The sequence below is a fragment of the Peromyscus leucopus genome, chromosome 13 (genome assembly GCF_004664715.2).
Source record: "Peromyscus leucopus breed LL Stock chromosome 13, UCI_PerLeu_2.1, whole genome shotgun sequence".
Lineage (NCBI taxonomy): Eukaryota > Metazoa > Chordata > Mammalia > Rodentia > Cricetidae > Peromyscus > Peromyscus leucopus.
In genome coordinates, this window is record NC_051074.1 from 10,333,288 (window position 1) to 10,621,645 (window position 288,358).

Genomic DNA, 288,358 nt, shown 5'->3' on the forward strand with positions numbered 1-288,358 from the left:
GGCTCCGGGGATAGCACGAGGTCAGGCTTGTGCAGTGTCGAGTTGGAATGGGCAATGCCCTCACAGGCTGTGGCAGCTGAATACTCCATCCCCGCTTGGGGATGCCCAGTCAGTGCTCCCTGCTTTGTGTCTACGGGTCGAGATGCGACTTCCACCCTCCTGCTCTTCCGCTGCGTCCACTACAGCCTTAGCCCCCTTCTCAAAGTTGCCTTGTTTGATCAGTGACAGAAAAGTAACTACTGCATGCAGGAAGCACGTTTACCTAAGCCACGCCACTGGCTCTACCTTTAAAATATTAAAACAAACTTGCCAAACAGAAGAAAATACCTGCTTTTACCTGAAGGAGTTTCATGTAAACACACTGCTGAAACCAATCCAGGGTGGCCCATGCCTTACCCGTCCTGGACAACTAAGCCAGGAGTCGGCCATGAACTCCCAGTGACTTCCACTGGACACCAGGGTCTTATCCACAATACTATAGGAGGCGCATATTGGTGCTGGGACCTGAAAGTAGACCCACTGTGAGGTCCTGTTTTCATCTGGAACCATCTTGCAGGTGTGCTTTCTCAGGATGCATCTTCTGGGCTGGAGATGCTGAGTTACTGGCCTTCTCAGTGGGAGGTGCTATGCTAGGCCCTTGCTCCCTTAGCCCCTTTGAGCGATCTTCTATGGCATGGGGACTGGAGTAGTTGGTCCTTAATTAACCTTGCTCTGCCCTCCACCCCTCCACCCCTTTCCTTCTCAGTTCCCGCAGGCAGGGACCTGCCCACAGGCCCAACCTCAGCCCAGGTGTTGGGAGCCTGTCAGGAGTGTCAACAGAAAACACAAGGCTGGGGATGTTGCTGGTTTCGTGAAGACCATGTCGCTCCCCCAGCAGAGCTGTCTCATTTAATAGTTGTGGGGCAGGCACTGACTGGGCTGGGAGGTTGGGTCAAGGTGCAGGAGCAGGCAAGACTTCCTCATGGAGACAGCACTGAACAGCCCACTGGAAGGGACAAAACAGTGCTAAGAATTGCTAGAGAATCACAACATGAATTAGGGAATTACCCAGAGCCATTGAAGGAGAGAATATAGACTTGATAAAATGAGTCTCATCACACTGCCTCTGGTTTCGGGTTTTATTTTAGAATTTATAAAATTCCAGTGTCATCCATATTCATGAGCCTTTACACATGTTTGCATATAATCTCCAAATTCCAAAGTTAAGGCCAAGGGATGGATGTAGCTATGGAAACATAGGACATGGAAGACATTCAACAAGGAGGAAAGGACACTCCCCACCCCTGCCTAGGCCCCTCAACAGCTTGGAGGCTGCAGGGAGGTGACCTGGGCACAGTCAATTTCATAGTCCTTATTAACAATCAGAGAAAAGGAGCGAGACCCTGAACAGTGTAGGGTAGGGCTTACATCTATAGCACTTAGCAATAAATGGAGATGTGCAAAATCCCGGTGATCATTTCCACTTTACCCTCTGGGGAAGGAAGAGACTGGGCGTTGTAGGAGGACAATGAAGATGACGAGGGGCTGGTAGGGCAGGAGGGAAGCAAGGTGTCCCCAGTGTCATGCAGACGGGAGAAAAGACAGCTCCAGGGAAAGGCAGGGAAGCCCTCTCCCTGTCTCACCCACCTGGCTCAGCTGCCAGCCTACTGTGCAAAGCAGATGTTCTTCCCATCTCAGCATCATTCCTATACATGGGTGCATGGGGCTGCTTCATCTACAGTGAAGTTAGACTTGGAAAAGCAATTCTGGATCCACTTAGGAGTTAGAGTCTACGGGTAGCCAAGCCTGAGTTACTAAATAGAGAGTGACAGACTTGGGGAAGGTGTCACAGTAGAAGTGACAGTTCCCAGGGAAGGCCATGAGATGGGCACAGGTTGGCTTTTCTAGGAACCCAGGTATCTGGGACAGGACTTGTTGCTAGTTGATCAGATGACCTGGAGATAAAAGACCTGTCCTCAGTCTCCACGACACAAGGGGACACTTCTGCTGGGGACCACTTTTCCTGGTGAGGGCTGGCCTGAAGCCATGCGAGCTGGGGCCAGTGGTCCAAGCTACCTCTTCACCTGAGACAAGGCCTCCCTCGGCTAGCAGCACTCCCTGTGCTGGGCCTTTGTTTTCATTCTGCCTTTCCTTTTAATCCACGCTGAATGACAACCTCTGTCGCTGATACCTGCCCTTAAGCCTGTCCCTCAGGACTGCAGAAAGCATCCAGGTATGCCTGCCAGACAGAGCCTACATGGTCAGGCTGGCTGGGAATGAGCACCCTGCTCTGGACCAGCCCCTGAATCATGGGGGCTGAGGGAAAGCCCAAGCTGTCATCCTCCTCAACTCAATGGCAAGCCCAGAACCACCAGAAATGTCTAAATCAAGAGGGGCCTCGGGGTGGCACTAACCACATGAGAGTACTACCACACTGGCTGAGGTAGAAAGAAGGCAGCTGAACACGAGGTGTCTGGCCAGGCAGAGGCTAAGGGTTGTAGGAAAGTCGAGCTATCAGTTAGGGTCAAGCCCTCTCCCACCACCAAAGAGAAGCCAGTCTCTACCTCCCCTCCCCCCAAAGTCTCAAGCCACCCCAGTCCGCTGTGACAGCCACAGGGAACCCAGATGGCGCACACACAGCTGGGCCTCTAGGCTGCACACACCAGCTCGTGAGGCTGAAGCTGCAGGACAAGCCCCGATGCTTTCAGAACCCAAGTGGGTACCATCTGAGGACCCAGGTCACCCTCTACCTCTCGGCCCACTCTATCACCAGGACATCTGACCTCTTGCTGTCCAAAACCATGCCTTCCTCCTATCCTGTAGCCCGAGCTAAGCAGATTTTGACAGCTAATGGAAGCTGACTGCTTTCCATAAAGAGGAAGGTCTGGGTGACAGGTGGCGGGCAGGAGGGAGGTGGGAAAGGAAGAGGGCAAACGTTTTGGCTTTTATAAAGTCAAGGAAATTTATTTCCTGAGGTCATGACACAGGAAGTCAGCTCCTAGCCGCTGTGGAGCTCTGGTGTGAAGGTCAGAGTGCTGACTACATGCTGGGTGGACCAGGAAGCTGGAGTCTGTGATCACGAAATGCTCGATTACCTTGCTTAGTGTTTCACACAGTGGCGTGCCTGTCCCAGAGCACAGCATCAGGAGCAGACCCTGAGCCTGCTGGGTGCTGACCAGGCCTGGAGAAACAGCCACACAAGGCCAGCCCACCAGGCTTTGCTGCGAGACCTCGGGGAGGGGGAAGAGCATCAACAATTTACGAGGGTCCAGCTGCTGGGTCAGATTGAGACAAACCATTGTGTGGTTGGGTGTGGGCAGCAAGCTGGAAAGGTTTCTTTTTGATCATTATCGTTTGGGGCCCCAAGGGAGGGTCTTGGGAGCCACTTGAGCCCCAAAACTGGGAAATTCTTCAGAGCTGCTCATATCAGGAGCCTGTGGGGAGGGAAGACACAACTTAAGTAAGTACTGGTGGCTCTCACTGACTTACCGAGTTTCCAAAGTCACTCCCCCACACCCTGCTGTCCCCCCAGCTTGTCCCATGGGGAACAGGCAGTACAGAAGTGCCACCTGACCTTCTCACTGCTGTTAGAGGTCCAGGGAGCATCTCGCACCACGAAGCCTTTGGATGGTGCCTTGGACTCTTCATGTGCTGGGGGCTTCATGTAAACCTGCAGCGCCTCGCTGTCCACCACATCAGCCAGCTGCACGGCACAGGGGAGGGAGGCAGTGAGTGCTGCTCAGCCTACAGCCAGCCGAACCTGCTGATGGCCATCCCGGGGCCACCCGCCCGCCCCCCTGCCCCTCCCTGCCTGTGAACCATGTGAGTTACTTGGTTGTCACCTCAGGATGGTGGCCAAGCCTCCAGCTAGTCAAGGGACAGAGTGCTTTAGAGCTCAGCCTGGGCTGGCTTGAGGGCCCCTAAAGACTCTGCTCAGGACTCACATATTCCTCCTCTAGGTTGAGGATGTGGTCGATAGCTTCCTCCACATTCTCTGGGAGTCCTGTCACAGTGACACAATTGGGGTCTGGAGCTCCACTCTGTGGGAAGCGTATGTCCACCTGGAAGAAGCAGGGTCAAAGGGCATTAAAGGAAGGACTCTGGACCAAAGTACCACCATCACACTTTTTTTTTAGTTAGTGAAGTATTTCCCTCTGAATTCAGGAAAGTCTTAAAGTCTGGTTTTAGGGCTCTTCACTTGAAGTCATCTGCATCATCCTGCCAGGACTACCTGGTTTCCTGAAGACAAAGGGTGCTGAGTGTGTGCATGACAGTCCCATCTTGCAGAAGAAAGGCAGGGCTGATAGCCTAATGGCTCTGCTCTTCTAGTGACCCTTTCTGTGAGCCCTCACTGTCCGTGCTTATAGTGATGTCGGAGGGCAGCACCACCCTACAGCCTGCAGGGAAGGCCCTGGTCCTAACACCCCAGAACCAAACACTCCTCCCCTGCCAGCTCTACGCTCGGTCAGCAGCATAGGCAGGCGCCTGCAGGTTTCCAGTGCCCTGGAAGGACTGGAGTTCTCATTCTTGTGCTTCATTTGGCTCTGGACTCACCTTGAACTCATCCATGATTTTCCGGATGGCTTTGCCTCGGGCACCAATGATGCGGGCATGCACACGGTGGTCCAGTGGGACATCCTCAGAAACCATCTGCTCTAGCTCACCCACAATTTTCAAGATAGCATCACGGGCAGCTTCAGTGTTCTTCTCATACCCTGTGATGGTGATTTGGTCCTGAGGCTTAAAAAGGAGAACTCAGTCAAGAGAAGAGTGTGACTTCTCTGGGATGCCCCAGTGTGCCCACCTAGCAAGCTGGTCACAGTGCAGGTGTGTGGATGGTGGCTAGATGGATGAATGCATCAGACGTCACCTTAGGGGAGACATTCATCCTCTGAGAAGAACAAGGCAGAAAACACATCAGGTTAGAGGGTTAGAATGGAGGCCCTGCAGTTAAGAGTGCTTGCTGCACTTGCAGAGGACCAGAGGTCTCATCCAATTCCCAGCACCCACGTCAGGCAGCTCACAACTGCCCGTGACTCTAGCTCCAGGAGGTCTGATGCCCTCTTCTGGCTTCTGTGGATACCTACACTCATGAGCTCACACACAAATACACATAATCAGTTAAAAATTAGGGCTGGAGAGATGGCTCAGTGGTTAAGAGCACTGGCTGCTGCTCTTCCAGAGGACCTGGGTTCAATTCCCAGCACCCACACGACAGTTCACAACTGTCTGTAACTCCAGTACCAGGGGATTCGATACCCTCACACAGACACACATGCAGGCAAAACACTAATGCACATAAAGTTAAAAAAAAAAAAAAAGTTAATAATTAAATATTGGGGCTGGGCGGCAGTGGCACATGCCTTTAATCCCAGCACTCAGGAGGCAGAGCCAGGCAGATCTCTGTGAATTCGAGGCCAGCCTGGTCTACAAAGCGAGATCCAGGAAAGGCACCAAAACTACATGGAGAAATGCTGTGGGACGGTCTATATGTCAAATTGCTCTGATTGGTCAATAAATAAAACACTGGTTGGCCAGTGGCCAGGCAGGAAGTAGGTGGGACAAGGAGAGAGGAGAATTCTGGGAAGCAGAAGGCGGAGGCAGAGAGACACTGCAGCCACCGCCATGACCAGCAGCGTGTGAAGATGCCGGTAAGCCACCAGCCACGTGGCAAGGTATAGATTTATGGAAATGGATTAATTTAAGCTATAAGAACAGTTAGCAAGAAGCCTGCCACGGCCATACAGTTTGTATGCAATATAAGTCTCTGTGTTTACTTGGTTGGGTCTGAGCGGCTGTGGGATTGGCGGGTGACAAAGATTTGTCCTGACTGTGGGCAAGGCAGAAAAACTCAAGCTACAGAGAAACCCTGTCTCGAAAAACAAACACCAAAATAAGTAAATAAATAGATAAAAAATAAAAATTAAATTAAATTAAATCTTGGAGAGATGGCTCACTAGTTAAGAGTGTGCACTACTTTCATAGATGACCTGGGTTTGGTTCCCAGCCCTGACAAAGCTACCCAACCATCCCTAACTCCAGATCTAACGACCTCTTCTGGCCTCCTCAGACAGTACATACACAGGGCGCACACACACACCCACACAGGCCAACATCCATACACTCAAAGTAAGTGTGTTAAAATTAACTGTAAACAAAACCAAGTTAACATCCATTAGCACTCATTCCTTCCCAACCCAGAAAAGACAGAAAGGAGGGACAGGTGATAGGGTTCAGTGGGCAAAGGCACGAGTTTGATCTCTGGAGCTAAGATGGTGGAAGGAGAAAAATCACTCCTTCAAGTTGTTCTCTTATCGCCACATGTGTGCTGTGGTGTGTGTGCATGTACCTGTACGTGTACACAGGCACACGCACACACACAAGTGTAAATAAACCTTAGGGGAAAAAAGGCTAGGAAGGAAACCTGATCATAAAGATGGAGGAAGTACCAGTAGGTGCATTTAAAGAAAGCAGGCACAAGGTTGGGGACTACTATAAGGCAAAGTTCTCAGCCCATCAGCCTTCTGCTTCTTTGGAAGTGTCCAAGACCTTTAGAGTACTCTCTGCTCACTCAGACCCATCAGCGCAGGCTCAAAATAAAAGGTAGAACACACAGAGACTACAAAGAGACCACTACTGGAGTTAACATTAGGAGGCAGAAAGATCCAGCCTGGGAGGGGAGCAAGAGATCTTGGAGCAAGGGGAGAGATAGGCAGCCAACTAAAAACTTCCCGTCCAGACTAAGGGGAAGGCCAGGCAGGGGATCCAAATAAGGGTCACCAAAAACAGGCATGCCATGGCCATGTCAGTCAGCACACTCCACAGAATCAGTTCTGCAAAGTGCAAGTGGAACTCACAGCAAAAAGCTGTGTATTTAAAGAGACTGGGGCTGGCAAGATGGTAAAGGCACTCGTTGCCAAATCTGATGAGTTCAATCTTTGGGACCTACATGGCTGAGGAAACAAACTGACTTCTACACACATGCTGTGGCATATATGTGCCCCTATACATACACAGATTAGCTAAGTAGTCAAAATGGTGAAACAACTAAAAAAATTAGTAATTACAGGGAACTGGAAGGAGCTAAGGCATGGTGAGAACAACAAACTACACACACACACACACACACACACATTTTGATATAATTTATACACATATATAAAAATCTATTGTCCTCACTATGCCCTATGCCTCTCCCACATCTGGTGTGTGTGTGTGTGTGTGTGTGTGTGTGTGTGTGTAAATTGAGGGCTGGAAAGATAACTCAGCTGTTAAGAACACTGGCTGCTCTTCCAGAGGACCCAGGTTCAATTCCCAGCACTGACACTGTAGCTAATAATGATCTGTACTCCAGGTTCCAGGGGATCTGATGTCCTCTTCTGACCTCTGCCAGCACCAGGCACATAGACATATATGCAGGCAAAACACCAATACATATTAAAACAAACAAACAAAAAATCCAGCCAACTGAATTTGTGTAGCTGAAAGATTCAGAAGCAAACAGGCTACGAGATGTGGAAGTAAAGATGGGAAGGAAGGGCTAGAGAGATGATTCATTGGTTAAGAGCACTGGCTGCTTTTTCAAAGGACCTGGGTTAAATTCCCAGTACCTAAATGACAGTTCACACTATCTGTAGCTCCAGTTCCAGGGGATCTGACACACCCTCACACACAGGCAGGCAAAACACCAATGTATATTAAAAAAAAATACACACACACATTCATATACTGAATATATATATATATATATGAATGAATGAGAAGGACACCTCAGCTGATGGGTGCTCACCCTCGTGCTATATTACTGGTACACTTCTGGGCACAGTGATCATGGCCACAGGGCTTGAAAGATGTTCAAGCAGAGCTGGCCCATGCCTAGAGGGCCATTCATGGAGGGCACTTGAGAGGTAAGGACAGACTGAATACACAGGTGAAGACAAGCCATAAGCAGACTTGGAGGTGAGGTGGAATGGGACTGTCTGCCCACCAGGGTGGAACCAAGCAAGGAGCTGAGTTACCCTTCACATTGTTTTATGTATAGCAGGAGGCTGTGCAGAGCTCATCAGGGACCATGGCAAATGGGATGGGGATGCAGAGAATCTAGAACTGGCTGGCTTTTGTCCACCTGCTTCCAGAGCTCAATGGAGCCTGGCCACAGTCTTGGGCACTGGCAGACATAGTGTGCACATAGGCAGGCATGATGGCTCAAGAGGAACCAGCTGAGGTTCAGGCCCGGCTGTCAGGAGTGCCACAGTCGGCCCAGGGAGGTTAGACTGCCCTGTGCCCCAGGTAACAATCTGAGGAAGCACACACAGCTGGCAAGCACTACGCCCGGTCCATAACTGGAGCTGAAGTCAGATTCTGAGACCCCTGTCCCTCTGACTTAGGCACTTGTTTCCTGCTGGACAAATCACAGAAGCTGCCCAAGTATACTCCCCAAGTCAAGCAGGGCACAGTAGTGCAGGCCTTTAACCCCAGCACTCAGGAGGCAGAGGTAGATAGATCTCTGTGAGTTCAAGACTAGCCTGTTGTTTTTAACTAAGTTGTTCTATTTACCAGTAAAGATTTGGGAGTCAGATGTTGGGGTGAAAACCTGCTGGATCAGAGAAGCCGAAAAGCACCAGCTGAATTTCCTTTCCGGCTGGAGAACCAGCAAGAGGGTCTCTCATCTCTCCACTTGTCCCAAACCAAAAAGGCCCACGAGCCTATAAGTCCCTCCCTACTCCTCTCTCTATCCATCTTCCTGGGTCCTCCATACTCTCTATGGCTAATTCTTGTCAACTAGTCACTGGCTCCACCCCCTGATCCAAGGGTTAATTTTACTAACACAGTCTCGGACTTTCACAGCGCTATCTAATATCCTGCAACACTAGCCTATTCTACATAGTGAGTTTCAGGACAGCCAAGGCTACACATACAGACCTTGTCTCAACAACATCAACAATAATAAAACCCAGGTCAAGGCAAGAAGGTCCAACAAGATTCCACCTGCTCAACTGTTCTAACCACATCATCTGAGATGCTCATCTTACCTGGTTCCCATCATCTTTATCAGGAAACTGGATGTTCACGTCATGCTCCAAGCGGATCTGGGTGATCACTGCCCCCTTTCTCCCGATAATTTTGGGATGGTATTTGGGGTCTACAGTGACGCTCAGCTTAAAACTCCTTAAAGCCTACAATGAAGTGAGAATGAGGCAGAAGACACACAGAGAGAAAAGGTGGGGGAGGGAGGGAGGGAGTGGGGGGGGAGAGAGAGAGAGAGAGAGAGAGAGAGCCCATGAGCATGAGCACTTGTATTTAAAGCTAAGTCACTTCTACCCAGGTCCCATTTCGAGCCTGATCGTTTTTTTTGGTTTTACAAGACAGGGTTTCTCTGTAGCCCTGGCTGTCCTGGATCTCACTCTGTAGACCAGGCTGGCCTTGAACTCACAGAGATCCCTGCCTCTGCCTCCCAAGTGATTAAAGGTGTGCACCACCACCACCCCGCTCCAGCCTGACTTTTAAAACACAAGCCAGGAACTCTAGTACTTGCTAACAGGACACCTTTAACCCCGGTGGTCCAGAAGACTGGGCGCTGCTTCGCTGTCACTTTCAATCACCTGCTGTAGAACTAGTCTTGCTCATGCGTCACCCAGTACGCAACTGGTGCCCGTCTACATGGGTAAGATGTCAGTCGCCTCTTTCAGTTCTATTTCTACTTCCTGAATTTATGAACCAGGACCTGATGAACTAGTTTGAATAAAATCTTCTAGGTCTTTTAGGGCTGGAGTACAGAAGAGGCCAAGAAGGCAGTAAGAGCCTATGTGTCCACAGCCTAAGGCTAGAGCTGCACCAGAGTACAGCTATAGTGTGCACAAACTGAGCTGTGCTTCTCTCTCTCTCTCTCTCTCTCTCTCTCTCTCTCTCTCTCTCTCTCTCTCTCTCTCTCCTTGTGAAGGGTCAGTTCCCAGACCTCCCCTAACTCCTGAGTAGCATATCTCTCAGCATTTTTCACAGAGCACTGTCAGAAGCACAGGAGCAAGCTACTTGTCCCTATGAGGAGGTACTATCTTCCTCCCTGTTTGTAGGAGCTGATCTATCCAAATATTTCTCTTGATTTGGGGAGTAAGAGAAACTCTAAGCTTTGCCTTTTGTTTTCCATGGCAGGACCACCGGATTCCGACAACAGCCCGACACCTGGCTGTCTGAAGCATGCTCTGAACCAGGCTGTTTCCAACCCCAGCCCAGGCAGGGGCCTTGTCCTGCTCACCCGATCTTCCTGCTCAGCCTGTAGCTCCTTTACTCGGTCCAGCAGCCCCATCTTAGCCCTGTCCAAATTTGCTGCGAGGCCAGTGATGGCGATGATGTCTGACTGCAGTTCGGGAGCTGGCACATGTATATTCACCTGTCACAACAGAGTCAACTTCATGTCTAGAGGACCAAGATGGAAAGGGAGTAATGCTCACCTGCTCTGGGGAATTTGAGGGAGACTGGGAGGAAGGCTAGCGGTTGAGTGGACAAAACAAAGGAGGCAGAACCAATATACATTGATGAAGAACATTAGCATCAGAGAGCCATGGGCTTTTCTCCAGATTAACAGTCCCCACCACATAATAGAGCACCCAGTGAACACTGTCTACCTCAAATTCATCCATCATCTTGCGGATTCCACTTCCTTTCTGCCCAATGATATAGCGGTGGAGATCAAAGGGCACCTCTACCTCGATGGTGACGGGAACCAGGGCCTAGAAGGACAATGGTAGAGATTAGGCTAAGAGTTGAAGGCCAATAGCCCTGAAGACAACAGTGTACCCGTTAGAACCTGCTGTCAGTGTGACTGGCTGACAGACAGACTACACGGATCTCCACGCATAGTGAACAGGACAGGACAGGCAGCGCAGTCTAAGGAAATGCTGGCAGAGGGTTTACTCTTGCCCCTCACTTTCCTTTTGCACTATAGCAGGCCAAGGCCCACTGGGAAGAAGACAGAGCATAGAAGCCCAACTCGTGGCATGCCTCTGTGGCTGTGACAACTCGGCCAAAGCCTGTGTGGGTTGTAATGGAGTCTCCTGGACAGGTGGATCAGTTATCTGCACTCAAGTCCCGACATGTACTGTCTATCACCCATTCTCCGCAGTCTTTGCTCTTGCCAGCACCTATTTCTATCAGTCAACAGATACTGCCATGCAGGCACTGTCTGTAAACTGTGGTGTCATGGTGCTCACAAGAGGACTCGACATAATTCACGGTTATGGAAAACTTGAGGTAGACTATCTCTACTTCAGTTGGGAAGGGAATGGATAGACAGTAGATAGACAAGAGGGGATTGAGGCTGGAGTTTGCATTCACCCACTGTTAACAAGATCCTTTTACAAATTCCATGACTATGGCCCAAGAGGGAATAAACTGTAGAATCCTGAGTCCTGGTGAAAAGAAATGGCCTCCCTGGGCTGTGTGACCAGCCCAGAAAGGCATAGAGCAAGTGCTTGCTTGTACTTTTAAGACTGACATAATAGGATCTACTGTCTGCTGTCACCTGGGCAGAGTCTGAACCATCAGGAAGAGAAAGAGTGAGGCAAACACACCTCCAGAGCTTCCTTGGCAGCCTCGCACTTCTCCTTCCGGCCAGAGATGATTATGATGTCACACCTCCTGGGAGAGCCAGGGTCAGTCTCTTTGGCCTCTCTGCCCTCTCCAGCCTCATCTCCATTCTCCTGGATGGAAGGCTCTACACTGTGAACTAGGAAAAAAGGGGTATAAATCACATACTCTAGCGAGTCCCAGCTGTGCAGAGAGGCCTGCTGCTTGGGGAGGCTGTGATGGAGGAGACTGGTATGTAGGAGCTCAGTCCCAGTGACCTCGCTCTGGACAGGTAACGGCAGAGTTTCAGAGATTTGGGAAAATAACAAGGGAGAGGACAAGACAGGCCCATGATAATTCCTCGTGCCAGAAAAGAAAAACCCCCAAACAAAGGGGCATGCCACTAGGATACAGGCAGGGTGGAAAGGGGTTCTAGCTTGTAAAGGCCCAGATAATATTAACCCCCACACACCAAAGTGAGCTAACAGGAGAACCAGCAACTGGAACTAAATTAGGCAAGAGTAGCTCTGAAGATATCATTAACTAGCAATTTAGAATACTATGAAAAATGTAACAAAGCTATGCCATACTAGGTATGATCTTGATGAATATGCCAAGGTTAAGTCAAAGGTTCTTAGGAATCGCCCACTGATAAAAGTAAACATATAAATGCATACTCAAAGTCAGAAAATGTATCTATAATTGGGGGGCAAGGGCGGCTAAGAAAACATACATCTCTATGCTATTCTATGTTGAGAACAGATTACTCAGGTGTGAAGTCCATAGAGCAATATGGCTAAGATTCCTAATAAATGGCTTGTATCCTCAGGAAAATGGACTGGAGTAATTGTGTAACAAGCACTGTGGACACCAAGCAAATGACAGTAGAGTACACATCAGTAGGAAAGCCCACACCCTGTGTTCCACACATGCAAATCAGGCAGAGGAAGGTTCATACATGACCCTTCCTTGGCAACTGACCACATTAATTCTTCTTGTCTTCAACCAAAGTCTCCTGTTACCAACTACCCAAGTAGAACAAGGTAACAAAGCATGGTTAGGCTTAAGGCCTTTATGGAACAGATAGGAGGTACTTCAAAGAGGCTTGGAAAGGACATATCTGCACTGCAGAGAGAGAGAGACAGAGACAGAGAGAGAGAGACAGAGAGACAGAGAGACACACAGAGAGAAAGACAGAGACAGAGCGTGCATGTGCAGGGTTCTCTGGGGCTGAGCGGAACCCCCACTATTACACAAATGTGTCCTAGAAAAGAGTGGAACTAGACTCTCAGCAATTTCCTAGGTAAGACAAAGGAAGCTGCTGGCCCCTTCCTTTATGGGGCCCTGTCGTGTCCTTTACAGACCATCCAAGTACCATTCCAGTGCCAAAACCAGAGTCAAGAATCACCAGGATGGACTCATTTGACAGACAGCACTAAGAGCAGTGATGGTTCCCGCCGATGTGACACCACACCTAAGCTTAAGTAGACCCACCTGGGTTCTCCTCTCTGTCTGGGAACTTAATTTGAACATTGTAGTCCCTAGTGATCTGCTGGATTCTTGAACCTTTGGGGCCCATGACCGATCGATGGAACTTCTGGGGGATAGCACATTCCACCGTCACTTGGGCTTCCTGAAGGTGGATACAAGAGCGAGCAAAGGTCAACGTCCACAAGTCAGTGTACAGCAGCATTCTCCCTGCCGTCTTCCCCACTAGTCCCATACCACCTTTTACCAAGTGAACCTGGAGACGCCAGCATGCCTGAGTGGGGGGACACAGGGCAGGGGGCAGGCCTCCTGCAGTGGGTTCTAGTGGAACAGGTACCCACAACCTACAGCACAGTCTGAACGCACACGCCTGCTTTACAGACGAGAAGTGCTGCCTCACTGCCTATGGTGGGCAGTCACTTTAGACACAGAGGGGGCATAAGGCCTTGCAAGGAAGACCACGAGGGACGTGGAGCAGTGACATGCTCAAGGCTGTCTTGGATTTCATGCGAGGTGCTTTAATGTGACTGCTCTATGGATTCCCTGACACACAATGGTGATCAGAGCCAGATCCAGAGCCCCTTGGGCACTCACCAGATCCTCAATGATTTCCTGAATGCGCTTTTTGGCTGCCTCCACACAGTCCTTGGCACCCTTGAGGGTGACTTTGTCACTCTGTGTGCCTGAGCGTGGGAAGCTGACCATCACCCCACCGTATTCTTCAGCAATCTCTCGCAACACCTGCCCTCTTCGGATAACGAAATGGCGGTGGTGCTTGGGGTCCACCAGCATGTAGTCTTCAACCACATTATCCTGCGGTAAGAAAGGAGGAACTGAAGAAGACCTACTCTACCATGGCATGATCAGCACGGACTGCTAAGGCCTGTGACCTACCAGGTTCTGGATCAGTGCTTCCAGCTCCTTCTGGGCCTCACGGACAGCATCCTCCTTTCCTATGATTGTGATCAGGTCCTGGTCCTTATCCTCAGCAGCTGGGAATATGATTCGGGCTCCAGTACTGTCACGCACCTTTCGGATTTTACCTCCTCCTTTGCCAATGAGGAATTTGTGGTATTCTGGCTTGGCTCGGATGTCCACGGTAAAACTCTTGGTTTGCTGCAGAAACAAACTTCATGTATGCTTGCCCCTCACAGCCTGCCTGGACCACAGTGTGTGAATAAAGAGTTCTGAGAAGTAGGATGGGCTCTCCTTATGCATTTGCAATGTCCTATATCTTATCAATGCCTCACATCCAGTGGAATTATCACACCTTATGCCTAGTAAACAGGAACACCGAAGACAGTCATTTTTCTCCACAGCCATCAGAAAGATGCACAAATAACCCTGGTCCTCTTATCAGCAATGACCAAACTTCTCTAAGCCATTTGTGACCCACTGGAGGCTTGCTATGTGCGGTGGCAAACTTGCAGAGTACAAGCCCTGAGGAGAGCAGGGTTTCCTTGGCCGTGGCTCTCCCACTTTTTCATATACGTCCAGACCAAACACACATCAAGTATTCCAAAGGCCAGCCCTGTTCCTTCCCAGCCCTATAGACTAGTCAGTACACAACAACAACTTACCAGCTCAAGCTTGGAGAACCACCAGCTACAAAGGCCACAGCTGAGCCAGGGCCCTCACTTAGGGTAGCCCAAAGCTCTTGATTTGCACCAAGAAAGCAGGGCACGACAAAAGCTGGACACAGGTGTATGTCTGGCAGACTCATGAATTAGAGAAAACAGAGGATCCACAGAGCCCCAGCCTGTCTTTGCATGTGTCACACGGTCCACAGCATGAAGAAGATGAGGAAGAAAGGACTGAGTAGACCTCACCAAGTACTACCATCCAGATCTATGACTCCTCAGATAAAGATGTTCATAAACTGTTTAAAAACTAATGTGGTGGCAAACACTTGCAACTGCAGCCTAAGAGGCTCAGGCAGAAGGATCTTAAATTTGACACTGGATCTGCTGCATATACACAAAGGTAAATCAACTACGCAAATCTAGTTCAACATTATGTAAAACGAAGAGGTTGGCTAAATCGTCACAAACAAAATAAAGCAAATAGGATACCAAGGATGGCTATGTCAGTATGTATAGACCAAGAGTCTGGTAAAGTCTAATATTCACTTCCCTCACACTACATCTAAGGGTCAGCTAGGCAAGGCTGCCCGTTACCTCTTCCATCAGAGGTTAGGGGAACACACGAGCCTACTCATAGACATGTGAGTTTTACATACAAGACAAAAATGTACAAAGATGTCCTAAGAATTCTTAAGTATTTAGTATGTATAAATAATAAATGTATTTCTACATGCCAAAACAGAGATAATAACAGTTGAGTCCATGTAGAAAAACAAAGGATCAGAACAGCCCAAGCAATTTTTAACAAAAATTTTTTGGAGTGTGCATATGTCTGTAGGTTCAACATTAACACTGATGTTTTTCCTCACTATCCTTCACTTTATATTAAGAGAGGCTCTCTGGTAGAACTTGGAGCTTGCTATTTTTGCTAGTGTGACTAGCCATCAAGCTCTGGAGATTTTCTGACTCTGCTGCCCAAGAATTAAAATTACAGATGGGCTGCCACACTCACCTGGCTTTTATATGGGTTCTGAGGATCCAAACTCTGGTCCTCATAGTTTTATGGTAAGCCATCTATCTCTCTAGCCCATGAAAAATTTCCTTTTAGATTTAAAAAAAAAAAAGTATCTCTGCACATATCTATGCACACATGTGCAGTTGCCCACAGAGGCTAGAAGATGGTGTTGAATCTCCTGGAGTCAGAGTTACAGAGGTTGTCAGCCATATAGTGGCATGGATGCTGGGAACTGAACTCTAGTTCAGCGAGTTAGAGCAGTAAGTACTTAACCATTAAACTATCCCTATTTGGCCCCTTATCCCAATAATTAAAAAAATTAAGAGACCACACTTGAAGGAAGAGTCCCCATCAGCTGACATGCTGGCTTGTAAGGCTGGCCATCCCAAACCTGTGGTGTATCCAAGTAGAAAGGTCTATATTCAGACTCACAAGATTGTGTTTGGTTGGTTTTTGTGAGACAGGTCTCACTATGTACCCCTTACTGGCCTAGAACTCAAGAGATGTGCCTCCGTCTGCCTCCAGACTGTTGGGATTAAAGGCATGCACCACCATGCCAGCCCATGGGGGGTTGACAGAAGGACCCAAGGAGGGTCTTTGGGAAAAGGTGGTGGCTAATAAATTTTTCATGGCAGCAGAGGTCAGAGGACTGTCTTGGTCAAAGCCCAGAACTACACATAAAGAATTTTGGGTTTTCAAGCCCATGGGAGACCCCCCCACTTTCTGAACAGGGAGACAGAGGAGGGAAGGGAAACTGCAGTCAGGATATAAAAGAAATGAAAAAAAAAATAGAATTAGTGTTATAGAAAAAAAAATTGTTTTTTTGAGTTTTATGGTAAGTCATATTTTAATTCCTCCTGAAATCTTAACTGCTCCCTCCAAACCCCCACCTTAGTGATTCAAAGCCCCCACCTTCTAATCCCCTGTGTACGGGCATCTGTACACATTCGTGACTACTACAAAGTTGTTTTCTGACCTGCCACAAAGAAAGAACACTCAAGGTTTTCCATACTGAGAAAGGAAGCGTCAGCAGTGACTCACCTTCTCCTCAGCCAGGTGCAGCAGCTGCTTCTTGGCCTTCTCTACATCTGAGGAAGGACCCCTGATGACAACTGTGTCACTTCCAGAACCCTCCACAGGAAAGTGAATGTGGACTCCACCACATTCCTCCATGATGGAGCGGATCAGACGGCCCTTTGTGCCAATGAGAGAGTTGTGAAGTTTGGCAGGGATTGAGACCTCCACCTCAGCTATGTTGGCCTGAAATCAAATAGAACATTAAGAGGAAGTTACATTGTTGTGTGGTGAAAAAAGGCCAGAAGAATGCAGCTAAAACCTGAAAGTGTTTGAAGAAACAGGATAGGGGAGACTTTCTAAGGCAGCTGGGTGTAGGCCAGCAGGCAGACATAAACAGTGTTAATAGGAAAGCCATGACTTTAGACAATGTAATGTTGAATCTGCTGCCTTAAGTCAATTCTGCAGGTGGCTGGCAGGTGAATTAGTATGTGTGTTGTAGAATATTTTAAGGTGTGTTACTTTTGTTTATGTTGCATTTGTTTAACTCTGTGAAGCTGTGTTACTTTGCCTGTCTAAACACCTGATGGTCTAATAAAGAACTGAATAGAAAATAGCAAGGCAGGAGAAAGGATAGGTGGGGCTTGCAGCCAGAGAGAATATATAGAAGGAGAAAAGGAAGAAGTAGCCAGAGAAGGAGGAGGACTCCAGGGGCCAGCCACCCAGCTACACAGTGAACCATGGCGTAAGAGTAAGATTTACAGAAGAGAACGGGAAAAGCCCAGAGGCAAAAGGTAGATGGGATAAGTTAAGGAAAGCTGGCAAGAAACAAGCCAAGCTAAGGCCGGATATTTACAATTAAGAATAAGCCTCTGTGTGATTTATTTGGGAGCTGGTTGGTGGGCCCTCCAAAAGAGCAAAGAATATAAGAGCAAAAACAAACAACATATGTCTACAAACAAATTTTCTTATTAAAACAAAGACTCTGATTTTAGTTAAGATGAAATAAAGACTGAATTTACCCGTTACCTAAAAAAGTGGTTTTAAAGACACTGGTGATGAGAAACAGGCAAGGCGAGCCACAAGAGGCGAGGAAACAGGTATCAGTCAGGAACGAGGCAGCATGAATATACAGACCAGAGTCTAACGAGGGCAGCATGAATAAAAAAACCTGAGAAATAGAGGCCACTTATCTCCAGATCTACACAGACATTACCCTGGGCGCAGGAGGAGCCTAGGACTAAAAGGGACAGTGCCTGCATCCCACCTTCAGTAGATGACATGGTGCTGAGTCTTGAGTCTAAGCTTAGTAGAAGGTACTTGGACCCAACTAGATACAATCAGGTGTGATCCTGTCTAACAACCCAAAAGGAACAAATGGTTTCTCAGTAACTTAAAGTTCAAAAGCATATGAATGTATGCAACAATAATATCAGTCACTAATTTGACATAAGGGGATGTACTATATAATGACTTCTCAATTAAAATCTTTCTAGGCTGGGTGTACTGGCACACAACTTTAATTTCAGGTAGAGGCAGGTGGATTTCTGTTGAGTTTCAAGCCAAGCAAGGCTAAGTAGTCAGATCCAGTCTATAAACAAAAACAAGTTCTCTTTTGGAGGAGGCTCAAGTCTCAAGAAGTAAATGAAATTTATAAAGCTCAGGAATTAAAAAAACAAACAAACCCTCTAGAGTCTTTGGAAGGTCTTGAAACTTCCAACATTCACAAGGACCCTCTCTAAAGTTAGATATGCAGTAATAATTGCAGGGAGAGGAAGTTTTCTAACTGTCCAAGTGGTGCAGTGAGGTCCAGGGATGCCACTATCACAAGACGTCACCCATGAACCTGTAAGTAAGCTCTCATCCATGGTCTGTAAAATGAGCAATAAACTCACGGGTTACCAAATTGGACTTTGGTGTATTGGTTACATCAGTGTGTTGTTGATGCCATATCTAGTGTAAAAAGATACTCGCTTATGTCTCCCCAGGAAAGTCATACAACAGGACGATTCCAGGGGTGTACAATTATCATCAAACTGCACAATGAAAACATTTCTAGCTTACTTCATGTCAATTTTTTAAAAGCTAAACAAAATTCAGTGGGCACTTTGAGCTACAGTTTGCTTTCCGTTTTACAATCCTTCTGTTCATGATGTGTGTGAGTGTAGACACACACATGGAGGTCAGAGACAATCCTGGGCCACAGGGTTTCTTTTTACCCACTACAGGCTAGGCTGGCTGGTCTATGAGATTCTGGGGATTCTCTTGTCTCCAGCTCCCATCTCAATGTATGTACACACACTGCAATTACAGACGTGTACTACCACACCTGGCTTCAACATGATTTCTGAGGTTCTGAAACCATGAAACTTAAGTAAGTACTTTATCCACTGAGCCATCTCTCCAGCCCCAGAAATGATTTCTGGTATAAAAATTAACAAAAGAAAAATGTCTAAGCAGGGTGTGGTGGTGCATGCCTTTAATTCTAGCACTAGGGAGGCAGAGGCAGAGGCAGAGGCAGGTGGATCTTTGAGTTCTAGGCCAGCCTGGTCTACAAAATGAGTTCCAGGACAGCTAGAGGTACACGGAGAAACCCTGTCTTGAAAAACGAAAGAAAGTCTAATAAAGTCACACTGGGTCAGACCCAAGGACAAGTGGCATCCTTGCTGTAGTATCAAGTGAATAAGAACTGAGAAACGGAAGTAGAGAGCTGCTGACCACTTAACTCCCCAGGTGGACATCCACACAGGCTGGGAAGAGTTGGCTAGGGATTTTAAGAAGTTCCACCAAGAAGCAGCTCCCATTACCAGGTCTTTCTGGATAGACAGAATCCGGCTCCGGGCAGCTTCACAGTTGGCTCTCTTGCCAGTGATGACAATGGTCTCAGAGTTGCTGTTCTCTGCAGGAAGGTCAATCTTGGTGTTGCTTTCTTCACGAATCTAAAGGAGAGGTACATAAGAGAAATAGTTTTCCTACAGTAGACACACCTGAGCACAGGGCTGGGAAGGAAGGTCTGTCCCTCCTTTTAATCCACAAAGGCTTTAGGGCTGGCCAAAATGAGTTGATCACCTTTTTAATGTTTGCACCTCCTTTCCCAATGATATTCTTGTGAAACTGTTTGAAGATCGGTACAGAAATTGAATAGCTATTTTCCACCTTAAAGACAAGAGAATGGTACAATAACTATTCATGCCAGAGGGTGAAGTCTCCTTTTAATCCTCCAAAGCTACATGAACTCAAGTACATACCACTGGCAAACACAGACCCAGCCTACTTTTCTCCCCATCTACTTGATTATTATAAGGAAAAATTAACTTAAGTTGTCCACCATCTAATTAACTTGGCATGTCAAATTATAGAAAGCCCTTTATAAAAAGTGGTCATCCATTGATATCCTCCTTATGCTAATTCCCTGCCGGGTTCCACCCTCCTGAATGCTTAAGGGAGATTCCTTGTCTGTGTATCCTGCATATTGGGCATTAACAGCTTAGATGCAAGATTGTAAAACATCGGTAGCGAACTTCTGCTCTCTGGGGTTCTCCCATTGTGCTGTGAGCCTGTATTTAAGACCTCCTCCCTCCTTCAATAAACGGCACTCGGCATTAAAAAAAAAAAAAAATCTGGTGAAGAGGAGATAGCGACGTGAAATTTTCTAATGTGCTGGAAGTCCAGATATAATTTTAAGAGCAATGTGATGTCACATTAATAAAGTTATTTTTACTACTTTTTTGCTGGAAACAAACAAAAAAAAAAAGTGGTCATCCAAAGATTCTGTAGCTCTTCAGTATACACAGAGAAAAGTCTGTCCACACAGCTTCAACACATTCTGGCTGGGGGAGGGTCTTAAAATCGATGTCAAGGCTTGTAGGCCCTGGTACCCTAAAAAGCCCAGCACCTGGTAGCTTCATGGCAACAGTTCAGTGATACCTGGGGTCAGGGGAGACAGGAACTAGAATGGACCCCGCATGTGACTATGGTGATCTGTGCTTTTCCTACCAATTTCCTTCCCACATTTTTCTAAAGCTTTCAGCTTGTTTCTTTTTACAATTATCTTCCTCTTTTTGGAGTCAGGTTCTTACTATGTAGCCAGGACGACAGCATTGAATTTAGGTCTCTGCCTCTTAGTGCTAGAATTACAGATATATGCAATTATGCCTCCTTTCCCAGTTCAATTTTTGAGGAAACAGTTAATTCAGTAAATTACTCTCTCTTTACCTGTGTTTTCTTTCCTTACAAAATGGGACAGGTTCTCTACCTGGGTATTTGAAGATTCCCTCCAGAAAAACAAGGGGGATGCAGAAACCGGCATCTCCACTTGACTTCCACACAGACATTGGATAATTACCAAGCACCAAGGTACTGAGACAGGTGTTACCATCACTTTGTTCCAAGCCCCCGAGATAGGAGCCCACCCTTAAGGCCGAGCTCCTGCAGGTACTCAAAAGTTCTGTGGGAGCCCTGCTCCCCAATCCAGAGGGTACATGAAGTTGCCTACCAGGTCTGCAACCATCTTCTGCATGTACTTAGTGCATTTTTCCACCTCGTTCTTGGGGCCTCTGAGTTGCACAATATCACTTTTTTGTGCTGGGTCTGGAAAGTTGATGATAACCTAAAACAAATCACCAGGAGACAGTGTACAATTATTCTAAGACTAAACTTGGGGGCAGCAAGATGGGTCAGTGGGTAAGGGTGCTTTGCCATCAAGCCTGATGTCCTGAGTTCAGAACTCACACAGTAAAGAGAACTAACTCCTGAAAGTTGTCCCAACCTCAATCCATATTATCTACTGTGTATGTATGCCTATGAGCATTTATGTTTTTAAAGTGAAATACTGACAATTCCTTAAGTGAAAATCACCACTCCTAGAGGCAAGAGAATGCTTTGGGGGTTGGCAGTGTAAGTTCAGGGCAGAGCACTTACTGGCATGCACAAGTCCTTGTGGGTTAGATCCCCAATAACAAGGAAAAACAAACACCAAGGAAGGGAGGGAGGGAGAAAGGAAAGAAGGAAGAGGGAGTGCTTTGGAGAAAGCTTTACCTCTGGGAATTTGTCACGAATTTCACGAATCCGTTCACCTTTCTGCCCAATGATTGTGCGATGAAATCTTTGCTCAATGATTAGATCCTTGGTACGCTCATTTTCCTAAAATATAATTACAGTAGATGATGCCATTTATCACAAGAAAGGCTACTAACGTCCCACCACCAGGCATGTGAGGTGGTGTCCAGGTAGCTGTCTGCAGCAGCCTCTAGAAACAATGTACCACTAGGCGTGCCTATTCCAGGACACCTGTCTGACCTCCTGGTAGTGAGCTATCATCTCCCTGAACAGTACAGTTAAAGAATGGACTGCAGGGCCCGTCAGCCCCGAGTGCAGTCCCAGTAGCACTGACACTAACTAAACTGTTTCCACCAGAACCACAACATCCTACACAGCAGGGAAACGCTCCTTGAGACAATCGGGCTTGGACCACATTCCCTACGTGGAGAATTAGGATGGCTCATCACAGGTCACTGAACCCACACCAGTCTCAATGTCCTCCATTGTCCCCACTGAAATGTCAGATGGAAAGAACAGCAGGCACAGACAGAATCCAGGAAGAACACCATCAGCCTATAAAACACTGTCAAGAATTCTGGTGGATCAGATTGGTCTCTGATGACTGATTCAGTACAGGCAGAACACACTCCAGGGCAAGGTACACAAGGCAGGAGGCAATGATGTCAACAGCAGACCTTAAATACCAAGCTCAAGGACGGTCAGAGGGCAGCCAAAGGATTACAGAAAAGAAAGAACCACTTGCTGGGCGGTGGTGGTGCACGTCTTTAATCCCAGCACTCAGGAGGCAGAGCCAAGTGGATCTCTGTGAGTTCAAGGCCAGCCTGGTCTACATAGTAAGATCCAGGAAAGGCACAAAGCTACAGAGAAACCCTGTCTTGAAAGAAAGAGAGAGAGAGAGAGAGAGAGAGAGAGAGAGAGAGAGAGAGAGAGGAGAGAGGAGAGAGGAGAGAGGAGAGAGGGAGAGAGGGAGGGAGGGAGGGAGGGAGGGAGAGAGAGAGAGAGAGAGAGAGAGAGAGAGAGAGAGAGAAGAGAAGAGAGGAGAGAGGGGAGAGGGGAGAGGGGAGAGGGAGAGGGAGAGGGAGAGGGAGAGAGAGAGAGAGAGAGAGAGAGAGAGAGAGAGAGAGAGAAAGAAAGAAAGAAAGAAAGAAAGAAAGAAAGAAAGACCCACCCCCCATAAAACATTTCTTCCAGTTTGAGGTCCCTAGCATGGGAACTAGGGTAAGAACATGGACTGGGACCAACACACAGTCAGGTCTTAAATCAACCTTTTTGGACTTTTAAAGGCTGTCAGCAACTTTCATGGGAAGCTAGTCAGGAATCACTGCAGCATGATCCTCATCATTGGGTGTCTCAGGCCCACAGTGAGACTGACTGCACTGTCTTTCAAGCCTAGAAATAATAGCCCATCTATGTATGAAGCTGCAGCAGGCACATGGGACCTCTGTTCTCTAGCACTCAGGGGTGAAGAGACACAAGATTCACTGGCGATCTGGGGAGGACAGCAGAAGAAACATGGCTCCAGGACCACATATTCCAACAATGCTTTTCCTTAGAGGCAGCCAACAGGCACAAGCCAGCACTTCTCGGGAAAGGTCTGGATCCTTGGCTTACCATTCGAGAGGCGAGCTCCAGCAGCTCCCGCTTGGCCTGTTGCACGCCCTGTGGGTCTCCCTCAATCCGGATCAGGTTACTCTTCTCGCTGTCGGGGGGGATGCGCACAGACACCTTGTACTGGTCTTTGATTCTGTTGACTTAGAACAAAAGAAAATACAAATACATCTTCAACACAAAAGGTACGGGTGTCTACTAATGACTAATAGTCAAGAGAAAGAGGGTCATGCTTCAATATGCTAACTAGTCATTCCCATTCATCAAAACTTTCAGTGTCTAAAAAATAAAAACAAACAAAAAAACTTGGTTGTGCTCTCCAGATTGCTAAGTTTCTAGGGCATTGTCTTCCAGCCTTGAATATAAGCTGCAACTGCCCTAAGAGTTTCAGAAGAATGATGACCAGTGCCAATTAGTATGAAACATAGCTGGCCTTGAGTATACATATGGTCTTAGAATATCTAAAATATAACAGGCACTACTAACATGCAAGTAATTTTGGTAACTATATAATTTAGGCAGCAAGTTACATGCATTAAATAAGGACACAGCCACCCAGGGACCTGATTCACTCTGGCAAAGTCAGGGTCGCATTAAATAGCCCTGGCTGGCCTCCAGCTGTCTGCCTCTATCTCCTGCCATTTAACTTGGGGTCCCTCAAGAGAATCATGTCTTTTGGGGTAGTATACTGGAGATTATGCCTTTTGTAAAAACAGAGTTGTTTGGCAAAACTTGCAAAAATTTCTTCCCGTCACTTTCTCTGGACAGAATATGGTGATCCCATTCAAGACCTGTCCATTGTACAGTCAGGAAAAGCAAAGCCCAAGATGAGCTCCACAAACAGTATATGATAGTCATCTGGAAGGGACTGATGTGATCAGCTGTTCCAGGGTTAAATTCAAGAGTAAGAGATAGGGGTAGGTTGGGGAAAATAGATTTTAGAATATGGAAGAAAATGAAGGTTTGTAACTGGTAGAACACAGTTCTTGGACCATGGTACAGTTCTGTAATTCCTAGTGAGCAGAAATCAATTTCAGAAGTGTATGACTGTACTTTGTATCTATTAAGTAAACTCTACAGTTAACTATAAAACAAAAAGCAAAACTATAGAAGCAAGCTCCTGGTGTGCACACGCAAGGTTCAAGCTGCATGTGAAGTAAGTGCCAACTGAGGTCATTCAGCAGGGAAATCATCACTGTCATGAAAACGGCATAGAATATAAAACTACCACCAGAAAGAACGCATCATTCACAGGTCGCTGTGGAACAGACAGGCTTATATTTACAAGCAACAAAAAACATAATGAATGAGTGCAAGTCAACAGGATATGCAAAAGGATCTGTTGAACCCCTATAGCATGAAGTTGTTTCAAGGATATGCAAACGTGTTATGAGTACAGCCATACAGGAAAGGTGGATTAAAAGAAGGACTAAGCGGTGACATACACCATAATCCCAGCTCTCAGGACCCCGAGGCAGGAAGGTCACAAATTCAATTAGGCTATATAGATACTCTATCTGGGGGTGGAGGACTCCTTGGCCTAGCACTTTCAAGGGCCTGGATTTAATTTCCAGCACTCAATCTATCAATCCTCGGGTGTGTGTGTGTGTGTGTGTGTGTGTGTGTGTCTGTCTCACTTTAACATACTGTTAAAGTCAGTACACTCTTGTGCTGTTCCTGCAGTCTGAACCAACAATTTAAAACCTGAGCTTGAGACAGTGTATGACTACTCACTTAACAATATTCCTCTCTGAGTGGACGACTTGGACACAAGTCTGGGAAGGTAACTATAAGAGTCCCACGAACACTGGTGGGCAAAGTGTAGCAGGCTGGATGAAGAGTAAAGACAGTTTTCAGCTAGAGAGGGCTGGTTTTTGAAAGTGACAATTAGGTCTCTTTAGGAAGGTGTAGAAGCTGCATAATCAATTTCTATTGACAGCAGCACTTTGCCTGGCGTATTTACCCAGCACTCAGGAGGCTACAGAAAGAAAATCATGAAGGTCCTCATCACTGAGGTCCTCCTTCTCAGGGCTTCAGGGCATTAGGGCTCTGCCACCACCCATCAGCCTTACTCACTGTTAGCTCCACTCTTTCCAATGAGGTGTCTGTGAAATTTATGGTCGATGTTGATCTCTACATAGTCCATCCGATTAATCTATAAGGGAAGAACAAAGTTCAAAAGACGAATGCTTCTGGCTCAAAGATGTGCCTGACCATTCAAAAATGCAGAAGACATTAGCACTTGCCCTTTCTCCCCATTTCTCCATATTCTGTTTTTTGAGACAAAGTTTATCTATGTAGCTAGCCCTGGCTGTCCTGGAACTCTCTATGTAGATCAGGATGGCCTCCAACTCCAGAGATCCACTTGCCCCTGCCTTCAAAGTGCGGGGATTAAAAGTGTGCACCACCACACACCCAGCAGGAAATGCCCTATCTCAACCACCAAGAATTGCTGCTGCAAGATTGTCCCTCTGTTACCCTCAAAGGTCCCAACCTCAAAATAGTTTCCCTTACCCAGAGTTCTGGGAGCCCAGTCATCTTCTGTCTCAGAACCTATTCCACATACAACAAGGCTACTCCATGACCACCCATGTTAAGACCTGAATGACAAGACTTCTACCTGTTCCCACACTAACAGAGCCTTCCCCGTAACTAGCAAATGTTCTACTTAGAGGGGCACTTACCAGGTCTTTGACCATTCCTTCAATCTGTTCTTGGGCTACACTCACATCCTCCGTGGGGCCCTCCAGGGTGATCTTGTCCTCACCTTCTGTGAACTCAATGTGAACCTACCAAACCAAAATGAGGGAAGGAATGGCCAAGGCCAAATAATACAAGCTGCTATGTCGTGTACAGGTGGTGAGGGTCTCATCCCCAGCACCACAGAGAGCTGAGAGGAAGGGTCGAAGGACGGCACCGAACGTCACGTCCAGGGCCTGATACACCTCCTCCTTCGCTGAGAGCAGGAGCTGGGAGCCCTTCACAGTGTGCGTGCCCCCAGTGTGTACAGACATCACCACTGTTCATGTTCTCAGGCATTGTTTTCCCTTTGGAAGGCAGACTTCACTTTGATTGTATAAAGAGAAAAGATGGCAAAGACAGTGTCTCTTTTCTTTCTTCATTTTTGTGTAAAAATCCATGGGAGTTTATGTCTGTAGAGACCTGAAGTAGATGGCAAGAATCATCCTGGGTGATTCTTCCACATTATTAAAGAAGCAGGGTCTCTCAGTCAAAACCAGAGCTTGCTCTGGGGATCCTGTTTCTACCTTCTGAGACTAGACGTATAGGTAGGCTGCCATGCCCAGTTGTCATTTATGCAAATTCTAGTCTTCATACTTTTTCAGCATTTTAACAGCTAAGCTATTTACTCAGTCCAAGTACAAAAATTTTGAAAACAACATGATGGAGTAAAACTCACTTTTGACATGAGCAGGCCAGTATCTTGTGCAGTTTGTAACATACAAAGGGTAAGGTAGTTGGAAAGGGAGAGCAGTCTGCCTACATCTAAGTATGTCATTTGTGATTCTAAGGCTAGAAACACTGAAATGACAAGCAAGCCAGACAACGCCAATGTCAACAGAACAGGAAGAAAGTGACAGAGGCTCTCTGCCATCTCCGGTACGGACAACACAGTGTGAGAAGGCCGATGACGTCCCTTTCCAAAGGCTGCTCTTCAAATCATTATGAAATCATTACATTGTAATTATTAAATGCACAGTTAAGACATTTATCAAACCTATTAATGAAAACTGTCTCTGGTTACAAAGACTGGAAAATGGTGCATATACCTAAAGACATTAATTATGCTCTTCCATGGTTATTAAGGGAAGCTGACTGTATCAACAGGGTAACTGAAGCTTGATATTGTTCCAGTCTTCAAATCATCCACAGTACAAATAGCAACAACAAAACCTTATCAGGCAATTTCAAAATACCAGGTTAAAAGTGTTTCCCTACCTTTGGCATTTGCTGAGTGATTTTGGCCAGGTTCTGCCCTTTCTTACCAATGATGAAACGGTGAAGCCAGGAAGGGGCAGAGACTGAGGAAACTGTAAAACTGTTGGCCTAGGACAAAAACAGGGAAACAGTTGTGGGTCTGCAGAGCTCAAGTTCCTGTTAAAACAAAGGTCACATCAGGTGCGGTGGGGCATTCCTTTAATCCCAGCACTGAACACAATGAGGCAAGTTTTTTTTTTTTTTTTTTTAGAGTTTTAGGACAGCCTGGTCTAACAGTCAGACCTTATTAAAAAAGAAAAAGTCAAACCAGTCCTATAAGAGTACAGAGGTGGAGCTGGGGACACAGCTTATGGTCCCCAGAGCTGGATGAGGTAATGTATGTTTGCAATCTCACTACTAGAATTGTGCTTGCCTGCCAGTCCAGCCCACTTGGGAGGCTCTATATCAAGAGAACGTCTCACCTCCTAAGTCATGACCGCCCCCCACACGCATGCTTGCATATGAGCACACACACTTCAGTGGTGAGTGGCCCCAGCCCTAAACTGGGCCATTTCACTGTTTCTGGGTCTCCAGGATACACCAACAAACAGCCCCCCAGAAATTATCAAAGCACACTACCTTGGCATAGACTTCAGTCAACGCCTGTCCCAACTTTTCAGGCTCACCACGAAGTATCACAGTTTCAGAGATGCTGTCTGAGGGTGGAATCTCAACAGAAACTCCAGTTCTTTCCAGGATCTCTTGCAATGAATTGCCTTTTGGCCCAATGACATACTTGTGCTGAGATTTCTTCACTTCTACCGCAATGGTTGTAGTCTTCTTCTTCTAATTAAGAACACCATAAAGGTAGTCAGCAAGAAAGATAGGAGACACAGGCAGTGTGGACAGACTGTCACTACCAACAAAGTCAGAAGGGGACACAGATGTGGTTCTCAGTAAGTGAAGACCATAACCAGCTTCTCCTAAATTCTACTTCTCAAGTGCCTGGCCTTCCCCCAAGTCTGGTCACTTTCAAAGCTGTTAATGTCAACCCGAACCTGAGTAAATAAATCAACTGCTCTCCCCATTCTTCTTCTTCTTTTTCTCTTACAGAGTTGGGGATTTTACCAGACAAGTGCTCTACTACAGAGCTACACTCCCATCCTGCTTCTTCCAAATAAGGAACAGGTTTCACACCTCAAAGTCAGAAGAACCTACAAATCACCTCTAAAAAGTCTGTGCCAATCTTACAGCAGCAACCTATCAGTGTGGTCACAGACCTGAGAAAGGTCACACACCAGGACACCATCCTACAGCACACCTAGTAGGCCAGGAGGGAAATGTGGCCACCAAGCACTGAACACAGACACTAAGGCTTTGTGCACAAGGGGGAACGGGTGCAGGGTCAACTAGGGGATTAGCCAAATTCCCACATTCAAATCCCATTAACTGTTCCTGTTCCCCAGCTCTGCCACCTCCACAACGCACCTTTTCCTCATAAATCTTCTTAATACGAGCCACGGCCTGAGCAAGCTGCTCCTTCTCTCCGGTGAAGACGATTTCTGTCCGGTTAACACTGGGTGGAGGGATGTTGATGCGCGTCCCTGTCTCCTGCATGATCTCACCCACGAGTCTATTGTATGGCCCAGCGATGAAGGGGTGGAAGGCCTTCTCCACTTCTAGCCTCTCTACAGCACGCTTGTCCTGCACAGGGCAGAAGGAACCAATGAGAGCACCCTGGAAGAGCAGAGCTTGCCGAAGTCACAGTCAAGGCTCACATACAAACAGTGCCCCTAGTTCCTCACTAGGAGCGAGGCCAGTGCTGGGCAGGTGGCAGAGTGTAGGGTACAAGCCACTCAGAGACCCACCTGTTCAGCAGAGATGAGAAGAACCTCATGGCGAGCTTTCTCAATGCCTTCTTTGGTGCCAGTGATCTTGATCTGATTACTGGGGTCATCTGGGCGTGGGATCTGGATTTTGGTTGCAGTTTTTAGTTCTAAGTCTTGCAGTTTCTCTCCATTTTTGCCAATGACAAAGCGATGGTGTTCTTTAGGAATGGTAACAGTTGCTGAGGCCTGTAACAGGAGAGACCAACAAAAAAATAAAAACCCACATAGGGTTCTGAGGAAGCACATTCGTCTAGGACATTCTCTAATGAGAATGCTCAACAAACCTCTCTCATTCATTCTATTACAATCATGAGCGCTCAAACACCACGCTACAGTCACAGGGAGTCTACCCTGGCCCCAACTAGGGTCATTTCAAGTGTATCTACACCATTGCTCAGACTTCTCTATTATAAGAGACAGAAGAAAACATGTCTGACTGCATGGGGAAATTAATATTTCATACATTCTTCTTAACATTTATAACAAGGGGAAAAAAAGACGACTCTAGAAATCAGCAACTTCACTTAAACAACTGCAAGTTAGGAAATATAACATGGGGTGTAGTCCAGTGGTCTAGGCTTGACAAGGTGTCTACAAACCCTTTTCCCACCATGGGAAAAGGGAGAAAAATGTATGCTACAAGCTAACAACATCACATACAAGCTACAAAAGGCAGCTTAAATAAGAAATATATCATTTTTTTCTAATTATAAAAAAAATTACTGGAGGTTTTTTTTTTTTTTGGTTTTTCGAGACAGGGTTAAGCATAAAGTTGATTATAAAACTTTCATGGGCTCAGAGCTGGAAGGTGAAGACAGGATCCAGGGGCTTGCTGGCCAATCAGTCTAGGTAACTGGTGGACTCTAAGTATGGTGGGACACTCTGTCTCAGAAAGAGATGAAGAAAGACATGTGATATCAACCTTTGGTCCCCACATGTGCACACACCTGCACATAACACACACCCTTCTCTCACACCCCAAACTTGCATGGGAAAACCAGAAAACCAAGCAATAGTACAGCACTAGATAGAAGTAGGAGAACATCAGCACAAAGGAAGACTGACTAGTGGACCAGAAACAGACCTAGGCTGCTGTGGACACTTAGGACCTGCCCAGAACAGCCTTTGGTCAGAAAGGGTGATGACAAAACAGCTATGTGGGAAGAGGTCAACCTGGACCAGTATTTCACAATACCGGAATACAACCAGATAATCAGAAACTGAAAAAGAAGAACACCCTTAGACATGCAGGAAGAAAAAAGGGATATGCTTTTTTTATGACTTGGAAGTGGAAAATGCTTTCCTAACAATGATTCAACATAATAAAAATAGTAAATGTAACTATATAAATGGACCAAACATTCACAGAGCAAAACATATAGAGATTAAAAAAGGAACAATAAACTATAAAAAATTTTACTTTTTATGCCTGAAGAAGGGATTGGAAGTTCTTCTAGTGTGAATTCCCCAAAACTGAGCAAGCGAACCATCTGACATAAAAAATACAAGAGACCTTTCACAAAATGCTGCTGCAAATTAGAAGCTATCCCCAAAGGCGGGGAGATGGCTTGGCTGGCCAAGTGCCTGCCATCTAAGCTAAGGTCTGGGTACAACGGCGCATGTCTATAATCCTATAGTGGAGAGCGGGAAAGACTAGCGGATCTGTGGAGCTCGATGACCAGCCTGCCGTCCTGGAGCTCCAGGCTCAACAACAGACCCTTTCTCAAAAAAAAAAAAAAAGAGGTGGAGCATGCTCAGGAAGACACTACGGCATCAGTGTCCAGCTTGCACAGACACAAGCACACACTCATATAAACACCTACATATGCATTTGCATACAAAAGCCAGGAAAAGTCCATTCAGCTATGCCTCTGACTGGCAAAACCCTAAATATTAGATGAGCTTGTCTCTTGTTCTCTGCAGATGGGAAAGACACTAAACTTCTAAGGGAGGGAACTTACTTGTTGTTGGCCAAAGTAGATACTTAAAATCACCTTTTGACCTAGCAATATCAGTTCCAGGATTATCCCAAAATACAAACCAGTAAAAAAGAATATGATTCCCCCCCCGCAACTTTTTTGGTCAGTCACATAGTAACAAGAGTCTACAAACCACCTAAGTGCTTAAACTACAGGATACCTACAGAGTATGTCACGCTGCTGTCTATAACACTGAGGAAAATCAGTATTTGTTGATACATAAGACACCACAGAAAATAGTATGAAAAAAAAAAGCAATGTAGAGATTAGAGCTTATGGCAAGTTGTATTATGTTTCTATTTGTAAATGTAAACAATGAATAACATATGTAGTGGGTATATAGGTACAGTCACACGCAAGGAAATGGAGGGGACAGCTGCATACTATATAAGCTGGGAAGGAGGGTTTCTATCCAGCTTTGACATTATAGTCATGTGACTGTTGGAATAATTTTGAAAAACTTAAAATAAACTGAAATGGTAGGAAAACCCAGAAAAAAATTATCTTGATTTAAAAATACTACCATTTAGCCGGGCGGTGGTGGCACACAACTTTAATCCCAGCACTTGGGAGGCAGAGGCAGGCGGATCTCTGTGAGTTCGAGGCCAGCCTGGGCTACCAAGTGAGTTCCAGGAAAGGCGCAAAGCTACACAGAGAAACCCTGTCTCGAAAAACAAAAACAAACAAAAATACTGCCATTTTTTCATGCTAAGCAGAACTAGTCTGGATACATGAGATCCCTTTCTCAAGACCTTCCCTCTAGAAGAGGCAGGAGCCTGACCCCTCTACAGACCGACCGCACTGAGTCCGGCGCTCACTTCTCCACTACATTTCCCACCCCAAAGACCCGGGGAAAACATCCTGAGATCTCTGGAAGCATACACCCAAGATTAATCTGAGATCTCTTTGTGTTAGAAATTAAGAAATCCAGATTACTGGGTGGCAACAGAAAGCTGCCTACAAGAAGAAAACCTAAGGACTCCTCTAGTCAAAGATGAGGCAGCTTATTTCTCAATGTCCCCAAGCTCACGAGGACATTATAGGAAAATTCCTTAGCATGGTGGCACATGGCACCTGAAGTGGGATCATGAGGTAGAGGCCAGCCTGGACTGCACTGTGAGTTCTATGACAGCCTGACTCTGAAGATGGGGTCAGAGAACCAATACCATCTGGATCAGGAGTCACTAGCAGCTGCAACTCCTTTGTTCCTGAGAAATTCTTATACTCCAGGTATAGAAGTAAAATAGTACTAATTATGTAGTACCAAATGGCAGAAGTATGTTTATAGCCATTGCAGAAAGTGGTGGAAATTCTAATCAAAATTTATTTAACATTTCTTAAAAAATTAATCTAAACTCAGCCCCTCAAACATTCTAATACGGGCTGGAGAGGTGGCTCAGAGGTTAAGAGCACTGGCTGCTCTTCCAGAGGTCCTGAGTTCAATTCCCAGCAACCACAAGGTGGCTCACAACCACCTGTAATGACACCTGGTGCCCTCTTCTGGCCTGTAGGCATGCATGCAGACAGAACACTGTGTACATACTAAATAAATAAAATCTTAAAAAAAAGATATGTGAGACTGGTGTACAGAGAGTTCCAGGACAGCCAGGGCTACACAGAGACCCTGTCACCAAAAAGAAAAGAAAAACCAAACCAAACCAAACCAACCAACCAACAAACAAGACCCCAAAACAACAAAAAACCCAAACAACAACCTACCACTGATAGCATCCTCAGACCAAGTGATTTATTTTAAAAATTACATTTTTATTTACTTTATGGGCATTTATGTGTGTGTTTTTGGAAGACAACTGGGGGAACCGGTTCTTCCCTTCTACTGTGCATGTTTCAGGGATGAATTCAGGTTGCCAGCAGGTATCTTTCCCCACGAAACCATCTCCCCGGCACCATCATACATTTTAAAATCAACTATTGATAAAGGTAGGATGCAGAAAACCAACACTTTCAACTTTTAATGAATTTAGCCAGCTCATCAGTAAATCCTATGAACATAATACAAATAAGGCAGAAGATACCCCAGCCTCCAAACCAATCTCAGAACCAGTTAACAGGAAAATCAAACAACAACAGCAAAACTCATTTTGTGGTAACAAGTATCCCCACCAGACAAGCTGAATATGAAAGTAATCAAGCTCAAGGCTAGGCACAATGCCATGCGCCTTTAATCCCAGCACTCGGGAGACAGAGCAAGCTCCAAGACAGCCAGGGCTACTTAGCAAGACTTTTGTCTCAAAAACAAAACATAACAACCCCAAAAAACAAGAAATAAATTAGCCAAGCTCTTAATACCAGCCCATAAGATACAACAAAGGAAACCAGCAATTAAATACTAACCTTTTAACAAATCAATGGCATTTTGTGTGTGTGTGTGTGTGTGTGTGTGTGTGTGTGTGTGTGTGTGTAGGGAGATACTGTTAAGGAGACATGTGATGCTATGATCAAATGAAAATTGATTTAAATCAACTTGAAAGACATCAGACACAGAAGTCTAAACAAAGAAAGGGTCAAATATGAATGAATACCTTAGCATCTCCTTTATAAAGCAATAGACAATATACTATTTATAGGTGAAATGGTATTTTTGTATTCGCTTTTAAAAATTCTCAATTACATAACAGTTATTCATCATGTAACTAGTAAACTAGTATATGCAATCAATGCTACACAATCACAAGCAATGCTTTCACCCTTGTGACAGTTAATTGGGTTTAGAACCACCTTAGAGACTGTGTGGCTCAGTCAGTGGCAGAGCAGGATCACTCCCCCTCTAGCTTGTCTAGAGCTCAGCAGCAAGTGGGAGTAACCCCCATCTCTGGACAAAGCCACACAGCATGGAAGTTGTCACATGGCACACCTGCCTTTTTCTTGGCCCTAGGGAGAAATGCCTTGCAGATTTGCTTTTTTATTCTAATGGGTCTCAAATAAATTCCAAGTACTGGCATCAGACTGCTAGGAACAGAGGAAAAAAAAAATCTGATCTTTTACTTCCCAAGTTTGAGGCTTAGAAACTGATGATCACTACCTACCTAGCAAGCTCACTGGATTTTAAGTGTCTCAAACTCTAGGAAAAGCCTTATTTTTCAGTACATTTAGCTCAATGGCTGATCTGAGAGGTACCCCAGTGCTATCATTAATTTAGTGGTTTTCACTAAAAATCACAAAGGTTCTAAATGCTGCTGACCTCTTGCCTGCACCAGGATCAGCCAAGCAACGGTCATCTGGGACACCAGGCCTCGGAACACCCACCTGTGTTTGCAGTCTAGCAACAATGTCCTTCCGGGCTTTCATGACCGCGTCCAGCTTCCCTGAGACCATGATGGAGAGGCCTTGGTCTTTGGCCAGAGAGAGCTCCAGATGGGCACCAGTCCTCTGCATGATCTCAAGGCAGATCTTTGCTTGTTCTCCTTCTCCAAATTGGTTCATGTCCTTGTATTTTCTCTCTTCCAGGGGTACATGAAACACCTGTTCAGAAAAGACCCCCAAAGACAAAGTTACACCAAAGAAGAGGAAGAATGACCATATGCAGTATGTATTTACTAATCACTCACTCACTAAGCAGTGTCCTAGGCAAGGCAGTAAGGAGAAATCACCCAAGAAAGGAGACTGGCATTCGGTACAGAGAACTGGGAAGAGTATCAGAAATAACAAGTCTGTGAAGGGTGTAAAGAGAGGCCAGTGCCTAGGTCAAAACCACCAAGGAAACAACAGAGAACCTTCCTAAAGAGAAAGCAGCACCATGACAGGAAACAGCAGAGGCAGCAGGCAGGAGAGAGAACAGACCAGGAGGCAGGAGCACGGGCAACATCAAGAGTTTTAAGCATAACAAATTCTGCTTAAAGAACGAGGTTTAGGGAGAGCTGAGGAGGAGCAGGGTGGGAGGCAAGAGGGATCAATCATCCCTGATAGAGGTATGAACCTTCCAAACGATACATGTAACAAGACAAGATAGCAGCAAGGCCACAAGAAAAGATCAAGATGCAGTTGCTCACATACACAAGGACAAGGCGTTATGGTTACACGGTAACAATTTTCTATCACAACCAGGCATCAGTTCTAACACTCATTAATAGCTCAGAGAGAAGGGCTAATGAAGCCAAAAGAAACCAGGAAATTAGTTAGCTGCTTATAGACAGATATCTACCTACCTTGGTTTTTTTTAAAGGATTTTTTTTTAAAAAAAGGTTTGTTGTTTATTTATTTATTTGTTTGTTTGTTTGTTATGTAGACAGTGTTCTGTCTGCAGGCCAGAAGAGGGCACCAGATCTCATTACAGATAGTTGTGAGCCACCATGTGGTTGCTGGGAATTGAACTCAGGACCTCTGGAAGAACAGCCAGTGCTCTTAACCACTTAGCCATCTCTCCAGCCCGGATTTTTTTTTAAAGACTTATTTATTTATTATTTATACAGTATTCTGCCTGCATGCCAGAACAGGGCACCAGATCTCACTATAGATGGTTGTGAGTCACCATGTGGTTGCTGGGAATTGAACTCAGGACCTCTGGAAGAGCAGCCAGTGCTCTTAACCTCTGAGCCATCATTCCAGCCCCGTTTTTTCGTGAGACAGGTCTTACTATGTAGCTCTGGATGCCTGCCTCTGCTTCTGAGTGCTGGATTAAAGACAGGTGTTACCACACCCAGCAACAGACGACTAGTTCTCGACTGTCATATGGATAGGAAAGGCATACCTGGCAACTATGGGCTACAATGACTAGGAAAGCACATGGCCCCATGAATCTGACAAATATGGCCTATCTCAAACTGTGTGTCAGCCCACAGTGCCAGGGAGGCTGGATGGGATGATCATGGCAAAAGGTGTGCTCCACAGAGGAGGAGGGGAGCTGTTTAATCTTTTGGACCTCCCAACTTTACATAGCCCAAGTGCTCTCATCACTGCAGATTCAAAAACCTTTAATCATATCTTACTGTTTCCTACAAGGAGCAGATAAAGTAAAAAGAAATGGTGTTTCTACCTGAGTGATGACAGAGGCCTTGATGGGCCGGATCTTGTTACTCCAGGCTCCAGCAGGTTCTTGGGCACTTTCCAAGCAAGCTGCTTTCTCAGGAAGTGGAGGGAAGGCATCCTTGTAGGTTGGCGGGTCGCTTTCCTCTTCTGAATTTAAAGTGGCAACTAGACCAGAGAATACAAATTAGGAGGAAAACACTACAATTTAACATTTATATGAAGAGAAATAGTTGAAAGGATTCAGCAGGAACCCCTGACCACTACACCATGGCGAGTGAGCAATGCTACTATCACACTCCCCTCCCTCACAGCTATGGGAAAGGATCTCAGGTAGTCATCAGGCCCAGAACGTGAGAAGTGGATGGGGCTAGAGACTCCTAATTCCAGAAATGTCAACTTTTTGCCCTCTACATGGTCCCACTATGAGAAGTCAGACAGTATAAGCCCCATTTTAATACTAAGATGTATAAAACCCTTGAAGGCAAGATTTTTAGGTCCTCATATTTTCTAATAGTACAAAAGCAAATCAAGACTATAAATGCTTGGCACAGAGTACAAGTTTAAACATTGCTTTTAAGAACTACCTTTGAGGTAGGTTCCACATTTTTTTCTGTAATGTACAATGGTGAAATTAACCCACATGGGAACTGTCTCTGATGTCCTCTCAAGCCAAGTCAGGAACAGCGAGACTTGGAAAAATCAGGGCCTCTGATTATTAGTCATGTTCATGGTCCATGATGCTCAATTTGTGCATGCTTTTGTCCAGTTAAACATTATCTCCACAAGAGCAAGTACATGACTGTTTTGGATAATCCCAAATCCCTAGGACTGAGCAGTATCTACCAGCAGCAGGGTCTAATAAAAACACAATGGACAATGACAGAGGGAAGCGGATGCAAGAGCTCCAGGAGTCCAATTGGTGAGACGGAGGAGGGATTATATGAGCGAGAACTGTTGAGACCAAGATTGGAAAAAGCACAGGGACAAATAGCCAAATTAATGGAAACACATGAACTATGAACCAATAGCTGAGGAGCCCCCAACTGGATCAGGCCCCCTGGATAAGTGAAACAGCTAATTAGCTTTAACTGTTTAGGAGGCACCCAGGCAGTGGGACCGGGACCTGTCCTTATTGCATGAGCTGGCTGTTTGGAACCTGGGGCCTATGCTGAGACACTTCCCTCAGCCTGGGAGGAGGGGACTGGACCTGCCTTGACTGAATCTACCTGGTTGAACTGAATCTCCAGGGGAGTCTTTGCCCTGGAGGAGATGGAAATGGGGGGTAACAGGAGGGGGGAGGACAGGGGAATCTTCGGCTGATATGTAAAATTAAGCTCACTGCTTTCTAGCCTGATGGTCACAGCATGAGCAGAGGCCTTTTCCCCTCTTAAAGGGGAAACTACAGATAGTTGCACTTAGGCTCCAGATACTGAGAACGAGGCAACCAGCAGTGTCTTAGGAATGACCAACACAGTGGTCACTGGGAATGGGTGGGTTAAGTGTGGCTAAGAAGTGAATTTTAAACATTTAATTTATTCTAAATTTTTGAAATTATATTCAATCCCATTATGGGAAAACTTAAACATGTTTTAACAACTTAGAACAATTTATTCTTTCATTTGAAAATTTTAGAAAATATAAATATAAATCAAAAATATTATCTATATATGTTATCTGTGTATGTGCATACGTCTGCATGCTGAGTTGCATATGGAGGTCAGAGGGCAACTTGCAGGAGTCAGTTCTTTCCTTCAACTGTGTAGGTGCTGGGACCAAATCCAGGTCATAAGGCTTGGCAAGTAGGCACCATTACCTATTGAGCTGTCTTGTGAGCCCTGATGAAAGACTTTCATAAAAAAATTTAGCACTCCAATCAAATGTCCTATCTAAATATGTATACTAAAATTTAAAGAAAAATAGCTGGTTTTAAGACTTTTTTTATATTGAGATGTTGCAATGACAACATTTTACATACACTGGGTTAAATAAATATATTAAAAGCATAATGGCACATGCCTACAATCCCAGAGGCACAAGGATCATGAGTTTGAGATCAGCCTGGTTTAAACAGCAAAACTTTTGTCTGAAAATATTTGGGAAAAAATTCACTTGTTCCCTTTTATTTAACCTGGGTTTGGAAAACGTCCAAATTGCTTATGTGGCTAGCATTCTATTCCACTGGACACTGCTAGTCTCTATCTTAGCCAGTGGCCTTCGAGAGCACAGAAGTCAGACCTCACCTTCATCCTCAGAGGCTCAACAATGTCTTGGGATGCTTCACAGCCATCATTTTAGTATCCCATAATTGGAGCAATAATTTTGTAAATGATCCCATTAATTGCCAATTGTAAGATTAATTGGATTTCTAGGAACCTGCCCACATTTACAGCTCACTGTTTCTGGAGTCATTCCTCTCATCTGTCCAGTCCCACTTGCAACCAACTAATACAAATTAGCAGAAGCCTAGTCTCCGAAGGTTAACAAGGAGAACTTGTCAAGTGCTCTGTTACCTTTGATTTGTTGTGGAACCAGCCCACTTCGATGTTCAGCAAAACTCTCTTGGGTCAGAACTGCAACGGAGCTCATGGTTGATCTCACGTCCACACACAATCCTAGTAAGACACTACACCAAGAGAAAGGTAATCAAGGAGGAGAAGACCCAAGTACAGCTAACTCATAACCATCTATAGGACTGTTATTTTAAATGTTTCAGTCAAGGTTTTTATCTTCTTACTGAACACCAGAGTATTTATTTTCCTCATAAGGTTGATGTAAATTACCCTTCACGTTTTCATCAGAAGGGGGAACATGGAAAAGGCAAGTAAAGTAGGGTCCTGGCCCACTTGATTAACTTTTCTCAGAAACTCTGTCATACAGTAGACAAGACTTGGTGAAGAGACCTAGTACTAGATGCCCACGGCTTCGACTCTGTACCACCTATCCACTAGAGGAGCCACAGTGAGACGGCCTCAGTAACAGCGTGTTACTCTGCCCCCACATCATGGGTACTCTGGGACTACTACCCCCTGCCTGACGAAGCTAGGGTATAGATCAACCCCAGGTTCACTCTCTTAATAGCTATATCTCTATCTTACTTTGTTAACTGTTCAACATGTCTTCTGATGTTTGTACAAAGTATAAAAATGACCATTACTACAACTAGGATATGCAAGGTACTTATCAAGAGACCCTAAGAACCATTTCAACACTCTCAGGTGTGGTAGTATTCTAATTGTACTGAAATGTGATTTTGATTGTATGTTAATAAAGTTGCCCAGGGGTCAGAGCTATTAGATCCATAGAAAGAGCATGGCGGTGGTGGCACACGCCTTTAATCCCATAGATCTCTGTGTGTTCAGGGATACAGCCAGCATTGGAGACATACGCCTTTAAGACCTAGAGGGCTGTACATACAGACAGTGACAAGGCAGTCACGTGTTTGGGTTTACAACCAATGAGAGGGCAGAATGACTTTGAAACGACTGACACACAAGGAAATAGCTCTCTTTCGGGAAGCTGGGACACAGCAGGAGGAAGGGTGAGATTTTAGCTCTGAGCTCTGACCTCTTGGCTTTCTCTTTTACATTGTTTCTGTGTTTCTTATTTAATAAGACGGTTGGTTACATCAACACTCAGGTTTCGTGGGGAAAAGAAGTCTCACAGTGCTTCATGATGTCAGTAAACCATGGCCATAGTGTGCTAAATGCCTCAACCTGCTGACTATCTCGGGCCCCTCTTGCCCGGTGTGGGAGGAGATTCACTCACAAGAGAGGAGAGTGCTCCAGGCACAGCATGCCTTATTCCAGGACAGCCGTGGACACTGGCTCAGAAGCTCCAGCTCCCCATTTGTGAAGTCTGGTGCAATTCAGTGTTCTCAGACACTGTCCTTCTGTAATTCTTGGCAGCTTCACAACACCAGAGGAAGAACTCATTTCCTTACACCAGTATGCACCAGTGTCTTACTTGTATCATATCTTGGCAAAATGCAAGTATGTTAATACATTATGCAGCTGGGTGTGGCGGCACACACCTTTAATTCCAGCACTCGGAGGCAGAGGCAGGCGGATCTGAGGCCAGCCTGGTCTACAGAGGGAGTTCCAGGACAGCTGGGCTACAGAGAAACCTTGTATCAAAAACAAAACAAACACCAAACAAAACAAAACAAAAAACCAAAACCTTACTTCATTACAATAAAGACCTCTTTCCAACTTTATAAAGTTAAGCTCAGTATTCCTAAAGCATATTAAGCCCCAAATCCTGAAAAAACAAGATTCACCTTTAAGAAGAAAAGGATTAAAACAGATGCAAGGCAGAGGACACAGCGAAGGCGCATGAAGCCATGGAGATGCCTCTTATGGCACACAAGATGAAGCCTAAGGAAGTACAGGCTAGAACTAACTTACACATCTTTGTGCCCCAGGCACAGGGAAGTCTTCAGTAAAGGCACTCAAACTTACCAGCAAAATGGTCAGTAGCCAGAAAGTCCGTCCCGAGGTTACCTCTGTCAGCCTGCCAGCTTTTACTGGTATAGGGTAGAAAGGGAGAGGAAAAAAGAAAATAAAAGTTACTTTTCTACGCTTTATAACTTAAGTCCCTTTCACCTCTCAAGAAAGGGCTAAATATTCTTTATATTTGGCTTCTTGTAATTTCAATAGTTAGGCAATCTCTTAGGGAAAAACACTAAAAGTTCTTGTCTTAGACCATTAACTTTGAACAAGACACATTACAGTAAAACTTCAGTCATCTAGAACTCTCAGAGGACAAGTCTTCAAGGGATCTTAGAAGTGAACTGTACACTAGGTCCTTGTGACCTCTGTGGCACATAGCAGAATTCAGATCTTGTGCTTGAGCTTTCAGAGTGCCCAAGGGCTTTGTAACAGAGCTGGAGCGGTGCACTTCTTTAATCCTGGCACTTGGGAGGCAGAGGCAGGTAGAGCTCTGTGACTTTGAGGCCAGACTGGGTTTCAAAATGAGACTTGTCCCCAAAACAAAACCAAAAAGAATCCTTGTTAACTTTGCAGTTCTTTGTTCTTGCTGTTGTCCTGTAAAAGTCCTTCAGTCCCTTCTAATCCAGACATTTAAAAATCGGGTCATAAAACCACAAGGTTCAAAGGCCACCTGAGAAGGGCAAAAACTATTCTATAAACACCTTTTTCTTGTTCTTGAGACAAGATCTATGTGAACCATGTTGGCCTTAAACTCAGAGATCTACCTGCCCATCTCCTGACTTTTTGGACTAAAGTGTGTTCTACTATCACTACTTTTTTTTTTTGGTTTTTTGAGACAGGGTTTCTCTGTGCAGTTTTGGTGCCTGTCCTAGATCTTGCTCTGTAGACCAGGCTGGCCTCGAACTCACAGAGATCCACCTGGCTCTGCCTCCCGAGTGCTGGGATTAAAGGCATGCGCCACCACCACCCAGCCTTAAAAACCCAGATGCCCACTCCCCTTTATCACGTTCATCCATGTGACCTCAACTATGTGTCTTTGTCTCTGTGCTGCCACTGACTATTGCCTCTGCTTTCCAGGACAAGGTAAGTCTTGAGTACAGAGCAATAGCTACACAAGCCTACACCATATACTGCCTAGCACAGACTGCAGCGGTCTCTACATAGACTCTTATAAGCATGCTCCCACACCCAGGCATCCCTTTCCCGGAGTATTTACAGTGAATCAAGTGGCTACTGAGAGCACCTCCATGTCTAAGCCAGATGTCACTGCCAAGGAACAAATTGGAACAGAGCTTCCAGAGCCCCTGACAAGTACAAACACCCTCTGGCAGCCAGGGACAGCAGAGTGAATTTCTAGAAAACTCGGGACAGGTGGACAAGACTCACTTGGGCCTAGCTTTCAGATTTCAATGTTTGTCAGAGCTTGGGGCAAAGAGATCACAGAGATATAATGAACAGACTCTGTTCAGTTATCATCTGGTAAGACTTTTTTTTTTTTTTTAAATTAATGACTCAGAACCCTGTTAAAGACTTAATTTAAAACAAATACCCAATGTCCGTCTGTAAATATAGACCTCATCTCCCCTGTAGACTCTGGGGTAAGTAGAGCCCACCTGCACCTGGTTTAACGCAGAGCCTATGCAGTTCTCCCCCCACCCACCTGTACCCTCTGCTCCCTGCTTTACCTCCACTGACAACACTCAGAGGTCTAACCTGCTGCACCTGGATGTTCACACTGCGCAGCAGCCACCACAGCTGAACATGCGCCCTCCTCTGCATCTCCACTGGCTAAACTTTCAGGAGATTAAGAGCCCAAGATTTGGTGTCTCAGACTTTTGCTGGATTACATCATACAAGTCAGGACTGAAAGAGATTGAGTACTACTCTAATCTGATTTTCAAATACCACCAGAGAAAATAAAAAGAGTGCTCCTGGGATCCCAGCTCCCGTGCCTCCCTGTAAAGGTTCTGTCAAGATAGAATGAAATCTGCACCCTTTCCTCCTCTGGTTGCTACATGCCATGTCTCCTCCAGTGGGTGCAGGCCCTCCCTACAGTCTCCAGGTCCTCAGCACTGAGGCCATCTCAACCACCTTTGCCACTGGAAGCTGGAGTCAGTCAGCAACCAATGCAAACCTCTATCTACAACTTGGACATTACAATTTGCTTCTTAGAGCATAAATGAACATGGCAGAAAAAGTCAGTTCTCAACACACAGAACCAGAACTAAAGGAAGAGAGGCCAAGGGTGGCCTTTTTTACTCCTCCAAGAACTAGGGAGCAACAGGGACTTCTGCAAAAGAGAAAGGTGAATCTGTGGCAGCTTGAAACCTTGTGTTAATCCAGAAATCAGAAAAGGCTGCAAATGAAGAATTCCACATTTTTGCTTCTGAACAAGGAAGTATTTCAATTGATTCCCCTGTGCTAAACTGTGCCAACTAATTATGTAAGGGGCAATAGTATGCGAAAATAATTCAGTCACACTCGAAAAAGAGTATCACTATCAACCTTAGAGGGACTCAAGTTCTTTACACGCTAGACCAGTCGGTATGGAGGGCACCGAAAACCTCCAGCTTGAAAACCTTCAGCTGAGATTCAGGTTTCTCTTCCAAAGTTGAAACTGTTTACTTTTATGTCCTCAGAATTCTTGTGAAGGTACCCCCCACCTCAATAGTAGAGTACAAACTCCAAAATTAAAAACAAAACTCAGCTCTGCTGAGATCACAAACTCTAAGTCTGTGACCACCAAGGCCGGCCTAGTGCTTTACCCAGCTCTGGAAGTCAGAGACCCAGCCTGGGAGGAACTTTCGCAGATGCCACCTCAGCATGGCCCTCCCACCGGCCAAGAGCGCCCGCGGGCGGGGACAGACTTAAAGGGACAGTATCCTGTTCGGCCTCCCAGCCTTTCATCCAAATTCGGTATTTTTCCGTAATGTATTTTTCACCCATGGACCCTGGGGCGCATCCAAGTACTTGGGCCGGGAGTCCTCCAGTGACCACGTAGCCGGATGCCGCAGGTGGAGGTGCAGCACGGCACCGCGCGGGACATAGGGGCCCCGGGTGAAGATCCCAGCTTGCAGCGCGAACTAGGGCGCCACTGACCCAGGTCCTGTCCACAGCCCGTAGGGCCCGTGCGGCCGAGCTGGGGGGAAGGGGTGCGGGGGAGGGGCCGGCTCGGTTGCCCACGTCACCAACCTGGCCAGGTCGCTCCCCTCCCCCACCGCGGCGGCCCGCCCGGTGAGCTAGTAGTCCAGGCTGCCCCGGCCCGCAAGCAGACCCGCGGCGCGTGGCGGACTTGGGAAAGTTTCTGCGCTCCAGTGCGGCCATGCGCAGAGTGACACGTAGCGGCCCCCGCCCGTCGCGGTAGCGGGAGACCAGGCGCCAGTGCGGCCGCGGAGCTGGAGAACCGACCCCGGCCGTGCCCAGCAGCGAGCCCCCCGCCGCCCCGCCCCTGGCACTCCCGCCCGCCAGCTCGCCTGATCCTCACTCGTGAGTGTGACCTCCCGAGAGTCTGTCCGTCTGTCGCCGCGCGGGAGAAGCCGGGACGCTCCGAGGCGCGGCGCCCGGGCCGCCGCTGCTATATAGGGCGGCGGCTCCAATCCCGCCGAGACACGTCAGACCGGCCGCCCGCCCCGCCCGCTGCAGGGTCCCCAGAGCGCCCGGGAGCGGACCAACTCCACAAGAGTTCTGCGGCCTGAGAGGGGGCGAGGAGTTGGGAACTTAGTTACCTACAGAGAGCAGGCAGGCCCCGAGATAAGGGTACAGGAGTCGAGGCCATCAGCAACAGTGTCACCCAAAGAGAAAAGCTCCGAGGACCTCACACAAGTGGACCGGCAGGAAAAACCATTTATTTTACCATCCCCCAGAGCACTCCTTGGTGAAGCACATCTCTTTCTCTAGAGGTTCTGTTCCTCCTCCTGCCTCACTATAAACCCTGCCGGCTTCGTTCCTCAATGACCAACATAACAAACTCCAAAACTGTGAAGCCGTCTTCTCAGTTTTATTCAGGGTCCTATCAGTACAGACCAGCCTGCAGTGTGGTCCTCCCTCACCCATACTGAGTTGGACAGTGCAGAACCTCTGCCTCAGAGTGCTTCCTTGGAAGCCGGTTAGTTCTGCCCTACTGTGTCTAGTGACAAGTACTTGAAGAATTTGTAGACATATATCATTTTGATCCTCTCCTGAGGTGACATCAACACACTTCTGACCTACACAGAGCAGACAGGTCAGTGAGACCCATCAGCACAGGCTATGACCATGAGATGTTACCCAGAATGACTAAAGGCTAGTAACCAATCAACCAGATGTGCCCCCGCCACTTGACAAAGTTCTTTGGTCTCAGCTTCCCTCTCTGGTACTTGGATTACATACAGGGATGAGCCACCAGGTCTGGACAGTATATGTCTCCCCAGGTGTGTTTTTAGTGTGATATGCCGAAAGGGAAGAAGCGGCCTTCTGCAGTTTTCAGTCTAAGGCTCACAAGGATTTGCAGCAGTGAACAAAATAAGCAGACAGACTTGACACATACTTAAAAGGTAGCAGTACTGTGATGGGCATTACGAACAGCACAGCACAGAGGCTCTTGGCTTGAGGGACTGGGAAGAACTGCTCTAATTGGACTGCAGACTAAGGGACAAGGAATGTGATGCAAGGAATAAGGAGCTCAGGCTGGGGATGAGGGCTGTTGAATACGAAAGTATATGCAAGCTGGGTGTCAGCGTTCGGAAGCCCCGGAGCTGGCAATCCATCTGGCATGAACATCACAGCCCTTCACGACATAAATCACTGAAGGCAAAGGATGTGCACTGCTTGAAAGACCCAAGGGCATCTCCAAGCTGCCAGCAGTTACCGAGGGATACAGCTTCCTAAAACCTCTGTAGGCACCAACTTGTCTTCCCTTCTGTGTTATTACTGTGGTCTGCAGGGTGTCTTTCCCTGGAGATGAATCAACCAGCAACTAGAACAAGTGTTTTTGTTGTTGTTGTTGTTCTTTTGTTAGTTACTGAGGTCTCAGGGTTGTGGAGAGGGAGATGAGGAGGATGAGGAGGAGGAGGAGGAGGAGGAGGAGGAGGAGGAGGAATAAGGACCCACAAGTCAGCACATTTGCTGTCAAGGGACCTCCAGTGGAGTCAGGAAGTCAACACAAGTACAAGGAGACCTCAATGAGCTGGTTAAAAATGTGGTGAGCTGGGTGTGATCATATCCTAGAATCCCAGTACTCAGGAGGCTGAGGCAGAGAGTAGTGGGAGTTTGAGGCAGTGAACTACAGAGTAAGATGATGTCTCAAAAATAAAACAAAGCATGGACTTAATGGCATTATCACACCAAGGAAGGTGTGGTAACATTGGCTTGTAATCTCAGCACTTGAGATAGAGAGAGAGAGAAAGAGAGAGAGAGAGAGCCAGAGGATTAGAGTTCAAGTCTATCTATATGAGACTTTATGTCAAACAAAAAGATACAAAGTAAATGTTAAATATGCACCAAAACAAAAACAAACAAAAAACATCCCAGATGCTCCTGGAGTGGTGAGAATTATGACTAGTTATCTTCAGTATACTGAAACATGGTAAGTGTGAACTCTAGCTGCCTCAAAAAGTGAACACTGGTCTGAGATATTTTGTTTTTTGTACCTCAAGGAACATGAAATAAGCTTCCTGATTGCTCAAGGTAAAATGCTAGAAGATAGACACACTCTCCAATTCGCCAAATCATGGTTCCCTAAAAGAGCTATACCCTAAACAAAAAGTAGATCTAAGCCGGGCAGTGGTGGCACACGCCTTTAATCCCAGCACTCGGGAGGCAGAGCCAGGTGAATCTTTGTGAGTTCAAGTCTAGCCTGGTCTACAAAGTGAGATCCAGGACAGGCTCCAAAGCTCACAGAGAAACCCTGTCTCAGAAAAAAAAAAAAAAAAAAAAAGTAGATCTAAGGGGAAAAGTAGACCAGGAACATAGCAACAAGTAGATGCTTTCTGATTGGCTTGGGCTGGGAGATGAAAGCATCTCTGGACAGTGCACAGAGTGAGACCAGGACTCAAATCTCCATTACCCTTTTTGCCCAGGAACTCCTACCCTAAGCAAAAACAAAACAAAACAAAAAACAAACAGAAAGTTGGCACACTCAAGAAGGAATAAACTGCATAAAAGGATAAAAAAAAAAACAAAAAAAAAAACAACCCATATTCACAGATCAACTACAGTATAGAAGCTAAAAGTCCAAAGAATAAGATGCAGGGGAGTTGAAGAGATGGCTCAGCAGTTAAGAGCACTTGCTTTGCAATCATGAGGGCTGGAATTTGGATCCCAGTACATATGTAACAAGCCTGGTATCCCCATAAACACCTGTAAAACACATACACAACCCCTCCTTTAAAAAGGGGGGGGATGCGGAGAGATGACTTATTGATTAAAAGTACTTACTGCTCTTGCAGAGGACTCCATTTTGATCCCTAGTACCAACATGTAAGCTCACAACTGTCTATAACTCCAGTTCTAGGGTATCTGGTGTTCTCTTCTGGTTTTCCTGCAGTACACAGGCATACATATAGGCAGCACATGCATACACATACCCTGGCTTTGCTCCCTAATGCTATAAAAATTTGTGAAACTACAACTGAAAAAATTAAATGAAAAAAAAAAATTTAAATGATATGGGATTAGACACAAGAACGTGAGATGATATAACGATTAAAAACATGAAGCCGGGCAGTGGTGGCGCACACCTTCAATCCCAGCACTCGGGAGGCAGAGGCAGGCAGATCTCTGTGAGTTTGAGACCAGCCTGGACTACAGAGTGAGTTCCAGGAAAGGCGCAAAGCTACACAAAAAAACCCTGTCTTGAAAAACTAAAAACCAAAACAAAACCCAAAACCATGAATTAATAAAGTCATCAACCACAAACATGACATTAAATAAAACAAACATAAGAATTAACAACAGAAGAGATGGTTAAGAATCATGGAGTGGAATTTCAGAGTTGGGGATGTTGCACAGAGATAGATCACTTGGCTAACATGTGCAAGCTTCTAGGTTTGATTCCTAGCCCAGCAAACTAATCCAAACAATAAATCATGGAGCAGAGGATAAGACAGTCTATCTAACATATTCTAAGAGGAGTCATAAAGCCCATGAATGGAGTTGTGTGAGAAGAATTCTGAGTGCTTATGAGAAGCTCCAAGAAAACAAGTCTTGTGACCCTAGTTTTTTCAAAACACAAAATTGTTCTTGGAATGTGTTTTCATGCTCCTCCCAGGTGTAGTGATTAGAAGTGAGTTTACTTCAGATTTCTCATTATTGCTTGCTGCTGTCATTCAATTAAATGCTTAAACTATCCTTTATATGCCTCTTGGAAAAACATGTTTCTGCCACGTGTTGCTTGTCCTTGTGATTGTACACTTACTCATGTGACTCTTCCTTTTTTTTTTTTTTTGGTTTTTCGAGACAGGGTTTCTCTGTGTAGCTTTGCGCCTTTCCTGGAGCTCACTTGGTAGCCCAGGCTGGCCTCGAACTCACAGAGATCCGCCTGGCTCTGCCTCCCGAGTGCTGGGATTAAAGGTGTGCACCACCAACGCCCGGCACATGTGACTCTTCTTAACCCTCAGAGTATAAATTGTTTGATGCTCTGAATAAAGGTGGCTATTGCAGGAGACTTTAGTCCGCCTCATTTTTTGCCTCTGTTCTCCCAGGTCCCACTGCCTCTAGAGTGGTGACACTCCCCCACTTAAAAAACTTACAGAATAAACTGACCTAACACCAGTAATGCTACACTAGTTATCGACAAGGAATAGCAATGCTAGCAGTCCGATCACTCATGACTGAGACTGATCACCAGGTTAGGACAAAGAAATGTTTTCAGTGATCTTGATAGCTAAAAATTTGTAAATATAAATGGGTCAGAGTATACTTTTATTAGTGTAAACCCCAATTATGACTACAGAGTGTGTTTCCAGGACAACCAGAGCTACATAGCAAGACCCTGTCTGGAAAACAAAAGACAACAAAAAAGCTTAACAAAAAAGCAGTATTTTAATAACAAATATATCAAACTCACTTTTTTTCACTGATGTTTATTACCATATACACACACAATTCAGCAGCCTTAAATAAAACAGTACAAGTTCAAGCTGGAGAGATGGCTCAGGGGTTAAGAGCACTGGCTGTTCTTCCAGAGGACCTGGGTTCAATTCCCAGCAACCACACAGTGGCTCATGACCATCTATAATAAGATCTGATGCCCCCTTCTGGTGGGCAGGTATACATTCAGAGCACTCTTACATAAAATATAAATAAATAAATAAAAATTAAAAAAATAGTACAGGTTCAGGAAGAGAAACAAATAGCTGTCTTTAGCTTCTTTCACATTGCCTTAAAAAACAAACAAACAAACAAAAAACAGGGCGGTGGTGGCGCACGCCTTTCATCCCAGGACTCGGGAGGCAGAGCAGGCGGATCTCTGTGAGTTCAAGGCCAGCCTGGTCTACAGAGCGAGATCCAGGACAGGCACCAAAACTACACAGAGAAACTGTGTCTTGAAAAACCAAAACCAAACAAACAAAAAACAGTAAATGTTCAACATTTTTTTTTTCCTTAAATAAAATACACTTATTTCTGAGGTATGTGGTGGGATGCAGGTGTGCTACAGACTGCATGGTGGTCAGGGGGCAACTTTGGGGAGTCAGTTCTTCCTTTCCACCATATGGGTTCCAGAGATAGAGCTCAGACCATTAGAACTGAGCAAGGACCTTTACCCACACTCAGACATCTTGCTAGCCTTTTTTTTTTCTTGGTTTTTCGAGACAAGGTTTTTCTGTGTAGCTTTGCGCCTTTCCTGGAACTCACTTGGTAGTCCAGGCTAGCCTCGAACTCACAGAGATCCACCTGGCTCTGCCTCCCGAGTGCTGGGATTAAAGGCGTGCGCCACCACCGCCCAGCTAAGCCTTTTTTTTTTTTTTTAAATAAAAAACTTACATGTCTGGTGGTAGTGGTGCGTGCCTTTAATTCCAGCACTCAGGAAGTAGAGGCAGCCTGGTCTGCAGAGTGAGTTCGAGGAGAGCCTGGGTACACAGAGAAACCTTGTCTTAAAACAAAACATTTATTTTACTGAGGGTGGTGTGTGTGTGTGTGTGTGTGTGTGTGTGTGTGTGTGTGTGTGTGTGTTATGCATATGCCAAATAATACATGTGGAAATCAGAGGACAACTTGAAGGATTTGGTTCTCACCTTATACCTTGTTGAGGCAGGGTCTTGTTTTGTTTTGCAAAACTTGTTACCCACTGAGGCATCTCACTCAGCCACAATATCTTGTTTTTCCTCCCCCAATTCTATCATTTTCTCCTCAGGAAGTAACAGAAAGGGTAACAATCTTTCCTTCAGGGACTGTTATTCTGGCTTATTCCTCAGTAATGTGAAAATATGTATCTGTATTTTAGTTCAGCAAGTGATGAACTAAGACTATATAAAGAACACCAAATGGACTGCCATAATTCCTGAGTTTACACAGGTATGACTCAGGTCACCTCGGCTAACTTTTACCTGTCACATGTGTAGATTTGGGTGGGTGGTTTTGTCAGTTGTGGTACCATCTAAAAGACCCTGGTATAGAGTAGGTATCTTGCTAGCACTAAAAGAGCACAATCCAATAAATGAATACACATAGAGAAACTCAATTTTATAAATACTGAAATAATCAGCACATATGCATATAGCTAATAAAATAAAGAATACTATTTTAAAAATGTGTTTAAAATATACTTAAAGGAATGTATGTCAGGTGAATAAAACATGGAATTTTTTTCTAAAGGGTAGAACAAATGTGAGATCCAAAACAAAACAGTAAGTTAATAGATTGCTACAGAAATGAAGCAGCTATTCTTCATACCTAACAGACCAAACCTCCCCCCCCAGCGAAAGTCAGATGATGTCAGGTCCTGCTAACACCTGCTTTCTGGTTGCCCTGAGTTATGGCTCCCACCAGGGATGTTGTAGTTTATAGAGACTCCTCTGGGCTTACTCTCATACCTGGTTGTTAATGTAACCACTTGTAAAAATAGTACAAATAATGAAGCAAGAATGAATGTTTCTAAACATTAAGTTTACTATAATGAAATTCTTAGGCAAGGCAAATAGCTTTAAAAATTATGTCAACTAGAAAAAAACTATCTTTAAAATCAAAAAAGAACACTATAATCTATTTGCTTTTAAGTTTCTGAAGTTTGGGATCTATTTAAAAAAGAGACAGAAAATTCTAGAAGCTATACATAAGTTTGATTTACCTAAGAAAGTAAGTGGAACCTAATCAGCAGACCTATTTCAAGTGAGAGGCCCAAGGTCTCAGGGCTCTACCCAGCACTCATTAAGTGGCAGACATCAGAGCCTTGACTACAGTCTAGTAAGAGGACTTCAACCTTACACCCAGTACCATAGAACAGAAAAAGACAACTGGTTTTGTTTGTTTGTTTGTTTGTTTTTTTGAGGCAGGGTTTCTCTGTGTAGTTTTGGTGCCTCTTCTGGAACTCGCTCTGTAGACCAGGCTGGCCCTGAACTCAAAAGACTGGTTTGGAGAAGGAAACATGGTAGAACTGGCTACTGTGCCAACAAGTAAGTTCAACTCCCAATACCACAACAAACAAAACAAAACCCATACATAAACCTGTGGGTAACTGGGAAAACAATATAGAGCTTCTCTGAGAACCTGGAGAGCATCACAGGCTAAGTTCTGTCAAACTACAGCACCACACCCAGGAGTAACCTGGCAGGATACAGTTTACCTGTGCCACCCCCACGGCACCCACTCCACAAAAAACAAACAAACAAAAAAAACAAAAAACAAAACAAAACAAAAACAAACCAAAAACCAACCAACCAACCAACCAAACAAACAACAACCCAGGCCTTGAAAGTGAACATGCTTTCCTGTATCTTCACCCATGAAGATCACTTGCCTTGCATGGCTCCATAGCACCCCCGGTTCCCCTTCTTTATTTTTTCAAGACAGGGTCTAACTATGTAGCCCTGGCTGTCTTGGAACTCACTCTGTAGCCCAGGCTGGCACTGAAGGTGTGCGCCACCAGGTCTGGGGAAGAGAGGCTTCACTCAGAGCAGCTCTGGCTCTACTACCTGAAGCTCACAGCAATCCAGCCTCAACAGCATGTAATATTTTGGGGAGGAGGACAAGAAACGAGACGGTTATAAAGGAGCACTTTCCCTCTCACTACTTTTAATTGTCTCACTATAAATCCCATTGGACAAGAAACAAAACACTTTGACAACTGACCAGGGGCAGCAACTTAAAACTTGAGGATTTTATTTGAATGGTTTTTAACTTTCTTCTTACAAAGTTCTACAAGCTACATTAAGCTAAACTCATCTTTATAAAAAGCTTTGTTATGGATACAAAGCTAGCTAAAGGAATGGATGAAAATACCTAAGAATTTGAAAGATAAGAGTGAGTATCTGTAGTTCAAGGACATTTCCAGCTACACAGGAAATTCTAGGCCAGCCTGGGATTTGTGAGATTGTCTCAAAAATTAAAAAAGGAAAAAAAAAATTGTAAGTTTCAGCTTAAGACCAATTTTATCCAAATAGCAATGAACTCTCTACAAAAGAAACAAATACCAGAAAGCTAAGTGGGTTCTCTACTTTTCCAAATAGAGTCAGCCATGGCGCCAGAGGGTGTCACATGCTTGGTGACACTGGACATTTCTCCCCCTTCACTTGGGCTTTTCCTCAATTGTCAAATGAGCTGGTGGGACTGCATTCTTTTTTCAGTACTATCTCTCTATGAGATCAACTCTTTTTGATTTAAAGACTTCTTGGAGCCAGGCAATGGTGATGCACACCTTTAATCCCAGCACTCTCGAGGCAGAGATAGGAGGATCTCTGTGAGTTCAAGGCCAGCCTGGTCTACAAAGCGAGTTCCAGGACACAGGCAGGGTTGTTACACAGAGAAAGCCTGCCTTGAAAAACAAACAAACAAACAAACAAACAAACAAACAAACAAACAAACAGGCTTCCAGGAAACACTTCCAGTCTGTGCAAAGAATTAATTCAACATAAACATTCATACACATATCATGTCCATACAAGAGCAAAGTCATTTTCCTCTATCCTAAATGATAGTCAAAACATCAATTTAGGATTAGGATGCCACAATTGAAGAGAAAAACTGATTCACATCTGGGGAGCAAGAACTTGGATGTTTCATCTGTCAAGTGAGAATGCTATTTGCAAAAAACCGAAGTGTACTTTGTGTATGTGCAACATGCATGCAGGTTTGTGTACTCTTGGTATGAAGGGCAGAGGGCAACCTTTAGTTAGCTTAGCTGGCCAGTGAGCCTCAGGATCTCTGCTTGTTTCTGCCTTCCCAGTGCTCTGGTATTACAAGGGTGCAACACCGTGTTTGTTTTTTGGGGGAGATAGAGGGTAGAGCAAGGGCTCACTTGTATTCTTGGCTAGCCTGGAACTCACTAACATCTGCCTGCCCCTGCTTCTTCTTCTTCTTCTTCTTTTTTAATATTTATTTTTATTTTATGTGCATTGGTGTTTTGGCATGTCTGTTGGGTCCCCTGGAACTGGAGTTACATAGACAGTTATGAGCTGCCATGTGGGTGCTGAGAATTGAACCCAGGTCCTCTGGAAGAGCAGTCAATGCTCTTAACCATCTGAGGCATCTCTCTAGCTCCGTGCCTCTGCTCCTTGAGTGCTGTGATTAAATGCATGAGCCACCACACCTGGCCAAGTCTAGTTTTTAATGTAGGATCAAACTCAGATCCTCATGCTTGTGAGGCAAGTACTCTCCCAACGGAGCCACCTCCTCAGCCCACAACCATAATTTCTACTAGAAAACCAGAACCACACAGAGAGGAAAGGAAGGTAAAGACAATCCAGTGACTCCAAACCAGAGGGAGCCAAGCAGAATAGCAGACCAGCAACAAGGGATGAGGAGAGTCCTTTACTGCAACTACAGGCAGGTCTCAGGGGCCACGCAGGACAAGAGGGGCGGTGGCAAACTTCAACATTTGATAAAGAGGCTATCTAGACAGCAAGTGAATAAAGATGCACCAGGACAAGAGCGGACAGTGACAAACAGCTTAGAAGTCGGGAAACAAACACAACTTCCAGAAGGAAGCGAGGGGACTAACCCGGAGTCCACAAAGAGGCAGCACACAAGGTGGAAGGCTGTGGTACACAGCAGCATTTCCAAGACACATTCAAAGAAAAAGTGGTTTCTTGGCAGCTTCTGAATATACAATGTGCATCATAGCTTGGGACCCACAACAGTCCAGTCTCAAATGTAATGGTGCAGTTGAGACTATATCTTCTGCAAGAAAGCAAAACTGCAAAGGTCTATTATTATACATTTTCAAAAATAGAAGGCAAGCATGTAACATGCCCAAGACCTTATAGTTCTATCTTCTCAGCCATGGGAAGGGAGGAGGGAACAAAGAACAGAAGGGGGTCAGGGACAGAAGCCAAGCCAAGAACATCTAAACACAGCGACTTAGAACCATACAAATTGGAGAACTGTAAGATAAATTATACATAGTCCTCTGTTAAATTTACTATATTCTTATTTGTCTTGGTAATCAAGTTTACATCCCTAAGAATCAAAATTGTCAGAATAAGACATACACTACAGTAAGAACCCTGGAAGTTATTATTTGAACTGGAAATATCTATGCCTTTTCACTTTGGTCTGGGGTACACTTCTGTGTTTGCTTGCCTGGGAAACCACCTAGCGGCTTATAGCACCATTCCCACTGGGACAGGAGTCATTGCGAAATGGCTCTAGGCCTGAAACAGATTTAGACAATACTGGCCATCCTGCCATAGCAGAAAGCAAGGAGACAGGGGATCTTGGAAACAGGTCAGCGAATAGAAAAGCTTTGCTTCAAAAGAGTGAGTGAGGACTTTGGATCCCTGGAGCCCATGTAAAAGCCAGGCAGAGAAGAGAAGGCAGAGATGGAATCTCTGAGGCAAGCAAGCCTCTAGGTTCAGTGAGAGACCTCACTAAAACTGGAGAGCAGTCAAGGATACATACAGGTATGTGGCGATATACTGGCTCCGGGTTTTTATTATAAGACCTTTTAAGAGTCGTGTTAAACAGGCATGCAAACAAAACAATAAACAAGGCTGGAGAAATGGTTGAGCAGTTAGGAGCACTAGCTGCTCTTTTAGAGGGCCTGGGTTTGATTCCCAGCACCCGAATGCTGGCCTGCACCTATCTTTCTTTAATTTTAGTTCCAAGGAACCCAACTTCTATAGGCACTGCATACACATGGTGTCTTTATATACATACAAGTAAAACACCTACACAAAATTAAAAAAAAATATTTAGAAGCAGCAACAACAACCCCCAAACAAAACAAAAAAGGACGCAGTTAAATAGCAAGGTATAGGGACGTCAACTTGGACAATACAAGCCTCATAAAATGGTTACAAGTGGACTGACATGCAACTATCTGCTTGTCAAAATTCTAGGTGAGAAGCTCCAAAAAAACCCACATTTCACCTTTGCAAGTTGCTAGTTCCAATACATTTCAATGCTGATACAGAAACCGTCTATTTTCTTTACTGAAACCATATTTTAGGACAAGCAAAATTACATAGAAATCTCTATAAAATAGTTCAGGAGATAAAGGTGCCTGCTGCCAAGGCTGAGGACCTGAGTTTGATTCCTGGGACTCACATGGTAGAAGGAGAGAACAGAATCCTGTGGGTTGTCCTCTGATCTCCACATGTGCATTATAGCATATGTATGTGTATTCATGTATGTATACACATACACACAGAAATATAAGGAAATAAACTGTGTAAATATATGTCACTGTGATTAATTTAATTAAAAGCTAAATGGCCAATAGCTAGGCAGGATTTTCAGGGGTAGAGAGAACACTAGGAAGAAGAAAGGTGGAGACAACAGGAGTCGACAGCCAGATGTGGAAGGAATCAGACACACAAAATGGGATATAGGTAAAAGCCACATGGTAGAACATAGATTAAAAGATATGGGTTAATTTAAATTATAAGAGCTAGTTAGAAACAAGCCTAAGCTATCAGCTGGGCTTTCATAATTAGTAAGAAGTCTCCATGTAATTACCTAGGAGCTGGTTGGAGGGACAGAAAAATCCACTTACAAATGGTGCTCAACGTTCGGCCACATATATCCACTTAAGACCTGAGAAAGCTTAAAAACAGGTTCCAAACACACAAAAATGGAGCTTCCTAGTCTCGTGTCTCTTATGCTGGCCGCAATACAGACACATGTCCCAGCAGCTGCCTGCGTGCTTGAGCCACCAGTGCGCCATGAACTAAGCCATGTGGAGGGTTGAAGGTTTTGCTCATGCAGACAGAAAAGGTTACAGATATGTAGTGCACAGGTTACAGCGTTAAACAATGTGCATAGGCTTAAGGAAAAAAAATGGGTTTAGACAGAAAAAACTAGTTTAAAAATAATAAAGTAGAGTCTTTAAAGAGAGAGTAAAGAACAACAACAACAAAGCTATGTAAGGATGGAAAATACACAGAGAGTCTGGATCCTATATGGTGTCTTGTTAACTTTGAATTTTAAAAATGCTAATGTACAAAAAAACAATAGCTGATGAGAGACATTGGATTATGGAACTGATAAGTTAAACCGACTTATATATTTTAAAAATGTCTTAACTTCAAAATGGAAGTCGGACAATGTATTGCGTTGGGGAAGAGGTTTTATTTGTTTCCACAGGAAATGAAAAGCTGTGAATTCCTTCCAGATCAATAGAGATCAGATTTGACCAGGAGAGACCTCCTGAGTATCTGAGACATGGGGAAGGAAGCCAAAAGACTACACAGGACAGGTGATACATAAGCTGTTCCCTTACATGGGAACAGCTCTGAGATGAGATGAGATATGATAAATCTTGTTGGCTACAGAGTCCTCATGACTTATTACATGCCATCCTTTCATATGGCATGGATAAAGATTTATATTACAGTTTGATTATACAGTTCAAACTGTATACAGGTTAATAGTCATATAACAAACTTATAGTCATATTAGGTATATTTTCAAGGTTATACAGAAGATATATTTTAGACAAATAGGTGATCTTTGAACACTTCAAAGACCTATAGAACATGGCATTTAAAATATTATGATAACATAAGGCTTTTCACAACAATGAGACATGTCTGCTCTCAGCAGCACCCATCTACTTCAGAGATGATGATGGACATCAAAGAACCTCCATAGAGAGTTTGGTTTCAATGTGGCAAAAGTTAGTCACTGGACACAAAAGAAAGTACAAGGCAAGGCGGGACAATCCTTCAAAATTCGTGCTTCACAGAAACGTCTATCAGATATTAAGCCTATAGGTTGAAGATGGATGCCCCAATGTTACAGAGGAACCTAGGGTAATTGTCTAGGCAGCCAGCTGTCTCTGTCATTTCAATAGTTTTAGAAGCTATTCACTCTGTACTCCCTGTTTACTCAGCAATATTATATCCTTCTGGGGTCTCTGATTGAGTTGAGGATGAGATAGTTAGAGTTGCAGTTTTCCTTAGTTATGATAGAAGGTAAGTTAGGTACAGAGCTTTAGACTCATCAAGAGAATATAAATAATGGAGTACTTTCTACAAACATGTCAAATACAAATGAACTGGACATCGTAAATGTTATCCTTACCGGATAACTGTTCTTACTGTTTATAGCTGTATTATGTTAGAGTTAAAACTTTCCTTATTTAGACAAAAAAAAAAAAAAAAAAAAAAGGGAAGTGTGGAATATTCTTTACACTGTGTGAATATATGTCACTGTGATTAGTTTAATAAAAAGCTAAATGGCCAATAGCTAGGCAGATTTTTCGAGGCAGAGAGAGTGTGGGAATTTGAAGAAGGGTGGAAACATCAGGAGTCAGCAGCCAGACTCCGAAGGAGTCAGACATACAAAATGGGACAGCCTGGTCTACAGAGCTAGCTCCTGGACAGCTAGGGCTGTTACACAGAGAAACTGTCTCGAAAAACCAAAAAAAGATATGGGTTAATTTATGATAGTTATAAGAACTAGTTATAAATTATAAGAGCTAGTTAGAAACAAGCCTAAGCTATCGGCCGAGCTTTCATAACTATTAAGAAGTCTCGGTGCTGTTTCTTTGTGAGCAGGTGGCAAAAGAAGAAAAATTCACATCCATGGAATTGTAAAAGATGAATTAAGCATACTGAGATGGGAAGAGTCTCAGTTCAACGGTAGCTTGGGCAACATAGTAAGGTCCTATCTCAGGGCTGGATCAATAGTTCAGCAATAAAAAGTTCTTGCTTCTCTAGCAGAGGATTGAAGTTTGGCTCATAACCACCTGTAACTCCAGTTCCAGAAAACACAATGCCCTCCATTGGCACCTGCACTTCCATGCAATACTCCTCCCTATACAAACATATTTAAATAATAAAAAAAGATAGCTCAAAAAAAAAAAAAAGTTGGTCTGGGTATAAGATATAACTCAGTTGGGAGAATGTTTGCCTATTAGGCACCCGGATTCTTTTCTTGTTGATATTTTTTAGACTGTATTTATTTTATGTGTAGGAATATTACGCCTGCATGTACATATGTGCACCATGTGCGTGCCTGGTGCTGAAGTAAGAATAGGGTGTCAGATCCCCTGGAACTGGAGTTACAGATGGTTGTGAGCCATCATATGAGTGCTGGGAATTGAACCAGCATCCCTTACAATAGCAAGTGCTCTTAACTATCGAACATTCTCTCTAGCACAAGCTCAGGTTTAATGTCTAGCATCTGGTAAAACTAGGTGTGGTAGCAACTCCTGTAATCCCAACACTTGGACACAAAAGCAGAAGGATCAGAAATTTAAGTTCATCCTACATTCTGAAGGCCAGCCTAGGTGATATGAAACCCCATGTTTCAAAAACCAAATAAACAAAACGATCAAAGTGTTGGGGACATTGCTCAAGGGGTAGAGTGCTGGCGTAGCATGCATACCCCCCCCCACCGGGGGGAGCATTTTGCATCTATTTACCTATGCATTTAAAGGTATGCCTACAGGAGGAAGGGTCCACAAGCTAAATAACTTCTACCAAGGGAAAAGGCGAGGGAGGCCCAGGTGCCTCCAGAAGGAGCCACCCAGCAACGCTCTGACTAGCTCAGCAGGACTCATTTCAAGCACAATCTGGTAATTTGAACAGCTGCAACAGGAAACCAATACTCCAGTGAAACAATGGACCCAAGCAACAAGCAAAATGACTGTTAAGCCTATTAGATAACTGGCTGACAAAGAACTTCATGACAAAGAACTTCACAAATCATCCCGATGTCACTGCACTGTATCCACTGACCTATCCTAAGTCAGGCATCACTCCTCCTGACCAATCACAATAATCATTCAGCAATGTCTATAAATATTCTTTTTTAAATAAAAAAGCTTGATTCCATTTTTAATTGTGTGTACTTGTGTGTGTATGTGTATCTGTGTTTGTGTCTGTGTGTGTGCTTTCATAGAGGTCAAAGGCATCTAGTCCTCCTACAGAAGGAATTAAGAGGCAGTTGTGAGCCTCCTATGTGGGTGCAGGGAAACAAATTTGAGTCCTCTGGGATAGCAGTACCTGCTCTAAATGACTGAATCACCTCCAGCCCCATGAAATATTCTTGATGACTTGGGAGGGGAATACCTGAAATCAAAAAAATTGTTTAGTCCTAGCTTCCAGCTTCCAATTTACAGAAAATGTAAGGATTGCAAAATCACGTTGAAGAGCACAAAATTCAGTAAACCAAATACAAAATGTTGGTACCCCACAGTACAGATGCCCTATGTGTTCATAAATGAACTGTATAAAGGAAAATTTTGTAAAAAGGAAATGTATTTTTCCAGATTTTCTAAGCGTCAGCTTAAGCCAAATAGGAGGGGGAGAAGGCTTTTGGAGTTGATTCATAAGCCAAGCATAAAAATGCTTTTTGTGATATCTGGTAAACTGAATATATGATACCATGACATCAATTAGCTGATATTAGACGATACTAATAACTTTGACAATGGTAAGGTGGTTATGATTTAAGCCTCACATCTACTAAAGGTAATACACTAAAGTATTAAGAAATGATACGAAGTCTGAAATTTGACTGAAAATATTAAAAGCAGAAACTACTGCACAGAGTGAAGAGGAGAAAGGAAACTGCAGTCTGCTGACAACTGTTCAAAGGTGGGTGGCAGTACTCGAAATACCTCTTTTTGTGTATTTCAAGGTTTTCCTAAGAAAAGTATTTTTAAAGGAAAAGAAGCAAAGAGCACTCTTTACCAAAGTCTTCAAGATGTGACTAAAACTGTACTCATAAGAAAAATCATAAGATTTTTATGCATCATAAGAAAAATAAAAACAAACGAATTAAGTACTCAGGCAAGACAGAGAAAACCAATATAGTCAGAGGGATTAATAAACAAAAGAATTGGCCAAAAAGAAAATAAAAGCAACAACAAAACCCAGTTTGTCCAAATCAGGCCAAGGTGGGGTCATATATGTCTAATAATTCTAGTAACTCCAGAGCCATAAGTTGTAGACCAGTTAGGAGTATACACTGAGAACCTGTATCAAAAAGCCAAAACCAACAAACAAATCCTACCCTCAGCCACCCAAACCGAAGTGTCAGTTTCTTTTTTTTAGAGCAGTAACTCTAGTTCAACTAAGTTGAGCACACCACACACACACACACACACACACACACACACACAGGTGGAGGGGAGAATATGAGAATTACCTATGTCTGGTTCTGAACAAGAACAGCATTACAAACAGCAGTAATTATATCATCTAGTATCTCCTAAGGAAATAAGAGCTTCCTTCCCTCATGGGGGGCCTCACTAATTATTTTGGTATCTCACTGGCAGTAATTGGGTTCTGGGCCCATTAAGGGACCAGTAACTGTAGTGAAGGGCCACAGCACACCAGCCAGCATCTGTCTACACAGCTGAGCCATTCTATCCAAAACACATGGTTTCTACCTGGTGGAAAGCACGGTTTCCCAGAGGAAAACAGGGCACACATGATTCTGCCTCCCCTATCCCCAAACAAGGAGAGGATGTTGTAAAGAGATTATCAAGTCAAATCATATATAAACATATAAATTTTTAAGTATAACACTAGCCTAACAAGTCATAAAATTTAGAAAATAAGACATTATATCTCAGTAGATCTATTCTACAGATGCAGAAACGATTTAATTCCAGTAACTTTGTATTTATAGTTTAAAGGAGTACAAACACACATAGATTGGCAGAGGATAATTTTAAAAAAATTAGTAATAATAAAAAAAAATCCAGAGACTGAGGACATTTCACATTGATTCCTTGCTTCCTACAGTTTAATCTTAGGAAATATCTACATGTACAATATTTCCCAAAAGTAACCTATTATATTTAGTGAAAAGTTACAACTATACTAGAATGAGCAACAAAATTACAAATCATCAAAGACTGGCAAACATGAAATCTAAGGAGATACAACTAAGCAAGAAGACAAATAGCACTATTTGCAAATGACATGTCTAGAAAAGCCTCTTTGGTTGAACTGAAGTCCTAGGGGCACTGAAGGGAAGAGTTCAGAGTGCTGGCAAAACTGAAGTTTTATACATATTTCCTGAGTTTATGTCTATGCTGGCAGGAGAACCTGGATAAGGGAGGTGATGCTTGACATCTTGTCTTAGCCCAGGAGATTTTATCACAAAAGATGCTTGCTCTCTTCCTAGTTCATTATATGTGTCTTTGTAAGAGAGAAGCAGAACAGTAAGAGAAAGGAGCAAGCTGAACAGAAAGAGGTGGAAATGGGGTGACCTGGTACCCACTAAGAAGCTGGAAGAAGTAAAGTACAGACTTTTCTCTAAAGCCCAGAGAGGGAGTGTAGTCCTGCTAGATTTTATAATAGTCATACACACACACTCACAAACACCACTAAAGTCTTTAAAAAAAAAAGATGTAATGATATTCAAGCCTATTACTCATTTTGTGAAAGTTCCTGAAAGCAGAGCAGTTTAAAAAAATTATTAGAAAGCATTAAGGAAGTTACTGAGCTCAGCCAGGTATGTACAGAGACACACCAGACAACCTCAAAGTCCATGTGGCAACCCACCCCACCCAGGAGGAGAGAAATCAGTGCTCCAGAAGCTTACCACTAGTGTTATATGGACCCAAATGCAGACTGTTCTGAGGGACAGCAAGATGAAAAACTAAAACAAAACAAAACAAAAACCCCTGCTTATAGACTAGTCAGTACATGACATAAACAAGGGCCAAGGAATAAGGTAAGGGAGCAACTGGCAATCAGCAATGGCTAAAAGAGGGAAATGCAGACACACAAGCTCCCTTGTACACACATCCCTACCAAATTAGGACGTGGGACCTAGTGAAGGAAGCAAGCACTGGACCTAAAACATTTCACAGATTTGTATATGAATGCCACGTTAATTCTCAATATGCTAAAACAACCTTCAACAGAGTCCAGTTCAACAGCAAAATTTATGATAGTAGCTAATGAGTGAGATTTGATGGAGAAAAAAACCTATTATCACATCAGTGAGTATACAGCCATGATCTGCATGAAGATCTTACTGTAAAATTAACCTCAGAGCTTGAAAAGTTCTTCAATTGGAAGAAAAAATTCCCTTCCTCCCATTCAGGCTTCTTCCTCCTTAATTAAGCAGATTCAATCAGAGCTAGCCAAAGACAAGGCGAGGACACACTGAAATCGGCACAGCAGCATCGGCACACTGAAAAACATGGCTCCAAAGCACAGCATCCTTCATGTTCCACGGGGTCCAAGGAGACTAAACCAGGCTTTTGTTGATTTTCTTCAGTAACATAATCTTTTTTTTCTCCTTGCACTTACCAATCTCAAAGGGATATGATGACAACCATTTCTGGAATCTGTGTAAATTAAGTAGGTTCTTGTCTGAGTACTCAAGCTCTTTTGACTATGTCTCCCAAACTGCCAGAGTAAGAAGGCTAAGAGTTCTGTGCAAGGCCACCCTACAATCCCACAGGGCTCACCGTGCAGGCAACAGAAGTAATAGGGAACTTTAGTCCTCCGGGGTTGGCATGTCAGCTCCCAGTAGAAGCAAATGTATCAAAATAGAAGTCTTGTTAGAGAAGAGAAGAGAAAAGAGAAGAGAGAAGTGTTCTTCAAATTGATGTCTCACATAAGATTTAAGTCAAGTAAATTACCTAGTAAATCACATTTAATTTTTAAAAACTGAAAAGCAAACAATCCATAATTCCATTTGAAATATTATATTTTATGTGTGTAGGTGTTTGCAAACATGCATGTGCACCACACTCATGCTCAATGTCTACAAAGTCCAGAAAAGGGTGTTATATGCCCAAGATGGTAGTGACTTGCCATGTAGATGCTAAGAATTAAATCCAGGTCCTCTGGAAGAACAGACAATGCTCTTAATCACTGAGCCATCTCTCCAGCCTTGAAATACTTATAAAGAGTAAGATTAACAGCTAACCATGCATTTATATAAAACAGAATACACAGGCACAATGCAGCACAATTTGACTTCATTCATAGTAGCCAGAAGAGTCCCCGAGAAACACTCAGACTTCAGTGTAAAATCTAGCAATAAGGGCACAACACAGCCAGATCTGATGAAACACACCTATAACCTCAGCTACTCTGAAGGCTAAGGCAAGAGGATTCTGTCCGGGCAGATGAGACCCTGTCTTTTTGAGGGTAGAGTCAGGTGTGGGCAGGTAATTTGAGAATGGGTCTTACTATGGACCTCTGGCTCTTTCTAGACCAGACTGGCCTCAATCTTACAGATATCAGGAGTCCTGCCTCCATCTCAAAGAAGAATTTGGCTGAGTTATGTGCACACACATAAAGACACACCAATAAAAATAAATCAAAGAAAAGTGAAAAAAGTTGATGTGATGGCTATTCTTGGTTGTCATCTTGACTACATCTGGAATTAACAAAAAACCCCAAATAGAGGGCACATCTGTGAGGGATATTTGCTTCACTTGAAATGGGAAGATCCATTTCTAATCTGGATCTTTGAGGTAAGAAGACACACCGCTAATCCAGATCATTTGAGCTGGGAAAACCCACCTCTAACCTGGACCACACCTTCTGCTGGAAGCCTGTATAAAGACAAGGCTTTTCTTCTTTGCCTGCTGCTCTTGCCTCACTAGCAAGTCCATTCTCTCACTGACATTAGAGCCTACTTCTTCTTCGGGATTTCAGCATTTACTGAAGTCCAGTTGAGATATCCAGCCTTGTGGACTGGACAACTCTAGATTCCTGGACTTTTCATATACAGTCCACTGAGACAGAGACAGAGACAGAGAGAGAGAGAGAGAGAGAGAGAGAGAGAGAGAGAGAGAGAGAGAGAGAGAGAGAGAGAGAGATTGATTCACTCTCTGAGTTCTGTTACTCTAGAGAACCCTGAGAACCCTAATACAGTTGAGGATATCATTAAAGTGCCTTGCATGTTTCAAGCCTCAGGTTCAATTCCCAGTATCACAAAACAAACAAGAAAAACGATTCTAAGTTTCTACTCATACACAGTCTATCAAGTCTGAAACCTTATCAAGGAAGGCAGGGATTTAGAATCACACAGTTTATACAGGAAAGGGATCCTTGAGAGAACATATCTGTAAGCCTGTCACCTCTATCTTATTTTCAAAAACAGCCAAAACAACTAAACCTGTTTTAAAAACTTTCTACTAGTTCTCCACTTGTACCATTGTTTCTCTTTCTTCTACCTGTTGGTGGGTCAGAGCCCTTTCTCCAGCTATCACTTCCCCAAGGCCTTCACATGGCAACCACTGTAGTAGCTGCCTCCCTCTAGGCTTCAAACCTCCACTGGCTGAGCTGCTCTGTAGGTGGTGATGCCAAGGAACCCACAGAGGGCCACTTTCCCTCCTCCAGGGGCCCACACATGTGTCCTTATCTGCTTGACTCCAGGTAAGAGGATCTTTGCTTACAGAACACTCCCAATCTCTACTAATTCAATCCCAGTGTGGGGATCAAGTACTGGGAAGGCTCGACACACAAGTGTTAGTGCACCCTAGAGAGTGTCCCTTTAAGGTACAGAGAGCAGCATCTGTAGTAAAGATGACAACACAAATGGATTGTACTTGGTTTAAGTTACTCTCCTCTCTCCAGAAAGAAACCAGAATTAGCGGTGGGCTGGTGGTGAATGCCTTTAATCCCAGCATTTGGGGGGCACAGGCAGGAAGATCTCCATGAGTTTGAGGCCAGCCTGGTCTACAGAGCGAGTTCCAGGACAGCCAGGACTGTTACACTGACAAACTCTATCTTGAAAAACAAAAACGAAACAAAACAAACAAAAAAAGAAAGCAGATTTACCACTGGGTCTAGTTAGTCCAATTAGCTGTGAAAGAAAAGCCTGTCCTGTCTAGGACAACTTCACAAGGTCAGAGACTCCTCCAGAAGCCCAGTATGTCCTTTTTTATCTGGCAGATGTTGTGGGGTATTTGTATACTGTGTGAAGATATATTGCTGTGATTTGTTTAATAAAGAGCTGAATGGCCAATAACTAGGCAGGAAGAGGTTAGGTGGGATTTCTGGGGACAGAGAGGACTCTGGGAAGAAGAGAGGCAGAGAGACACCAATGAGACTCTAAAGAAGTTGGACATACGGTATAGAGGTAACCAAACCACAAGGCAAAGCATAGATGAAAAAATATGGGCTAATTAAATTATAATAGCTAGTTGAGACAAGCCTAAGCTAAAGGCCAAGCTTTCATAATTAATAATACGTCTCTGGATCATTTGCGGGCTGGTGGTCCAAAGGTAGTCTGACAAGAAAGCTTGTTATAGGCAGACCCACAAACTACTGTTCCCTGGCCCCAGACAACCCAAGCGACCCTGCCTCCTCACCCCTGCAAAAGGGTGCCAGAAGGGCAAAGAAATTAGTGCCAATAAAGGTGGCTAGAACAGAAAGTGAGTAAGAAGCAAGACAAGAGGCAGCCCTTGTCTTGCTGCAGAATAGAGCATCACATGCCATCAAATAACAGAGCTCCTAACATCCCAAGGGAGTGTCAAAGGATTGCAGGCCCTCAACACTTGGGCTCAGACACACAACACGTTGACTCAAGTAAACTGGACCTCAAGACTCTATTAATCCCAGCACATGTAAACCTCCAGAGAAAGCTGGGCACTGACATCACTTGAAGGCTTTTAGACTAGATTTCTACATATAGCAAGCATTTTCTCAGAGCTTGAAACTGAAGATCTAGATCCAGGAAACCCGTTATAATTCATCAAAATGTCAGTTAAAAGACAAGTGTGCCAAATACCAACCAACAATATCCTGTTCATTCCCTTAAACATGTGCTGGCACCCTTGATAATTCCACTACCCAGCTAAGACATGGGGATCCCAAATAAGAAAATGCTCATTGATGGCTTGCCCTTAATCTAGAGTGGGGGAGGAGGCCTTCGTTAGACGGCAGGATGTTGCTGGAATCACTGGAGCTAGATCACCGACCGACAGAATGACAGGAACACTAATATGTCAGGCAGTCTAGACTAGAAAGCCGATCTCTTGAAGGCAGCCACAAGTGGTCTTTGTTCTAGTGTTAATCAGCAGCAGGTTACTGTAAAGATGCGCTAAGTACATGGATGGCTTTAGGGCTGGGACTCGATTTGTTCATTCCCTACCAGAAACCTATTTAGGGAATATGCATTTGATGAAAAATAAATTTTGCTGATTGAGGGACACAGAACAATTTCACAGTGGGTATTTTTGAATTAAATATCTGTCTTTATGCAAAGACCTGACTGTCCTCACTCCTGGACTAGAAAGAATGGTGTGGGCTGGGTGGTGGTGGTGGTGGTGGTGGTGGTGGTGGTGGTGGTGGTGGTGGTGGTGGTGCACGCCTTTAATCCCAGCACTTGGGAGGCAGAACCAGGTAGATCTCTGTGAGTTTGAGGCCAGCCTGGTCTACAGAGTGAGATCTAGGACAGTCACCAAAACAACACAGAGAGACACTGTCTCGGAAAAAAGAAAGAAAGGAAGGGAGGGAGGGAGGGAGCAAGGAAGGAAGGAAGGAAGGAAGGAAGGAAGGAAGGAAGGAAGGAAGGAAGGTAGGTAGGTGAGGATATTACCTTTTTTTTTTTTTTTTTTTTTTTTGGTTTTTCGAGACAGAGTTTCTCTGCGTAGCTTTGCGCCTTTCCTGGAACTCACTTGGTAGCCCAGGCTGGCCTCGAACTCACAGAGATCCGCCTGGCTCTGCCTCCCGAGTGCTGGGATTAAAGGCGTGCGCCACCACCGCACGGCTGGATATTACCTTTGTAGCCTTGAACTTTAGAGAGGCCCTACAGACACTAAGTAACTGTGACTGAATATTTGAATTTGTTAACCTCTAAAATTGAGGATGAGCCAGGTGGTGGCGGTGCACACCTTTAGCCCCAGCATTCAGGAGGCAGAGGCAGGTGGATCTCTGAGTTGGAGAACAGCCTGTTCTACAGATCAAGTTCCAGGACAGCCAGGGCTACACAAAGAAACCTTGCCTCGAGGACTCCCCCACCCCCCACAAAAGAGGATGAAAACAAGACAAAGAAAAAAGTAATTACAAATCTTGACTCTGTATACCTGTCTCCTCTCCTGTACCATTTGGTGTCACTGTGAGGATTAAGTGAGCTCACACATGATGCTTAACCCATACCTGACACAGGTAAGAAGTGCAGATTTTCTATTACCAACATCATCCTGAGAACACTTATACTGCAGGCAACACAGCACTAAAATCATACCTCATCAGCTTTACTCCACCAGCCTCTACTCCCTGAAGCTGGAAAACAGGGACGGTGACGATAGCTTTACGAACTGACCCTGCAAGACAGTACTTATCACCACAGCACTGCTGGTATTTGGGTCAGACAACCTTTGTGTGGCTGTCCTGTGCAGTGTAGGACAGTCTTAACTACTAGATTTGAGAAGTACCCCAAAGATGGCCACCGCAGACCACCTGTCCCAGCTGAGAACTATTACTGGGGGGAAAGAAAGCAATGAATACAAGTCTTAGCAGGTAAGGTGTTTTTTTTCTTGTCCTGTTTTTTCTGAGACAAGATTTTGCTTTGTGGCTTAGGCTGGCTACAAACTCACAATCCTCCTGCCTCAGCCTCCCAAGTATAGGGATTACAGGTGTTCATCATTATATTTAGCAAGTGAGGCATTTTGTATCACTGATGCATTCTTTCTCTTTTCTTTCTTTTTCTTTCTTTCTTTGTTTTTTTTTTTTTTTTTTTTTTGAGACAGGGTCTCAATATGCAATCCTGGCTATCCTAGAACTTGTTATGTAGAACAAGCTCGCCTCTGCCTCACAGAGATCCTCCTGCCTCTGCCTTACAGGTGCTGGGACTAAAGGCATGTGCTGACATGCCAGGCTTCACTCTTGAAATGGACCACAATGCTGTTCAGTAACAGTTCAATGTACCACTCTTAAATGGTGTTTTTTTGTTTTTTTTTTTTTTTTGGTTTTTCGAGACAGGGTTTCTCTGCGTAGCTTTGCGCCTTTCCTGGAACTCACTTGGTAGCCCAGGCTGGCCTCGAACTCACAGAGATCCGCCTGGCTCTGCCTCCCAAGTGCTGGGATTAAAGGCGTGCGCCACCACCGCCCGGCTCAATGTACCACTCTTAAAATGATAAATTAAATCTTAAAAAACTAAATTTATAATGAACTGAGTCAAATATTATGAGATTCCGGAGCTATAAAAATAAACCCTCTCAGAGACTCATTTCTCCACTTTTAAACTAGAAAGGCAAAGTCTGGGGACATGATCCAGTCATTCAAGTGCTCACCACATAAGCCTGAGAGCCTCTGTGTAGATCCCCAATACTCACATAAAAGCCAGACACAACACCCACACATACCACACTTGGGTTTGGAATGGGCAGACAGGCAGATCCCAGGAGCTCCATGGCTAGCCAGTTTAGCAAATCTATGAGATGCAAGTAGAGAGAGAGCACCTGTCTCAAAAAAAAAAAAAAAAAAAAAAAAAAAACCAAGCTGGAGGATCTGAGTTCTTATATGAGTCTTAAAAACAAAAAAACAAAACAAACAAACCAAAACCCCAAAACCAAAACCCCACACCAAATCCAAAGGCTGAGCATTGTGGCCCTCACTTGTAATCTCAGCACTCAACAGTGTTTTGCTGAGTCAGGAGGAAATCACTGAGAGCTCAAGGCCAGTATGAACTACATAGTGAGTTCAAGGCCAGCATGGTATATACAGTGAAACCCTTTCTCAAAACTAACAAAAAGCAACAGGTCCAAGGCTAAAAATGTAGGTCTCCCAGGGAAAACACCTCACACTTTCATCACAGTCAGGGCTAAAGAAGTGAGGCCTAGCTGTCTGAACCTAAGACATCGAATACTGCAGCATGCGTTCAATGTCCACCTTTAGGAACTCCTGAGAACAACACATGGGAAGAAAGGGCAAACCTGAGAGTATTTTCAGAAACTTACTTCATAACGATTGTTCACAGCCACTCGTCAACATTTGGTTTCTGCCTTAGCAGCTTCCTACCTTTGGCCACTCCAGATGCAGCCTGCTGTCACAGCAAAGTCTCTATCTGTCCCGAGTCTTCTACCCACAGCAGGGCCTCGGATGGGATAGGAGGGGCTACATTAATACTGGTTTGGTCAATATGGGTAGAATTAATTCATTGGTATTAATGTGTAGCTGCTAATAGGAATGATTTAGCAAGGAAGACAATCATCACTAACCCAATACAACAATTCAACAGAACTATGTAAAAATTAAGCCTTTTTGGTTTGGTTTTTGTTTTCTGAGGCAGGGTCTCACAATGAAGCTCTGGCTGTCCTAAACTAAGTATGTAGACCAGGCTGGCCTCAAACTCACAGAGATCTGTCTCTGCCTCCCCAGTTTATTCTTTAAGAAACATCTCCAAATCCACTGTTCAGTCTCTAACAGATTTCTGTACATACATTGATACACTGCTTAAATAAAAACAAGATCTCATATAAACTTACCACTTGCCACACCTATTTCTGTATATAAATATAAATGGCCGTCTTTCTAAGATTTATGTACAACTCTAACTCATTTCTTAACAACTGCATGTTAAATGGAGTAGACCTAACAATAAATCCCCACTGATGGAATGCCTGAGTAGCTTGTAACTTTGTTTCTGGAGACAGAGTCTCACCATGTAGCTCTGGTTGGTCTCAGAACTCAGAGACCCACCTGCCCCTGCCTCCCAAGTGCTAGGATTAAAGGTGTGCACACCACACCTAGCTGTCCTGTATTGTGTTTTGTTCATCTTGCTAATATCTATCAAAAAATGCTAAAAAGAAAATTCTTTGGCTGGCTGTGGTGGCGCCTGTCTTTAGTTTCAGCATTTGGGAGATGGAGGCAGGAGGATTAAGAACTTGAGGCTACTCTGTGGGTTTATTCCAAGGGGAAGGAATAAAAAGGAAGAAGAGGAAAGGAAGGTCTCTGTTCAGTTGGGCCAGAACCTCTTTAGGTCAAATCCCTGAAAAATAATTTTTTTTCCAGGCAATGCATCAATCTGTACTGCCAGAATAAAACTGCCCTTCTAGTGAGCTCAATTGTCCAGTTACAATTTGTGAACTATCCTTGATAACAACTAAGATGGTCAGGTCTTATTTTTTCCAGTCTGATGTGGGAAAAATACAATTTTAAGGCAAATCTTTTGCTGTTAGGTTGAAATCTCACTTAGCTTATCTGCCAAATGAATTTTCATTTTTATAAAAGAATTATTTTTAATTATGGGTATGTATCTGTGTAGGTATGTGCACATGAATGCAGGTGTCCACAGGGGCCAGAGGAGTTGGATCCTAGGCTGGTGGGAAAACTATCGCCACCATCAGTGGTTACTCTGCTGCAGTTACTTACTACCAAGGGCCTCCAAGTCTGCTTTCCTCTTTCCTTGATCTCCAGCCACACACCAAACACATCCTCACCCCATGCTTTTGCACTTCCTATTCATTATACTTAGAATCTTCCCAGGTGGCTGTTCATAGCTTATCCACTCACTTCAGGCTTAAAGGTAACAGGTGTCACTCCATCAGCAATGCTTCTCCAAGTAGTTTATTTTCAGTGGCCACTGTCTCCTGCTGTCTAGCCCGATGATACTATTATTTCTTCCTCTTTCTTAGCTGTAACTGATGTGCCTGTCTCCCTCACTAAGATGTGATCTCCATGTTTTTATTCCTTATGGCACGTGGCAGGAGTACATTTTCTTGCACTCCTTTCTGAAGTACTAACTAAAACCGATAAATAAGGTTTTTTTTTGTTGTTGTTTGTTTTTTTAAGATGCAAATCAGAAAGCCTGAGTAGAAACAAGAACCTTAAAATACAAGGGGCTAGAAATGGAAACTTGATCAGAAAGAGCTGAATCTTTCACCAGCAATGCAGAAGACAACACACCTGACTGGAAGTAGGAGAAACTTGGGTTGGAAATAGAATTAAGAACTTGAGCAGGATCTCTTGAGTCACATGGAACTTTGTAGAGCTAGACAGCTGTCTAGCTCCCCCCCGCCCCCCAAGGCTGTCACTGTTTTCTTTAGTAAGGGAAGTACACTCTTTGCACTAGGGTCACCAGCTGTTAGGATGCTCTAAGGAGACAACCCTGACAAATGCCTCTACAATGAATGTTGCCCTAGACAAGGCAGGACCACAGGCTCAGAGGTGCCCTGACACACCAATAGGCACCAAAGCAAGACTGGATAACCCAGAAAAGGCTCCAGAAAAGGGAGAAAATAAAACAACACACCCCAAAGAAACACAAAGCAGCCTGAAGCAAACAGTGACTTTGGGGTAAAAAAATTTACAGGATAAGCTATACATAAAGCACCCAGGAGACATAAATAGGAAGTTCTAAAATAAAAATACAAAGAATAAAGGCTCAGCAAAAAGGCTAGGAGATAAATTTGAGAACATCTTCCAGAAAGAACATGAAAGCTGAAGGTAAAAGTGTAAATAAGGACTGTATGGTGTTGGAAACTCTGTAAGTAATATATCATATATTCCAAAATTCTTGAGAGTAAATTTCAAAGACTTTTATTACAAAACAATCACTCAATGTATAGAATGCTAATTTTTCATTACTGAACATTGTATTGGTCAACTATAACACCACTTTGTACCCCCATACATAGAATTCTGATCTGTCAGTTTATAATTTTAATTAAGAGTTAGTAGAAAATCTAGGGAAGTTACAACAGTAATTGGGAAGTACCAAGAGAATTCCTCAAAGAACAAGAAAGTATATGGGAAGAACTCAAAATGATAAACCAAGAAAAATGCCCAGTTGAGAAGAGCATGAATTTCAGAGTGAAGAGGCCCAATGTGCAGGCAAGACATGGGATGAAAACAGCCCCTAAAGGAGTTCTGTTCTGAATCCCTGAGGAAATTTTTTGTTTCATTTCATCAAGGAAAACATCTCAGGATGGTCCCAGACTTCGGCTGGAAGTTGGAAAAAAAAAGAGCTAAATGATGCCCCGAACCTCACGCAGGAAATAGGGCAGAAAAAGGACTTTCAGATGCACAAGCTCTCACAACTATTGTATGACAACTACCAGAAGATGTGCATTACCAAATGTAAGTAAAAGACAGAAAGAAGTGGACATGGGTTCCTGAAAACCAAGGGCCATCACAGAGCCATAGAAAGATCCCAGGAACAGGTAAAGTCACAGGCACTAGAAGAGAATGATTGAAAACGACACAGGGTAAGGTGGGCTGGAGACATGGCTCAGAGGTTAAGAGCACTTGTTCTTGCAAAGAATCTGGGTTTGGTTCCTAGCATCCATATGGCCACTCACAATCGTCTGTAACTCAGTTTCAAGGACTCTGATGTTCTCTTCTAGTTTCCAAAGGTACCACACACACATGTGGTATACATACATACAAGCAGGCACACACTTATACACATACAGTAAACCTTAAAAATGAAATGGGCAGAATACTTTATTTCATCAGATAACAAGGATTACATTTATTAAAATATTTCAACAATATGGGCAGAAGAAAACTAAAATATATAAAAATATAAAGAAAACTAAAAAAGTTCAACAAAACAAGATATATGATAACCTCACTTTACACCATTTGGTCTAGTTGTGAATTGTACTGAGCAGTAAAATAGAAACATTACATATTGAACTAATCAAATTATGGACAGACCTACTCTAAGCAGCTACCAATCTGTCTGCATAAAAATGATAGAATAGGCCGGGTGGTGGTGGCGCACACCTTTAATCCCAGCACTCGGGAGGCAGAGGCAGACGGATCTCTGTGAGTTCGAGGCCAGCCTGGACTACAAAGTGAGTCCCAGGACAGGAACCAAAACTACACAGAGAAACCCTGTCTGGGGGCGGGGGGATAGAATAGAGGAGGGAAAAACTAGAAACTTCTCATCTACTCTCAGCTAATTGAAGAGACAATATATGAAACATGGGTGGAAAATAATGTCAGACAGTTCTTCCAAATTGGAAAATGAAAATCTACTGAATGGGTTCTCTACAGAGGTTAGAACTGTAAATGGGGAAGAATATTGATATTTTTGGCTTTTCTAGGATTTGACTTTTAAACCATAATAAGATATAAACTTGATTTTAAATGAAATTTTAATTTTTAAACAACTTACCAGTAACCAAGAAAAAGTAATAAGGGCAACTGGGAACAGCTGTATACATCTGGAATCCCAACATCAATGGTATCACTGCACCCAACCCTGCATGCCACAGTATCAAGCTGCCAGGGACGATGCATGCACTAGTGCAACAGAGAGGCACAAAGGTCATGGAAGCTGGGCGGTGGCACACACCTTTAATCCCAGCACTCAGGAAGCAGAGTCAGGCGGATCTCTGTGAGTTCGGATCTCTGTGAGTTCGAAGCCAGCCTGGTGTACAGAGCGAGATCCAGGACAGGCACTAAAACTACACAGAGAAACCCTGTCTTGAAAAACAAAAAACAAACAAACAAAAAAAGGTTATGGAAGTAATCAACTGGTTTTGGATTCAATTGAGGTCTGTTCGTGGGGGGGGGGGTTATCAGGCCTGATATAGTAAATCTGGTCAAAAGCTGGTAGTCACAGGCCCTACTATTATTGCTTTGCTAAATCAACTACTAATTGGGAGGCAGAAAGCGAGCCTGGTCTATTGAGTGAGTTCCAGGACAGCCAGGGCTACACATAGAAACATTGTCTCAAAAAGCCAAACAAAAACAATGTGTGGTTAAATGTCTTTTAAATATTTATGTTTATACTCAGATTAGTGCTGCCCTCAACCTTGGCCAGAGAACCTTTCCTCAGTAGAAGTCAGCAGTTAACAAAAGGCTCCTACTAGTCAAAGTTCAGAGATGAAGTGTCTATTGAATGCTTAGCCCTAACTGGGACATCTACATCAGCCCTACCCCACCCACAATTGCTCACAAAAGGGGGCAGAACGATAGAAGAGCTGGAGGATGGGGAGGAGTACATGTGAATTCTCTCTTCAGGGCATGACATGGCCAATACACCCATAAACTTGCTGCAGCTACGATTACCTGCACAAGATAACTGAACATTCTAACAGGGCCACACTAATTGGACTCTGTGTGTTCTTAACAAATAAAACAATAAAAGGAAAGGATACAAAGTAGGGATCTGGAAAGTGTTAAGAGGGCCTGTATGGAGTAGAAGTGTGGAGATGGGTATGCATATGATAAAGATGCACTGTTTACATGAATGAAATTGTAAAATAAATAAAAGGTATTCTACTTAAAACTATCAAGGGGGAGCTAGATGGCTCAGTTGTTAAGAGTGCTGACTGTTCCTGCAGAGGACCCAGGTTCTGTTCCCAGCACAAACATGGCGGCTCACAGCTGTGTAAGTTCAGCAATAGGGGATCTAATGCCTTCTTCTGGCTTCTGTGGCACTGCATATGCATGCACAGATATACATGCAGGCAAACTACCCATACATATAAACTAAAACACATACACACACACACACCCCAAAACAACAAGGGGCAAGAAAGATGGCTCAGCAGCTAAAAGTACATGCTGCTTTTGTACCCATATTGATTGGGTGGCTCACCACTGCCTATACAATTGGAGTGTCAGGGGAATCCAATGCTGACGGGTCATTCCACAGACACCTGCACTCACGAACACATGCTCGTCTCTCCTCATAAACATAACTAAAAATATCATGCCAGGCAGTGGTGGCATAGGCCTTTAATTCCAGCACTCGGAAAGCAGACGCAGGCGAATCTGAGTTCGAGGCTAGCCAGGGCTATACAGAAAAATCCTGTCTCGAAAAACTAAAACCAAATAACAACAACATCTTAAAAAAAAAGTTACCACCTATGAAGGAATTACTATACAGTCGTTTAATAAAAGCTTTTAAATAAATTTTTAGGTTTTTCATGGGCGCTATAAATTTATCATGTGCCTGTACATGTTCACACACACACACATACACACACACATTTAACAATCTACATTCATGTAGACCTATGTATTTGTGCATACGTATATATTCATACATATTTGTGGTAGGTCTAATCAGATCAGTTTTCTTGTTGGGTGTGTGTGTGTGTGTTCAAGACAGAGCCTCAAGTACTAAGATTACAGGGGTGTTCCACCATGTCTTATTTCTGTTATTCTGTGCCTCATTACTTCTACATATAAGAAATCTAAAGCCTGTGTAGTGGCGTATGCCTTTAGTCCCAGAACTCAGGTGGCAGAGGCAGGCTAGCCTGATCTACATAGGGTTTCAGAACAGCCAGAAGTACATAGATACTGTCTCCAAAAAAATTAAAAAAATAAATCTAGATGGATGGTGGTGGAACATGCCTTTAATCCCAACACTCAGGAGGCTGAGGCAGGTTGATCTCTGTGAGTTCAAGGCCATCTGGTCTACAGAACAGCACCGTTACTAAGGGAAACCCTACCTATATATAAATAAGTAAAACTAGATTTGCAGATATTTAGTACCTGGTCAAACACCTTACTTAAAATATTGTTACCAATAGCTTTGACAGCTTTCCAATTAATATATAATATGTAAAGAATAACCATTTAGCCTTTTTCTATCTTGGATTAAATATGAGATTGTTTTGTTTATTGAAGCACTGTTTATAACATTTTCTGAGATTGTCTCATGTTGTCCAGGCTTCCTCAAACTCAACATGCAGCTGAGAATAACAAAGCTTGAACTCTTGATCTTCCTGCCTTTACTGCCCAAGTGCTGGGATTACAGCTTAGACACACATGTATACAAATGCATCCTGGTTGGACTGAGTATGTGGAGATGGCCTATGTCAGCAAAAGCAGCCATGGACCAGTGATACCAAAAGACAGAAAGAACTTTGGAAGGGCAAAAATCAGTTTGCTATCCCATTTTGGATACAGAGGAGCCTTGCAATCTAGCAGAAATGAATCAAAAACATTAGTTAAATTTGCCACACAAAAGCTCTCATCAGTGTGAGACACAGAAAGGACATTCAACTGCAGTATATTATGAGCCAGGCAACAGGCTATCAGTAAAAAGCACAAGAGTCATGAAAAAAAACAAAACAGAGGAAAGAAGCCAACAGATTAGATCTTGCCAATGCCAAAGCACCTCCACTGCCTGTAAGCACCTGGGACAAGAACTAGACCGAGTGTAGCTACAATCCATTAATAGTCTCACATCTTTTTCTGTTCATCAAATAAGAGCTCCTATAATCAAAAAAAGTAGAAGGCAGAGTCATGCTCTGTAGTCCAGAGTGGGACTGGACTCTTGAATCTCTTCTCTCATCTACTTGCATCAGCCTCTCAAGTGCTAGAATTTCAGATACGTACCTCCCACCATTCCTGGTTTGTAGCTATTTCTTTTCAAAGAGTTTTTATTTTAGTGAGAGCTGCCTAAATGTTATGTATTGACTCCATGTTTTTGCTGGGTACCCTAAGAGCCAGAAGAGGATGTTGGATTCCTTGAAATTGGAATTTCAGACAGATGTGAATGGCCATCTGGGCCCTAGGAACTGAACTCAGGACCTCTGCAAAAGCAGTAAGTGCTCTTAACCACCGAGCTATCTCTCCGGTCTCTGTAGCTGTTTTTTAGATCTTAAATTATAAAATATAATGTTGGGGGCAGTGAGGACAGACTTTTTCTGAGACCCTTAGCTCATTTATCATGATGATAAATTCTCACTGTGCTTGTTTTTGTATATTTTTTTACATTTTCATTATTCCCTGCTTTTTAGATATTATTCATAAAAGAATGAGCTTAAGGATTTAGTTGAATAAAAGTTTTAAAACACACCCAAAATAATATTTACCCAAACAACTAAAATGAGAGCCCACCTCAGTCTTTGATGTCTTCATGAAGAAGACTGTTTATTAAAGCATGGTCTTTAATGATGCTAAGGAACAGTCACTTCTTTGTTAGTCTAAGATAACAGAATTTTTTAATTCAAATGAGACGTTAAAAAAAAAAACTTGTATTCTTGTTGAGTGCTCAGCCCTAAATGGGGCCTCTATATCAACACCCATTCCAGCAAGACTCAGGGAACACCGCAGAAGAGGGGTGGGAAATGATGTGAGAGTCAGAAGATGGAGAGCAGTGCTATCAAGTCCTGCCGAGAGACAGGACACGCCATTACAAGCACAAACTCAGAGTAGTACAGTTACCTGCACAAGATCAAGCCAGTCAATTTCAGTATGGACAGGATAGGGGCTCATGAAACTCCACATCAGTTACGGAGTTACAAGCAATAGATGGCTGCTGAGAGGTTGTGGTGGTATCATTTTTCTTCCTGGTTGTGGTTGCTGGTAGGTTCTCCACACTCATGTTAAAAGCCCTAATTGAACTCAGTGGGTTATTTAAAAGGAGGCAGGTGTTATCCATGGAGTCTAAGGGGAGAGTTTTAGGTGGAGATGACCAAGATACACAATAAGGATGTGTGAAATTGTCCAAGAATCAAAAACAACAAAAAAAGCATGGTCTCTGCTCAAGACTCTACAGTAAATAATTTTCAGTTTGGAGACACTAATGAAGTGTCTCTATCTTACAAAATAACATAGGTCATCCCAATGGTCATAATCCTGTCCAAATCAGACTGGGATGGACTGAACATAGGCCACAAAGATGTCTTCATACAGTCTCTGCTGAGCCCTCTGCCATTCAAGGAATCAGCAGTATGGTTATCAAATTCTCAGCCTTTTGCTGTATGTGTCACTGGCTACAACATTATACCTTACCTTTCCTACTCTTTCTGTTTACAACATTCTGTCCTGCCAACTCCACCTGGAAACTCTTTAATCATTCTTGGAACCCCAGTTCAAGGACCATAATCTTTTTTTGGTGGAGAAGATTGAGAGACAGGATCTCATGTAGACCAAGCAGATCATGAACTCGATATGTAGAAGAGGCTGACCCTGAACTCCTGATATATCTGTCTCCACAATCCAAAGTGCTGGATTACAGGTATAACAATTACATTCTTTATGAAGGCTTTCCAACAAGTAATCATAGTCTATTTTCTATCTCATTCTCATGTATTTCCATTATGGCACTCATCAGACTCTAAAATAAGCTTTCTTTTTCAAGTGAATCTTCTGCACTAAACTATAAACTGCTAGAAAAAGATCTCTTTAAAAAGAAGATCTTTTCTATCTCTGCATCCCCAGAATCCCTAACAGCATGTGGCACCCCATTTTTTTAATGCTGAAGAAGTGGGGTTATTAGGTTGACATTAGAAAATTAAGACAATACTTAAAAAATTGTACTAGAAAGTCTATTTGGCCACTGCGAGTGAGCCTGCCTTAAGAGAGGCAAAGATAAGGATCTGCCTGTGTGTCCCCCTGTCCATTCTGAGCTAGCTGCCTCTTCCAGATGTTCTCAAGATGAAGCAAGCTTCTACAAAGTGCTGGACTTGTAACTAATGATGCTATCAACACAGTTGGCTGCTGTTGGAAATTACTTAACTGGTTTTCAGATACTATCCCTGAGACTGGAGAAAATATGCCCCATTTTCTCTAAGTTTAAAACTGTCATAATAGGTTAAGGGTTGTTTTGAATCCAGAAGTATTAATTCACTTTTTTAAACCAAAGACCTCTTCAGCTACTTTAAAGCACTGCTTTCAAGTATCTCAGTGTCTAACATAATTAACAAGTTTAGTGTGTTCAAAACATAAGCCTAAGCAATAGGTTTTGCCCAATGTTTCCATATTCACATATGAGTTCATAATAAATATTTACTTCTGGATTGTGGCTACTACTAGCCTCAAACAAAATTTTATGACTGACTTAACTGGGTTTCTGAAAGTTACCTGCTAAGAAAGCAACTTTTCTTTTTTTTGCTTTTTCAAGACAGGGTTTCTCTGTGTAGCCCTGGCTATTCTGGAACGTCCTCTGTAGACCAGGCTAGCCTCGAAGCCTGCCTCTGCTTCCCGAGTGCTGGGAATAAAGGCGGGCACACCAACAAATATGTGAAGTCACTGATTGAGGGCTTAAGGTGACTATGTAGCAAAACCCAAAGGTGAAGGGCAAGTCACGTTTTAAGTGAAGATTACAATCCTCCGGTTTCCCCCCATACTTTCTCGTCGCCTGTAAACACTATAATAAAACACAGGTCAGTTTCTCCTTTGGTTTACAGGTATACCGTATACAAATATCATGCCTAGACTGACCCTCCAGTCTTCTACCTCAGACAGGATATATAAAGCAGGTAGCCTTGAGCACCCGGCTACTTTTCAAAAAGTAGATACGCACGAAACACCCCCTCACAACAGGCATGTGTCAAAACAGCTTGGGGTACCGACACTGTGTGCATCACTCACTAGGGTCGCGCGATTACTGTTTCCTCTCAAGCGGGGTACCCTAGGGTATTTTCCTATAGAAAGGCCTTGTGCAAGGCCTAGCTGGGGAGTTCACGACCGCTGCCCAGCCAGAGGACCTCCTGGGACAAGAGGAAAGGACAACCGGACCAGGCCGCAACCCAGTTCTGCACCTTCCCAGCTTCGAGCCGGTCGCGGCGAGCGGGCTCGTGGGGCATGCCGCGGATCCCACTGCGCGCCCCTAGACCCCAAGAGGAGAGGGGCCGTGCCGGCTCCGCCCTCCCCCGCGGGGCTTGGGCTCACGACTGCACAGGAAGGCCACGTCCCCAGGGACAGGCACCACTCTATGGTTTGTGGGGGGGCGGCGAGCCCACGTGACTAGCGCCTAGCCAATCACGGGACGGCAGCCCGCCATCGAGACGACCGCGGAGGCGGCTAGAGCTGCCCGCCGGCAAGTCAAAGGCGCCTGTCCATCCCGGCTCGGTGCTCGTAGCTCGGTGCTGCCGCCATCTTCCTGGAGGAAAGGGCCGAGGCCAAGAGCCGCCCTCCCCTCCACCGCTCCGCACTCACGCTGCCACCTGCCCGCCCCCGGTCGTCTCTCACGCTCCGTGGACACCTCATCCCTACCTAAGAAATACCCTTCCCCCAGCTCCGGTTTCCCGCGACGCGAAGAATCTCATTACCTGCTCCTCTCTTATTAGCGCGAGGGAACCAAGCTCATAAGGTAGGAACTGTGGCGAAACAGGAACAAGACGCCATCTTGGTAAAGGAGAAGAGGCTACGCTTGACCTCCCCCCACCCCCAGCCTCTATATGGCCAACCGCCGTGGGAGGGGCACGGCGCCTGCGCAGAGGCGGACGCCTGCCGTGTCCTACGCTTGCGCTCTGCCCGCCACCTCGGGGGAGGGTGGGGAGCGGGGGGGGGGCCAGGAAGGAGTTGGCAAGGGGCGGGACGGCGCGATGACGCCATCTGTTCGCGCGCGCGCCGCGGGGCGGGGCGGGGTGGAGCGGAGCGGGGCGGATCCGGGCTGTAGTCGGGCGAGCGGTCTCCGGCGTGTTAGCGGGTGAGTGTGTGGCCGTGTGTGTGTGTGTGTGCCCACTGTCGCGCGGGCTGGAGTGGAGCTGGCCCCTCTCGGGAAGGGGGGGTTTTTAGCAGAGTTCGTCTCTCGCCCCCGGCCCACTCAGGCTGGGGTGACGGGTGCGGAAGAGGGGGGGGCCCGCGCGCGTGGGGGGAGGGGCGGCCGCGCCCTGAGTCCGCGCGGCTCCCGCGGTGGACGCGCGGCGGCGGGCGGCGGTCCCTTCGAGGACGACTGGACGGGCGTCCCCCCATCTGGATAATCCTCCTGGCCGGGTCCAGGGCGTGGGGGCTGGAGTGGCCGGCCCCGGGTGAGATTACCCGCGTACGTTTCCCACTGCCTCGGGCGTTTACGCCGGCGGGTGGAGGAGTTGGGTGAGGTGGCTTTAGATCCCCATCTCCGAAGCACTTCTGTGTGTGTATGTGACCATCTTCTCACTTAACGGTGCCAGTTCGTCCTGGGGGTGTGAAGGACTAGTCAGTCACCCCGAGATGGTCAGGGTGCCTCCCCAGTTGGAAGCAGCGGGTAGTCGTATGGAGGAGGAGTGGTCTTGTCTGCTGTGGCCTCCCCAGGGTTGTGCGATGCTAAGACAAAGGGCTGTAGCAGTGTAAGTGACAGGGAACGGGGGACGTGGAGCGGAGGCCTCCGACGGTGAGAAGCTCTGAAGTCTAACTTTGAAGCCGGTCTTAGGCCCAGACCACGCCTGGCGCCCCCCCCCCTTTTTTTTTTTATCTTCCGGCCACACTTCTTCGTGCCTCTCGGCTCTGTCCTGCCCTACCTTACACGAATGCCAGACTCTTCCCATGGAACTTTTAGTTCAGACCACTGTGGTCTCAATCGCTGGCCTTAGCCCACTTTACGCCTCGTGCTACCTCCCACGCTCTCCGTCTTCTGCTTATCTGTTGGTTAGTTCCTGCTCGTGCTCGTTATTCAGGACTCTGGATGAGATTTCCTTCAGACGGATTAGGTGCTCCATTGGCGTTCAGTATTGGGGTACCTACTGCATAGTAAGGGATTCAGGGCTTGGGTTCTCAAGTGTTTTTTTTAGTAGCTAAAAATTAGTTCAGTACCTCAGATACATTATTTTTTTTATTTTTTATTTTTCGAGACAGGGTTTCTCTGTGTAGCTTTGCGCCTTTCCTGGCACTCACTTGGTAGCCCAGGCTGGCCTCGAACTCACAGAGATCCGCCTGGCTCTGCCTCCACCGCCCGGCCAGATACATTTCTAAATTAGTTTTGCTAAGATGGGAAAAGTAAGATTTTGTAGCAGTCCTGAAAACTGTTTTCTTCATGCCTCTAATTTGATCCTTTTCAGTGGCTTTTTTTGGTAGTTGCCATTCAGGTATATTCTTTGCAATACCCAGCATTTAAACTGTCAGTGTGTGCTGCTATATCTAATTTTGGTGATGATTTTCTTAGTTGTAAAGGTTGTCCTGATTCTTTTTTTCAATTTTTCACCTTGAATTTTTTTTTCTGTTCTCTTTACAGCTCTGTAAAGAACAAGAGCTTTTAAATGAGATCAGATTCTCTTGGTTCAGCTGGATAGCCTAGGGAAAGGGGGTGGGGCCTCCCTCTATTATCATTCATGAGTGTAATTCAGCTCTCTTTGATTGTGGCATGCTGCCCCAAGCTCCATTAAGAGTGTTGTGTTGCATAATGTACTTGTGCAGTCCTCACTTCTAAGAACTCTAAATGGCAAGACAGTCTAGGTACTTCGAATAAAAGCTATTCAGGATCCTACATTAAGAAGTCTGAATGTGTGTGTGGGGATTAGGGGCAATGCCTACAAAATGTAACAGCTTATGTACATGAATGATGCTTCTGATTTATGAGTATTCCATTCCTATAAATGCCACTTGCAAAATAATGTCACATGTCAAAATACAGTTTTGTTATTCTATTCATCTTTTGGATTTTATTTGGGGTGATAATGTTATTCTGGAATAAAGAAGCTATGGGTCAAGGATAAAGAACTTACAAATAACATGACATCTGAAATATGCACAGTGTGAAAGAATAAAATTTTAGTTTGACCATTTATCTTAGATGTGGAGATCTAGTTGATCTGCACTTTGTACTTAGTAGTATGTATGTATGTAAATGGATCAAGATTTTCTCACTAAAAAACCAAATGCTTCAGAAATTCAGTATTCCCCTCTCAGCTTTCATTTTGGCATTAATGGGGATGTATAGTTCAGTTGGTAAAGCTTGCCTGAATGCAGGAGTCCTGGGTCCCTATTGGCACCCCCACACGAAACCAAAACCTTTTTTTTTGTTTTGGTTACTAAATTGTTAGGAAACATTGTGGATCCAAGTTATGTTTGAACGTAGGGTAAAGAATTGATGGCCTGGCATGCTCCACATTGAAGAATCACTGTATCTAGTTCTGTGTTTGTGTATTTCTTGAAAGAAAGGAAACTGATAGTGAGAATTACCTTTTTTTGCTCTGAACTGACCCATATCTTCAAAATGGCTGGGAACTTGTATAGCTGGAAATTTTTCTGGGTCCCGCCCAGTCCTGCAGGCGCCCAGACCCATATAAACACACAGAGGCTTATATTAATTATGAACTGTATGGCCATGGCCTATGGCTCAGTTTTCTTCCTAGCTAGCTCTTATAACTAAACTTATTCCATTTCTATTAATCTATATGTTGCCACATGTTCCATGGCTTTACCTGTGTGCCATTACATGCTGCTCTCCGGATGGTGGGATGGTGGGATGGTGTCTATCTGCCTCTCCTCTTTTCTTACCTCTCTTGGATTTTCCCGCCTGGCTCCATTCTGTCCTGCCATAGGCCAATGCAGCTTTATTTATCAACCAATAAGAGCAACACATATTCACAGTGTACAGAAAGACATCCCATAGCAAACTTGGGTCAGTAAAGCTAAGGAGATACAGCTATGTAGAAAGGTACTCATGATGTTGCCTGTATCTTCTTGTGGCTTGAAATAAAAATGCATGTAACAGTAGTGAAGGCAAGTGTCCACTCTTCTACTGCTTTCAAGTATTTTATCCTTCCATGTAAACAAAAGTTATTTTACCCAGTGCTGAAAGAAGTCATGCCATAGAGATTCCAGTTTAGAATTAAATTAATTATACCAATTTGGGGAAACAAAATGATATGTTTAGGGCTTATTTGTTTGTTTCTAAATCTATTTGTAGCCACATATAGTATTGCACTCCTGTAATCCTAGCACTTGGGAGGCTGAAGCAGGATTGTCCGTTCAAAGTGAGCTTTGATTACAAAGATTGTCTCAAAACCAAAAAAGACAAATAACCTAAAATGTGTTCCTGTGCAGTTAAGTGTTTTGTTGTGTTTTCAGACATGGTTTCTTTGTTGCCTAGACTATTTGAGAACTCATCATATAATCCAAGTTGGCCTCAAATTTGTAATGCTCCTACCTTAGCCTCTAGTGCTGTACTACCACACATAGTTCGATTTTCATTGTTTTTGTTAAGTATTTTCCTCTATTTCTGTTCCTAATTATTTACTGCTGGATAGAAAGAAACTTTCAATGCTAATGTGCATTGATAGAACACTTGACTAGTATACATGAAACCAGGGATTTACTCTTAAGTAACAGGCGCACAAAAACACACACACACACACACACACACACACACACACACACATGCACACGCACACGCAGAGTCACAAATCAGAAAGAAACTTTCAGCTTTTGAGACATGGTCTCCCTGTGTAGTCCAAGCTGCCTTCCAGTTTGCAATACTGTCTTTTGAGTGCTAAGATTACAGTGGTGTACTACCATAGCCAGCTAGAAAGAAACTTTTTAAAGTAATTTATTCATTTTTACTTTATGTGCATTGGTGCGTTGCCTGCATGTATGTCTGTGTGAGGGTATCAGATCTTGGAGTTACAGACAGTTGTGAGCCGTCATGTGGGTGCTGGGAATTGAACCCAGGTCCCCTGGAAGAGCAGCCAGTGTGCTCTTAACCACTGAGCCATCTCTCCAGCCCCTAAAAAGAAACTTTTGACTCATCACATACCTTTTTTTTTTAGCACCTGACCAAATAAATTACCTTATTCTAAAGTTCTTTTTTTTTGTCAGGAACATTTGTGTTCGTGATTTTGTGACAGTTGCTCGGATACCTGAGATTGAAGGCCTAACCTCTTAGGCTGCTTTACTATTGGCTTTTTTTTTTTTTTTTTTTTAGATTAGGTCTCTGTATTATGCAGTTCTGACTGTCCTGGAATTCACTGTGTAGACTAGGTTAGCCTCAAACTCAAGAGAGTTTCATCTGCCTCCGACTCCCAAGTGCTGGGATCAAAGGTGTGAGCTACCAAGCCAGCTACTGTTGTTTTTTGTGTTTTGTGACTCAAGTATTTTTGCATGTTCAGCCCTGTCAGCAAAGTAGTTTTGTTTCATGATTTTTTTTTTGTTTTGTTTTGTTTTTTTGAGACAGGGTTTCTCTGTGAAACAGTCCTGGCTGTCCTGGATCTACTCACTCTGTAGACCAGGCTTGCCTTGAACTTATAGAGATCCGCCTGCTTCTGCCTCTGGAATTCTAGGATTAAAGGCATACATCACCACTGCCTGGCTCATGATTTTTCTTTCTTTTTTTTTATTTTTAATTTTATTTTTTTATTTTTATGGTTTTTTGAGACAGGGTTTTTCTGTGTAGTTTGCACCTTTCCTGGATCTCGCTTTGCAGACCAGGCTGGCCTCGAACTCACAAAGATCCGCCTGGCTCTGCCTCCTGAGTGCTGGGATTAAAGGCATACCCCACCATCGCCCGGCTCATATTTTTCTTGATGCAATAATCCTAATAGGGTAGTATTAAATAAACATGGTAAAATTGCAGTATCTAGATCCTACTTTCATTTTGATTCTAATGAAAAAATGAGGCAGTTGGGTATTTGGTTATATTAAAAGCTATAATTAATTTTCTCTAGAAATAATAGCTTGTCATTTTTAGGAGCCCTTGTGCATACTGAACTATAAATGAAGTGTGTATCTAGGATTTGCTTCACTGTAATCCAGAGAAGTTGGAAATAAACTAATTTTGGCCTTGAGTTGCTAATTATTGAAATTGAATAAAGGGTAGTACCTGAGGGTTTTATTGTGATGTTTTTGTGTGTGCTTTAAGTTTTTCATTTGTGTTTTAAAGAGTAATGGACATCTTTTAATCTATTATTAGCTAATTCAAATAGGTTTAGTATCTCTTTTTAAAGACATTGTATTTTATTTGCATGAATGTTTTGTCTATATGTACATCTGTGTTTTACATGCTTGGTGTCCAGGAAAGCTAGAAGAGGATATCAAGTCCCCTGGAACTTCAGTTACAGACAGATGTAAGCTGCTGTTTTATTGTTGGGAATCGAACCGGGGTCCTCTGGATGAGCAGCAAGTGCTCTTAACCTGGGAACCATCCCTTCAGCCCCTAGTTTAAGTAATCCCACTGTTTAATGAATACCATTTGCTATTGTTTTTGGAAACAACCCTGAATTATATTTAAGCAGTTTCCTTAGTATTTTCATGTAGATTGATTGAATTTAATTATATACCTCATCAGTATGTATATAAGGTTTTCTCTTAACCTTTGATACATTACTAGAATCTAATTGCTGGCTAATATTTAAAAATTTTATATTTATCTTCATGAATGAGGTTGATTTGATGTTTGTTGGTTTCTCCTTACTGCAGGACCTTTCCTTCTTCCTTCCTTTCCCTTCTGGGTTTGTTAATGAAATTATGCTGACTTCACAAATAAATTGGCTCGCTTTCCTTTTTTCTGTAGTGGCTTGAAATAGTTAAATGATTTTATTATTATCTCTTCAGAGGTGCATGCAATTTTGCTCTAATTCCACCTGATGTTGACCCTTTACATTTTTAGTTTAGGGTGTGTGTTTGTTGCTTTCTTTAGTGTTAGATTTTTTTTTACATTTATGTATTTGGTGGGAGTGAGGGCATATGCTGCTTGTGTGTGCTGAGATTCATGAACAACTTGCTGGAACCTGTTCTCTCCCTTTTGCCATGTAGATCCCCAAGATCTAGCTGGCCCTGCACACAAAGTTGCTGGACTTTGGTGGGCTGTTTTGGTGGGCTGTTTAGTGGCACTGGTTCTAGTTTTTGTTATATTTTGGTAATTTATAGTGCCAGGGATAGTATTCTTTCCTCTCATTTTCAATTTGTGGCCTTTTTAGTAGTCTGTATCTGTGATTGTGCCTTCTTGCTCTCATTTCTTTAATGGAGCGTGTATGAAGAATTTGTTTCTTCTAGGCATGGTGGCACATGCCTTTAACCCCAGCACCAAGGAGGCAGAAGCTGGTGGATCTCGTTGAGTTAGAGGTCAGCCTCATTTACTTAGTGAGTTCCTGGACAGCCAGAGCTACATAGTGAGACCCTGCCTTAAAAACAAACAAATAATTAGTTTCAAAGATTGTTTTTGAATTTACTTGTCTTTGTAGTTTTGGCATAATTTAATTTTTTTTCCCTTTATTTCTTTAGAGTTTTTTTTGTCATTTGTGGATATTTTTAGGGACAAATTTTTTTTTTATTTTCAGTATTACTGATAAAACTATGTAAAACTCAAGTTTGAGTTTGTCCTATAAATGTGGACATCTGAGGACACCCCCACCCCCACCCCCACCCCCACCCCCATTTCCTTTGGTTCCTAGAGACAATTTGTGGTTTTTGCTTTGGGGCTGTCCTTAATCCAAGAGTTGTTCAGGATTGTTCTAGCTCCTTGAGGGTTTGTTTTGTTTCTTTCTACATTTAGTTTAAACAGATCGTGTACTGAAAATATTGATTATAAAGAGCTTTGAGAATGTTGATTATAAAGAGCTTTCATACTGGGCATGGTGATACATACTTTTAATCCTATCACTCCGGAGACAGAGGCAAGCAGATATTTAATGGTTTGAGGGTAGCCTGGCCTACCTAGCAAATTCCAGGACAATCAAGGCTACATAAGACACTGTCTCTAAAACAAAACCCTAAAAAGTAAATTAAAGCTTTCACATTTTGTTAATACCTTTGAAATGTAAGATGTAATTTTATTCATTTCCTATTCCATAAACCTTCTGTATATCAGTTAAGCAAGACTGGTTGTATTACTGCCTTTTCACCCTTGGAATACTGTTTACTTGGTCTGTACAATTCTAAGAAACACCTATTAATGCTTCCTCATTTGAACTATTTTTATGAAGTTGTGCAGTTAAGTATTTGGACAGGACCTGGTACGTCTTCCTTATAAATTTTTAAATGATTATTAGTGCTTTTGTTGTTGTTCTCCCTCCCCTCCCAACCACAGGGTTTCTCCATGTAGTGTTGGTGTCTGTCCTGGATCTCGCTCTGTATACCAGGCTGGCCTCGAACTTACAGAGATCCGCTGGCTCTGCCTCCCAAGTGCTGGGATTAAAGGCATGTGCCACCGCCACCTGGCGCTGTTTTATTCTTTTGCCTTGAATTCCACTTGCTTGGCATTAACAATGTCAAGGTATGTAGGGATTTGAGTTTTCAGCTGCTGCCCCAGTGCTGTGCCTGTACCTGTTGCCATGCTTCCCCATCATGATGGTGGTGGAGTCCTATTCCTCTGGAACTAATGAGGAAATTGAAGAATTGGCAAACATTTATGGCAAGGAATGGTGTGTCATTAATGGCTGTGCAATAATATTTTGTGTTAGAATCATTTATGATGTAGATGACCCCAAATAGACACTTTGCTTGCAGGTGATGTTACCAAGTAAATATTCAGGCACACCTACCTATTTATTAGTTGAAGGCTCCTTGCTGAAAGGGCAAAATGTGCACCATTATCAAACAGCTTTGAGGAAAAGTATATGTGTCTACCCTGTTTGGTACAGTTGAGAGTTTCCCTTTTATGTCCTGTGATCAAAGCTAAGTTTCTTTTCCTCCCAAAATATTTAATTAAAAGAAAAATGACAATATTAGTGAAAGAATCCTTTACCTGTGGGTGGAGAAAAAAGAAATTCTAATACTGTAATTTCAGATAACAGAACCAGACTCAGATATAAAGGGGGAAAAAACCTGAAGATGTTAAATACATAGACGATCTCATTTTAGAATATCAGCTAGAAAGCCCAGTTATAGCATTGGATTTCAATATCAGCGAAAATGAACCATAAATAGAAAAATTACTTACGCCAGGCAGTGGTGGTGCACGCCTTTAATCCCAGCACTTGGGAGGCAGAGCCAGGTGGATCTCTGTGAGTTCGAGGCCAGCCTGGTCTACAGAGCGAGATCCAGGAAAGGCGCAAATGCTACACAGAGAAACCCTGTCTCGAAAAACAAAAACAAAACAAAAACAAAAACAAAAAAAAAGAAACGAAAAATTACTTACAGTTGATCATGGTGTTCCTATTACAAAAGGAAGAAGTACTTTTAAGGTACACTTGACCACAGTACTTTGTCCTAAATGAGTAAAAATGGTTCATGTCAAATTCTTTGAGACTAAGAAAATGGTCAGTGTTCACCTACAATATCTATGCCAAGTATATACTGTAAGAATAAACAGACCATCTTGCAGGACTGTGAGGATGATGGAGATTTTGAATGGGAGGAAAGTTGTAGTGGTAGTATCCCACTGTATGAGGGATTCTGCTAGGATCAGATCATTTCAAACATCAACAACTGTTAGAAATATACTAGTGAGAACTTAGCAAGTTCACTCTAGTCGTCTAGGAGTTTGGGGAAGAAGAAAGTGAAAAAAGGCTGGAGTGAACTGTATGAAAGGGCAAAGGCAGAAAATTGCCCTTTTTGAGATGGGGTAAGTCATGCACTGTTCCCTTTCAGATATGATTTACTATACTGATGTGCTGAGCACAGACTTGTCTGCATTTTGCTCCCATGGGAAGGAGCAGAAGTTAGGAAGGCAGTTTTGGGGAGGTACAAGAGCATGGAAAGTATCTGAAGTTGGGCAGATGTTTTTCTCATTTTTAACCTTGAAAGATTCACATCCTTGCTTAGTATTTTAAATTAGAAGCTAGTGACCTTTACTTTTTAAACCTATGTTTACAGTAGAGTGGGCTCTGAGACAGAAAATCTTATTTTCAACATTATTTAATGTAAGTTATTGAGTTGTAGGATGACCTATACATCTATATTTGGAACAATTCTGTTTTCATAAAATCCTACATATATTCTCTGTATTAACTGTTAAAGACTTTAGATGTCATTTATTAGAATCAAAATAACTCACAATCTTGACATTTCTGATCCATGGAAGTCGATAAAAAGAGCAAGAATTTGATGCTGGTGTGGGGTGGGGCGTAATTTTCCTGCTATAATACATTTGAATTTCTTTTTTGATGTTTTGTCTAACATTTGTTTTGACTCTTTACAGAAGACAAAACATTTTAATATCGCTGATCTCATTTTCCTTCACTTAAAATTGTTAATTTATTTTTATAAGATTAATAGCCATATTTTATGGAAACAATCCTTAATTGCGGTCATTTGCTGGTAGGAAAAGAGATACCAAAATTTTCAGTTCTAACTCCTGAATTACATATTTCAAACTACACCATGAATGTGAAACAGCTAATGATAGCATTTTTTTTTCTTCTGTTACAAAAAGTGAAAATCATATGTAGAACATTTCCAGTTTTCCATATAACTTTTTACTGCCAGGTGTCTGCTGTGGCATTTTTTATATTAGTTAAAAATGTTCTCCATATGCCAGTATATAAAAGCAAGTAGCATCTACTTTTTAATGGGAACAGCAGTAGCTGCATGAAGGAGATGTTTTGTGACCCATGAAGCAGGCTGTGGGAAGAAAATTATTTCAGACTAATTGCAGAAGAACAGCTGAAGTATCAATATACTTTAGGACAGGCGAACTATATTGGCGAAATTGTAATCACATCCAGTTCCACTATAAGATATAACTGGATGGTGGCAGCGGCGCATACCTTTAATCCCAGCACTCAGGAGGCAGAGGCAGGCAGATCTCTGCAAGTTCAAGGCCAGCCTGGTCTACAAAAATGAGTTCCAGAACAGCTAGCTAGAGCTACACAGACAAACTTTGTCTCGAAAAACAAAACAAAAAAGAGATAACCATAAACATATGGCGTGTGTGCATTTCTTATAATTTATTCATGATTTTATACATATGACGTTTTCTTACCATACAAATGGTATTAAACTGTATATACTGTTTTGTATCCTACATGTTTCCTATAGAAGCATATTGTTAACATTTCCTCTTGTCAGATAATACTCTTCTAGGACTTAAAACAAACAACTGCCCATTTGCCTATGTTGGCACCGGCATGGTATTTCTTCACTTGCCTCTTAGTGTTCAGCCTTCCTCGCCCTACCAAAAAATCTCCATATGCAGTATAATCAAATTATTGCAGCCTGGTCTGTTTGCTTTAATTCAATCTGTCTTTTAAGGAGGATATCTGCTTTTCAACGTTTATTTTTCTGAATTTCATCTTTTCTGTCTTGATGTAAGATTGTTACTCATAGTTTCTTCTTTTTCCCTATGTTCTGTTGACTTGATTAGGTTGCTATTTGTTACTTTGACTGTTAATATTTTTTTTAAGACTTAAGACATATTGGCCGGATGTTGTGGCTCACACTTTTAATTCCAGAACTCAGAGACAGAGGCAGTTGGATCCCTGTAAGTTTGAGGCCAGCACAAGATTGTAGCTGGAGAGCTTTTCTCCGGGTACCACCAAGCCCCCGTGGGCCCCCAAAACCAGTTATAAAATAATCACTCAGAAACTTATATTAATTAAACTGCCGGGCCATTAGCTCAGGCTAACTACTGACTAGCTATTACACTTAAAATTTCTATTAATCTATATGTCGCCACATGTTCCGTGGCTTTACCTGTTGTCTTTACATGCTGCTCCCTGGGCGGCAGGCTGGTATTTCCTGACTCAGCCTTCCTGTTCCCAGAATTCTCTTCTCTGCTTGGCCCGCCTATACTTCCTGCCTGGCTGCTGGCCAGTCAGCATTTTATTTATACAGAGTGATATACACAACAAAGGATACATAATAGGAGGAAAGAAGGGGGAAAAAAAACCGACCCACAAACCCAAGACAAATATCCAGGACTAGCCTTGAATTCACTGTTCTCTTGCCTCAGTCTCCCTTGTGTTGGGGCTACAGGGATAGACCAGCACATATAGTTTTATATTTTTCTATTGATTTGGAAATCCTTTTTTTCCCATTAGTATTTATTTACTTTTCTACTTATTTCCTGGCCAGACTATTCTTTGCAGTCAGGGTACAGCTCCTGACAAACTATATTCCTCTGATTCATTTATGTCTCCTTTAGAAGTTTTACTTCTCTAATTTTACTCCTCCTAACTTTTCAATTTTGCTGAGATTAATATTTTTAGTTGTTCTATTAATAGCATTTTTCAAGGATGTCATTTCTATCCAAGGGCCATAATTTAGTCTCTATTCATAGTTTCAGAGAGCTGATTAATGTACAGACATTTGTTTTTGTTTTTGACAGGAAAATTGTATTGACTGTTTTCTTTGCCTCTACATGTTCTCGCTCACCCTGACACTTTGAAAATTCTTGTAATAACGTAGGTTTCCTGGATTTTTTCAACATTATGGCTTATAGAAGTCACTGGAAAAGGAGAACCAAGACTATAACTTAGATTTCCCATGAAACATAGTAATACTAAATTAAAGGCCCATGAATTCTTTTGCATGCCTACCTTAATTAACCTGCCCAAATACAATGAGGTGTGGGAACCTCATTTTGTCTTAGGAAATGTTTGGCTTGGAAACATTTCTATTGGAGAGAGAAACTTAGGGTTTGTAGTGCTCATGTATGTTAAGGTTTAAAAATATCAAAGAAGCATTGTCTAGAAATCCAGCCCTCTGGGGCTAGAGAGATGGGCTTAGTGATTTACAGCACTTACTGCTCTTTCAGAGGACCTGGTTTGGTTCCTAGCATCTACATGGTGGCTCAAAACCAACCATAATTTCAGTTCCAGGGGATTGACACCTTCTGACCTCAGAGGTCACCAGGCAGACATATAACTATTGAATTCAATCTGTCTCTTTACTTGTAAATGTGCTTCATATTGCACCTTGTGCCCCAGTGCTAAAATTTAGTTCCCAAATCACTCTAGGGATCTTTCAGTAAGAGATGGCACACATTTCAGGGTGCAGTACTCCAGGTACAGGGGTATCCTTTCCTCTTTAAAAGGCTTCAGTTAAATTGGAGGTGAGAAGTATGTTAAGTATGTTGTCTTTTTCTCCATCTCATCCCTGATGTCTAAGATGTAATAATTCGGGGGGGGGGGCAGGGCGGAATATATATATATATTTGGAAATGTAGAACCATATATACAGTTGCTTTTATTAACTTAGCTAGTTTTGTTTTTATAATGAGTAATGATTGTATCATTTCTAGGGCAATGTTTGAGGTTATTGAAAGGCTAAAGAAACAAGCTAATGTCACGCATCTGTATCTTCATGGGTCAGTTCATGCTGTTAAATACGTGAATACAAATTCAGACATGTCTTTTTTTTTAACAGATAGAAAAATCGAGAAAGATGTCTAAGGTAAGGTCTTATTTCATGTATCTATGGTATAAAGAGAAATTGTTTTATGTTTTCAGATAGTTGAAAAGTAGGGTTTCTATAGGTAAATTTCTAAAGTTTTGAGTTAACTTCTGTTCCAATTTTTTAAATTTGTTAATATAAATCCTCTTACCCATCTTAATTTTTTTCCAAAACCAATCGAACAGCAATTCAAAATTCTAATAATTCATATAATTAAGTTGATAGGGCTCTTAGACATGCTACATTGGTTTAGATTAGCCCTTATAAATTGGTCTAGAGTTCTGATATAAAATAGTTCTAAAGGACATAAGCTGAGAAAGTGGAATTGTGGTTAAAGCTGCAAGGGTATCATTTTTCTTTGCCCTTTATTTTTGAGTCTATGGGTGTTTATTACTATACAGTGAAAAGCCAGGGGAATGGAAAGATGGCTCAGTGATTAAGAGCACTGACTGCTCTTCCAGAGGACCCAGGTTCAATTCCCAGCACCCACATGGCAGCTGACAACTGTCTGTAACTCCAGTTCCAGGGCACCCAAAACCCATGGCAAAATGGTAATGCACATGAAATTAAAAAGAAAAGAAAAGCCATAACATCAGTTTTTGCTTTTTGTAAAATAATGTGGAACAAGCCGGGCGGTGGTGGCGCATGCCTTTAATCCCAGCACTCGGGAGGCAGAGCCAGGCGGATAGGATCTCTGTGAGTTCGAGGCCAGCCTGGCCTATAAATCAAGTTCCAGGAAAGGTGCAAAACTACACAGAGAAACCCTGTCTCGAGAACCCCCCCCCAAAAAAAAAAAAATATATATATATATATATATACATACACATGTGTGTGTGTGTGTGTGTAAAATGTGGAACAGAGATAAACAAAAGAGCCATTATTCTAGCACCCAGAAGTAATCACTATGAAGGTTTGGTATATTTTTTTCTGTGTGTACATGTCAATGGATCGTTACAAAATGTAATCCTCAAAGAAAGGCTATTTTATAACTTGTCTTTTTTGTCTAGTTCAAATAACGTATTAAATTTTTTTCATTTTCAATATGCCGCTGCATGAATTGTTGGGTGTTTGTATGACCGTGTGTGTGTGTGTGTGTGTGTGTGTGTGTGTGTGTGTGTGTTGCAAGCCTGTATATATGATGTGAGTCAGGTATGTATAAACCTGTGTATGGTGTGTGGTATGTGTAAGACTTGTATATGTGAAGATATAAGTGTATTGTGTATGTGTGCATGTGTGGGAGTGTGGTATGTGTACATGTGGGAGTCCATTGTGATGACAGTCTGAGTGTGTAAGGATATGTGAGTGTGTGAGAGCTGTGTGAGTATAGTGTGTTGGAGTGTGGTGTTTGGGTCTGAATTTGTGTGCGTGTGAATCTGCATGTCAGTGGCTCTAGGTGAGTGTTGGTATATGAGAGTAGGTGGAAGTGTAAGCATGTGCTTATGTGTCAGAGGTATTCTTGTTCATTCTGTAGTCCTCACCTTCAATGTGTTGAGTGCAGCTTTGGGATATCTACCATGTTTGAGAAGACCCCCACTTTGGGCATTGCTCAGCTCTCCAGAGTAAAGAAACTGATGCTCAAGTTGCTTGGTGCTAGGGTTCCTTGCCTGCACCATGTCCTGGTTGCACGCTCTCCCTGTTTTAGCCCGTTCAGGCTTTAATGTGTGTATGTACATTAATGTGTGTGTGTAGAAGCCAAAGTTCAACCTTGGGAATCATTCCTCATGGTCTACCAGTGTTTTGTTTATCCCTCCTCCTCTTTTGTATGTATCAGGTTGAGGGAGGAGGGAGAGAGACAGAGAAACAGACAGATCTCTTACTGACCTGTCTTAACTTGTCCAGGGCTGGGATCCAAAGGTTTATCACCATGTCCAGTTTTGTGTGTGTGTGTGTGTGTGTGTGTGTGTGTGTGTGTGTGTGTGTGTGTTTAATTTAGGTTCTAGTGATTGAATTCAGGTTCTCAGACTTGCAAGGCAAGTACTCTATCTCCTCATTTCCTAGATTGTGGTTTTACTGTTCTTGATTTATCACATCTTTAACCATCTTTAGTCTTACCAGGCAATCTTTCATCAAGAATTCTTTTAACTGTCTTTTCACCATCATGCACGGTGGCACATGCCTATAATCTCAGTACTTGGAAGGCTGAAGCAGGAAGGTTGCAAGCTCCAGACCAGCTAGGAATATGTAGTGAGCCTGTCTCAAACAAATAAATAGATACTTCAGTGTAGTCAGCTGTGGGCTTAGTTTTTTGTTTCATAATTTTTTGTTGTTGTTTTGTTTTTTGTTTTTTTTTCCGAGACAGGGTTTCTCTGTGTAGCTTTGCACCTTTCCTGGAACTTGCTTTGTAGACCAGGCTGGCCTCGAAATCACAGAGATCTGCCTGCCTCTGCCTCCTGAGTGCTGGGATTAAAGGCGTGCGCCACCACCGCCCGGCTTGTTTCATAATTTTTGATGCTGACTTCTCAACATTCCACTCTTAGCTTCTTGCTTCCTCTAGACAAAGCTCTGTGTCATCAAAGGAAGAATAGCAAGAATGTCTTTTTCCCCAGATGCTTTCACAGACCCATCATGCCTGATAAGGCTGTTCTTTAGCTAAATGTTAAATGAAAGGAGTCAGTTCTCTAAATTCTCTTCATCTCAAATTGTAATTTAATTTATTGCCCTGAGATAAATTAATATATATATTTTACATAGTTAATTGCTAAGCAGAATATTTACCAAAATAGTAATTATGAGTCAGTATATAGCTATGGAATTTGATTGGATTGTGTGTGGGTTTTTTTTTAATGATTTTATTTAATATGTCTTGCCTACATATGTATATCTGTATGAGGGTGTTGAATTCTGTGGAACTGGAGTTAGAGACAGTTGTGAGCTGCCATATGGATGCTGGGAATTGACAAAGTTCTTCTGGAAGAGCAGTCAGTGCTCTTAACCGCTGAGCCAACCCCCCCCCCCCCCCCCGATTGTGCTTTCTTTAATTCTCTTAAGTGAACACTGTTTTCTGATAATAGTATAAGTTTTGAAGATGATAATTTGTGGAGTTTCTTTGATGATTTTTTTTTAATTTGTGAGAATTGTTGATTACCTATGTTTATCACAGTTCTGATAATGTCATAAAAGCAACCAATAAGGTGTTTATTAGCTCTTTTTTATTTTTCAAATCTTACTTTAGCAACAACCAACTCAGTTTATAAATCCAGAAACTCCTGGCTATGTTGGATTTGCAAATCTTCCCAATCAAGTTCACCGAAAATCAGTGAAAAAGGGGTTCGAGTTCACGTTGATGGTGGTTGGTAAGAAATTATCTTACTAAATATTCCCCTTTCCCAGCCTATGAAATGCACTGGCCTGACCTATAATGTAAATGAGAAAATTTCTTTTTTGACAAAATCACCTCTGGAACTTAAAAACATGTTTGTTTATTTGACCAGGATTTCATATATATGCACACATATATTCAGGAATTTTTGCCCACTAGGAAAATACGATTTTATGTTATCTCCTTATTTGTATATAATGAAAGTTTCTTTGTGATAATTAACTTTCAAAATAGTCACCAGTGATACTTGACTCCTTGTAGTCACAACCCTTACCAGCCCTTTCCTATACTGAATAGGTCTGTTTGTTTGTTCATTTGGTTTGGTTTTCTTTGTTTTAATTTTTGTATTATTTGTGTCTGTGCATGAGCTTAATGTGCATAGGGGCACACCTGTGTAGAGGTGGTTCTCTTTATATGGGTTCTAAGTATAGAATGTATGTCATCAGGCTTGAGCATTAAGTGCTTTTACTTTCTGAACCATCTTGCTGTGCGCCCCACCCCCACTCCCTCTTAAACAGGGTTAATGTAGCCGGTGGATGTTGAAGAAATGATATGACTTCTAAGACTAGGTCATAAAGGTATTATGGCTCCTGCCTTGCAGTCACTTGAGCTATTCACTCTAGAGGAAGCTAGCTGTCATGACTATAAAAAAAGGACTGTAAGGCAAGGAACTGAGGCTGCCAGTAGTCCTACAGTGACCCACTTCAGAAGCATCCTCAGGTCCCAGTTAGGCTTCCTATGCATGTCTGCCATCCCTGCTGACATTGGCTACTGTCTTATAAGACACCAAACAGAAGGATCTTAAAGATACTGTCAAAGGCTAGCATGATGGCGAGTACCTTTAATCCCAGCACTTGAGAGGCAGAGGCAGGAGGATCTCAGTGAGTTTGTGGCCAGCCTGGTCTACATAGTGAACTCTGGGGCAGCCAGGACTACATAGAGAGACCCTGTCTCAAAAAACAAAAATGGCAACAAAAAACAACACTGTTAAATTTTGTGACAACACAAATTTGTGAAGTATTGTTAAAGGTGAATTTGCAAAATTACTATATATTAGAGATGATGAATGTAATCACTTAATTAGTATTGTGTTTAATTTTCACTTAAAAATAGTAATAAACTACAGTGGAAGGCTATTGAAATTGAATGGTTGCTTAAATGTATTTTTATTGTATCCAATATAATAGATATTGTCATAATGTATTATGAATTATTGCATATATTGTGTTTTAGCATGCCAATAGAAGCTTAATGATGAACTGTGGTGGGGGTTTTATTGTTGTTACTGGTTTTTGTTTTTGTTTTTTCAAATAGAGTTTCATTATGTTGCCCTGGCTGGCCTAGAACTAGCTATATAGACCAGGCTGGCCTTAAATCCACAGAGATACCCATGTCACTGCCTCCTGTGTATTGGAGTTCAAAGCTTGAGCCACGACACCTGGCTTTAATGGTGAATTGTTGATTCTGTTAGCAATAATCACATTTTACAATTTTTAGCAATTGTAAAAATTTCAAAACTAATGAAGTAAGCATTTGAAAAGCTTTATGATGGTCATGACTAAGTACGACATGATTTTTTCTTAGAATTAATAGTACACAGATCTAAAATGAGGGATTCTTGCTGAAGAGTAGGTGCCAACATATTTTAGGAGTACAATTATATAATACAAATAATAGGAAATTAGGTTCTTAATAGAAAAGACCAGTGTACTCTGTCACATTATTATCTGATTATATAATGCTTAAAAAAAAAAAAAAACAATCCCCAAACAAGCAGTATCTTTACTCTCTGACTGTTCATAAGTTAGGGGTCAGTAAGCTTTCTAAAAGGGTCCACATTAGTATTAGACCTTTATGGGCCATATAGTTTGGTCATAATATTCAACTCTACACTTAGAGTGGAAAAGCAGCCATAGACAGATAGCACATAAACAAATAGGCATAATGATGTAATAGAGCTTCATTTATAAGAAAGGCAGCAGCAGACTGGACTTGAATTGATACTTGAAGTTCATCAGCTGTAGCTTGAGTTTTTCTGGTCCTGCCTGGCCCACGGTCAGGACAAATCTCTCTCACCCGCCAGTCCCACAGCTGCTTAGACCCAACCAAGCAAACACACAGAGACTTATATTGCTTACAAACTGTATGGCCGCAGCAGGCTTCTTGGTGACTGTTCTTACATCTTAAATTAACCCGTTTCTATTAGTCTATAAATTGCCACGTGGCTCTTGGCTTATGGGTACCTTACATCTCGCTTGTCATGGCAGCAGCTGGCAGTGTCTCTCTGCCTCAGCCTTCTTCTTCCCAGAATTCTCCTCTCTCCTTGTCCTGCCTATACTTCCTGCTTGGCTACTGGCCAATCAGTGTTTTATTTATTAACCAATCAGAGCAACACATTTAACATACAGAACATCCCACAGCAATCAGCCCCCTAAATAAGGTAGCCCTTCTGCAGTGGATTGTTTAGATTGAATAAAACAGGTATGCTTTAGGTTTTGTTGTTGTTATTGTTTGTTTTAACCCTCAACAGTAGGCAGTGCAGGAATTTAGTCCTTTTGAAGCAAATTATGTGGACCTTTCTTTTATCAGAGAGGGGAGAATGAAATCAAAAATACAGCAGTGTCACAGAGCTATTACCTAAGATAGTCAGGCAGAATTCTCAAAAAGCAAAAGAATTCCAGAATTATACACTTGGAATTCCTCTGAGGTATTGGCTGAATGACACTGATCTATGTGTGTAGCGTATAGAATGCTGAAGCTGGGTAAAATGTCAACACCAGAGACAGTGAACTGAACTGGAGACTACACAGGGCTAGAAAGTTTGTGTATGGTTGGAAACATTTGAATTCCAGCCATTCAAAGAGAGTTCTTGTTGAACACTCAGGGCACTTAGAGTCTCTAGGGCTAAAATAGACATAGAATCTGTTGTTATTCATCCCTAAAAAGTTATAGATAAGCCTTGGAGAATCAAACTACTTAATGCTTACTAAGTCGGAAATATCATTAAACACGTCAGTAAATGTGCATGTCTGTAAATTCAGTGCTTGAGAAGCTGGTGGAAGAGGGATTCAAGTTGGATACCAGCCTGGGCTACATAATGAGACTTTGACTCTGCGAGAGAGAAAGAGAAATAAAATCTGGCCATTTATAGTGTAGTATTCATACTACACTAACAGGATATTGGGTAGGGTTTTTTTTTTTTTTTTTTTTTTTTTTTAACTGAATAGCCAAAAAGCAAAATTAAAAAGTATGTAGCTGGGCAGTGGTGGCACATGCCTTTAATCTCAGCACTCTGGAGGCAGAGGCAGGCAGATAGATTTCTGTGAGTTCAAGGGCAGCCTGGTCTACAAAGTGAGTTCTAGAACAGCCAGAGCTGCTACACAGAGAAACCCTGTCTCGAAAAAACAAACAATATATTTGTATTTTACACAGTTGGGGTGGTTTGGATGAAAACTGTCTCCCATGGGCTAATGTCTTTGAACACTTGATTCCTGGTTGGTGGTGCTGTTTAGGGAGGTTGTGGAACCTTGAAGAAAGGTAGAGTCTTGCTGGAAGAATTACTTCATTAATGTAGGGCTTGAGAGTTTTTGCGTTATCCCACTTCCAGTTTGCATACATCCTTTCTCTTTCTCTCTCCTCACCCCTTCTCTGGGTAGAGGTGCTTGTGGGCAGGCCTGACAACCTAAGTTTGACCTCTGCAATCCCAGAAGGTTCCTGGAGAGAACTAAATCCCAAAAATTGTCCTTTGACCTTCACATATGTATGATAGCACATATGCACAAGCATGTAATGAACTTTTTAAAATTCAAAGTTAAATTTAGTCATCAGTTTTTTAAACCAATTTCTAGAAAGTGAGGAACAGACTAACCTTAGAAGTAAGAAAATGAAAGGAAAACACTGAAAGAGAAAGTAAGTGATACAGAAAATGGAACTAAATGCTAGATTGGCAAAATTAATAAGTTCCTTTGATTGAGGAAACTACTAATATCAAGCTTGAAAAGTCACTATAACCCTAGGGTAAAAAAACAAAAAACAAAAAAACAACTTTTTGCTTTTGTAAAGGCCCCAGGTTCAATTCTCAGCTACCACATGACAACTTACAATTGAAATTCCAGTGGACGTAATGCATTCTTCTGGCCTCTGTGGGCATACATGTGGTACACTTACATATATGCAGGCAAAACACTTATGCACATGGACTGTGAGTAAATAATTTTAAAGACAGAACCAAGCCAGGTATGGGGATGTATACCTCTAATCCCAACACTTAAGAGGGAGGAGCATTAAGAGTTCAAGGCCATCCTTAGCCACCTACGAAGTTTGAGGCCATCCTCTGCCATGTGAGACTATCTCAAGGGGAAAAAAAAAGGTGGAAGAGGAGTGTAGCTGAAGTTTTCCTGTGTCCTGCCTGGTCCTCAGCCATTCAGACCCAAGTAAACACACAGAGGCTTATATTAATTAAAACTGGCCATCAACTCAGCCCATTTCTGTTCATCTGTATGTCACCACATGTTCCGTGGCTTTACCTGTGTGCCATTACATTCTGCTCCCTGGACAATGGGCTGGCGTCTCCTTACTCTTCCCAAAATTTTCTTTGTGTGCTTATCCTGCCTATACTTCCTGCCTGGCTACTGGCTAATCAGCATTTTAATAAATGAGTATACAAAAGCATTATTCCACAGCAGAGGAGGAAAGGGGAGACAAAATCTTGACAACACTATTATTGTAAAATAAAAGCATACTGTTGAGTGATAAATCTAGCAAAATATGTGTGAGAACTGTGTATTGAAGAATACTGCTAAGAGGTTAAAGTTAATGTAAATTAATTGTGAGATCTGCTCTATTTGGAAACTATTAAGAAGATATGTAGATCACTTTTTTGTTACTTTGCTGAAATAACCATGACCAAGGCAACTTAAAGAAGTGATAGTTTATTTTTTGCTTATGGTTCTAGAGGGATGAGTTCATTATGGTGGGAGGCATAGAAGCAAGCAGCAGACATGACTATAGGAACAGGAAGCTGAGATCTTACATCTTCAAAGGCAAGCACAAAAGCAGAGAGAACAAACTGGAAGTAGGGTAAGGATATAACTCTCAAAGTCTGACCCCTAATGATATATTCCTTCCAATGAGGAAACCTCCCCAAATAGGGCCACAGATTGGTGAACAAGTATTCAGATGCCTGAGCCTATAGGGGACATTGCTCATTCAAACCATCACAGAAGATGTCTTTTCTCCTTAAAACTGTACACAGAGTTCCTAATCAAAAATGTTATTAGGTTTTTAAAAAATAGATAATAAGAATCTAATTCCAAAGTTTAAAAGAAAATTCAGAGAACTTAGAATGGACAAAGCAGTTTAAAAAAGAACAAAGTTGGAGAACTTAACTAAAATAATCAAGACAGTATAATAAATAAGGCATGGAGACTAATACCTCAGAAATAGATCCACATTGTAAGGTCAGTTACTTTTGACTAAGGTACCAGGATTGTTCAGTAGCAGAAACTTAATCTTTTAAAAATATTAACTGGATGTAACTGGATGATTGTATGGAAAAACTCAACTAGTACTTGCTATTATACTTGCAAATTAACTTGAAATAGATCCTACACCTAGTGTAAAACAACAACAAAAAAATCAGAAGAAAGTAGATAAACAATTTTATGACAGAGCCAAAACACATTTCATAGAACATAAAGAATAGCTACCACAAGAGGGAAAAAAATGCCCCATTAAATATTACTTTGGTGATTGGAGGGATGGCTCACCCATTATGAGAGCTTGCTGTGTTTTGCAGAGGACCTGAGTTCAGTTTCCAGTGTTCTTGTTAGGTAGCTCACAACTGCCTTTAACTCCACCTCCTGGGGGATTCAACTTCTCTGGTTTCCTCAGGCACCTTATGTGCTCACTTGTACATAACTCCCACCCCCAACCACACATACACATAATTTAATATAAATCTTTATTTTTATATAGAAAAATATTACCCCAAAGCTAGAGACATAGCTCAATGTAATTGTGCTTTCTCATTGGGACTACCAGCCTGAAAGTAATGACACAGAGACTTATGAATTGTGAATGATTGGCCTTAGCTTAGGCTTGTTTCTAACTAGTTCTTATAACTTAAATTAACCCATTTTTTAAAATCTACATTCTTCCACGTGGCACTTTACGTCATCTCCATACTGCCCATCCTACTTCCTCCCATCTGGCTGGTGACTCCGCCTTTCTTCTTCCCAGAGTCCTCTCTCTGCCCAAAAGTCCCACCTATACTCTCCTGCCTAGCTATTGGCCATTTAGCTTTTGATTACACCAATCAAAGCAATACATCTTCACACAATGTACTATATCCCACAACATAGTCTTGGGGGAATTTCACTGTTAAAGGAGTAGGGGAAACCTAGAGATCTGCACACCAGATCTAATTATTCTTTATCAGTAAAAACTTGGGAGTCAGATATCAGGGTAAGAACCTGAGTGATCAGAAAAGCTGCACCAAAGCAACCAGTGACTTCCTCCCTCTCCCTCACTGTCTCCCCCCCCCCATTCCAAAAAGGCCCAGACTCTTTCTAAGCCCCATCCTGCTACTGTCTGTCCTCCATCCTCCAAAATCTCAATGGCTAATTTTGTTCAGCTAGTAGCTAGCTCCACCCTCTGATTCAAAGCAAACTTTATTGGGAATCTCGGGAGTGTCGCGGTGGTGGGCACGCTTTTAATCCCAGCACTCGGAGGCAGAGCCAGGCGGATCTCTGAGTTCGAGGCCAGCCTGGGCTACCAAGTGAGTTCCAGGAAAGGTACAAAGCTACACAGAGAAACCCTGTCTCGAAAAACCAAAAAAAAAAAAAAAAAAAAAAGAGTGCACACTGCTTTCTCGTAGAACCTGAGTTAAGTAGTAAAACCCCATCTCAAAGCAACAAAATTGCTTTTCCATGGATGGTGCTTATAGGCACTCAGCATGGCCCAATGTTTGACATACTATTGTTCTCTTTCCTGTAATGCAGTCTATAAAAACTAGGGCACCTTGAATCCCTGGTAATAAATTTTTTACCTTTATACCAAGAAGTTTGGGAAAGCGCTAAAATTGATGGTGTGTGCTGTTAAGATCTAAAGTCTTTATGAGATTATCCAACATAAAGAAGCATGTCAGCAGGGCCTACTGAGTGGGTCCATATATGCTAAGTGTGTCAGTGACAGGATCAAGTGTGCTTTCTGAGCAGTAGAAAAATCATTGTGAAAGTATTGAAGGCACAAAAACAGAGTCAGAGAGCTAAATAAATATGGAGCTTTTTAAGTAATAGAAGTCAAGACTTATTTTAAAGAACCAACAACAACAAAATTCCAAAGTACATTCTATACCACACAGGTGTGTAGACACTGCACACCTGTGAAAAGAGAAAATTTGTTTGTAATCATTCCGCGAACCAATTCTACAATCCCATTGTCTTGGATTCAAATTAAGTTCCTGTTCTTTGGCTTTGGGCAGGTTACTGACCTTCCTTGAGCATCCATGATGTTCCTTTTTGTGAAGCAAATGTGCTGGTAAACACTCTAGGTTTAACAATCATATGGGGAAGGTCATGACAATGTTTTCACTTTTATTTAAGGTGAATCTGGTCTAGGAAAATCAACTCTCATAAACAGCTTATTCCTGACTGATCTCTATCCAGAAAGAATTATACCTGGAGCTGCAGGTAAATATTTCAATATTACTGTTAAGTATAATTTTACCTGAACATTGTTAAAGTATATAATTAATATCTTAAGCCTTAGATGTGTGTTTTATTTAGTCAGTTTGTGTTTTGTAAACTGTCACTTTGGGTAGAGAAAGTATGCTTTATCTGAAGTCCTAGAATTTGGTTGTAGACTTTGTTCTGTATCTGTTATTTCAGTTTGTTATCTATTAAATGTCCTAGTTTTCTATTTGTATTGTACACTGGATGAGAAACTCAACTGAAAGAATTTTATGACTTTAAAAAGATAGGTAAGCTGAGTGGTGGTGGCACACACCTTTAATCCTAGCATTTGGAGGCTGGATCTCTGCAAGTTTGAGGCCAGTCTGGTCTACAGGGAGAGTTCTAGGACAGCCTTGGCTACACAGAGAGACCCTGCCTTAAAAATACAAAAACAAAACAAAACAAAAAAGTTACATACAAAAGAAGATAGCTCGGTGGTAGAGCCCTTCCCAGGATATATGAATGTAGATGTAACCATCTTGTTAAATAAGAAACACAGAGCCGATTGCAGAGTTAAAAAGCCCAAGAGGTCAGAGCAATAGCTAAGAGCTAAAAACCTTACCCTTCACTGCTGCTGCTGTCCTCCTCAGCCAGAGACTTATTTCCTGTGTGTTGACTTTCTATTCTGCCTTCTCATTGGTTGTAAACCCAACCACATGACCTCCTTGTCGCTGCCTGTCTGTACAGACCTTCAGACCTTCTATGATTGGTATTGAGATTAAAGGCATGTGTCTCCATGCTGGCTGTATCCTTGAACACACAGAGATACGCCTAGCTCTGCCTCCCAAGTGCTGGGATTAAAGGTGTGCACCACCACCGCCCTGCTTCTTCTATGGCTTGCTATTAGCTCTGACCCCCAGGCAACTTCATTTATTAACATACAAATAAAATCACATTTCAGTACCAATAAAATATCACCATACATGAAGCCATAGGTTCAATCTTCAGTATTATCTAAAAAATATAATTTAAAATGTTTTAAACAGAAAATTACTACAGGAATATATGTCTAATTTGGCTATTCTCTGGTTATCCCATCATAGGACATTGGCATTCTCAAATATATGCTTGTTGGCTTTACAATACTGGGAATCAAACCTTCATGCTAGCAAATGCTCTACCACATCTCTAGACTCATAAATACTTTTGATAAGATGGATTAAGCTTATAAAGTCAACCACAATAAAAATGTACAACCTTTTCATCAATACTTTTACATTCTGTTTTTAAATGAATTGATAGATTATTTTCTTTATCTTAGAAACCTAGAGTTTTAAAATGTTTTCTCTCTCTCTCTCTCTCTCTCTCTCTCTCTCTCTCTCTCTCTCTCTCTCTGTGTGTGTGTGTGTGTGTGTGTGTGTGTGTGTGTGTGTGTATGCATGTATGCCCATGCACGTGTGGGCATGTTCATATGTGCATGCATGGGTGGAAGTCAGGAGGTAACTACGACTTCTACCCAATGGGATCCAGGAATTGAACTCAGTCACCAGCAGGCTTGGCAGCAGGCACTTGTACTCCATGAGCCATCTTAGCAGTCCCAATACTGGTATTTTTTTTCATTTTAAGATTTTTTTTAATTTGTGTGAGTGTTTTGCCTGAATGTATGTATGTGTACCACACATTTGCTTGGTTCCCTTGGAGGTTGAATCCCCTGGAACTGGAGTTCTTTTTGGTGGTTATGAACTATCATGTGGTGCTAGAAACTAAACCTTAGTTTTCTACAGGAGCAACAAGTATTCTCAACTGTTGAGTCATCTCTCTAGCCTCTCAATGTTGATATTTGTAGTGATACTGTGTTCCCCAAAATATTGTGCACCCTAATAAACTTAACTGGGGTCAGAGAACAGAACAGCCACTAGATATAGAGGCCAGAAAATGGTGGCACACACGCCTTTAATCCTAGCATTCCAGAGGCAGAGATCCGTCTGATCTCTGTGAATTCAAAGCCACACTGGAAACCGCCCGGCGTAGTATCAAGAGCCTTTAATCCCAGGAAGTGATAGCAGGAAGCAGAAAGGTATTTAAGGTGTGAGGACAAGGAACTAGAGTCTGGTTAAGCTTTCAGGCTTTTGAGAAGCAGTTCAGCTGAGATCCATTTGGATAAGGACTCAAAGGCTTCCAGTCTGAGGAAACAGGATTGCTGTGGATATCACTCTATGTAAATAAAACACTGATGGCCAATGACCAGGCAGGAGGTAGGTGGGACAAGGAGAGAGGAGAATTCTGGGAAGCGGGAGGCTGAGGGGGAGAGACTGCAGCGACCGCCAGGAGAAGAGCATGTAGAGATGCCGGTAAGCCACCAGCCACGTGGCAAGGTATAGATTTATAGAAATGGGTTAATTTAAGATAAAAGAACAGTTAGCAAGAAGCCTGCCATGGCCATACAGTTTATAAGTGATATAAGCGTCTGAGTGATTATTTTATAAGTGGATTGTGGGACTGCGGGGCTTGGGGAACCTGGAGAGAAGCCCTCCAGCTACACAGGATCAGCTGAGGAATTGGCAAGGGGAGGTAGCTGTGGCTGGTTCTCTCTGATCTCTCTGATCACCCCAATACCTGGCTCCAGGTTTGATTTTATTAATAAGACTTTCTAACAATTCCTGCTACAGGTATTTTTAATGATCCCAAGAAAAACATTCATTTTAGAACCAACATTTCTCTTGCTGACTCGGGATCATTTTAAGTAGTCCTTATATTATTTTCTGAGAACTTGCCTCAAAGGCAAGTATGGACCTTCCAAAACATTTGTCATAAGAACATGAATAATGGATAATCTCTCCTTTAGCATGCTTGATTTTAAGGTACATTTTCTGTTAAATTTGTTTCTTTTCTAGAGAAAATTGAAAGAACTGTCCAAATTGAGGCTTCAACTGTTGAAATTGAAGAGCGGGGCGTCAAACTTCGGCTTACAGTAGTGGACACACCTGGCTACGGGGATGCCATCAACTGCAGAGATTGGTATGAATCCAGAGGGTACAGAGCCCCCAAAGTGCCAAGTACTATGCATTTGTTTTCATTTATGTAATGTAATGAATTTACATTTATAGACGTTAGGAACACTTGAAGTGCTGGACCTAATCATTTAAAGTGTTTAATATTGGCTGTTTTAAAACAGGGTCTCACTATATAATACAGGCTGGCCTTGAACTCAAAATTTTGCCTTATCTTCCTAAGTATATGATGATTGGTATGAGCCACTGTATCCAGCTTGAGAATTACTTGTTTTTTTGTTTGTTTGTTTGGTTTTTGAGTTTTTTTTTTTTTTGTAAGAGCATTCTAATAAGACCAGAGATTGAAAAGTTAATCATCTATAAACTGCTAACATAAACAAAGCACTGTGATTGAACTGCAACCAGTGGACAGATTGCTATTTATATATGTATGTCCCTTCCATATGGTAGAAGGTGAAATGTGAGTCATAGGACCTGTGAATGACTTCTCTTTGCCATTATTTTTACAAGCAAGGAAATTAAAAAGGTAGAGCAACCTGTTGCTTTTATTGTGTGGAAAATCCTACTTGTGTATCTGCTTCCTCCTTGTCCTAAACCTGCCAAAAGAAAGCATCAACTTAGCAGCACTAAATGAGAAGAGGAAGGAAGGAGATGGGACTCCTTTGCCCGTCTTCTGCATTGAGAATGACCCCCTTCTCACCATTCTGTGAAGGTGCTGTCCTGTTCAGCAGCTTACATAATCCTGCCTTGGACTGCATGCTTTCTGATAGCGCCCTGCTTCTTGGCCTCTGGGAAGCAGTTGTATGTCTTAAAAGGGTTGGCAGCCTTCCAGTTTCACAGGCTACCTGTCAGGTGCTTATAACCTGTTATACTTAGATTGTTGACTCCCATTGCTTCACCAGACCTACTTAATACTTGTCACAGTTTAAAACACACACACACACACACACACACCTTTATCTTCCTAAAGATTAGCTGTCTTCTGTTATGGATTGTTTTACATACTATATGGGAAAGGGGAGAGAAACTTGTTTTTTCTTTGAAGTTAGGGACTGCCTATCTCTGTACCCCATGATTACTGTTGAACTTTGTGTTTCAGTTTTAAGACAATCATCTCCTACATTGATGAGCAATTTGAACGATACCTACATGATGAGAGTGGACTGAACAGGCGGCACATCATTGATAACAGGGTACATTGTTGCTTCTACTTCATCTCACCTTTTGGACATGGGTGAGTCAGTTGTTTACCACGGAAACCTGCGTGTTGTAATATAAGCAGTGAGATGATTTTGAGAAAAAAAAATTGTGCTATAGTCCTATGCTTTCCCTAAATGTGTGGCTTTTGAACATTGTTTTTAGATTGAAGCCTTTAGATGTTGCATTTATGAAAGCGATACACAATAAGGTGAATATTGTGCCTGTCATTGCGAAAGCTGACACACTCACTCTGAAGGAGCGTGAGCGGCTAAAGAAAAGGGTGAGTAAGAGCTGGCCACCCATGCCTCCTCTGCATGACTTTGTGCCAGCTGTCCAGGAAGCAGGAGGAAGGAAGATTTCAGCTGAGTTGCCAGAGGCAGGACTACAGAATTCATACTCAGTATTTGTAGATTTTTTTGTTCTGGTTTTACTTTTCATCCTCATAGAATCAGATTTGTATAGTTTAAATTCTTCTTCTTAGATAAAAATAGCCTCGTGGAGTAGGAAGTGGCTGAGTAAAAGGAGCTCCCACCAGCATTGAGTGGATGGATGTCTGTCCTCTTAACCCAAACGTGTTTCTGCAGTAGTCTGTCTAAGTAGAATTGTTCCCTGTATTTGGGTTTGAAAATTCATGTGGCAGCTGTCTACCACCTGATGCATCTCAGCTAGTTTAACACTGACCAGTCTTTATGGTGTCCTGTGTGGTTGTTTGTCATTTTTATTTTGTTTTTTTGAGATAGGGACTAAAGACATGTAGCACCATGCCCAGTTCAAGATTAACTAATTAATTTTGATATTTTGAGACAGTCTCATTGTGTAGCCCTGGCTGGCCTGGAAATCACTATGTAAACCAGGGTGGCTTTGAATTCAGAGGTCCACCAGCTTTTGCAGACAAGTGCTGGGATTATTCCCCAGAATTCTTTTTGCCAGCATGATATACTCCTCCCATTCCATGATTATGCATGAGGCGCCTGCCCATTGCCCAGGAACTTTAGGTGCTCATAGTGTCTCTTTGTTCTTGGGCTCTTGTCTTGCTAGATGATCGTGGGAGTATTTTTACTTTAGCTGTTGTTCTGGGGCTATCATTAGTATTCCTGCTGCTTTGTATGTTGAAAGTGATGGCTTGTGATTATTACTGTTTTGTTGTTATTCTTGCAGACAGAAAAGCTCCCAAAATTCAAACGTACATAACCTTTTTAGCAGTTCTTAAAAGTACTTGAAAATAACTTATCAGTTGTTTGATCATTGATATACAAATAATTCTTATGTATTTCTTGGTATTTTCTTTTTGCTGTTTTAAGGTGATATTACTTTGTAGTTCTGGCTGATCTAGAACTTGTTAAGTAGATTAAACTGGCCTTGAACTTACAGAGGTCTGCCTGCCTCTGCCTCTTGAGTACAGTTCTGAATTTCTAATATGAGTTAGCTAAAATGATACACAGTTAGCTAAAATTGATTCTAGTTTTATTATTGTTCCAGATTTTGGATGAAATCGAGGAGCATAACATCAAAATCTATCACTTACCGGATGCAGAGTCAGATGAAGATGAAGATTTTAAGGAACAGACTAGACTCCTCAAGGTAAGAATTGGCTCCAGATATATAAAGTGAATAATTCCGTTTTCCTGTTTTCTTGTGTACATGTTTTAAAAGATACAGACTGGGAAAGTCATATTACAGCAATATAGTTTGGTTTCGGTATATTTAGGAAATTTTTACTTAAGGCTTGAAAATGTCATTGCAGGCTTGATTTGTACCATTTGGGAAATAACTGACATTTCTAAGTGAAATGTGTATATATTTATCACTCATTCAAACATAGTTAAAGCCAGGCATACTTGCATACCTATTTAATATCAGCACTAGGGATGCTGGGAAATGCAGAGGCAGGATGATCACTGTGAGTTAGAGGTCCGTCGAGTCTACATAGCCAATTCCAGGCCTTGCATAGCTATGTATGTCTCAAAACAACAATAACAAAAAAGCAGCTTTGTAATATAGCAGCAGGGAGCCATTTCTGTGCCCATTGTTGGTTTACAGTGAACATTGGTACTTTACTACCACCTTGTATTTGTTTCTAGGCCAGTATCCCATTCTCTGTGGTTGGCTCCAACCAGCTGATTGAAGCCAAAGGCAAGAAGGTCAGAGGTCGTCTCTACCCATGGGGTGTTGTGGAGGTGGAGAACCCAGAACACAATGACTTCCTGAAGCTGAGAACAATGCTCATGTAAGACATTTGGTGTATTCATTATGGCAGAGCTTAACATCAGACTAATAAGACCATTGCAGTTAGGGACTGGGGTTCTTTACTAGGGCTCTGAATCTCTGTTGAACCTCTTTGTCATAGTACTTATTCTTCTTGCTCTCTCATCTCGAGTCATTGATGCTAAAAGAAAATTAAACCTTAACTATGGGCCAAGAGGTCCTAGCTCCTGCTAGAAGGTGAATAGCCTCTTCCAGTTGCCCCAGGCCCAGCTCTGGTGCTCCTCCTTGTTAGCCTGAAGATCTCACATTAGATGGTCCCAATTAGCCTTGAGGTTTCCATTCATTTTTTGCAACTGATAAACTTCTTTATAGTTGAGTTTCACATATAGTAATAAAGATGTTGGTTGACTTCAAACTTGATGTGTATGCAATTATGACTTTGAACTTCTGATTCTCCTTCCTCTACCTCCGCAGTGCTGGTATTCTAGGCATGTGCCACCACACCCAGTTTATATGATGCTGGGAATTGAACCTAGGACCTTGTGCATGTTACACAAGCTCTTCACTAACTGAATTGCATCCCCAACCCCAATTGCTGTCATTAAGAGAGTCAAGTATAGATATTACTTTTCTATTGCTGTGATAAAACACCAGAACAAAGGCAGCATGTAAAAAGGTCTATCTGAGCTTTCTGTTCAGAGGGATAGAGTCTGTCCTGGCAGGGAAGCAGCAAATATGGTAGTTTGTCAAAACCTGAGAGTTTACTTCTTTAACTGACCACAGGAAGCAGCGAGAACACACTGGAAATGACATAAAGCTTTGAAATCTCAAAGCCTACCTCAGTAACAGACTTTCTTCAGTAAGGCCACAACTCTTAAACCTACCCAAACAGTGGTACCAATTGAGGACTAAGTATTTAAACATCTGAGCCTACAGGGGACTTTTTCATTCAAACCACCACCATAAAAGAAAGCATATTGTTCAAAAAATAGACTTTGATGGGGGCTGGGGAGATGACTGAACAGTAAAATGCTTGCTGCTCATGTATAAAGACCTGAACTCGCATCCCCAACACTCAGACAACAGTCTGGGTACAGTGGCACATTCCTGTGATCCTAGTACTGTGGAGTAGAGACAGGGAGATGACTGAGGTTCACTGGCCAGCCAGCCTAGCCAGATCAGTAATTCAAAGTTTATTATTAGATCCTCTCAAAAATAAGGTAGAAAGGGGACACTGGTGGCCCATGCCTTTAATCCAGCACTTGGGAGGCAAAGGCAGATGGATCTCTGAGTTTGAAGCCAGCCTGGTCTACAGAATGGGTTCCAGACAGCTAAGGCTACACAGAGAACCCCTGTCTTAGGGGGAAAAAGGTAGAGAGAGTCAGTGAAATGTGTCAGTTGGTGGCAGTGGGGTGCTGCAAAGCCTGCACACATGGGCTGTGGTGAGAGCACAGCATATAAATAAAACGTATTTTTCAAAAGAAGATGGAAGGACAGGAGAGAGAGATAGTTCAACAATTTAAAAGTGTAGTTGGACCGTCTTTGAACTGCCAGCTCCCAAACGATGACATGGAGACTTCTTATTAACTACTAAAGCTTGGCCTGAACTTAAGTTTATTTCAAACTAGCTCTTAAAACTTAAATTGGCCAGATGTGGCCTTTAATCCTAGCACTTGGGAGGCAGAGGCAGGTGGATCTACAGAGCGAGTTCCAGGACAGCCAAGGCTACACAAATGAATCCTATCTCAAAAAATCAAAAAAACAAAACAAAACAAAAAAAACTTCTATTAGCCTGTTTATATTAATCTACATTCTTCCACGTGGCTTGTTACTTCTCCTCAGTACAGTAAGTTCCACTTCCTCTGTGTCTGGCTGGTGAATCCCTCCCCACTCCCCCATGCATCAGATTCTTCCCAGAGTTCCTATCTTTGCCTGGAAGTCCTGCCTATCCTCTCCTGCCTAGCTATTGGCCATTCAGCTCTTTATTAAACTACTCAGAAGGTGTTGTAGTCAGGTGAGGTAAAACAGCAACACATCTTCCCACAGTGTGATCAAATGTCCTACAACATAAAATACTTGCTGTCCTTGCAGGGGACCTGGGTTTGCCTATAACTCTATCTCCAGGGAGTTCAGCTCCCTCTTCTGGCCTTTGTGGGCACTTGTGTATGTGTGCACACAAACTTCTTTTTTCTTTTTATCCTCATTCTTTCCTCTGTATTTCTCTCCCTTTCCCCTCCCTAGTTAGAATCCTCCCCCATTTTCCTTTTTTTTTTAAACAGAAAAAAGTATGGAGATTGATTGAAGAAGACACCCAGTGTTGACGTTTAACCTTTGCAAACACACACACGCACACGATAATGAAAATAGAGACCAGTGAGATGGCTCAGCCAATAAACATGCATACTACCACACTTGACAACTTGAATTTCATCTGCAGGATCCGTATGGTAGCAGGTGATAACTGACTCCTGTAAGTTGTCACCTGACCCTCACGTAGGCCATGACACAAGTGCCTCCCCATGAACAAGTTTAAACTTAGAAGAAGGGATTAAAGACAATACACCCCTCTTCTCTTTTAAGTATGTACTCCCCTTGCCGTTGATTCTGAATAGTTTTATAATTAAGGGTAATGACTTTGGACAGTACTATGAAAAACAAAAGAGGATATAGTTTGTGGAACCCTAGATTTTAAGAGGAAAAAAAAAAAACTGGGTTGGAAAGATGGCTCAGCAGTTAAAAGTGCTTGCTGCTGTTGTGCCCACATCAGGCTCTCAACAACAGCTCCAGGTGACCTGACACCCTCTTCTGGCCAGTGTAAGCACCTGAACACACATGTACACACATAAATAAAATATTTTTTATTAAAAAGAAACCATTCTGAGCTGATAATGTCGAAGTTAGGCTAGCATATGAACACCTGCATGTTAGCATTGTCTCACCAATAGCAGGCTTGTTACTCATGCAAATCAGGACCTGTGGTGTCATGGCTATTGCCCAGCAAACAAAGTGGGAGTCCCAGTGCCTGTTAATGCTACAGGCTGTAAACCAGCATCACTCTTAAACATGAGCCTAGGAAATTCTGAAAATGCTACAGGTGTCAAATTAACATAAGACTGTCTTGGCCTGTTTCCTGTTGTTGTAATTTATAAATATGGAAGCATATTTGTCTCTTTCTGGAAGCTAGAATATTGGCATCTGGTGAGGGTTTCCTTGCTATGTTAAAGTGAATCAGTGGTTATCACATGGTGAGACAGAACAGATACCTGATTTTATTTTTATTAGCATACAATTATATATATTTTGGGGTATAGTGTATTTAACCCCCATATAATGTATGTACCAAACAATTTCCTTCTCTGTGACTTCTTTATAGAGCCTTTAAGCTTTCCTCTTGTAGTTCTCCATAAAATATACCTCTTTAATGAAAAAAGTTCAAAGAGACATAATCTGAATAAACTAAAACTTTGATGAGTTAAAATTGCCACTTACTAACACTGTTACTGAATGAGAACCAGTAAGATGTTGCCATCTAAGTTACTACAAATGTAGTGTAATAGTTTTAGAGTAGTTAGGACACACTTGTCTGCAGTGCTGAGCCTGTAGCTGTCCTAGCCCCTGTCATTCAGGGAGTGTTAGTGTTGTGGAAGAGGTGTGGTTCTCTGTTACATGCCAGTTGTGTATTTCTGAGAACGAAGAAGATCCATGGGGTTGAGGATTTTGCTCAGTGGTAGAGCACTTAGGCCCTGGCTTCAGACCTCAACTCCAGGGGAAAAAATAAGAAAAAAAAAAAAAGAAAAAGATCCAACTACCACTTTATCCACATTCTTATTATTTCCCTAGATTCTCAGTAAATAGGAAGGTATTATAAAGTTCTGTACATACTTTTAAATCTATAGTATTTACAAAAAGCTACACAGACACCTATTTGAATGGTTTATTTTTCATAAGATCTTTTAGAAAAATGTGTTTTATTTCAGGTATCATTTACCTAAAAGTCTCCTAAAGTCTTTTTTGTATCCACATCCTTCCAGTGGTAATGGCTTTGTACTGTGTCTAATAGTACCTGTGGCAGTGTTCAGGAGAAAATGTTCTACCCAAAACTTTGTTGTAGCTTATTGTGGTTGCAAAGGAGTTTGTTTCACCTAGGCATTTCCAGTTACATAGCTTGTCCTGAGATTCCAGCAACCTTGTACAGTTGATTAAACAGTTATTTGGGCTCTCAATACTGGCAATTTTTTCTGTGTTCTTGATAGTTGTTGTTCCCCATGAAACTGCCATAGGCATAAATCCCTGCTGTATTCCTTCTCTTTTTCAGCACCCACATGCAGGACCTACAGGAAGTGACCCAGGACCTTCACTATGAAAACTTCCGCTCTGAGAGGCTGAAGAGAGGCGGCAGGTCGTCACAGTCTTCCGCATATCATGTTCCCTGAGTCACTTTCCCTTGTCTTTTGTGTGCCTACCTCAGACTTCTTGATCACACACAGCATATGCTTCCTATCGAAAAATTGTTAAAAGTATATTGCTAATTCAGTCAAGTGGGGGTGTGGAAGAGACATTCATAATGTGTACATCAAGAGCAGTTTTGGAGGCTGGAGAGATGGCTCAGTGGTTAAGTATACTTGCTCCTCTTGCAAGGGATCTGGGTTCAGTTCCCAGCACCCACATTATAGCTCACAGCAGGCTGTAACTCAGGATCCAGGGGATTCCATGCCTTCTGGATGTTTGGGCACCAGGCATGCTTGTGGTGCATAGGCATACATGGCAGGCAAAATGCAGAGGTGTGGAATAACAATAATAAAACCACTATTTAAACAGCGGAAATGGAGAAGCCAGAGGCTGGTATTGGTACTTCTTTAGCATTACTGTGTCTGCTAATAAGGACAGGCTGGCTTGCCATTGAAAGCTATAGAGGGTAAGCTTGCCATGGGTGTCCCTGGAGTAGCAGCGCTGTTTTCTACAGACTCCATGTGGCCACATTCACTCACCTTTTTTTTTTAACCATCCTAATATATGTCTATATAAGATGTATATTTTGTGACCCAATCTGCATCGAATTAAACCATGTCTCCACTTAAAATAGAGCTGGATGAATAAGTGATATAGTTACTCAGTGCCTTTTGGCAGGGGATAGAGAGATGACTCAGCAGTTAACAATGCACATTTGCCTTCCAAAGGACTGGAATTTGGTTCCTAGGAAGCGTACAACTGCCTATAACTTGAACTCCAACCAGCACTCATGTGAATGTATACGTATATAGACACACGTATACACAGAATTAAGAATAAAAAAGCTTTTTGAAGTATTACGATGTTAATTTGGAAACCAGACATAAGGAAAGGTTTTAGAAGCCGGAGTACAAGAACCCTTACTAGCGGCCTAGAGAGATGGCTCAGAGGTTAAGAGCACCAACTGCTCTACCAGAGGTCCTGGGTTCAATTCCCAGCACCCACGTGGTGGCTCAAAACCATCTGTAGTGAGATCTGGCACCCTCTTCTGTATACATAGTAAATAAATAAATGTTTAAAAAAGAAAAAAAAAAGAATCCCCACTAGCACACCTCGGTGATGGTGTCAGTGTGCTCGATGGTGGTGTCAGTGTGCTTAGAGGTGCTTTCCTCAGTCCTCTTCTACAGGCTCTGCTCATTCAGCTCCTCTGGCTCCTTCCAGGGACAGTTTTATTCACCATATAGTCATAAAGGGGAACTTACCCAAAACCAAGACCCTTCCCTGGGTTAGACTGGCTATTTATGACTGTAGAACAAAAGCCAGGTTATCTTCTGAAGTACCAGTTTCATGTTTTGTCATTTTTCTTCCTTGTGTTCTCTTCTTTATCATGGCTTTAATTTAAAAAGCTGTAAGCATATAATTATAAAGTAGTGGTCTTCAGAATTCTAAAGTTTTCTTTCTATTCAGAAGTACATTACAGTATTCCAATTGTAATTTTTCTGTTGTTCCCTTAGGAAAGTGGAGAATGAGGACATGAATAAAGACCAGATCTTGCTTGAAAAGGAGGCTGAGGTAAGTAGAATAGTCATATTCTGGTGTCTGAAGCTCTTTTCTCTCCAAAATTATTTTTTATTAAATAATTCATTTAAATTTATTTTATGTGCATTGTTGTGAAGGTATCAGATCTCCTGGAACTGGAGTTACAGGCGGTTGTATCAAGTGGGTGCTGGGAATTGAATCCAGGTCCTCTGGAAGAGCAGCCAGTGCTCTTAACTGCTGAGCTATCTCTCCAGCCCTATCCAGAAATATTCATAATTAGTTTATTATAGTTTTCTTTCTTATTTTTTGGAGCATTATACACAAATCTTTTAAATATATGTGAACATACATAATATACATATTTTAAAATATATTGCCTCATTGAGTCTCCAGTACTAATTTTGCTAACAATAAAAGGTAATGTGACTGATTTTTATAAAATGTTCAAAAATCTTTTTCCCTATATATAGATAATAACCAGTTGGGAAACACAGTGAAGCTGCCATTTGCATTGATTTCCAAAAAAAGGTGGCTCAGCAGTTAAGAATGCACACTGGCCTTCCACAGGACCGGAATCTGGTTCTTAGGAAGCATACAACTGCCTGTAATTTGAGTTCTAAACAGCACTCATGTGCACGTATACATATATAGACACCCAAAAAAAGTGTAGAAATACATAGGACTTACATGGAGGAGAAGCTAGAACATGCTTCTAATATGATTGCAAAGATTAAAATAGATACACCGTTGTGGATAAGACAAGTTGCTACAAGAATTCAGTCTTCTAAACCTCTAAATTTAGAATTATCTAAAAAAAACCCTAGCAAAGTAGTGCTTGCTCTTCTCTTTCCTAGGTAAAGTAATCCTAATGTTTGAAGGAATAAGTAAAGCATGTGACTCAGAGAACTCATTTAAAGTGGCACTAATGAGAAGAGCCTTGCTCTCCTGGTTACAGAAACATTTTAGAGACTAGTTAATTCCCAAATAACCAGCTAGAAATTGATCAGGAATAGAACTGTACTAATGAAAATGGTGCATTCAGACATGGTAGAGTTGTAGAGTGCAGATTATTTAGTGATCATGTGGTCATAAAGGGACAACCTTTTGTAAAATCACTTCTTAGCCAAATCAGTTCAGTGTGGATACTTGTCATAACCACAAAGCTACCTGAAAGATTGTGAGTATTTTAGAATACTTATCTGGAGCCTTTCTGCACATATACAAACTTGAGTGACAATAATTGGTAAGGAGTCTGGGGATGTAGCTCAGTTGGTAGAGTGCTTATCTAGTATTTAGGACCCCCTGGGTACAGTCTCAGTGAGGCATAAACTAGGCATGATGGATCTTGCCTATATTTGGCACTTGGGAAGTAGAAACAGGGAGATCAGGAGTTAACGGTCATCCTCAGTTACATAGGGAGTTTAACTATTGCTTCTGTTTATTGGTAATTTGTCTTACTTGAATTGCATATTTTGTCATTTACATGAATTTTTGATGAATTGTTGATCTTTTAGATTTTAGGTTTGTAAGTTTTTATTTGAACATATTATTGTATTTGAGAAAAACAGTAAAAGCTAAATATGACAACACCAACCAACACTCTATCTGATATGTTCCATTCATAGCTTCGCCGCATGCAGGAGATGATCGCAAGGATGCAAGCGCAGATGCAGATGCAGATGCAGGGTGGTGACAGTGACAGCGGTTCACTCGGGCACCATGTGTGAAATGGTGTTTTCATATTAGTAAGTTGGGGAGGTAGGGGATCTCATGATCAGCTCAGCCTTGAATATGATGGTCTCCTCGTCTTCAACTTTACTCGTGTTGCATTTTTGAATCTTCCACTAGCTGTATCACTAGCCTTTATTGAAAAGCAGAAACCATTCTCTGCTGCCACCTACTGTCTAATGAAAATACTCCTATTTTCTAGTGTTACAAATATAATTTATGTTAAACTTTCATTAGACAGTGTTGGAAACTCATTAATATTGTAAACATCTTCAAAGAAACTTCCTTAATTTATTAAAAGCTTTTGCAGATGAAAAGTATAGGTGCTAGGAAGAAGAACCAATGCCAGTTAAATGAGGGTCGCCTAGCTGCAAACTACTGACCTCCAGGCCTTTGAGGCAACCATTATGTGACCATTGGAAATTGGCATATCACTTAGATTTGTGCTCTGGTGTAATTCTCTACACTTGAGTTTCACGGAGCCTGATGGTATAGGAGAGCTTCATAAATCTTGATTTAGTTAACTGGTCATAGATACAAAACATTTTGCTCAGTTTATTCCCTTCCATATGCAGAGGGAGTATTGTTAATGATCAAATCAATAAATGCATCACTTCCATTTAAATTGTTTTGTTTTTACTTTCCAGAAAACACTCTTCGATAAAAAGTATTCCTGATAAGTGCTGCAGCGTCAAGTTTCTTAACACCCTTGGAAGTGTGCCGATCAGAATTTAAGTTCCTGTGTCTGAGGATTTCAGTTTTTTTGTTTTTTGTTTTTTTAACTTTTCATGGTTTTGATCTTTGGTTCTTTTCTCTTTTTTTTACCCTCTGGTATGAAGTACTTTTAACATTTATATCTCATTGCTGTTACATTTTATATTTTGTGAGGTAAACCCTGTTTTCTTCTTCCTTAACCACTAATGTTAGAATTTATTTCTAAGAATCAGTCAACACGTATACTCTTAATAATAGTGAATTTCTTTGATTGAGCTGGCCTGACTAATCACTGACAAGTATTCTTGATTTATATCGAGACATTTTTATTTGTTCAGAATGTTCCTGTGTGGTGGACATGATGTACCTGTGACAGACAGAAATGGTTGTGCATACTTGGTGGCAGAATATTTGCTTATTAGAACAAAGTCACACTGTTAACTTTATATTTGTGCAGAACACCTAAAGCCACTTTTGCTGCTGTAGTTAATACGGTTAATTCATCTGCACGTTTAGCTGTTAACCAGGCAGAATAGAGGAGAGTACCTAATGAGATACATGTTTATGCTTAAATGTCTTTAAAAAAGCAGGACTTCAGGGTCAGATTTTAAGAGCTCTGGATTCTAGTGCCAGATCATTTTCAAACCTCTGTAGAGAACTCACTACAAGGACTTTTTATACTGTGGACGCTGATTATGCTATGCTGTGGAGAAAACCAAAGCAGCTATGAGCTCCAGCTTCATATTATAACAAGACTCTTTACACAGTAAGAGTCAATAAACTTTTTACTCACCTAAAAAGGCAATACTTTTTTAAAAAAACCAAAATGTTTATATTTTATACTGCACTTTAATGTACTTTGTATAACTAGGTGCAAAAGATCTGCCATGGCAGTGGGAATAATAGTCCTTGGCTGGCATGCATCTGAACCCAGGCTTGTGATTGGGTGGTGCTCTTGCACAAAATGCCGCTTGAAGCCCAAATGCCTGCCAGGTTTTTCTCTAACACTTCCCTTTTTCAGTGATTTTTGTATTGAGAAGAAAATAGCAGTTTTTTTATGTACAGACTGGCTCATCTGTTTTCAGCCATTGCCATTTTCCTGAGTTTGTGTCGTATAAATGTCTTCATGGCATGAATGAAAGGCATTCTGTGCTGCAAGCAGGTGAGCAGAGCCGTGCCTGGTTTATCTCTGGCACTCTGGCCTGCCCTCTCTTGCCCTGTCGTCTAATGTCAGGCAGTGGCCACAGAAAGGGGCAAGTGAAGGAGACGGTGGTATGGAGGGAGCGAAGCAGGTGCTAGTTCTGCGCTTTCATCTTGCTGCAGAAGAAAGCGTTTGATGATAAGGCAGGGGTTTATATTTAATTCAGGCCAAAAATAGTACTAATAAAACGAGACTTTAAACTCGTTAGTTACAAATTACAGAAGATAATAGGTTTGCTCGTTTTGCCTCTTCACTGTTGCATCGCTGTGAGTGGTTACGGGTTCATTGTCTGAAGTTCCTACCAGAAAAGGGTTGATGGCTTCAGAGGGCACCCATGCAATCCTTTGTTTGGGTTACTTTAACATTAATTTGAATGGAGAAAAAGATGGTTTTTAAATACAAAAGCATTTCCAGGTATTCAGTGTGAGCCCTGGTGAGCTAAGGGTGCCACTTAGGGCAAGCTGACATAAAGGATGGCAGTGTGTGCTGGAAGGTCTTACAGCCACAATTCTAAATCCCCCTTCAGTTTTTCTACCCAAGTCTAAACATACACTTTTGCTAATAAATGTTCTCTCACTAAGAAGTTACTTGTGCCTGTAGAAATGTATTTTGAAAACACGTTGTACACTTCAACTTTGTAGCCATTTAAACTAACCCTTTTTCAATAAAGCACTATTGTTTAGATATTAAATGAGCAGTCCTCGTTTTATTTGAGTAAGGTGTGAAGTCCACTGGGAAGATTCAGGGCCCCAATGACAACTGTGAATCAGAACAGGAAGTTACTTGGATTAATAGCATGAGTACTGCATATGTTTTCATCAGAGATAACGCAGATACTCCAGAAGAAATGGTACAGCTGGGACAGAACTATGTACAGGCTGTCAAATTATCTACAGATTAGTTGGTTAAAATGGACACTAAAACTTCATAGGTAAATTTACTAATTAGAAATGAAGAAACAACTGTTAACCATAGTGGGAAGTAAAAGTGATCCAAATATATTTCTAATTCTCCATAGAAAGAGGTATGTGAGGAAAACAGCTTTTCAATTTTTTTAAACTGTATTTATTGCCTGGGAGTGTTTGAGACAAGTCTCCCTTTGTAGCCTGGCTAGCCTGGAACTCCCTCTGTAGAGCAGGCTGGTCTGCAACTCATAGAAATCCACCTGCCTCTACCTCCAGAGTGCTGAGATTAAAGGTGTAAGCCACTCTGCTCAGATTTTTAAGTTTTTTACATGTTTGTTTTATGTGTACAACTGTTTTGCCTGCGTGCACATGTCTGTACCATGTGCATGCTTGGTGCCCAGGGTGGCTAGAAGAGGATGTCAGATTCTCCAGGACTGGAGTGACAGATAGTTGTGAGCAGCTATGTAGGTGCCAGAAATAGAATTTGGGTGTTTTAGAAGAACAGCCAGTGTTCTTAACTGCTGAACCATCTCTCCAGCCCAGAAAAGCAACTTTAAAAACCAGAATTTGGACTGCTGAGATGGCTCAGTGGCTTATTGACCACCCAAACTGATCAAACCTGAGTTTGATCCCGAGACTCACAAGGTGGAAGGAGACACAAGACCACACAACCCTAAACTTTTTTTTTTTTTGGTTTTTCGAGACAGGGTTTCTCTGTGTAGCTTTGTGCCTTTCCTAGAACTCACTTGGTAGCCCAGGCTGGCCTCGAACTCACAGAGATCCGCCTGCCTCTGCCTCCCAAGTGCTGGGATTAAAGGTGTGCGCCACCACCGCCCGGCCAGTTTTGGATTTTTTAACCCTAAACTTGATCCTAATCTGAATGAACCTTCTTGACTTGGCCTCATGCCCATTTGGGTAGCCAGACCACTGGATTGACCATCCCAGTATCATCTGGGCCCCTCTTCCTCTTGCTTTCTGAACAGCATGTTGACCCCAGGGTAGTTAGACTCCTCGTCTCTAGGTCATTAGTTTGCTCAGGTCTAACCTCATTCCTGCCCTATCCAGCCTCTTTTCTTATGATTGGTAGCACACTCAGTGGCCCTGGCTGGTTAGAGGAAAAGGCTAGGGTGGTGGAGAAAGTTGGGAGCCCTCTCCACATTGCTGAGCCTAGTTTGCCTTGGGGAAGCTGAGGCCCTCCCATCTTAGGGACTTCTCGCCAAAAGCAGGAATCGCTTGGGGCTGTGGGCCAAATCGTTCCTGGATTTATTTAGCCTGGACGTGGCTGGCTCTCTGCAGAGACAATTAACCAATGGAAGAAGAAAACGAGGATGCTGAAAGTCACAGGAGTAGAGGGCCCAGAATCAGGTCTCACCATTTTGATTCCCAGAAAGAGCCTCAAAACCAGAAGGGAGCAATAAAGGCTTCCAGGGGTCTTCCTTGACAAGCGACCCTTTACTAATACCTGGTGCCCACAGACCACAATCCCACTCTTCCCAGGTGGGGCACGATGGATGGAAGACAAGAATGAGGCTGGCAGTCAGGGGCATGACCAAGGCTATGAGCGCCAGGACAGTTCCAGGAGCTGGGAGCAGGCTGCACCCAGAATCGGACCACCTTGCTTGCCAAAGCCAGGCTGTAGGATGAGACCCGCCCATGTGCCAAAGTCCCGCCCACGGCTTACGTAGGGCCCACCCGCGTTCCAGACTCCAATCCAGGGCTGAGTCCTCAAGTTGTTCCGAAGTCGGGTCCAAAACCGAATCTTCCCGGCATGCCAAAGCGAAGAGTAAGAATAAGAACTCGCCGCTTCCTAAGCCCCACCCAGCACAGAGTTCTCGGGTCCTCAAACCCCTCCCAGGACCGAAGGCCCGCCCACTGTACGGAAGCATGGTTCCTCCCGCGGAGGAGCTGCACGGCTTTGCTTTTGACATTACGGTGCTCTCTCTCGCCCCGCCCTCCCCCGTGTGATCACCAATCAGAACGAAGTGCAGCGCTCGCAGGCGCCGGTCGGGAGGACCCGCCCGCAGGCCAATCGGCGGTGCGTCCGCGGGGGGGCGGGGCTGCGGCGGCCGCGCGGCGGGGGCGGGGAGGCAGCTCGCTGTCGGGATCGGGCGGCGCGGGCGCAGGACGTGGAGGAGGCCTGGCTGGCGGCGGCGCAGGCCGGTGTGGCACGGTGAGGACGCGGCGGCCGTGGGCGTGGGCAGGGGGGCGAGTCGCGCAGGGGCGGTGGGGCGAGCTTGGGCTTCCTTCGTTGGCCGGACCTCAGTGGAACCTGAGCCGGCCCAGGCCTGAGGCTGGCGGTCCACCAGAGAAAGTCCACGCCCGGGCTCTGAGGCCTTCGTGAGGCGCGCCAGCTCCTCATCGAGTCCGCGTGTGACAACACACGTCTGTGAACGGCCTCTCCGTGGAGGGCGAGGGGAGGAGAGTCTTGGGTCGAGACTGGACGTCCGCTGAGGACAGGAGTGTTGCTGGTGTAGATGGGCAGTCTGGGGAGGGCTGATTGCTGCCGAGTTCCGAATGGAGCCTGGCTGTCAGCAGAGTACCGAGGGCAGGAACATCACACGTGCAGGCCCGCTGTCGAGAAAGGGGGACGATCGAGAGTTTGGGCGTCTCTCCTGGACACTGGGTGTCTCCCGGGGAGTTAGGGGCCACTAGAGTGCCCTCCTGAAGACACCCCCTCCCCCAGGCCAGTGAGCAACAAAGCAGGAGCCTTGGGAAGCAGCACCAAGAGCCAGAAGGGCAGTGGCCACTCCCTGGTTTTTCTTCCCAGTCTTTCCTTCAAAACTGAGAATCAGGTGTCAATGTTCTTACTCTACTAGGATCTAGAAATAGTACTGGCCCTTTGCATTTCACTCACTCTAGATTATAAACACCTTTGCCATTTACATGTGGCAGTGATTTCTCAGAATCTTTCATGTCCCAGGAATGGTGGTGAAAAATCGAAACGAAAGCAAGGCATTCTTGGAGGAAATAATGTCGATATATAGTGTTTAGAAAGAATGGAAAGACTTAGAATTCTGAGCAGAATCTTTCAAGGGTGACTTTTCTCTCTAGCTTTGTTTTGTTTCCATGAGGTGTTTTTGATTGGGCCACTGTGAAAATGTTTGGTAATTAGTTGGTAACACTGAATTTGAGTGGGTCTTGTGGTGACAGTATTATAATCGGCACTACAGATTCTCTCAGTGTTAGAAAGATGAAAGAGGTCGTTTGAAATAGGGAGGTGTGAAGTAACCTTTACTTGTAGGCCAAATAAAATTTTTGTGAATTTCCGGACACAAAAAGTCGTTTGTGAAGCACTTTTATGGCTGTTATTTTGTCAGTTCTGAAGTCTTCAAAGGAGACATGCCCAAGCTGCACAGCCTTCCCACATTCCCACCCACATCCCCCACAGTTTTTCCATAGCCCAGGCTGGCCTCCAGCTCACCACCCTCTTACCTCAGCCTTCTGAGTGCTGATGGAACAGGTGTGCATCATGAGTGCCTTTGCACAGCTCCGTTTTAAAGGACAGGAAGAAGTTAACTGGTGGGTTTAGGATGACATTCTGGCATACATGCAAAACTAGTCATCGCCCCTGCTCCTCTAATAACCTTGCTTTGCTACATTTTATGGGTGCTAATGGTGAGTTGGGCTCCTTCCTACATATTCCTTCACCAAAGAGGAAGTCACTATGAGGTATACCCCTGCCTTAGACTCCTTATCCGTGAAGTGGTTTAAAACGTACTTACCTCGTAGGGTTGTTGTGAGGACTAAGAATCAACTTTTGACAGCTGTTAAGATGCCTTGAATTATGTTAGTACTTTATGAGCTTCAGTAATTGTTACTATCAAGTGAAAGAGCAGCCTGAGTAAACAGTAGCACAGGCTAACCCTGGGTATTTGTCAGATGAGTTGGTAGAGCATTAGTGATGCCACAGTTACCTGCTTGGAGGGAAGGATCTGAACTGGATTGCCTAAGCAGAGATTAATCCATGGGTAATCCCCATGGGAAGTCATGTATGTCTGTTTGTCAGTTTCCTCTTTCCAGACATTCCTGCTTCTAGTCACATGAACACCTGTGTTCAGACGTTAATGGATTTCTCTAAATTCTGCCTACCATTTCAGTTACAATCATATTTTCCTTTCCCCCATTTTCCCGTCTGGTTTCCGGTTTCCCTCATGAGCTTTGTACATGCCATGCAGTGCTAAGTATGCAGCCAGAGCACATTGAAAAGTTGGATGAGTTTAGTCTGCTTTCTTAGGTCAGTATATGTAGAGTCAGTGGGCTCTAATGTATCTGTTGACTTTATCGGGGAAAGCTGGAAAGTTGAGGATCTCATAGAACTTAGAATGATAAATTCCAGTGTTATAATTTTCTTGGGAGTGTTTATGTTGGAGAGGATTGTGGTCTACTATTTTTAGAAAGCAACTACTAGTCAGTATGTGATATTTTGATTTTGGAAATCCCACTTTTAAAAAGTAATCAGATCAGCAAACATTATATCAGTCAGGTAGTTAAATAAGTACTCTTGGCCAGTAAACATTCTTTGGCAAGCTCATTCCTGTCCCTCCTCAAAGCATAATTTGAACCATTTTGATTCCGAGAAAGATGCTTCAAATATGCCTTTAAGCTTAAAGATGAAATGGTGTGTGCACAAAAATTCAAGTGTAAAAAAATGCTTGAGGACATGGACAGAATCAGGAGGGCAGAATGATTTGAGTGACTTTGTTTTAGTCTTATAAGATTATTTCCCACTAAGCCTAAATAATAAGGTATTTTAGTTTATTACTCCTTTAATACAAAAAAAACCTGAGGACGGTTAGACGGCTGAATGGGAAAAGGTGCTTGCCACCAAGCCTGGTGACCTGCGTTGGATCCAGGGACACACATGGTAGAAGGGGATAAATGATTCCCAAAAGCTGTGCTCTGACTTCTTTATGTGAGCAATGTCAAACATGTGCACACACACACACAAGTTAATGTAATTAAAAAAAACAAAGGCACCGTGACAACAGGATCCCATGAGGAAGCCTGCTTTGGCTCATCTCTTCTCCCCAGCCCATCCTGATCACATCCCAAAATAAATTTAGTCATATCCCACCCCAGCTTCAAAACCTGCTTCAGTATGGACTTCCATCTAGTTGACCTGCTGGAGCCCTAACAGCCCAGCCCCAGGCAGCTTCCTCAGCTCTCCTGTGGGGTCTTGAACTAGCTGTACTCTGCCTTTCCCCTAACCCTGATCACACACAGGTAATGTATCCACCCTACCTGAGTGAGTCAGGGTCTGGCCATGTAGCCCTGGCTGTCCTGGAACTCGATATGTAGATCAGGCTGGCCTCGAACTCATAGAGATCTGCCTCCCTCTTTCTCAGGCGTGCTGGGATTAAAGGCCAGTGCCACTATGCTCCACCTGATCTCTTGCTTCTTGTGGGACCCCTACCCCATTGAGCCTGGGTGGCCACTGCTCTAGTGATTTTCTTTTTCCTCGCTTTGGTCTTGTGTGCTCACTCGATTGGTTCCCTTTCTTGATTCAACTCCTTTGTGTGTACACCGTAGAGTCAGGGTGGAGTTGAGGCCCTCTGCAGAGGTGAGGAACTGCCACGTCATTCTCCTCCATGAGCTGGAGTTCCTTGAGCTGTACTACCACCATTACAGGTGGTTATGAGCAGTGCATGACACAGTGTAAAAAAGGCCTGGATCTGGGCCTCCTGGCAGTGGCGGTCATTTGGGACATAGTAGCTACTGTCATGGGTATGAGGACTGCTAAGTCTTTTTGGTTAGACTTTCCCTCCATCCCAACTGCTCCTCCACCTGCCAAATTCCCCTCTGCCATCCTCACTTTATCTACCATACTTAACTACCATCTAATATTTCCACTGCATTGTAGGGATTTTTCTCCCTTAGAAGTTCCTATATCCTTAAATATTCAGAGTTTCTATATTATCAGAATAAGTGATCAGTAAATGTTATGAAATACAAAATAATAACAAATCAGCAATACAATTCAATAATAAAGTTTTGTGTGGGGGCAACCTCTGATGCTAAATTTTGTGGAGCCTGAAGCATATGCAATTAGAAAAGGGTAGGCAGCTCACATCAGCCTATAATTCAATCTCCAGAAGGATCAGACACTTTTGGTCTCTGTGGGTACCTGCACTCAAATGTGTGTGTGTGCTCATGTGAGTGCATGTACACACACACACACATATACACACACACAATTTAAAATAATAAATATAAATCTCCTTTAAAGAAATAAGGTTACAGATAAAAGTTAATTCATTAAATAAACATTTGTTTAGTATGAGGAAAAGTAAGGCGCTAGGAATGTAGCTGATAACGAGTGAGCACTTTCCTAACACACACAGAGCCCCGGCTTTGATGCTCAGAGCCGTAGTGGTACACCCTGTGATCTCAGCATAGGGTGGTAGAGACAGGAAAACCAGAAGTTCAGAGTCATCAAAGACAGCCTGAGCTACATGAGACCCTATTTGGAAAGAAGGAAGGACACATTTATTACCTGACATGTAATCCCTCTTAGCTCTGTATTTTTAATTTCCTTTTCATGACAGTGAGAAAATAAAATTCATTCATCCCTCTAGAATAGCTGATAATTTTTTACTGGTAGGGTACATAATTTATGATCTCACATATAGGCATATTTTATAATAGTGCACAAACAGTTTTGTGTTTCATGGGGCCAGGGAGCAGGGGGAGCAGAAAGATCTTTATTCTGTTTTGCGCAATTACATTAATAAGGAAGAAAAATACTCATCTAAGGCATATTTACAATTGTAGTTCTATATTATTGACCTGTTTTTCTGATAGGTAAGGATTTGTACTTTGTCTTCTGAGAACTGAACTCTGCCTAGAGTTTAATAGATCTATTGAAAATGTCCTCACGAAGGAGCTTCCGGCTCCTTGTATTTCCGTCTTCTGGTTTCTTTTCCATTGTCCATGTACCTTCCAGGCCAGATCCTAGTGGACCCATTCGTGCTGGCTGCCTAGGGCCACAGGGTGTGAGCAGCATTCTAGAGCTCATTTCATTTGAATGTTTGTCCACCTTAGTAGGTCCTTATCTGGCGCCCAGAAGTGCCAGCTGCTCCCCCAAGCTACCTTCTCGTGGGGGAGAATGGCACAGGCAGAGTTACAGCAGAAAGATCCAACAACCTTAAGTGGTTACAATCAGAATAACTTTTTAGTAAATTTTACAGAAACATATGACAATAGGAACACTTTGCTTGTGGCCTTACCAGTACCTTGGAACCAAGGCCCATGTGAGAGACCTAGAAACCTGAGCTGACTAGTTTTTTTTTTTTTTTTTTTTTTATCAAGTTAACTTTGATTGGGGACAGTTTTATACCCATGTTTGATGCCAAATAAACCAGTAGTGTGTAGAGTGAAAGTCCTAAGTGCATTTTCCTTAGCTAGTGGAAATTTGTTTGGGAAGGAGGAATTGATGTTGGAAATTAACTTACAAGGCTTTACTAAATATTTTGTCTATTTTATTAAAGTCACAGTTTCTTCAGTAGTAGTTAATATGGAGAGCAGACCATAATATCTAAATTAGTTCGAGTGTTAAAAGTTTTACTTGGTTTATTTACTTTTGGCTTTTTGAGACAGGGTTTCTCTATGCAGTCTTGGCTGTCCTGGAACTCATTCTGTAGCCCAGGCTGGCCTCGAGCTCAAGGATCCGCCTGCCTCTGCCTCCCAAGTGCTGGGATTAAATACATGCATCACCACACTCAACTAAAAGTATTTATTAATTGAACTGTTGTAGAAAAACAAAACAAGAACTCTTAGACAAGGGACAGTATTCTTGCCTCCTCTGGAAGGTTGGCAGCTATCAGTAAAACATGAAGCAGGCCATTACAGGTGCTGTGTGATATCAAAGGTATATATATGTATATGTATATATATATATATATATATATATATCTCCATATATGCATTACTGTAAAAAGTTGGGAAAGAATTTTTACATTGGAAAGAAGAGTAAAAATCAGTCCTTTACCCTCTCCCAGTGAGAACCACCATAAACATGTGGGCTTGTTTTTTTTAGGAAGAATGGGTTTATTTTGGTTCATGGTTAAAATGTGTGATAGTGGAGCTTAGTTTCTGGGAGTGCACACTCCATTCATCCTGGCCCTCCCATTCATTAGCTAGAACATCTGGATATGTGCATGATGCAGCTGTGTAGGACTCTGGCAAGCAAAAGGTAATGGGCAGTGGAGATGAATGCCATTCTGCCCCCCCCTTCCCTGTCTTGCCATCAGAATATTCAGAACCTGGAGGGGGCTTCAGGTAGGGATAGGGAGAGCTACAGAGAAGCCCTCTAGTTTGGGCTCCAGAGGAGAGTGGGAAAAGTCCACCATTTTTCCTCTTTGCCTCTTTATCATTGCCATAGAAGTTGCCTTTTCCCCCTCTACCCCCTTGGAGCTCCGTCCCAGGCAAAGTTCAATTTGTAGGCCAGCAGGGCTGCTAAAGCCCCAGGTTTCTGGCTGTAGGGTTTTCCTAGGGAACATCAGGACTCTGAAGTGGAGTTGGCACTGAGACAATATTCCACAGAAGACTGGATGGGACTGCAGCCTGAATGCAGCCAGTCCAGTGTCTGCTCATCAGAAATACCAGTATGCTCCACAGGACTGAAATAAGACCTACACTCCACAGCACAGTGTTTTAAAAGTCTAGGATATAATCCAAAGATACTCATACATGAAAACCCAGGGAAATGCTCATAAGCAAAAGACAGACTGAAAGTGAAGTGATGTAAATATGGAACCGATCTGAGAACTTTGTGATTGTTAGTGTGCTGGTTAGTCTTATGTCACCTTGTACAAAAGTATAGTTATCTGAAAGGAAGGAACCTCAACTGAGAAAATGCCCCAATAAGATCTGGCCGTAAGGCATTTTCTTAGTGATTGATGTGTGAGGGCCCAGCACATTGTGGGTGGTTCTATCCCTGGGCTGGTGGTCGTGGGTTCTACAAAAAGGCAGTAAGCAGCGCTCCTCCAAGGCCTCTGCATCAGTTCCTGCCTCCAGATTCCTGCCCTGTTTGAGTTCCTGTCCTGACTTCCTTTGATGATGAGCAGTGCTGTGTAAGTGTAAGCCGAATAAACCTCCCCAACTTGCTTTTCGGTCACGGTGTTTCATCGCAGTAATGGAAACCCTAAGACCAGATTGTGGCCTCTGTGGCCATTAATTCTTAGTGTTCATCTTGGAAATGTGTTACATAGTAAGACACTTGGCAGATGTAGTTAATGGTACCTGGTCCTGTGGTACTTGCCTAGAGCTTGTGAGGCCACCACAAAAAGATTTTTTTTTCAGTTACAGAATTTTGTTTTATGTAAAATTAGAGCATCTAGCAATTATCTGAAGCACCAAGTGATGGAAATTATAAATCTGTTTAATGTTCAGATAGTTAAACAACTGGAGAGTGAAGGTAGAGCTGCAAGGTGGACGCGTCTTTGGACCCGTTGTCTTGTTTATTCTGTGGTGTTTGTGTGAAGGGTCTTTACTCTGTAGCTATTGCTGGACATGCCAAGGTTGGAAGACTGATCACAGAGCCCCACGAGGCTTACTTTGTTTTGGGCTATAAGTACTATAAACTAGTTGGCACATCAACTTTCAGTTGTTGTTTTGTTTTGTTTTTTTCCATTAAGATGCTTACAACAGTTGTGGGTCAGTAGCAGAGTTGGGACTGGATCCTGTGTGTGATGGTTCAAACATTTTCCACCAAGCATCTGCTGTCCTTGTTCTAGCAAATACCCACCTCTCTCTGGGTTTTTGGTGTGTGTGTGTGTGTGTGCGCGCATGCATCCATACTGTGGGTGTGCATACACATGTGTGGCTATATGTTGACCTCAGGTGTCATCTTCAGTCATTTTCCACCTTACTTTTGGAAACAAGGTCTCTTACTAAATGTGGATCGAATGAGATCCGATCGTATATTTGAACACTTGGTCCCCAGTTGGCGGACTGTTGGGGAAGGATTACGAGGTGTGTCTGGCCTCTTTGGAAGAGGTGTGTCACTTGGGGTGGGTTTGAGGTTTCAACAGACTCTTGCCAGTCCCAGTGTGTCTTGCTCTTTCTGCTTCCAACTGTCGGGTCAAGAGATAAGCTCTTGGTTGCTCCTGTCCCAACGCCTTTGTTTTACCATCATGGGCTCTAACCCTCTGAGACTGTAAGCCCCAAATTCTTTGTAAGTTGCCTTGGACATGGTATTTTATCACAGCTATAGAAAAGTGACTAAGACACTAAACTTAGAGTTCACAAATTAAATGAGACTTGTGGGCCAGCAAACCCCAAGGAGCTGTATGTCGCAGCCCCCCCCCCCAGCCCCGGGATTACAGGCACACCTGGTTTGGGTGGGCTCTGGTGTAGCAAGCTTTTTTGTCCGACTATCTTTGGACAGCCAGCCTGCAGATAACAACCCGGAAACTTATTATTAATTATAAAAGCTTGGCCTTACCTTAGGCTTGTCTCAACTAGCTCTTATAACTTAAATTAACCAATTTATATTAATCTATTTTCTGCCACGTGGTGTTACCTTTCTCCATCCTGCCCATCCTGCTTCCTCTGCATTTGGCTGGTGATTTGGCCTTTCTTCTCCTGTCCCTGGAAGTCCTGCCTAACCTCTTCCTGCCTAGCTATTGGCCATTCAGCGCTTCATCACACCAATCACAGCAGCACATCTTCACACAGTGTACAAACATCTCACAGCATCCTGGGGGTGCACACTCAGGTCCTCACGCTTGTACAGCAAGCACTTGACCAACTGAGCATCTCCCCAGCCCTTCTACGGCCTCTTAGCATCACCGACACCAGAAGTTCCTGACTGATCCGGTGGAGGAGCCAGTGTTGGCTACCGGGCTCACTTGTCCACATGGTGCAGGCGATGACTCCAGCTGTGGTTTCTGCAGTGCTAAGGCCACGTCAGCTTCCGCCTGGCAGTGCTGCAACTGTGTCTAGAGAGGTGCTGATTGCTGAGTCAGTGAGACTCCTAGGAAGGGTGTGGATGCTCACACCTGCCCTTCTGCCTAGCTAGCTGTTTCTCATCAGTTCTTTGAACCTTGCCCTGTAATATAAAGCCCGACATTGTTGTTCAGCTTCTGCATATTGATTAACTTGCTTACTTACTTTCTTTTTAAATCAGTTGTGCTTGGAGAAGGAGGGGCCCATCCCTTGCTGTACTGCAGTAGTATAGCCCAAGGTTGGGGGGCTGGCTTGGAGTCCATTTATGAAAGATGACTCATGGGCCGGTGAGAAGGCTTGGCTGGTAAAGGCACGTGCTGCCAGACCTAATGACCTTAGGTCCATCCTTGGACCCACATGGAAGACCGAGAGAACCAACCCCAACAAGTTGTCCTATGACCTCCACATACATGCTGTGGCACAGATATGCCCATACACATACACACAAACGTTTTTAAAGTTCATAACATTGAGTAGATTTTAGACCTGTTAGACAAATTTCATGAAAATGCTAAATATCATACTCTGTCTCTTTGGCTAGTAAGTAAAGAAGCTTGCCTCTTAATTCTCCTGTTAGAACCCAGGGTTTCAAGGAAGGCAGATGTCCACTGCCCAACAGTATTCTAGCTATCTCCCTTAACTGTGGACAGTAGACTGTGCCTTTGTTCAGGGAGAGCAAGAACCTTGGTAACCAGATCGAGGCTCAAAGCTGACTCTGTCACTTTTGGGTTAAGTGTTCCTTCGCAGCCTCTATTTATTTATTTACTTAAGCCTTTTTAGTGCAGAACTTTCCCATACACATTCTGTCCTATACATCCCCCGCCCCCACTGTCAGCAGCCCTTACCAAAGCAGACGTCTGTTACATCACCACCATCCCCAAAGCCTTGCCAACTTTTAGGCTGAATTTTCCAACTTTAGGAAATGACATGTCACAGGGTTTTTTAAATTATTATTTTTAAATGGGAACATAACCAAAGCAGCCAAATTTGTAGTGAATGGTACAAAATGATGGAAATTGTATCCAGCTACCAGAGATATTTTTAGGGATGCAGACTACAAAGCATTCCATTCACATGGAAAAAGAGATGAGAAAATTGCTTGAGTCCCCTATATAGGTTGCTGGTTCTTTGCCCGGCCTTACTGTGGGCTTCTGGGGGTGGTGCTCCAGCAGATACCAGGACAGGGCAGAAGTGGACTGTAGGCTCCCAGAACTGTGTTTCTTCTGACCTAGTCTTCTTAATATTTATTTATAAGCACACAAAACAAAATAAAGTTCATTCCTGTTAGGTCATATCTTATATAAGGCAGATTCAGAGCATATCTTCCCCCCCCCCCCGCCCTCAATTATTCCTCATGTCAGACTAAAGCAAATGATACTGAGTGAAGCAGCCTGTGACTCTGCAGCAAGAGCCCAGCTGTTTGCTGCTTCTGAAACAGTTGAGAGACCAGAGATGAAGATTAACCAGCATTCCCTACACTGGGATTGTCTACCAGTTTTCTATCAAATTCTTTTCATCTCTCCTAAACTTAGTAATACATTGAGCCTAAAGGTCTCACCTTAAGTCCCTGTCTCAGACTCCACCTTAAATCTGAGTACTTGTTAAGTGGATAGTTCACGCCACATCACTCACTGTTGCGAACAGCAAACAGATTTGTCTTTGAAATTGCAGCACAGTGCCTCCAGGGTCATTTCTTATCCAAACCAGTGTGAATAGAGTGTGTTAGGACTCTGGGTCTCAGCTGCAGCTCTATCAATGACTCTCTTTGAGCCAGATGAAAAGAAAGACAAAGGTCACTGCTCAGAAGGTGTGTAAGCTTGCAGCGGTTTCCCTGGTGAGACTCAGAGTTCACGAGAGCTTTGATATCCCTTGAACTCTTCTGTGTCTTTTGTTCTCATGGCCAATGAACTAATTAATATTAAATGAAAAGTTACAGCTAGGTTATAGTTAATCTGTTTTAAATATATTTTTACTAAATATACATATATAATATGAATTTATGGCTTAATTGTGTAAGATTTTAAAAAAAAAAAAATATTTGTTTTATATGTGTGTGCACATGTTCATGCAGGTGCCTTCAGAGGCCAAAACAGAGTGTCAGATTCCCTGGAACTAGATAGAGCTACAGGTGGTTGTAAGCTTCCTGATGTGAGTGCTAGGAACTAAACCCAGCTTCTCTGCAAGAATACCAAGTGCTCTTAACTGCTGAGTCATTCCATTTGTTTTGTTTTTGAGAGAGAATGTTTAAGAGCATTTGTTCTTGCAGAGGACCTGGGTTTGATTGCCAGCACCCACATGACAGCTCACAACCATCCATAACACATTTCAGGGACCCAGTGCCCTCCTCTGACCTCCTCAGGCATCAGGCACAGTATTACACGCAAGCAAAACACTCATGTACAAAATAAATCTTTAAAAAGGAAAGAAGGGAAGGAGGAAGGCAGGAAAGCTTACTGCTCTTGCAAGAGGACCCAGGTTCGGTTCCCAGCACCCACATGATGGTCACAACCATCTGTAACTTCAGTACCAGAGGATCCAGTGCTTTCTTTTGACCTCCACAGGCTCCTATTGGCATGTGGCACACACATACACACCCACACAAATAAATAAGTAAATAAATAAATATTTTTTGAAAAAGGATCCCGGTTCAGTTTCCAGCATCTATATGGTGACTCACAACTGTCCATAATTCAAGTTCCAGAAAATCTGATGCTCTTTTATGACCTCAGGCACTGTATTCATGAGGTGCTCAGACATACATGCAGGCAAAATACCTATACACATAAAAAATAAAAATAAATAAGGAGCTGGGCTAGAGAGATGGTCCAGTGGTTAAGAGCATTTGTTAAGAGACAAAGTCTTACTATGTAGCCCAGGCTGGTCTTGAAATTGTGACCACCTGCCTTAGCCTCCTAGATGCATGTGTATGCCACCACACTGTGTGGTTTAATGCTTTATAAAGTGAACTCTGTCTGCCCTAGGAGTACTTACCCTGTGCCCTGTTTAAGTAAGAGAGGGACTCTTATCCTGAGTGAACTAGCAATAACTTCCCTTGCATTTTCTTTTTATATGTTTTTTTTTTTCATCTTAGTGTGTACTTCTAGGTCCTGTGGTTATCCTTGTTCATTTTCTTAGAACTACATGGTTAGATGCAACCATCTTATAACAAATATAAGCTGGGCAGTGGTGGCACATACCTTTAATCCCAGCACTCAGGAGGCAGAGGCAGATGATCTCTGTGAGTTCAAGGCCAGCCTGATCTACAGAGTGGGTTCCAGGACAGCTGAGGCTACACAGAGAAACCCTGTCTCAAAAAGCAAAAACAAATACAAAAGAAAACCTGAAGAATTTTTTCCTTTCAACATAGAAGCTGAGCCCAGTGTCACGTGCCCATTCCCCAACATGTGGGAAGCTGAGGCAAGAGGGTGGATTCAGTCAGGGAAGATAACAAAACTCTGTCTCTAAATTAATACATATAAAATACAAGTGAAATTACATAGTAAGGTAAATTAGATAAATAGCCTCTGAAAATAGAATTTTCAGAGTTGTAGCCTTACTTAAGGGAAGATTGGCTTTGGTGAGCAGAGTAAAACACATACTATGTTTCAGAAGAACTAAAGTTAATCAGTTTTCCCATCATTATAACAAAATACCCTAGATAACAACTCCAGGGAAGAGGGGTTTATTCTGAATCAGTCTCAGGTTTTAGTCATCGTCACTCCCCATTGCTTCTGGGTCCGTTTGTAGTGAAAGAACATCATGGCAGAGAGCATGGGGTAGAGTAAAGTGGCTGACCTCAGAGGCAGAGGGACACTGACCCCCACTGGCCTACTTCCTCCAAGTAGGCCTAAGGCAGTAATGCCATCCAATTATGAACCTGTCAGTGGGTTAATCCACCACAGGGTTAGAGCCCTCATAATTCAGTCATTTCTCAAAAGCCCATCAGATGGTAGCCAGGCCTTTAACACGGAGACCTTTTGGAACAGTTCACACGCAAACTTTAGCAAGAACACTTGATGATTCAGTGTTTGAGAAACGTAAAGTGATGAAGAACAAGAGGCTACTGTTTGTATTTTCATCTGCTTCCACTTTGGAAGTACCCTAAAGGCAGAAGTCTCCATTTACAGTCTTTTTGTATTAAAATTTTGTGAAAGTGAAGTGAAAATGTTCATGGTTGTAGTTTTGAAAGCTTCATAGACTTGTGCTAACATTGACAGTGTGGACACTCCTAAGTGCTGGTCTGCTGTGGTCAGTTTTCAGACTTATGTACTATATATACAGTATACTGTTTGATGAGACAGTGCCGGAGATACTAATTAACTACTTAACTGCACAGTGCAATTTCTTTAATGCCACGGATACTAATTAACTACTTAGCTGCACAGTGCAATTTCTTTAATGCCATGGATACTAAGTAACTACTTAGCTGGCAGGCACAGTGAGAATCTAGTCCTGCCCACAGGGAGCATACAGACTGGAAAGCTTCCAAAGAATGGTAGGTCACAGCTACCTAGCCTCACATGTAAGTAGTTGGCCTATTCATTGGTTTGAACTGGCTTTATACAGGAATTGAGATGGGAAATTAACTTGGTGCGGTTATGTACCACTTCATCTCTTTGCCAACATTATGCTTTTTAAAAAATTTTTATTTGTGTGCATATGTGTGGATGCACATATGTGGCACATTTGTGGAGGTCAGAGAACAGTTTTCTGGAGTCAGTTCTGTCCTTCCACCGTGTGAGTCCTGGTGGTCAGGTCATCGGGCTTGGCAAAGTGCCTCTACTTGCTGAACCTTCTCACTCGAATGTTGCACTTTGCCAAAAGATTTTAACCTCCTTTGATAAACTGGGTGCATGCAGCACTTCACAACTAAGATCCTTGTGGGATGTGGCTTTAAGAAGGAATTGGTTGGTAGTGAGTCATGAGGAAGCTTTTCAAATGTCATTCAAAGGCTACAAGATCCTTTTGTTGGTTGGTCTTGATAAGATATTCATGAAAACGGGAAAGGACTGGCAACTACGGGTGGCATTGAAGAGGCTGGGCGGGGATTGAGTGAGTTTGATGCTTTTGTTTTCTTAGTGCTGAGGGTTTAACGCAGACCCTTGTGCCATGCTGGGCTAGCCTTCTGCCACTGAGCCACAGCTCCAGCCCAAGAGAAATAAATTCTTTAAAAGGTTACTACAGTTAGCAGAAAACATTCACAAAGTGATTTAGGAGACATAAAGTAAGTTTTGCAGACTACATTCTCAGTTGGTTAAACATCTGGTGTATGTATCTCACTTCTACCCTGTTGCCTGTATCCTTTGCTATCATGGTTTTACTGTTAAACATTTTTTTTCTTTGTTGTTTGTTTGTTTTAAAGGCAAGTTCTCACTATGCACACCAGGCTGGCCTCAGACTCAGAATGTCTTTTGCCTCTGCCTCCTGCATGCTAAAATTAAGGCATGTACCTCCACACTCCGCTTGCTTAGGTTTGTTTTTTGTGTCTTAGGAGAGGGTCCTATGTAGACCAAGCTGGCCTAGAACTTGCTGTGTAGCCACGTATGATCTTGAACTCAGACCCATCCTCCTGCCCCTGCTCCTGTATGCTGGAATTCGGTGTGTGCCACCACCACCTGCTTTATGTCACGCTGGGGATTGAACTCGGGACTTTGTTCATTACCAGGCAAGTGATGTAATAACCAGGCCACATCCCTACTCCTTAATTTTTTTAAATTTGATTTTCAGACATAAATAATAGATTTAAGAAGAAAAATTTCCGTAGATAATAAGTACCTTAGTACAAGGGAAAACAATGTTGAGATTCTAGCAGATATTTAGCTTGCTCTTTATTAAATTACCCTATTAGGCTGAATAGCTTAAAAACAGGCTTTTCCTTTAGTGCAACAAGAAGGATTAAAAATGATCCTGGTCCTCTTGGACCTCTAGTGTCATCTTAAATGGTCTTGCATCGTGGTACCAGTGTTATGGTGGGTTTAAGGTGGGGCACAGCTTGAGATAGTCTGGGGCAGGTATGTGGACTCACCAAGTCCTTGTCCGGGCTGTCATTTGGTGCCATACCTCAGATTTCCTCCCAGATGACCAGTGGCAACTGCTCTACCCTAGAAAATACAAGGAGTATGAAGCTGGCAAAGACAAGTCTGGCTGTTTTCATGTCCTTTAGCTTCATCCCTGTGGCCTTCTTGGCACACTGAGCCAATGTAAAAGTCAAGTCTATGGCTGCTTCAGATTACTGTGACCATGCCAGACATATGTTGATGCTCTCCTGTTACTTTTACTAGAAAGGACACTGTCCAGCACTTGGACCAAATCATTAGCATTTGGGTACTGAGCAGTTCTGGGAAGAGAGATAGTCATGGATTTTCTCCCTGTCCCAAGTGAGTGGTAATGATGTTACTCATGAATGGCTTCTTGGATGTTCAATGACTTAATATATGCATCTGGCTCAGAGAACCTTGAAATATTACTAGGGGTTTTATTCATTTAGTGCTACAACCATATAGGAGAAGAAGAACTTTATGTTCCTTATGTTAATATAATTTAAAACTCAGAAGCTAAATACACCATATTGCGGGTTCTTATGAGTTCATTTTTTTTACATTGCTTTAATACAAAAATAATGTAGTTATTTAGTGTATTTTTGTTTTAGTGTTTCCTCCACTTTCAACTAGTGAAGAATGGGAGAGATAGAAGGAACATACAGAGTTTTACCGACTTCAGGGACGCGCTTGGGCGGCCAGACTTCTGTTGGAGTGAGTACCCTGGAACCGGAGCAGACTCTCTCACCCAGGATGCAGGAGAAGCACCTGCGTATCAGAGTGAAACTCTTGGATAGCACTGTGGAAGTGTTTGACATTGAGGTAAGAAGCATGATTTTCTAAGGCATATTTCCTTCTATGGTCTAAGACAGTAATCTGGACCAGATTCTGTTTTGCTGGTAAGGGTTTGTGTTGTGTGTTATTCAGGTAATGAAGAGTTGCTTTGCTGACTACCCAGCAGAGTCTTTAGAAATAGTAAAATCTAAGTTAACTTTCAAATAAAATTCTGAAGGGTCCACTGTTTCCATTGTTTTGTTTTAAGAGGATGGAGGAAGAATCCAAACTGCGCCAAAATGGCTTTGACTCAGACCTTCTCCGTACCCCACCTAGGTGTCTGGGGTCCTGGCACCTCCATACTAGATGACATGTGGCCTTAAGATGTGTCGGCATTCCTGTCTGAGCACCAAATCAGTCCTTCCTGCTCAGGGGGCTGGTACACGGCCTGGATGAGCACTAGGAAGCAAGCCTGTGGACCAGGTGCTCCACAGTGAGGGGTGACATGGTGTGCACTGTGCCCTGAGGCCTTACACTGTGAGTTAGTGCACAGTGAGAGGTAGGTAGTGTGGGCTTGACCTCCTGAGGCAGTGTACAGTGGACCTGGCGTCCAGGCAGTGCGCAGCGAGGGAGGCCTGCTGTTGTGAGGAGGTGCACACCAGTGCTAACATTGGTGTGAGCAGGTGCACACCAGTGCTAACGTTGGTGTGAGCAGGTGCACACCAGTGCTAACGTTGGTGTGAGCAGGTGCACACCAGTGCTAACATTGGTGTGAGGAGGTACACACAAGTGCTAACATTGGTGTGAGCAGGTGCACACCAGTGCTAACCTTGGTGTGAGCAGGTGCACACCAGTGCTAACATTGGGAGACGGTTCACATTATTACTGCAGAACTTACTTGCTCAGAGTAACAGTTATACAGTTTTTTTTGGAACAGGATCTCATGTAACCAAGACTGAACTTGAACTCTGTATATAGCTAAGGATGATTTGTAGCTAAAAATACTTCATTTGTCAGTATATACCATTTGGCTGTAAATAATGCTGTTCATGAGCATTTCATGTAAAAGATTCTGTGTAAACATATGTTTTAATTTCTTTGGTAATGGACAAGGAAGTCAAATTGCAGCATCACATGGTAACTCCAAGGTTTAGTCATTTGAGGATGCACCAAGCTGTCTCCCAAAGTCATGGTACTACTTCTTCGTTCCCATTAGCAGTGTTTCTGATTTCTCCACATCCTTTTTTGAACCTTTTAATTCCAGCCATCCTGTGGGTATTCCATTTAGGAAACTGCTCCTGAGATAGATTGTAAGGACAAAATGAGCCAGTCACAGCTAGCCCTGTCTGTCTGAGTCAGCACAAGCAGAGAAGCTTCTGCAGTGCCAGGGTATGAGGAGTTAGTGGGAAAGGGTGCTGCTTCTGCCTGTAAAGACCCTGAAAAGGCTGCACTAGACAAGAACCAAAGCTTACTTGTATGACTTCTGAAGCATTTTAGTTTCATCTCCAAGTGTTATGCAGGTTTATAGAAGTAAGAACTATATTGATTCCTGTAATCCCAGTCTGTTTGTACTCTTTCCATCTGTCTGGTTTGTTTTTGGTTTTGGTTTTGAGACACAGTTTTATTCTATAGCCCAGGTAGGCATAGAATTCACTGTGTATACAGTCCAGGCTGACCTCAAACTGAGCTATAAGGTTAAGTATTGACTTAAATAAAGTGGTGTGCCTCTGTAATCCCAGTACTCAGGAGGCTGAAGCAGGAGGGTTGCCACAAATTAGAGACCAGCCTGAGCTACAGAGTGAGACTCTTAAAAAAAAGTTATTCTTCCATTGTAGCCACTTCTACTCTTGGGAGTTCTTTCCTTTTCTTAATAAAAGGACACTTTGTGTTCTTACTTCTTGTCCAAATTTCCATGTGCTTCTTGGGCCTGAGGCAGGGAACTCAGAAGCCACTTGCTCAGGGAGGCTTAGGTGGCTGTTGATCATCTAGAACCCCAGAATACTGAGTTCAGTTCACCAAGAACCATGAAACCCTCTGTCATATTCAAGGCACCTGTATCATTTGAAAGTCCTCCCAAGATTAAATACAGAAAGCCAAGGTGTCCAGGGGATCTATGAATATCAAAAACACTGGAAAAAGACATGACAGCAAAGTTTACAAAGTGCCTCCATCAGGCAGAGTCGTAGAACACGCACAATGTGGTTTCTGCCCTTCAGATAAAGGATTGTAACAGATTCTATGAATCGACACAACTCGTTGAAAACACTTTTTCTTATTCCAACTGGCTTTTTGCATTTCTTAATATTTTAACAAACTTGATCAGATTATCTATGAATAATTTTTCTTTTTAAATCTCTGCCCTTTTTTTTATCATATTATCACATTGGTTATAGCATCCAATGCAGTGTTAAATACATGTTAAGAGAAGATATTATTGTCTTGTTCTTAATCTTAAGGCAAAACATTTACAATCTCATCCTTAAGTATACTGTTTGCTGTTGGTTTTTATAGATGCCTTTAACATGTTAAGTTGCCATCTATTCCTATGGCAACTAGGAGTTAAGCGAGAGTTCTCCCATTCTCTTTAAAACCATATGTTGCCAGGCTGTGGTGGCACACGCCTTTAATCCCAGAACTTGAGAGGCAGAGTCAGGTGGATCTCTGTGAGTTCAAGGCCAGCCTGATTCTCAGAGTGAGATCCAGGATAGGCACCAAAACTACACAGAGAAACCCTGTCTCAAACAAACAAACAAACAAACAAAAACATATGTTAAAATTTACCAAAATTTTGCATTAATTGAAATGATAATTTGTTTTCCTTTATTACTTTCTTTTTTGAGACAGGGTCTCACTATATGACCCTGGCTGGCCTAGAAGTCACTATGTAGACCCTGCTGCCCTGGAACTTTGCCTCCCGAGTGCTGGCATTAAAGTCATACATCACCACACCCTGCTCATTTGCTTTTCTCTTATTCTGTTGATATTATTAATTACATTAGTTACGTCGTCCTAACTCTCACTTATTACCTTCTGAACACAGACACCAGCATGTCCTGGAATCTTCAGTCTCTCATGCATCACTAGCTGGCTCATTTTTTGTCAACTTGACACAAGCTAGAGAAGAGGGGACCTCAGCTGAGAGAATGCCACCAAAGTACTGGCCTGTAAGCAAGCCTGTGGTGCATTGTCTTGGTTGACTGGTGGGGGTGGGCCTATGCCACTGTGATAGTGCCACCCCTGAGCAGATGGTCCTGAGTCGTTCATACAGGGTGAGCAACCGTGAGAGGCAAGCCAGGAAGCAGTGCCATTGGTCTCGGTTAGTTGAATGAGTTATACGGTTGTAAACACTGAAGTCTGGCCTCTGCTCTAAAGGTCTCAGTTTTGAGCCTTAAGTTTAGTATTTATTTATTTGTTTCTTTGTTTGTTTATTGAGACAGGGTTTCTCTGTGTTGCCCTGGCTGGAATTCATTCTATGGACCAGGCTGGCCTCAGACTTACAGAGATCTGCCTGCCTCTGCCTCTGAGTGCACCACCACACACAGTCTTAAGTTTATTTTAAAACCAGGGCTTATGATACTCCCATCCATAGACGTCATTTGCAGAAACAAACTTAGTTCCAGGATTTTGTAAGAATGAAGTAAGATTCACATCATGGTTCTCACATTGACTGTGACTGGATTGAGGAGATGCTTCTGTTTGTGTAGAAGGCACTTGTAGTGATGCAGGAAAAGGAGGGTGTCTCTGTGGCAGTTTCAGGGTGAGTGCACTGTGTGGATGTAGGCTTCAGTTATCATTCTTATTTTAATGGACTTTTAGCATTTATAGATGGGATATTTGGTTATCCATAGGTCAATCAGTGACTGGCTTTCTGACCTTGGATAGTCTTGGTTTGTTTTGGTTCACTGAATGAGTTGTATGGTTGGTGATCAACACTGAAATCTAGCATCATCTCTAGAGAATCTTCACTTGGAGCCATAACTTTATTTAAAAACCTTGTAGAAGAAAGTTATGTATCAGCTTGCTTTATCCCACATGCTAAGTTGTGGAGTAGAAATGCTTTCAGCTCTGACACTGACAGTGTCCAACTCTGTCACTCATACAGTGGAGAGGGTATCTAAGACCTCACCTAGAGGGTCCTCTCCAAACTACAGAGGGCTGAATGTCTAGGGCAGGTGTACTTTCATTGGCTCATAATTTGCTATTTCAAAACTCAGAAGTTAACACGAGGGGATGACTTTTCTATTACCTGAAAGTTAGTGTTTCAGTAGAAGTGGCTTCGATGATTGGAGCAATTGTTGGTGCCGAGTCAATTGGCTGTTGCTCAGATAGTAGAACACTTGTTAGCATGCACAAAGCCCCAAGTTTGATCCTCAGCGCCCTGCTAGAAACGCCACAAACAGACAAACAAATAAAAAAATAAGTATAGTGATATATATACTCCTGTAATCTTAGTGCCTCGGGGGCTGAGGCAGGGGGATTGCCTATACTACATATTGAGTACCAGGTTGGCCAAGGCTACATACAGAGTGAGATTCTGTCTCAAAAAACAAAAACGAAACAAAAAGTGGTCTTAAGCTGATTGTGGTGGCAAAAGCCTTTAATCCCAGCAATGAGAAGGCAGAAGCAGGGTAATCTGAGTTCCACATGAACCAGGGCTACATAAAAAGACCCCGTCTCTGGAAAGATGGCTCAGGGGTAAAGAACATTCAATGGCTGCTCTTCAAAAACATTGCAGTTTAATTCCCATCACCCACATGGTAGCTTACAACCGTCTATAACTCCAGTTCCAGAGAATACACATGTTCTTTGGGTCTCTGCAGGCCTCTCAGACATGCATGTGGTACACAAACACTCATTCACAGAAAATAAATAATAAATTAATAACTAAAAAAAGACCCTGTCTCAAAAAAAAAAAATAAGCAAATACAAGAAAGAGAGATCTGGGATGTAGATGTAGGATGTAGATGGGAAGGATGTCCTATACCTTCACTGAGAAATGGGAACCATGTTCTAATGAGCATTCAAGTATTTTTTTGTTAGTACTACTCCATTTTCTCATATTTCGATATCCTTTAGTGTATATAAAAAATGATGGGCTTTCATTTTCTTCAAGAAATAAGTTGCCAGGTGTGAATCCCAGCACTCAGGCAGAGGCAGGCTAGCTAAGGCCTGTCTTTAAAAAGGAAGAAAAAGAAATACAGAGGTGGCTTGGGAATGTAGCCGCATTGGAAACATGCTTGCCTGTTATGCTCAAAGCCTAGGGTTTGGTCTCCAGCACTGCATAAATAGGGTGTGATGGTACACATGCAGTCACTGCCCATCATCCTGGCATTCCAGAGGTAAATTCAAGGCCAGCATGTGCAAATGAGATGCCTGTCAAAACAAAAAATGAATTGCATAAGCAATAGTTAACTCTGTGACAAGGACAAATTCTCAGTCATGAAGTTCCGTGCTAGAATACAAATTTTGTGTTCCAGTAGAAACTTAATGCTTTCCTTCTGACCAGGAAAAAATAGTCAGAATTCCAGAAAGTATTGTAGACAGATGTTTGCCATTTCTCCCACATGAGCATCCTAAATATGGCAAATAAATGGCCTTAGAATTCATTTTGGTCTGACCTCAGAAGAAACAGCTAGTAATTTAACATCTTAAGTTTGGGGATAATGTAGGTGTTTTGCAAAAGCTCTTAGGAGATTTTAGGATACATTGCTGTTATATGACTCTGCCCTAGATCTTGAAACCTGTGATTTTGTCATGGAAAATTGATCCTTTTTTTTTTTTTTTTTTTTTTTTTTAATCCTAATGCTAGGAATGTGGTTGGGTGGTGCGTGGCAGAGACATTGGCATTCTTATTCTTAGCTATTCAGATTGTGGTATTGGAACTCTCTGTACCAGCTCCCCCCACCTAACAGCAGCAAACACCCTCTGTGCTTGACTAGAAAGTAACGATGCCTGATGAAGAAGTTAGGTTATGAAATGGAGAATAGGAAATGTTACCTTGCTTATCCTTTAACCACAGTTTTATAAGGAGAATGCTACAAGGATTCAGGATCTCAGCAGAGGGTATAGAAGTTAAATTTGTTGGTTATGTCCCAGCTTCTTTAGCTGTGGGTCACAACCCCATATGGGGTCATGTAACTGAATGTGTGGATTGTGAAAAATTTGGCATTAGTAAAAGATTTCTTTTTTTAAATTTGTTTTTTCTTCAAGACAGGGTTTCTCTGTGTATCTCTGGCTGTCCTAGAACTCACTCTGTAGACCAGACTGGCCTCGAACTCACAGAGATCCACTTGCCTCTGCCTCCCTGAGTGCTGGGATTAAAGGCATGTGCCACCTCCACCGGCTAGTAAAAGATTTCTTCTTTTTTTTTTTTTTTGGTTTTTTTTTTCCGAGACAGGGTTTCTCTGTGTAGCTTTGCACCTTTCCTGGAACTCACTTGGTAGCCCAGGCTGGCCTCGAACTCAGAGAGATCCGCCTGGCTCTGCCTCCCGAGTGCTGGGATTAAAGGCGTGTGCCACCACCGCCCGGCAAGTAAAAGATTTCTTAATGCAGAGTGACCAAAAAGTAATTCAAAACTGAATGTGCATAATGAGTGTAGTGCTCACCCATGGTATGTTGCAAGACTTCATTGCTGCTTTGGTTCTGAACACAACGTGCTCCCTTCACTTCATACTGCATATAGCTCACATCGTGCAAGGCCAGTGAATGCTGCCTGAAAAGCCTCAACTCAGATTCAAGGCTGTTATATGGTATAAATTGTAGTGTTTTTATTATACATGTAGAGTTTTCTGTGCCTATAGAAACATAATGGTTTAATTATAGAAAACAAATTTTTTAATACTTTCCTACTATCATTTATTTTTTCAGCAGGTATCAAATTAATATGTCTTTAGATTACATTGTGTTAGAATGTTTGTGCTGATTTGAGTTTTATTTAAAAATATCAAATGAACTTTGCAGAATTAGGTTAGAATTTCCAATAGTTTCTGAAATGGCTGTAAACATACTTCTATTGTATATTGATGCAAATAGCATTCTCAGCATTGATGACTATAAAATCAAAGTATCACTTAACCCTGAAAAACACTGAAGATGCTCTGTGTCCTGCAGTATCAAATATTCAGCCAAGATTTAATTTTTAAAAGTAAATAGGCACCAGGTGGTGGTGGTGCACACCTTTAATTCCAGCGCTGGAGAGGCGCAGGAGCAGGTGGATTCCTGTGAGTTGGAGGACAGCCTGGTCTACAGAGTGAGACAAACAAAACAAACAAACAAAAAATGCACATCTATCTCTTTGTGTTCTAATTTGCTTTTGTTCTTAGTAAATGGTGAACTTATACCAAAGATTTTGTCTATTTTGCTTTTGTTATTGTTGTTGTTTTGAAGACAGGGTTTCTCTGTGTTGCCCTACGTGTCCTGGAACTTGCTCTGTAGATCAGGCTGGTCTCAAACTCAGAAATCCCCCCTGCATCTGCCCCCTGAGTGCTGGGATTAAAGGCATGCACCACCATGGATGGGCCAAAGAATTGTTAAGAGAAATTTCTTTATGACTTCCTGGTGAATACCTGTTTTATATGCCTGTATAACTGGGATCATGAAAACTTGGGGAAAGGGAAGAGGTAGTCTGAGTTAGGTTATCTTGGCTTGTAGTACTGTTCCTTGAGCACTGGGGAGATCTCACACGTGGTGTGATTTATTTCCTCATTACCAACCCCTACAGGGGACAGGAGTCCTCCCAGGTGGCATGGGGCAGCTGATCCACGTGAGCTGTGAGGCCCAGTCAGAACCTCTGTGCTTTCTTTTTACTTGCATGATCAACAAAGAAGTTAACTCATGAGAGGTTCTGCTTATTTTACCTACATTTTTGTCTTGGAATTCTTACTACCTTTCTGGTTTTTTTTTTGTTTTGTTTTGTTTTGCATCTTTTTGATATTCAGACACCTACATCCTTGGCCCAACTCCTCTCAGACAGGTTGTCCTGGCTAGTTTTGTGCCAACTTGACACAAGCCAAAGTCTTCTGAGAGGAAGGAGCCCCAATTGAGGAAAATGCCTCCATTCAATATGGCTTTAGTCAGGCAAGCCTGTTAGGCATTTTCTTTGTTATTTTGTCTTTTTTTTTTTTTTTTCTTCAGAGCTGAGGACCGAACCCAGGGCCTTGCACTTGCTAGGCTAGCGCTCTACCACTGAGCTAAATCCCCAACCCCCATCTTCTTATTTAGAGATTAATGGGAATTGGGAGAGCTGGGGGCAGACCACTGTAGGTGGTGCCACTTCTGGGCTGGTGGTCCTGGGTTCTATAAGAAAGCAGGCTGAGCAAGCTGTGAGGAGCAAGCCGGTAAGCAGCTCCCCTCTGTGGCTTCTGCATCAGATCCACTCCAGGTTCCTGCCTTGGCTTCCTCCCGTGGACTGTAATTCAGGATATGTGAACCAAATAGACCCTTTCTTCCCCAAGTTGCTTTTGGTCATGGTGTTTCATCACAGCAATAGTAACCCAAACTAGACAGAATTAGCCCCAGAAATGGAGTACTGTTGTGACAGAGCTGACCATGTTGTATGGGGGAGGGACTTTGGAGCCTTGGGCTAGAAAGCCATTGAGTATTGAGAGCTCAGTGGGCTATTCCAAGTGGGAACTTGGAAGATAATACCGAGAACAGTGCAGATGATGGTGGCCTGGCTTGTAAAGTTCAGAGGGAAGCTTAAAGACTGTCAGGGTCCTTTGATATTTTGAATTAATAGTCTGTGGTTCTGGTCAGCTAGGGATGAAGAATCAGCCATGATTAACAAGAGCTTAGCATCACTGAAGTGAAACCTTGCTTTACTGGGCAATGCTGAACTTCCGGCAGTACACTTGGTCATACTTCTTTTGGAAGGAGAAATGGCTAGATGTGTGATTGCTCACTGATTTGTGGATTGCTGGATGGTCAGGGCCTTGGAAAGGACATGATTGGAAAATTGGTAAGGAAGATACCTGGGAAAGAAGTATGTGGATAGAACTCTCCAAAAGGGCAAAGGGTATAAAGATTCTCCTGTCCCATGTAAATGCTCATCAAACAGTGACTTCAACGGAGGAGTTAATAACCCAGTAGATAGGATGGTCTAGTCTGGGGACAGTCAGCCTCTTTCCCCAGCCATTCCTGTCATTACTCAGTAGGCCCATGAGCAGAGTGGCCCTGTGGCAGAGATGGAGGATATACATGGGCTCAATAACATGAACTTCCATTCACCAAGGCTGACCTGGCTACAACTGCTGCTGAATGCCATATCTGCCAACAATAGAAACCAAAATTAAGCCCCAGTATGGCACCATTCCCTGAGGTGAACAGCCTGCACCTTCGTACCTGGTTAGTACATTGAAATACTCCCTTCATAGAAGGGCAATGTGTAGTCCTTAGTGGAGTAGATATTAATTCTGCTTATGGATTTGTCTTTCCTGCATGTGATGCTTCTGTCAGAACTACCATCCATGGACTCAGAGAATGCCTTACCCACAGCCTTGGTATTCCACACTGTATTTGGTATTCTAACCGAGGAACTTACGTCACAGCGAGAGAAGTATGGCAGTGGGCCCATACTCATGGAATCCATTCATTTTACCATGTTCCCCACCATCCTGAGGCAGCTGGGCTGATAGAACAAAGGAATGGTCTCTTGAAGACACAGAGCACCAATTAGGTATCAGCATGGTACAGTTTGTCCCACAGCTAGGATTCATAGATCCAGGAATCAAGGGGTGAAACAGGATGGTTCCACTCACTGTCACCCCTAGTGATGCTCCCTGTTCCCACCACCTTAACTTCTGCTGGTCTAGAAGTCCTGGTTCCAGAGGAGGGGAGCACTCCTACCAGGACATGGATCACTCACTGGAGCAGGAGGAGGGTAGGTTATGCCACTAGGCATGTATGCTATCATTTCAAGCCTGCAATGTCCATGTGCTCATTCCTCTTTGCACCACCTTTCATCTCTGGAACTGGTTAGGACCAAGGTTTAGACGTCAGCCCTTAGCCACTTGATAGAGTGTGGGCATGCATCTCTGCCAGCTTGCATCTCTGCCAGCTTGCATCCCTGGGGGAGAGATTTGGTAGGGCAGTTTGCTCAGACATCATATCTGGGCATGCAGATACAAGGATGAAGAGTCACCAGCACTGGCTTCCTGAGGCCAGGGGAATTGTAGGCCAGGTTGTTCCCAGAAGGCTCCTAGGTCCTGAGCGGCCTTCCCTCAACTGCACACGCACAGTCGAGTCAGACAGTACTTTCAGAACTGCTCGCCTCCCTTAGCTGTTCTGATGGCTCGGAAAGAAATGGTGGCTCCAGCTGGTTTGCTGCTCCTAAGAGGTGAGAGCAGTAAGATTGTTCCTCATGCTCAGCTGTGTCTAGCAGACTTGCCACACACATTCTTTTGTGTCATCATGTGTACATTTGTGCTTCTGAGTTGGGGGTTACCTATCTTGAATTGCTGCCAAGGTGTTGCTGGATTGCTCTGGAGAGTAAGCTGTTTTATAGTCTTGTGACCCCATAGGAGTCAACTTGTTCCCAACTTTGGTCCCTTTGCTCTCACATCCTGCTGCCCTCTTCTGTTTTGTTTTGTTTTGTTTGTTGTTTTGCTGTTCTTTCCCAGCTTTCCCAGAGCCTTACTATGCTGATGGCTCCTACTGTCTACCACCTGACCTACTGTGGGGCCTGCAACAAAGTTACTTCAGGCCTGCTCTGGTCATAGCCTCAGCTTCCCCAAGTACTCCACCTCAGTGGCCTTTAGAGCCCAATGGTATATAGGTGGGTGCCATGTTGTTGAGAGCGCCCTAAATACTGTAGACTAGACACTAGGCTCTGGCTATGAGAAGAGTTAGTGAACTTGGGAATAGGACCCTTCAATCACTTGTTACCATTGCCCATCACCCAATCTGTCAGGGACCTCCTGCTGAATCCATTCTTTTCTAACTCGTCGCCCACTTACCTGTGGGCAGAAAGCCTCTCTCTTCTCCGTGTGTGCTTTTCCATCTCAGCTTCACCTCAGCTGTGGAGCCTTTCTAGGCCACGTCAGCCCTGCTTACATTTACTTCCTCTTTAACATTTAAAAAGAAAATTCTAAGCGATGCACGATGGTGTATACCTGCAAACCCAGCAATTGGGATACTAGGGAAAGATGATGGAGAGTTTGAGGCTAGCCTGAGTCACATAGTGAGATTTTGTCTTTAACAAAATTGCTTTATTCTGTTATCTGTCACTTTAAGAAAGTGACCAAGATCTTCCCAGAAAGCTGAGGGGACAAATACAATCATCTCTGTCTTTTCAGAGACAGCGCCCTACTTTTCTGCCTTACAGAATATCATATACTTTTAAATGTTATGTTATTTTACAAGCAATGTGTCCCCATTTGGGCTATGCTTGGGCAGTTCCTTGGCTTTCTGGGATGTGTGTCCCTGGAAAGCCTCAGACAGGAGCTGTATACAGCCATCACATCCATATGCTGCATACTGCTACCATGGGGTCTCAAGCTATTCTGCCTTAAGATTTTACAGAGAGTTCATCTAAAGAAAATAATTATTTCAGCTGGGCATAGCACACATATTTAATCCCAGCACTTGGGAAGCAGAGGCAAGCATATCTGAGTTTGAGGCCAGCCTGGTCTAATAGCAAGCCCCAGGACAGCTGACTTAGAGACCCTGTCTCATAAAGGAAAAAAAAAAAAAGCCCAGACAACAAAAACCAAAGAATTGTTTCTATTTGCAAGTAATGTATATTCACTGTAGAAACCTAGAAGCTCTCATGGCCACACCCACAGGTGGCTGCTAAAGTGGACAGCCATCCACACTTCTGAGGAGCCTTCTAAAGCCCCAAAGTGAGCCTACACTGATGGACTCCATACCTGGGTAAGAGGGAACAAGAAAGAGCTTGCTTCCTCTTTCCTCGTGTGGGGAAGGAGTTTTCATTATTCAGTATGTCTGCTGCAACCTTGGCTTTAGACTTTCAGCCTCCAGAACCAAGAGGCACATGTTAGATAAGTTATATGGCTGTGATGTATTCGTTATAACAACCTGAGCTATGCCATCTTTAACTCAGTTTTCAAAAGATAAATAACCTAGCTTCCACTCTTATCCAAGGTTGCACAGCTAATGTGCCAAAATACAAGAATTCTCATCCAAGTAACTTTCTCTTGTGACCCCTTCCCTTTCGAGATCTCTTCTGTCACACCCTGTGCTCTGATCTTACAGTGGCAATTGCTTCAGTTATTTTTGTGTCGCTATCTGAATATCGTGTTTGTGTGTGAGTATCTGAATACTTGCCGTGTATACTTCAAAGCAAAGGGTTTGTTCAATGGTTGGCTGTTTCAAGGAGGTTCCTACCTTGGAGTAAACTGATTATACCTGGTTGAAATTTGGAACATGCCCTATGTCTGGAGGCTGGTGTGTGGGTATGTATGGCTTATATGTGCTGTTTCCTGCCCTGTCCCCTCGGCATCACCAAGCTGTCCTTGGCTGTGTTTAGACTGTGCTTCCTTGGTCTCCTAGCCTTATCAGGTTTTAAGCCCTGGGTTTTGCACTTTGCCTTCAGCATGTGTTACTCAAGGACTTTCCTGGAATTGCACCGGCTTCTGGCCTGTGCTGCGGGCATCTTGACCTGGCCTTGTCAAGACCCCGGCCTTGACCGACTGCAGGCCAGTCCTTGGGCTTGGATTTAGTTTTCTTACTTTTACTGAAAGAAGCCCCCCCCCTTTTAACGTTTATTAAAATACTGACTTTATTTCACATGTGTATTTTTGTCTCCTCACCACTTACACGTCTGACCACCACTATGACTATGTCCTTTCATTATATTCCATACATACTTAATACTGTGGAAATTTGAATGAGAATGGACCCCCATAAGCTCATATAGTTAAACACTTGGTCCCCAGTTGGTGGAACTGCTTGGGGAGGATTTGTTGGAGGGTGCATCACTGAGGGCAGGTTTTGAGGGTTTAAGAGACTCTTGCTATTCCAAGACTCCCTCTCTCTGCCTCATAGTGTGTGTGTGTGTGTGTGTGTGTGTGTGTGTGTGTGTGTGTGTGTGTGTGTACAGGCAAATACTCATACACAAAAAATAAATGAGTCTTAGAATAAATTTAAAAAATTATATTTTCCTCTTTGTTGTGCCACATACACTCTTTTCATTGGAGCTGATTTTCTGCTTTTGGGGAAGGTACTGATAGTTTAGGAATTTGATAGGAATATTTGGTCACTTACTTTGTCTGTGTGGTTTGAATTGGGTCTCCATGCTGCAGTGAGTGGTAGACATGAGCAGGGTCCCAGCACCGTGAGGTCACAGGGTACACTGAAGGGCAGGTTCTGTTTCCATGTACCAATTTCACGTGGACTCACAAGTCACAAGTTGTGCAAGCAGCCTGACTCAGCTTGCAGGGATGCCACAGGGCTTTGCCTTTTCTGCCTCACACATGGGGCCCTCTTTTCAGGCTAAAAATGTTAAGGATGCCCAGTGCAAGAGCATTCTCTAGCATCTGCCTACTTAGTTATTCATGATCTAGTCGGGAGACAGACACTACACCACACTAGGACCTTAACCTGGGATGTTTACGAGGAAGAGTCGTTAACTAGTTACAGCAGCATAACTGAAAGGCTGGGGTGGCGGGGCCAAAGACTGTAGGAAGAGGAGCTGTGCAGAGCGGAGGGAAGGAGACTCAGTGGAAGACAAGCTTGCAAAGGCCTCCTTCCCCAAAGCTGAGGTTCAGACCCCTGGATGATGGCAGCGTTCAGTGATGCCAGTGGAACAGGTTGGCTGGCATGAGCTGGAGTGCTGGTGAAGTTCCTGGGACAGTGGAGTCACTGGCCATCCTGCACACAGCTGGCAAGAACTCCTGAAGTCTGAGAGAGGAGAGAAATTCTCCCTCATATTCTCCTCAGTGCCCTGCTCCAACCCCACAAAGCATGGCTGAGGAACAGGGATTTGGGGTTGAGAGACAATAAAATAATTGTCTCACTGATATTAACAGGTTTCCATTGGAATCTCAGGCCGCACTGTTTCCTTGAGAAGTTTAAGGTAGCTGTTGCCTAACATCAAGAATATTGGTGGGTCCGCTGACAGGTGAACTTGTGTTTCCTCATGTGCCCTGATGGAGAGTGATTTGTGTCTCTGGATCCCCTTCCACTTCGATTGTTTGCTTGCTTGGTTGGTTTTGTTACAATGAGTCTCCCTATTTAACCCAGGCTGGCCTGGAACTTCAGAGTCCTTCTGTCCTAGTCTCCTGAGTGCTGAGATTACAGGTGTGCACCACCACCCCTGTCTTCAGCTGGTCTCTTGTCTCAAGAGTGTAGACTGCATGGAGTCAGCATCGGTCCCTCACTGTCACAGTCAGAAGCACCCATTAACACCATCCAGGGATATATGAGGACGCAAGGTAGACTGAAGATGGCTGTTCACAATGTTGACAAGCTTTCAGTGAATCTAGAATAAATAAAGCTACAGTTGCCTGTAAATTCTCGAGATTATTTTAATTGTGCCATGTAATACATTATAAAAGGCAATTTGATGCCAGGCGGTGGTGGCGCACACACCCAGCACTGGGGAGGCAGAGCCAGGCAAAACTCTGTGAGTTCTAGGCCAGACTGGTCTACAGAGCAAGATCCAGGACAGGCACCAAAACTACACAGAGAAACCCTGTCTGGAAAAACCAAAAAAAGAAAGAAAAAAGAGGGGCTGGAGAGATAGCTCAGTGGTTAAGAGCACTGGCTGTTCTTCCAGATGCCCCGGGTTCAATTCCCAGCACCCACATGGCAGCTCACAACTGTCTGTAACTCCAGTTCCAGGGGATCTGACACTTTCACACCAATGCACAAATAAATTATATATAAAAAAGGGGGGTTGGGGATTTAGCTCAGTGGTGGAGCGCTTGCCTAGCAAGTGCAAGGCCCTGAGTTCGATCCTCAGCTCTGGAAAAAAAAAAAAAAAAAGAAAGAAAGAAAAAAAGGGGTGGGGAGCAATTTGAGGATGACCAAATATGAGACAAGAAACAAATATTAAGTAATGAAGCTAATAGTATAGATACAGATTTTGTCACAGGGCAGCTTGGCTTGAACTGTAAATGGGTGCATGAGGCAAACAGGCTAGAGGACAAAATCAAGCTGTTTGCAGAAGAATTTTCCCACAGATCTGAGACAAAGGATAAAGAAGTACTTTGTTAGCTGAGCTTTTGTGCCCATTTCTATCTAGACAGAATCTTTAATGGCACTTTTGTAGATGTAGACTTTGAACAATATACTTTATGTCTAAGCTTGGAGAAGGGACTTACTTGAATGCCATGACCAACTGAAGTGATGAAACACTGAACAAAATGTTTCGCTTTTTACCCTGTAGTTCTCATGTTGTATTCTGATCTGGATGGCTGTGTTGTCAAGTGGGATGCCAGTATGACAGCAGGTTTCTCTTCAATCCAAGTGTCTATGGACGGCATCGGTGTTTCTGTCCGTAGATGAACAGCCTCTTCACTCTATGTCATGGAGCATCTTGTTTCACCTCATTACTGCTTTGGGGGTAGGCTATTAATGTCTAGCTGAACATGAATTTCTTCATGTTTAGGTACAGAAAGTAAACTTTTAATACAGAATATTTACGATGGTAAAAATATGGGGGCTGGAGAAATGGCTCTGTAGATGCAAGCAAAACAACCCAAGTTCAGGTCTCCAGAGCCCGTGTCAAAGCCCTCACAGTGGTTCTAACACTGTGTAATCCTCGAACTCCTACAGCGAGGTGTTAGACAGAGACAAGAGAATCCCCTGGAAGCTCCTGAGCAACTAGCCTGACTGTGAATCATGGCAGCAGACAGCAGGAGAGGCCTGCCTCAGGCAAGGTGCGAGGCAAGGACTGACTCCTGTAAAGTTTCTTTCTCACTTCTGCAGGTGCACCATGGCATGTGTGAGCCATGGCATGTGTGAGCCATGGCATGCATGCACCTGCAGTCACACGTGTTGTACACACACAGAATGGACATGTGACAGATGTGTATAACACTAGGCACAGAGTTTATTATGACATTTAGTAAACTATTGGTCAGGTCATGAGGAACCTGTAAAAATTAAGGGGCCTATAAAAACTTATTTGGAAAGTAATGTTGAAAAATATTCTCTAAGTTTTGTATCTTTAAAATATATCATGGCAGGCTAGAGAGATGGTTTGGTGGTTAAAAACACTCGGCTGCTCTTGCTGGGGACCTGAGTTTGGATCCCAGCACCCACATGGTGGATAGCAGTCATGCTGTGGGGGTTTGAAAGAAAATGGCCCCAAAGGGAGTGGCACTTTTAGGAGGTGTGGCCTTGTTGGAGGAAGTGTGTCACTGTGGGGGCGGGTTTTGAGGTCTTTTTCTCAGGCTTCCCTCAGTGTGACAGTCAGTCAATTTCCTGTTGCCTGCAAGATGTAGGACTCTCAGCTCTAGCACCACGTCTGCCTGCACGCCACCATGCTCCTCATCGTGATGATAATGGACTGAACCCCTGAAACTGTAAGCGAGCCACCTCAATTAAATGTTTTCTTTATAAGAGTTGCCATGGTCATGGTGTCTCTTTACAGTAATAGAAACCCTAACTAAGACACACTCCAGTTCAAGGGATCAAAGACATTCTTCCAACTTCCATGGGTACCAGGCACACACATGTTGCATATACATGCATAAAAAAAACAAACACATAAAATAAAAAATTCTAAAAAATTAAAACAAAATACATTATGATGAAGATAAAAATTCTTCATGTTTTATTTTTTTTTCCCTAATGCTGCAGATCTAATCCAGGGCCTTGCACATAGTAGGCAAGCATTCTCCCACTGAGCCACATCTCCAGCACCTATTCTGCCTACATATAGGCAGGAGGAAGAAATTACTAGATGCCATTTTGAGTAAGTTCATCTATTATATAATCAAGGGATCATCTCAATCCGATCTGTTGTCTTGTCCTTTCAGCAGACCCTCACTGAAAAGATAGTTACGAACTTGAGGACTTTTCCTATGTGAACATCCTAGGAAGGGTATGCATCCTTGGTGTGTATGCTGGTTGATGCTTTCTGGTGGTGCCCCATGCTGTTTTCTGTGTTAAGTTGATATATATCGGTTTTTGGCTTGGATACTTGTCCCCAGCATGGTGCAGAGCCTGTTTCCTGTTATTTCATTAAATGTCCACAAAACCCTTTCAGGCCATCTTAGTTGGGCTTCTGTCATGGAGATAAACTGCCATGACTGAAATTAACGGGGAAGAGAGGGTTTATTTCTCTTATTTGCCCATATCACAGTTCATTATCGAAGGAAGTCAGGGCAGACCTCAAGTAGGAACCTGCTAGCAGAAATTGAAGCAAGACCATGGAGGGACACTACTTACTGGCTTGCTCCCCATGGCTTGTTCAGCCTGCTTTCTTATATCACTTGTCACCTATCCACGGTTGGCACTGCGCACACTTGGATGAGCCCACCCACATCAGTCATTAATGATTAGTCAAGAAAATGCCCTAAGGCTTGCCCACAGACCTTCCCAAATGGCTCTAGCTTGTCACATTGACAAAAAACTAACTAACGCCAGGATAAGAATAGCATTTCATCTTCAAATGAAGAAAACCAAAGCTTAAAATAACCACTCAATAGAAACCAGGAACCTAGCCTCAAAGCCTGTCTCATGAGTAGACAGTAAAACTTGCCCTTGCTTTTAACCACAGGGGCCAGACGATGTCTGGGGAACACCCTGTGATCAGAGGCTCTCAGGAAGGACAGCTGCTGGTACAGTTTGGAGATGCCTGGCAGCACACCCATGAATCAAGGGACTAGAGAGAGGTTCTACCTGATTGTGTTTCTCATTGTCCTTAGCATCTGTTTCTGTTCAGATACAGAGTCTCTCCCAAAAAAGGCTCACTTGTTGAAGGCTTGGTCCTCAGGTGATGGTAATAGAGAAAGGTGATTTGATTATGAGAGTGCCTTCTTTCGCAATGGACTGATCCATTGATTAGTTCCTAACTGTTTGTATTATTTGGAAATGGAACCGAGATGTAGGAAGTTGGGTGACCAGCGGCATGTCTTTGAAGGGTATGTCTTGTTCCTTTGCCTTCCTTTCTCATTTTCTCTGCCTCCTGTGAATCGCTTTGGTCTACCACATGCTCTCTGTCAGATGCCCTGCCTCACCATGCACAGGCCCAGAAACAAGGGTGCCAAGGGACCATCTTGGAAACCTTTGAACGTCTGAGTGCATAGTAAATCACATTACCTTTTCCTCTAACATTGTATTCTCGAGAGACTTCCATTTCAGTATGCAGATGGCAGCCTTTCTCTCTCTCTCTCTCTCTTTCTCTCCCTCTCTCTCTCTCTCTCGCTTTCTCTCCCTCTCTCTCTCTCTCTCTCTCTTTTTTTTTTTACTGTGCTCAGCATTTCCTGGTCTGAATGTTCAAATGTCAAGCAGTCCTATACTGTAGTCGGACTTTCTTTTGGGCAGCCAGCTCACAAATAAAGACATGGAGACTTACTATTAATTGTGAAAGCTTGGCCTTTGCTTAGGCTTTTCCCCAACTAGCTCTATAACTTGAATTAACCTGTTTTTATTAATCTACATTCTGCCACATGGCTCGGTTACCTCTTCTCTGTACCATATGTCCGACTTCTTCAGTGTCTTGCTGATGTCCCTCATATGCCTAGATTTGTCCTAAATTCTCTCTCTACCTGGAAGTCCTGCCTATTTTCTCCTGCCTAACTATTGGTCATTCAGCTCTTTATTAAACCAATCACAACAACACATCTTCACACAGTGACTTTACTGACCGATTTATGTTTAAAGTTAGTATGAGCAGTGTTATTATAACAAGTACAGTTTTCATGCATGGTTTTGCACTTGTAAAGAACTTCTAAGAAGTGGGGATTTTAAGATAATGGTACAGATGCTTACTTTTGTTGGGTAGTACCACCCTGGTCCCAGTAGAGGTTGGTATTTGCTCCCAGCAGCATCCCATGAGCATGCCTGTTCTCCACATTCTCCAACACGGTGTACTTTGCAGAGAGAGATGGTAAGTGTAATTTTCATTTGTGTATCTCTAATTCTGAGCTCATTAAGCCCTCTCTCACTTCCTTCTGTCTTTTTCCTCTCCTCTTCTTCCTCTCCTCCTCCATCTCCTCCCTCCTTCTCATCTTCCTTTCCTTTTCTTTTCATGGCACAAAGGATCAAACCCAGGGACTTGTACATGCTAGAAAGTACCGTCCCTTGAGTTATCCTCCAGCTGTGGTGATCATCTTGTCTTTGCCCCTCATGTGCCAGTTTTAAAAGTGTGTACTGGGCATTGGATATACTATACTGGGCCTTGCTTCTAGAAGTTTTATAGTTTTAAGTCAGGTATGTTAAAGTCTTTATTTTGAATTGACTTCTATATATGGTATTAGGTAAGGGTCCAGTTTCTTTCTTTAGTATGTGGTTATTCAATTTCCCCAGTCCCATTTATTAAAGAGTTTATTGTTTTCTATTCTGTCTCCTTGAGAAAAAAAAACTAGTTGACTTAATTGCTTCTGTTTATTCTGAACTCACTATACTTCATTGGTTTTGTATATAGCTAATTCCAGTACCATATTGTTTTGATTGATGTGGCTTTATAATGTCATTTGAAATCAGGAAGTATGATGTGCCCAACTTTGTTTTTATTTTCAAGATTGTTTTGGGTAATATGAGACCTTTTGTGGTTAGACACAAATTTTAAACATTTTTCTATTTATATAAAAATGCCATTAGAATCTTTATAGGAATTGAGTTCAGTCTGTAAGTCCCACTTATATGCTGTCTACAAACAACATGCCATTTCGATTCAGAGATGCTTATAGGCTGAAATGGTATGCCATGAAAATGTTAACTAGAAGAAAAGAGGCTGTACTTCACCAGACAAAGTAAACTGTCTGTACAAACAAGAAAGTCACTATATAATGATGGATGGGTCAATTCAGCCTGAAAGTGTAATGAAATATACATGTACCCAGCATCAGAGCACCTACCCCTAAAGTAAAACAATGGCATATGAAGGGAGGAAGCTGAGAACAGGACAGTTGTTGGAGACTTTGGTACCTTACTGAGATAATAGAAAATCCATCAAGAAGCTGCAGGCATGAACAGTATTAGAGACTCAGTGAGACTGTTCCAAGATGGCTCACTTTTTTTTTTTGTTGAAAATGTAATTGTTTCTTCTAATCTGTCCTCAAATTATAGTTAATTGTGTAAGTAAAGGCTATTGACTTTTGTGTAATCGTTTTCTCCTGGTCTCATGACTGGATTTGACTTCTTTTATAATAGTTTTCAGTTGCTATCCTTGGATTTTTAAAATAATATAATTTTGCAATTTAGGATAGTTTGCTTTTTTCCTTCTAGGTTTTTACCTCTCCCCCACTCCCCACCCTCATCCCTGCTCCATCTCTGGTTTGGTTTAGTTTGATTTGGTTTTTTCAAGACAGGGTTTCTCTGTGTAACAGCCTGGCTGTCCTGGAACTCACTTTGTAGACCAAGCTGGCATCAAACTCAGAGATCTGAGTACTGGGACTAAAGGGACTAAAGGCATTCACCATCACCACCACTACCACCTAGCTTCTTTTTTCTCTTTTACTATAAGTGTTAAAACAACAACATGGAATTTTGGAAGTCAATCTTAAAATGATAAAGAATAACTTCTGGAGCTGGGTGGTGGTGGTGGTGGTGGTGGTGGTGGTGGTGGTGGTGGTGGTGGTGCATGCCTTTAATCCCAGCACTTGAGAGGCTGAGGCAGGTGGATCTCTGAATTCAATGCTAGCCTGGTCTACAGAGTGAGTTCCAGGACAGCCAGGGCTACACAGAGAAACTGTCTCCTGGAAAAACAAAACAAAACAAAAGAATAACTTCTGATGCTGAGCATGATGGCTTATGCCCTTAATTTTAGCACTGAAGATGTAGAAACAGGAGGATCAGGATCTCAAGCCCAGCCTTGTCTACATAATGAGCGCAAGGCTAGCCTGTGCTAGATGTGATCTTGTCTAAAAAAGAATTGGGGGCTAGACAATGGCTCAGCAGTTAAGAACTCTTGCTGAGGACATTGGTTTGGTTTCCAACATCACATAGTCACCTGCAGCTCCAGTTACAAGGGATCTGATGCCCTCTTCTGCCCTCCAGAGGCTCCAGGCACACCTGTGGTGCACATACATATGTGTAGGCCCAATACTCATGCACATTCAGTGAAAACTGTTCTCAAAAACAAACTCACATTTGGTGGCCCGCTGTCCCACATCTGTCTTCCTAGCACTGACTGGCAGCAGCAAAAAGACCACTGCAAGCTCAAGGCCAGCCTGGTCTACTTAATGAGATCCAGGCTAGCCATGTAAGTTATGTAGTGAGACCCTGCCCCACCCCATCCATGAAAAATCCCTACAATTACATCAGGCTAGGGATGTGGCTAGTGATAGAGTACCTGCCTGCTGTGCTCAATGTCTTGCTTTCTTACCACCTGCGCCACTGGTGATAAGAATTGTCTCAAGTTGGAGACTGCTCTTGCAGAGGGCCCAGGCTCAGTTCCCAGCTCCCCCATGGCTGCTTACAACCACCCTTAACTCCAGTTCCAGGGGATTTGGGGCCCTCCTCTGACCTCTGCAGGCACCACACACTCATGCAGCAAGCATCAAGTAAACAAAGTAAGGATAATAAATAAATATTTAAAAAATAATTATATCATCTGTGATTGGTATGTAAAATGAATAAAAAATTTCTTGAGCTGGGCAGTGCACACCTTTAATCCCAACACTCAGGAGGCAGAGGCAGGTGGATCTCTGTGAGTTCAAGGCCAGCCTGGTCTACAGAGCGAGTTCCAGGAAAGATGCAAAGCTACACAGAGAAACCCTGTCTCAAAAAAACAAAACAAAACAAAACAAATCACAAACAAAAAAGAGTTTGGTGTGCTCTTTTCATCATGATTGTGTTATTACTTATTTGGGTTTTATGGGTTTGTTTGTTTGTTTGTATGTCTGGTTTTGAGCCCAGCTTACCTGGGAACCCATCCTGTGTGTTGTTCTGGCTCAGCCTCCCCAGGTACTAAGATTACAGCCATGAGCTTGCTACAATTACTCATTTGGCCAATCCTCTACTGAGTGTGTCCTTGTGTAATTAGCTTTGTGCAGTTTATGAGACGGTCTATATGGAAAAAAAAGTTCCAGAGGTGGCCTTGTTGGGACAGATAAATACATACTAAACTTTGAAAATTATTTTCAAATTTCCTCCCCAATGGTTACACATATGAATTTATAATATTAAAGATTTTTGTTGTTGTTTTGTTGGTTTTTTTGTTGTTGTTGTTGTTGTTTGTTTTTGAGATAACAGTCTTACTGGGTAACCCTGGCTTGCTTGGAACTCACTATGTAAGCCAGACTGGCCCTCCAACTCAGAGAAGCCAGCCTGCCACCGTCTCCTGAGTGCTGGGATCACAGGTGTGCAGCATCATGCTCCCCACACCTCGATTTCTTAAATAGGGTCAGCAAGGTAGCCTTGAGTCTGACAACCTAAGTTCAATCCCCAGGAACCACAGAAGCCATGTAAAGGTGAAAGGAGAAATTCAGCTCCACAAAGTTGCCCTCTGACATCCACATGCAGCACCATGAAAACATCTCTTCCCCTCAAAAAACTTTTTTTATTTACAGTTTCATCACAAGGTGGAATTGCCTTACAGACCTTTCTCCTGATCCTCTAAGATAAATGAAATGCCACTGGTTTAATTTATCCTGGGACTAATTTATTAACCACTAAGCTCTGTTTGTTTTTCTTCCTCAGCTTATGTGTGGTAGAAGATAAATTATATCAATTCAGTATGATTCTAGATTATTTGTTCAGCATCTCTATTCAAAAGTTTTTCAGCCAGGCAGTGGTGGTGTATGGCTTTAATCCCAGCACAGGAGAGGCAGAGAGGCAGGTGAGTCTCTGAGCTCAAGGCCAGCCAAGTCTACAAAGTGAGTTCCAACACAGTCAGGGCTACATAGCATGTGAATATTGTCAAATAGTAAATTACTCATTGGAATGCTACATAAATAGACTTTGGAATGCTACTTTTTATTTGTAAATTATATTGATAAGTTATTTGATAAAATGTTAACTGAACCTAGAAATGGTTGCTGTAGTCTAGAATCAGAAAGAAATGACTAAACCATACTAAGAATGTAAGATAGAGTTTTTGTTTGTATGTTTATTTTGCTATCAGTTTCTAAGCCCAAAATCTATTTATTTCTATGTGATAGTTTGTGAATCTTATACACAGAAAGGCAAAATGAAGCAAGAAATTCAAGAAAACGCTATGTGGAACATGTGACTTTATGCCAGTTTTCACAAACCTTTCTTGTTCTCCATACAGTCAGTGAGCTTTTTCTCACCTGTCTCCTTGCAGCCTAAGTGTGATGGACAGGTCTTACTGACACAAGTGTGGAAGCATTTGAACCTGATTGAATGTGACTACTTTGGTCTGGAGTTTAAGAACATCCAGTCCTACTGGGTATGTGCTTTTGATTTGCTTTTGGAAACTGGATCTGACTGTTGTAGAATAGCCATGGTGTCCACGGTGTACAGAAAGCCTTTTAGGTCGTACTGTAATGATGTAAACAAGATGTTTGATAAGTGACACACATTCTTAGCAAAGCTATGATAGTAAAGTACTTGATTTCACCTGTGAGGAATATGCCTGCCTTTAAGCCTAAATGCATATCCTCCTTAAACTCATTCCACCCATGAGCACCTGTGCCAAGGAAACCTTCTGAGTTGCCATGACAACCACCGATGCATCCTGCTAGATCTGAATTGTGTTGCAAGTTGATTTTGAGCAAAGTGACTAACTTTGCATCATTTTACGTACTAAACAAACTGTAAAAGTGTGGCATATTATTTTTTATAGATGTGACTATTTTAAAAACAAAAACTCATCAGCCCTTTAGATCAGAAAGTATGTCGTTGCTGTGCTCTGTCGTGTCTCGGCCCTGCAGCGGGGTGGGTTCGCCTGGGTTTTCTGCTCCAGTGCACAGCAGACACCTTGCACATGGCAGCATCAGTTTGTGGCTTGCTCACAACTGGTTCTATTTGAGAGCTGAGAGTTATCCAGATTAGTGTTACGGAGTTATAGCACATTAGTGGTGCTCCAGCTCCTTGAAGCAGGCATTGCTGAGCTTCCTGTACAGCTTATTAAGATGTGATTATTGCGTAAGAGAACAATATAAAATATCCAGTCATAAAATCTTCTAATTAATTGTTTGTGTTTTGTAGTATACTTACTAAATGAGGAAATTATTGACTAGGTTCACTCTCTTCTCTTTAAAACCCTGTTTAGATCTGGCTTGAGCCCATGAAGCCCGTCGTTAGGCAAGTACGAAGTAAGTACCTTGTTCTGGATCAGTGCACTCTTGACATGTTCACAGGCATTGTCACGGCTCTGGGTAGTGGTAAGAGTAGTCACAGTGGATAGACTTGAAGTCGCTTTGCTGTTGGCTTTAAACTACAGTAAACAGGCATAAGGACACTAGATTTAACTCAATCATCATAGGTAACTTGCCTTAAATTTGAAAGTCATGGGATTTATTGCTTGGTATCTTAATTGTGGGTCAGTATGTTAGGGGGAGAAAAGAAGTTTCTTTCTAAGTCATGAGGAGACATTGCAAGGCCTCTTTTAAGAAACTTCTGGAGGACTAGAGAAATGGTTCAGTGGTTAAGAGCACTTGCTGCCCTTGCAGGACCCGCTGCCCACATGGAGACTTATAATCCCCTGAAACTCCAGTGCAGGAGACCTGACACCATTTTCTGGCCTCCAAGGACCAGGCAGGCATGTTGGGCACATGCATATATGCAAGCGAACACTTAACAAAACAAACTTTAGTTCGGGGATTTTTTTTATATTTTCTTGGTTTGGGTTTTTGTTTTTGTTTCTTTTTTTTTTTTAATTTTTTTTAATTTTTTTTTTTATTTTTCAAGACAGGGTTTCCCTGCGTAGCTTTGCGCCTTTCCTGGAACTCACTTGGTAGCCCAGGCTGGCCTCGAACTCACAGAGATCCACCTGGCTCTGCCTCCTGAGTGCTGGGATTAAAGGCATGCGCCACCACTGCCCAGTTGGTTTGGGTTTTGGATGTGGGGAGGGGAACAGGATCTTTCCACATATTCCGTACTGCCCTTGCACCATGATCCTGCACATTAGCCTCCCCAGTGAGGGGATTACAAGCATGTGCTGTCATGGGCAGCATTGACTACACCTTTTTAGTAACTACATTAAGGAGAAAAGGATACATAGAAGTAACTTGTGCAGAGAAAAAAAAGACTGTTCGTGTTGCCATAGCATTTTAGCCAACTTCCTCCTCTTTCCCTAAAAACTATACAGCTCTGGTGTTAAATTTCAGTGGTGCAGACATCAGATCTGCTGTGTCTGGTGCCTTTTGCAAAGTCAGATTGTTCTAGTTCAGTTAGTTAATGCTGGTGATGTTTTTTTCTCTCTAATGTATATAAGAACTTAAAAACATGTTTTTATCACCACAATATTAATGGTATAAGCATCTTAATGTAATTTTATCCTAAAATATAATCAGGAATGTATTTTGTTCTATGTATCTTCTCATTTTCAAGACAAGGTTCCTTTGTAGCTCAGACTAGTCCTGAACCCATGACCCTCCTGCTTCAGCTTCCTAAGTGCTGGGGTGCGCCACCATTCCTGGCCCATATTTGTTGTTGTTTAAATTCATTGTTAATACTGTTTTTGTTTTTAGAGCCAGGGTCTTACTCTGTAGCCCAGGCTAACCTCAGACTTATCATGTAGCCTAGGATTGCTTCAAATGCACAGTAATCCTGTTGCCTCAGCCTCCCTGGTGCTAGGGTTACGGCTGTAAGCCACTATAGCTGGCCATAATTAAATTTTAGTTTTTGAGAAGGATCTCATGTAGTCCAAGCTGGCCTCAAAATTGCTATGTATCTAAGGATGGCCTTGAACTCCTGGTCTTTCTGCCTCTCTCTCTCCAATGCTGGGATTATAGGATACACAGCACACCTGGTTTTTATGTGGTCTTGGGAATGGAGCCCAGTGCCTTGGGAATGATAGACACATACTTTCCCAACTCACCTGTATCCTCTCTAGCTTTTTTTTCTGTTTCTTTTTGAGGTAGGGTGTAACTGTGGAACCCCAGATGGCCTACAACTCAATTTGTAGACCAGGCTTGTCTTGAACTCACAAAGATCCACATGCTTCTGCCTTCCAAATGCTGGTAGTAAAGGTGTACACTACCATGCCTGGCATTAATTTTAAAGTTTTAATGTGTAATTTCCCACCTACTTTAGAATGTTCCCCAAGTAATCTCTGCTTAAAACAAACTATTAAAATTTCTCAATACATGTGATTGGTAATTAAGGACTCATAAATGAGTGCACAGGAAATGTCTTTGATATTCTATTATAGAAAAAATAAATATGGAGATTAACCTTATCTGTGACATTTTATTTATTTTATTTTTATAGGGCCAAAGAACGCAGTGCTTCGTCTGGCAGTAAAATTTTTCCCACCAGACCCTGGTCAGTTGCAGGAAGAGTACACAAGGTAATGAGCTCACGCCGATCAGGGACGTTTGTTATCCACCTGCCTGAGTGCTTAGGAGGGAATGAGGCCCTCTTTCTACTTAGTTGTTACTGAGTGTAGCCGAACTGTATTTTTACTACATCTTATTTATTTATTGTGAAAAATATTACAATATGCTATTTCAGTGCTATAATTTTATGAAAATATCCCTTGCATCCAGAGAGACTGAATTTTTGCTGAACCTCACAGCCAAGTTAATGATACACCTTGAAATCACATAAGCTTTATCTTTGTTTTAGTTAGGATTTTCATTGCTGTGGAGAAATACCATGACCCAAAGCAAAACCTTTTTCTTGGCGAGGAAAAAGTTTATTTCATCTTAAAACTCTCAGGTCACTCTGTATCACTGAGGGAAGTCAGGGTAGGAACTCAAGGCAGGAACTGAAGCGGAGGAGGAATGCTGGTCACTGGCTTGCTTTTCATGGCTTGCTCAACCTGTTTTGCAGCCCCTCCCCCTTTGGGATGGTCTCACCTATTTAATCATTAATCAAGAAAATGCACCACAGACTTGCTCACAGACCGTTCTGGTGTAGGCATTTTCTCAATTGAGGTTCCCTCTGCCCAGATGACTCCAGCCTGTGTGAAACTGACAAAAAGCCCACTTCATATATCTTTTTCCTTCTGTGTTTAACATCATACCAACCAGCCTCACCTTGGATTGCCTATGCAATCAGCCTTTACAGCCTAAGCTAATGAATGGCTTCAATCTTAAGTTATGTCCTCTTCCATGCCCCTCACCCAGATTGTGTGTGTGTGTGTGTGTGTGTGTGTGTGTGTGTGTGTGTGTGTTGTGGTAACTATCTGCTGAAAGCAGCCAATAGGTCAGAAACAACCTTATAAAATAAATATCCACCATAAATATTGGAAAAGCATATGGATACTGTTTGTCTGAGTGAGTTGGGGTCAGTAAAATGGTTTCCCTTGTAGAGCTCTGTTAAAGATCTCTGTAAAGGGCCCCTCATCCCTTTGCTGTGCTGTTTATTGTGTAGTTCAATAAATTCAGAGCCAAGTTCTTTGTTAAGGGACAGACAGACCTAAGGGACTGTCAGACGTTAGACAGCATTCAGGCAGGCACAAATATATACGACAGACGACAGACTGACCAGTAACCATGAAGTGTGACAGATGGAGTATATAAGGAGAATGACAGAGAATTCTAATTTGGGCTTGTTCTTGGTCAAATAAATACAAAATGAAGTGTTTGTTTTCATTCCTTAATGCAGCATCGACACATTTTGGTACCTCTAAAGTTATCTTTAGTGCATTAAAACACACACACACACACACACACACACACACACACTTACAAACAAAAAGAATGAGTGAGAACAGGGTGGATGTCTCAGTGGGTAAAGGTGCTTGCTGCCAGCCTGCTGACCTGAACCCATGGTGGACAGAGAGAAACAACATCCAAAAGTCATGCTCTCACTTCCACATTTATGTGTGTGGCACATTAGTATTCCCAAATAAATATTTTTAAACTAAAAAATAAATGAGCTAGGAGACAAATAAATGCCAGTGAATGTAGTTAAAGAAGATCTTAGCTGCTGGTTCTTACACAGACACAAATATGAAGTAGAACTTATAAGAAGGATCTATGCTTTAAACTTGAAAATAAAAATTGAATGGAGTGCCAAAACAATCTCAAACCAGTATTTTCTGCATGGCTTAGATTTATATTTACGAATTAAATTAAATTTGTCAAATTAAAATTTGCCAAAATTCTGATCATATAAATATTTATCGACAAAAACCTACTTAAGTGAGAGGTGTATACCATGCAATAGTCCTCATGAATAGTGGCGTAGAATGAGTCACATAGGGGTATGAGGAAGTTTCCATTGCTTCTCTAATTATAAGTTGCTGTTTTTACAGAAATCCTGGCAGAAAATGTAACAGTAGTACTCGAGGTGGGAAAGATTAGGGAATCTTCTCTGTGCCTTTTATGCTTATGTATATTGATTTTATAATGAAAAATAAAGCTACAACTTTAAATTAGGTTCAAGCCAGGCATGGTGACACACACTTTTAATTCCAGCAGAGTCAGGCAGATCCCTGAGTTTGAGGCCAGTGCCCTGGTCTACAGAGCAAGTTACAGGACAGCCAGGGATACACAGAAAAACCATATATTGAAAAGCCAAAATAAAATAAAAAATAAAATAGACTCAAAACCCTGGGTCAGATGCAGATGAAAGAGAATAGGACCCTATCATAGTGTCCCCAAAATGAGTAAGTCCTGACTGAGCCAGGATCATATGAGTTACAGTGAACCCCTCCTAAAGGCTCTGTAGATCATGGACCGTGCAGGAACTCATGGACTGTCAGGTGCAGAGAAAGGAGAGCAGCATCGGCTCAGCCTCTTACTCTTAGGTTGATGAGGAGACTGAACTGTAGCTAGCAAGGCAGTGCTACTGTAAGTGAACATAAAACACACCTTGGTAACTTACTGAACTCTGAGAAGCACCATACGGGACCATTTTGAAGGGGAATCATTTCTAAATCATATTCTCCCGAATTAAACAAAATAGTCTCTAATTTAGAATCCTGTGTCTGAGTGTTAGGTTCAGGTTGGTTTGGGGCAATCTGGTTTTTGTTTGTTTGTTTTGTTGTTTTGTTTTGTTGTTGTTGAAAAGGTTCTTATGACTAAGGCTGACCTTTAACTCACTGAGCAGCTGAGGGTGACCCCCTGTTTCCACTTCCTGAGTTTAGGGGCGCTAGGCATTGGCCACCACAGCCTGTTTCAGTGTTGCTGGGGATGGAGCCGGGGCTTCATGCACTTGGTGAGCACTCTACCAACACCCCAGCCCGGGAAGTCAGTTATGCCCCCTTATTTTCATTCAGAAGGCCTTTTCTCCCTTTAATTTATTAAAAAGTATATCTGTGGCAAAAAAAGAAAATTTCAAATAAAGTTATGTAAAATAAAAAACCAAAGTTCTTTGTCCTTGCCCACTCCCTACCCCCCAGGTAAGCTCTAACACTGGGCAGAGATCTTCCTAAGAGTTCTTTCAGTGAACACAGCTTAGAGCCTCAAGGAAATGATGTTACAAAGCACTATCAAATGATACATGTGAACTGTACATTGAAACTTTCCCCCCATTTTTAGTGATCCATAGCCTTTTCACACTGTGTGTAGACGGGCACCTAATGTAGTCATTAGCAGCTTAGTGCATTTGGGGCTTATTCCCAGTTTTTCTATTAAAATATCATAAAGAAATATCATTGTTGGCATGCATTTGTGAAGTCTGGGAATACTGCTGTGGAAAATCTGTTAGCATGGAACCATCTGGTTCAAGAGCACACATCTTAAATTCTAGGAGTACAGGTACTCCTTTCAGCCGCGTGTATGCTAAAATTGAAAGGATACAGAGATTAGCATGCCATCTACGTAAGAACAATATGCGGTTCAGAAGCATTCCATTTCGTTTATCAAAAAAGAGAGAATGTAGTAATTTTTTTTTTTTTTTGCATGTGTGTGCTTTGCCTGCACAAGTTTCTGTGTACCACATGCGTGTCTGGTGACCACCATGAAATTCTCTGGAACTGGAGTTACAGAACAATTGTGAGCCACCATGTGGATGCTGGGAATTGAACCCAGGTCTTCCAGAAGAGCAAAATGTGCTCTTAATTGCTGAGCCATCTCTCCATTCACAAATCTAGTAAAATTATAGTTTGTACCAAAGTGTAAATTTCTGTGAAAACAGGGAGTTTGGGTTATTCACCAAGTTTTGTAACTCCCAGAACAATACTTAGAAAGAACTACTTAGTCATACTTATTAAGGCTTAAATTAAGATATAAATATTTTCTTTTCTTTTTTATCTACCTACATACCTACCTACCTACCTACTTACCTACTTATTTATTTTGAGACAGGGTCTGACTATTATGTAGCTCTGGCTTTCCTGGAACTTAACTATGTAGACTAGGCTGACCTTGAACTCACAGAGATATACCTATCTCTGCCTCTGGAGTGCTGGGATTAAAAATGTGTGCCACCATGATTGGCCTCAAAAATGCTTTCCAATTGCCTTCTTTATTTACATTTTCACCAGTGGTGCTTTAAAGTACGTGTGTCTTAGATTCTCACTGAGACTGAGTATTATCAATCTGCTTCAAAGCATCACAGCACATTTGAAGCTGTCTTAACTGTGTATTTCTGTTCTTCCGTCCAAAACTGTGATTGCAGTTTTGTCATAGGAATTTATGAACTTCCTTGTTGAAGGTATTCCCTCAGAGAGTGTGATTGTGTGGATTAGTGGTATGCCTGAAAAGGCGAATTTCTCTGTCCTGCTGTTGGACAGAGGTTCCTCTGTGTGCTGAGCACTTTGGGTGTGCTCTGACGTGCGACAGCCTGCTGAGCAGACTTGTCTTCTGACCTTTGGTGTCTGCTTGCTGTGTGAAAGGGCTTTTGTGACTCGGCCTGTGCTTGGGGGGCACTGCATTTCGTTCGGTGCTGCTCCCCAGAGCTGTGTGCTCTCTTAGAGAGGCGTGTCTGTGTTATGTTCGGAGAACTTTGGAGTTGACCTTCTCTTGCTTGAACACCTGTCTAGGTACCTGTTTGCCTTGCAACTCAAGAGAGACCTCCTGGAAGAACGCTTGACGTGCGCTGCCGCCACTGCAGCCCTGCTCGTATCCCACCTTCTGCAGTGTTAGTGTCGCCGCCGCCGCCGCCGCGGGAGGGGCCGGGACAGGCCAGTGGGAGGGGCCGGGACAGGCCAGTGGGAGGGGCCGGGACAGGGAAGGGCCGGGACAGGGAAGGGCCGGGACAGGCCGGCGGGAGGGGCCCTTGCTTGGCTGGTGCTCGTGTGTAATTGACAAGTCTGGTTTTGGTTTGTTTTTAAATGGGCATTTCTATTTAGATGTATTCTTGATAAGATGAAAGCTAACTTCTGTAATGTACCACGCCTTGACAAATAGCTCTGCACATAGGCTCAAAGCCCAAATCTGCAGTTACATTCCTTCTTCGGAGTTGACTCCCATTTGTCTTTACTCTTTCTCTTTCTCCTTCCCGGTGCTGGAAAAGAACAGCGAGCCTCACACATGCTACGCAGACATTCCACCACTGAACCAGCACTCGGATGTTTTGTTACTGTTGTTTATATTTTTAAACAGCTTGGGCTGGCCTTAACTTGTGTACCCCAGACTGACCTCTGTCTCCGTGCCCCATCTACCTTTATCCAATTTAACAGCAATACTTACTCAGTCCAGAGTCAGGCTGTAAATCAGATCCTCAGCACACCCAGAAGGGGCCACCTGAGGGTGAGTTAGAGGCCCCGCTGTCTAAACATTAACACCGAAGGGAAGAGAACACATTCCTGTAGAGTCTTATGTGGAACACAAGGTGATGGAGAAGGGTGCAAAAACTAACTGACTTCAGAAATAGACCGTGAGGAGTGTAGCAAGAGATTCCGAGATGCGGGCACAGGTTTTACAGGACTTATGAAGTTATAGGAAGGGAAGGACCCACATTGTTTCTAGACTAAGGTGAGGCTATGTTATGGTGCACTTACTGTGTTCAGGCAAAACACTCACATACATAAAATAAAAATAAATAAATGTTTTTTTTTAATTTATAAATTTAGGAGATTTTTAAAAATTTGAAAAGCCCTGAAGGAAAAAAAAATGATTTAGCCTGCATTTTTCTAAAGCAAAATAATTGTCGTGGTTATAGTATTCATGAGACAATATATGTGTAAACTGATTTTTTTTTTTGTTTTTTTTTTTTTTGTTTTTTTCGAGACAGGGTTTCTCTGTGTAGCTTTGCGCCTTTCCTGGAACTCACTTGGTGGCCCAGGCTGGCCTCGAACTCACAGAGATCCGCCTGCCTCTGCCTCCCGAGTGCTGGGACTAAAGGCGTGCGCCACCACCGGCCGGCTATAAACTGATTTTTAAAAATAGAAGCTGGGCAGTGGTGGCCCACATGTTTAATCCCAGCACTTGGGTAGCAAAGGCAGATCTCTGACTTCAAGCCAGCCTGGTCTGCAGAGTTCCAGGACAGCCAGGGCTACCCCGAGAACCCCTGACTCGGCAAACAAACAAACAGTAAGCTAGGGTGAGAGAGAGACTCAAAGGTTAAGGCCACTTGCTGCCCCTGCAGAGGCCTCAGGTTCTGTTCTCAGCATCCACGTGCTGGCTCATAACCATCAGCAGCTCCCGCTCCAGGAGTACATGCTTTCTTCTGGCTTCCTCAAGCTCTGCATGCGCATGGTACATGTACATGCTACATTTCTATGCAGGCAAAACACTCATACACACAAACTTTTTAAAATCTTTTAAAACATAAAATAAAAATTGTCATTATACTCAGGGTTCACTATAAACTATCATCAGAATTTTTGGTCTTCAGGAGTTAGAGGGGAAAATCCCTATACCTTTCTATGTTTATCTTTGAACAACATATTTGGAAATATGCTGGAAATATTTAGAAAGATAAAATATAAAATATTTGCTTTCATTGTCTCATCTCAGCGGAGATAGGGGATTATGATGAAGCCTTGGATCGAGAACACCTCAAAGCCAATGAGTACTTGCCCAACCAGGAGCAGTCCCTGGAAAAGATACTAGACTTCCATCAGAGGCACACGTAAGTTGGTCAGGAGTGGGAGTGATGCAGTTAGAGCTAAAGGATGTTTAACCAGGGGCTTTTGTTAGGCTTCTGCAGAATTTGAACTGAAGTAACATTGGTTGTTCTCTGGTCTGAGAACATGCAGCAGCCCGTGTGGGTCTAACAAAGTAAGGGGAAAGTCCCACATTCAGGCACAGAGCAGGGGAGCCTTCCTTTGCTCCAGATGTGACTTCATGTGAGCACTGATTTCCTGAGGCTGCTTAATAGGATGTTGGCCAGATTCACTTCTGTTTTCTAGTGATGTAACCTGGGCTGTGGACTGTATCGCATGTTAGGAGACCTTTATGTGGATAGATCAATTATTTTTTGTTGTTGTTGTTTTTCCCAAGGTAGGGTTTCTCTATGTAACCCTAGATGTCTTGGAGCTTTCTCTGTAGACCAGGCTGGCCTCAGACTCAGAGAGATGTGCCTGCCTCTGCCTTCCAAGTGCTGGCATTAAAGGCGTGCACCGCCGCCGCCGCCACCATCACCACCACCACCACCACTACCACACAGTAAATTCAGTTGTTTTGTGATGATAAGAAAGATACCAGTATCATTTAGGACGTTTCCTCCAGCTCACTGTTTAGTAGCTAGTGTTGTTGGCATATAACTTCAAGTAAATTGTAAAACTAATCATTTAGTGAATTCAGATGAAACATTCTACCTTTTACAAGTAGATTAGAGTAAGAATATAGAAGACCATCATAGAAGGAACCTATTTCCTTGGCCTCCTATATGGTGTGCTCGTTTTGTAGTTGGTAAATGCATAGAAGTGAGCCACATGCCCCTAAAAATAAAAACTTCCATGTTGATTTGTTAGCTGACTTTATCTGACTGTTTTCCTGACCTATAGAAGACAAGTGTTTGATATGTTAAAATGTCCTTCATTATAGGGGCCAGACACCTGCAGAATCGGATTTCCAGGTGCTGGAGATTGCAAGAAAGTTGGAAATGTATGGCATCAGATTTCACACGGCTTCTGATAGAGAAGGGACCAAGATTAATCTGGCAGTTTCTCACATGGGTGTCCTCGTGTTCCAGGTAGGTGGAAGGACGGGGAGGGGCCAGAGTCCTGGTGCACAGTGGCTTGGTACAGTTTGTTGTTGCTGTGTTTGTTGGTGGACTTTTGTTGTGATGAGTGAGTGCTGTGTGCAGAAGAGAAACTTAGCATATCATCTGATCCGACCCATCTCCTACCACAAAGAAGCTGCTTTCTGGTCCTTCTCTCGCTCAGGACAGCTGTGCTCACTGCCCTGGAACTCACAATCCTGACTACCGCTGGGCTGACCACTGCCCAAGGATCTGTTTGTCATTCCTTCCAATGGTGAACCAGAGTCACCTTTAGGATCTGAAACTGGGACCAGGATCTTGTCTGGGGGTGGGGCGGAGGACATTCTGGGGTAAACTCTGCTGGGCCGCGAGAGTTTTTGATGACAGGGAGCTCAGCTTTAGACATGGAGGGGGGGGGGGCTGGAAGCAGAAGGCCTGGTTTGTGTGGATGAAGATCAGTCGCAGCCACTGGCAGACAGTGTGCATTCCCCGTGCTACAGCAGTCCAGGGGTCTCCCTCCCATGGTGTGTCAGGTCAGAATCAAGGCACCTCCCTGAACATGTAGACTCAGGAGAAACCTGCAGTTAGGAGGTGACACGGTCCCTCCACTTGTCAGCTCCCGGGAACGCTGGCAGATTGACAGGCGGCTGGAGGCTTCTTTGAAAAGCCTGGCTGTCTAGCACCTGTCAGTGCTGGTGCCGGTACCTGCACCAGCAGCACTGGTGTGGAAGCTTCCCCGGGACGCTGAGTGTCAGGACAGCACAGAGAACCCCTTCTGTCCTTAACCTGGATTCACCCTTTGGTGAGCTCCGTCCCTGCTTCTGCCACAGTGTCCTCTGAGATTAGTGACATACGTCCTCACCCTCAGACCTTTATGTGCATGTCCTATGGATAAGGTGCTCTTTACATCATCACAGTGCATTTACCACTGACACCTTAATACAGTAATCCCAACCGTCCTCAGGCAGGCTGGGCAACAAAGCAAGCCTAAAAAAAAAAAAAAAAAAAAAAAAAATTAGCCTGTAGCATGGTGGCTCATTGGGTAAGTTTGCTTGCTGCCAACCCTGGTGATGTGCGTTTTATCCTTGGAAGCCACATGGAGGAAGGAACAGACTGCCTTCTACAACCTGTCCTCTGACCTCCACATATGTCCCATGGCTCGTATGCACCCATGCGTGCACACTCGAGCACATACATACACACACACTGTTCCACACAAATTGAACTGGTGGTTTTACTGGTTCTACAGAGGATAATTACAGTTACAGGCTTTCAGTTAAGAATGAAAGGGAGGCTCTACTGTAGATTCACTGCTGTAGATTCACTGCTGCTTCAGGCTGGGCTTTGTCAGTCTGCTGTTATTACAGAGGAAACATCAATCCCTAAAACAAATCAGAATGCTAGAAAAACAAAGGTAGAGCAAGTTACACATTTAGAAATAGGATTAGGCCTGCAAAATGGCCCAGCCATTGAAGGCCGCTGCTCCCAAATCTGATGACCCTAGTAAAAAAATAAATAAATAAAATAATTTTTTTTTTCCAAGATAGGGTTTCTCTGTGTTACAGCTCTGGCTGTCCTGGAACTCAGTTGATAGACCAGGCTAGCCTCAAACTCACAGAGAACCACCTGCTTTTGCCTCCTGAGTGCTGGCATTAAAGGCATGCACTACCACCACCCAGCTAAAAGTTTTCTTTAAAAAAGAAACCAAGATCTGGGTGCCAGGTCTGCCCATTACTTCTTAGGGAGTCATTTCTAAGCCCTCTGAAAGCTACATATGTGTACACTGGTCACCACCTGTATTTGTTTTTTGTGTCTGCCCATCTGTGGATGTGGAAATCAGAAGTTTTCTTTAACTACAGTGCAATCTAGGGCCATCTTCCTGCCTTTTCCTAGGAAGAAACCTGACACCCCTCTCTGCCAGCCTGGCCATCACCACGGCCTCTTCCAGACACTTCCCTTTGTTGGGGGGACTTCAAAATATGTGATGCTACCATTGGTTTTTAAAATTTGCAATGAAGCTGTATCTAAGAAATTTAAATCACCAGTGCAAAATAGATAATATATGTGATATTGGCATTTGGATTCAGAGCTGTTCTAGGTGAAATGGTGATGTGCACTTGAACTGCTCTGCTGCTCATCAAGGATGTAGCTGAAGCGGATTCTGCTCTATGAGAAAAGTCATGTGCGCTTACATTGTAATAAAATGTACCCTGTGTATCTGTCTCTGATATTCCAGGGAACCACCAAAATCAACACTTTCAACTGGTCCAAGGTCCGGAAACTAAGCTTCAAGAGGAAAAGGTTTCTTATCAAACTCCACCCAGAGGTCCATGTGAGTATTATTTTAAAACTTTTAATATTGTTAGGCAGTTTAATCCTACAGAATATTAAGAGTCTTTTTAAGCATTTGATATAAAATCTCAGCACTCTGGAGGAAGAAGCAGGAAGATCAGAAGCTCAGGGTCATCTCTGGCTACCTAGGGAATTAGAGGCTAGCCTGGGCTAGAGACCCTGTCTCCAAAAACCCTACTTTATAAATCATTTCAGGATCAGGTATTTGATAATTTAAAGTTGGGACTTGGGATCAGAGTCAAGATGGGGATGAGGCCATGGGGCCCCACATGCCCACATTGCCCCTCTAGGGAGCTTATCAGGTCCTACCCGAGGGTTTCCAGTTTAGTGTGAGCCTAGGACGCTGAGAGTAATCTGGACCTGTCAGCAATACACAGTGAGGACTTCTGCTCAGCAGTGTGCTTGCAGAGGACCTGGCTCCGTTACCAGCACCTGCCTGGCAGCTCACTGCTATCTCTAGCTCCAGTTTCAGGGGATCTCTTCTGACCTCCATAGGCAGCTCACACACATGGTGCACATAGATACACACACAGAGACACATTCAATAAATAACCCCCAAAACTTGACCCCTGACTAGGTCTGATTGAAGAATCCTTGATTATCAAGAAATAAGAACTCCTTTTAATCCTAGTGCTCTGGAGGCTGGGGAGGAGAATTACAAAGTTTGAGACCAGCCTGGTTTATATAGCAAGATCCAGTCTAAACAAAAAAAAAAAAAAAAAAAAAAAACAAAAAACACCCTCCCTTTTTATCAGAGATTTCAGTCAACAAGAGCTGACAAGCTAATAACCACCATTTTCACCATCAGATGATTAGAAATATAAAAAATGTAATCTGTGCAATGTAGTCATAGGGAAAATTCAATACTTCAAGTAGTTAGTGTTTAAATTGTATCTTCTTTGTTCAAAGGAAGCTAGGAAACAGTAGATCAGCTGAGCCGTGGCCTGGCTGAAGCTTGAGATGCCACCTGGGTGGGCTTCAGGGTACTCTGGTCCCTGGGACTGATCAGAAGAGTGTCTCTATCTAAGCCTCGGAGAAGCACATGGGGCTTTTGTCCATGTTCATGTGCAGTATGGGCTGCATTGACTTCAGTAGAGACTTGGAGCACGCGTCTGTCTGTATGTCTGTCTGCATATGTCTGTGTGTTTACTTGGCTGTTGGGTTGTTTTTTGTTGTTATTTTGTTTGGTTTTGGGTTTTGTGAAACAGTGTCCCCCCACACTATGCTCTGACTCCTGATTCTCCTGCCTCAGACTCCTAAGTGCTGTGATTGTAGCTCCATGCCACAGGTCCAATCAAAAGAAAGGTGATCTGCTGTTAATTATTTAAAGTAGTTCTCTACTCTCTGTGGATGAAAAGATGCAAGTCAAAGGCTTCCTTTTTCTCTGTGAGTAAAAAGTGTTTCTTAGAGTTAATCTGGAAAGGTAGAAGAGAAATACTACTCTGTTGTGGAATATCACTTTAACTGTGTAAAGATGTGTTGCATTTGTTTGTGCTGCATTTGTTTAATTATGTAAAGATGTGTTGCTGTTTCACCTTGCCTGCCCAAGGCACCTGATTGGTCTAATAAAAAGCTGATCAGCCAATAGCTAGGCAGGAGAGGGACAGGTGGGGCTGGTGAGCAGAGAGAATAAATGGGAGAGAGGAGAAAGAGAGAGAATGGAATGAAGGAGAAAGAGAAGATGCTGCCCAAGGCCAGCTGCCAGGCAGCTGCCAGCCCACAGGACATGGAGTAGGACATACAGAATGAAAGATAAAAATCCCTAGGACAAAGCGTAGATGAAAGAAGCGGGTTAAGTTATAAGAGCTAGTGGGACAATCATAAGATAAGGCCAAGCACTCATAACTAATGAGTCTCTGTCATGGTTTGGGAGCTGGTTGGTGGCCCATAAGAAAGCTTGCTACACTGCTCAGTTTAAGAAAACAACTATTGAAATGGCATGTTTTAAAGTTACATTTAAATCTCTAAACACTTAGGGTTTTTTTGTTTGTTTGTTTGTGTGTTTGTTTTGTATGTTTGTTTTGGTTTTTTGAGACAGGGTTTCTCTGTATAAACAGCCGTGGCTGTCCTGGAGCTTGCTTTGTAAACCAGGCTGGCCTCAGACTCACAGTGATGTGCCTGCCTCTGCTGGGATTAAAGGCATGTGCCTACCGCCTGGCTGGCCACCTACTTTTTAGGACTAAGAAGAAGAATGGAAGTATTGCAGTTGTAGAAAATGATTCGGTGATATAGATCATAAGATTCAAAGTGCATGTGGTCCTAGAGCTCACAATTGTATTTCTAGGAATCTATGCCAAGAACTCAAAGAGACAGACAGTAATGATTTCTTCATGTTGATATATGTGAGCCTGAAAACTATAACCTGTAGTTATCTAAGGCATGTGCTACCATGCCTGGCTCTGATTTTTAATTTTGAGACTGCCTGTGATATGATCTGCTTCCAGAACTTGCTTTCTGTTCTCCAGTTCTTTATTTGCTTCTTGAACCTTTTTATTTTGTTTCTAGGGACCCTACCAGGACACATTAGAGTTCTTGCTGGGTAGCAGAGATGAATGTAAGAACTTCTGGAAGATATGTGTGGAATACCATACCTTTTTTAGGCTTTCTGACCAGCCCAAGCCAAAGGCAAAAGCTGTCTTCTTCAGCCGGGGCTCCTCCTTCAGATACAGGTAGGGCTAACCTCAGCTTCAGGGGCAGCTGACTGCTGGGGTGAGGGAAGAAAGAAGGAGGTGTCATAGGCTGGGCAGATAAGTGTATTTAGGAGTAGTTTTGTGAGGGACAGTACATAGAGAAAAAATCAAATATTCAAAATATGAGAAAATAGACTTTAAAACTACCTAGAAAATTGGCTATGCTTACTATAAAGAAAATATTGAGTTATTAACACATGTTTCTGGAAGACGATGGGCAGTCTGCTCTTAACTCTAAATGGTAACACTGTTGATTACTGTTTCGTTGTGTTTTTAACTGAGTTTTTATTTGTAGTGGAAGAACTCAGAAACAACTAGTAGACTATGTCAAAGATGGTGGGATGAAGAGAATTCCATATGAAAGGTAACTCTGTGGTACTTATGATATAAAGTGTATGTCTTTACATTTTCTGTTTTAACATTTTTGTGTGGGGGCATTTCATTTGTCTGCGCGGCACATGCCTGCAATACTCCCAGAGGCCAAAAGAGGGCGCCAAATCCCCTGGGTCTGGACTTACAGATGGTGGCTAGCTGCCATATAGATGCTTAGACTTGAACCCAGGTCCTCTGGAAGAGCAGCCAGTGCTCTTAACCACTGAGCATCTCTCCAGCCCCTTCTCCCCCTTTAAAAACAGGGTCTGTCTATGTAGCCTTGGCTGTCCTGGAACTTGCAGAAATCCTACTGACTCTGCTTCCTGAGTGCTAGGATTAAAGGCATGTGCCACTATGTCCAGCTTATTTTAAATATTTACTTGGATAAATGACATTTTAAAGGCATAAACATGTATTTCAATGCTGAGTTTTTTTGGTTTTTGTTTTGTTTGTTTTGTTTTTGTTTTTCAGAAAAATGGGCTTGTAATGTCTTCATGGAGATAATTGTATTCATAGTTGGTATCAATTTATAGTCTCTAAACTACATAGCTCATTGTGTATATGATTGTGGTGTCTTAGTTTCTCTTCCGGCTGCTCTGATAAAAATACCAGACAAAAGCCCCTTACGGAAGGAGGGCCTTGTTCTGGTCTGCAGCTCCAGGTTTCAGTCCTCACAGTGGGGAGCAGAGCAGCAGGAGCTTGGAGTGGTGGTGACAGTGCCTTCCCAGTCGGGAAGCAGAGCGCTGGGGCCTCTGCTCAGCTCGCTCTCCTTCTCAAGCATAGGATCCCCTCCCAGGGAGGGATTCCGTTCACAGTGGAAGTTAACATAGTCAGCATAGCTGGGCTGTGGTGGCGCACGCCTTTAATCCCAGCACTCGGGAGGCAGAGGCAGGCGGATCTCTGTGAGTTCGAGGACAGCCTGGGCTACAGAGTGAGTTCCAGGAAAGGTGCAAAGCTACACAGAGAAACCCTGTCTCAAACAAACCAACCAACAAACAAAAAAACATAATCAGCATAATTCTCAAGGAGTACCCAGAAGCTAAATGATCCTCACATGCTTGTCCCTATAAGTGATTCCAGATCCTGTCATGTTGACAATTAATGCTAACCTTGATGGTATGGTAAGCCACTTCAAAACTTATGTGAAATTTTCTTTAGTTTGAATATATAATTTTATCCCTTTTGAATTTCTTTTTTAATTTTAGTTACTCATTCCTTTTATGCTACCAATTTCTAGCTTGCCACCCTGTCTTGGTCATGTTCTTATGTGAGCTTTCTTTGTGGATACAGATATGGAGATGGGGGTGTGAGCCTCATAGCATATTCTCTGTTTTGCAGACGGCACAGTAAGACTCGGACATCTCTTCATGCTCTCACTGTAGATCTGCCTAAACAGGTCAGTCTTTGGTTGAACCATCAGCGATGTTAACCACCAGGGTGTACTCTCCTGGACAATCATCCCCAGTGTTGTAAGAAGGCTCACATGACTCAGCGCACACTCCTGACTCAGTGAATCCCAGATGATGAGTCTTAGTGTTTGCGGTTGCTGGGAAACCCGAACAGCTGCCCGCTGTGCCGGTGACTTCCTAAGCACGCTGTAGCCTCTGCGGTGGCGGCGGGCTGCCGCACCGCTCCTGAAGGATGCTGTACGAAGATGGAGCACAGAGGAAATAGCTTTGCAGCTGTGTGTGTTTGGTCTGATTACAGCTGTGTTAATGCAAAGATGCACATAGATGTGTGCAGCCTCCTCATGGAAGAACACTTGGCAGGGATGTCCCCAGTGAGATATCAGCTGCTCCGCACCCCTATGCTGAGCCATAAGTGACTAGTCTGTGTTCCAGGTCTGCCTCACGACACGCCTTATACCATTTACATATTAACTCCCACACTCAAGCATGACTGTACGGCCAATTCTGCTTTCGGGTACCATTGTGTAATTGTTTCCTTGTGCTGCTTATAGTTCATTCTGAGCAGTGTCTGCCCTTTTTTATTGATGGTCTGTCATTTATACTGAACACAGTTTCTGAGAGCTTCTTTTGAGCCTTGTATCTTAATGTTTGGTGTTCCCATCTTTTAATTGAATTTTTTACACTAAAATTACATTTACACTTTTATTATCTAATTTATTTTAAAAACCCACAGAAAATAAAGAAATGTGGTTGAGTGATTAAGAAAAAGCAATATGCCAGGCATGGTGACTGACACCTATAATTTCAGCACTTGGGAGGCTGAGGCAGGTGGATCTCTGTGAGTTGGAGGCCAGCCTGGGCTACAGAGCGCGATCCAGGAAAGGCACAAAGCTACACAGAGAAACTCTGTCTCGAAAAACCAAGGGAAAAAAAAGTGTGCACCCCCCCCCCAGCTGAGGGTTTTTCTGTGTGACTGTGTCTTACTGTAGCACACACATGGGAGTGATGCTTGGCAAGTAGAGAACTAAGGCATCCTCAGCTGTGGCATCACGAGTGAGGACATGGTTGGGGACCTGGGGTAGAGAGAACCACAGTGTGACTCCCTCGCTCCCCTGCCCTGCTGTCAGGCTCCCCTGACTCACATGGAGCCACTCTACCACCTTCAGAATGATATCACTACATCCTAGTCCGTGATTCTCAACCTCCCACCTCACTCTCAGTGGACTGACGTGTATCTCCTCCTTGGTGATATTAAATCGCTAACTCACAAGCCCTGGAGCCGTAAACGGGTCCTTGTCACCTCGTGTCAGCACCACAGTGAAGGGCCCTTTTAGCTGAATAGAGATGTGAACACCCCAACGTATCTGCTTATAGACTTAGGAGGACTAGGGCTACCCCAGAAACCTTGTCATGTAGTTCTCTGTGATAGTTTCTTTTTCTATGATGACATTTCATGCCACAGGAGTGGGGAAGGAATTAAAGGGTGTTATAAGCAGATGGCCTTGGGTCAGGTTGCAGTACTAGACATTTCTACACATCTATAATCCCAGTACTTGGGAGGCAGATTGCCACGAATCTGACTAGCCAAGGCTACAGTGAGACTGTCTCCAAATAAAACCCAAATCCTCGCTTGGTGAAAGAGAAAAATCTGCTCAGGTTCCCCTTTCAAGAAAAGTTGTAAGGATGTATAGATGTTGGAAGTTGACCCCGTTGGGTTTACAATTTGTAATAGTGTTTTATAATTTTATTTGTTCCCTCTTTTCTTAATTTTGATCCCCAGAGCGTCTCATTCACCGATGGCTTGAGAACTTCTGCCTCCCTGTCTTCAGCAAATGCCTCCTTTTATGCACTGCCTGCCTCCTCTCTGTCCCCCGCTGGTATACCCAGTGTGAAGGACAGCAGCAGCTCCCTTGTGGATCCCCAGGCTCCCTACGTCAAGAGCACAGCAGCAGAGAGGAACAGCAGAGCATCATCATCCGAAGGCCCCAGCACGCAGTCGGCCCATCTCCCTGGACCCCCTGTGCTCCAGCCTGGTCCAGGTGCCGGGAATTGTGGTGTTGTGAACAGCCATGGTTCTGCCTGTCCCAAAGGACAGAGTCTCAATGCTTTAGACCTAAACAAAGGGAGGGCCAGCAGGGGACTCAAAGCTATTTGTAGAAATGACAGTTGTGAGGATGAGCTTTCTGCAAGCTCCTTCTTGCCCAGCGGGGAGTACCAGGGTGGCCGGCAGTGCCTCAGAGGGACCCCTATTTTCACATTGACAAATGTACAGCTGCAGGTGTCTGAAGAGTTCATAGATGATGACCCAGCAGACATCTCTTTCTTTGCTGGAGGCTCTGAGGCGTTTTCTTTCCCATACAGTTCTTTAGTCCTTCAGGAGTCCCTGTTACCTGTCCAGTCCACTGGGTCCCCTGCCTTGTGTGGTCTGGATTCCTTCCAGCACCCAGAGTCTGCTCAGTCCAGCCCAGACAGATACTCTACTGAGGCAGTGGACATGAGTGTAGAAGATGATTTTGAATTTGGGGAAGGAAGTGACTTCAATGGCAATGTCCATCCCTCAGACACCTCAGAGCTGTTTGAGGTGAAGGCCCAGGCCAGCCTGATGCAGAGCCTGTTGAGTCCTTCTGAAACCAGCTCCCTTAGGAACAACCAGTCTGAAAACAGCTCCCTCAACAACATGCCTCTGCATGGTGGGCTTTCTCTGCACACATCCAGCTCAGCCAACCAGTCTGAGGCCAGCTCCATGGTCAACTTCCCAGCCTTCTCAGTGCGCTCCGAGTCCAGCTCAGCCTTCCAGTTCTCTGACATTATAGACCAGCTAGAGCAGCTCAGCTACCCACCCACAACAGCCGAAGACTCGAGCAGCACAGACACGGACTCGTGGGGCTCCGAGGCCGAGGCTCCCCTCGACATGAGCCTCTTCTTCAGTAACCCCTTTGCCCAGACTAGCGGGGAGAGGGTCCCTTTCGGTTTCCAGCCCCACTTAAAGAGTTCCACTCCAGGGAAGCAGATGGATAAAAACCCATCTTGACCCCTCTAGACTCCTTTATAAAGAGACCCTTCCCCCACTGGTGTAGTTACAGATCAGAACCCTTTGCTTCAGACATAGGAAGTGATTGAGTTCAGGCTAGATAGTCAGGGCTGCTTCTAGTTACAGTTAGAGGATACTGTTTTGAATGTCAAGAAATAAAACTTTCATTTGAAGTGATGTTAAAACGTACACATCACTCTAAAATAAGAGTATTTCCAGCCATTCCCTATAGTGACTGATGAATTGGCCTTTGCAACATTGGCTTTTTTGACACCTGCTTTGAATTCAAGTAAAAACTGGTGCTATACATTTTCAATATTATGCAGTTCAGATTCCTGTTCATCTGTAATAGATTGGTAACATGTCCCTTGATGCTGCTTTTAAAATGACCCATGCTTCCCGTGACCAGTTAGCATGTAGGTTTTGTTTAGTTTGTGCAGTCAGTACAGAGTATGACATCTCTGTAGAATGCCTTGATAGCATCCTAACACAGGAAGGACAGTGGAGATGATAGCCTTCTGGATGCAGAGGTGGCCCTCCTGGGACTTCACGGGTGCCACCAGCCTCTCCTTATTACTGACTTGAGACCGAGGCCATCCTGTGTTTAGAGTGGGCTTGCAGGGCACTGGTCTAAAGCCGCTGTGAAAGTGTGAAATGCCTTGCTTCCTTCTGTTCATCTTAGTTACAGGTGCAATAGGTACTATGGTTGTAGTCGAGCAGAGCCAGACCCACAAGTGAGCTTTGAAGGTCATAATATAAACTGGTGCAGGAGAGTTGTTTCTTTTACTGACATAACAAGCTGTTTGTTTAAAGTGATAAGAACATAAGAAATGCCTCAGAATGTACAAGAGTTTGAATCTTCTCTCTAGGAGTGATGTTGGGTTGCATCAGGTGGCCTGTAATGTACATTGCTGGCTGTTTCCTGTAGATGCTATTGGAAACACGGCTCTGCCCCAAGCAGTGAGAGGGACCGGTGCTGAGTAGCCCTGGTTGGTGCTGTGTGGAGGACTACATATTCCAGAGTACTCTGAAGGACAGGACTGGTGTTCATGGTTCAGACAAGATAAGCCACTGACGTGAGACCCAGGATCTCATAAGTGCTGGGCTGAAGCCAGCCCTGGCCACACTCGGTTAAGCTTGTCTGGCCCAGAGGCCCACAGGTGACTGGTTTATTATTTTTGTTTGGTTGGTTTGGTGGTGGTCCTTTGTGATCTTATCTAGCAGTGCAATATACATTGAAAGTTTCGTTTTCTTATCAAAATGTCCTGTGGAAATCATTTTTTTTTTCTGGTGTGAACCCAGGTTCTTGAGCGTGTTAGGCCAGTGCTTCATCCCTGAGATACATCCCCAGCCTCCTTTGTGAGACTTCTGGCTTTGTGCTGGATGGAATAACTGTGCTGGTCTTTGGGGCACCATGGGCCTCTGTCTTTTCTTGTTATATTGGACAGATTCTAGCAAGGAGTTGGTGGCTAAATGTGTCCTGATTTTTTTCCTTTTGGTTTTTGTGACAAGGTCTTAATGTGTAGTCCTTGCTGACCTAGAACTCATATAGCCCAAGCTAGCCTTGAACTCATGGCAGTCTACCTGTCTCAACCTCCCCAATGCTGGGAATACAGACTACACCCAGCCATAAGTTTCATTTCTGTAACTCCCTTAGACTTGTATACTGCAGTCTCCTTCTTTATTAGCCCCCCAATCAGTGCTTGCTGTGTGTTTAGCACTGTTTATTCTGTCTCCATTTCTTAGAGGTGGGGTGTTGCTTTCCATGCATACAAGGTGCCACTGCTTAGAGCAGAACTGCTTAAGACAGTTGGTTTCTCCCAGTGTATGATGCCCAAAGTCAGCCTTGGATCTGTGTCTGGGGAAGAACTAATATGTGTCACCTTTTGAATGCTGTTCTTGACCCTTGGTGTTCGTGTGGTTGAGGAAGACTACCCCGCTCCCTCACTGTTGCTTGGCCAGTGTACGTGTTCATGCTGTGAAGCAACAAACTTGTCATCCTTGAGTTTGGGCTGCTTGGTTGGTTTTTGTTGTTTGTTTTTTGAGACCCTCGTATCCCAGGCTATCTAGCCAAAGATATCTTGACCTACCTCCACGTCTAGAACGCTGGGGTTAGATGTATGCTGTACCACATCCAGTTCTTGAGTGCTGAGGGTTGAACTCAGTACTCATTTGTTTTTTAAGCAAGCCCACCCTCCTATCTGGGCAGCAAGTCAGGTGTGGGAGGGGTGGAGCTCTCTCTACTGCCAGGCTGGGGTGTCTATGTCATGGCAAAGCTGTGCTGAGGGAAAGGGTTGTTCCCATCAGACAGACAAGGACCTCCTCTGGGTCAGTTTGTCACACTGTCCCCTTGGAGAGTCTCAATGAATTCTGTTGTCACCGTCTGCTGTTAGGCCTCCTATAGAGTGGGGTTTGTTTTTTATTTTTACTATGGAACCTCACTTTCTGTAGATAATTCTTTCATTTGGGGGGTGGGGTTGTTTTCAGAACATACAAAAACTAGAAAAGAGGTATAATAAGCCTGTTCTGTCCCGTTCAGTCCCCGCCCACATGGGCATTGCTGGTGTTTGGCCACACCCATTCTATCTCTTCTCTGCTAGTTTGTTTGCTGTGCTAGAGACTGAACCGGGGCTCTTTGCTGGTCAGGCAAGCACGCTGCCTGCCACCAAACTCTGTCCCGCTCTTCTCTTTACCATTTATGTTCAGGCAGCTTCTTACTAAGCTGCCCAGGCAGGCCTTGGACTTTTGTGATCTTGCCTTAGCCTCTAGAGTGTTGAGATTATAGGTATTTACTCTCATCCTTGCCTTTTCTGATTGGGGGATGTAGCACTTTGAAGAAGCCCCTGGAGTGCTTATTATACCTTTCCTGGGAATTCTGAACGTGTCTGTGAAACACAAGGCACAGTCTCACATGAGCCTACACATTCATTATTGTATAAAATGATAGTTCCCTGGTATCCCCTGAGGCAAGAACATACTTAAATTACCCAGTTATCTTCAAAGTGCTTGGGCATGGTGGCACATCTGCAACCCTAGCATTTTGGAAGTGGAGGGAAGAAGCTCTTGAGTTTAAGGCCAGCCCGGGCTACACAGTGAGATTCCTGTCTCGTCAAGTCAGGACACAGACATGATCTGCTTTCTGTGTCTGCCTGTTACGTTTCAATCAGAATATCCTACCCCCTACTTTTAGCCTGTGCCTTGTAGTGAAAGCCAGCCTAGTGATACTGCCTCAGGTCCCAAGCCTGGACTGGCACCCAGGAGGCCAGCCAGATATACCAGTTTCCCACATGACCTCCAGTGGGAAAGGGGGCAAGACAGCTTTGGTACGAGCCTGGCATCCCAGGTGCTCTATGGATAACACTAGTTAGTGAAGGGTCACTTTTGGGCATAATTTGGAGAAATTTTAGACAACTTTCTTTTAATAGAGTGTTGATAATGCATCAGCTGTGCCTTCTTCTAAGTTCCTGTTCACACTTGTGCTGACCTTCCCCTTCCCAGTCAGTCAGGTGGGCAGGTGCTCAGACCTAGAACCAAAGGATGCCATAGCCAGTCACAAATTACTCCTCTCCTGTCTTGAGCTACAGTGGTACTCTCACTTTAGGAGAAGGTACAGTTTGGCTGAAGCCACTGAACCCAGAGTGAGCATTGAGCCTTTCTGTGGTTTGCCTGCCTGTGTTGGTCAGTGGCTCCAGCCTGGGGATGTGGCCCATATGACCAGTAGCTGGGAAAGCTGCAGAGACTGAGGGAGGTGAGCTCATAGTCTAGAGTAGCATGTCCTAGTCTGGAGTAGCTCTTCAGAGTGAGGAGACAAAAGTTCTACAGTGTTCTACAGTGCTCTCAGTCTGTTGGTTTCCTTAGTGATGTCCAAAACCTTCTTAAAGGGAATAGTTATCCCACCCTGGATAGACCCCTGTCAAGGCTGTCCTGGTGACGGTTAGGGTGGGTAGAAAGGAGACCTAGGTAGAGAGCTGTCCCAGCCAGTGTGTCCATGCAGAAAGGTAACAGTGGTCAGGTCTGTCCACGCAGATAATAGGCCTGTGTGTCAGTGTTGGTGGGGGACAAGACTCCATGGCTGTCCCTGCAGTACAAGGCCACTGTCAAGCAGTATCTGTTCTAACCATTAAGTCCACCACTAACAATGACCTCTGCTTTAGATATGTTTTTATTAGTTATCAAGTCTATTTTTGTATTTAAGATCCCAAAGTCTCGGTCTTTTATATAAGCCACTATGAATATTTGAAGACTAACAACATGATTACATGGTAGCAAGATTGTTTATATTAGAGATGTGCAGTGTTCTGCACTGCATAGCCTTGATCCATTAGGTAATGTTTGTGCCTTTTTATACGGCAGAGACCTTGTCTGAGTCTGGCATTAGATTAGAATGCCCTGTTTTCATTAGCACTTGTGTTTTGTTTAGTACAAATGACCAAGGGATGGCCACTAGCACGTTCAGGAATGTAACATGAAAACTATTGACATGACCAGTGAGTCCATCCTTTCTGATAGTTTTAGTACACAGGTATGTTTTCATTTTTTCATACACTCTCCCCTGTTCTGCCTGAGTAATGATTATATTGTATCACCCACACTGTGGTTATAACAACACAGCGATGTGCACACATTCATTCTTAACTCTTACGTGTTCACGTGACAGTTGATGCTGATAGGTACTGTATATCTTCCAGGTACACTTCTTCCCTCCAGTTCATAGAAAGTCCTTTACAAGAACAGTTACTTCATAGTCAGTGTTAGTACTCAGTAGTTAATGTTTGTTCTGAAGTCCGTGGAACTGCATCTGCCGTGGCCTCTCTCTGGCTCCTGTCTCGGGGCTGCATATGCAAAAGACACTGTCACAGGTGGCGGCCGTTGTCACCTCCTCCCTGCAGTAGCCCACACCTCAGTGTCCACTGGTGCACAAAGCTCTGTCTTTCGGATGAAAGCATTTTTGCATTCATTCTTTTAGGGAATGAGGAGAAGTGGAGCTGGGATTTCTCTATGCATTCGAACTTGTTGATGCTTTAAAGAGACGTTTCTGTTGTCTGTTTGTGGTACTTATAAAATTTGTTTTCCATGGAAATTTATAAATTTGCAGATATGTACTGACAATTTTTAATTGTTTATTCAATAAAATGAGGAAATATTTACTATGAATTTTTAAATGGGCTTTTTAGCTTTCTTTCCCTCTACTTAAGAGTTTTGATTTATATAGATTACAGGTTATTTCACATATTAAATTAATCCTTGAAGTAAGTGCATATTTATGCAACCCTTCACCAAACAGGCAGTGTGGTGCTTACATAGATCGTCTTGCTATGGGTATGAGTAGTGACATCTGTGTTGAAGGCCAGCGGTTGGGGGGGGGAGCATCTTGCTTTCTCTGTCTTAGCACTCTTTCAATACCTTTCTGCTGTTGTCTGGTGTGGTTAACATAGCCAGTGTGGCAGAGGAGGTAGAGGAGCCGCTGGAGTGTGCTTAGACCATGGATACCACACTTGAAGGTACAAGCCTCACGCTGCCACCTTCAGTGTCGAGTGCACACCATAGACACATGCTTTACTCTGCACAGAAAGTGCTGCTGACTCTTAAAGCTGAGCACCAGGACGTATTTTTCAGTTTGTTCCCATGGGCTAGAACCTCCCAGTGGTGTAGGGAGGAGGGCTGTCCTGGAGCTCAGTACTCCCCAGAGCTCAGCAATCTCCTGCAGGTTTTGCTCCAGCTACGAATTTGAACTTCCTGTTCATCCAACAGAGGTTTTCTGCTGCTTGCTTAGAGGTCCATACTTCTCTGGCCTCTTGTATCCTTGGGGGGGCTCAAGGACCCTGTTTCCACCTTCTGGGCAGCAATGGCCAGAAACACGTTGAGCACCTTGATTCTTTGAGGTGCTGGGGGCACAGAGCCACAGGTCCAGGCACCAGTGATGAGCTGGCACCTGTGACTGGAGGGGGAGGCACATAGGCCCCAGAGCCCAGCATCTGTGTGTCTCCACAGAACAGAGGCCTGAACAACAGCACTTCTGGGAGAAAGCCAGTGCTTTGTGTGAGAGGTGACTGCACCTCTCACACAAAGGAGACCAGTGGCAGAAGCTCAGGTCTCTCTCGCACAGGCCTGTTCCCTGCTGATACATGACTGTCCAGCGCCTGCTGCATGTGAATGAAGTACTGGCTCTAGTGTGGGGGTCTACAGGGGGGAAACTGATGATGAGTGAGCTGCTGAGCTCCGGCTCGGGCCTGTGTGCCATCTGACCTGAGTTAACGCCATCCAACGGAGATGGTAAAACCAGCAAGGTCCTTACATTTTCTAACTCTGCCACTTCTGTCTGTCTGTCTGTCTGTCTGTCTGTCTGTCTGTCTGTCTATCTATCTATCTATCTATCTACCTATCTTATCTATCTATTTATTGGTGCTTTGAGACAGGGTTTCTCTGTGTAACCACCTTGGCTGTCCTGAAACTCACTTGGTAGCCCAGGCTAGGCTTAAACTCACAGAGATCCACCTGTCTCTGCCTCCTGAGTGCTAGGATTAAAGGCGTGCGCCACCACTGCCTGGCAAACTGCCCCTTCCAGTGAGGCCTGCTCTGTAGATTCACTATATTTGACTTGTTGCAGGATCTAAAGGTTTTGGGCAAAAGTATGTTTTGGGGTTTGGACCTCATTGTGCATGTTAGGTAAATGCTCTACCACTAAGCTATAGCCCTAACCTCCAGGAAATCATTCTGTTAAAATAAAACTGCCAAAGTCCGTGTGCAAAAGCAAACCACATAACCTGACAGTGCCGTGCCTCTTCTCCCCCTCCTCCCCGTCCCTCCCCTCTGTCCTTCTCCCTCCTCCCTCCCTTTTCCCTCCTCCTCTCTGAAATTAAAGAACTTGAGTTGGTGTTTTGTGCAGTGTTAAGCTACAGGAGAGTCAGCCCCGGGCGCGGCTCCCCCTGCCTCCCCTGGGTGCACTTGCCGGGACATTCTGCCGTGTCACGGTGGGAACGCTGACCTTGTACAAGTTGGCCATAGGGTCACCAGTTCTTTGTTGGAATTCACTTGCTTATCCAGGTAATGATTCTCACTGAAGCCGCACAGTGGGCGTGTCCTCTGTCCGCGGCCAGTGTATACAGCTCTAGAAAAACACCCTTCTTCCCAAGTGGAGCATATCTTCAACCCACTCTCTGTTGCTTCAGTCTCATTTGAGGAAGGTCCAGCTACCTCACTGGCTTGGCAGCTTTATCAGCTTCTCTCCAGGTCCCTTTCTTTGTGAGATTCTGGCGAGCAAAGTTCAGAGCCACACACTGTCCTAATGCAGAATAGGTTGACAGCGGAACTGTGAAGTTCCAGGTTGATCTGGCAGGTTCCAGGTTGATCTGGCAGGTTCCAGGTTGATGGTGGCTCCCCAGTCCTGGGAGGGGGTCTGGCACACCTGCACGGGGAGATTGAGCATCATGGTGTGATTCTGAGGAGGCTGCTGCAGCAGCTGGAGTCCGCCAGGGTGCCTGAGGACGCTGTGAGGAGGGGCAGAGGGCTGCCAGCTCTGAGCACTGTTGAACCGTAAAGCCATAGTGACCATGAGAGAAGATTGTCCTTGTCTTCCTTATTTCCTTATCAAGACAGGAGGCACTATTAACCATTTCTCCACCTTCCACTTGTTTTTAAACCGGATTCTGTTTGTGAAAAGAATCATGACACTGGCCCTAGCAAAGCCGGAAACAAGGTCTTTGAACTCACCAAATGCACGTTTACCTGTTTGCATTATGTAGTCAGTTCTGTGGGGTTTCCCTTCCTTTTCTTTCTGAAACTGACAGTCTACTATTCAAGCCATATTTTCTCTTCCTTGTGCTTCTGACACCCAAATTGACCTTCAACTTGACCTTCAATTTTGCTGAATAGGATCTGACCCTCTGCTATGAGGCAAATATGTTCAAGACTGTTTTTATTAAAGAATTCTTAAAAAGAGAACTTAAAGGTATGAAATAAAAGTTTATTATCTTTTCTCTCTAAATGTGAAGTTCTTTTTCATCATCTTTCATCTCTAGTTAGATGAACAAAAACAATGGTCTTGAAGGAAAAAGTGAAGGTAAGCACAAAAGAATTATACTGCCTTTTAAATAATATTTCAAAAATTACCAGATGTGTTTTGAGTAGTTTTAAGAGATAAACCAGCTCCCAGGAACGCTGACTGTTGACAGTTTGAAATAAGCGTTAGATACCCTGTGAAGGCAAGCGTGTAACTCTCAGCTCTGAGAATGTGTTAAGTGCACTCCCCCACACAGCCCGTGCAGCAGCGTCTCCCAGTGCACAGCTGGATCTGCCCCCTCAGAAATGTAGAGTTCATAGCTGCTCTTCCTACTTCTCAATCTCAGGGAGCTCAGTTTGGGGACTGAAGAATCCCTTCCCTGCAGCTAAAAAAAAGTTGATCCTTCACACTATAGAAGGAGGGTTAAATGTTCTCTGAGTGTAGGCATATTCATCGAGGGCTGGGGATGAATGAGTTTTATAACAGGGACTCCTGTGGCTCAGAGCAGTTCACTCTCTGCTTTTTATTAGAGGACCTTGGGTGTTTCTGCAAATACATAAGGTTGAATCTGTAGTAGAATGACAGTTACTGTGAAACATTCTGTAGCACCTAAAACTATTCTTAAGACAGCTTTAGCCATGCATTTAAATATGTCTTTTTACACCTGTAATTCCAGTACTCAGGAAGTGGAATCAAGAAGATCGGGGAGTTTTGAGGGTAGCCTGAGCCACGTATGGAGCCTGTCCACAGAACAAAACAAAAATATATCTTAGTAATGTTGAGAGGATTTTTAGTGGAAGAACCATCAGGCCAATTGCCTTTTATGTCAAGGAACACCGAGTCACTGAAACTGAGTGGCCCTGACTCCATTGCTGTCTTTGTCAATTCTGGAAAGCACGCTGGCTAGCTACCCCTTCAAATACACACTACACACACACACACACATACACACACACACACACACACACACACACACACACACACACAATGGTGGCTCCAGCTGAAAGTGTTCTCCAGGGACAGACGCTGCTGTGCTAATAGAGCTCAGAGAATCCACCACAGTCCCATTGAGAAGAGTTACATGTTTATTGCCAGTTGACAGAATATCCCCACCCTGTAGTTTTTGGTAGAGTAGTGGCAGTGGTAGTAGCGGTGTGTGTGTGTGTGTGTGTGTGTGTGTGTGTGTGTGTGTGTGTGTGTGTACATACGTACGTACGTATGTGCATGTGTGTTTGCTGGGGGTCAAATTGAGGCCCCTCACATGTTGGAGAAGTACCCTTCCACTAAATCCCAGATTATTTAACATTATCATGTGATCTCTATCTGTATAATTTCAAGAATGATTTGGACATTTTTCTCTAACAGGTTTAACTGTAAACAAAATATTTAAGGGTACCTTGTGGTACATTCAAGATTAATTCACTAAATTTTGAGTTGATAACTTCTTTATAATATAGAAAATATATACAGTGATGATACCAAGTGATTTTTAACCTCCATAAACCAAAAGTCATTTACACTAACCCTAATCCATCCCGAAGCAGAATCTCCCTTCTTCGTAGGGTACTTACTAAAGGCTGGGTGTTGCCAGTTGCATCTCCTGCCTTAATGGCTATTTCCCTCACACTGGCTGTACGCTGTTCGCCAATTCTACCGGCATCCCCAGAGTGCATCGTTTGACGGTGCCTGAAGTACCCATTTCTGCATGCTCTGCCCCTCCTGCTACTAAAAATTAAAGTTCAATTTTGTGGCAACCTAAAAAAGATTTATTTTTATTTTAGGCTTATGAATATTTTGCCTGTATGTATATCTATGTACTGCATGCACACATGGTGCCCGAAGAGGTCAGAATAAGGCATCAGATCCACTGGAAGTTGAGTTACAGATGGGTTTTGAGCTGCCATATGGGTGCTGGGAACCAAACCTGAGTCCTCTGGAAGAGCAGCAAATGCTCTTAACCACTGAACCAGCCAGCCAGCCTCTGTGAGAACCTTTTTTGTTTAGGAGGATGGGGAGTGTGTTTTGTTTTATTTTGAGATGGGGTTTGTTGTGTAGCCCAGCTGGCTTATAAATTGTTAGGATTACAGGCTGGCCTGTGCTCTATATTTGTATTCCAGAAACTTTTTGGTAACTGTCCATTAGAACTTGCTCTAGACTTCATAATAGTAAGGCATGGGTAAAAATGGTGGTCTCTTTTTTTGTTTCATTTTTTGTTTTTTTTTTTTTTTTTTTTTTTGTTTCTATTGTTTTTTGAGACAGGGTTTCTCTATGTAGTCCTAGCTGTCCTGGAACTCACTCTGTAGTTCAGACTGGCCTTCAACTCAGAGATCTGCCCGTCTCTGCCTCCTAAGTGGTGGGATTAAAGGTGTGTGCCACCACCACCCGGCTGTAAAGTGGTGGTCTTTGACATATTTTTTATAATTGGATGTAAAGCATCACAACTACTCTATTTTAAACAGTGTAGTTGTAAAATGTAAGTTATTTATAGCTTCTAGATTTCCTCTGAATTTTAATTTTCTAAAAGGACTTCATGCAGTTCTGAGCTACCAGTGACAGATTTGGGAGCATCAACCTTAAATAGCACGTCTTTGGGATGCACTCAACATAGGGAATAACACACAGTTGAGGGGAGCACAGAGAGGCCAGCTCCCACAAAAGAGACAAAGATTGAAATGCGGTGGCAGCTATAATTTTTTATCATTAATGTTGTTTAGCATGTTTCAACTAAATCTGTAATAAAGCAAATTTTAATAAACTGGTTGTTAAACATTCGTGTAGTAACATCGTCTAGGTTTCTATGTCAATAAATGTTTTCTCCTGCCTTCAGATATGACTTGTGAACAGTTCCAAACCGGAGTTCTATGGGAGCGCTGCAGAGCATCCTTAACTCTCCAGCAGCAGGCGAGGGCCTTGCAGATCCCTGACTTTGTCAATGTGAAAATAAAAACCTCCTCTGCTCCAGCTTGCCACCCCGGAGGCTGCCCTGCCTGGGGGCTTGTACCGGCCCTGTGAGGGGGGGCTCCATGCTACCTGTTCTCATTTAGGAGCTTTAGGTTAAACACCAAGTTGTAGCCTTATAAACTGGTCACTATAGAGGACTTCACTTAAGGACTCTTAGCAGCAGAGACGAGGACCTTCCTTTGAAAGCAGTCATGGATGGAGTGAGGAAGCCAGGTGTTGTAGCCTCCTCACAACCAGGGCTCTCAGGCACTTAGTAATCATAGTGAGGAACAGTGACTTCAGGGTTAAAATACTTTTCACCTGGAAATGTGAGGTAAATTTCCATTTCAATAGTTTCTGAACAGCGTTTAATTTCTCCTGTAAAATCCCATTTAGAGTATGGTACTGTCTGCCTGTCATCTGAGCATTCAGGATGTGGGAACAGGAGGATAAGGAGTTACGTAGTGAGTTTGAGGCCTGCCAAAAAATGCTGTTTTAAATGTATCTTTAAAATTTGGCGTTTAATAATTGTTGCTTTCCCATAGAAAAATATGAGAATCCTTTGACAAGAAGTTAAGGAATTTTCTTTTTTTTAAAGTGTGACAGGATGTTACTTTGTAGCCCAGGCTGGCCTTAAATTCATGGTCGTCCTGCTCAGCCTCCTAAGGACATTTCAATATTATAAATTGTCAGATGCATTATGCCTCATCATTGGCCTCCTAGGAAGTTGGCTGAAAGTCTAATCTATTGAAAAGCAAATACTGTTTTAATAAGGAAAGGAGTTAGGTATTAGTCTCTTGTTTTGGTATGAGAAACTAACAGAAAAATATTCTCATTAGTGAAAAGCTCAGCAGCTAGACAGAATGTGAACTGAGCAACTTTATGTAGCCTAGCTTTTTAATACATCAGTAGTAACACAGGCCGAAAATTAGGTGTGCCTTCTAGGTGAGCAACGTGGCGATGTGTGTGTGCCATCCCTGGCCTCCATGGAGCCATTTGCTTCAGGGTCCTGTGGTGTTTGACTTACTCAGAAAGACACCCCTAGAAACCCAACCCAGGGCCACGAGGAGTCACTCCGTGTGCTGGTCTCCGGTGCTGGGTAGATTAGCTGCCACTGTTCCCTTTGGTGCTGTGTCTAGGACTGCACATGACGACCCCCACATTCTCCTCAGAGCCCGATACAGCACGAGGTTTGCAGTCTAGTGCGAGGGGCCAACCTCACAGCTCTTCTCACTCTCTGCTCCACCCTACTTCATTCGTTTCTAGGCTTTTCTGTGGATAGTCCTCAGCCTTCTCCCTCCAGCCAGAAGAGCCAGCTGAGCCTGGGCCCCGAGCTTCAGGCCTCTCTGAGCACAGCTGAGCAGGGCTCATCCCCTGTTCTAAGCCCTGTCCTCAGTGGTGCTGGTACAGCCAGGATGGACAACCCAGAAGAGCAGAAACACAAGGTGGGCCACTCTTGAGACTGACGGTGCTGCCAGATGCAAACCCTAACTGGGGAGCCCCCGGGTGGGCAGGAAAAGACTGCTCACACCCCGTTGACCTGGTACAGATCATCTGAGACACTGTTACCCTTAGAACTCAAGGTTCCGTGCACACACAATCCCCAGGTTTGTGTGCCAGGCTGTTTTGGCATCCATGGTTTCCAAGTGTTAGGCTGGATCTCGAAGACAGATGGGAAGGGGACAGGCCATTCCCTGCAGGGCCCACTGCCTCTCCCCTTTGGTTTAGTGCCCTACTGGTTCCTTCCTCTCTCCTTGCTTACAGCCGAGTAACTTGGAGATGCAGTTGCAAAAGGAAGGTGGGGGGGGCCCTCAGGAAGATCTCTCATGGGAGACTTCCGGGATGAGAAGGGGACCTGGCCAACATTAGAGATAGTGCCTGGAGTGGGAGGTGCTGGGCTTTGTAACAGGGCAAGACATGGCGTTCCTGTAGCTCTCTGTAGTGAGGGCACATTTTTAATATACAGTAGAGAATGAGCAAGCAGAAGATTCCATTTACTCATAGGTACCAGGGACAACCAGTTCACCTTACGGTAGCCAATCTGGGGTTACATCTTGGCAGGCAATCAAACAATTATAGTCTGGGGGAGGGAGTAGACCTATAATAGAAAGCCACTGTGATCTCTTAGGGGGCCACAGCAGGATGAAGTGGGGTTTTGAGCATCAGCCAGGTGGGTAATAGGGGCTGAGTAGGTGGGACCTGTCTCAGGCGCCATCACGGAAAAGTGCCTTTCTTTTCTTTTTCTTTTTCTTCCCCCAAGACAAGGTTTCTCTGTGTAGCTTTGGAGCCTGTTCTGGAACTCACTCTGTAGACCAGGCTGGCCTCGAACTCGTAGAGATCCGCCTGCCTCTGCCTCCCGAGTGCTGGGATTAAAGGCGTGCACCGCCACCGCCTGGGGAAAAGTGCCATTCTTTGCCATTCTTAGAAAACCTGTGCTCCCTGTTTGTATTTGCTCTCTGTGGCTCTGGCAGAAACACCTGGGACATCAGCTTATGAAGACACAAGTTTTATTTTGTCGCACAGTGTCGGGGGGTTTAGCCCATGGAGAGGCGCTCTGCTGTTTGGGCCCTAGAGAAGCTGACTTGATGGGAGCCCCTGGAGAACAGCTGTTTAGTTCGTGGCCAGGCCATGAAAGAGAAGCAGGACTGCAGTCCCCTGAACCCTTTGGGGACATCCCTGCCCCAGGGGCCCAAAGAACTCCCACTGGGTCCCACCTGAAGTTCCCACCTTCCATAGTGCTGAACTAGAGACCAAGGCTTTCAACATGTCGGCCTTTCAGGAACGGTCCGAATCCAAACTCTAGCAAGATTCTAGCCTAATTATCCAAAGGATGGCAGGGCCTATGGGACATTTGACACACCTTAGCAGGGAGGACAAGACCCATTTCCACATGGTGTGAAGCAGGCCACTCCTTCCTCCATGCCCAGGTATCTGCTAGAACCCCATCTTGACTAGGAGAAGTCCTTTGAACAGAATGAGGGAGATGGTTACAAGGTGGCTATCCTGGAGGCCTGCAGGCAAGAGGTGGCCTCCTCCCAGGACTACAGATCAGCCTGCAGTGGGGTTACTTGTGCTTCTTTGGCCACTTCGTGCTTGGCATGAACACAGTTGTCTTATGATCATTTTTATTTATTTTGGAAACTTAATAATCTATTTCATCATTTCCTTTTAACATTATCACATTACAAAAAAAAAAAAGGAAAAAGCTAGTTGATCATTACCTGAGATGGTTGGGCTCACAGGGCGTAGCCCAAGAGAAGGTGTCTGGTGGTCATGATACACAACCTGAGAACAAGAACCATCCTAGGCCCTGTGTGGAAAGGTCACCTCTAGCCTTCACAGATGCATGCTCTCCAGGAGGTGGCAGCCTCCTCAGCAGAGAGGATCATCTCCGGCAGCCCTTTGAGAGTCAGCTCTGGTCTGGCAACTGTACAGTCCCGAATGTCTAAGTCTACCTAATAAAGCCAGTATCAAGCATCGCTAAGCTCCTTGGGCGGCACAGACGGCCCAGGGCATCCCAGGCCCCCCAGGGTCACTGAGCCAGAAGTAGCTGGGGTCTGACCTGAAGGTCGTCTTCTACCAGAGTCTCCTACTGTTCCACTGATGACTCTCCTGAAGGATCTGGGCAATGTCCGTTCAGTTTGGTTTCACATAGGGGCATGGGTTAGAGATGTACCACCCGATCCATGCCCAGGCCTGGTCAAGCCTTTATCCAGCTGCTCGGGTGTGTGGAAGAATAAGGAAAGGATGGCCCTCCAAGCCTGCTGGTGGGAGCAGGAACCAGCCTGTTTTCTTTCGTTCCACTGTCTTCTACTTGGTACAGTTTTTAAAAAAGATTTATTTATTTATTATGTATACAACACTCTGCCTCCATGTATGCCTGCAGGCCAGAAGAGGGCACTAGATCTCATTACAGATGGTTGTACCCATATGGTTGCTGGGATTGAACTCAGGACCTCTGCAAGAGCAGCCAGTGCTTTTAAACTCTGAGCCATCTCTCCAGCCCTTGATGCAACTTTTTAATTGTATTTTATATATATGAGTGTTTTGCTTGTGTGTGTGTATGTGTACCACATGCATACAATGACCACAGAGGCAAGAAGAGAGCATCAGATCCCCTGCAAATGGAATTACAGTGGTTGTGAGCCACCGTGTAGATGCTGGGAATTGAACCGGAGTCCTCTGGAAGAACGGACAGTGCTCTTAATCACCGAGCTGTTTCTCTGGCCTCACTTAGTGCTTTTTCCCCCCTTCCTTTTTTAAAAGAGGTCGCTGAAGATCGAGTATTCAGAAGTCAGGATTGCCCAAAGACAGCAGAAGCATCTTTTGTTGTGTGGGTCTGAGAGATGGCGCTATCCTGTGGTGACATGGGTGAAGGGCAGATGGTGCTGCCCCTCCGGGCAGTCCCCGTCACCATCCATCCATCTCTGGCCAGCAGGTCAGCTTGCTTGGGTTTGATTTGGTCGCTCTACAACAGAGCAGGGCAGTTGGTGCTTGCCGCCATCAGAGGGTCCTGCAGAGTCTTCAGTGGTGCTCTTGGGACTGTGCTCTGGCACGTTTTCTGTCACACAGTGAGGAGCTGGTCTGGGCCTCTGGACCTGGTTTCTATAGCACATGCAGAGTTAGGATGGGCTTTTGGCTTTCAGACAAAGGTAATTGCTGTTAAGAGGCCGTCTTCCCTGACCTCTTTGTCCCAGGCCAAGGCCAGAAGTGTGCAAAATGAACAACTAGAACCTCTGTCCTGTTGTGAGGAAGGCTGGAGCCACCCAGCTCTTACTGCTGAAAGTTCATGGCATACCTATGTCAAGTTGGGGAGATAAGACTTTTTTTTTTTTTAAAGATGTCATTGGATTTGAATTTTTTTAAAAATGTTTTATGACAAGTACAAAAAATGTGGAAGGTTGTAAAAATAAGTGAGCTGTTCTGCTGGGGGAGGGCCACACTCCGGGAACAGCATGAAGATACCAAGGGGTGGAACCGGGAACCCAGGCTATCACAGTCGCTCCTGATCATTTGAGAAGATCTGATGGAGAGGTTGCACATGACTTCTGGGGAGAGGATGGCAGAACCTGACTCTGAAGGATGTCGTCAGAATGCATTACAGTGGTGTGTCTCTGGCGGGTGGAAGGCACTGCATTCCATGGGTTCCGAGACACCTAAGATGAGCACACCTCATTGCTCCTTTATTCCAGGCACTGTGAGAGAACATTGCAGTCTGTCTTGAACTAAATCGGGCCACAGAAGAGATGTGGTCCCCAAACATGGGCCTCCGGTGGGGTCACCTTGTCCCCTGCTTCTCCTTACACAGCCTGTGAAGCATATTGTAGGCTAGCATGGTGCTTCCTCCCAGACTGCCTCAGCCTTCCCACCTCTGGTGGGGGGCGCTGATCCTTCCCTTGGCTTAGGGCAGAATTCGCTGCTTCTGTCATCACGCATCATGTTCACACCCACACCATCTCAATGGACTTGTCCAAAGGCGTCTTGAGACTCCCGCCTGCCTCTGCAGGTCAGCTTGCATCCTGCATGCATGCATACCACAGTGCATTCACCAAACACTCCAAACGCCAGAGGTCGGATGGCTTTCTTTCGTCCCCCTTTTACTATCCCACATCAGTTTCTGTGCTTGACATTTGTCCTGTGTGCTGGCCCCCTCCATGTGAGTGGCCTGATCACAGTCTTCGCAGGAAAAGGCTTCAGCCCTTTCCACCTCACGCTCCATGACAGTGCTCCGCCATGACTTGCAGCCCCTCATTGACTGGGAGTGTTGCATTGCACGTTAGACAGACACAGCCCCGATGGAGATTACTCAGCTCCTTAGACGGGTCCGTCTCAGGTCCAGTACTAGCAAGCACAAGGGAAGCCGCTGAAAGCCGAGCCTGGAGTTGGACCTGGGGTCTCGTCCACACCCAGGACGTATATCAGCCAGCTCAGCACCTTGTCATAGGCACACTCAGAATACACACTTGTAGTTTTTGTTGTTGTTACTTTTATGAGGTAAGTTTATTTTAATTTAAAATTTTCTTTTATGCTGAGCCATATCTCTAGCCCAAATGTAATTATTTTAATTGCATACATGTGTTTTTATTTATTCTTATTTTATGTTTCTGTGTATTTTGCCTGCATGTATATATGTGTACCATGCAGTGCCCACAGAGGCCATCAGCTTCTGGGACTGGAGTCCTAGGTGGTTGTCTGCCACCAGGTGGGTGCTGGGATTTGAGCCTGGTCCCCTGGAAGAGCAGCCAGGGCTCTTAACCACTATGCCGTCTCTCTAGCCTTTAATCATATACATACCTGTTTAACATACACATGTGGTTCTTTATCTTTTAACCAGCTTCATCAATGGCAATGATAGAGGAACATAATTTCATCACAAAACAGATAATAAACCTCAGTTCTGTTTTATATATATTAATATTTAAAAAGCAATTATTTCTCCAAATATAAATAACATATAATGAGGGCAAAATGTGGAGAGAAATGTTAGTTGGGCTTTATTGGATGTGTTTACTTACAAGTAAATTCCAGGCTAGAGAGATGGCTTTGTAGTTAGGAGTCCTTGCTGGTCCTGCAGAGGACTTGGATTCATTTTCCAGCGCCTACATCGGGTGGTTCACAACCACTTGTAACTGGAAGCCAGTGACCTCTTCTGGCTTCTGCAGGCACTTTTACACACTCAGTACACAGACATACATTCAGCCATACACATATACAAATAAAGTCTTGATTTTACAGTAAATCCCTTTAGGAATTGTGGCAGGAATTTCCAAAATGCCATTAGCTTGGGCATAGCATCTTACAAACCTCAGGCTGTCCCTCGATGTGAAAGAAGTGTCCCCCAGAAGTGCGCTCACGGTTCTCTCTGCCTCTTTCAGCACATACCAGAAGACGAGGCCTATTTCATAGCCAAGGAGATTCTCGCTACAGAACGAACATATCTGAAGGATTTAGAAGTTATTACTGTGGTATGAAACCTTAGTCCTTGATCGTTTTGATTTCCTTAATATGCTTTAGATACAAACACAGAGGCACCATCCTGAGAAATATCTTTGGCAATCTTGAGACCTACTTATGTAAATTCTGTTGAATATATTTGCCGTACAGCACCATGTCTAAGTCATGTTAGATGCTGATGTCTTAAATTTCCATGATGCTGTACAACTAAGAATGTATCTATCTGGAAGCTTTGACCTAGAATTGTTTTGTTTATATTTGAAAATTATACAGTCAACAAAGAGGCTATGTAAGGAATTCTGGTTTAGGCTGTCCTTATACACTGGAGGACCTTTGCTTGGTGTCCTGAGGTCACAAGCCCTCAGAGGCATGGCCTTTCAGTTCCCAGCTGAGCCTCTCAGCATGCCAAACTCTTCCCATAGTGGTTCCGAAGTATGGTGATCAAGGAGGATGCCATGCCTGCAGCCCTGATGACCCTGCTCTTCTCCAACATTGATCCAGTCTACGAGTTCCACAGAGGCTTCCTGCATGAGGTGGAGCAGAGGCTGGCTCTCTGGTAACGACCCGGGCATCAGATGGGACTGTTCCCTTGACTCCCTCCACTGGAGACTCCCACCCACTGAAACTTCCACAGCACACACTGCTGGCTCTGTGGGCTGGGTGCCTGGACCAGCAGTTCCCGAGTCCTGAACCCTCCTTGGGGAGTACCCACCCTTGACACAATGACTTGTCTCCGGAAGTCCCCATCTTCAGAAACTAATTCAAAACAACCATTATTTCATTGAAGTGTATTTCAAAATCCTATTCAGTGAGACAGAATAAACTTTAATAACAATACACTTTACTTACCCTATTCCAGAAAAGAGAATAGAGAAGCAAGTCAAAAAGGAAAAGTCTGTTTTCACCTGGTTACTGTCGTATTTAGAGAGATGCAGTAATTGTTGCTGTCAAGTCAAATTCTTTGCGCCTGCAGACACCTCGTAATGACTCTGACTGCTAGGTGTAGTCCATGCCTACAATCCCAGCACTAAGGAGACAGAGACAGGACTCTCATGTGGGCCAGCTTCAGCTGTCAAACCCTGTCGCAAAAAAGGAAAAATGACTGTGACTACAGCTACTTGTTACCGTGGAATTTTCCAGAAGCTTCCAAGAGACTTATAAACCTTCTCGTTCCTCTGTTCCAGGGAAGGACCCTCCAGTGCCCATTTAAAAGATGATCATCAGCGAATTGGGGACATCCTCCTCAGGAACATGCGTCAGCTAAAGGTAAGGCAGGTCTGTGTGGTAACTCCAGGCCTAGCATAAAAGCTGTGAATGAAACGTCTGTGTTGCTCTCGGAACAGTGTTCCCCTCACAGCAGCACTCCCAAGAACAAGTTCATCTTCTCATTCTCCACAGCAGGGCTCCCCTCAGAAGAGGGTTCTTGTCGGCACAGTAAGTGCGGAACACTCCGCTCGGAACAGGACTCTCTGAAGAGTACAATTCTTTTCAAAACCGTTCCCTGAACAACATTCTACATTTAATAACAGTGTTGTCTTAACGGGGTTCCTCAGAACAGTATCCCAATAAAAACACAGCCGTCCCAGGGGTTTCCTGGAAGGGATTTCCTTCAGAGCAGGATTCTCCTCAGAACATGGTTCCCCTAAGAGTACTGGTATTCACAAGAGAAGTCTCTTCAGAACAGACATTCCTAGAGCAAGGTTCCCTCAGAGCTGCCTCTCCCTCAAAGTGTAATTCCTAGCAAGGTTCCCCTCAAGACATCAGTCTCCAGAACAAGATTTCACCTAAGAAGATGTGCTTAAAATACGGGTCTCTCAGAAAGAGGAAATGTTTTCCTTCCGAGCAGCTCTTCTCAGAACGTGGCGTCAGGAGGGCTTGCTCGGTACAGCTTTCCCTTCAGAACCGCCCACCTCTCCTTGGGTTTCCCATCAGAGTGCCTTTCCCCAAAGCAGTATCCCCTAGAGCAGCCTTACCACCTCAGAACAGCCTTTTTTCTAAACAAGGTTCCCTCAGAACTGAGTTCCATAGAACACTGTTCTCCTGGAAGGGCAGGTCCCGGTTTCCTCTCAGAATGACAGTCTCCAGAATGAAGGTTCACCCCAGTACAGTGTTCCTTTCAGAGCAGTGCCCTAAGAACAACATTCCCAGTCTACAGAGATGGCTCAGTGGTTAGAGCACTTATAGTACCTGCAGAGGACCTGGGTTGGGTTCCCAGCACCCACACTGTGTCTCATAACCATCTGTAATTACAGTTCCAGCGGATATAATGTCCCCTTCTGAGAGGACATGGTGGTGTCCTTAATTCCAGTACTTGGGAGGTAGAGGCAGGCAGAGCCAGGGCTATATAGAGAAACCTTGTCTCTGTCTGTCTCTCTCTCTCTCTCTCTCTCTCTCTCTCTCTCTCTCTCTCTCTCTCTCTGTCTCACACACACACACAGTGTTTTTGAGTGTGTGTGTGTGTGTGTGTGTGTGTGTGTGTGTGTGTGTGTGTGTGTGTGTGTAAAAGAAGGAAGAAGGAGATAAGGCTTTCCCCAGGAGAGGGGTCTCCTCAGAATAGCATTCCCCTCCCTCAGAACATCATGCCTCAGCAATGAGTTCCCTTCAGAATAGGATTTCCTGTTCACAGCATTCTCTCTGAATGGGGTTCCTCATAGCGGGTTCCCCTCAGAGTACTTTTCCCTGGAGCAATATTTCTCTCAATATAATTTCTTTCCTTTTCATTTTTGTTTTGTTTGTTTGGTTGGTTGGTTTGTTTTTGGTTTTTCAAGACAGGGTTTCTCTGTGTAGCCCTGGCTATCCTGGAACTCACTCTGTAGACTAGACTGGCCTCTAATTCAGAGATCCACCTGCTTCTGCCTCCCAAGTGCTGGAATTAGAGGCGTGCACCACCACTGCCTGGCTATGCAATATCATTTCTCAAAGCAGGGTTTCCCCCGGAGCAGGTTCCTCTAGGAATATCATTCTCCCAAAATGGTTCCCTAGACAGCTTACCAACCAAACTATGCTCCTCAGAATCGGGTTTTATTCAGAGTATCTTTCTCTAGCATTCTTACCCTCGGCAGAGTCCTCTAAATAGGGCTCCCAGCAAAGCAGCCAGCCTCAGAGCAACATTCCCTTTAGAGGAGTGATCCTCAAAACATGCATTTTCAGCATAGTGTTACCCTCAACGGGACCCCCCTAGAATCCTGCTTTTATCCAGTCCAGAATTCTCCTTAGAACACAGTGCCTAAAACAGACTGTGGTTAGCTCTGCAGTAGGGTATCTGTCAACACAGGGATCCCGTCAAAACAGTCTTCTCAGGGCAGTTCCCCAAAGCGTGGTTGCTCCCCCTCTCCCACAACCGAGTCGGCACTGAACCCGGGCAGAGCTCAGATGGGGTTTAGTTCTTGCCCGGTTCTCAGGGTGTCCCATGAGGTGAGCTCTAGCTCCGCTGGCCTCTGAGGTTTGCTCTTTATCCATAGATGGAGGAAAGGCCCGTGGTCTTCCACCACATGAGCGTGGAGGGAGGGGTCAGCCAGCCGTGGGTGTGGTGAGGCCTGGCTGTGCAGGAGCCCTGACCCTGGGAACGGCACGGGGCGCACACTTGGGGTAGAGCCTAAGATGGGCAAACATGGGTTCTGTGGAAACGGGAACTCTGTTGGACCTACCACACTGTGCATCCCTGTTACGCTCTGTCAGCATTCCCAGCTGCTCTCTGAAGTCCACACGGGGACTGTGCCCAGGCCACAAGCTGCCTTCCCACTGGCCCGCCAACGTCCCTCCATCGTGTCTCTCCACCTGAGCCTTGTCCTCTTGGGCCTCCGTAGGAGTTTACCAGCTACTTCCAAAGACACGATGAGGTCCTAACGGAACTGGAAAAGGCCACGAAACACTGCAAAAAGCTGGAGGCCGTCTACAAAGAGTTCGAGCTCCAGAAGGTCTGCTACCTGCCTCTCAACACATTCCTGCTGAAGCCTGTCCAGAGGCTGGTCCACTACCGTCTGCTGCTGAGACGTCTGTGTGCTCACTACTCCCCCGGGCACCGAGACTACGGTGACTGCCATGGTGAGTGAGGGCACCGTGCCTCTCCGCTCTGAGGGCAGAATTGGAAGTGTAGACGCCATGGCTCTACCCCAGAGGGGCTGACAGCCCCAATGCTCACAACTGGCTGCCGGCCTGGCCCTCCTCCCGGCTGCTTCGGGGACCTGCCTTTCTGTTCCCAGCCCTGCCTACCTTCCATGGCGTGAGGTACTGTGACCAAGGAGGTGTCCTGCTGTCAGGATCACTTACTCGAGGGCACTGGGGGATGGCGCATATCCTAGAATGACCTCTCTGGTAGGTGTTTCCGCCCTGGAAGACTTGATTCTAAAACTCAGCAGGTATTTGAGCCAAGCGGCCTATTGGAAGTTTCTAACTTATGTGAATTGTTAAAGGGACAAAAGGATAAAGTCTAAGTCCTGTTCACTTACGAATAGAAATTTTTTTTAAAGATTTATTTATTTATTATGTATACAGTATTCTGCCTGCATGTGTCCCTGCAGGCCAGAAGAGGGAACCAGATCTCATCACAGATGGTTGTGAGCCACCATGTGGTTGCTGGGAATTGAACTCAGGACCTCTGGAAGAGCAGTCGGTGCTCTTAACCACTGAGCCATCTCTCCAGCCCCATGAATAGAAATTTTAGTTATACCATAAATTTAGTACAAGAAGATTCTGTCTGTAAGTCATTGAAATTGTCATTAAAATACAATTAGCTAGGAGTGGTGACCCATGAATGTAATGTAATTCCAGCTACTTGGGAGGTTGAGGCAGGAGGATGACTGGAGTCCAGGCAGCAAGCTCACTGGAGTCCAGGCAGCAGACTCACTGGAGTCCAGGTAGCAGGGTCACTGGAGTCCAGGAAGCAGGGTCACTGGAGTCCAGGAAGGAAGGTCACTGGAGTCCAGGAAGGAGGGTCACTGGAGTCCAGGAAGGAGGGTCACTGGAGTCCAGGAAGGAGGGTCACTGGAGTCCAGGAAGGAAGGTCACTGGAGTCCAGGAAGGAGGGTCACTGGAGTCCTCTGGAGCCGGAGTTACAGATGGTTATGAGGTGCCATGTATGTGCTGGAAATCGAACCTGGGTCCTCTCTATATGAGGAGTCAGTTCTCCCAACCACTGAGCATCTCTCCAGGCTCACAGAGGCAGAACAAGGCAATGCAGATGCCCAGGCCTGCAGACTGCAGCTCCCATGACTCATGTTCAGACTGCGGTAACATCGCTGGTTCCTCCTGGTGTTTTCAGTGTCGTGTACGTAGCATTTGTAGAAGAATGTGTTCACGATTTGTGAAGCATGATGATTTCTGTGTGTGCTCCTCTCTTAATTTGCTTTTGCCTCTGAAAGCTACAAGCACCCTATAAGGAACACCAGCCATCCTTGATTCCACAAAATCCCTGTCAGGGAGGGACTGAGAACAAGACGGTGTCAGTCGGGGCTGGAGACCTTGTCAAGCTGCTTGTGGAGGGGGGACCCACAAGTGGGAGGCCCTGTGGTCAGGCAGGAAGAGGGTCCTGAAAAAGGGGGAGCAGGAAGCTGGAGAGATGACTCGGTGTTAAGAGCACTGCTGCTCTTGCGGAGGACCCAAGTTTGGTTCCCAGCATCCATGTCGGGTGGCTCACAGTCTCCTGTAACTCCAGTGGTGTCTGCACTCGGGTGTGCACATGATCACTCACCCACAACCACACACACACATATACACAATTAAAGACGAAACTTCTTTTACAAGAGAGCAGTCCCCATGAGTGGGTCCGGCAGGGAAGATGGGCCACTGCTCTGGGGGCAGGAGAGGGACAGGACCAGGCAAGCAGCTGTGGGGTCTGTGTTCATCCCAGTGAGTTTCCTTCCTGTTTATTGGCCTCTTACATTGGCTTCAGCTCTAAGTGGCCATCTGTTACAAGAAGCAAGTTACTTCAGATATTTAAGGCACAGTGACCTGATCTCCGTAAAGAACTAATAGGGCTTTGCATTGTTTATAGAACCTGCCCCTTCCCAGCAGGCCATGGTGTCGGCTGCTGTACCCCTTGGCTTCAACAAAGCCAGAGCTTCCGGGGCATCTGCAGGGACCATCCTTGAACAGGAGCTCATGCCAGGGGGCCAGAGCCCTGCAAGGAGTCTCCGGTGTCTCAAGCTAAAGCCACCCTATAACACACTGGCTCTTTCACAAGGCAGAGAGTGGGGGTCTTGTTCAGGGGTCTGAACTGAGGGACCTCTCCACACAGAGGCACTGAAGGCCATCACAGAAGTGACCACCAGGCTGCAGCACAGCCTTACCCGGCTAGAGAACCTCCAGAAGTTGACTGAGCTACAGCGGGACCTGGTCGGCGTAGAAAACCTCATTGCCCCTGGAAGGGTAAGTGGATATACTTGGGAAAGGTTTTCTGCCTGTTGTCTTCAATTGGATTTTATTAATGCAGCATAAAACTCACCCCTTTAAAGTATGTAATCCAGTGGCTTTCGGTGTACACACAAACTTATGTAGTCATCATCACTAACTGGGAGCATTTTCATTACCCCAGAAAGAAGCCCACGGGAGACCCATTAGTAGTCAGTCCCCGTTCTGGTGGAGCCAGCGTGGAAGAGCCGCCCCACGAGGTGCTGGGAGACTAAGAAAACACAGTAGCAGGAAAGGTGGTTCACATCGACAATCCCAGCGCGTGGGGCTGAGGCTGGAGGATTCTGAGTTTGAGGCCCGTTTAGGCTGCATGGCGAGACTCCATCTCAGGAATCTGAGATGAAAAGCAGCAGAATAATCTTGTGAGAGTTTCTCCCCTCCTCTGGCTTGTCTTTTTACCCTCATTGGTTCTATCATCTATAGTATTAAAACTTTTCATTCTGAGGACACTCAGGCTATCTTTAGTTGTTGACGCCTTAGGTGTCATAGTCCAGAAATTATTTCCTAACCCAAGATTCATCACCAATTTGTTTTTCTTTCCTAGTTTTTCTTTCCTTTCTCTTTTTCTCTTTGGCGGGGTCTCATGTAACCCAGGCTGACCTCTGCCTCTGCCTCCTGAGTGATGGGATTGTGGGTGCACACCACACACTGGCTTCTGTGACAGCAGGGACGAACATGGGACTCTGTGCACGCCTGCCCAGCGTGCACGGACTGAGCCACGTGCCCGTCTTCTGACCCATTAGTCCAGCTTGACTCCTTTGCAGGTGGATACCAGGCTATCAGGCACATTGGTTGGGTTGTCTTGTCCGTAGATGTGTGGGCTTCTTCTGGACATGCAGTTCTAGCCCAAGGGTCGGTGTGTCTCTTGCCTGTGTCCCCTCACCATGATCCTTTGCTCTTGACTCAGTACTGTTGACATGAAGACTGGAGCAGCAAGCTTAGCTGGCCCCACTAAGGACTGAAGTTCACGTACAGGTGGTAGACCGTCCCGTCTCCTAGGGAACTATCCCGCTAGGACTGTTTTCCGTCTTCTGTCAGCAAGCATGTAGTCTCCTGTGTGCCTTACTTGGTGTTTGGAGGGCCGCACCCACCCAGGCGTCAGTCATTCTGATTGGCCTCTTGTCTTTGACTTCTTTGTTTTTGAGACAGGGTTTCACTGTGTAGCCTCGGTTGGCCTGGAACTACACCATGTAGACCAGGCTGGCCACGAACTCATAGAGAGCCTCATGCCCCTGCCTCCTGAGGACAGGGATTAAAGGCATGTGCCACCACACTTAGCTCCTTGACTTTCTAAGCCTTTGTGGCAATAGGGGTCTTGTTCTTTATTCAGTACCCAGTGCAGGGCAGCCAACTATAAGCACCAGTGTTTGTGGAGACTGTCCCTTGTCACACCTACTTCTGCCCAGCCTTTCCCACAGAAGAACTCAGATGGACTCTTCATGACCTCGTCTCCCAGTGTCTCCCCACTAGAGTGGACCTCTTGGTTCCCTCGTCTCAGGGCAGGTAGATGACTGGGGACCAAGTTGGTACCAGGAGAGGACGTGGGTGACTAGGGGTACTATTGAAGAGTAGGCTGACTCTCCCAGACGGCTGCCACTTGGCAGGGTTCAAAGAAGCCAGAGGGGTTGTCAAGACGGCTCAGCAGGAAGATGTGTGTAGGCCTGACACCCTGGTTTGATCCCATAGCCCACAAAGTGGGCGGAGAGAAGTCCTGACAGTTGTCTTCTGACCCCTACATGGATGCTATGGCGTGTGCACACAAGCCAGCCAGCCAGCAAGCTAGAGGTTGCTGTTGGCTGCCATGACCTTTGGCCCAACTAGCGCATGTCTGTTGCACTCTGGCTCACAGGGGCCTTGGTTATCTTTCAGGAGTTCATCCGTGAGGGCTGCCTTCACAAGCTCACCAAGAAGGGCCTGCAACAGAGGATGTTTTTTCTGGTAATGTTTCCCCAAACTGCATTTCCACTCTGGGAGGAGTCAGTGGGCAAAATTCTGTCAAGACCCCGCTCTGCCTGCTCGCCCAGCCCCAAGAAGCTTCATCCCAGGTGGCAGCTCAGTGTCGCATGGGAACTCAGGAGGTCTCCTGAGAGTGAGCAACAGGAAGCAGCTGCTCTGCCCGTTGGTTCCCACTCCACATTCTGGGAGGACAAGCAGAGCCAACATGGAGATGTCCGTGTGGCTGCAGAAATGTGCTGGTGGCCCAGTGGCAGCCGAGGGGTCTCAGTGCTGGCCTAGAAACATGGCTACAGAGGACCCGACCATGTGTGTCCTCATCTTAGCGGGGTTTCTTTTCCAAGTGCCTCTGACTTGATCTGTGCAGGTGAGGGGCCAACTGACGGTGCCAGCCAGAGCGCCTGACTGCTTCTACTGGCTAGGTCAGCCCAGGGGGGGACTGCTGGGGGGTCCCCAGTTCCGCTGGTTTATGTAACTACTACATATATCTGGTCAAAAAGGATCAAAGGAATGAACTTTTTTCCCCCAGCCACCTCCAGTCACTTTGGTAGATCTGGTAGACACATACTGGCCATCTGTAGTTCACCAGAGTCTAACTATATTTACACTGAAACTCTGTCCCTTGTTGGTACAATTCACTTGTCTAAAAGGCTTTCCATCCCTCAGTTCTCAGATATGTTGCTGTATACAAGTAAAAGTGTCACAGGGGCCAGTCATTTCCGGATCCGGGGCTTCCTTCCTCTACGCGGCATGCTGGTGAGTGGCAACATGCTTACCTGAGGTTTGGCTTTAGGTACTGGGCTGGGCTTCTGCCCCACCTCCCTCACACAACAGCAAGCCTGGGGTCTTTTTCAGTGGTGAGCAGGCCACGTGATATTAAGGGAATATGTTGGACTTTTCTTGTTTCTCCTCAGCCTCTCATGGCTCTTGTTCTTCTTGACCCCCAGACTGCACCATATTCAACCAATGGGCAGCTTTCTGGGTCATTCTCCTTCAGCACCTGACAGCATTTGCCCACTTTACCCACAACTCGGAGTGGGTTTGGGTAGACAGCTGTTTCCATATGCCACATAGTTATGATGCTCACCCGGAAACAACCATCCCTTGGACAGACACAGGCTTGTGTTCACTGTACTGTGCTTGGTACAAAGCTGCCTGGGGATTGAGTCATTGATGCTGCTGCTGCAAGCTTTCTGTATACCCTGAATATATGCCCATGGGGGTGTCTGTACACCCTGAACATATGCCCATGGGATGTCTGTACACCCTGAATACATGTCCATGGGATGTCTGTACACCCTGAATATATGCCCATGGGGTGTCTGTACACCCTGAATATATGCCCATGGGGTGTCTGTACACCCTGAATATATGCCCATGGGGTGTCTGTACACTCTGAATATATGCCCACGGGGTGTCTGTACACCCTGAATATATGCCCATGGGATGTCTGTACACCCTGAGTATATGCCCACGGGGGTGTCTGTACACCCTGAATACATGTCCACGGGGTGTCTGTACACCCTGAATACGTGTCCACGGGGTGTCTGTACACCCTGAATACATGCCCATGGGGTGTCTGTACACCCTGAATATATGCCCACGGGGTGTCTGTACACCCTGAATATATGCCCATGGGGTGTCTGTACACTCTGAATATATGCCCACGGGGTGTCTGTACACCCTGAATATATGCCCATGGGATGTCTGTACACCCTGAGTATATGCCCACGGGGGTGTCTGTACACCCTGAATACATGTCCACGGGGTGTCTGTACACCCTGAATACGTGTCCACGGGGTGTCTGTACACCCTGAATACATGCCCATGGGGTGTCTGTACACCCTGAATATATGCCCACGGGGTGTCTGTACACCCTGAATATATGCCCATGGGGTGTCTGTACACTCTGAATATATGCCCACGGGGTGTCTGTACACCCTGAATATATGCCCATGGGATGTCTGTACACCCTGAGTATATGCCCACGGGGGTGTCTGTACACCCTGAATACATGTCCACGGGGTGTCTGTACACCCTGAATACGTGTCCACGGGGTGTCTGTACACCCTGAATACATGCCCATGGGGTGTCTGTACACCCTGAGTATATGCCCACGGGGATGTCTGTACACCCTGAATACATGTCCATGGGGATGTCTGTACACCCTGAATACGTGTCCACGGGGTGTCTGTACACCCTGAATATATGCCCATGGAGTGTCTGTACACCCTGCATACGTGTCCATGGGGATGTCTGTACACCCTGAATACGTGTCCACGGGGTGTCTGTACACCCTGAATACGTGTCCACGGGGATGTCTGTACACCCTGAATATATGTCCACGGGGATGTCTGTACACCCTGAATATATGTCCACGGGGATGTCTGTACACCCTGAATACATGCCCACGGGGTGTCTGTACACCCTGAATACATGCCCACGGGGATGTCTGACATAGGATAACAACTAAACTTTAACATAACCCAGTTTATCAACTTTGCCTATGGAGGTTAGGAAAACCCTGATTAAGAGCTGCAGAGATGGCTGAGCAGTTAGGAGTGCTTGCTGCTCTCCCAGAGGACACAAGTTCAGTTCCCAGTACCCACGTCCGACAGCTCACAACTGCCTGTAACTCCAGCACCAAGGGACTCCATGCCATCTATGAGCACCCTCACACAGACACACACACACACACACACACACACACACACACACACACACACACGAATAAAAATAATAAATCTTTAAAAAAATAAGAGCCAGAGGTGGCTCAGCTCTTAAGAGCACTGGACTGCTCTTCCTAGGACCCAGGTTTGATTCCCGGCATACACATGGCAGCTCACAGCCATCTGTCACTCCAGTTCCAGGGGGGCCCACACTATCTTCTTGTCTAGGTGGGCACTGCATGCACATGGTGTGCAGGCATACGTGCAGGTAAAACACCCACATACATATACATATGCATAAAATAAAAAGAAATAAATTTCAAAACAAATTTTAGAAAAAGAAAACCCTGTTTAAAGTCACAGAGTCAGGAAAATCTAGAGCAGGGAGTGCTTCTCAACCCATGGGTTGTGACCCCCAGGGCTTGACCGACTCTTTTACGGGGATCACATAAGACCATTGGAAAACAGATATTTGCACTACGATTCATAACAGCAGCAAAATGACCGTTATGAAGCAGCAATAAAAATAACTTCATGGTTGGGGTCACTACATGAAGAACTAACCGTATTAAAGGGGCGCAGCATTCGTGATTGAGAACCACTGATCTGGAGGCTATCTTCCCCTCATGTAGACCCTGGAACCTGGCCTGAAACTTGTCCTGGAGACACTGAAAGCAAGGGCGACACAGTGTGTGTTTCCAGGACCCCTCTGCGGTGGTCATCTGCGCCCCGCACACTGCTCTGGTGTCTACTGCTGCAGCAGCATGCTGGGTTCCTTTCTTCCTGACTGTAGCCTCTGCTCAGCCTTGAAACCGATGTTTATAACATGTGATTCCACGTGGCTGAGTTAGCAGCGGCCACCTCCGGAAGCCAACCCCCTTGTCTGATGGCTTACTTTTAAAGTACACACCCCTATAGGGGAAACACTGGAAATATTAGGTAAATGTCACCGTGACTACAGCACCCCAGGCTTAGCTGTGGTGACTTGTCACCGGTTACCACCTACCACTTTATGACCAGTACTGTTTTTTCTCAGTAATTCATCCTGAGCACTCTGTGACATTCTCTGACTTCTCTGGTGCAGTAGAGGAATCTGGTGACAAGTGACAAGCTCCAGTGTACCGCACCTAACATGTCATCAGGCCAGTATGGTCTTTCAGGAGCGCACACCACATTATTGGGCTCTGTCTCTCAAGCATCTTCAAATCCATCCTCACAGTGGTCCCATCATGCAAAGCGTGTGTTGCTCTTAGTGTCTTTGCTCATGGCTGCCCAGCAGTAGCACCAGTCAGCTGCTGACAGTGAGTTCTAAATGTGCACCCGGCCTACAGTACAGGAGGGCCATCCCTCTGCCTTCCCTGCCCTGGTGAGAGGGGCGTCATCATTTTACTCTTCCTGCCCTTGAATGATTGATTGGCAGGCTAACCAAGTCCCTAGCCTCGGCACTTTGTTTTTCTGCAAAACAATCACTCAGTGTGTCTGTCGCTTTGTCCCCGTTTGTGCGCACCAGTGAAACCTTTTAAAGTAGAGCTGGCTGGTCAACCTTTCCAAGTGTCGGTGTGTGTGCACAATTTCGTGTGTGTGTGTGTGTGTGTGTGTGTGTGTGTGTGTGTGTGTGCACAATTTCGTGTGTGTGTGTGTGTGTGTGTGTGTGTGTGTGTGTGTGTGCATGAATGTGGAAGCCCAGGGGTCAACATCAGGTTCTTCAGGTTTCTTTGCACCTTATTTTTTGAGACAGTCTCTTACTGAACCTAGAACTCACCAATCAGCTAGCCTGGCTAGCCAGTGGGCTCCGGGGATCTGCCTGACTGTCTCTCCCATGCTGGGAATACAGATGCTCAGTGTCATACCCAGCTTTTTACGTGGGTGCTGGGGATCTGAACTCATTTTACTGAGCTGAGCCATCTGCTCAGCCCCAGGCCACAAATGCTTTTATCATGGAGTAATTACCTTTTTTTCCTCTATAGTTTAGTGGAATTTAAAACTCCATCCTGTAGAGGTGTCTTATTTTGGAATGGCCTCTGAAATGTGGGGGATGATATTAACCATTTGTTGAAGGAATGCTGTAGACATGTTGCTGTGGTCAGCCCTTCCCGCCTTTTCCATGTAGGATTTGTGTAGCCCTTTTGACTAGACATGCCACTGCATTGGCTTTTGTCTTTTGGTGTTTTGAATGGGTCTTTCTACGTAGCCCCAGTTGTCCTAGAACTGTGCAGAGCAGGCTGGCCTCAAACTCATGACGTTACCTGCCTCTTCCCACCTCCTGCGTGTGGGATTAAAGGTGTGTGCCACCACACACCGTCCTATTGGCACTTTTTAATGCGTTTAAGATGTATTTTTATGTATGTGTGGGTATGGGCATTTGTGGACTGGTGTCCCTGGGTGCCAGAAGAGAGTGTTGGATACCCTGGAGCTGGAGTTACAGACAACTGTGAGCTGTCCAAGTGGGCGCTGGGACCCAAACTTTGGTCCTGTGAAGGACCAGCAAACATCCTTGATGGCGGAGCCACATCTTCAGTTCCACTTTTCAGTCTGGAGTTTTCTAGATGTGATTAGTTAGGGATGTAGTATTCTCTCCAGATAGTCGCTTCCCCATCATTTTTGAAGCCTCCATGCTCTCGCTGAACGCAAAGACTGCCTGTTTTGTGGGACACCTCATCTTCTACTTTCCTTACGACCGCACCGTCCACTCGACTAGTGTCATCCATGGTGGAGATGGCTGCTGTGTGAGGGACTGCATCCTACCCCATCCTTATCCCCACTTTTAGATTCTCTTTTGGTGTGCAAGCTTGACAGCTCAGGTTGGGTCTCCTGGAACCCATGTAAAAGTGGAAATAGATAACTATGCACACATGCACACACACTCACTCACATCATACACACAATGATGACACACTTTTTAAAAATGAATTGAAGTATTCCAAGTAAAGTCTGGAGCCATTTAGACAAATTATGTTCCAAAACACCATTGGCATTTCAACTGAAATCACACGAAATTTAAATATTAACTTGGGGGAAGACTAACAGACCACATTCTGTTAAATGGCTGGCAGGGTTCCAATCCAGATCTTTTCTGTCGAGAGTGAAGTTCAGGGATTTTGTCTTGTGGGCTCCGTCTGTATAGGGAACTATGCATTCTTTGGGTCATCTATAATGGGTAGTCCTAGGGCTACACAAGTGTGTGTCCTTATCTACACTATTCAGAGAAAGAGAGTGGGTCTTGCTTGTGAGAGAGGAGCTTGGTCATGTTAAACAGTTTCCTTCTATTGCAGAGGTATTTACTGTCAGAAATATTAGAATGTTGGCTTTCAGCAAAGGTGTTCTCAGTATGTAAAGAGATCACTTTTTCTGCCCTCTGATAGGATGAAGTCTCTTACTAAGCTTTCTAGTATCACACCATCCTTGCATTCTTTTTTTTTTTTTTTTTTTTTTCTGAGACAGGGTTTCTCTGTGTAGCTTTGTGCCTTTCCTGGAACTCTCTCTGTAGCCCAGGCTGGCCTCAAACTCACAGAAATCCACCTGGCTCTGCCTCCTGAGTCCTGGATTAAAGGTGTGCGCCACCACTGCCCGGCCATCCTTGAATTACTTTAAGTCACCTTGCTTGGTGCTAGGACACTTCTTTTATGATTTTAGGTTTGATTCGGTAATATTTTATCTTGGAATTTTCCCATCAAATCATTAGTATGCTTTGGTTGAAATCAGTATGCAATGGCTTTTCTTGGCATCTGATAAAGATCTTGGTGCCAGATTGACAGATGAATTTTCTAAAATGCTCAACATCTTCTTTGCTTGATTTTCAGCTAATAGTGCTGGACCCACCGGTGAGTATTTCAGTGTCTCTAGATCAGATCTCAGTCACTTGGCGGCAGCTGCCAGAATATAGGGATCCAAGTGTGCCCTGGACTTCCCAGTAGTCATATAGACTTAGATCGTACAGCCTTCCACGCCAGCAGCACCTAGCATTGTTGGCCGTCATTTTGTATATGCCTCAGGTTTGGGCTCAATCAGCCTTCTCCTAACCCGTGGGCTGTGGCCTCTTCTCTCGCCTCCAGGTAGAAGAAAGTGAGAATGAATGGTCTGTTCCTCATTGTTTCACAATCTATGCAGCTCAGAAGACAGTTGTGGTGGCAGCCAGGTAAGGCCTTCTCCACCACTCAGTTGAGAACAGAGCCTCATGCAGGGATGAGGACCTCAGTACCAACCCCTGGGGCCTCACGGGGCTCAGCTGTTCCCAAGTTACCAGGCAAGGAGTGTCCTCTCCCTTGTAGGCAGGGAAGGACTGTTGACATTTGTTTCTCAAGAGACTAACCAGGGTGCTCTGGGGAGGCGCCTAGGGTTCGTGGCAGTTGGTCTCCCAGTGGCTCCAGCACCCTAACCCTAGGGCAAGAGGAATACTTATGGTGAAAGTCAGCTTGGGGCCACAGCATGGGAGCAAACTGAGGCTTTCTCCTCTCCAGATCAGTGAGTTCCCCAGGTGTAGTTGCTGCTCAGTGAAGTCTGTCTTGGCTGGTCCTCTTTCCACCAGGAAATGCCACCTTAATCGTGAACCAAATCCAGTCTTGTGTTTCAATATTGAGACTTTTGGTACTAAACTCACTAGTTCCAGCACCGAAGCCTGCCCTGCTTCTCCAGCTCTTCCAGCTTCTCCAGCTCTTCCAGCTTCTCCAGCTTCTCCAGCTCCTCCAGCTTCTCCAGCTCCTTCTGCTTCTCCAGCTCCTCCTGCTCCTCCAGCTTCTCCAGCTCCTCCAGCTCCTCCAGCTTCTCCAGCTCCTCCAGCTCCTCCTGCTTCTCCAGCTTCTCCAGCTCCTCCAGCTCCTTCTGCTTCTCCAGCTCCTCCGGCTCCTCCTGCTTCTCCAGCTCCTCCGGCTCCTCCTGCTTCTCCGGCTCCTCCAGCTCCTCCAGCTCCTCCTGCTCCTCTAGCTCCTCCTGCTTCTCCAGCTCTTCCAGCTCTTCCAGCTTCTCCGGCTCCTCCTGCTCCTCCAGCTTCTCCAGCTCCTCCAGCTCCTCCAGCTTCTCCAGCTCCTCCAGCTCCTCCTGCTTCTCCAGCTTCTCCAGCTCCTCCAGCTCCTCCGGCTCCTCCTGCTTCTCCAGCTCCTCCTGCTCCTCCAGCTCCTCCAGCTCCTCCAGCTCCTCCTGCTTCTCCAGCTCCTCCTGCTCCTCCAGCTCCTCCAGCTCCCCCAGCTCCTCCAGCTCCTCCGGCTTCTCCAGCTCACCCTAGTAACAGGCTGGAGAAGGCATGCTTCTGACAATCCTCAGGACCCAGGGGATGGAGCAGGTGCCCAAACCAGACCTGTCTCCTGAGACAAAAGGACAGGACTCTAGGCCAGGAAGAGCTGCCCTGCAGAGGCAGCTAACTTGACTTTCTGCTTTACAGCACTCGGCTAGAAAAGGAAAAGTGGATGCAGGACCTGAATGCCGCGATCCAGGCAGCCAAGAGTATTGGCGACACATCCCCAGTGCTGCTGGGAGGCCCAGTGTGTTCTCGTACCCCCAGTGAGTTGACTCAAGTCACCCTAGGAGATGCCCTCTGTAGCTCTAAAAGCTTTTCTAGAAATTGCTTTCCTGATCTTGGCCAGCATGCCAGGTCCCATGAGTTTCCCTCCCACACACAGGAAAATAGGTGGCCATGCCCAGGTGGAAGGATTCTTGGCCTATCCTAGCACCGTATGGTTTTGTCTGGCTGCTGACTTGGGTACCAAGGGCCTATTTCCAGGCCCTGGGGGAGCTTCACTGGTTCGTGGTGCCAGGTGCTGCTAACTCTTCCCAGGATCTTCCGATGAGGTCTCTCTGGAGGACTCAGAAGATGCCCGAGGAACCCGGGGCTCCCTGGAAGGGAACAGCCAGCACAGGGCCAACACCACAATGCATGTGTGCTGGTACCGGAACACAAGTGTGTCCAGAGCAGACCACAGCGCAGCCGTTGAGGTATGGCTGTCCTGAGCATACACGTGAGCCCTCCTGAAGTTTCCCCTACTGGTGTGCCGGCTACTAGGCAGGGGCCCAGTCCGACAGCTGCCTCCTGCCCCCTCCCTCACCGGCAGAGAGCAGTTTAAGTCTCACTGTCTACTCAGGCTCTCTTTGAAAAGCGACTTCCCACCGAACGTCACCTGGTGTCTTGTCCAGGCGGCGGTTGTCTATAGTGGGATTTGCTGAAAGGCCCACTTGCTGCCCCAGGACAGTGCTCTCCGTAGTCTGTCCAGCCTTTCTCACTTCCCATGCTCATGCTCACCTGCTCACTGATTAGTACACATCTGGCTCCACAGAACCTCAAGCTATTCAGTCTAGCACCTCAACACACCCATTCTTGGACTTGCCCCCTCCACCCTGGCTACAAGTTCTCCATAGCCTCGTCTTCACTCTCCTGGGCCAGGCTCAAGACTGTGGGAGTCAGAACACAGCAGGTCCCTAGTGAGGCCTGAGATACCTACAGATCAAAGTAGGTGGGGCACTCTCGGGAAGCTAGGCAGCACATATTAGACACAGGCCCTGAAGACAGGAGGGGTCAGTGGGCTGGCTGGGGGTGTCTTTTCCAGTGCGGCACCTAAGTGCCTTCCCCCCAAATTTCCAAGAACCTTCCAAACTTGGTTCAATGTGTCATCACCGACCTCGTCTTGTTCTTACAGGTTTGTAAATAGCGTCCTTTGTCAGAAAGCTAATTTTATTATGTATCAGAAGAGAAGTATCCTACTTAAGTGTGTCCCTGACTAACATCCTGTTGTCAGGGCTTAGTTGCACAAACCATGTTGATAAACGGTGAGCATCAGCCAGGTATAGATAGCGGTGCACACCTATAATCCCAGCACTCGGGAGGCAGAGGCAGGTGCAGCGCTTGAGTTTGAGGCCAGCCTGGTCTACAGAGAGAGTTCCAGGACAGCAGGGCTACACAGAGCAACCCTGTCTTGGAGAAGAAAAAATTAGATGTTGAGCATGCAGAGACCTGTGTGTGGATATTTTGGCTAGATGTCAGGGTCGTGGAACTGGTGACATCTGCTGAGCAAGGATTATGGTGAAGGCGAAGTGCTTTTGCCTTTTCTACTGACAGAACCAGCTCTCAGGATATCTGCTGAGAAAGTTCAAGAACAGCAATGGCTGGCAGAAGCTCTGGGTGGTCTTTACCAACTTCTGCTTGTTCTTCTATAAAACTCATCAGGTATGTTGAGCACAATTCTATTTCCTCTTCACAGTCTGATTCCGATTCCACCATTATAGCACCTTTTCAATGAAAACGGAATCAGCCTTTCTCACCTATGGCCCCCTCTGTACAAACTACCATTTTTGGGGGAGAACCAGTGGTATTAAGTGAAGGGCTGGGGAGGGCCACCAGGTAATGGGCTCTCTTGGTGCAGACCTGCACCCCAGTGACCCTGCTCCTGTGCTGACTTCCAGGATGACTACCCGCTGGCCAGCCTCCCACTATTGGGTTACAGTGTCAGCCTCCCCAAAGAGGCTGACAGCATCCACAAGGACTACGTTTTCAAGCTGCAGTTCAAATCTCACGTCTACTTCTTCCGGGCTGAGAGCAAGTACACATTTGAAAGGTGATTCTGCCATGCTGCTTCTGCTCATCTCCATAGACCCAGAGGCCAATTCCCTAGTTCCCAGAAAACAAGGGTCAAATAATGCAGGGTTTTGTTTTCAGTGTATGTCCATGTTTGTATGTGGGCACAAAGTGTACAGACACATGTATGCATACATATAGTGACCAAAGGACAACTTCAGCAGGCTGCAGTGTTTGTTTTCAATTTTATATACCTGGTGTTTTGCCCTCATGTATGTCTGTGTGAGGGTATCGGATCCCCTGGAACTGGAGTTAGACAGGTGTGAGCTGCCACGTGGGTGCTGCCGGGGCTCGACTGCTGAGCCGTCTCTCTGGCTCCCCCCTTTTATTTAAATTTTTTATTGTAGGGAGGGAACATGGGCCCATGTGCCACTCGTGTGGAGGTAAGAAGACAACTTTGGAGTTGGTTCTCTCTATGTACCTTTCTTAGTGTGGGTTCTGGCTGCCAGGCTTGCATGGCAAGTGCTGTTAGCTGCTAAGGCATTGCACTGGCCCAGTCCACCTGATTAGGCTGGCTGGCCGACCAGAGAATCCATCGCCACCTCCTCAGTGATGGACTTACACGTGCACATCAGACCTCAGGGGCTAGGGATGAAACCCAGTTCCTCAGGCTTGAACAGCAAGAACTTTACTGATGAGTTGTATTTTGTCTCATTCTTGGGAAGGTATGTGAGCATATGCCCACTGGTTTGACCCTTTCTACAGGTGGATGGAAGTCATTGAAAGGGCCAGCAGCTCACCGGAGAGACCCCCAAGTTTCACTCAGGACTGCTCACATCTCCCTCCAGGGCTGGAGGCAGAGGTCAGAGAGGAGGAATGTGCTTCAGCCTGCATGGACAGGAACCTATGATGGAGACTTGCAGAGTATAGGTGTCGTCCGTCCCCAGAGCTGAGCAACTGGAGCTCACCATCTCCCCACCAGACGACGCTGGCACTGACCCTAGAATGGGCCTCCAGTGAAGGCTCAAGGTGGCTGGGGCACATGTCTGAGATCCAGGAGAAGGAAATGGGGGTCCTTAGTTTGTTCTGAGGACTGGCCCCAAACACAGGACTGGTTGCTTCCACATCTACCTGTAGCTCTACTAGCCAAATTCACATTGCCTTAGACAAGCACTACACGCGGGCTTCTGTGGTAAGCTCAGGGTTAGCCTCCAGGTCCTAACAAAACAAGCGTGGCAAAAGCCACTCTGGTTCCCATCCCACACACCGTCTAGACAAATGGAAACCAAAGACACCCCCCTCCACCGAGGCCTGGGAGGGTGGGGCCTCTCCTTGTTAGTTCCCAGTATTTCTCATCAACTAGGGCAGGCCTGTGACTCCTGTCCACTCATGTGACTCAAAATAAAAAGACAACAAATCCCCACCCACCAGCATCCCCTCTGCCTTGCTTTGTTCTCCAGCAGGCCACAAGAAACTGAGTTATACGACAACATTTAGAAGGGATGCTAGCTCAGAGGCTACAGAAACCCCACCTGGCTAGGCTCCATCATCAGAATGTCTCCAATCCAGGTCTTTATTGAAATGGTAGGGCTTTCAATGCTCTGTGAAAACTAACACTTACTGTCAGGATATTTAGCAAGTTCAATTTTCTTTAAAAAAAAAAAAAAAGGGGGGGGGAGGCAAATTCTGGACGATTCGAGTACTCATGAAAACACACAGTACCTGAACTGACACCACAAGGCAAATTATGACCATCTTGGACCCCTATGAGCCCCCGAGACAATATCCCTGGTGTAGGGTAAGAGCCAGAGCTGCCCAAAAGTTGCTTTGATCCTTAGTCTAGCAGCTGCAGGGGCCCAGGATTCTAGAAGGTCACACCAGCCTTCCAAATTGCTCCCCAGTTCTTCCAGGGCTCCTGGCTGCCTACCATAGCTTCAGACAACCGAGGAGGTGGACACAGGTATCCAGTGGCTGCTGTGCGGGGCAGCACACGATGGTGGGGCACAAGGAAGGTAACCTGGCTTGTGAAGCCTACAGGCTGGCAGGTCTTTGCAGTTGCAACCCAGCACAAGAGGGCTTCCACGTCAGTCCTTTTAGAGCTCAAAACAAAAAGCATTCTTCTCCCTCTACGAAGAGCAGTGCATTTAGTCGTTCAGCGGGTAGACGTCAGGTGGTTCCTGCTGTGTGAGAACCTGTAAGTGAAAGGTACCATTACCGTTCCTGGACATGTACTTCAGCAGCGCCTCACAAGCTCTCAGATGTGCGGTTCATAGCATGGTTACCAGCAGCATCTCACAAGACATCCTCAGGGTTTCAGGTCGCGGGATCAGTGCTGGCTAAACCCGCCCTGCTGCTCCTAAGAACCACCAGGGTGGGTCTCTCTCAGTGACAAGAACAGGGTCCAGAGGATATGGGAGGAGGAACTGGTGCATCTGCCCGTAACAGCCTGGGAACCCTGAGCCTGTGCAGCTGCCAAGGAAGGGCCAGTGTCTGCCCTGCCTGTCCCTTCACAGGTGTGAGTCAGCTGGGGGGGGGGGGTTTCAACAGCAGGCAAGTCCTCGGCTTACAAAGCACCCATACTGTTCCCGGGGCACAGAACCTCTAGGAAGCCACCAAGGAGAAAGGTCAGAAGTCAGCTGTACACAATGCTCTGTCACTGAGCCATTTTGTGGAACTGTCCAGACACTGCCTGAGACTGAGGTCCAACCTTAAGGCGTAGCTCAAAGCCACAAGAGGCCCACTTGCCTCTCCCTCTCCAACTCCAAAGGCACAAACGAGAGTATGCTGACCTGAAAAGGGACCAAACCAGCTGCTCCCAAGAATGAGTCCCAGGCTTTGTTTTGTGCAAAGTTCCCCCATGAGGACCTCCTACCTGGTCAGGCACTGTGCTCACCTCTGCACACGCTCCACCAGGTGCACCATCAGCTTGTCTGAGATGCCAGGACAGGACTCCTCAGCCAGGCTGAAGGCGTTCTCTAGCTCCTCCAGGGCACCCACGCTCCCGCCGCTCTGCTTGTGCTTCTCTTTGAGCTGCAGAGAGAACATGCACCTAACTGGCATCTTACCCGAGACGCACATTTGGAAGACCTACAGGAAGTAAGGGAGCACTCCCTGCTGAGGACTCCTGGGGCCCTTCTCTCCCCTGATCAGGACAAATGGCTTCTTACAGACTGAAGGTCAGGAAGAAATCAAGTGGATCCAGTCTGACTTGGAAATTAGTACGGTAACCCAGAGCACACTACAAGGACTTTGACAGACATCCCAGATCAGACTTCAGAGCGTCCGTAACCGTTTCTGGGACCTCAGCTCCTGACAGTACTTTTACTTAGTCACTTTCTCGGCCCTGGACAACACTGCATGCTGCCCGTAACTCAGCCCTAAGTGGCTGCTTCCTCCTCTGGCTAAGGTCACTGCCAAATCCTACTCTACCTGCCCTGTTCTCAGGGAGACTATTTCCATTCCTCTACTTCCTGTACTCCCTCTCTGGGCTCCAGATGCTGTTGTCACCATGGGGGTGGGAAGATAGGCCTACAACCTGCTGCCTGACCTTCAAGTCCATATGAGCATTCATTGCTGGCCTTGAACTCAGAGATCCACCTGCCTCTGCCTCCCAAGTGCTGGAATTAAAGGTGTGCGCCACCACCGCCAGCTTGCTGCACTGTATTTCTGATGATGGCTTTGACCTCCCTCAGCCGGCAACAGTGACATAAGGTCACATGGCCACCAAGGAATCACCACCCTTGCCTAGGACTGACCCAACATCAGCGATCCTTTGTCTTCCTCCACAGAAGAACCATGTGGTAGTTGGACATTGCAAACAGTAGTACCGTAATGCCAGACAACCTCAGCACGTCTGGAGACACAAAAGGGTGCTGGCCAGGTCAGTTCTTCCCAGTGGTTTACGGTATGGTCCGTCTACTCAGGAAACTGGACCCACAAGTCTGCTCATCACCAATTGCAACAGACCCAGGAATCCAATGTGTAACGCCCGGTGCAGGGCCCACGAGAACACGACACCACGGCTCTGCAGGGAGCACCTCTGGAGAACAAAGTACTGCCCTGCATGACCAACTCTCACCTCTCCAAAGACAGGCCGGACTAGTGTGGACAAGCACTGCGACCTTGGCTGTCTCTTGATGGGCTCAGCGGGCTGCAAGGGGGAAAGCAAGGCACTGGGTACACGGAGAGATCAGAGAGGCTCCCTTCCCTGTCTCCTCAATCTCTGGTTTGGCAGGCTGACAGAGTAGGAACCAGGGGTCAACTCCCAAACTACAAGCCATCAGTTCTCATCAGGCCCACACCGAAGCACCTGCAGACCCAGGCGTCAACAGGATTCCTGGCTAGATCAATGCCACTCCGAGCTTAGAAACCACCCACTCTACCCTGTCCTTCCCAAGCTCTTTGCCCAGACCCCAGATAATGAGTGTTTAAAACAGCCCTAAGTCAAGGGCACTTTGGAGCTGACCTCCAAAGCCTGGTCCCCAGACTGCAGTCCACATCTGCTGCCCCAGGGGAGCTGGGGCAGGGCTGGTACATATGGGGCAGTGCTCTGGCCCAGGGCATGAACAGACCTTCTGTGAGCCGTGCAGAGCAGTCCCCTTGTGCAGCTTGCTATGTGGACTTGGCCGGATGGTTGGGGGAAACGTCCAGATGGGACCCTGCTCCCCATCCTCAGCCTCGCCATCACTAAAGAGGATAAAGAATCAGAAGAGCTGATGGAGACAGGGCTGGAAATAACCATGGTACTGAGGTACATCTCATCTCTGTGAGACAGCCTCTTGGCCTAGGAGGCCCCAGGCTGCAGCATCTAGGTGATAGTTAAAAGGCCCCATTCTTCAGCATGCAGGTTATCAGTCTTCACCCTAGCAACTAGCTCTAAGCCTGCCTCTGGAGGAGACCCCACTGGCATTAAAGCACCCAGGGAGCCCTTGAGGACAAACATTAACAAAAAGGCCCTACATGTCAGAATCCTCAGAACTGGACTCCTCGCCATGCCCCTCAGACTTCCAGCGCTTGTAGCGGTCAATGAGCTCAGTGAGAAAGGAGGTCTTCTTGGTGTAGCGTGTGATGAATTTGTGCTTCAGGAGCTCCTTGGCAGTGGGTCGCTGCCAGGAAGACAGTCAGAGCTGAGTTCCACCCTCACAACAGACAGGAAGGGGTGTGAGGGCTGGGCCCCGTCTCACCCCAAGTTAATATCCTCCCTTCCTAAGCCCTCCCTCAGCTGCCTGGGGTGGCCCAAGTGGGGATAGGCCTTACGAATCGTGGGTCCTTATTGAGGCAGGCCTCTACAAACTCCTTGAAGGGTTTGCTGTGGTGGCCCTCCAACGTGGGCGGGTTATTCTTGGGAATCAGGAACAGGACTCGCATAGGGTGGAGGTCAGAGTTTGGTGGCTCCCCCTTGGCCAGCTCGATGGCGGTGATGCCCAGGGACCAGATGTCAGCCTAGACAGGGTATCACACAGGACAGTTGCTACATGTAACATTGTGAGCTGGTGGCAGTGTACTCCCACCTCCCATCCAGAACTCACCTTAAAGTCATAAGCAGACTGCTTGATAACCTCGGGTGCCATCCAGAAGGGAGTACCCACAAACGTGTTCCTCTTGATTTGTGTGTCTGTGAGCTGCCCAGCCACACCGAAGTCTGCCAGCTTCACGTCACCCTGCTCTGAGAGCAGCACGTTGGCAGCTGCTCAATACAGGACAGGTGGGCATCACCCTGGGCTCCACAGCCCGCCCCAAGCAGCCCTGCACGCAACTCCCTGACCAGTGATGGGATGGTATCCCTGGCCCCTGGGGACAGCAGCCGGGATGTCGTGGGACCTCGGAGTGATTTTCTTGCCACTGTGGGCCAGTGGGCCACTGCTGACAGAAGCAGGCAAGCTGGGGGACCTACACGAGCATTCCTACCTTTGCTCCAGGGTGACATCCACATCACACCTGGTCACAGTGACCTTCACCAAAGGGCACAGCTGACGTAGGCTAGTCAGGAAGTCTATCACTGCCCATGGGATCCCTCACTGTAACTAAAGGCTCAGCCATCCTCACCAAGTCATTCATGGTGGGCTGGCCCAGCTTTGTGAGTCCTCATCAGGACTGGAGCACAAAAGAGTGGTGCACAGATCCACACCTGATGCTGAGTCAAGGCTCTGGCTGTGTACTAGGTACACAACTGGTTTCCTTCACAGATGTGAAGACTGAGATTAGATGATGTGAGATTAGGAAGGTTTTCCTAGGCTTGGGAAGTAGCTCAGTAGCAGAGCGTTTGCTTAGCATGCACAATCCCCTAGGTTCCATCCTCAGTGTGACCATTAAAAAGGGGGTAAAAAGCAAGACTGACACACACACCCCAGTTTCCAGGTGGCAGAAGGGCTCCCCACATCCCATGCCCTCAGGCACCACATCTACTGGGTCCACATGCCCATCTCTTTCTAGGTCATGGGCAGAACTGCAGCCATGCCCACCCCGCAGGACCTTTGATATCTCGGTGGATCTTGCGCTCTGAGTGCAGATAATCCAGGCCCTTCAGGATCTCCCGCAAGATGGTGGCAATATAGGTCTCCTCCAGTGGACCAGGTTTTAGCTGAAGAAAGACATCAGGAAAGAACCTCAGTTGTAGCTACCACGCCCATACCACCACAGCTCCACCTCCCACCAACTTCTGAGTCCTTGCAGAAGGCTGGGGCCTTTGTGCTCCTTAGTTCTCAAAGTTTCAGCTACAAGGATAATGGGGGAAGGAGAAATGGGTGAGAGGCTGTTTCCAGAAAACATAACAGCTGCTTTTAGCTGGGTGGTGGTAGTGGTGATGATGGCGCACACCTTTAATCCCAGCACTTGGGAGGCAGAGGCAGGCGGATCTTGGAGTTTGAGGCCAACCTGGTCTATAGAGCTAGTTCTGGGACAGCCAAGGCTGTTTCACCTACCTGGCTGAAACCCTGTCTTGAAAAACATAAAGTATAAAATAAAATAAACCTATATTTATCTTTTCTGTGACTATAAAGATAAGAATAGGGTCTTAACTATGACCCTGACCCTCTTATTTGTCTGGGGTTTTTAACTATGCCTCCCCCAGGCCAGTAGAGGCCTCAGACCTCTTTCACCATCAATCAGGGCAAGATAAACAATATTTGTTCTGGGAATTGACAATTCCTGATGAACATTTAAAGCACTAAGACAGTACACAGGTAGCCTGAGAGTCTGCAGAGCAGTGGCTCCTGAGTACAGAAAGACACCCCCACAGCAAGCTGCTCACAGCTTGCGCCTGAACTTACCAGGTCCAGTGCAGAGCCACCACCCAGGTATTCCATGATAATCCACAGCTTGGTGCTCTGCGAGCAGAGAACCATGTCAGTGTCTGGACAGCAAATGAAGGAGGCATACCAAATGTGGAGTCCACAGGCCAACCAACCCCTCTAACACCATCAAAAGATGTCAGCTAGGGGCTCAGGCCACACAGCAACTATACCAGGTTAGTTCCTGCCAGGAACCCCAACAGGAAAGGGTTCTAGCCAGGCAAGGTAGTATAAACCCAGCACCCAGAGGGCTAGAAGTTCAAGGTCAGCTTGGGCTAGGAGACCTTGGGTTTTGTTGCTGTTGTTTGTTTTGTTTTGTTTTTTTAAAGGGGGGAAGAAGGGAGAGAGAGATGTCTTGGCAGGTGAGAGCACCTGATGCTCTTTCAGAAGACCCAAGTTCAATTCCCAACACCAGCACCATGTGGCTCACAAAGGGCTTTAACTCCAGTTCCAGGGGGATCCAACACCCTCTTCTGGTCTCCTCAAGCATGCATGCACATGCATGCACACACACATTCTCTCTCTCTCTCTCTCTCTCTCTCTCTCTCACACACACACACACACACACACACACACACTTATGTGCACATACCCCCACTTGACACATATAGGTAAAAATAATAATAAAAAAATCAATACTTTTTTTTTTAATGGAGGGCCAAACCAAGCATGGTGGTGAATGCCCTTAATCCCAGCACTCGAGAGGAAGAGGCAGGTGGAGTTCTGTAAGTTCAAGGCCAGCCTGGTCCACATAATGGACCAGGAGAAACAAAACTACAGAGAAACCCTGTCTTAAAAACAACAACAACAAAAACCAACATCACACATTAAACTAAAAACCAAACGAAAAAAGGAGGGCTAGATGTGGTGGCATACACCTTAATTCTGGCACTTAAGAGACATAGGCGGATCTCTTGTGAGTTCATGGCCAGCCTTGTCTACACAGACCCTGTCGAGGGGGAGGGGCAGGAGAAAAGGTCTCAGTGACTGCCCAGCTACTATACCTCTGGTGCAGGCACCAGGTGGGCAGAGGAGTAGCTACATGTCTTCAATAGCGCCCTCCTAGCAGGCCCCCAGAGCACTGCTGGCAGGGGCCCTTAGACGGTGCCTAACAGTACCCACAGAGAAGACAGCTGGGCCATTAGGACCACCGTAGAGCCACGTGACCCTTGTAGATGGGCACTCCAGATGGGCACTCCTCAAGAGAACAGACGCTTTTGTGAAGCTGAGCTATGGGGGAGGGGGACTCTTTGCCCTTCCGGAGGGACCCCATGTGCCCAGCAGTGCCTTTCTCTGCCCTCCTCTACCCGTGGGTACATATTATTCCCTCTGGAAACAAAGGAGAAAACCGGGCCCAGAACCTGCAGAGTGCTCCACCCCAACCACTACAGAGGCCCCTCCTCCTGGCAGGTACCTTCAGGTAGGAGCCGAAGTAGCGGGTGATGTAAGGGCTGTCACACTGGCTGAGCACAGTGATCTCCTGCTGGATGTCCTCAATCTCATCCTCTGCCTCCTCCAGGTCAATGATCTTGATGGCCACCACCTCCTTGGTGTGGTTGTCGATGCCCTTGTACACCTCCCCAAACGAGCCCTTGCCAATGCGGTCAAGCTTGGTGAAGAGTTCCTCTGGGTCCACACGAGAATGCTGTGGAAGCCAACAGGGACAGAATGTTGAGACAGCACGGGTAACACCCACTCGAGGAAATACCACAAGGGGACTCCCCTGCCGACTGAGGGCATGGTCCACTGCAAGGAGCTAAGGGGAACTCGCCTCAGGTCTCCTCTGGCTGCTTTATCCCTGTTCAGAAAACCTAAACGTAACTCTCCAAGTGACACCACAGTCAATAGATGTGATACAGGGAATCAGAGGTATCGACAGACTCAGATGTAGACTAGAAGCCTGGGTACTATCGTATCTCAAAGTGCCCTCGTGAGTTGTCTAACAGTGAGCCAGGCCAAGACCTGACAGGAATGACAGGCAGGAATATGTGTGTGTCAGAGAGTATTTTAAAACTCCTTTACTAGAAATCTAAAACTATTCTAAGAAAACCAATCAGAAGTAACGTGGGCTGGGTGCTGGAAAGAAGGCTTGGTGGCTAAGAGCACATACTGCTTTTGCAAAACTGCCTACAACTTCAGCTCCAGGGGGATCTGAGGTCTCTGGCCTTGGAGAGTACCTGCACTCACATGTACATACCACCCCTGCAATTTAAAAATAAAAATAAAATTTAGCTGGGCATGGTGGCACATGCCTTTAGCCCCAGCAGCACTCAGGAGGCAGATGCAGGTGAGTTCCGGGACAGCCTGTTCTACAGAGCTAGTTCCAGGACAGCTAGGGCTACACAGAGAAACTCTGTCTCAAAACAAACACACACTGAGACTGGGGCCTCCCGAAAACAAACAAACAAACAAACAGAGAGATTAAGATGTAACACAAGCTAACTTATGCTTTCCACACTCCTAAAAGCTACACCCACTCCCAAATCAGTCCTCTAGGACTTTTCCACTCCCAAATCAGTCCTGTAGCCAGCTACACCCTCAGACTAGCACTGAGTTGAACACGTTCTCAGATGCTGGATTCTAGATACTGAACACAGAAGGCTGCCCTAGATGGCTCTTAGATTTAAACAATAAGATCTTATCATTGCTGAACCAACTGTGTTGAAGATACCTGGTTTAAAGCCCAGTACACTACAAGTGAAGACCAGGACGGCAAAGGTATGTCCTCTGTCCAAACCCGACTGCCTCCAGGGACAGAGATACTCCTGGGCTACACAGCAAAGGGAAGACGCAGCAGAGCCTCTCCCAGGGCCACCACTGGGTGTCCCTACCCCTGCCTGTGAGATCTGGCAGACTCTGGATACCACTGACGCCCTCCATACTGACCAAGCTGGAAGAGGACCTAGGAATGGGAACACCGAGTCTCATCCAGTTTATCAATCCTGCCAGGTTTTACCTCCATTAGGAAATGCTCCTCCAAAAAGGATGTCCCCCAAACAGGATTTTAGTGCCAATTAAAAGGAACCAAATAAGGATGGTAAGATGGTCCAGCTGATAAAGGCACTCATCACCAAAACTAACAACCCGAGTTTGATTCCCTAGGCCCACATGGTGGGAGAAGAGAACTGACTCCAAAAGTTGTCTGGGGACCGACACACACAGGCCATGGTACACATGTGGGGTGTCCACACATACACGCCATGGTACACACGTGGGGTGTCCACACACACACACACGCCATGGTACACACGTGGGGTGTCCACACACACATGTCATGGTACACACGTGGGGTGTCCACACACACACGCCATGGTACACACGTGGGGTGTCCACACACACACACACGCCATGGTACACACGTGGGGTGTCCACACACACACACGCCATGGTACACACGTGGGGTGTCCACACACACACACGCCATGGTACACACGTGGGGTGTCCACACACACACACACACACGCCATGGTACACACGTGGGGTGTCCACACACACACACGCCATGGTACACACGTGGGGTGTCCACACACACATGTCATGGTACACACGTGGGGTGTCCACACACACACACACACACACACACACACGCCATGGTACACACGTGGGGTGTGTGGTGGTAATCTAATTGTACTGAAATATTATTTTGATTGTATGTTAATAAATAAAGTTGTCTGGGGGTCAGAGCTATTAGAGCCATAGCAAGAGTGTGGCGGTGGTGGCACACGCCTTTAATCCCATAGATATCTGTGTGTTCAGGGTCAGAGCTATTAGAGCCATAGCAAGAGTGTGGCGGTGGTGGCACACACCTTTAATCCCATAAGATCTCTGTGTGTTCAGGGATACAGTCAGCATTGGAGACATATGCCTTTAAGACCTAGGGGGCTGTACATTCAGACAGTGACGAGGCAGTCATGTGTTTGGGTTTACAACCAATGAGAAGGCAGAACGACATACTATAAAAAAACGAACCGACAGGAAGTAGGTCTCTTTTCGCGAAGCTGGGACAGCAGAAGGAAGGGTGAGATTTAGCTCTGAGCTCTGACCTCTCGGCTTTCTCTTTTACATTGTTTCTGTGTTTCTTATTTAATAAGACGGTTGGTTACATCTACAGGGGTGTCCACACACACATGTCATGGTACACACGTGGGGTGTCCACACACACACACACACACACACACACACACATGCCATGGTACACACGTGGGGTGTCCACACACACACGCCATGGTACACACGTGGGGTGTCCAACACATACATACACGCCATGGTACACACGTGGGGTGTCCAACACACACACACCATGGTACACACGTGGGGTGTCCAACACATACACGCCATGGTACACACGTGGGGTGTCTGACACATACAGGCCATGCTACACACGTGGGGAGGTACAGTTGTTTTTAAATAGGACTAGGAAATAACTCAGTGGCAGAGTACTTGCCTAGCATGACCAAGGTCTGGAGTTCAGGCCCGCCTCAGCATGGGGGTAGGGAGTGGGGGCAGGGAGCAGGACACGAAAAGGCAAAACCATATTTATTTACAACTGTGTAAGTACTGATGCTCAAATCCCTCTGTGCTTAGGGAAGAGCTTGTCCGAGGTGTTTACCATGCTCCTAAGGAGCCTGTCCTCAAGAATGACCTGGCTGCCTGCTTCCCTGAGGCCTAACTGCCCCAGCCTCTTCTCTCCAAGCAAAGCAGTTGGTTTCAGAGACCTGACTAAACCCCATCTGAGACTTTCCAGAGACATTTCCCTTGCCAACTAGCTACACTGCTAAGGTTTTTAACCATGAACGAAGTAGCGGGGAGACACAGAGAACCATACTCCCCCATCCCCCTTAAAAGCCAAGAACTCTGCAGGAAAGAGGAGGTGGAGAAGTTTGGGGATGCGCTCCAGGAACAAGGGCAGTGTCTTAACACAGAAGTCACCTAATCCCTCCATCAAAGCCGCCTCGGAGAGGCCTGAGTGTGTGCCACAGTGCCATGCAGTGCCCAGAGCAGGCACTCTGAGCAGACTAGCTGTGGTATCCTTATGTACCCTACTTTGGCCAGGGAGCTAGAGAGATGGCTCAGTGGTTAAGAGCACTTGGGTTTGGTTCCCAACAACCCATATGATCTCAAGCACCGCCCACACATGGTACACATATATACATGCATGTACTCACACATACACATAAAAGTAAATAAACTTAAAAACTTAAAAAAAAAAAAAAGAAAGAAAGAAAGGAAGGAAGGGAAAGAAAAAGACCAAGACCAGAGGATGGTCCAGGGGTAAACGCACTTGTCACCAAGCCTGACAACCTGGGTTTGATCCCCTGGACCCCCATGGCAGGAGAGAACCAACTCCCGTAAGTGGTCTTCTAATATTTACACTGTGGTAATACACACCTACCTATCCATAAATAAATGTGATTGTTTTTTGTTTTTTAAAGAAAATGAAAGGGAAGACCAATCCAATCCAAAGTGACCCTTCTCACAGTCCCATTAGAACTGGCAGCCAAATCCTAAGACCAGTTCTCACTGAGCAGCAGTTGATGCTTGGAGCAGATCTGCGGCCTGAAGTCCTCAAAGGCCACACTGAGAATTGGCCAGACAGAGAAAGCTGAGGGCTGCCTGAGGTCCCTTAGGCTGCCCTGGCCAGGGAGTAGTGTTTGCCCCCAGGCTCTCCTGCTTAATCATGTGTTCAAGTAAATTCTCTCCAATATGGATGATAAGCCAGACACCTCAGCTGTTTCAAGACTGGCACTGGATCCAAGCCGGATCAGAAATCAACACTCTGGGCCATGCACTCTCACCACACCACCAGTGGACAGCCCACCAATTAAGGTATGAAATCAGTACAGACTACCTCAGTCTTCTGCCACTTCCTGTCTGGGCCCTGACCACTTGATCCCTGCTTAAAGCAGTCCTGAAAGCCAAGTGCAGGATAAGGTCCACATAGCAGACCTTTTTCTGCCTGTTTCTGCTCCAAGGGGCTTCCCAAACACTTCCTCAAACCCCCCTCCTACTACTTAGTCCCCACTGTTTCTCAGCTGCTACAGCGCCGCCACCCATGTGTAGACACCTTAAGAGCCATCTCAGACTCCAGGAGGTCTAGCTGATGACTTGAAGTCATAAAGTCTCATCATTGCTTCATCCAGTGGCTGCTAAAGCAGCCTAAGAAAACCTGGAAGATGTAGAACCATGACCCTGGACCACCATCCCTCCAATTGTCGAGGGCCTTTTCCCACTCCTCAGACTCAGACCTCATGCTCAGCCATACTGAGAATCCTTAATTGCCTTCCACTTGGGAACCTAGAGTCAGAAATGGTCTGCAGAGCAGCCCAAGAAGGGTATCCTCAGGCCAGGTATTCATTCACCACTGCCTCGGAGAAGGAGAAAACAGCAGACCCTAAAGCAAGAGTTCTAGGTTTTCGGCAAGGAAGGGGGAAACCTCATTCTTCTAAGTCCGTGCTTTTCAGATACCTACAGCTGTGGACCAGCCAGCCTTAGCAGAAACAGTGTGGCAGGAACCTTCCTGGCATGGTCGTGACTGTAGTTACATCTTCGAAGCAGTCCTCGTCTCAGCCCCAGCTGGTCAAAGACAGTGATGCAGCATCCTGATGTGGGCGGCTCTGACTCCTCTTCTGGACAGGATGTGCTATGAGCCCAAGTCACTGAACTGGCTCTGTGCAGTTGAGACCCATACTCTCCATTCACTCCTAGGGCTCTATTCTGGAACATAGACCCTCTTGCCTGCCTGCCAACATGCCTGCTGTGTGTCACCCCAAAAACAAACAAACCAAGAGGAGTGACCTGGCACACACCCTCAACTACCATCACACATTGCTTGCCCATAACCATCTGGTCCTTCCAGAGATGGAACTGGCCAGGTGAAGGGCAATCTAAGACAGAAGCGCAGGCTATGGAGGAAAGTATAATCTTTACCACACAAAGGGGCAATTTCATAGGACACCACGGCAGCCACGGTGGGAGAAGACAACCCTAGAAGGTTTTGTGTTTCTTTCAGAAGCCAAGTATGTCTAGGTTGGACACAGGCCCCTAAAAAGACAAAAAGGTGCTCTCTTTGAGAAAGGTCCCCTCACCATCATCCCTTCACAGTTTACAGCTCCACTTTGTCATTCTGGGACCTACAGGAGCTAAGCCTAGGCCTCTTAAAAATAAACTAGAGGCACATTTTTCCTCTCAGTATGTTATATAATTAGAGGCAAAATGTCAAAAAAAAAAAAAAAACCACCCCATATTTAAAATGTGTTAGCTTAATTCAGCATCAGTTAGCAAGCCCGGGAGCCCATCTGTTGACAGCTGGGCCCACCCGACAACAGCTGTGAGAGTCTTCCAGGCTGAATTGGTTTCCTCCAAGGAGCCCTGCCTCCAGTTCCTGCCCACAAGCAGCGGACGGACGCGCTTCCTGTCTGCACACCCAGTTCTCAAGGATGCAGGGGAAAGGGAGGGTGGGGGGACTGCACTGTCCTCAAGAGCCGATCCCCTCGCGGGGCCACGGTCAAGTCTACGCATAACCAAACCGAGCCCTTAAACTGCAAATCCCACAGCGAAAGCACCGAAAATCAGCCACCAAGGCAGTCTGCTCCACGTCGCGGACGACTGGCTGTCACATTTGCTTTGAAATAACGAGAGAGACAGAGAGACAGAGAGACAGAGAGAGAGAAAGGGTCCAGACAGCAAATCCTCCCCCACCCCACCTCCGAGTCCTTGAACCCCGTGCCTCCTCATCCTCCATGCCTATGTGGCTCCGTGTTGGGATTACACATCCCGTTAGTAGCCAGGGAAGGAGAAGTCCATCTTCTGGAGGCGCTGCGGGCCTGGGTCAAGCAGCTTCTGCCCAGGGCAGGCTCCTGCACCTGCCCACACCAGCTCCCGAGCAGAGGAGGTTCCCCGCGGGTCTCGTCTCCTGCCCGGCGATGGCTCGGCCACACAGGCCACAGCGACCTGCCACCCCCCTCATCCCCCGACATACAGCCTCCGCCCCTCTCCCGCCTGGCGTGGAGAAACCCGCTCCCCCACGCCCCGCCGACGCCCACACTCACCTGGTGCGCGAAGCCCCTAAGGTGAGCCATGTCCCCGCTGGCGTGACCGGTCCGTCGCAGCCACTCCGCCCGCTCGCCTCAAGCACCTGCGAGAAACCGCAGGCCGCTTGATCAACAGCAGCTCCGTGGAGTCCCCTCCACCCGCGACCTCCGATCCCGAGCCCAGGGCCCCTGACCCGCCCCTGAGCAGGGCGTGCCCGCCCCCCCCCCCCCCCCCAACCAGGCGCGGCCCGCTGGCAGCGCCCACCTCCGGGAGGCTCCATCCCGGATTCCCGGCCCGCTTCGCAGTCCCCACGGCGGCTCACACCGCACTTCGGGCGCCCGGAACGCCCAGGCCTCTCCGCCCGTGAGGTGGAGGCAGCGGCTAGGAGCGGGGTGTCGTGGCGAGCGCGAGGCTCTGTGGGACTAGGAGTCCCGCCGCCCGCCGGGTACCCCGGGCCCGCGAATTTGAGACTACAAGTCCCAGCTGGCTGCGCGGTAGGATGCGGAGTTGCGCGGGGTGCTCGGCGGCCGTGAGGGTGTCAGACTACAAGTCCCAGCAGGCCGTGCGGTGGGGCGGGCCGTAGAGAGGTACAGGCACGCTGCAGATTGGATCGGAACCTTGAGCTGGGTTCCTGCGGGCGCTCTGTTAGGCTGCGCGGTGTGCCGGGTGCCGCGCGTGCGCAGTTGCCATGAAGTGTTCCAGGCCTTTCAATCCTTCTCAGTTTCCTCGAAGTTGTTTACAGTGCCTGGATGGAGTCCCACCCACATTACCCTCAGGGCCTGGTGTGTCTGCACTTAACAACACACACTTACACACTCACGCATGCACACTCACACACATGCCTTAGAGAAGTCGCTCAGCATGGCCCATTTCTTGGGCAAATGCTTCTCTCCTGCCTCAGTTTCCCTATCGCATGCCTTTAATCCCAGCACTCAGGAAGGCAGAGCCAGGCGGATCTCTGTGAGTTCGAGGCCAGCCTGGTCTACAAAGTGAGTTCCAGGAAAGGCGCAAAGCTACACAGAGAAACCCTGTCTCAAACAACAACAACAACAAAAGATGTGATCGTGGGGCCCTAGGGACAAGACTTGGTGCAGGGAAGATGTCTGTGGTCCTAGAGGGATTTCCCAAGGCTGGAAGATGCCCTCCATCCTGTGAAATCAGGTGGATTTTGTCATGATTGACCTGATTGGTCTAATAAAGAGCTGAATGGGCAACAGCTAGGCAGGAGAGGGGTAGGCGGGGCTGCCAGGCAGAGGCAGTAGATAGAGAAAAAGAGAAGAGGAGAGGAGCGAGAAAGGAGGAGAAGAGGATGCCAATGGCCAGCCACCCAGACACACAGGCAGACATGGAGTAAGAAGTATATATATATATATGTAAAAACCCAGAGGCAAACAGTAGATGGGATAATTTAAGTTAAAAAAAAAAAAAAGCTGGCTAGAAATAAGCCAAACTAAGGTCAGGCATTCATAAGAAAGAATAAGTCTCTGTGTGATTATTTTGGAGCTGGGTGGTGCCCCACTCTACTGAGGAAAGCTTTTTGTTTCTGCTCCCTGGTGGCTTTTCTTCCTGTGCATCATCCTGGGGCCATCTCAAACCTTGCAAATAAGACAGGACCTTGCATCTGACTCTGTTTCATCTCCAAACTTTACTACATGCTGATTAGGTTGTTTGTTGTGTTACTCCCCGGAAGAAAGTGGATTTCCAGCAAACACTGGGCCCCATAGCACCATGCCCCACCCCTAGGCATAAATAATGGGGGCAAAATTGCCCCCCAAAAAGACCATCTGTGGTGTGGCCTTCAGGATAGCCTAACAGTATGGGTCCCTACCTAGCTCTCCCATAGCGAAATCTAGCATTTGGCAAGTCCTGCTCTATTTTTAAGACTTATTTATGTGCATATATATGTATGTCACATGTGAACGGATACCCGCCTGTTGCAGGATAATCTTTTTATACACTGTGAAAATGTATGAAACCCTGTCTTGAAAAAACAAACAAACAAACAACAACAACAACAAAAGAAGCCCCATGTTGGGCATCAGATGAAGCATAAATCTAATTAATCTTATCAATAAAAATCAGGAGTCAAATATCAGGGTAAAAACCTAAAAGATCAGAGAAGCAGGGGAGCAGCTGCCAGTTGCTTCCTCCCTTAACCACTCCTCTGTCCAAAAAGGGCCTAGATCCTCTCTCTGGCCCGCCTTATCACTTCCTGTCGCCCATGTACAGACTTCCAGGCCTCTATGGTTAACTAGTGGCTAGTAACGCCCTCTGACTCCAAGCAAGCTTTGCTTGTCAGAACACAAACAAAATATCACACAACAGTGTCTGTTTTACCTCATGTGCCCAAGGCACCTTCTGATTGGCTTAATAATGAGCTGACTGTCCAGTAGCTAGGCAGGAGAAAATAGGCAGGACTTCCGGGGAGAGAGAGGAACTCAGGGATGAATCTGAGAGGCAGGGGTTTCACCAACTAGACAAGAAGGAAGTTGGATACATGGTGCTGAGGAGAGATAACAAGCCATATAGCTGAATGTAGATTAATATAAATGGGTTAATTTAAGTTTTAAGGCTAGTTGGGAGCAAGCCTAAGCTAAGTCCAAAGCTTTCATAATTAATTAAAAAAAAAGTCTCCATTGTAGCTAGAATTTTCCTGCCTTGCCCACAGTTGTGGGCGCCAAGGGCCCTGGCCCCCGACTGGGAGTGGCTGCGGCCTTGCTTGCTGACCTCGATCAGATGTCCTCCCTATTCAGATTCCCTGCCGGTATCCACCCTTCTGAATGCTTAAGGGAAGTTCCTTGTTTGTGTATCCTGCTTTTTGGGCGTTAACTACTTAGATGCAAGAATGTAGAACATTGGGTCTGGAATGTAGACCATTGACAGCGAACTTCTGCCCTCCGGGGGTTCCTCCATTTGTGCTGTAAGCCTGTATGTATTTAAGGTTTCTTCCCTCTTTCAATAAACAGCATTCGACATCCAATCGTATGAATGACCCGCTGTCTCTTGTCTCTATTTTTTAATCCGCAGCCCTTCGCTCAGACATGGTAAACGGGTATCGGTAATGCTGGCATTACCGCTACAAATGGAGGTTCCTACCGAGGTCTGAGAAAGAAGGACCAGCTGACGGACACTCTTGGAAGGCCGGCCGGCATTTTTCAAGGTAAGAGTGGATTGAAATGGGTGCAATTAGCTCACAGTCAGTTAATTGGACTGTTGAAGCAGGAAGGCACCAAAGTTAAGTAAGGGCAAGACAGCTAAAGATTTTAAATGAAAAAGGAAATCTTCCCAATAGAGAAGAGGGAAGGAAAGGAAATTTCCCATTAGAAAAGGGAGAAAAAATTTTAATCAAGAAAAAAAAAAAGAATTTTCCCGGTAAAAAGGGGAAAAATTTTGAAACTAGGCCTAAAGATTTGGGCCTTGTAGAGGAAGGATGAAGGAAAGAGAGAAGCCTCTTCCCAGTGGTAATGGAAAATGTAAAGACTTTTTCCAGTTGTAGAGTTTTCAGGATAGCTGAAACTCTGAGCTTTCTTCCCGCCAGTGCAGAGCGGCAGCATCTGAATTACAAAGAATCGGCAGGTAGGCCTCATTGCTGCTGGCTGAACAGCAAGAGAGCCCAGAGCTTAAAGTTTTGCTGTCTGTTTGCTTAATTTTGGTTCAAATGTTTTTTATTTTTCCCTCAGAGTGGGAATAATTCAATATTTAGGATCCCTTTGTGGGAAATGTTTTTCTGTTTTCCCTTATGGTGGGAATAACTCATTGTTAGGTAGTCCCTTCATGGGAGTAGGAAGTTTAAATGTGTTTGTGTGTGTGGGGCACGCCCAGCGGCTGTGGCGGACAAAGGCACAGGAGATAGCCCGAAGCAGGTACGCGCCGGTGGGAGGCAGAGCCGTGATGGAGTGTGGCCCAGGCAGGTGCTGGCAATAGAGCCTGAGCACTGGGCAGAGCCAGCGAGCTGGGGCTGGAAAGGGACTAGCACTAAAAGTTTAAACCGGGCCTAACTTCTGGTGAAAAATGGTTTCGGTCGGGACATTGAATGCTAAGTCAATGCTGTTTGAATAAAGGATGTTCTGTTCTTTTGATTGTCTTAATACATGTTTGGATGAATGTTTGGATTTTCATGGTAGATAAACTAAAGGAACAAAATTCATAATTTTGAACCATATATTTGGTGTGCTCTTGTCTGTTGATCATTACTAAAAATTTGGCTCTACAATTTAAGTTGCTTTCTAGAAATTCTTGGTTTAGTTCTATAAAAAATATAACACCTGAAATGGTTTGGGTTATTAGCTTATTAAATAATGTTGCTAAGATAAACCCATAAATGATAATCTCTTCCTGATAAAGAGGTTACAAAATTATTTTTCCAGTAAATAAAATACAGGTAAATTGTTTGGTCCACATTGTTAATAATTGGCTATTTGTGCTAATGTGTTACTTAAAATTTATAAGAAAGGATCCTCTTTTTAAGATTTTATAAAAATACTAAAGAGTATTACCTAAAGTTTACCTCTTCAAATCCTATAGAGATTGTATTTAATACTTTTATTATTGGCACATGTAATAAGGACCATGAAAACAGAAGCTGATGATAGAATTGCTCAATTATTATTGCTTTCATATTTTAAATTCAAAATGGTGCCGATATATAGAACTGGAGGCTTTGGAAATACAAAAAAAAAAAAGGTGTTTTGACAAACAGTTATCAATGATAAACAACCTAAATTAAAAACAAAATTATGTGGGATTGAGATTGAAAGATTATTGGATTCTGGTGCTGGATATATCTATAATTTCACAAGAATCATGAGATCCCAAATGGCCCCTTACTAAGAAAAAATTAGAGGCTGCGTATGCATTGGTTAAGGAGCAGTTAGATGCTGGACATATCATTCCTTCCACTTCACCTTGGAACTCACCTATATTTGTTATTAAAAAGAAATCAGGAAAATGGAGGCTGTTACAGGATCTTAGAGCTGTAAATAAAACCATGCTTCTCATGGGAGCAACACAGCCTGGCTTGCCTGCCCCTGTGGCAATTCCTAAGCATTGGCACTTAATTGTGGTTGACTTGAGGGATTGTTTCTTCACCATTCCTTTGCATCCTCAAGGACAGGCTATAGTAGAACGCTGCCATAGTACCTTAAAAACTTATTGCTAAAGTAAAAAGGGGGGAGCTAGGGGCTCATCTCTCCTCTCCACATTCTATTCTTTCCCTTGTTTTATATATTTTAAATTTCTTATCAGTGGATTCTGCTGGAGTATCTGCTGCAGATAAGCACTGGAGGGCTCCTGTTGCAAATCATCCTCTGGTGCGATGGAAAGATCTTTCTACTGGCACTTGGAGGGGACCCGATCCGGTGTTGGTGTGGGCCCGGGGATCTGTTTGTGTCTTTCCACAGGACAATGAAGTTCCTCTGTGGGTTCCTGAACGCTGTGTGCGCCCTGTGGCTGCTGCTGAATCCCAACATGGCAGAGACCTATTGGGCCTTCGTAAAAAACTCTCCCCTTCTGATGCCAATGGGGATTGAGAGCCCAATACGGCCAGCCTTGGCAAACATTATTCTAAGCCTAGGAACTGTAGCCATGTGGTTGGATTCCTCAGAAGGTAATGTATGGTAACTTTTTTCAAAAAACTTTGAGAATGTACCACACCTTGGAGATTAAGGATAACTCTGAAGGTCAATGAACTTCATTTGCTAATAGTAGCATGCCAGCTAAGCCTTTTTCGCATTTTGCAACCCCCCTCAAGCTGGTGTAGTACCTACTTTTCAGGAATGGCTCTGTGCAACATTTATTTGCCTCCTGAAATTCATCTAGCCTTTCTGAAGATACCTCAAAATTTGTGAGCCTGAATATAGCCATTATTGAGACCATTAGTTCTGCTCCGTGTTTGCTGTTTTTGTTTTCTTTATGTTTCTCAGTTGTTCTCTTGCAGACCTGCCAGCCTAAGTAGTGCTGGGATCAAAAATGGGCCTTGGTGGTTCGTGTTCCTGGAGCCGTGTCCATGCCAGTGGACCGTGGCAGCTAGACACAGATGATGCTCACACGTTCCAGAAGAGACTCTGACATTGCTGTTGCCATTGTTGCTGTTATAGCAGTGGTGGCCACTGCTGCTATTGTTTCTGGGATTGCTATTTCATAATTGGTTACTACAGCTAGCACAATGGAGACCCTGGCAGCAAAAGTAGCTACCACAGTTAGTTAATCTTTCTTCTTATTGGGCATGATAAATTTAATTCCACTTTTACATTATAATTGGCTTTGTAAGTTGTAAAAAATTATTAAAACTCAAGTTCCATTTGCTTATGGGATACCACCTTACAAGGACTCCAATTTACAGTAAGGCTCGTTTAAGAAGGGAATGGTTCAATTGCCTTTAGCCTCCTGGCTATGGGTGGGTTAGGACTTCTGTTGGTCTTTTCTGTGTCGCACAGATTGCAAGCCCAGTGCCACTTTGAGATCTTTGGCAACAGTTACTCTACAGCTCACATGGTTGAGTCTGTATGATAATGAGTATTCAGAGACGGGTAATGCTTGGGGGGCTGCCATCAACCTAAGACAGAGCACTTGTGTGGCCTGGGCAGGTGTCTCTATGATGGGTAAGGTGGTCTGCTGATCCCACGCAACCTAAGTCAGAAGCTCATTTAATGAAAAGGGGGGACCTGTGGGCGCCATGGGCCCTGGCCCCCGACTGGGAGTGGCTGTGGCCTTGCTTGCTGACCTCGATCAGATGTCCTCCCTATTCAGATTCCCTGCCGGTATCCACCCTTCTGAATGCTTAAGGGAAGTTCCTTGTTTGTGTATCCTGCTTTTTGGGCGTTAACTACTTAGATGCAAGAATGTAGAACATTGGGTCTGGAATGTAGACCATTGACAGCGAACTTCTGCCCTCCGGGGGTTCCTCCATTTGTGCTGTAAGCCTGTATGTATTTAAGGTTTCTTCCCTCTTTCAATAAACAGCATTCGACATCCAATCGTATGAATGACCCGCTGTCTCTTGTCTCTATTTTTTAATCCGCAGCCCTTCGCTCAGACATGGTAAACGGGTATCGGTAATGCTGGCGTTACCGCTACACACAGTCAGGACAAATCTTTGTCACCTGCCAGTCCCACAGCCACTCAGACCCAACCAAGTAAACACAGAGACTTATATTGCTTACAAACTGTATGGCCATGGCAGGCTTCTTGCTAACTGTTCTTATAGCTTAAATTAATCCATTTCCATAAATCTATACCTTGCCACGTGGCTGGTGGCTTACCAGTGTCTTCACATGCTGCTGGTCATGGTGGCAGCTGGCAGTGTCTCTCTGCCTCAGCCTTCTGCTTCCCAGAATTCTCCTCTCTCCTTGTCCCACCTACTTCCTGCCTGGCCACTGGCCAATCAGTGTTTTATTTATTGACCAATCAGAGCAATTTGACATACAGACCATCCCACAGCACTCCATGTCATTATTCTAGAGCTGGCAGTCCAAAGTAAGGCCTGTGTCATCCACCAAAGCCTGAAAAGGGTGTTGGATCCTCTAGAGCTGGAGTTACATGAAGATCTGTGTGCTGATGGACATGGATGCTGGAACTAAATTCTGGTCCTCTGAAAGAGCAACAGAAATTCTTGGTGGTTGAGCCATCTCTCTGGGCTTTTGTTTTTGTTTTTTTAAGACAGGATCTCACTCTGTAGCCTAGGATGATCTAAAACTCACTATGTAGGCCATGCTGGCCTCAAATTCACATCAATTCTGCCTCTGCCTCCCAAGAGGATTATAAATGTGTACCTTCACACTCAATGTGAAAAACCCTACTCATGAGATCAAACTTCCTATCTGCTTATCACCTTGTTCTTGGATCAAACAGATAGCCAAGAGCTGTTAGCTATTTAGGAAGACTTCTGTTGTGATTTGGCTACAAAGCGTTCCCCAAGAGCCTGGAGAGATTTTTCAACTCTTAGGAACACTGCAGGTTCTTGCAGAAAACCTGGGTTCGATTCCCAGCATCTACCTGGTGGCTCACAACCATTTGTCACTCCAATTCCAGGGGGTCTGAGTCCTTTTCTGGCCTCTGTGGGCACCAGGCACACAAATGGTGTACAGACATACATGGATGTGGAATGTCTGTACATATAAAACAATAAGACTGTTGTCTTACTGCTGTGATGAAACACCATGACCAAAGCAACTTGGGGAGGAGAGGGTTTATTTGGCTTACACTTACATATCACTGTTCATCATCAAAAGACGTCAAGACAGGTACTCAAACAGGACAGGAACCTGGAGGCAGGAGCTGATTGCAGAGGCCATGGAGGGGAGCTGCTTACTGGCTTGCTCCTCATGGCTTGCTCAGCCTGTTTTCTTATATAGAACCCAGGACCACCAGCCCAGGAATGGCACCACCCACAATGGGCTGGGCCCTCCCTCATCAATCACTAGTTAAGAAAATGCCTTACAGGCTTGCCTACATCCCAATCTTATGGAAGCGTTTTCTTAATTGAAGTTCTCTACTCTCAGATGACTTGATCGTGTGTTGAGCTGACATAAAATCACCCAGCATAACTGACCCACTGTCAACATGACACACAAACACATCACTGTAAAGCACAACCTTTCCCTTCTTTTTTTATCCCCGGGATTACACATTAATATCAACATCACAATATAAAACATTTTACAAACTTAAAAAAAGTCCCACAGTCTTACAAATTCAAACACCTAAAAAAATAACCACTGAGTTTGCTCAGTGGTTAAGAGCACTTGTTGTGACACCCACACAACTCACTGAGCATGGAGAAGTGGAGCTGGTGCCTCCAGAGAGCTTCACCCCTATGATCTGGTGTCTTTGGCATGGGAAGGTACTCTGCAGGCTACCAAAAGAGAAAAGTAAACACCAGCCCAGCCACCAAACCTTTGATCTAAAATCTGTCCGGTCTGTAAAATATGCTAGTGCGATGGTGGCACAGAGCTTGTGGGTGCCACCAAGCCCTGCCTGATTTGACTTAAGGCCTGCTCACTCCGTGATATGCAGCTCATACAGGACACTGCTTGGGTGACTAAGAACCAGAGACCTAGGATAAAATCAAATACTGCTGGTCTAAAAAGAAAAGAATACTCTACTACACTCATAGATCAGGGCCTTATTCAGCCATCATGAGGGAGGCCTCACCCTGCAGCAGATGGGAACAAGTACAGAGATCCACAACCAGATGTTACACAGACAGAGAGACCTTGGAATATGCAGCTCTAACTGATATGCCTTCATCAGATCATCCCCTCACCGCTCAGAGAACTCCACAGAAGAGGAGGCAGAAGGAGCTTGGGAGCCAGAGGGGATGGAGGACACCAGGAGAGCAAGGTCCTCTAAGTCAACTGAGCAGAGCTCATATGAACTCACAGATACTGAAGCAGCAGGCACAGGGCCTACACAGGTCTGTACCAGGTCCTCTGCATACAGCTTTTAGTTTAGTATTTTTGTAAGACTCCTGAGTGTGTGGATGAGTGGGTCTCTGATTTGTGTACCTTCTCTTGGGCTCTATTCCTTCTGTTGGTTTGCCTTGTCCAAATTTGACATGATGGTTTTTGTTTTATCATATTTTATTTTGTTAAAAAAATCAATTTTTTCTCAGATGGTGGTGGTATACGACTTTAGTCCCAGCACTCAGGAGGCAGAGGCAGGCAAATCTCTGAGTTCAAAGCCAGCCTGGTCTACATTGTGAGTTCTAGGACAGCCAGGGATACACAGACAAACCCTGTCTTGAAAAGCCAAAAAAAGAGGGGGGGAATCTATTTTTAATAAAAGGAAAGAAAAAAAGGAGCACTTGTTGCAAAGGACCCATGTTCAATTTCCAGCACCCTCATGGAGGCTCATACCTCCTCAGGCACAGACACACATGTGACATGTGTGGTGCACAGATGTGCATGCAGGTAAAACAACCATACACATAAAATAATAAAAATAAAACAAAATATATCTTTTAATTCAGCCTCTAGACTCTTTTTTTTTTCCTGGAGCTGAGGACCGAACCCAGGGCCTTGCACTTACTAGGCAAGTGCTCTACCACTGAGCTAAATCCTCAACCTGCCTCTAGACTCTTAAAATCCAAAATCTCTCTTAAAATCAAATCAAAATCTCTTAAAATCAAAAGTCTCTCAACTGTGGGATCCTATAAAATAAAAAAATAAGTTAAATACTTTCTTGTTTCAAAAGGAAGAACCAGGACACAGTCACACTCAGATCAAACTCCAACAACATAATTCATTAAATATCCAATATCTGGGATTCACTAATGATCTTCTGGGCTCCTCCAAAGGGCCTGGGTCACTACTCTGGCCCTCTGGAGCATGCACAGCTTGTCTCCTAGGCTCAGGTTGGTTCCATTCCACAGCTACTGCTGTTCACGGTACTGGCATCTCCAAAATGCTAGCGTCTTCTGCTGCAACTGGGCTGCACTTTCACCAAAAGCCTTTCCTGGGCTCTCACAGTGCCAAGCCTCAGCTGATCTCCATAACCCATTGTACCTTCAAAAATAGTACCATCTGGGAGACTCTTACATATGACCAAGTTTGGCTGCCAGCACAAGGTACAACCTTGCTCCTTCTGAACACAGCTTGCATGTGCTGACTCTGAGGAAACACGTCTGAGAAACCTTTGCCTCAATGGTGCTGATCTCTTCTTACTCGCCACTGATCTCAGCCCCAGCTGGCCAGCATCAACTGTCCCAGAAAAGCAAAGGCTTGTGTTCAGTGGTTCTGCCTTCTTGTTAATCACAACTGAATCTTCAATCTCCACCAATCAGAACCACAGATTCTCAACTCAAAATAGCAAACGACCCTGATAGAATCATTGAGGGGCTCTCAAACTTCCCTCTGAAACTCCATGAACCAGGCCCCCATAGTAGCTCCTCCAGTGCTTCTTTGATCTATCAGGTTTTCACCCCAATATCCAACTCCCGAGTCTTTATTATTAATAGAACAACTTAGATAAAAACAACATTTGGCGCCCAATACATGACATGACATCATGTGGATGCTTCTGAAGCCACTTCTTTCTCTGTCTCTCTGTCTCTCTGTCTCTGTCTCTCTCTGTCTCTCTGTCGCTGTCACACACACACACACACACACACACACACACACACACACACACACTGCTGTAGCTACTCCTTGGGCTCCTTGGGCAGCTTTTCCCACCATTGCCCCCAACCACACCCTCACCACAGGTCCCAGGCTTCTCAAGCTGTGGTTCCCCTGCATCCACTCCCCGGGCCAAAGCCACACGCGCCTACCAACAGAGCCTGCTCAGGCTTCTGCTGCTGCTAATACTCCACACGTGCACACAGGGCACTCCATTGCTACACGATTCTGCAGACATTGCAGCTGTAGCCACAGCCACCCAGCACAGCTCTGTCAGGCAGCAGCTCTGGCACCTGCCATGCCCTTGGCTCCCACTGTGCCCTTGCCTGCGGCACCCCTGCCACCCTCAGGGCCCACCAAGCCAGCCCAGCTGCCTGGGTACCCCTCTGCAACTGCGCCCTCTTGTGTCACACATAGCTGCCTTCACACTCGCCACTGCTGTGGACAGACTGAAAAGTCAGCAGATGAACCACCTGGGAAATTCTTAATGAGAGAGTTAGGTAGATTATATTAAAAAAGAAAAGTCTTTCCCACATTAAGAATGGGAAATATCACAACACAGGGAGTTAGGACTATGTGTAGTGCAACTATGGATAGTCTGAAGAGGGAAAAAAAATAAATGAAGGGATAACTGACTTAGCTGGGATTGACATAATGTCAATTATAACTACTATCAGCTTGGTAATTCATAATTTATCCTTCAAAAAGTGGTTTGAAGCTGGGTGTGGTGATACATGCCTTTAATCCCAGCAATTGGGAGTCAGAGGCAGGCAGATCTCTTAGTTTGAGGCCAGCCTGGTCTACAAAGTGAGTTTTACGACAACCAATGCTACAAAGAGAAACCTTGTCTTGAAAAACCAACACCAAAACAAAACAAAACAAAAAAACCAAAACAACAAAAAGTGATTTGATAACTGTACCAACTATGAAAATTTGACTGCTAAGATACAAGCCTTAGAAAGACTTACTTATCGGGGACTATGGGGGTCCAGCCCCTCGTTAGTCCCCTCCCAGGGTCCGGGAAGAATCTACAACCAGCTGATAATTAATCTTTGATGAAAAGAAATGAATCTATGTACATGAAATTTCTTAGTTCATACACTTTATTATTCTGTGATAGTTCTCTCTCTGCACAGCTTCTATTCTGCTCTCATGTCTAGCTCCTTTCTTGCCTGATTTCTCTCTATATTTATCTACTGTCCCCTCTAGGTTCTATTTAATTCCTTCATCTAGTTCTGTCCCTTCTAGGTTCTCATCTATCTAGTTCTTTCCCCTATCAGCTCCTCTCCTGTCTCCTCTCTCATCTGGCTCTTCCTCATCTTCTTCTTCCCCATCTGGCTCTTCCTCATCTTCCATCTCGTTCCTCTAGTCCTCTCTTTTAGCCCTTCGATCTAGTTCTTCCCCATCTTGGTTCATTCCTCTCAAGTTCTTACCCATCTAGTTCTTCCATTCTCTTTTCTTTTCTCCTCCTTCGTGCCCTGGAAGTCCCGGTATATAAAGGGAGGGTCCGAGCTAAATTGTGTAAAGCTATTACTTAACGTCCACCTCTCCTAGGCCGTGTTCCCTTGTGGAATTTACCATAAGTCAGGAGACTTGCATGTGGGCTGTTATCATTGTTAGTCCTCGGAAGTTGGGCACCCACCTGGGTGGTGTTTCCTGTAGTCCTTGAAAGTGGCTAAGGGAGATAATCTGATTGCAGAGAAAGCCTTTCCTGAGGCTGTTCTCCAAATACCTGGAATGTGTATGTCCAGAGAGTGATCAGTCCACACTGTTAGCCCTTCTTAGGGAAAAGTCAATTGGGAAAGCTATGAAGGCACACATGATTTTCATAACAGAATACAGCTGATATATAACAAGCCAGGTAACACCAAAAACTCCTTGGGATTTGGCTTCCTCTGGAGAAATTCCCTGATCCCTCCAGGTAGTGACGTTGCCATAACCAGCTGAGTTCTTATGATATATTCCTGTGGCCCACAGCACTTACTATTGCTAAGATACAAGCTTTGAAAGACTTACTAATAAAAATAAGAAAAATACTCAAACACAGAAGAATTTAGACCAGAACCTACTGTACCACTGCATGATGAAACTGAAGAGAGGTGGCCCAAGGTTATTAGAAAAGCAAACTTATTTTATCCAGTTACTATACAAAAATGACCAGCACATAGTAGGCACCCCAAAGTTATGTAGCAGTTAAATGGAATCCTATAGAAATATTAAATTTGAGGTGATTTAAGGAAGTGATCATTTCATATGGTATGCATTCACCCTATGTGAAGCAGATGTAAAATTCATGGGCAACTCAAAACAGAATTATCACCCAAGGCTGGAAAGATTTAGCTACAGCAAAATTGGAAACTGGTGTTAGTTACAATGGAGAACATGGTGGAGAGAGGAAACTAGGGCCATTGAACAATGAAATAGGGATAGAGGTATCGATATTTCCCAGATCATTTCCTCAGTGAAGGCCAATATGCTGATTTGAAAAGACAATTTGAATTTGATGATCCCACATTGGCCCTATGGCATTTAGCAGCTTTGAATGCTGGGGAAGTTTGAAAAAAATCAGGAAAGAGGTCATAGTCATTTACTAAAATTATAATGTAATGATATTATGTTTGTGCTCTAACAAATAAAGTTTGCCTAGAAATCAGAGTGCGGAACTAGCCACTAGTTAACCATAGAGGGAGGCAGTGGTGGCACACACCTTTAATCCCAGCACTTAGGAGGAAGCAGGAAGATCAGGAGTTCAAGGCCACCCTGAATTATATAAGATTGATCCAGTCTAAAAGAGAAACAAAGCCAGGTGGTGGAGGTTCATGCCTTTAATCCCAGAACTAGAGGGGATCATGCCTTTGATACCAGCACATAGGAAGCTCATGTTTTTAATCATAGCACAAGGGAGGTGGAGACAGTAATATAAGGTGGGAAGAGACAGGAGCTCAGCCTCCTTTCCATCTGAGACTTTGGTAGAGGTAAGAAGTCTCCCTAGTGGCTGGCTCCTTTACTTCTCCGATCTTTCAGCTTTTACCTTTGATATCTGACTCTGAGTTTTTATTGTTAAGATCAATTAAAATTCATGTTACATTATACAAGGCCCAAAAGAAGCCTTCACTGATTTTTTTTGCAAAGATTGACTTCAGCTATAAATAGAATAGTATCAGATCCAGAAGTCAGATGAATATTAATTGAATCTTTGACTTTTGAAATGCTAATTCTGAATGCAAAAGTGTGATTGGGCATTTAAAGGCAAGATCAGCACCAATAGATGAACGCATTAGAAATACAGCTGATATTGGATCTCACTTTTAAAATGATACTTCAATGGGAGAAGTGATTTCTAAAAATTTTAAGAAAAATTAAAATATCAGATGTTTTAATTGTAGTAAGCGAGGTTATCTGAAAAGGGATTGTAGGCAAGGCATTTTTAGAAACAGTGGAGTGTGTAGAAGGTGTGGCAAAGGCTGGCTTTGGACTAATGAATGCAGATCAACAAGGGACAAGCTAGATAACTCTTTGTCATTGGAAAATGCCTTATGAGGCCTCCTGCAGACCCCAGTATCAAATTTGGTTTAATTATTCTCTGTCAACATTGGAGAAAGTCATTTACATAGCAATTAATAAACTTAATACCTGTTGTTAAAAACCACATTGCTCTGGATGTGACTAAAGACAGAACAAGTCTATATATACAACAAAAAGTTCAGGAGAGACAAGAAAACAAGTATTTAGGCAAACTTCTATAAATGATCAAAGATCAAAGCTAAAAATACAAATAAATGGCATTGTAATTGAAGGTTTGATAGACACAGGAGCAGATGTAACAATTTCATCAAAATCTTGGCATCCAGATTGGCCTCTTCAGGAGGTAAATATTCAGCTTTTAGAGATTGAAATTTTATCTCAGGTAACATAATGTACAAGGTGGGTCCAGTGTACAGGGCCAGAAGGACAGATAGGGAAATTAAGGCAATGTGTGGCTAGCATAGCAATGAATTTATGGAGATGTGATTTGTTGCAGCAATGGAAAACACAGATTAACATTCTTCCAATCTCAGACACAAACTGTAAAATAAAGAATGCTTCTGAGAGAAATATTAAAAGGTATTATCAAGAACAGACACAGACTGTTCAAGTTGTACATAAGCAGGGCACAACGTCTGTTGGTCTTTCAAAGGTACCAACCCTACCTTTAAAATGGATAACTGACAAACCTATGTGGGTGATGGGATTAAAGGTGTGTGCTGCCACCACAGCCCAGCCTGAATCTACTTTTAAACTAAAAATCAACTCCTAGTTTCAAATATTTTGGGTATGGGTTTTTGTATATTTTGTATATACAAACTTATGTTTATTTTTGTTACAACATGCTGTAAGTTATTGTACCTATGCAACTCATTTAAAATTATAATATAAAGTTCTAGTCCTTCAAAGCTATTATTACAAACTGTTTAAGATACTTAAGAAACACAGGCAAGTAGTTAGTCATCTATAACAACCAAACTTGTAGTCATGTTAGATATGTTTTCAAGGTTAAACAGATATATTTTAGATAGGTGGTCTTCAAACACTTCAGAGATCTATAGAATATGGCATTTGAGATGTATTAATAACATAAGGCTTTTCATAACAGTGAGACATATCTGCTCCTGGCAGCACCAATAAACTTCAAAAAAAGGATGATGGGCATTAAAGAACCTCCGAATGGAGTTTGCTTTCATTTTGATAAAGTTAACCACTGGGCAAGAAACTGCCCTTGCCTTGACTGCTGACAGTATGCTGTCCAAATTGGACAAACAGGACACAAAGGAAGTTGACTGCCAATCTTTACCAAGACAAGTAGACAGTCCTTCAAAATTCCTGCTTTACAGAAAAGTCTGACAGATATCCTAGGCCCGTAGGCCAAAATGGATGTCCCAACATTGCAGAAGAACCTTGGGTGATGACCGGGGCAGCCTGCTGTCTCTGTTATTTCTTTAGTTTTGGAATTTGTTTGCTCTATACTTCCTCTTTACTCAGGTAATAGTATATCCTTCTTGGGTCTCTGATGGGGGGTTGAATACTAGATAGTTATACCATTTTCTTTGTTACCAAATTCAGAAAAGAAACTTACAAAAGAGATGTAAAGTTTATAAGATTGAGAGACCTAAAAGCTTAAGTTGTTTATTTAAGTAAATGATTTAAGGTCTAAAAGGATATTTTAGGCTGGTAATAGAAGTTACAGTAGAAAGTGGTTTAGGTATAAAACTTTGGATTCATCAAGATAGGATAGGCAATAGAGTGTTTTCTCTGAATTTGCCAAATACAAATGAAGTGAACATTGTGAATATAATTCTTACCTGATAATAACTGTATATAGTTTTACTGTGTTAGGAGTTAAAACATTTTCTTTTTATTCGGACAATACCTGATAATTGTTCTTATTATATGTAGTTTTCCTGTGTTAGAGATAAAACCTTTCCTTTTTATTTAGAAAATACCTGATTATTGATCTTATTGCATAGTTTTACTGTGTTAGAGTTAAAACCTTTCCTTTTTATTAGACAAAAAGGGGGAACTGTTGTAGGACATTTGATCACACTGTGACACCCTGAGATTGTGTTAATAAAGTTAACCTTAAATCAGAGGGCAGAACCAGCGACCAGTTGACAAAAATTAGTCATAGAGACTACAGAGGACCCAGGATACAGGTAGGAAAGAATAGGAAGGGAGATTCTCAGTCCGGGAGCAGGAGTTTGCCTTCTTTTGACCTGGGAAATGTGGAGAGAAGGTCAGGTATTCACTCCTCCACCATTTCTTTGATCTGTCAGGTTTTTACCCCAATATCTGATTCCCTAGTCTTCACTGGTAATAGAACAACTTAGATTAAAAACTACACCTCCATTATCTGTGCTGCTCTCAACATTCTTATCCTCCAAGCTCCCACAGAACAGCTCACCAAGGTATTCCAAAGTCCTTCCACAATTGTCCCCAAACAACATTGTCAGGTCTGTCACAGCAACACCCCACCATCTTGGTACCACTTTCTATGCTAGTTGGGGTTATTTTTGCTGTGATGACACATTATAACCAAAGCAAATTCGAGAGGAAAGGGTTTATCTCACTTACACTTCCATATCATTGTTCATCATCAAAGAAAGTCAAGACAGGAACCCAAACAGAGCAGGAAGCTGGAGACAGGAACTGATGCAGAGGTCATGGAGGGGTGCTGCTTACTGGTTTATTCTTCATGGCTTGCTCAGCCTTCTTTCTTATCCCAGATCAGGGATGACCCTACCCACAATCACTAATTAAGAAAATTCCCTACAGGCTTTTCTACAACCAGATATTGTGGAAACATTTTCCTTTTTTTCCTCTTTTTGTTTTATTCTATTTATAAAGAAAAAACTCTACTTTGTTTATATCAGGTATTTTGTCACAGTAGTGGGAAATAACATAATTTCCCACATGAGCAAAGGAGACCAACATAAAAATGATGACCTGCCAGGTAGTGGTGGCGCATGCCTTTAATTCCTGCACTCAGGAGGAAGAGGTAGACAGATCTCTGTGAGTTCGAGTCCAGCCTGGTCTACAAAGCAAGTTCCCAGACAGCCAGAACTGTTAAGACAGAGAAATTCTGTCTCAAAAAAACAAAAACAAAAACAAAAAAACAAACAATAAAAAAAAAAACCCACAAAAAACGATGACCTAAAACAAAATGAGGCCCAAGAGGTAACAGGAAGTGCAGGGAAATAGTGTTTCAAAAATGTACTAGGATGTGCAAAGGGATTTGAAATCATCCCCTACTCATAAAACAATAAAAATGCTTCAAGTAACTGGCCAAAAAAAGCTCCCAAAAGATGAAAATTATACTTAATTAAAACTTAGGATGCTATGTGGTGGTGGCATGCACCTTTAGTTCCAGGCAGGTGTATCTCTACAGAGTGAGCTCCAGGACAGCCAGCAATACACAGAGAAACCCTGTCTCAAAACACCTACAACTACAACTACAAGAAAACAAACAAAAACAAACAACAAAACCTGTTAGGTAGCTTTTCAGAAAGCTCATGTCTGGAAAAATTAGCCTAATAAATCTACCCAGAGGTCCATGATAAGTGGGCAAGGGGCACCACAATTCTGCCCTAAAATCTCAAGGTGCACCCAAATACTCTAGGCTCCATGCCCTACTTCTGCCCCAGGGCTCCATTATTTCGATTGTTTGCCCCCAATACAGAGCCTTGCCTTGGGAAACAAAGATTTCCACCAAGCCGCTTCTAGTTTTTGCCCTTGATACATTTTGCACAGTTGTAAATATTTTTGATATTTTGTAAATAAAGACATCTAGCCTTTCCAGAAGGGGGAAAGAACGGGACCCAGAAACCACTGTGCTAGAGAAACCCAGGCGACCTCATGGAGAGGCTGCAAGGAGGACTAAATACGCAGCCACCCCGACCCCTGGCAGTGAAGGCCTGCACAGATGAGGCTTTGGGGGTGCTCCACAAACTAGGGAAGTGGACAGTAACCTGTTTTGTTTCGTTTGAAAGTTGGGCTGTAAATGTACTTCAGTTAATAGACTGTTTCACCGTCTGGAGGCCCTGGGTTCAATCTCTACCACTTCATGAACCAAGCCGTGGGTGGAACATGCCTGTAATCCCTGCACTTGGAAAAAAAATAAGAAGGAATTCAAAGTCATCTTTGGCTTTATAGGTAGCTCAAGGTCACTCAAGACTACCCTGTCTCATAAAACAAAGAAACAAAAACAAATAAAGAAGGAAGCCAACAGTTCTGCGTGCTTGTTTGTTCTTGCAGAGGGCCTGGGTTCGGCTCCCTAAAGACCCATGGGGCAGCTCACAGCCACCTGTAACTCCAGTTCCCTGGAACCTGATACTTTTGGCCTCCACAGGCACCTGAACACACATGCACATACCTGCACACAGATACCCAAACACATACATAAATAAAAATTAGTGTTTAGGAATAAAACAAAAAGAAAGCCAGGCATAGCAGCACATGCCTTTAATCCCCCCACACATAGGTGGCAAAGACAGGTGGATCTGAGTTCAAGGCCAGTCAGAGTACACAATGAGATTCTCTCTCTCAAAAATAAATAAGTAGGAAAAGTAAAAATAATAAACACATAAATAAATTGATGTTTTTCTGCAGTCACAGCAGCTACACCTGAATCTACTGCTGTTTCGGCGAGTAGCTATAGCCCTGAAGTTAGTGGCCCGATTCTCAGGCAGTGGCCCAGCCAGACTTTTACATCCCACCAGATCTACCTCCTGCTGCTGCCACCCAATACAGTTTTTAACTAAACCTCTATCATTCTATTTATCAATAAGACTCAGGAGTCAGAGGCTGGGGTGAAAACGTGCTAGCTCAGAGAGGCTGAGGAGCAACTAGCCGACCTTCCTTCCTCGCTGGTGTCTCAGAAAGAGTGTGTCCTTCCTCTCTGCCAAACCAAAAAAGATGCCACACTCAGAGTCCCTCCCTACTGCTTCCTATGAGTCTGTTTGTCTTCCAGACTCCCCCTGACTCTCCAGGATTACTTTCTGTCAACTGGTTGCTGGCTCTGCCTCCTGACCCAAGGTTGATTTTATTTAATTAATATAAATGCAGACTCGAGGTTCACAGTGAGATTGAATATCCTGCAACAGTTAATTAATTAATTAATTGCGCTGGAGAAGCGGCTCAACAGTCAAAAGCACCGACTACCCTTGCAAAGGACTCGAGCTTGATTTCTAGTTCCAAGTTGGTTTCTAGCTGATAGCTACACAGCAGCTCGCAACTGCTTGTAACTCCAGCTCCAGGGAATCCAGTGCCCTCTTCTGGGCTCTCCACTCTCCTCATCATACGGTGGGGCAGGAGGGATAGAAAGATGGTAAGTGTCAGCTCAGACTTTATAACAATATGCCGAAGCCTGGTCACCTAAACAAAACAAACAAAAACCCTATGTCCCACAGTTCTGGAAGCTGGGAAGTACAAAATGAAGATGCTAGCTAGACCAGCTCCCAGCCAGGTGGGCTGTATACCACTGTCACTGAATCCTCACAGGACTGTGAGAGAGTGGACTCAGCATCTCTTCTTAAAACAGCCTGCCATCAACTCCACTCTGCGACCCTATTCATTGTATTTATCCCAGGTCAGCAACAAATAATGTCTTAGCAGTAACAATGAAATACTGAATGCTGATTTCCTTCCTTCCTTCCTTCCTTCCTTCCTTCCTTCCTTCCTTCTTTCCTTCTTTCCTTCCTTTCTTCCTTCCTTTGTAGATGTAACCAACCGTCTTATTAAATAAGAAACACAGAACCAGTGCAAAGAAGAAAGCCAAGAGGTCAGAGCTAAGAGCTAAAACCTTACCCTTCCTCCTGTGGTGGTCCAACCTCTCCAAAAGAGAGCTATTTCCTGTGTTAAAGTCTTTATATAGCCTTTCTGTTCTGCCTTCTCATTGGTTGTAAACCTAACCACATGACTGCCTCGTCACGGCCTGTCTGTATAGACCTCCAGGTCTTCTATGGTTGGTATTGAGATTAAAGGCGTGTGTATCCAATGCTGGCTGTATCCTTGAACACACAGAGACTTACCTAGCTCTGCCTACCAAGTGCTGGGATTGCAAGCATACACCACCACCACCTGGCTTTCCTATGGCTTGCTAATAGCTCTGACCCCCAGGCAACTTTATTTATTAACATACAAATAACATCTTAATACAAATAAAATATCACCATATTCCTTCCTTCTCTCTCTCTCTCTCTCTCTCTCTCTCATTTTGACAGTATCTCTGACTTGGAACTCACTATGTAGACTAGCCTCAAATTCACAGAGTTGTAACTGCCTCTGCTTCCCAAGTGCTAGGATTATAGGTGTATGTCAGCACTGTAGCCAGTCTCTCTTTGGACCGCCAGCTCCAAAATAATGCCATGGAGATCTATTAATTGTGAAAGCTTTGCCTTAGCTTAGGCTTGTTCCCAACTAGCTCTTTTAAATTAACCCATTTATATTAATCTGTGTTCTGCCATATGGCTCGTTACCTCTCCTCCATACTGTACATCCAACTTGCTCTCTGTCTCTCTGGTGAAACCCACCTCTGTTCTTTCCAGAGTCTGTATGTCTTTCCAGAAGTCCTGCGTATCCTCTCCTGCCTAGCTATTGGCCATTCAGCTCTTTAAAAACCAATCAGAAGGTACCTTAGCAGAGACACGTCTTCACAGTGTACAAAAGATTAACCTGCAGCACATCAGTTCATATGTTGATTTTCAACATTTAGAATTATGCTATAGCTAGATAGACAAGAAATATTTACATGTGGTTTCTGAACAGAGTGTGAAGAACTTTCTAGTCTTTTTGTTTTATTTTTTTTGTTTGTTTGTTTGTTTGTTTGTTTGTTTTTGGAGACAGGGTTTTTCTGTGTAGCTTTGGAGCCTGTCCTGGAACTCACTTTGTAGACCAGGCTGGCCTCAAACTCACAGAGTTCTGCCCGGCTCTGCCTCCCGAGTGCTGGGATTAAAGGCGTGCGCCACCACCACACAGCTTTTTTTTTTTTTTTTAAATTTTCCAGTCCTAAATGTAAAAGTAAAGGGGAAGCCAATGGAAGCTGGAGGGAGGGGCAGGGTCAGGGAGGTCCCACTGAGGTTTTATGGCCACCAAATGCCTAAGGACCCCTTAGTTCTGATCCACCAAGAGCAAAGATGGTACTGTGGACTGTCTCCACCACAGCTGTGGGGTTCCAGGGATGGGAAACAAGGTACTAGGATGTTTGCTTTTGTGTGTAGCTCGAGAATTTCTCTCCGGGTCCCGCCAAGCTCCAGCAGTCCGACAGCCCACTTATAAAATAAACACACAGACGCTTATATTATTTAAACTGTTCGGCCTAATGGCTCAGGTTTCCTGTTAACTGTTCTTAAATCTTAAATTAACCCATCTCTATTAATCTATACTTTGCCACGTGGCTCGTGGCTTACCAGTACCTTCCTTGTCCTGGCAGCAGCTGGCAGTGTCTCCCCTGCCTTCCTGTTCTCTCAATTCTCCTCTCTGTTAGTCCCGCCTAAACTTCCTGCTGGGCTACTGGCCAATCAGTATTTTATTTATCAATAAATTTATCGATCATCCACAGCATTTGTGGATAAATAATTTTAATTCAATTGGCAAAGCGCTTGCCATGTAAGCATGGAGACCTGAGTTCACATCCCCAGAACCTGCATACAAGCCAAGGAAGGTGGAACATTTCTGCAGTCCCGATGCTGGGGAGATGGCAGCCAGTGGATCCTTGGAGCTCCTGGCCAGACAGCTGACCAAACTGACAAGCTCCAGATTCGGTGAGAGAACTTGCCTCAAAAGATAAGGTGGAGAGTGACTGAGGAAAACAGTCAGTGTCAACCTCTGCCCTCTACATGCCTCTACTTGCACACACACTTGCACACACATGCACACACTTGCACACACATGCACACACTTGCACACACATGCATACACGCACACACACACCACAAATTTTTGAGACTCTAGGCCCACAATGCATTTCTTTTCACCTAGTCTTCACAAGCTGTCACCTCCACGTCAGGTGTGACCTGCAGGTTTTGATGCTGCCCTGATAATATACCGGCTAAGACCTTCCAGACTTGAAGAAAGGCCTGAAGGCTCATGGAAGTGCCCTCCCTGGGCCAGCAGCATAAATAAGTAAGAAGCAACTCCCTTCTGCAGCAACCCAGTGAAACTGCACAGCTCCAGGGATAAAGGGGTCGTATCCTGCAGTGTGACAGACAGGGAGAAACTGCGATCAACAAGGGAACAGTGATCTCACCAGAAACAGCAAGAGCAACACAGGTGCTGAGGCGGGACCCACGGTGTAGGGGGGATAAGCACGAACTCTACCAATGGCCTATACCCTGGCCAGCAGCGATGCCTTTTGAGTGTCTACTCAGGTCCCCTGTCCAGGTCTGCTAGGTTAGTTATGGGATTTTCCTATTGTGTGGGTCTCTCTCTCTCTCTCTCTCTCTCTCTCTCTCTCTCTCTCTCTCTCTTTCTCTCTCTCTGTCCTGTCCTGTATACATGGCTTGGGTTTATATTTCCCACTCTACAGTCATGGACAACCTCTTCTTTCTGATGATAATTTCCCACTATGCAGAACTTCACACACACACACACACACACACCTTGAATTTCTGAGATTCCTACTTCTGTCTCCTGAGTGTTAGAATTATAAGACTTGCACCATCATGCCTGCTTTATGCATTGCTGGTCCGATTTGTCTGCTTTTGCTTTTAGGATGACATTCAAAAAAAGCTTTACCATGACCAATGGCCAGGAGACTTCCCTCTCTACTTCTAGAAGTCCTGTGGTTTCAAGATCAGGTGTGTACATCTTTGCTCTATTTGGTGTTGGTTTCTGTGCCTCATATTTGGCAAGGGCACAGCTTTTCCTTTTACATCCATTTTTCTCCAGCACTGCTTGTTGAAGATAATGTCTTTCCCTCTTGTGTATTCCTGGGACCTTTGCTGAGGACTGTCTGTTGCCAGTCTTTCTGCAGTCAGTTCTACAACCAGACATTCAGTGCTGTACAACATGTAAGGAGGACTTCTCTTTCCCCCAGATCTGAAGGCTGAAATGGCCAAGATCAAGACGCTGGCCTACAGCGAGGCCTTCCTGCTGCATTTTTCCACAATGGAGGACGAGGAGACCGAAGCCGGACAGCTGAGTGCCGCTCTACTGGCGTTAGTCCATTCATGAGGGTGGAAACCTCAAGCCCAATTGCTGCTTGAAGACCTTATCTCTTGGTGCTATTGCAGTGGTAATTAACCTTCAACATGAGTTTTGAAGGGGATAAACATTCAAACCACAGAAACTATGTATTTGTAGTTTCCTCCCTCCCCGCAGCTTTATTCTGTTCCATTTGTCTGTGTGTCTGTTTTTACCCCAATACCTTACTATTTTGATTGCTACAGTTTTGAGATGTGGTTTACAGTCATGAAGTGTCCCCAAGATGTCTCCAGCTTCCATGTTTTTTATTTTCTTTTTAGATTTCTTTATTTTATGTGTAGGAGTGTTTGGCTAGCATGTATGTATCTGTACCATCGTGTGTGCGTCTGGTGCCCATGGAGGTCAGAAGAAGGTGTCAGGTCCCTTGGAACTGGAGTTATGAATGGTTGTAAGCCACCACGTGGGTTATGGGAATCGAACCCAGGTCACTGGAAAAATCAGTGAGTGTTCTTAAACCCTGAGTGAGTCATCTCTTCAGTCTCTTCTGTTTGTTTTGTTTTTTGCTATTGTTTTCTGTTTTGTCTTTTGCCAGTGCTAGGGATAGAACTCAGGCTACCACCCAAACATCTTTGAGACAGGGTCTCCCTGTGTACCCCAGGCTAGCCTTGAACCCATGATCCTCTTTGCCTCTATGTCTCCTGTAGGGATTACATGTGTGTGCCACCCAGCCCTGACTCAGCTGTTTTCTTTCCCAGGTGGCCATAGCTATTTGAGGTCCTCTGTGACTCTATATGAACCTTAGGACTGTTTTTTTCTATTCCTGTGAAAAATGTCCTCGGGGTGTTTGCTAGGGCAGCATGGGAGCTGCAGGTCAGACCACTTCATTTCCCTCTTGGTACCCTCACCTTTACAGGGGGTGATACGTGTGTCTGTTGTGAAACTCAGACTTAGGAGCACCTGCTGTGCATGGTGGTGGTGGTGGTGGTGCATGCATTTAATCCTGGTACTCAGGAGGCAGAGAGAGTCAGATCTGACCAGACTGGTCTACAGAGAAACCCTGTCTCAAAAAAATTATATATGTGATATATAATATATAATATGAAATATGTTATGTTATATATATATATATATGTTGTGTATTATATATTATATATATATCACATATATATGAACTCTATATATATGGGATTTATTAGATTTATTAGAATGACTTACAGGCTGTGGTCCAGCTAATCCAATAATGTCTGTCTGTGAATGGAAAATCCAAGAACCCAATAGTTGCTCTGTCCACCAGGTGGGATGTTTCAACTGCTCTTCAGTATATGCTGGAATCCCAAAGAAGTAGGCTCTAATGCCACTGAAGAGATGGACTTCCTAGGGAGGCAAGGGCAATCAGACAAAGAGCAAAAATTTCCTCCTTCTTTGTTTTTATATAGGCTTCCAGCAGAAGGTGTGGCCCAGAGTAGAGGTGGGTTTTCCTAGCTCAAATGATCTGGATTAACAGCATGTCTTCCTATCTCAAAGATCCAGATTAGAAGTGGGTCTTCTACTTCAAATTAAGCAAGGTGTGCCCTCCATTTGGGGGTTTTAATTAATTCCAGATGCATCAAATTGACACTCAAGAATAGCCATCACACTGGTGCTAGTCTTTTCTGACTGACAGTTTACCCTCTCTCCCCATCTCTGTGACGCCCTTGCAACTCCCGAGACAAGAGGATAGATAGAGGAGAAGCCTAGGCATGAGAGTCCACCAGCTCTCCTTCCAAAAAACAGGACAGGAGAGAGACACGGTCCTCAGGCTCCCACACACGAGGAAACAGGACAGGAGAGAGACACGGTCCTCAGGCTCCCACACATGGAGGAAACAGGACAGCAGAGAGACACGGTCCTCAGGCTCCGACACCCTGAAGAGACAGGACAGGAGAGAGGCACAGTCCTCAGGCTCCCACACAGGGAGGAAAGCTGGGCACTTTGTATCCTTCCTTTCCTCTCCAGAACTGGGTCACCCATGGGGCATAGGATTAAGATTAGCTCACATGAGAAATGTAAAAACTACAAAAAAAATTGTATTCAAGTAAACATTGAGTCTCAGAAAAAAAGAAATGAAGGAAGGAATGAAGGAAGAAGGGAAGGGAGGGAGGGAGGGAGGGAGGGAGGAAAGTCTCATTGACTCTGAAACTGAGCTGTTTTCACACCCTTCTTGTCTCATTTTTCTCTCAGAGCAGCCGCAGTTACCAGTCCCTGGGCCCTTTGAAGAGTCCCAGTGACACACAGAAGTTAACACAAAGGCACCCGGGACCCTTCCCTCTGCACAGCATGCACAGAACATCTCACATGGGACATCTGCCTGATCTTTCTGACAACAGATAGGAGTCTAAACTAGGCCAATACCTATGGATGGAATGTATCTCTATGATGGACTCTGGGTGTGTTCTGACCTTTGCTGTACCATGACCCCTGTGATGATGTCACAGGAGAGCATAGGAACACTTCCTGGAAGGGAATCACTGAGTCAATGGCTGCAAACATCTTTAATGTTAAGAAGGACATTGCCCTCCATAGAACTCACATCTCTGTCCTCATTCACAGAGGGTGGGGTCTCTCTGCCCCAGAGAGCATTTACAGCAGTCAGGTTCTTAGTGTTTCCGCATTGCAGCTCATTTGGCTCTCTCACACTCTGGAGGAGGGTTTGTTATTATCCTGAGCTGTGGCAGACACTGCCAGCATGTTCAAGGCCTCCTTATAGCCGGAGCTTATCTGAGTCTGGGCCAGGGAAGTCAGCAGTAATTGTCCCGTCCACCGCCTAGAGCTAGCTTCCATTATGAAACTGTTTATGCTTTACTCATCCAGTGTATCTTTAAAATATTCCATGACTGAGGATTTGAAACTCATTTAGTCCATAGATCTGTGTGTATGTCTGAAAACTAAGGACTTCTGGAAGAGAAGCATGGTGCTGAGTCCGCTATGACAAACGAACAAGCAGCCGCCTCAAGTCTGAGGCCAGCCTGGTATAAGAAGCAAGTTCCAGGCCAGCCAGGACTATGCAGTGAGACTCTATCTAAAAACAACAACAACAACAACAAAATTAAAGTGAGGATTCCCACTTAGGTAAGATAGAGTGGACAAGATTCAAGATGTCCCCTTTTTCTCACAGGAGAAGCCAGCTCTCGGCCCACAGAGGACACACAGGAGAGTGTCCCTGGGCCAGCTGTAAGCTCACCATTTTGTTCTCTGGGAGCTCCAGGCAGAACAAGCTGATAAGATGCAAAGGAGTAACTTCCAAACTTATGTAAAAGGGACGAGACTGGAATGGCCTGAGCAAAAGTAGAGTTGGAAGAATCCCATGCAAGTTCAAAGTCAGCCAGGGCTACATATAGCAAGACCCACTCTCAAAACACCCAAAGAGGAGCAGTCCTTGCACTCAGGAGGCAGAGGCCAGCCTGACCTACATAGTGAATTCAAGGCCAGCCTGGTCTACACAATGAGTTCCAGGACAGCCAGGGCTACATAATGAGACCTTGTCTCGAAAAAACAAAAACAAAAACAAACAAACAAAAAACACAAAGGGGGCTGGAAGGATGGCTCAGAGGTTAAGAGCATGGGCTGCTCTTGCAGAGAACCTGGGTTTGGTGCCCAGTGCCCACAAGGTGGCTCATAGGCATCTCTCCTCAGGTACCAGGCACTCACATGGTACACAGACTGTGTATGTACAGGTAAAACACTCATACCCATCAATAAAAATAAACCTTTAAAGAACACACACACACACACACACACACACACACACACACACACACAAAGGCTGGGTGAAGTGTATGCTTTCCAGCATGAGGACCTGAGTTCAGACACACAGCACTCATATGAAAGCCGAACATAAAATTCCAGTGCTGGCTGGCAGACACAGGTAGATCCCCCAGGCTCACTGGCTAGCCAGTCTAGCTGAAACCACAATGTCCAGGGTCAATGAGAGATCCTGTCTCAAACAATGATGTGGGGGTGGAGGGCTGGAGAGATGGCTTAGCAGTTAAGAGCGCCTGCTGCCCTTCAGTTCCCAGCACCCATGTCAGGTGCCTGACAACGGCCAGGAACAGCAGCTCCAGAGGACCTAACAGGCTCTTCTGGCCTCCAGGGGCACCATCTCCCCTGAATATGACATACACCCACACACAGAGAGATACATACATATACATAAATAAGAATAAATATTCTTTAAATGAAATGGAGAAACAATTGAAGAATCTCCGGCCTCTAGACTTGCCCACCTGAGTAACTGTACTCATACATATAAGCACAGATGCATCCACCCACAGACAAGCACACAAACAAAAAAGAACAGAGAGAGACACATATATGCACAGATGCATCCACCCACAGATAAGCACACATACAAAAAAGGACAGAAAGAGACACCTACCCCACATACACAAAGAGAAAAGGGAAGCCACAGAATGGGAGAAAATATTTGCAAATCTTATGTCTGATAAGGTTTAAGATTCTCGAATATAAAAAGAACTGCAACTGAGTAATAACATGTTAAACTAAAATTCAAAATGACAAAGAACTTAAGTAGACATTTCTCCAAAGAAAAGATACAGATAGCCTACTGTATTAGTCAGGGTTCTCTAGAGTAACAGAACTTACAGAATGAATCTCTCTATATATAGAAAAGGGATTTATTAGAATGACTTACAGGCCACAGTCCAGTTAATCCAGCAATGTCTGGCTGTGAATAGAATGTCCAAAAATCCCACAGTTGCTCAGTCCATGAGGCTGGATGTCTCAGCCGGTCTTCAGTATATGCTGGAATCCCAAAGAAGCAGGCTCTAATGCCAGTGAAGGAATGGACTTGCTAGTCAGGCAAGGGCAGCTGACAGAGAGCAAAAGCTTCCTTGTTCCTTGTCTTTATATAGGCTTCCAGCAGGTGTGGTCCAGAGTACAGGTGGATTTTCCTAGCTCAAATGATCTGGATTAAAGGCATGTCTTCCTACCTCAAAGATCTGGATTAGAAATGGGTCTTCCTACTTCAAATTAGGCAAAAATCCCTCACAGGTATGCCTCAGCTTGGGTTTTAGATAATTCCAGATGTAGTCAAGTTGACAACCAAGAACAGCCATCACATAAACTAAGTTAAGATAAAAAAGACTGAAAGCTGAATTTGGTGGCTCATCTTTACAGACTCAGTCCTCAGAAAACTGAGGCAGGAGGATTGCCTGTGGCACAGAGTGAGACCCTGTCTCAAGGAAAGGTGTGTTTGGGTAAGGGCCTGGAAATGTAGCTCAGTTAGTAGACTATTTTCTTAAACCAGGAAAAATCAAGAGAGGGCAGGAAAGATGGCAAAGTGGTTAGGGGCGAGCACTGCTCTTGCAGAGGACCCGAGTTCAATTCCCAGAACCTGAATCCAACAGCTCACAACTGCCTGTAACTCCAGCTCCACCTCGGGCTCCTCGGGCACCTGCACTCATGTGCGGATACCCCCACCCCATCCTCACACACACAATTTTAAAAATGAAATAAATATTTTTTAAAAACAACAAGGAACTAAAAGAAGGGGAAACACCTGGCACCTTGGTGGCTACTTTGTGTTTCCTGTTGGCTGAGAGTCAAGAAGCTTTAATGCAACTGATAAAACCCAGATTGCCTATAAAAAACCTTACACGGTGCACCTGCTGTAATCTCAACTCTAGGGAGGCCGAGGTAGGAGAATCACAGCAAGTGTAAGATCAGCTTGGTCTACATTGTCTGTCTGTCTGTCTGTCTGTCTCTCTCTCTCTCTCTCAAAATCAAAACAAAATTGTCCATAAAGATAATGCTGGGCTGGTGACTGCTAAGTGGATAGAGCACTTGACAATCTGAGTTTTATCCCTAGGACTCACATAGCAGAAGAGAACCATATCCTGAAAGCTGTCCTCTGACCTACACACACACACACACACACACACACACACACACACACACACACACACTCACACACTCACACACACTCACACATTCATCACACACTCACACACACACTCACACTCACACACACTCACACACTCACACACACACACTCACACACACACACACTCACACACTCATCACACATTCACACACACTTACACCAATGTAATAAATATTTATGATAGTGTTTGTTTTCCTAAAGTTTCAAGTCAGTTTACAAAAGATAAATTTGGAGATAGTGTATGTATGATAAATAAAGTTTTTTTAATACTAAAACCAAATTTTGCTCAGTGCTTATTTTATCAGTCTGTTCCAACATCAGTGGAAACCTTTAAAGGCACCCTGTTACCCTCTTAGCATGGTGAGCAGGACATCAGCCTCATAAATGGACCTGTGAGTCCCTCCTAAGTCAACTTTATCTGACCTTTCTTTCTTTCTTTCCTTTGTTTTTTGTTTTTCTCTTTTTGAGACAGGGTTTCTCTGTATATTCCTGGCTGTCCTGGAACTTACTCTGTAGACCAGGCTGGCCTCAAACTCAGGGATCCACTGCCTCTGCCTCCTGAGTGCTGGAATTAAAGACATATACCATATAACAGAGATAAAAAAAAAAAAAGACAGAGGCCCAGGGGAAGCAATTACAGACGTACAATCAAGCCCATTTGACGGCTTTAGTCCTGGGAAGAATAGATTTTTCCCAGGCAAATAAACCTTCCTCCTCAGAGAGACCCCATATAAAAGAGTGTTGTAAAGAGACAAATTTGGGGCACTATTGTGGGAAACCTGGGCACTGAGAAAACTATCCTTAGCAGAATCCTAAGAAATCGGGCCTTTGTCCTGCACAGAGGAAAATGGGTGTAGCCAGGATGCCCTGACCTCCTAAGGGAGGATGGGCCTCATACCAGTGATATCTGCTCTTGAAGACTGAAGCTTTCCAGTTTTCCCTGATGGACCTCTCCTCAATTACTTCAGACATCAATGAGGAGCCTTGGCTAACTTCTGATGGGGTAGGTAAAAAACATTAATTTTCTTTTAGATAATAGGGCTTTGTTCTCTACCTTAATCAATCACCCAGAACTCCTTTCTTCTTCTTCTTCTTCTTCTTCTTCTCCTTCTTCTTCTTCTTCTCCTTCTTCTTCTTCTTCTTCTTCTTCTTCTTCTTCTTCTTCTTCTTCTTCTTCTTCTTCTTCTTCTTCTTCTTTTCCTTTTTCTTTTTTTGTGGGGGAAGAAAAGGGTTATTTGGCTTATACTTCCATATGACATTTCATCATCAAAGACAGTTAAGTTAGGGCTGGAACTCAAACAGGGCAGAAACCTGGAGGCAGGAGCTGATGGAGAGGCCAGAACTTTCTAAACAACTTAATGAGTTAATGATGTGACCATGGGATTTTAAAAAATTGATAAACTTTATACAACAGCTTTTCAAAAGTGAAGGGAGTTTTTGTTACAGGCCGCAGCACTGGGAATTCCCGACTGAAAAAACCAACAACTTTTTGCCCTATAAGTGACAGAAAGCTAAGGTTTCACTGAGAGTCCTCGCCCTTTTGTAAGAGGACATCTGTAGGCCTACAGCCTGCTTCCCCCAGCAGACAGACTCTAGTGTGTGAATGGTCAGAAAACTCAGGAGCAGATATAGCAGTGCTGACACTTGAGGTCACTGAGCTCAGTCTGGGACACTTGTTAGAGCAGCGGTTCTCAACCTTCCTCATGCTGCGACCCTTTAATACAGTTCCTCATGTTGTGGTGACCCACGGCCATAGAATTATTTTCATTACTACTGTTGTGAATGGCAATGTAAATATCCGGTATGCCACCCCTGTGAAAGGGTCCTTCGACCCCCTCTCACCTGAAGGGTTGCAACCCACGGCATGAGAACCACTGTGTTAGAGGGTTGTCGTAAATGTGCTCTGCCAGAAATATAGATGAACATGTCTGTGTCTCTCCACAATGTGAGAATTGTTTAGCAGTTTCAATAACAATAATTTGTCATATTGCTCTCCCTCCCTTGGTAGTCTGGCCAAGGGGAATGCAGATTCCTTTATTCTAATATGTTCCCAGGAATTACTCATTTATCAGTTTATGATAGGTGGTTAATTCTTGACAGGAAGTGCACTTTCTAAGTCTATCCAGAGACTGAGTCACCCTTCTCCCTTCAACTAGCGTTTATAAGCTGCTTATAAAGTGAAGTCTTCAATGGCACAGTCTGAAAGACCATTACTTTATATAACATGAAGTAACTTAGAACATGGGTAGCCTGATGTCAACAAGGGCCTAACTCAACACTGTGTGAAACAGGGCCTTAAAGGCTGGAGAGATGGCTTAGCGGCTAAGAACACTTTGATGGTGCATGACTTTAATCCCAGCACTCAGGAGGCAGAGGCAGATGGATCTCTGTGAGTTCGAGGCCACCCTGGTCTACAAAGTGAGCTTCAGGATAGCTAGGGCTGTTACAATGAGAAAGCCTGTCTTGAAAAACTGAGAGAGAGAGAGAGAGAGAGAGAGAGAGAGAGAGAGAGAGAGAGAGAGAGAGAGAGAGAGAGAGAGCACTTGCTGGTCTCCTATAGCATCCGGGTTCAATTCCCAGCACCCACATGACAGCTCACAACTGTCTGTAACTCCAGTTCCCGGGAATCTGACACCCTTGTACAGACACACATCCAGACAAAACACCAATGCACATAAAATAAAAATGAATAAATCACTAAAAAATTAATAGGGCCTTAAAGTCAAAGCACACCAGTAATTAAGTAGGAGGTAACACTGATATGTTTAACTCCTTCATCAGGCTCACTGGAAACTATCCTCAAATCTTGCCACATGCGAAACCTGACAATGTTGCTCCTTATTCCCCAAAACAAATGAAAAAACCAAACCAAAACCAATTCTACTCCAATGTAAAAATCTTAAAATACCTATGTGAGCAAGCCTAACCTGAAGGGCCAACCTTTAACAAATAATAAAGTAGTTTACCAATAAAGTAACTGTGTGAATAAACAAAACCCTTTAAACAGAAGAGAGCGTTGTTCCAAGAGGTAATTATAGGGGCCAGTGACGTGGTTCAGGAGCGGCTTATCATCAAGTCCGACAAGCTGAGCTCAAACTCTGGGCTCCACATGGCAGAAGGAAAGAATTAGACCTTGCAAGCTGCCTTCTGACCTCCACACATGTGTCATGGTGCTCCCTACCTCCATAGCCAAATAAAAAAACAATTGCACAAACAGATATTGGTGCATGTCTCCAATCCCAGCACTCAGAATGTAGAGTTCTGGGATCTCTAGATAGAGGATCAAGAGTTCAAGTTCATCCTCAGCTACTTAGTGAATTTGAGGTGAGCCTGTGCTACATGAGGACCCTGTCTTAAATACATACATACATACATACATACATACATACATACATACATACACAAATACATAAATAAAGCCCCTTCCTCAAAACACCTCAGCTCAAAATGCTGAACACGTTGCTTTACAATCGGGGAAAAATAAGGAAAAGCTGCTGTTTACACAGAATTGAAATACTCAGCTCTAGCTCTTCTTGTTCATGCTGCTGTAGAGAAAACGAGCATTTTTTAAAAAGAGATATTTTTCTTATTTTTAATTGTGTAATGTATGAGTGCATGTGTTGACTGAGGCTGGAAGAGGGTGTTAGATCTGCTGGGGTGGGTGTGAACTACCTGATGTGGGTGCTGGAAACCCAACTCAGGTCCTCTTCCAGAGCGGAACACAGTCAATCTCAAAGCTATTGCTCCGGCCCCAAAGGAGAGGACCTTTAACAGGGAAACCCATCTGGTTCAATACGGACCTAAGACGTTATCGCCTTGGAGATATCCTGTGACTCACACAGACAGCAGTCATGTACCCAGGGACACCAGAGGCAACTTTGACATTACTCAGGGTGACATGCTGACAGATGTATCTGACTCCAGGGAGCAGCAGAGGGGGCTCTGATGCACCTTCCGAAGAAACACAGAAAAGAGGAGGGGCCCACAGTGAAGGTAGACCAAAAATGGCTGGTGGACTCAAGGGAACCCAGGTTCTGTTGCCCCAAGCAGACCAATAAAAATTTATTCAGGGATGTATGACTCATGTCACCTGGGAAGGGAAACATTAACTGCTTTAGTCATCCATGCCCTGCAGGGAGGGGATTAAAGTCCACAGTATAAACTGAGGTAGGATTCTGCACACTCTGTCTCCACCGTGAAGCTGCCCTGAGCCACCAGCTTTACTGAAGAGTCATATTTCCAGAAAAGGGGTTGCCTATTAGACTTTACTTGGCTCTACCGTTTGCTGATGCCTCAGAGTGGAAAGAGAATTTAAAACCTGACCTTTCTGAGTCTCCACACCCTTTAGACAAGGTCTTCTAACTTACAGAACCATTAAAAGGCTTAAAAATTCTCTCCAAACAAGAAAAAAACCAACTTTTTAGCATGAAATCACTTTATTCTAATGAACCCACAGCTGAAAACATCACAGAGCTAGATCAAGGAGCCACTCAAACATTTGTCTAGGCCCAAACTCTATATGTCTCAGTGAAGTCCTACACGTGGCCATTCTGAAGCAGTGGCCCCTCATGCTGTGGAATATTCCTTTACACTGTGTGAATATATGTGACTGTAATTGGTTTCATAAAGAAGCTGACTGGCCTGTAGCTGAACAGGATAAGGTTAAGCAAGAGAGCCATACTAGGAGAATGCTGGGAGGAAGAAGGGTGGAGTCTGGAGTCACCAGCCAGACACAGAGAGAGCAGGAGAAGAACGTGCCATGTTAATAAAGGTACCACCACATGGCAGAGTGTAAATAAGGAATATGGGTTAATTTAAGTATAAGAAGTAATAAGTTACTAACAAGCCTGAGCTATTGGCCGAGCATTTATAATTAATATAAGCCTCGGTGTGTTTATTTGAGAGCAGCTGCAGGACAGGAAAATTCTGCTTACAGTGTTGCCTGGAGTTTTAACATTTCACTCTCAACTGCAGTTTTATTCATTTATCTGCGACAAAAAAGAAAAGCAAAGCAAAGAAAAAACAGTGATAGTTGACACTAGAAAAAAATAGCTTTATGTCTTTTTTCATGACTCATATGTTGTCTTGCCTACACTCTATTCTTTCTCATCATGTAACATTACCCTCTCTTGGTCTCTTTTCTAATTTTATTTTTACTATATCCATACTTACATGTGTTTACATATATACATTATGTATTACAGGCTAGGATCTGAATATGAGGTAGAACATGTGATACTTTTCTGAGTTTGGGTCACCTAGCTTATTATACTTTCCAAGACTGTCCAGTCTCTTGAAAATTTAGTGGTTTAAGTTTTCTCTATAACTGAGTAACATTCCATTTTGTCTATTACCACATTTTCATTATCCACTAATCTGTTTGTACTAAGCTTTTTCTTTTGGGCAACCAACCAGCTCCCAAAATCATGACACGGAGACTTACTAATTATAAATGCTCAGCCTAGCCTAGGCTCATTTATGGTTACCTCCTTTAACTTAAATTAACCTGTTTCTCTTTATCTACCTTTTGCCTTGGGGGCTTTTTACCTTTTCTTACTTTCTCGCTGTCTCTATGTCTGGTTGGTGACTGCCTGGCTTCTGGCCTTGGGGCATCTCTCTTGTTCTCTCCTCTCTTCCTCTCTTTAGCCTAGATTTCTCCTCCTACTTGTTCTCTCTGCCTGGCAGTCCCTCCTATCTCTGTACTGTCTAGCTATTGGCCATTTAGCTCTTTATTAGACCAATCAGGTGCCTTAGACAGGCAAGGTGAAACAAAAGTAACACATCTTTACATAGTTAAACAAATGCAGCATAAACAAAAGTAACATATCTTTACACAGTTAAAGTAATATTCTGCAGCATAAACAAATGTAATACATCTTTGCCTAGTTAAAATAATATTATGTGCCGGGCATTGGTGGCTCACGCCTTTAATCCCAGCACTCGGGAGGCAGAGCCAGGCGGATCTCTGTGAGTTCGAGGCCAGCCTGGGCTACCAAGTGAGCTCCAGGAAAGGCGCAAAGCTACACAGAGAAACCCTGTCTCGAAAAACCAAAAAAAAAAAAAAATATTATGTAACATCTGTTGATAGAAATCTAGGCTGGTTTCATTTTCTTGCTGTAGAGCAGCAAGCAGTAAGTGTGAATGCGTACATATCTCTGTGGTAAGGTATGGAGTACTTTGGGTACATGCCCAGGAGTGAAATAGCTGGGTCATATGGTAGTTCTATTTTTTGCCCAGGAGTGGAATAGCTGGGTCATATGGTAGTTCTATTTTAATTAATTAATTAATTAACTAACTAACTAACTAACTTAGTTTTCGAGACAGGGTTTCTCTGTGTAGCTTTGGAGCCTGTCCTGGAACTCACTCTGTAGCCCAGGTTGGTCTCGAACTCACAGAGATCCGCCTGGCTCTGCCTCCTGAGTGCTGGGATTAAAGGTGTGTGCCACCACCGCCCGGCTTTTTTTTTTTTTTTTTTTTTTTTGAAACAGAGTTTCTCTGTGTAGCCCTGGTTGTCCTGGAACTCACTTTATAGACCAGTCTGGCTTTGAACTCAGCAGTCCACCTTACCTGCCTCTACCTCCTGAGTGCTGGGATTAAAGGGGTTTGCCACCACTGCCCAGCTCTGGTAAACTCTTTAATTTTTTGAGGAACCTCCAAACTGATCTTCTTATGGCTGTAAATTACACTTGACTAGCAGTAAATAAGGATATCTTTCTCTACATCAGTGCCAACATTTGTCAAATTTCTTCTCTTAATCAAATCTCCCCTTACTAAACACACTTAATTTTTTTTTATTTCCGTGTATGTGTCTGTGTGAGTATATACCACCTGTGTGCAGCTGTCCGAAGAGGCCAGTAGAGGACACTGGACCCTGTGGTAGTATGAATGAAAATGGTCCCACATGTGGCCTTGCTGACAGAAGCATGTCACTGGGTGTGGGCTTTGAGGTTTCAAATGCCATTTGAGTTAGTTCTCTCTACCTGCTGCTTGCAGTTCAAGGTATGAGTTCTCATCTGCTGCCCCAACACCATGGCTTCCTGCCTGCGGCCACGCTCCCTGCTGTGATGGTGATGGACTCCAACTGTCTAAATGTTTTTTTTTTTTTTTTTTTTTTCAAGATAGGGTCTCTCTGTGTAACAGCCCTGGCTATCCTGGAACTCACTTTGTAGACCAGTCTGGCCTGGAACTCACAAGAGATCCACCTGCCTCTGCCTCTCGAGTGCTGGGATTCAAGGCGTGTGCCGCCGCCGCCGCCGCCGCCACCACCGCCACCACCACCACCTGGCTAAACCCTTCCTTTTATAAGTTGCCTTGGTCATGGTGTTTTACCACAGCAATAGAGAAGGAGTTAAGACAGATACCCTAGAGCTGAAGGTTGTGAGATCCCCGCTGTGGGTGCTAGGGACCGAACTGTGCTCTAAAAGAGCATCAATACTGTTGTCCGAGAAGAGCGCCTCAGCTGGGAAAATGCTCCCATCAGACTGGCCTGTAGGCAAGACTGTGGGTTACTTTCTTGATTAATAACTGATGTGGAGAGGCCCATCCCATTGTGGGTGGTACCACCTCTGAGCAGGTGGTCCTGAGGCGTCTAAGAAAGCAAACCGAGCAACCTAAGAGGAGCAAGCCCATGAGCAGCACTTCTCCATGGCTTCTGGCTTCAGTTCCTGCCTCCAGGTCCTTGTCTTTGATTCCTGCCCTGAGTTCCTTTGACGATAGTCTGTAATGTGAAGTGTTAGCCAAATAAAGACTTTCCTCACCAAGTTTCTTTTGGTCACAGTCTTTGATCACAGCAACAGAGACTTAAGACGGGCCCTTAACTGCGGAGCCATCTCTCCAGCTCTGTGGCCAGGTTTCTTCACAGCCATTCCGATTGGAGGTTGTATCTCAAAGTAGTAGTAACTTGTATTTCCCTGATGACTAGCTCTGTTAAATTCTTTAAAAAAAGAAATAGTGGGGCTAAAGAGTTGGCTCAGTGGTCGAGAGGTTGAGGGCCCTTGTTGCTCTTGCAGAGGACCTGGGTTTAATTTCCAGCACTCACATGGTGGTTCATAACCATCCCATCCGGGGAACTGGATGTCCTCTTCAGACCTCTGTAGTACGAGGCATACATACAGTACACATACATACGAGTAGGCAAAACACTCTTACTTTTCGGTGCTACTTTTCATAACTGTAATTTTGCTCCTGTTATGAATCAAAATGTAAATACCCACAGCTGGGGTGGACAGCTCTGGGGAACTGTATTTGTGCCATGGCACTTGTGTGGAAGTCAGAAGATGACTTTGTGGAATCAGTCCCTCTACCTTCCTGTGAGTTCTGGGGGCTGAACTCTTGTTACTTTATGGTTGGGGGTCACCACAGCATGAGGAACTGTATTAAAGGGTCCCAGCAGGAGAAGGTTGAGGACCACTGCCTTAGGGCATCCAGTGGCCTCACTGTTCGCACCGTGGCTGTGGCTTCAAGTGCAGTGTCCTCAGAGTTACCATGATGAGCCATTTCCATAGTATCCTCCATTCCCACCTGTGAGAGGGTGCACTTCCCTGACATGGATGGAGGTGGACCTCATGATTTATCTCAACCGATGTCATATATGCAGAGTGATGAGGGCTGCCATGGGGCAGAAACCAGCTGGTCACCTCACTGGTCCTGTGTCAGAGAGGGCTGCTCCCTCCACCTTGCTCTAGGAAGACTGGATGTCAGCAGAGCTGCAGAGAACCCAGTGTGGGCAAGGAACTCAGGCAGGAAAGATGTCTCAGCTGCGTGTCTACTGTGATCCCAGCTGTCTTTTTACACCACTTGCTGCAGCCGACAGCTACATCTATGGACCCAGGTCCATCTTCTGGCCTCCAGTTGGTGGTAAAGAGTATTAAAATCTCTCATTTGATGTGGGGAGACAGTTCAGTGGGAAGCGGGGTCTCTGCACAAGCCTGGTGACTTCAGCTTAATGCCCAGAACCCACATAAAGGTGAGAGAAAAGAGCATACTCTACATGGTTGTCCCCTGACCAGTGACATGGCATGAACAACCATACACATATCGTACACACATTAATAATAAAACAGCAATGATAATTTTAAAAAATCGTATTCATTTATTCACTCCTGTCTCTCCCCAGTTTTCTTGTCCAGTGTTTTTCCCCTAGTTTAAAAATACCTTGCTGGGGGGCTGGGGAACATAGCTCAGTGGTTAAGAGCACTGGCTGCTCTCTAGAGGACCTGGGTTCAATCCTGAACACCCACATGGGAGCTCACAACTGTCTGTAACTCCAGTTCCAGGAGTATGGACTTCCTCACACAGACATACATGTAGGAAAAACACCAATGCACTTGAAAATAAATCTTGGGGGGAAAAAGAAATAAAACTTAAAAACAAATACTTTGCTGGATCTGGTGGTGAACAAGTATACTCCCAGGCTTCAGGAGGCTGAAGTCGAAGGCTCTTTAGTTAAAGGGCAGCCTTACTACAATAGCCAGATTCTGTCTCCAGTAATATATGTATATCTACATCTGTCTATCTATCTATCTTTCTATCTATCTATCTATCTATCTATCTATCTATCTATCTATCCCTTCACTATCATTTTAGGCCAGTGAACCATTTCTAGCTGGGATTGTAGTCTCTACTAATTATTCTTGTCATTTCTTTTTTTCTTTTTCTTCCTTTTTTTTTTTTTTTTGTTTTTTGTTTTTTGTTTTGTTTTGTTTTGTTTTTGTTATTTTTTGAGACAGGGTTTCTCTGTGTAGCTTTGGTGCCTGTCCTGGAAAACTCACTCTATAGACCAACCTGGCCTTGAACTCACAGAGCTCCGCCTGCCTCTGCCTCCCAAGTGTTGGGATCAAAGGCTGTTCCTGTCATTTCTCATCAGCACCTGTGGCTGTGCACCAGGCTTTTTCTTTTGGGCCACCAACCAGCTCCCAAATCAGGACACAGAGACTTGTAGTTTTGAATGCTGGGCCTATCTTAAGCACATTTCTGGCTAGCTCTTTTAATTTAAATTAACCTGTTTCTCTTTATCTACCTTTTGCCTTGGGGCTTTTTACCTTCTTTCTGCATATCTTTCTTTCACGGCTTCTTGGGTCTGCTGGCTGCCTGGCTAGTCCCGGATGTCTCCCCCATTCTCTCCTCTTCTCCACCTTGTCCCTCTCAAGCCTAGATTTCTCTTCCTATTTATTCTCTCTCCCTGCCTGGCAGCCCCACCTACCCTTTTCCTGCTTAGCTATTGGTTGCTCAGCATTTTATTAGACCAATCAGGTGCCTTAGGCAGGCAAGGTGAAACAATTGCAACACACTTTTACATAATTAAACATGCATCCTTACATCATTAAATAAATGCAGCATAAACAAATGTCACACATCTTTGCCTGGTTAAAATAATATTCCACAGCAGGAATGGACTCTGAACAAGTTTCACTGGCTTCTCTAGCTCTAGTGTACTGGCATTCAATCCTCTTTGTTTTCCTTTCCTTTTTAAAAATTTTTATTATTGTTATTGTTATTATTATTATTATTTGTTTTTTTGAGACAGGGTTTCTCTATAAGCCTTGGCTGTCCTGGAACTTGCTCTGTAGGCCTCGGATTCAGAGATCCACCTGCCTCTGCCTCCCAAGTGATGGGATTTAAGGTGTGCACACCACCGCCTAGTGTTTCTTTCAGAGCAAGCTTGTGAGGGTACAACTCCCTGGTACCCCGTGGGTTTGTGAGTGCCCTTAATTCCACTCTCAGGACTGAAAGATCATGGCTTAGGATGGATTTGAAATCTCACCCCACTCTTTATGCTCTCACCCGTCAGTCCAGTTTTGCCCCCCCAACCCCATCAAACCTTCCTCTCCTCCTTCTCTCCCTCCTAATTTCCTAGCAAATGACCGCAAACCTGGCACCATATGGCCACCATCACTTGTCCCCTCTGAATAAACTCTAGAGACCAGAAGTCCAAGCCCAGGTGTGGTAGAGCCAGCCCTGCTGTGGAAGGGTGGGGGCTCGCTCTGGCGCACGGAGTCCTGGAGCGGCCCAGCAAGCCTTACTTAGCATTCCTTAGTGGAGTCTGTACCACTTCACTCTGCCTCTCTGGTCACAAGGCCTTCTCTCTGTGTTCCTGTGTCTCTGTGTCCCGATCTCCTTTTCCTTATAAGGACACTAATTGCTGGTCTTAGGACCCACCCTCACTCAGTGCCACCATATCTCAGCTCGATCACAAAGGCAAATGCTGCTTCCAAATAAGGCCGCCGTCCCAGGTGCTGGTGGTTAAAGCTTGAGCATTACCCTTTGGGTGGGACACAATCCACCCCACTCCACCCTGTGCCTGTTTTCAGAGTTTCCTTTATCCCACAGCAATCCCAGCACTTAAGAGCGAGAGTAGAGGCAGGGGATCAAGAATTCAAAGCTATCATGAGCTGAGCCCGAGCCCAGCCTGGACTACATGGAGACACCGTCTCAAAAACAAACACAAAACTCAAAACAAAACAAAGCAAAAGCCCCCAAAGCAAGAGAGTGTATATTTTTTTTTCTGTTTTATTTTACATTGTATTTATTTATGTGTGGGTGGGTAGGGGCACTTGTACGCCGTGCCAGGCCTGTGGGAGAAGTCAGAGGCCGACTGAATTGGTTCTCTCCTGCTATCATGTGGATCCTGGGGATTGAATTCAATTCTTCAGGCTTGGCAGCAAGTGCCTTTACCGCTGAGTTATCTCCTTGGCCCTGTTTTTCCCTGTTAATCTGATAATTTCCTTATCAAGTTTTTGGGATATTCTTATCTTCATGTGTATGTGTACATGTGTATATATTTCATGTATTTGTATTTTTGTGTGTCTACGTTTTTGTGTGTCTAGTTTGTGTGTATGTTAATGTGGTGTTTGTAGTTTATGTGTAGTGAGTGCAACCATGTGTGGTGTGTATGTATTTTGTATTGTGGTAGATGGGTCTTTGTGTGTATATGTATGTATCTATATTTTGTGTGCATGCCTGTGATTTGTACGTAGTATGAGTATATCATTATGTGTTTGTGTACGTATGCTGTATATATTGCTGTTTGTCTGTGTGTAGTGTTTGTGTCTATGTATGGTATGTGGTATATATTGCTGTGTCAGTGTGTGTGGTATGTATGACTGTCTGTCTGTGGTTGGTGTCCCAACCCCAGCTTCTGGTACATGGATAGTAGGATCTATGTGTCCATCTTCCATGTTTCTTTTTCCTTGACATCATTTTCTAGATCCACGCTGGAGAAAAATCAATTTCTGGGCTCCATCTTCCCCTCAGGAGCTCCTCACTTATGATGCTACTTTATTTGAGTTCTACTTTTAAATCCACATCTATATATGCACAATGTCCCCTGGCCTTCTGGAATATCACTAATGTTCCAGAGCTTCTGGTCACCTTCTCAGTCATGTTTCTCAGGGGTACGAGCAGGGGTGATTTCCTTCTTCAACTGAACGGGTGTTTCCTGTTTATTTTGGAGAGATGCCTGAATAAGGGCCTTGATGCCCTGGTCTTAACCCTCAGATGTTTATCATGGCAAAGAAGTTCTGTAGAGGGCACTAAGCTCAGGAGCTAGAGATGGTCCTGGGTCTTCACAAGAATCTCTGTGAGAAGGAAGCAGGAGAGCCAGGGTGGGAGGGGAGATGTTCCACTGGAAGCAGATGGTTGAGATGCTGTTACTGGCCTTGAAAATAGACAGAGGGTGGTCCTGAGAGATGGGAAAGACCAGGACATAGGTCCTTCTTGGCCCGTCCTCGGGAGAGCCTGGCAAGGCACCGCTGTCCGGCTGCTGGCATGCCCTGAGAATAACAAAGGTGTTCTGTGTTAAGCCAATGAGTTTGTGGTTATTTGTTATAGCTGTCATAAAAAGTGGCTGTGACGATTTAACTGTGAGCTCAACTGTACACTGACCACGGCAGCAGTCACGTCTCCTGTGTGGGGTGGGGGAGGAGAAGCCTGGGGGGCACTTTGGGGTTGCTCTTGGGCCCTCCTCAGAAGTAAACTATTTATAAACATAATATTGTTCTGTTTTCTGAAGTGCCTAACAAGGACATGTTAGGCAGACACTCTATCTACCACTGAACTGTACCCCCAGCTCTACGTCTTCAAAAACAAACAGAAATGGACCCAAGTGTGGTGTTGGACATTTAATCCCTGCACTTGGGACAGAGAGGCAGACAGATCCCTGTGAGTTTGAGGACAGCCTTGTCTACATGGCAAGTTCCAGGTTACTTAGTGAAACCTTGATTCAAAATAAATACCTAAAAGGAATTCCAGGTCAGGTGGCTCACAGCCCGTTCTCAGCACTTGGGGGTGCAAGGCAGGAAAACCTTGACTCTGTGGCATGTTAGTTCCCACAGCAGCAGAAGCCTGCCTCGGCCACCAAGACCGTTTCATCGTCGCCGTCTGGTGCCTTTCCTCTGCCCGATATGTGACATGTGCACCCCTTAAAAATGTCCAGGCACAGCTCGCCCTCTTGCCTCTTCCCTGTTCTCTCTGTCTGTCTGTCTGTCTGTCTGTCTGCCTGCCTCCTCGTGTCCCCACTCCGGCAAGGCCTTTGGCCTTTCGGTCTTTCACCTCCGCCTCTCCCCTCAATAAACCTCTTACACTAACTCTGGTGCAAGCGGGGTTGGCTTAGGAACAAACCTTGGCAGGGCCCGAAAGGTACCCACTTTGCCTTTCTCTCTCTCTCTCTCTTTTGGTTTTTCGAGACAGGGTTTCTCTGTGTAGCTTTGCGCCTTTCCTAGAACTCGCTTTGGAGACCAGGCTGGTCTCAAACTCACAGAGATCCGCCTGGTTCTGCCTCCCGAGAGCTGGGATTAAAGGTGGTGGCGCCTTTCTCTTTTTAACCATTACAAGCAAGCTGGGCCTCATCCTTTCTTCCCCAGCGGCACAAACGTTCTATATAAGAGGATTAGGGACAGGGATATATTAACACAAGACAAGTTGGGCCCAGCAAGGTAGCTCAGGAGATAAAGGTGCTTGCTGCCAAGCCTGATGATGAGTTCGATCCTGGGGACCCACATAGTGGGAGGAGAGAACCTTCCATAAATGGTCCTCTGTGGAATATTGATTGCACCTGCATTCACACACACAAGTAAATAAATGTAGACAGGCAGGCAGGCAGGCAGACAGACAGACAGACAGATAGATAAATGGGGCGGGGAAGATGGCAGCTGAGTAGGGGTAAGCACCAGGGTACCCATCCGCACCAGGTAGCACTGGAAGGAGAGGGAAGAGGGCACCCGGCTGAGCCAGGAACAATGACTTCCCGCAGGACATGGCCCCTTCCAGCTGGGGCTAAAGACCCCTGGGGGCCCCATCCGCCTCAGTTCCCGCCTCCAACCTGGACCAGGCCAGCCTATCAGAACCGGAACCCAGGCTTCACCAGTGCTTATCTGCAAACCCGCGTACGTAAAGCACCTTGCCTGAGGCTCCGCCCTTGTGACCCACCCCTCCTCCTGACCCCGCCCATGCCCGTAGCCCCTCCCCCAGGAGCAGGAGGACCTGCCCTACAAAGACCCTGGCCTTGTCCATCTCCCACTTAGTTCTCGGCCTCTTCCAAGATCCGCTCCTACAAGTAGCTGAGCCCCCATCACGCCCCAGCCTCCGCTCACTAAAATCTGTACTATGCTTGAGTGCTCCTTCACCCTGCACCGCCCTTCTGATGCTCCCGACCTGGAGACAGTCCACGCACCAAGACTGTTAAAACCATGGGGCTGGGGGAAAGGGGGTGAGTACTGGGGGAGGTGTCTTCTTCCCATAAAGCCGAGGCTGCTCCTCCGTTCCGGATAAACCCTCAGATCGGTCGGGAAGAGTGCACTTGCCAGCCATGTGCTAGCCGTCAGGGACAAAGAGGACCTTTCTTAGCGGCCATGGGTCCTCTCGTGCCCCCAGGCGGCCAGCTGCCCCAGAGAAGCACTTTTCTGGGTCTTTTTGCTCCATTGAGTTCTCAGACGCCAACAGCTGCAGGAAACTGGTGGCCCGTGTTTCCTGTAGGAACTTTTAAGTTTTTCCCTGTGGATAAGCATTCTTTTCTTCAGTTTGTTCCTTGTTCTGGGATCTACGAGCCCCGTTCTCCGCACCGCCCCCTCCACCGCCACAAAATATGTTGTTTTGAAACAGCATTGTTCTGAGATTTCAAAGTCAAGGCCAGCAGTCAACGCAATATTTTTCTTTCCAATTATAACGGTAAAACCTGGGTACAGTAAAAACTGGGAAATTAGAAAAGCATATAAGATTTGAAAAGCTGCAATCACTGTATGGAAATAAGGACTCTTGTGGCATATTTTCCATCCGAAAGAATATTCACATTTATGTCAAATGCCTGAGGCTCTAAAACCGGACTTCACACTAAATGTTACATGAGTATTGTGTTCCTCTGGCCTTTCCTCACATTCCTTGTGAAATTCTATCCCACAACTGGGATCCTTTGCTCACTCTTCCTAGACAGTCTGACCTTGTCCTTGACGTTGTGATAAGCACGGGAGTAGGAAACACTACATCATGAACAGTGAGGTGAATTGTCAGCCAGGATTCAGCTCTGCTGCTGAGATACTGCTCTTTGATCTGGAGAGATACTGGCTCCTTGTGCTTTTCAGCCCCAGGGGAGATGGAGAGCTTGTGGTTACATATGACAGAGAAGAAGCAGATTTTGAGAGAGAGGAATAACTGGTCTACGCAAAGCAATTCATTGGTGGCGTGGGAAGCCTGAGAAACTGGCAGAGAACCCAGGGGCCAGGTGGAGGGTGGGGCTGGTAGGAAGATCAGCACGTCTGCCTAGGAGTGGTCCCAGCAGGGCTCTGTCCTGACATCCAAGAGAGATCTCATTCTGGGCATTCTCCCTGCCTGCTGGCTGGCCAGCAGCTGCTGAGCTGCCCCAGGGGCAATGACTGGGAATCAGCTCTGCGGTACACACACACACACACACACACACACACACACACACATAGTTGAGTAAATCTCTTCTGAGACACCCTGGACTCGATGGTCAGAAGTGAAAATCACCTGGTCCAGAAGGCTGAAGTCCAAACTCAGGGCAGGTGGCTCCTATCCATCCTCTCCCGGTGTTCTCAAATAGTTCTGCCCTCGGCATTCTTCTTATCTCCCTGGTAGCACAGGCTTCTCCAATCCTCAGATAGTTCAGTTGGACCCCAAACAATCTGGGAATAGTCAAAACCACACAGAGGTCCCCAAGCTGCCCTTGCTACAAACCCCAAGTAGGTCAGGGATTACCGGAAGAAATTTGCCCCAACACATGGGTCACAGGGTGAGATGTCACAGGGTGAGATGTCACAGGGTGAGATGTCACAGGGTAAGATGTCGCAGGGTGGGTGGACAGACAGTAGCTATTCTAGCCTGCCACTGGCTCACCTAGTCCAGTCCTGGGACCCTCGGTCTGCCAGGTGACTGAGACCCATACTCAGATGTCTTGGGGCTAAACTTCTTGACCCTCACTGCCTTTCCTTGGGCGTTGACGTCTCACACTATTTTACCAATTGGCTTTTTAGCCTGGTCTCAGTGGTGTAGCTGAGTCCTGGACCTCTCCTGGGCACAGTCTACACCCCACAGCCAGTGACATACTATCTCAGTCTCCAGGCAGAGTGAACTAAAAATGCCCAAAAGGTTTTGATGTGCTACAAGAAGGAAATCCACCAAGATGCTCTGGTGTAGGGGACTGACAACCTGCACCATCCCCCGAGAGCTAAAGAAACAGCCTAGGGGACCAGTAATCACACTGTGAGGTCTAAGGAAGAGGAGTCAGCAGCAGCATTTGAAATCCTGACATCAAGGGAATCAGGGACCCCGATAGTGAGGCAGGTAGGTGGCTGTGGGGGTTAGTCTCTGATAGCCATAGAGCCACAGGGAACAAGCAAATGGCAGCTGGCAGCTGAGGAGGTGAGTGATGAGGAAACCTGGAACTGAACTGCCTGAATTGGTTCTGGCCTCTCCTCTGTTTCCAGGCTGGATTCATGGCATGGATGTTGTTCTAAAGCTGAAGACGAGGTTGAGCAACCTTGGGGGAAGAGTGTGGAAGTGAACTCCTGAAGTCAGAACCCGTAGGCAAGCTCCCAGCCCATGGAGGGGCCATCTGCAGTACCATTCACATTTTGGCTGGGGTGATCCTCAGTGCTACTATCATGGCCTCACAGGACCCCTTGAGTGACATAACTCACTCTAAGGAGTGAAGGGAGCCAATGAATGGATGTTCTATGTGTGATACCTCAGTAAAACCCCCCACTCTATCCCCCACAGACAAAGAGAAGCTTAAACCAAGATTCGTAAGTGTAGATAAGAACTTAGACCCTTTTTCCCCAGGTGGCTGTATCTGCTACAGGGACTTTGGAAAACACAGTCAGGATATTCGACCAAAAGACTAAAAAGGGAGACAGGTTAAAATAAATTATATGGTCTGGTCTGTGCCTTTAAGAACTAGCCTCACAAAGAAAGGAGAGTGCTCCTTCCAACCTCCCTGCTGTGAGTAAGAGATTTAGAAGAGCCTCCCTGGAGGCTTGTATACTTAGACAACACCTTACTTTTGCATTCTGTACCTAAAGTCTCCAGTGGCGGCTTTGGGGACATGATCTAGGCACAACAAGACCCTCACTCTATTGTCTCAAAAAAGGGGGCCTTAGACAAAGATATCTCAATATAGATAGACCCAGGCCAGTTTCAAATCCCCAGAAATGATGGCGCCAGCCCCAGGAACAAAAGAACAGAGTCAGGATGTCTGATGGTAACCAATTAACCATGAGATGCCCCTCTCCAGAGATAACATGACCTGACCCCGGAGAGGAGTTATAAAACTCCTGACAAGGCAAACAGACAAGCTAGAATAAGATAAAGTCCAGGCCTGGGAAAAACTGGACCAATCATGGATGGACCCGTACTAACCCCCTCCCCTCTAAGAAATTTTATGGGTTTTGCCTATAAAAACTAACTTCCCCAAGAAAGAGGTACTCCTTCCTGCCTCACTGTATTGGGTGTAGGAATGAGTCCCTGTCTAGACTTGTATCTGCAGAATAAACCTTGCTGTTGCATTCTGGACATCCAAGGTCTTTGGTGGTCTCTTTGGGGGGGTCACAATCTGGGCATAACACTATGGGCATCTTAGTCTCCTTGAGTGGAGGTCAGGTGGGATAGAACACTGTAGACTTGGTGAGACCATTCAGCTGTATTACACCTCCAGGCTCTGGCACAGAGAGGGTGACTCACATGTGAGGCTATTTGCCCTACAGCAGAATGGCCCAAGGTCAAAGGGACCCAGCTCCTCATGACTCTATGTTTCCTCAGTGGAGGTTTTGTTCATAAGGGGCACAGGTTATACCTAGGCTAGATAATGAAACTGAGGTCTTGGTTTTCCTGGCTTTGAGGAAGGTATGTGCTTATTGAGTATCCAAGTTTCTCTCCCCTCTTTCCCAGGGATCCATTAGGAGAGTGTGCCACTTCATCCCGGGCTAAGGTAGACCAGATGTCCCTCGGGCTGTGATCTCCTCAAACCCTCTCTCTATATCCAGTACAGCTTCTGTAGGGGAGCAGGAACATCTTTACACCTGGGGACGAGACTTTCCAGAAAGGTATACTGACATCTGGCTGCCCTGCTCTCCTACCCCCATATTTGTGTTTGTACAATCTGACAAGTGTGACCTGTGATTTGAAGAAAAAGCTGAGCCTCCCCCACGGAACCAAGGAGCCTGGGGCACACAAATGCCATCTCCGATGATCGTTTCTCAAGAGTAGTGTTGGAGGAACAGCGTAGTGTGGAATGCAGCCAGTGAAGTCCAGTCCATAGGCGCCCATAGAACGAGAGGCTTGATTTCTCCACAACTAAATGGGGCTTACAAAAGCAGAAACAACCATGACAGGTAAGAACTACCAAGCTCCTGATTTGAACAAAGTGTTTTCAGTCTCACAGGGAAAACCACAGATGTAGATATGAAATTCAAACACTGTAAAATGGGTGTGGGTGGCATGTTCTTGTAATCTCAGATAAATGCCAGCATCCTTCCCTCCCTCCCTCTCTCTCTTCCTCCCTCCCTCCCTCTCCTCTCTCTCCTCCTTTCTTTCTCTTTTCTCTCTTCTTTCCCTCCTCTGCTCTTTCTCCCCTTTCTCTCCTCCTCTTCTCTCTCCCCTCCCTCTCTCTTCTCCCCCCTCCCCTTCCTCACTCTCTCCCCTCTCTTTCCCTCCCCCTTCTCTCTTTCTCTCCCACTCTCTCTTCTTCTCCTCCCCTTCTCCTCTCCCCTCTATCTTTCTCTGTTTCTCTCCCTCTCTCCTCTCCTCCTCTCTCTGCCCTCCCACTCTGCCCCTCCTTCCCTCCTCTCCCCCTCCCCTCTGTTTTGTATAATATTTAAGAGTCCAGTCCTAATATTATACAATTCCAGGGGCCCAGGACAGACTCTACCATCGGCGCGGGAATGAATCCAGTTGCACAGAGCTCTTTCGTTCAATTCGTTTATTCGTCAGTCACCATCATTCCATCACCAAACTCTCTCAATTCTCCTAATTCCCTTAGTTCCAATTCTCTTAATTCCCTTCCATTCCCTCTCTTAATTCCCTGAATCCTATCCTCTTTCTCTCAGGATTGGTCAATATCCTATCCCAAGCAGCAACACCTCATGTTTTGTATACAACACAAGATTGTAGGGTCCCTGAGACTTCCTGGCAATTTTATTTGCAACCCAAAAGGGGAGAGATAAGAGTGGAGTCAGTAAGCAGTTGAAATAAATCAGAAAAGGAATTTGTGTGCTAGAAATATATCCTTATTGTGGTTAGGTGAAGGCATCACCAGTCTATCATAAATGTGTTCAACTGTAAACTTACAGGTGATGGGGTAGGGAAAGTCTGTACGTCACTAAAAGTTAAAACTGTCACTTTTTTCCTCTGCCGCCAGTTTCCTGACAGGGCGGGGGAAGAGTACTGATAGCTAGTCAATCTGCATCACAGCTTGAAACGCCTGCTGAAAGGAAACCCCTTTGATTTAAGTTCTCTGGGGCCTTGAGAGAGAGCTGGGTGGGAGGCCTGGATTTGCACAAAAAACAAAGCTTGTTAGTCTAGTGGGCAGGCACTGGCCTGTGAGACAGGTAGTCTCGGGAAAGGACATTTTATCTTAGTTCGGAGGGGTTTTCAGGCATCTAACAGATGGCTTGGTAGCTATCTATTCCTTGCTTGCCTTTTAAGGGTTTGTTTGGGGTTGACTCTATCTTAGGAAGTAGTAGCTCAAGAAGGGTATTTGCAAAAGGCAGATACCCAAAACAAATGCGAAAGAGGGAGCTGGACAGTCATCCAAAGTTCCTCTGTAATGTTGGGGCATCCATCTTCAGTTCACAGGCCTCGAGTCTCTCAGTCACTTCTTCCTGTATTCTGTAGAATGTCTGGCAGTCTCCTCTGCAAAACAGGAACCTGAAAGACCATTTTGCCTTTCAAAGTTCAGTGGTCACCTTTCTATGGGTCCTACGTGTCCAGTCAATACATTTTGTCAAGCAGTCCAGGCAGGAATAGTTTCTTGCCCAAATGGCTGTTTTTGCCAAGAAGAAGATAAACTCCATATAGAGCGTCTTCGATGCCCATCTTTCTCTTTGAAGTAAATCGGTGCTGCCAGGAGCAGACATGTCTCATCGTCCAGGAAAGTCTTAAGTTTTTAAAACATTTTAAGTGCCATATTCTGTAGGTTTTTGAAGTGTTTGAAGATTACCTACCTAACTGAATTATATCTATGTATACCTAGAAAACTAAACATGATTACAAGTTTGATTATCATAGATGATTAACTATTAATTTGTATTTCTCAATTATACATTACAATTTTAAATGAGTTGCACAAACAAAATACTTTAAACAAGAGTAGAAATATACAAACAGTATAACAAAATTAACTTTAAATTTGTATCAATAAACTAAAATCCATAGCAATGTAAAATATTTTAAATAAGTTATTGCTCTTTAAAAGTAGATTCAATAATCTACTCTTTTATCCTATCATATCTATAGCCTACATTTCTATATCATATTTCCCCTTTCTTTTTTTAGAAAGGGATTGACTATGACCAATAACAATTTATAACCAACAACCTAAACAAAGACAAACATCCATACATAGATTAATAGTTATGGGGTAATTTAAGATATAAGAGCTAGCTAGAAAAAGGCTTGAGCCATGGCCATGCAGTTATAATTAATATAAGCTTCTGTGTGTTTACTTGAGGGATGCAAGTGGGAGAGATTTGTCCTGACCGCCAGCAGGCTGGGACACAGAAAAACTTTAGTCTACAATTGGCACCCACATGGCAAGAATTCATTAAAAAACCATTGGTGTCCTTACAGGCCAGGGTTACAGGCCGCCAGCTCGGCCGGAGCTACAAGCGATCTGGGCTATACATGGCCAGAGCTGCACTTGGCTGCAGCCGCAAGCAGCCATAGCTGCAAGAGGCGACTGCTTGTGGGTCTACAGAGCCCCTGGCTCAGGCCAGAGCACATGGCCAGATTTTCTTTAGCTTTTACGGGTTTTTTTCTTCTCCTGATAGGCGCTTTCTCCCCCCCCCCCCCCCCGGACTTCTACTGTTCTACACAGACTTGATAAGTCAATTAAGGTAACTTAAAGGGAGAAAATAGTTAAAAGAGAATTTTTTAACCACATTAAAAAGTGGGAAATGTTTTTACAATGGAAGGAAATTGGTCTTTGTTTGATAACACATTAGGCAGTCTGAAAATGGAATGATTAAATGAGAGGATAATTAATGTTGATGGGATGTACATAACATCAATTATGAATATTATTTGTTTAATTATCCTTATTTTAGTATTAAAAAGATTAGTCAAATTAAGTGCCAAGATAAAAGCTTTAGAAAAACCTGTTAAAATGAATTCTAGAGTAATTCAGACGCAGACAGAAGAATTTAAAGGTGAAATTATTTCAGGATTGAATTATACAGTTACAGAGAGACAGCCTGTTTTCAAACAACCAAACTTAATTTATCTGGTAGCCTTACAGGAACTACCTGCTCAAGGGCATGTACTTGCTAATTGGACTCCAGTGGAAATGTTCCATTTAAGGAGATTTAAGGAAGCTATAGTATCATGTGGCATGCATTCTCCATTCATAAATCAAACTCGTGGTCAACTTGTAATAGGATTATTCCTCATGACTGGAAAGAATTGGTAACAGCTGTCCTGGAATCCAGAGCACAATTGCAGTGGTACACTTGGTTTAGAGATGAGGCTAAGACAAGAGAACACCAAAGTAGAACTAGAGGTGTGGAAATTTCCCAGGATCTGCTTCTTGGAGAAGGCAAATACTCTGATATACAATGACAATGTTTATATGATGACCAAACCTTAAGTCTATGCTGCAAGGCAGCCATGAATGCATGGGACAGAACTGAGGAATCGGGGGGTGGGGGGATGAATCATTCACAAAAGTTATACAGGGCCCCAGAGAATCTTTCAGGGATTTCTTACAAAGGCTGTCTTCAGCAGTAAATAGAATGATACCAAATTCAGAAGCTAGACAGATAATAATCGAATTTTTGGCTTTTGAGAACACGAATGCAGCATGTAAAAGAATAATTAGGCCATTAAAGGCAAGATTGGAACCCTTGGAGGATCGAATTAGGGACACAATTAATAGTGAGTCTCATGACCATGATGAGACATGGATAGGAGAGGTGATTTCAAAAGCTTTGAGGAAAAAAGTCAGATGTTTTGGTTGTGGCAAACAAGGTCATTTGAAAAGGGAGTGTAAACAGGGTGTTCCTAGAAAGAATGTTTATTCAAGGAACAGTGGCAACAGAATGCCCCTTCCTTCTGGATTATGCAGAAAGTGTGGTAAGGGTAAACATTGGACCAACTAATGTAGATCAACAAGGGATAGACAAGGTAATCCTTTGCCTCTGTCCTTGGGAAACTCCCAGAGTGGCCTCATGCAGGCCCCACAACAAATTCATTTCAGTCCTTTCCTGCCTTCATAGAAGAAACCCTTTCTCAGAGCATTTAAATAACCAATGCCTATTGGATTAAACCAGTCTGCTTGGGGTGACAGAACAGCTGTAGCAGAGAGGATAGAAAATTCAGGAGATACCATAAAGTGAATTTTTTTGGCAAACTTCTATAAATGAACAAAGACCAAAGTTAAAAATATGAATAAATGACATTTCCTTGGAAGGTTTAGTAGACATAAGTGCAGATGTGACAATAATTGCACCAGAATTTTAGCATCCAAATTGGCCTCTACAGGAGGTAAATGTTAAGCTGTTAGGGATTGGAACATTATCTCAAGTGAAACAGAGTGCAAGATGGCTCAAATGTATAGGTCCAGAAGGACAGAGAGGAAATTTAAAGACATATGTGGATAATATAGCTATGAACTTATGGGGCCATGATCTATTACAACAATGGAATACTCAGATTAACATTCCTCCAACCTCAGAAACAAACCATAAACTAATGCATGTTTCTGAAATATTAGAAGATATTATTCTAAAGAGTGACCACCAGCCATTCAGATTTTCCAAGAACAGGGCACAACAACTGCTGATCTTCCAAAGACACCAACAGCTCTACCTTTAAAATGGTTAACAGACAAGCCTGTATGGGTTCAGCAATTGCCTTTAACAACAGAGAAACTGCAAGCTTTAGAAGAGCTGGTACAAGAGCAGTCAAATGCTCAGCGTATTGAAGAATCAACCAGCCCTTGGAATTCTCCTGTATTTGTTATTAAAAAGAAATCTAGTATATGGCGAATGGTAACAGACCTAAGAACAATTAACAAAGTAATTCAGCCAAAGGGCTCTCTACAATCTGGAATTCCTTTGCCTACTCTGTTACCTAAAGGATGGCCTCTCATAGTTATTGATTTAAAAGACTGTTTAATTTTCAATACCCTTACAAGAAAAGGAGAGAAAAAGATTTGCCTTCATGGTGCCAACTTATAATTCTCAACTGGTTAAGAGATATCAATGAAGAGTTCTCCTACAGGGAATGTTGACTAGCCCAACCCTGTGTCAATATGTTGTACAACAACCATTGGAAGTAATATGTAAACAATTTCCTAAAACTATAATTTATCATTATATGGACGATATTTTACTAGCTGATTCAAATGCAGATACTTTAGAAAGAATGTTTGAAGAAGTAAAGAAAATTTTGCCTTACTGGGGATTACAAATTGCTCCTAAAAA

General features: G+C 44.5%; 4 protein-coding genes across 9 annotated transcripts; 2 read left to right on the forward strand and 2 right to left on the reverse strand.

The window, feature by feature from the left end:
• Nucleotides 1-1,104: 1,104 nt before the first annotated feature.
• LOC114707783 (high density lipoprotein binding protein) lies at nt 1,105-80,225 on the reverse strand. Of its 2 annotated transcripts, none has more exons than XM_028890615.2 (28): nt 80,027-80,225; nt 40,558-40,622; nt 38,611-38,723; nt 36,108-36,265; nt 34,382-34,597; nt 29,115-29,321; nt 28,735-28,950; nt 27,886-28,092; nt 27,268-27,375; nt 25,995-26,099; nt 25,387-25,465; nt 23,314-23,453; nt 21,679-21,783; nt 21,137-21,250; nt 19,711-19,797; nt 19,449-19,580; nt 16,669-16,887; nt 13,924-14,145; nt 13,624-13,842; nt 13,036-13,174; nt 11,547-11,701; nt 10,602-10,706; nt 10,232-10,366; nt 9,012-9,155; nt 4,534-4,719; nt 3,924-4,040; nt 3,554-3,682; nt 1,105-3,413 (listed from the first exon to the last, which is right to left on the reverse strand). In XM_028890615.2, the coding sequence occupies exons 3-28, from the start codon at nt 38,684-38,686 to the stop codon at nt 3,327-3,329; spliced, it is 3,807 nt and encodes a 1,268-aa protein (XP_028746448.1). In that variant the 5' UTR covers nt 38,687-38,723; nt 40,558-40,622; nt 80,027-80,225; the 3' UTR covers nt 1,105-3,326. The 2 variants fall into 2 exon arrangements, with proteins under 2 accessions (XP_028746448.1, XP_028746447.1); XM_028890614.1 differs by lacking the exon at nt 80,027-80,225 and adding an exon at nt 44,033-44,143.
• On the forward strand, nt 79,780-120,672 carry Septin2 (septin 2). Of its 5 annotated transcripts, none has more exons than XM_028890620.2 (13): nt 79,780-80,067; nt 92,916-92,942; nt 96,115-96,235; nt 103,866-103,952; nt 106,829-106,952; nt 108,045-108,179; nt 108,308-108,425; nt 109,625-109,726; nt 110,227-110,372; nt 114,666-114,749; nt 116,314-116,371; nt 117,964-118,083; nt 118,714-120,672. In XM_028890620.2, the coding sequence occupies exons 2-12, from the start codon at nt 92,934-92,936 to the stop codon at nt 118,063-118,065; spliced, it is 1,086 nt and encodes a 361-aa protein (XP_028746453.1). In that variant the 5' UTR covers nt 79,780-80,067; nt 92,916-92,933; the 3' UTR covers nt 118,066-118,083; nt 118,714-120,672. The 5 variants fall into 5 exon arrangements, with proteins under 5 accessions (XP_028746453.1, XP_028746452.1, XP_028746455.1 ...); XM_028890619.1 differs by lacking the exon at nt 79,780-80,067 and adding an exon at nt 80,324-80,406; XM_028890622.2 differs by lacking the exon at nt 79,780-80,067 and adding an exon at nt 80,608-80,742.
• A 2,300-nt stretch (nt 120,673-122,972) lies between these two features.
• Farp2 (FERM, ARH/RhoGEF and pleckstrin domain protein 2) lies at nt 122,973-220,833 on the forward strand. The gene is made up of 27 exons (XM_028890616.2): nt 122,973-123,056; nt 138,483-138,693; nt 162,026-162,130; nt 162,956-162,998; nt 165,118-165,196; nt 169,784-169,881; nt 171,702-171,816; nt 172,734-172,881; nt 175,127-175,222; nt 177,748-177,911; nt 178,228-178,296; nt 179,643-179,700; nt 181,494-181,752; nt 194,950-195,128; nt 200,559-200,648; nt 201,060-201,193; nt 201,822-201,903; nt 204,444-204,681; nt 206,873-207,003; nt 208,915-208,983; nt 209,665-209,754; nt 215,720-215,802; nt 217,042-217,160; nt 217,435-217,592; nt 218,710-218,817; nt 219,054-219,205; nt 219,931-220,833. The coding sequence occupies exons 2-27, from the start codon at nt 138,511-138,513 to the stop codon at nt 220,073-220,075; spliced, it is 3,195 nt and encodes a 1,064-aa protein (XP_028746449.1). The 5' UTR covers nt 122,973-123,056; nt 138,483-138,510; the 3' UTR covers nt 220,076-220,833.
• On the reverse strand, nt 220,725-234,923 carry Stk25 (serine/threonine kinase 25). The gene is made up of 12 exons (XM_028890618.2): nt 234,750-234,923; nt 234,503-234,588; nt 227,869-228,099; nt 226,434-226,490; nt 225,637-225,745; nt 224,694-224,851; nt 224,422-224,607; nt 224,125-224,270; nt 223,737-223,851; nt 223,244-223,315; nt 222,059-222,195; nt 220,725-221,357 (listed from the first exon to the last, which is right to left on the reverse strand). The coding sequence occupies exons 2-12, from the start codon at nt 234,530-234,532 to the stop codon at nt 221,318-221,320; spliced, it is 1,281 nt and encodes a 426-aa protein (XP_028746451.1). The 5' UTR covers nt 234,533-234,588; nt 234,750-234,923; the 3' UTR covers nt 220,725-221,317.
• Nucleotides 234,924-288,358: the final 53,435 nt, after the last annotated feature.

What these genes read in the sequence shown, in the direction of transcription:
- LOC114707783 (XM_028890615.2), bottom strand. Translation starts at nt 38,686, where the DNA reads ATGAGCTCCGTTGCAGTTCTGACCCAAGAGAGTTTTGCTGAACATCGA. An exon ending in ATAAAGATGATGGGAACCAG is followed by an intron (nt 4,720 to 9,011) that starts GTAAGATGAGCA and finishes CTCCTTTTTAAG; the next exon opens with CCTCAGGACCAAATCACCAT. An exon ending in TCAACCTAGAGGAGGAATAT is followed by an intron (nt 3,683 to 3,923) that starts GTGAGTCCTGAG and finishes TGTGCCGTGCAG; the next exon opens with CTGGCTGATGTGGTGGACAG.
- Septin2 (XM_028890620.2), top strand. An exon ending in GTGAGCGGCTAAAGAAAAGG is followed by an intron (nt 108,426 to 109,624) that starts GTGAGTAAGAGC and finishes TTATTGTTCCAG; the next exon opens with ATTTTGGATGAAATCGAGGA. An exon ending in TGCTTGAAAAGGAGGCTGAG is followed by an intron (nt 116,372 to 117,963) that starts GTAAGTAGAATA and finishes TTCCATTCATAG; the next exon opens with CTTCGCCGCATGCAGGAGAT.
- Farp2 (XM_028890616.2), top strand. Translation starts at nt 138,511, where the DNA reads ATGGGAGAGATAGAAGGAACATACAGAGTTTTACCGACTTCAGGGACG. An exon ending in ACCTCATTGCCCCTGGAAGG is followed by an intron (nt 207,004 to 208,914) that starts GTAAGTGGATAT and finishes GTTATCTTTCAG; the next exon opens with GAGTTCATCCGTGAGGGCTG. An exon ending in AACAGAGGATGTTTTTTCTG is followed by an intron (nt 208,984 to 209,664) that starts GTAATGTTTCCC and finishes TCCATCCCTCAG; the next exon opens with TTCTCAGATATGTTGCTGTA.
- Stk25 (XM_028890618.2), bottom strand. Translation starts at nt 234,532, where the DNA reads ATGGCTCACCTTAGGGGCTTCGCGCACCAG. An exon ending in TTAGGGGCTTCGCGCACCAG is followed by an intron (nt 228,100 to 234,502) that starts GTGAGTGTGGGC and finishes TGGCTTCCACAG; the next exon opens with CATTCTCGTGTGGACCCAGA. An exon ending in TCAATAAGGACCCACGATTC is followed by an intron (nt 224,271 to 224,421) that starts GTAAGGCCTATC and finishes TCTTCCTGGCAG; the next exon opens with CGACCCACTGCCAAGGAGCT.